The 288,358-nt window shown below is 42.7% G+C and overlaps 2 protein-coding genes across 2 annotated transcripts; both read left to right on the top strand.

The window, feature by feature from the left end:
• Positions 1 to 84,186: 84,186 nt before the first annotated feature.
• Positions 84,187 to 215,710, top strand: RAI14 (retinoic acid induced 14). Its single transcript, XM_052659144.1, has 16 exons — positions 84,187 to 84,270; positions 156,681 to 156,811; positions 182,728 to 182,816; positions 192,959 to 193,023; positions 196,840 to 196,897; positions 197,375 to 197,445; positions 198,983 to 199,089; positions 199,706 to 199,884; positions 200,146 to 200,174; positions 202,386 to 202,472; positions 205,005 to 205,059; positions 207,508 to 207,626; positions 208,460 to 209,995; positions 211,169 to 211,318; positions 214,749 to 214,814; positions 215,633 to 215,710. The coding sequence occupies exons 1-16, from the start codon at positions 84,235 to 84,237 to the stop codon at positions 215,708 to 215,710; spliced, it is 2,856 nt and encodes a 951-aa protein (XP_052515104.1). The 5' UTR covers positions 84,187 to 84,234.
• A 10,769-nt stretch (positions 215,711 to 226,479) lies between these two features.
• Positions 226,480 to 271,936, top strand: TTC23L (tetratricopeptide repeat domain 23 like). Its single transcript, XM_052659321.1, has 9 exons — positions 226,480 to 226,547; positions 231,079 to 231,259; positions 234,818 to 234,941; positions 243,758 to 243,914; positions 245,265 to 245,390; positions 247,732 to 247,909; positions 249,972 to 250,080; positions 267,574 to 267,701; positions 271,904 to 271,936. Exons 1-9 carry the CDS (start codon positions 226,480 to 226,482, stop codon positions 271,934 to 271,936), a joined length of 1,104 nt encoding a protein of 367 aa, XP_052515281.1.
• Positions 271,937 to 288,358: the final 16,422 nt, after the last annotated feature.

Genomic DNA, 288,358 nt, shown 5'->3' with positions numbered 1-288,358 from the left:
GAGTCCAAAATCCTCTTCAGAGCTCTCAGTAACTCTCCCATTCTTTCCCAAACTCCTCCTCATCTACTCAGTTCTCCCTCTAGTTCCAGTGGTTTCCTCTTCCACTGGCCAGGGTTCTTTCTCTCTTCCTTCTCTCTTGACACGGATTTCACCTTCCATGGACATTACTTCCTTCTCTCTGCAGAACACACCTGCCCATCCCAGCCCTACTTCTCGAGGACTTTACTTTCATATTCTTGAAGCTCCCTCAGCATGCTGGGTCTGTGGCGCTCAGTTTAGCCCCTGATTCGCCACACTCACAGATCATTTTCAAACTGCTCCGTTTGTATGACTCTTGCCTTCCATCAGTGCGACAAGTTTCTCAAGGACAGAAATCCATTTCCAAGGCTTGCCTGTATTTGGTGACTGTAGAAAAAGTTTAGAAATGAATGCATGATTCAAAATGAATCCATTGACATTACCATGTAGTAGAAAGGTCTTTGGAGTCAGACAGGCCAATCTCAAAGCTGCTACCTCTTCACCGTGTTGCTGAAACCTCTGAGTCTCAGTGTCCTCACGTGTACAAAGAGGACACTAATACTTGGCAGAGTTGCTAGGCATATTAAATGGCGTGACATTTACAAAGCTTCTGAGATAGTTTGGTCCATAATTAGATGTCCAGGAGGTGGTAGTAATTTCTGTTATTACTGAACTCTGGAGAAAGCAGGTGGCAACATTCAGTTCTGGAACTGAGTGGGACCTACTGTGGGAGACCCTTGCCCTTTGATCCCTAAGTGACAGCTAGAGAGAAAACAAGTGTAGGTTTACTGTCTGCTCAGCCCAGACAGAGATGACTTGTGTCTAACTCTCTGAAGGAGATTTACTTTATAAGGTGAGAATGCAAGTCTTTCCAGATGGGACCAGCATACCAGAGGCTCATTCCCTGAGCCCAACTCGTAAGCTCCTTGCCTCAGAGATAATGCAGGGCTCGGTGGTAGAGGTCAACATTGTCATCCAAGAGCAATGCCCTAGAGACAAGAAGCAGATACTTGGCCTTGGCAGAGAGATTCCCCAGGCAGCAGGCTGGCGCTAGATGCATAAGGAATAGCTCAATCAATCCTGTAGCAACCTGGATGCTGAAAAGCACAGAGAAATATGAGGAATGGAATAATAGTAACAGACCCTGAAATAGTTCTTACTATGTGTCTGCATTGCTTTAAGAATTTCTATATAGTAACTTATTTAATCCTCACAACCACCTATGAGGTACCTACTATTATTAAGCTAGATCGTCTCTGTCTACACCTCACCTATTGCAAAGGGACAGGGCATAGAAGCTTTTCCTGTTTCTTTCTACTCTCTTTTCCTCCCTTTGAGGATGAGGGTAATTCACTAAGATCCTAACAAAACTGGATGTGGAGGAAGCCAAGGTTTTTGCTCTGTGTCTGGGGCAATATTTAACTCAGTTGGTAGAAACAACTAAAAAATAAACACTATTTTGCTTTACATGCTTGTTGTTTCTTTGAGGGGTAGGAGGGACTGCTCTTTGAGTGTCATGAAATCACTCTTTCCTCAAATGTGAAGAAGTAAACATTAAATGAGTAGATTCCCATCTAACTGGACAAGCAAAGAAAGGGGCATCCAAATGAATGTCACCTAACTTTCCTATGGACATTGATACAAAGTTAAGTGCTATTTTGCAAAAAGCTTACTACTCAGTCACTTGGAATCATTAGATTTTGAGACTGCCTTTAAGGATATTTCGATCCTTTTTCTCCTCTTTGGCATCCATTATATTTATGGGACAATTCTTTAATTCACATGTAGTGGTTACGAGCATGGACTCTGAAGCCAAACTACCTGAACTCTATTCCAGATCAGCAACTCTTGGTGATTGAGTTCACCCAGAAACTGGACCCGAGATAAGGGTTTGGGTACAAGTGGCTTATCTGAGACCTAAGGCCAGAAAGCATCAATAAGGGAGTGGAGAATTTCTTTAGGAAAGGAAAGATAGACAACAAGGTGTGCATTAAAGGGCCAGGCTACCTAGGGGTGCTGAGGGTTCTTGTCCAAGAGCATTTCTCTGGAAAACTACAGAGAGAATACATTTAGAGAATACACTTCAAAGACATCCTACCCAAGGGGCAAGCAAGCTGAGGATTTATCAACCATGTCCCATCCCTCATTGGCTGAGGGCTGCCTCCTAGTATGTGAACTCCCTGGGATTTCTGGCCTTTCCTCTTACAAACCAAGCTTGCTCTTGTGGCCACAGAGGCCCTCTGGAAAGAGTGGGGACCTGTCTGCCTACATGGGACCAGTGAGAGCCAAGGGATGCGGGTGGAGGATGAACAGCCTCAGCTCTAGTCCACTCCTGTCGTCACACAGATCTATTCATGCATCTGTCTTGTCACTGAGTTTGAAGGTGGCTGGTCACAGTTTCCAAGGGGAAAAAACTGTACAGCAGGCACATGAATGAGATAAGCCACCATCACTTCTGCTGCAGTTATTGTGAAGGCTCGAATTCTGGTCTTCATCATCTGATTCTTCTGCTCCCTCACTTCACTCTGAATTCCTCCGACCTTCAGCCAGTCCTTCTGCTGGTCTAGGTTGTGGACCTGGTGGGATAAATTATACCCCCATCCCTGAGGGGTCTGAACCCCCAGTTTCCATGTCTTTGTCAGAGTATGATTGCTACTATTGCCCATCCACAAGCTAGGGGCATCAAGAGCAGGGGACCAAGCTGTCCGCTGAATTCCAGATACACTCCTTCCTGTTCTCCCCGTGTAGAAAGAAGCCTGCTTCCTTGAGATAATCAAGATCAACTATTCCTGCCAGTACATAGTCTTTTTTTGGGGAGGGGGAGCTTACTGTACTACTGACCCAGGAGTTTTAAGGGACTAGGTGACAGACACAGCTTTAAATTTAGTGAAGCCCTGACTAAATTTATATAGATGTTCCTCCCATTTACTTCAGGAACTGCAGTCTTTAGAAAAAAACCAAAGCTGCAGAAATAGGAAGCACAGTCTCTCCAAGTAGGTCACTAGGAATGATGGTGAGAGGGCCACCTCCTGCTTTATTTCCTGGATCCGTGAATTCTGCCTCCCAGGGTCATGACTTGATGCAAATACTGCACCTTGAAGACAGTGCCCCAAGCCCATGGTGTGTCATCCCCAGCTGGTATCTTAGCTAAGTCTTTACGAGGTCATTCCAAAACTCTACCCAGCCAGTAGCCCCAGATGATGGAGTGTGTGATAGAATCAGTAGATCCTGTTGTGTGACTGTTGTCTTGACTTCACTGTAAAGTGTCTCATTTGGCCTCAAGTTAGGTAATGTGGATTCCCATGTTGGCAAACCAGACATTCTGTGAATCTTTGGCTAAGGGTGCCAGCACTATGGACAGGGAAGCTAAATCCACCCCCACTAAGCACAAGTCTGTGTTTCCTTCCAAGTGGGATGGGTCCAATATAATCAACTTTCAACCATGGATAGCTGACTCCTTGAGAGATGGTACAAAACGGAGAGCTCAGCATTGGTTTTCACCTTTAGTAGGTCAGGCAACAGATACAGCAGTAGCTAGGTTACCTTGATAAGGGGATTCCATGCTGGTGCCTCCATCCTTGTCATCTTATAATCAAATGATAGGCCTGGCTTTCAGCAATCTGCCCTCTGGCTGCAGAAGATGTGAGTCTCTTTATACGGCAGCAGAGAGGACTCCTCACCTTCTCCTTCTTCACTGACATGAAACTTTTAACTTTTTTTTCAGAGCGAATGCTGTAAACAACAGACAATCAACCCCCCCAATCTTTGTAGTTAGCATTGCCCCAAGTCTTCCAAGAGCTGGTATCTGTTAGTCGTTTAGTCATGTCCAACTCTTTGTGACCCCATGAACTGTAGCCCAACAGGTTCCTCTGTCCATGGGATTCTAAAGGCAAGAATACTGAAGTAGGTTGCCATGTCTTCCTCCAGGGGATCTTCCCAACTCAGGGATCAAACCCCAGTCTCCCACATTGCAGGCAGATTCTTTATCATCTGAGCCACCAGGGATGAATCACTCAAGTGCTGGAGCTATGACATAACCCAGGGTACCTTTCCGTCAGTTCAGTGGCTCAGTTGTATCCGACTCCTTGCAACCCCATGGACTGCAGCATGCCAGGCTTCCCTATCCATCACCAACTCCCAAAGCTTGCTCAGACTCATGTCCATTGAGTCAGTGATGCCATCCAACCATCTCATCCTCTGTCATCCTCTTCTCCTGCCTTCAATCTTTCCCAGCATCAGGGTCTTTTCCAATGAGTCAGTTCTTTGCAACAGGTAGCCAAAGTAGGCTACCTGAAATAGGAACTTCAGCTTCAGCATCAGTTCTTTCAATGAATATTCAGGACTGATTTCCTTTTGGATTGACTGGTTGGATCTCCTTGCAGTCCAAAGGACTCAAAAGAGTCTTCAACATCACAGTTCAAAAGCATGAATTCTTCAGTGCTTAGCTTTCTTTATAGTCCAACTCTCACATCCATACAAGACAACTGGAAAAACCATAGCTCTGACTAAACGAACCTTTGTTGGCAAAGTAATGTCTCTACTTTTTAATATGCTGTCGAGGTTGGATCATAGCTTTTCTTTTAAGGAGCAAGGGTCTTTTAATTTCATGTCTGCAGTCACCATCTGCAGTGATTTTGGAGCCCCCCAAAATGAAGTCTGTCACTGTTTCCATTGCTTCCCCATCTATTTGCCATGAAGTGATGGGACCAGATGCCATGATCTTAGTTTTCTGAATGTTGAGTTTTAAGCCAACTTTTTCACTTTCCTCTTTCACTTTCATCAAGAGGCTCTTAGTTCTCTTCGCTTTCTGCCATAAGGGTGGTGTCATCTGCATATCTGAGGTTGTTGATATTTCTCCCGACAATCTTGATTCCAGCTTGTGCTTCATCCAGGCAGCGTTGGAGAAGACTCTTGAGGGTCCCTTGGACTGCAAAGAGATCCAACCAGTCCATTCTGAAGGAGATCAACCCTGGGATTTCTTTGGAAGGAATGATGCTAAAGCTGAAGCTCCAGTACTTTGGACACCTCATGCGAAGAGTTGACTCATTGGAAAAGACTCTGATGCTGGGAGAGATTGGGGGCAGGAGGAGAAGGGGCCGACAGAGGATGAGATGGCTGGATGGCATCACAGACTCAATGGACGTGAGTCTGAGTGAACTCCGGGAGATGGCAATGGACAGGGAGGCCTGGCGTGCTGCGATTCATGGGGTCGCAAAGAGTCGGACACGACTGAGCAGCTGAACTGAACTGAACTGAACTCTGCATATAAGCTAAATAAGCAGGGTGACAATTTCACCAATTTCCCAGTTTGGAACCAGCCTATTGTTCCATGTCCAGCTCTAACTGTTGCTTCTTGACCTGCATACAGATTTCTCAGGAAGCAGGTCAAGTGGTCTGGTATTCCCGTTTCTTTAAGAATTTTCCACGGTTTTTTGTAATCAGTACACCATCTCAATCCCTATGGCTGAGAGTCTGTAATGCTCCAGCACACAAGGGGTCTTCACCACCTCACTTACCACCAACAAAGGATCCTTGTTACCTTCTGGCCAGACTCAAAAACCCCATTTGTGAGTTTGTTTTCTAGGACCACTTCCAGTTCATCCCACTGTCTTGGCTTGAGTTTCCAGAAAAAGATCCTGAGACAAAGGTTTGAGTGGAAATATTTCATTTGGGAGTCAAAGCTAGGAAGCATCAGTTAATGATAGATGCAGTGGAAGAGAGCAAATGTAAGGTCGCTTAAGTGAAGTCTCTCAGTCGTGTCCAACTCTTTGTGACCCCATGGACACCAGGCTCCTCTGTCCATGGGACTTTCTAGGCAAGAGTGCTGGAGTGGGTTGCCGTTTCCTTCTCCAGGGAACTTCCCGACCCAGGGATCGAACCCAGGTCTCCCACATTGTAGACAGACGCTTTCCATCTGAGCCACCACTTGATCTTAGCCAAAAGGCCAAGAAGCGAGAATTAGAGAATTCTGGCTTTGCTAGTTGTTACCTGAGTGACTGGGCTTCCCTGGTGGCTCAGATGGTAAAGAATATGCATGTAATGTGGGAGAAGCAGGTTCAGGCCCTGCGTCAGGAAGATCCCCTGGAGAAGGGAATGGCTATTCACTGCAATATTCTTGCCTGGAGAATCCCATGGACAGAAGAGCCTGGTGGGACATAGTCCATGGGGTCACAAAGAGTCAGGCATGACTGAGTGACTAACACAAACAAGCGAACTCCTGAGTGATTTGGAGCAAGTTACTCAGTGCCTCCTTTTCATGTGTAAAAGGGAGGTGATAATCATTCTGCCTTCCTCCAGTTGCCTTCGCCATCCTGTGTCCTAATCCGTGTTCTAGGAGGCTTAACTTTGCTGACCACAGCCCCTGGGCTCTTGGGTGGGGCGACAGGAAGACCCCGGGCAGGAGATCAAGGGCAACAGGAAAGGGGGTTGAAGCTTTTCTCCTCCGCACCCTTCCTCCTTACCAGGATTTGGTACTGGCCATCTTTCTTGAGCAAACTATCTGACAAACAGCTCAACTGCCATGGCTGAAGATGGGACTGTGTGAGCTGACACTGTCCTCTCCCCACCCCCTGCCCCGCTCCTCCCAGCCTGAAATAGTGTTTCCTGGGTTTGTTAGTTTCAGATATACCTTATTCCGTGAAGATCCCCTTCATCCTATCCATGTTTCTGAAAGCAATCCCTTCACTGAAACCTCTTCATCTCATCCTTTGAATTGTGCTTTCTGCCCTCTGCCAAATCCTAGCCAAAAAGTATAAGGAAATGTTAGTCGCTCAGTCGTGTCCAACTCTTTGCAACTCCACGGGCTGTAGGCCACACCTCCCCTGTCCCTTGAATTCTCCAGGCAAGAATACTGGAGTGGGATGCCATTCCCTTCTCTAGGGAAGCTTCCCCACCCAGGGATTGAATCCAGGTCTCCTGCACTGTAGGCAGATTGTTTACCAACTGAGCCAGCAGGGAATCCCAAATCCGAACCCAAGCATCATGAATGCACCACCAGGCGTCAAACGAGTGAAAAGCATGTAAAGCAACGAGAACATTGCCTGACACCTTCAAGTTCTCAGTTCCTGTTAATGATTCTTATCTACATAACAAGATGAAGAGAAATTGTACAAGACAGCATGTGTGAACACACTGATACATCGTTCAGAACTGATGTACATTCTGCCTGGTGGGAAAAAACTGGCATGGTATACAGTCTTTTGTGTATGATCCTGAGTAAGTGAAGACATCTCCCAGACTCATATGGTTGCTGTGGAAATGACGGAAGATGATGCATATGACAGTTTGGTACAAGACCTGATAAACTGTAGGCACTCACACCTGTCAATCAAAAGGGGCAGGAAAGTTGAGCCGGCTTCACAGGTGCGTGATCTGTGCTTAGTAGGGACACTACACCTGGTTTAATGTTCTGCAGTTGCCATTTTGAAATTCTTAGTAATTTTTGAACAAAGGAATCTTTGTTTAATCTTTCTTTCTGTACTGAACTCCACAATTTATGTAGCTAGTCTGGGAGGGAAGGCTCACTTTATTTTTCAAATCGTTGATGTCACACTGTAATTCACAATTTCTTTTTGTATCAAACATGAACATCTAGCTGAAGGGAAATGAGACTCTTGAAAGATGGCATCTGGTGTTAAGTTTGTATTAATCAATTAATAAATATCTGCCAAAGAGCTGGTATGTGTATGCATCAGGCACTGTGCCAATTACTTCTTTGAGCCTAAAATTTCTGCTTTGTGATTCCAGGCTAAGTTGATCAACATGTGACCGGATTGGAACTGACCTTTTTGTGAACCTTTCAGTCCTATCTGTGGTATCTAAGTCTTGGGAGAAAAAAAAAATCCATTTCTTAGTTCATCACAGGACTGTGACTAAAAGTTGGACAGTGAATCATCTAAACTCAGTTAGAAGAACTGGCAACTAAAATCCTCCAATTAAAGGATTTTAAACTCCAGGAACAGCATACCAAATTTGGTATGACTTGAGGGATGATACATAACTTTTCCAGGGTCTTAAGTTTGCAAAATTGAAAATGCGAAGCACTCAAAATGATTACTTCCTCAAGGTAACATTTTATACTGGAAGGTATGCTGTGGCCTTGAAGGAGAGTGAAGGAGTAAAAACATAACATAGGCTTGTCTATTTAAGGGGAAAATGACTGTCAGGATCAGAGAAGGCAGGACTGCTCCCTGCGAAGCTTGGTGGCAGCCCAATAATACGTGCCACCCTTGGAGATGCTCCTTGTTCATTTCTTCTGTACAAAAGGAGGTAGACATACATCCTGAATGAAAGATGCCTCCCAAACAACAGGCAACACATGCTAACTTCTCAGGTGAAGGAAGAAAGGCTGAGAAATGGGTCTTATATATTTGACTGGAATCTAGAGGGATTGCATGGAGCAACACCTAGGAGCATAGCTCTGGGCTAAAGGACAGGCTTTCTTTAAAATGAAGTATTAAATTAGAGCACTTTTTCTTGCTTACACATTATAACACACACACACAAAGCCAGTATTGCCATCTTTACAATACTAGTTAATGCCATTTCTAAAATGCAATGAAGTAATGCTGCCAATTAATTTAAGATTCATGCTTTATCATGAAAGAATCGATATGAAGTGATAGTAAGAGATGAAGTGATAGTAAGAAGTGGGTTTATTTAGAGACAAACACACTCCTCAGAGTGTGGGCCATCTCAGAAGAAGAAACTGAGAGAGAGAGAGAAAGAGAGCACATCCAAGGAAGTGCTGAAATGTGGCCTGCTTAGTTTTTAGGGGTTGGGCAATTTCATAGGCTGGGGCTTCCCAGGTGGCTCAGTGGTAAAGAATCCACCTGCCAATACAGAAGATGCCAGGTCAATCCCTGGGTTGGGAAGATCCCCTGGAGGAGGAAATGCCAACTCACTCCAGTATTCCTGCCTGGGAAATCCCATGGACAGAGAAGCCTGGTGGGCTACAGTCCACGGGGGTCACAAAAAGAGTCAAACATGCTTAGTTGATGACTAAGTAACAACAACAACAATTTCATAGGTTAGTGAGTGGGAGGCTTATTCCAATTATTCTGGGGAAGGGATGGGGATTTCCAGGAATTGAGCCACTGCCCATGTTTTAGCCTTTGATGGTTGGCCTCAGAATCCTCATGTTGCTGGTGGGTGTCATTTAGATGCTAATGTATGACAATCAGTGTATAATGAGGCTCAAGGTCCCCTGGAAGTCAAATCTTCCACCATCTTGGACCCAGTTGGTTCTAACCAGTGTTTGTCATGTCCTATGGCCATGCCTTTCTTTTAAAAGTTGTGCCTGTCCCCCTTCCCTCCTGTTTCAGTAAGAGACTAGAACAGATATGGGGGATGGGAAGTAAGAAGCTGATAGAGAAGGTGGCTCTCTATTTGTATAAGTAGTTCTAAAAACAAAGATACTAGTATTCATCTGTATGATTAATATGTTAATCATCTATATGATTAATAAATTCTCCAAGTTGCTTTTCCATGAGGCTATGGGCTCCTCAAGGCTAACACTTGGTACAGAGTTGTTCTCCATATGGGTTTAGACTGCTGCTGCTGCTGCTGCTAAGTCGCTTCAGTTGTGTCCGACCCTGTGCGACCCCAGAGATGGCAGCCCACCAGGCTCCGCCATCCCTGGGATTCTCCAGGCAAGAACACTGGAGGGGGTTGCCATTTCCTTCTCTAGGGTTTAGACTGGAAGAAAGCAAATGAAATGCAGCAATCTTTTTCAACCTCCCATAAGCGGCTGAAACCAGTATGGAACATCTTTTCCCTATGAGAGTGCCTTTGATGCTCTGATACAAGGGGGGAAACAGGCACAAAGGGTGATATGTTCTGGGCTTCAAATTCCGTAGAGTGCAGTCTCTAGATGGCAACTAGGAAGCAACCCAAAACAAGAGCATGCTGTTGGTTATCTTAAACTTTTGAAAGTGCATACTGAGAGAACAGAAGGACCTGACGACTGCTGCAAGTCAGGGAGCATCAGCCTCAGAATACGCTGCAGGCAGACAGGGGTGGAAAACTGCCATGGACCAAAGATCAGTGGTGAGTCAAAGAGGCAGCCTCATCAAAATGTCTACAGCTGTGTGTTGTTTACAGCCAGTGTTATCAGACTCTGAGGATTTCTATATTATGCAATGGGACATGGGTGTGACTAAGAAAGAAAGAAAGAAAGTGAAGTCCTGTCTGACTCTTTGAGACCCCATGGACTATAGCCTACCAGGCTCCTCCCTCCATGGGATTCTCCAGGCAAGAGTACTGGAGTGTGTTGCCATTTCCTTCTCCAGGGTATCTTCCCAACCCAGAGATCGAACCCAGGTCTCCAGCTTTCCAAGCAGACGCTTTAACCTCTGAGCCACTAGGGAAGCCCATGGTGTGGGCTCATCCAGGGTGTGACTAATCCATATGTTGATGAGCCATCTGATAATAGAGAGTACAATAAATATTTGTTGAGTGAATGTTGTTGAGTGGGCAGGGCTATAAGGATTCACATATTCATTACGAAAAACACAAATTTGTTCTCACAGGTTAACTCTTGTCAGAAAGACTGGACTATCTCATCCTGGGTCAAAGGTGAAGGATTCTAAGTCTGCCTTGCTTGGGGAAGGACATGGCGCTGTCCTCCTTGTCATCCTATTGTGCTTTGTTGACTTCACCCTGATAACTTCTCCTATCCCTTCTCCTCCCTGAGAGAGGATGTAGTGTCAGGTAAAGTTGATTTTACCGGAAGAAAGGAAGACCCACCGATGTCTTCTCATCTCTTTCTGATCCTTTCTGTCCTATCCACTCTTAACCCTGCTGCTGCTGCTGCTAAGTCGCTTCAGTCATGTCCAACTCTGTGCGACCCCATAGACGGCAGCCCACGAGGCTCCCCCGTCCCTGGGATTCTCCACGCAAGAACACTGGAGTGGGTTGCCATTTCCTTCTCCAATGCATGAAAGTGAAAAGTGATAGTGAAGTCACTCAGTCGTGTCTGACTCTTAGCAACCCCATGGACTGCAGCCCACCAGGCTCCTCTGTCCATGGGATTCTCCAGGCAAGAGTGCTGGAGTGGGGTGCCATTGCCTTCTCCACTCTTAACCCTACCATCTGCATCTTCTCCAACACTGCAGTGTCTATCTTCTCATTTAGAGCCTCTTGTTTCTCCATCTCTCATTTAATTACTTATATGTTTATCTTCTCTCATCTAATTGCTTTATCATATATTTTGTTTTGTTTCTTTTTAAAACTTGTATTGGACTATAGTTGCTTTTCGACGTTGTGTTAGTTTCTGCTGTACAGCAAAGTGAAATCACCTATGCGTCTATATATACTCCCTCTGTTTTGGATTTCCTTCCCATTTAGGTCACTACAGAGCACTGAGTATAGTTTCCTGTGCTATACAATAAGTTCTAATTCGTTATCTATTTTAGCATCGTATCAATAGTGTATATAGGTCAATCCCAATCTCCCAATTCATCCTACCCCTGCTTTCCCCCTTGGTATCCATACATTTGTTCTCTGCGTCTGTGTCTCTATTTCTGCTTTGGGAATAGGATCATCTATACCACTTTGGGGGCTTCCCCGGTGGCTCAGTGGTAAAGAATTTGCCTGTCAAGCAGGAGTTATGGGTTTGATCCCTGGGTAGGGAAGATCCTCTGAAGAAGGAAATGACAACCCACTCCAGTATTCTTGCCTGGGAAATCCCTATGGACAGAGGAGCCTGGAGGGCTATAGTCCATGTCCATGGGGTTGCAAGAGTCAGACATGATTTAGCAACTAAAGAGCAAGAGCATAACATTTTTTCCCAGATTCCACAAATGCGCTAATATGCAATATTTCTTTTCCTCTTTCTGACTTCACTCTGTATGCCAATCTCTAGGTCCATCCACACTGTTGAGAAAGCTAACTACTAAAAGTCATAAGAACATGCCACCTGGGAATTCATACGAACATGCACATTTCATGTTTTCCAACAGATTGGATATTATTTTATTAATGGTAATACTTGAATGTACTTTTTCTCTTTTTTTTGCTACCACCCTCCTGTTTTGACATCCTGGGATATATTCCTTGGTCCCTCACCTTATTTCCAAAGTCTGGAATTAGAGTTTCTATCATCAAGGTGTTTTCTCTGAAACCAACCTGTTTTTCTCCATTACTATAAGCTATTGTAATATCAAAACAATTGTTAATGGAAAAAATGCACTGAAGAAGTTTAAAAGAAGGAGGATTGGTTGTGGATTGGGAAGCTTATGGAAGACTTTACTTAGAAGAGCAAACTTGAGTTGACCTTTAAAAATGTGTAAGGTTCAAGTAGGCCAAGAAGAGAAAGAGAATACTTGAGGTAGAGGAAATTATGTGGAATAAGGAATGAGACAAAAATGTAAGAAATATAAAGTGTTAGAGGAGGAAAGAAGGCAGACTGGCATTAATGAAGCTCTCTGTAGGATGGCAGGGGGACATGACAATGAACACAATACATGACAGCCACATGTTCATTATCAAGCCAAGTCTTTGAGCTTTAGCTTTGCCTTGGCCAAGGTGCTTCTGGAGGAAAATAACAGAAAACCACTCAAACTAGTGTAAGCTCCAGGGAGTGAGGTAACTTAAAACCAAAAGGATCTAGATAAACTCAAGGGCAGAATGGACAGCTGGGTCACCCCAAGGCCTGGAACCAGAAATGAAAACCTACCAGGAGCTAGAGCTACAAGTTTCCTAGCCTTCATCACACAGCTCCACCGCGGTCATATACTGTCTCATCTTGCCTTCTCTCTGCATATCTGCCTCATCCTTCCCCATGAATGTGGTAGAAGACAATTCTTCCCACAGCTCACATGCTTCCATCTCTTCAGTTCAGATGACCAGCAGAGGCTACCCACATCTTTGACTTCCAATTCAAATTTCCAGGAAAGTGAATTTGGTTGTCTATTCCTAGGGCAACAATAGAAGTGATGCCATGCTGAGTAAACATGGCTTCTGCGGCCTACCTCTAGGATGGAGCAGCACTCAGAGAAGGAGTATGGGACTGAAGCCTGGACAGATGCACCAACAGATGTCTTCAGTGCTTTTAGAACCAAATGAATGCTTGGCAGGGGGTGAAGAAATAATAGAAATGATCTCAGGAAGCTTCAGCAGGGAGATGAATGGTTTAAAAGTGAAGAAGCCCAAAGCAGGAAGACTAAAGAGCAGCTATTTGAATCTAAGCATTGAAAACTTAAAATAATGGGGTCATAGTCAACCTGATCACTACTCTCTAGAAAAAATACACTTGTTCAACAAGTATAACGTTGTATTTAGTTATGACAGGAACATGTCTTATTTCATAGATCAGAGCCAAGCCTGAGCTATTTGATAGTACATACAAACACTATTATATGTTGGCAATTATCTCCTTATCCAGTGGTTGTCCAACTTCCAGCTTTGAAGTTAGAACTGGGGATAATCTAAATTAGTAGAGGGAAACCCATAAAATGAAGTTGGTTCCATGCTGTCCTACTCTACTTCATAGTGAAAGTGAAGTCGCTCAGTCATGTCCGACTCTTTGCGACCCCGTGGACTGTAGCCCACCAGGCTCCTCCGTCCATGGGATTCTCCAGGCAAGAATACCAGAGTGGGTTGCCATTTCCTTCTCCAGGGGAATCTTCCCAACCCAGGGATCGAACCTGGGTCTCCCACATTGCAGGCAGACGCTTTAACCTCTGAGCTACCAGGGAAGCAACTTTGTAAATTCTCAGTCTCTGAATCTGGTCAAAATTTGTTTTTTATCTGTTGCTAGTTAATTTGATTGGTTAGCTGAGGTTGTAGTCATTGGTCTAAACCCACACATGGGACAGTTGTTTTCACTCTGTCCCTTGGCCACAAACCATAGCCCCATGAGGCTCCATCCTCAGTTCCAGCTGGGGGAGGTTTGGGAGAAGAGATACCAAAGCCCTACGCGTGTGTTTGAAAAAAATTAAAACTGCTGCCACTCCTCTGACATCTTCAGCTTCCTCCTGGTCATTAGATGGTCTGCTACTCCTAATATTATGGCTGTATTACTTCAGTATTACATGATGCTCTGTGTTTCTCTGGCCTTCAGTGTTAAATGTTATAGCTTCATCTTCTATCTTCAGACTTGCTTTCATTATAATAGAATAATATGGCTGCAATATCTTTTTTGGTTTTTTAACAACTCTATTAAAATAGAACAGAAAATCCCACTTAAGTGACTTACAAAAACAAAAAACCGTATCGCCTTATAAATCAAGGGCCAAGCATCGGGCAGTGTATTGGTCTGTAAGAGCTGTGCCTAGCTAAGCAGCACAGGCTGGGTGGCTTGAACACCAGGAATTCATTTTCTCTTTGTGTTGAAGGCTCAAACTCTGACATCAAGCTGCAGGAGCTTTGGCTGCTCCCAGGGCTTGGCTTGCTGCCTTCTCTTGGCACTTCCATCTCTGTGCCCCTCCCTGTATGTCCTACTCTTCTCTTCTTATCAGGACACTAGTCTGATGGAATTAGGGCCCACCCATGAGATTTCGTTTGACTGTAATTACCTCTTTAAAAGGCACTATCTGCCAATATAGCCAGATTTCAAGGCACTGAGGGTTAAGACTTCAATGTGTGAATTTTGGAAAAACACAATTCAATCTATGATAGGCAGCTCTGTGGTTAGTTAATTCAGTGTTTCGGGTATAGCCTCAGGCCCCAGAGGTTGTTGGGACTTCCCTGGTGGCTCAGATGGTAAAGAAGCTGCCTGCAAGGCAGGAGCCCCAGGTTTGATCCCTGCATCAGGAAGATCCCCTGGAGAAGGGAATGGCAACCCACCCCAGTATCCTTGTCTGAAGAATCCCAAGGACAGAAGAGCCTGGCAGACTCCTGTCCATGGGGTCACAAAGAGTCAGATGCAACCGAGTGACTGACACACCAGGGGTTGCCATGTCTCTGCTCAGTCATCTTCAGCATGTCGGGCTGAGCCTCAGCCTTGCTCCTCGGGTTGTAAAATGGCTGCTGCAGTTCTGGGCATCACATCCAGGTAGGATAAGCCTAGTAGAATAATAATCTGTGTCTTCCTGGGTGTTTCTCTTTACAGTCCTATTCAAAAGGACCCAGCGTAGACTTCTGTTTTCTCACTGGCTGGAATCTCTTCATGTGCACTTGCTTAGACTAACTCCCATTGAGAGAGAGAGAGACTGCCTTGATTAGCTTGAGACAATCACAATTCATTCCCAACCTCTTTTAGAACATAGTGTTTCTTTTTTCAAAAAGAGAAAATAGATACCTGTGCAAAATCAGAGTCCTACAATCAACAAGAAAGGGGCAAGATGGAAACCGACATTGTCTGCTGTAACATTGCTTTCCTGACACCATGTTCTGAATTTCAACATGACTATTGACCCTGTGATATTCAGACTGCTGCTAGTAAGGCCAATCTTTCCACCTGCAATTAAAAGTCCTGTAAAGTAATAGCAGTTTTCCTGGGAGGACCACCTGGAATGGGCAGTCTCTTCCAGTTTGTGTCTTCTCTTTTTCAAGCCCCTGACCCCACCCCATGCTTAGCTGCATCTTTGTAACACAACCAGCATCTTATATTCAACTAGAAACCCTGATCTCAGTTTCTGTGCAGAAGATGTAAGAGTCTTCTCCCTGGCTAGTCACTGTGCAAATATGTATCACCAAGAATAAGAGGAGCTGGACAAGAGAACATGGATCTCTCACTGTACACTCATCACCAATATTAAGAAAGTGACTTGGAAACTGTCATACAAATGGCGGGTGACCAGCTGGAACATCATTTACGTGTTATTTAACATAGGGCTTGTTATCAATATCATTTAAAAACTAGTCCTTTACTGCTGATAATTAATTTTAGAAGGACATTCTATTCTACTTTCTTGTTGATTTCATTATTATATTACTTACATCAAGAAAGGAGAATGGGAAGCAGATAGGAAAGGATGTTGTTTAAGGGGACAAACTTACAAGTAGTAAATAAGCCTTAGAGATCTAATGCATAGTATAGGGAATACAGACAACAATATTGTATTATAATCATCAAACTTGCTAAGAGACCAGAACTTAATTATTCCAACCACTAAAAAAAAAATATATATGTAATGTGATTAGAGGTGTTCATTATCACAATCGTATGGCAATATATAAATATATCAGATTAACATGTCTGCCTTAATTTGTGTGCTCAGTTTCTCATTCGTGTCAGATTCTTTGTGACCCCATGAACTGTAGCCTGCCAAGTTCCTCTGGCTCCTTTATCCACAGGATTTCCCAGGCAAGAATACTGGAGTGGTTTGCCATTTCCTCCTGCAGGGGATCTTCCCAACCCAGAGACCAAACCTGCACTCTGACATTGGTAGGTGGATTCTTTACCACTGCGCCACCTAGGAAGCCTCATGCCTGAAAATTACACAATGTTATATCAACCCGCTCCAGAACTCTTGCCTGGAAAATCCCATGGACAGAGGAGCCTGGTAGCCTGCAGGACATGGGGTAGCAAAGAGTCGGACACGACTGAGCAACTTCACTTTCACTTTTCACCTTCATGCATTGGAGAAGGAAATGGCAACCCACTCCAGTGTTCTTGCCTGGAGAATCCCAGGGATGGGGGAGCCTCGTGGGCTGCCGTCTATGGGGTCGCACAGAGTTGGGACACGACTGAAGCGACTTAGCAGCAGCAGCAGCAGCAGCATATCAAATATCAGTTTAGTTCAGTTCTGTTCAGTCGCTCAGTCGTGTCCAACTCTTTTGACCCCAGGAACTGCAGCATGCCAGGCATCCCTGTCCATCACCAGGAGTCTATCCAAATTCATGTCCATTGAGTTGGTGATGCCATCCAACCATCTTATCCTCTGTCGTCCCCTTCTCCTCCTGCCCTCAGTCTTTCCCAAGATCAGGGTCTTGTCAAATGAGTCAGCTCTTCGTATCAGGTGGCCAAAGTATTGGAGCTTCAGCCTCAACATCAGTCCAGTGAACACCCAGGACTGATCTCCTTTAGGATGGACTGGTTGGATCTCCTTGCAATCCAAAGGACTCTCAAGAGTCTTCTCCAATACCACACTTCAAAAGCATCAATTCTTCAGCGCTCAGCTTTCTTATAGTTCAACTCTCACATCCATACATGACTACTGGAAAAACCATAGCCTTGACTAGACAGACCTTTGTTGGCAAAGTAATGTCTCTGTTTTTCAATATGCTGTCTAGGTTGGTCATAACTTTCTTTCCAAGGAGTAAGTGTCTTCTAATTTCATGGCTGCAATCACCATCTGCAGTGATTTTGGAGCCCAGAAAAATAGAGTCAGCCACTATTTCCACTGTTTCCCCATCTATTTGCCATGAAGTAATGGGATCAGATGCCATAATCTTAGTTTTCTGAAAATTGAGCTATAATTCAGTAAAAATTCAAAACTGTAAAAGAAGAAAAAGAAATAAAAGGTTGTATTCTACTAAATATTAAAATAGGTTATGGCATCTACAAATATTTGTGATATTGAAAATGCATTTACTTATGCTGACTAATATTAAAATTTACATAATTTTTTTCAAAAAGGAGATTCTTTTGCTTTGTTTTCCCCCTAGACCATCCCAGAAGAACTTTAGAGTCTCTCACGTACTGAAAAGATGCTCAACATTGCTAATAATTAGAGAAATGCAAATGAAAAGTACAATGAGGCACCTACCACCTCACAACGGGTCGGAATGACCATCATTCAAAAGTCTGCAAATAACAAATGCCAGAGAAGGCATGGAGAAAAGAGAACCCTCCTACACTGTTGGTGGGGATATAAGCTGGTACAGTCACTGAGGAGAACAGTATTGAAGTTCCTCGGAAAACTGAAAGAAGTACTATATGATCTAGCTATCCCACTCCTGAGCAGATATCTAGATAAAACTGTAATTCAAAAATATACACGCACACCTATGTTCATAGCAGCACTACTTACAATAGCTAAGACACAGAAGTAACCTAAAGGTCCACTGAGAGATGAATGGATAAAGATGATGGGGTACATATAATCAATGAAATACTACTCAGCCGTGAGAAAGAGTGAAATGATGCCCTCTTTAGCAATACGGATGCAACTAGAGATCATCTTATTAAGTGAAGTAAGTCAGAAAGACAGATACCATATGATATCACTTAGGTGTCGAACCTAAAATATGACGCAAATGAACCTATCTATGAAACAGGAACAGACTCATGAACAGAGAGAACAGACTGTGGCTGCCATGGTGGAGGGGGTTGGGGGACAGATAGATTGGGAGATTGGAGTTAGCAGATGTAAGTTATTATACACAGAGTGGATAAACCAACAGGTCCTGTTATACAGCCAGGGAACTATATTCAGTATCCTATGACAAACCATAATGGAAAAGAATATTTTTTTAAAAAAAGAATGTGTATATATGTATAATCAAACCACTTTGCTATACAGCAGAAATTAACACAACATTGTAAATCAATTTACTTCAATTAAAAAAAAAGAACAATGAAAAACCCACAATCTATTTTTAATCTCCCACAAGTCTCTTATTTTCTGACAATTCAGTTTGTTTATTTGAGCTCAAAATGGCTTTCCTTCCAAGAAATAAAGGTTATTTTGTTTTGCTTTCTGATGAGCAAACAGCAATGTGTGAATAATTAATACAGAAAGAAAGCTTGCTTTTTTCTACAATTTCTATTTAATATTATCAAGTTCTTTTAAATGATGAGCTTCCTATATCCCTGATTATTTATTTAGAATCACTTTCCCTATTCCAGCTCTCCTTTGGCTGATGAATACTACATTGGAGTTGATTCTTGTTTGTGTGCCTGTATATATATTTTCCCCACATCAACCAATCACAACTGCATTCTGCTTTGGACATTTGTCTCTGATAAGCATGGAGCAGAGAGGTGAAAGGGGCCTTTCTCTGGAATGAATTGAGCCAGAAAATGTCAAAGATAGCAGGTCACAAAGAGCACTGGTGACCACACACTGGCAGCTGGTGCGCGTTGTACCAAGTAAGAGGAGAGAGGCCAGGAGGGTCAGGAGCTAAGTCTCAGGCTGAAGTCATCAGGAAAATTAGCCTTGAAAAGAGATGGAAACCTTGATAACTACCTTTAAGTATTTTTCATGAAGAAAAAAGAAAATGACAGTAGTCACAGCTAGATTTTACTGAGCGTTTACTTGGATGAAGATTTCAAAGAAGCAAATTATGCCCAATCATGAAAGATAAACATAGCCATCTGAGGCTAGAGTGGTTCTCCGGTAAATTGCTGCCCCTGGGGGTATCCCGGTGCAAGCCAGCTGCTTCTCTGTCAATAAGACCCTGGAAAGGACTTCTTTTTTGAAATGGAATGTTGAACCAGGTGATTTCTCATTTCCCTTTGTGCTGAATCTGTGATATCTTAAAAGCCAGGAAAGCCTTTTGATGAATGGCATTTTCTTAGAAAACATTTAATCCAAGCAACACCACAATACAGAAACACCTCCTTTGGCATCTCCGAATGCTCTCCTAGACTCCTAACGCCAAAATGGTGCCTCTGTCTCATTCACTTATGCACTCATTCATTCACTGTACATAAATGTCAAGAGCCTCTGTTATGTGCTAGATTCTGTGCTAGGCACAGCAGACACCAAGTGAATAAAGAAGGGAGTTCCTAGTCCATTAGAGGAAGCAGACAGAAAAAAAGAAAAAATCAAGTAGATAAATTACACGGCTTTGGACAAGTACAGCAATCAGAGCGTGCACTTGGCAGAAAGGGAGCCATGAACTCTGTCTCTGAGGCCAGTGAAAGCTTCCCAAAGAAATGAGAGCTAAACTAAGTTCGATAAAAACAAATTCAAATTTTCAAACAGGCAAGGGAAGAGGGTATTCCAGAGAGAGAGAGCAGAATGGTCAAGGAATCAGGAAGGAAACAAACACTGAGGTTGAGCCAAATCTTGATGCCTGCACTTTTGCCAGACTAAGCGATTTGGAGCTCATCTTGTAGGGGATGGGAGCCACAGTCAGACCTGCATTTCTAGAGCTGATGCTCATTTGAGTCCACTGCTCTGTCCGCTCTGTCCTATCCTCCCAGGCTCCCTTTCCTGTCTACTTCTAATCTTCCCATGCTCAGCATTGACAGCTAGCAGGGTGAAGATGGTTCAGTGGGCAGTCCTTTACCTCTGACATATAGATTCTTCTCCACTGCCCCAGGCACGCTGCCTGGACACATTCCATCCCATGATAAGCCTTGCTACTCCACACCCAGACACAGACAAGATTGGACTTCATGAGTAACTTCTAATCATCTCATAGGTTTTCCGGAGTTTTATGAGCTGCCTCCCAACTCTTATTTCTTTGAAAAATAAATGCTACTTCATTTCAGGAGAGATGCTTTGCTTATGAGTGATAGATTCTATCTTTTTACAGCTAGTTTGAATAGAAATTTGTCAAATTAATGATCAGAGTTGTTGCATGACTGATAGTTATAAAACTAAATTGAAAGAGTACTAGAAAAAAAATTGCCCAGAAAAGACTCCTACCCTGGCCCAGAATAGCTGGGTCAGGATGACTTCATCATGGGTTATTCTACGGCTAATTTCCAGATTGCAGGATAATTTCAATAAAGATAGTGCTGGGCAGTTACTGAGTCAGCCACACACTTAAGTTACTGCCTTTAGGACTTTTACAATGGAGTGAGGAGGTGAGTCACATTTTATTACAGAGTACTTATGTTCAATAGAGCTTCAATCCATCAAACTATGAAGATGTCAAGCAAGAGAAAATATATCCTAAGGAATCCACGATAGAGGGAAAATGAGACGCAGACTACCCCTTTAACTTCAAGCACCGTCACATCCCCTAGGGGCTATTCTTAACCATCTATGAATGTTTTAAAAGGCAAAGATGACCTTAAAATATGAAACATATTGTCAGTCTAATTTAATGGAATATAGTAAGACATTTTTTTTTTCCTGTTTTAAACTGGCAGACTGTGTTGCTTAAGTCTTGGGTTAGCTCTCTCAGTTGTGAGCAAATGCATAAAAATAGCTTTCCATTCTGTAGTTGGGTCTAAGCCAATTAATAAAAATAAGGAAATGACTCAGTGGAGCGTCTGAGATACTCTACATTTTAGAATTCATATTGTCCTCCATATGCACTCACTTAAAAACGGACTTGAGCAAGACCTCAAAAAAGTTTAAGATGTTCCCATCACAAGGATAGCTATGTTCCAGAGACACTCCAAAATAGACACATGTCCAGTGATAAAGACTCCCAAGTAGAGGGTACTGTTTTTCATGCAAAGCACATCTCGTAACTATTCACTGTTCCAGAGTTCTTTTTTCAGTTCTCCTTCACGTTTTCCTTCTTCCACAAATGAAAGTACCTCTCAGGATGATCATTTGAGTTTAACACCTCTCCCTAACATCTTTTGCATTCTGATTAGTGACCTTAGAGCTACTAAGTTCCACTTTGACAAGAAGGGTAAATTTTAGCTCAAAACATCCATAAAGAGCAGAAGCAGTGAAAGAGAAAGGGGGATGAATCTGGTGATAAGAATGTTCCATAACATTTAAGAAAGCAACACTGAGAACTCAGAAATACAAATCATGAACCTTCATGTCCCCAGTGTGTTCTATACAGAGCATAGAGCTGTTTCTTGATCAGATTTATAAAAGAAAAAGCTGAGGATTCTATTTGAGAGAGTCAGTAATCTAGGATAAACTGAAACTTTTTAAGCTGACACTCTAATTTCCTTTTTGAGCCTGGGAAGAAAAGGCTTTCTTCATCTTAACCATGCAGCAAACCTCAATTAAATTTGACAGGCACAGAGAAAAATTAGACCATTGGGAGAAAAATGAAAATAAACAAGGTTGGGTAGAAAAGCAAGGGAGAAAAGCTAAGTAGCAATCACAAGCGTAAAAGGAAATGTGTTGGAGTTGCTACAAAGAAAACTAAAGAGAAATGTGTGAGTAAGCTCTGAAAGTACTGAGAATGAGTGTAGGCAAGGAACTGGAAACAGAAAACAGGACTATGTAGAAAAGAAAGAGAAAGAAGAGACAGAAGCAAGAAAATAATATATACTATTTTTAATGAGAAGTGGTTAATTCATATTTAATGCATTTTTAAAAGAATGAACCATTGTACCATGGGAATTCTAAGACTGCCCACTGCAAAGGTTATATAATCCATTGCATTATTGTGTAGGAAAATAAACACACCACAGACCCGAACCACTAGTCACTGAAAATGACTACAGCGTATATTGGTGGGTAATGGTTTTTCCTGACATTAGGATGTATTCCTGGAGCATCACCATAATCCACAAGGGAGATTTATCTTCGAAGGATGTTGTACATCACACATCCACTCAGTAGGAAGTCTCTGTCTAGCCTATAATACTTTTAAGAATTCTGATTATATATCTTTCACCCTATGGTACAATAATAAAATCTTTGTTGACTAAAAAAATAAGTAAATGCAAAAGGTCCTATGATTGACCCAGGCTCTAATTTCAGCTGCACTTCTGGTTGATTGACTTACGTTTCCCTCTTATTGATTTTTTTTTGCAGAAGCAGGCCTGCCTTGTAGAGGATTATGAATGGATTCCCTGAAAAGAAACCTGATACAAAATTGGACTTGGGGATTATGAAGCTCAGTGTTTATAAACATGAAAGAGATTTGAGATGAAATTTTATTTACAAAGGAAGCTGAAGATTAAGGAACTAACTTGTGAATAGTTAGACACAGTATAGGACTTCTGCTTCTCCATGTGACAAAAAAGAAAAATGCTAAAGGCATCTGGAAGAGGAGAGGGGCAGGGAAACCAGACCAGCCAAAAATTACTAATGATTAATAACGAGAAAAAAAAACCAAAGTCTTGTTTTGTTTTTTTTTAATTATAGAAAGTGGATTTAGCGTTGTTATTCAGTCGCTAAGTTGTGACCGTTGCATTGTGACCTGATGGACCACAGCATATCAGGTTTCCCTGTTCTTCACTATCCCCCCGAGTTTGTTCAATTTCGTGTAATTTTTATAAATCCTTGATTCAATACCATGTGATTACATTGTTACTTATAACTAGAAGCTGCAATTCTATGCAAATAGACTGCTTGGACGACCTCTTGGCCGTAATCTCTTTAGGGAGATTTTCACTCATACCGATTGCTAGACTACAAATCATAAAAAGTACCACCATTTGCACTTTCATCTTTTTGATCACTTGTGATTCTAGAAATTCCTTAAGTTCTCAGAAGGAGCCTCTTCTAGGTGTGAATCACAACCTCCCACCCACTCACAAAACCATGTCTCCATGGGACTCCAAGAACACAACCCAAACTGGTTTACGCTGCCGGTGGGAATGGAGATTGTTTCAACAGTTCTTTGAGGCAACTGGACTAAGATTGTTCAATATGTTCACATCTTTAATTCAGAAAACTCACTTCTAGAAAATTATTCTAAAGTGATAGTCATGGATGATTGCAAAAATAGCTACATGCCTGTTCATCACAGCACTGTTTAAAATAGCAAGGAACGTAGATCAACTCAAGCATTAAGCCATGGAGGCGATTCAGTAAACTATGAATTTTGTTAGAATTATGTTAGATTTAATGTGATGCAGTAGTAAAATATATAATTATATAATGCAATGTAGTAGCAAAATATATAATATATGAAATATGTATAATAAAATATATAATGCATGTGGTCTTTCCCAGTGGCTCAGATGGTAAAGACTCTGCCTGCGATGCAGGACACCCAGGTTCCATCCCTGGGTCAAGAGGATTCCCTGGAGAAGGGAATAGCTATCCACTCCAGTATTCTTGCCTGGAGAATTCCATGGACAGAGAAATCTGGCAGGCTACAGTCCGTGGGGTCTCAAAGAGTCAGACACGACTGAGTGACTAACACACACACACAGAGACACACACACACACACAGACAGACACACACACACACACACACACACATATATATATATGTTTCCACAATAGCTATAAAGATTTTAAATTTTACGCTCCTAATAAAATGTTTGGGCTTCCCAGGTGGCACAGTGCTAAAAACCCACCTGCCAATGCAGGAGACACAGGTTTGATCCCCAGGTTGGCAGGATCCCCTGGAGTAGGAAATCGCAACACACTCCAGTATTCTGGCCTAGGAAAATCCCACGGACAGAGGTGCCTGGTAGACTATAGACCATGAGGTCTCAAAAGAGTTGGACATGACTGAGCAACTGCACACATATATGTTTATCTGTCCATTAAAATATAATTAATGATCATCTCTGGGGAGTGGCACTCTGGGTGATATTTACTTTCTTTCTGCTCATCAGTAATGAAATATTGTCTATAATAAATAAAAAAAGGTTAACTTCTAGAAAATGAAAGTGTTTTCTAAAATAAAAGGATTTTTAGAAAGTTCCAAAGCTTGCAGCCTGTTGGATACTGAACCTGTTTCTCATCTGACCTTGCCCAATACTCTGTTAAGTAGATTAAGTAGGTATGTTGGAAAAAGATCCCAAACAAGAGACTAGTTTTATTCTTGGGGGCATTCCATATCTTCTTGGTATTTGGGATTGGGCACCAGGCAGGCCCCCGCCTCTTTGACTTTAACTATAACAAGATGGAATCTTCTGCCAGGTGGTGGACAGCACCCTCTGCCCCTGTTGAGACTGGGGGCTTTGTGGCCCCCTTTCAGTCCTGACCCCACACTCCCAGATCTGTCCGCAGTCTGTTGGCTAATTCCCAAGCTCTCTCAGGAGAACTAAAACCTTGGCAGTGCTCTGACCTGGCCAGATCACTGTCTCTGAGGCTAAAACCCTGAGACACCAAGCAAGACCAGCTGCATAATTGGCAGGTCTCAAGGCAAAATGAAAATGCAGAGCTCCCTGTTCAAAGCTTAGTAAGAATTGCAAGATGGCGACCACCGAGCATTAACCAGAGCAGGCTCTGCGAGCCCATGGGTCCCTGTGTGACTGCCCAGGTCACTCATCCATGGAGATTCCCTGGCACCAGGCTTATTTCTTATCAAGTCTGTTCAACTGCAAACTGTGGGCAAATTAGTTTGTTCTTGACCCCGAAAATGTGACCTCAGAAAGAGAGGCAGCTTAAACAGAGACAAGAGGACAGTCAAGGTAACATAATTTATCTTCCAACACCCAAGGACCAAATTCCCTATGATCATGTTACAATAATGCCACATTGTTTCAGAGTATATCTGTGTGCAAATGAAAGAGGCACAGGGACAAGGAAAACCTCACAACTGTCAAAGCAGTTCCTCTCCCACAACCTTAAAAACAACTAACTTCCAATTATTTAGCTGTTTGTTATCCAATGGCAGGATTATCTCAGCCAATTCATTAGAAAGTCAAATTATAAAATTGTTACCAGTGGGGCTTCCCTGGTGGTCCAGTGGTTAAGACTCTGAGCTTCCACTGCAGAGGGTTCCACTGAATCCCTGGTCAGTGAAGTTTCATGTGCTGTGAGGTGCAGCCAAAGGAAAACAAAAAATGTATTTGTTACCAAGAGTTTAGTGGCAATGAGAGCTCCAACGTGATATTAGCACTTTCTCTTCCTCCAACTTGAACTTTTCAGAAAATTCCACCAAAAGGATCTCACAGTGCGGGCCAAGCCTGTGGGGTCAAATTGCCAGAGGAAGTACTCTGGGGGAGGCAGGCTGTGGAGTCTGAAAGCAGATCTGAGTTCTTTCTCCGTTACCTATGTGCTGGGTGGTCTGGGAACAAAGACTTAATTGCTTTCTGCCTCACTCTCCTTGACAGTAAGCAAAGATAACAATACTCACAGAGCTAGCTGTTGCAAGAATAAAATGAAATAATATAATGAACTCTGTAAACTTTTTTTTCTAAGTCTATAATAGGCTTCCCCGACTGTCCAGTAGTTAAGACTCCACACTTCCTCTGCAGGAGGATGCCGGTTTGATCCCTAAGTGGGGAACTAAGATCCTGCACATTGAATAGAAATGAATGAATTCATTAAAAAGTCTACAATATATCATAATTATTAGTAAGTCATTACCCGAAAAGATAGCCATTGGGTTAGGCAACAAAAGGGAAGTGATCAGGTACTAAATTGATATCCTGCTTTCTTTTAGAAGGAAATAGTTTGCTTTCCCATCTCTAGGTTCACAGTGTACATCTGTACAGAATGTCTCTGAAAAAGGAAAATATCACCCCTTGTGTCCTTCAGCCAAAAGTATATGACTGCCTTTTGTACTGGAAATTGGACACCTAATGACCCCTCCAACTTTCAGTGTCACCATAATAAACGATGGATTGGGGAAGACTGCCTACCCGTAGTTGTAACTCATTTATTTCAGCTGATGTTTTACACTTCAAACTGCCTTGTGATAGAAGACTTTAGACAGACCTTGAAATATCATTCAACTTGCACTTCTCAAACCCCTTTCCCAAGTATAGACCTAGAATACAGAGGCTCAGACGCTACACACCAATTAACTCTGGGTCACTGAAGGTCCTCGAGACACTAATAAGGGAGGCAGGCCTTGTGCTATTGTCAACATTTTAAAAGTTGTAGAGATTTAAAACTAAATCTGCCCATGGTGAGACTACACATGGAAATGAGATAAAAATTCACTGCTTTTGACTGGAATCTAATGAATTCCACATAAGAATACTAGTTACTAAAAAGGATCCAAACAAAAACAAAAACCACCCCAAGAACGTTATTATGAAGAGTGATCTAAAGTATGAGTCGCTGCAGTGACATGGCTAAACAGTGACACATTGATATCATAGGGATAAAATTTTCCATTGTTTCACACTTATCATTTGACACATGAAAGTTCTCATAATATATTAGGCCCTGTTTAGATCACACTCCTCTCAGGAAGGTTGGTATAAACTTACAGAAGGGATCTAGAAATAATAGGGCTGGAAGGAGGAGGACTCCCCAGAAGGCATGGATTTATCATTTATTTATTTTATGGTCATGCTGGGTCCTCGCTGCTGTGCGAGCTTTTCTCTAGTTGTAGTTAGTAGGAGCCACTCTTCGTTGGGGTTCTTGGGGTATTCTTCATTGTGGTGGCTTCTCTTATTGCAGAGCGCAGGCTCTCGGCACACAGGCTTCAGAAGTTGCAGCCCGAAGGCTCTAGGGCATGGGCGCAGTAGTTGTAGCTCATGGGCTTACTTGCCCCACAGTATGTGGAATCTCCCCGGGCGGGCCAAGGATCAAACCCGTGTCTCCTGCATTGAGAGCGGGATTCTTATCCACTGGACCACCACAGAAGTCTAGGAGGCAAGGATTTAGAGTCGGGTCCTGAAGGAGAGGGAGCATGCTTTCCTAAGCCCTGAAAAACAAAGGCCACATAATTTAAATTTAAGGGACTTGGTAGCTTAACAAATGTTTATTGCTAAGGACCCAGGGCTGATCAAAATAAAGTCCCTGTCCTCATAACCTTACTTTGTATTCAGAGAGATAGAACACGAAACCAGAAAAAATAAATAGGAAAAGGAGAGGATTGCAATTAGCAGTTAAGTGCTACAGGGAAATAACCAAGAACGATGGTGGTGAGTGATTGGGGTGGGGGGTCTGCCGCATCCAATGGCAGACTTGGGGTGTGACGGGGTCTCTGCCAGAGAGGGGCTACCTGAGGAGAGCAGAGACCTGAAGGATGAAAAGCATGAAAAGGTAGGGACTGCAACTCCAGGCAAAGACCAGCAAGTGCCAAGGCCCTGAGGAGAGAAGGGCCCTTGGTTTGTTGGGAGAACAGAGAGAAGGTACTTCTGTGGGGGCCTGGTGAACAAGAAGAGACTGGTGTGGGGTGAGGCAGAAGGGGAGGGTGGCCAGATCTTACAGGGTCCTGCAGGCTGGGTGAGGATGGGAGGCAGAATGAGAGGCCATCGACACTTTTGAAGCAGGAAACTGGTTTACCATGTTTGAAGATAAACTTGGCTTTGGCAATTGGGAAGAAGTGAACACAGGGAAGAAGGGAAGCAGAGATACTGGCGGGAGGTTCTACCGTCACCCGAGTGAGTGTGGGAACAAAAGGTAAGATTCCTTAGAAGCCAACCATGGGCACTGAAATCCACTCTGCTCTGAAGCGGTTAACCTGTTTGAATCTGCTGTGAACCAAAGACTGCTCTGCAAGAATACCCAGCCTCTTCCTGTGCAATTTTCCCAAAACTGGACCATGTTGGCCATGTGTATCTGAAGAGATGGCTGCTGATGGATGCTAAGAGAGGCCGTAATGGGAATAAGGGGCACGTGATTACAGTGTGAACACCTCCTCATGCTGGAAATTCTAGAAGTCCAATGGGTCAGGAAGTGGAACATGGCAGGGTCCCAAGACTGGAGATTGACGGTATGAGGTCAAAATGTAGATCAGAGTCAGTAGGAGGGCCTCTGCACAGCACCCTAAGGTGGGGAGTTGGTGGGGTGGGGCCATGGCAGGATCTACAGAGAGGGGTGACTATCACACATTTGGAAGTGACTGTGTCCTCACAGTACCTTCGGTTCTCTTTCAAATTAACTCAAATTTATTTTTAGTGTTTTGTAAGCTCCCCCTAGATACTATATATAGCATGTTCTAAACTGATAAGATGATAAAAATCTCATTCCTTTCTCTATTTCCAAGATAGTTTTCTAAGGACTTATTCCAACATAGGCTGGTGAGTTTACTTGGCTGCATAGTAGAGTGGAAAGAATGTAACTTTTGGAGTCAGAGAAGAATGAGTTCAAAGCCTGGCTCATTCATTGTCTGGTTCTATTGTCTTGGTTAAGTTATTTGAAGCCCCTAGTCTCAGTTTGCAGATCTGTGTAATGGGTGTTGTAAGGATTATGAATAGTATAATTTTCTGGTTGCTGCTAGACTCTTTATAAATGCCAGTATTATAATTACAGAGCCAAGGACACAGATTCCTTTCTCACAGGAAGTTGATATCTTATTTTATTATTTATTTTTAAAATATTTTGGCCAGACGGCGATTCTTATCCACTGGACCACCACAGAAGGTCAAACTAGGACCTTAGTTCCCTGACAGGGCATCAAACCCTCATCCTCTGCATTTCAAGGTAGATTCTTAACCACTGGACCACTAGGGAAATCCCTGGATATCTTATTTTTAAAAAAAGAGAGAGAGAGAGAGAGAGAAAGAAAAGAAACCTCTTTCTACCTCTGCAGATTGTATCAAGCCCTGACATATACAAGCAGTCACACAAACAGATTCTGGGTGAGAGAGGATGAGTGGGTCCAGACCCTCTCCTACCTCCCTCAACAGTGACAAAGACTCAGGAGCAACACCCCCATCACACCCACTTGTTATTTTTTACCTTCCTTTTTGAGGTTATGGCTGGAAACTATCAGAGTTAGGGAAATGACTAAAATATCTTTCTTCAGTCATGAAATTATCGTCAATATGAAAGTTCCAAGAACATTCAGCAGCCTCAAAGCACACCAGGGTGGCAAGCCGGAACCTATTTGCTTTTGAAACATAAACGAGGATGGTTCTTTAAATGTAACTTCTCACTGCGCCCAGAAATGAAAAATTCCAGCTTGTCACTGATCTCTTACGAAATTTGGAAGAAGCTGCTTCTTTTGTAGGCAGGATTCACATGAAACAGCCCAACTCAGCCCTCATTCCTTTGTTCACACCGTGTTTGGTTATAATTAAGTGTTTCATTCTTGAAGTCCCATATCCACCGAGCCTCCCTGTAGAAAAAAAGTTATCAGAGGCTTATTTCTGCCTCTGCAGAACAGGGGGGAGGTCCCCCACCCACCTCTGTCTGAACATTAAATCAACAGGCTCTAGAAGTTGGATGGGGCCCCATTTTCCAATCCTTTGATATTCCTTCCAATATCCCAGCTTGCAGGACACCAAACCCAGGAAAACTGTAAGTAATTTTAAAAATTGTTCTTGTTTATTTAATTGATACCTATAACTAGTGTTTCCTTCCTCAACTTTTCCTCATTTAAGTTAGACCTTGGACGGCTCAGATGGTAAAACAATCTGCCTGCAACGCAGGAGACCCAGCTTGGATCCCTGGATTGAGAAGATCCCCTGGAGAAGGAAATGGCAACCCACCCCAGTATTCTTGCTGGAGAATTCCATGGACATAGGAGCCTGGTGGGCTACAGTCCACGGAGTCACAAAGAGTTGGACACAACTGAGTGACTAAGGCACACACTTGGGAGTTCAAGCAATGTGTGGAAGAGGGTTGTAAGAAGATCATGTGTTGGAAGTAACTTTTATTTTTGGAAATTTTGAAAATAAAGGAGAATGAGATACACCTAGGATGGAGGTCAGGAAGTAAGATCTGGAAGCAATTGAGTCTTCTCCTCACTTAGGGAGAACAGAGTATTGTGACTTGAGTTGGGTGTTGTGACTCTTGGTGAGAGATGATGGAACATGGTTGAGTTAGTCAGAGCAAGTGGGTCACGCTGAGGAGAAGAGGAAACTTGGGCTCCTCTGGTGCCTGCCTCACAGGTGGAGGTGGGCCACCTCTGCCCTCTGGAGTGCTGGCTCTCTTGCCCAATCCATTTCCATAAAAAATGAAAGAAAGAATCCCAGAGTGGGGGATTGGAATGCAAAGATGAAAACAGGCTTTCCTGAGTGTATCATGACTGTAGCACGGCCCCAGATCAGGTCATAAAGTGAACTCGGGCAGCCATTTAAGCAGTATGATTTTAGGGACTCAGAAAAGCAGCCTGTCGTCACATCAGCCCAAAATGTTTATCAAGATTCTCTTCTGTGTGTTGGCTCCTTCTAACTTTCTGGCAAAAGGTCATGAGCTCTCTGAGAGGGTAAACATGAAGCCATTACTGCCCATCAGAATTGTAGTGTGACTTGCTTTGCCACATAAGGCCATGTGGGAGAGTGGGGGACAGTGCACTCTGGCATTTTTATAATGACCAGTAGGGATGGTCAGGGGTGGCTTGCTGCTGGAGAGGACCTGGGACAGACAGGGGCTGTCCTACCCAGAACTTTGCAAGAAGCTGGTCTGAAAGATGAACCCTGTCTCCTGGGATTCGCAAATCAGTCATGAAGCACTTCCTGAGGGTCTGTCATGTGTCAGACACTCTGCTCTGCTAGATGGAGCTCCTCAGGTTAGCAAATGGTTAGGAGACCACATGGCTGCCCAACTCTGCATTCAGCAGCATCACGATACGCAGGTCAGTGTGAAAGCAGAGATGTGCACAGGGTCCTATAGGGACACAAGGAAGGGTGCTTAGCCCAGCTGCAAGGGAGGGGAAGAAGATGGTTGGAAAGTCTTCGAGGAGGAGGTGATAGCCGAGTCAAGTTGCTTTCTGTGGTAGAGATGACCAACCATATTTCACTGATTCTAAGATGTGCTGTTTTCCACATTGTAACATCTCTGAGCTCTGTCTTATAATTGATGGAGACAGAGAAGCTCTAGGCCAGGCAAGCTGTCATGACATAATTGTCATTACTGCACGGAAATAAACTTGGTCACTTTCTCTTCAGTTCATTTACTTGCAACATTTAATGTGGAGTTGAACTGCCATTTAAAATGTTCTCTAGAGATTACACATGATTTGGCATTACTGTAAAAAGTTATTGTCTACATAGAAAAGTATGGGAACAGAGTAAAAGATCATACATTCATCATTAAGAAAGCAGATACATGTCATTGCAAGAATGATCACAGTTCTATATTTTCTCCCAAAATAACAAGTATTTTACAAGACTCAAGAAAAGAAGGTAGAAGTAAATGAAGTTCTGTTATATTTTGTTACTAAGATACCAAAAAAGAATCATCTATCACACACTAAACAATACAGCTAAAGGCAGGATAAATTGGTAAAACTAGAGAAATAAGAAATTGTCAAAGAAGCAAAGGCTGGTGGTCCTGATTTATATATGGCACAAAACAGCCCTTAAAGCATTATGGCATAATTTTAAAAATAGAGTGTTCTTTCCTTATTGATTATCTACAATCTAGCCAATCAATAATGTTTAGCTTAAGCCCAAATCAATAGTGAGCTAGAGAAAGCTCAGACAAGCTCACAGAAGGCAAAATGCAAGTACACATCTCCCACAGTGGTATCAGTGAAGTCATGGTAGCTTGAAATAGTCCAGAATGGGAGTATTTACACCTTGGAAATTCGTAGTTGCTATAAATCAGGGCTTTGTTGTTTGTTTTTAAGAACTGGTTAACCAGTATCTCATTGCCAAAGTGGGAATTTGTGGATTATACAGAAGTATCCCATGCAAGTCTTGCTAGGATTTGGAACCAGGTATTGGGGCTTCCCTGGCAGCTCAGTGGTAAAGAATCTGCCTGCCAGTGCAGGATACCTGGGTTTGATCCTTGGGTTGGGACAATCCCCTGGAGAAGGAAATGGCAACCCACTCCAGTATTCTTGCCTGGGAAATCCCACGGACAGAGGAGCCAGTCAGGCTATAGTTCATGGTGTCGCAAAAGAGTCAGACACGACTTAGTGACTAAACAGCAAAGTAAATTTACCAAGAACAGAGACAACTTCTTTATACGTTTCCATCAGTCTTTCCAGAACCACATGGCCTCTTATCTTTCCTTAGGTCCACACATCTCTTTCTTCTCTCTCTCCACATTTCATGGCCACCTCTGGTACAATCAGGTTCAGTTAAAGTCAGATAGTGTGCAGACCTGCCTTTTTAAGAATTATGGCTAAGGTGGGTTCTCAGGAAGGGGATATAGAGGCTGGACAAAAATGGTGAGCATCTCAGGCTTCATTCCTAAAGGAAGTTGGTTTGGGTAACACACTCAGGTGGAAGGATATGAGCAGAAGTAACAGCCTTCAGAGTTGCTAGAAGAAAATGGAGAACCTGGGCATGGTAGAAGATGAGGTTAAAGAGATACAAAGGTGAGGCATAAGAGGGGATGTTAGTTACATACATGGCAGGGTTTTCAAGTCCAAAAGTGTCCAGCCTAAGGGAACTGGAGTCTAGACAGTCCCGTAGGTATGCAAAGTCGTGTGGCATCCAGCTCTTCGGCGAGAAGGCCACCAAGGCAGTGGAAAGCTTGAGCTGTAGATGCGTCCATTCACTGGCGCCTTCCATAGCTGGGCAAGTCATTCATCCTCCCAGTGCCTCCATTTCTCCACAAAGTGGAGATAAATAAAGCTACCTTCTGACTACCTCAAAGGGTTGTTGGGAGGCAAATGATCTACCGTATGAAAACCCTTTGAGGACTGTAAAACAAGATTCAAGCATATGGTACTTACTCATCTGTAAAATAAGGGGGTTGGCCTAGATGGGATTTAATGTTCTAGTCTTAAAGTTCTACAACTCTGTTATTATCCTTATTATCTGATGATTATGTTAAAATTATGGGTTTTATGGACATGAAACACCCTTCTCTCATCTTGCCAAGAAGACTTAAGGCGAAGCTTTTAGGCCGAGAAATACCACTTCCTAGGTGGTTGTTTCCACAGAAACACCAATAACCATAAACTTATGCAGGAATGTGAACTGTTTGGGTTTAAATAGGAAGAGGAAATTGATTTATAAACCAGGAATAGAACCAAACCCCTAAAGAAGAATAGTTTCTTTCTGTACATTACACATAAGTATGTAACCTGATCCCTCATTTAAAAAATACTGCTTTTTTGATATCTGCTTTTAAAAAGATTACATAGTATGCTACAACTGAAATGCCAGAAGATTTAAAAGTGGTTTCAGAAAACTGTGGCTAAAATTTAGGGGTTTAAAATGATGAGGTCTAGAGATTTTTTTCATTCCTAAATTGCCCTTCAGCCCCAGTGTTTAGTAAGTCTCTTGTATTTTAGAAAGGAAAGAGGAAATATCATCTTCTTTCTAGAAATATATCACCAAAAGTGGTGCAGTTAATGACCAGTAATAGTTTGGAACCACTGCCGACACTCACAGAGGGCTTCCCATGTGTCAGGCCCTGGGCTTAGTGCTTTACTTGCATCTTCTTATTTAATCCTTGCAAAATCTCAACTGAGGCAGGCAGTCTTATTAGTCTCATTATAGAGATGAGAAAGCAAGGCCTCAGGAGAATAATTGACTTGCTCAGCCAGCAAGTGGTGGCACTGGGATTCAAAGCTCCCTTGCTCCAGCCCTCATCCTTGCTATCCTGTGCTAGCTTGCTACTGAAAACTTAACATGATTTAAAAAAAAATAGCTTTCCCAAAGGGAAAGATAGACCTCATGTCATATGTTGAGGGGTGGTTAGAAAACGATCTCATTGAAAATAGAGGCTCTGTGATACTTCAGTTATTAAGAGCTAAGAGTGAGTAGTATGAGGCCATAAAAAGATAACAGAGTTTTGCCATTTGCAGCAACATGGATGGACTTAGAGGATATTATGCTAAATGAAAGAAGTCGGAGAAAGATAATATTGCATGATGCCACTTATATGTGGAACCTGAAAAATGCAGCAAACTCGTGAATATAACAGAAAAGCAGCAGACTTACAGAGGCAGACAGCAAACTAATGGGCACCAGCTGGTGGGAGTGGAGAGCACTGTTGTGGGGAATGAGGGGTTTAAACTATTGGGTGAAGAGAGGCTGTACGGCTCAAAGATGTACTGTACGGCTCAAAGATGTACTGTACAACACAGGGTATATAGCCAATATTTTGTAACAACTGTAAGTGGAAAGTAACCTTTAATAATTGTATAAAGAGACTTCCCTGTTGGTCCAGTGGTTAAGACTTTGAGCTTCCAATGCAAGGGGCATGGGTTTGATCCCCGGTCAGAGAACTAAGATTCCACATGCCACAGTGCCAAAAAAAAAAAAAAGTAAAAGTTTATAAAATTTTTTTCCAAGAATGAAGAGTATGTTCAGTGTTCTCAGCACATACAAACAGACCATGTTTTCCAGAATGGCCAGCCTAAAACATTAGAAGCATCGTGTCTCAAGAAAGGCTTGGACTTTCAAAACGCCTTTTGTTCCATAAATAAACGGGAAACTTCCTTAACTAGCAGGGATTTGGAGAGAAGGCAGGAATTCTCCATCCAAAACTTAGCTTCTTCTTTGCTGTTGAAGCATCAATTGCAGCTCTTTCCGTCTATAGTTCAGAATTGGTAAAACTTGTGGAAAGTGAACGAGACCCTGTGGAAAAGATTCTCTCCCCATTTTCCAGGCAAAATGTTTCAATCAAATACTTCTTTGTACATGCATTCAGACTAAAAATCCACTTACAGACAACTAAAAAAATCACATTCAATTCTCCCTTTTTAGGTTAACCATAAATGTCTGTGAGGCATAAAAGCCCATAGTGGAGAGGAAAATAATCCAGCTGAGTAATAGGCTTCTATTTCTAGAACATAATTACCAAGAAGAGCGATCAAGGGGCAGGCATTTATTGAGCATTTACTAAGTGACTCGCTGCGTGGGATAGAAAATAAGAGCGGTAAGATCTTAATTAAAAGATCCCTGGGAACTAAACATTGTAAAAACAAAAAGCACACAGAATTTCTATATAAACTGTGTAAGCAAAGTTGCCTAAGGGAAGGAAAAAGCATTAGACTGATGAGGAATTATGAAGCTGGTGGTTTCTTGCCAAGTCTTTGGGGATCCTTTCCCCTTCAGGGGAGAAATATCCTCTCTCAAATCTCTTCACGTTCTCTTCCACTCAATAGATTGGTGGGTTCATAGAAACTGGGAATGCAAAGAGGAACTAGATCCCACTAAGAAGCTATGATTCTAGCCAGGATTTACAGAAAGCTTCTCACTTACCTCCTCTGCCCACCTCTCCAATCAAAACAGGGTATGATCATCAGTCCCACTGATACATGGCTTTTTAAACAAAGCATGTGCACACTAAAATGTGACTTCCATCATGCTTTTGCATTTTAAATCTGTCTCTTCTGATTGTGGATAAAGAGTTTCAGATACCACTATACGGGTTTTAAGAAGAATAAAGGGAAACAATCTAAATGTTCATCAACAGAGGAATGGATAAAGAAGAAATAATACATTTATACAATGGACTATTACTCAGCCATAAAAAAGAATGAAGTAATGTTATTTGCAACAACATGAGTCTAGAGGTTATCATACTAAGTGAAGTTAAGTCAGACAGAGAAAGACGAATATCATATATCACTTCTCCGTGGAACCTTAAAAACTAATACAAATGAATTTACTTATAAAACAGAAACAGACTCACAGATTTTGAAAACAAACTTATGATTACCAAAGGGGAAAGGTGGCCGGAGGGGTAAATTAGGACACACACATAACATATATACACACATATATAAAATAATCAATAAGAAAAAAAAAAGGAAAGATGAAGAAGGCAAACTAGAGTCACCTCAGTCCTGCTCATCTAGCTGGCACTGAAGGTCTCAGCTCAAATGTCACCTCTTCAGAGTCATTGTATGACACCGGATCAACTATTGGTACGCTACTACACTAAACTTTTATTTTATCCATGGCACTTATCATTACCATAAATTCTCCTATTTCTCTGCTGTATATTTTCCTGAATTTTCCCCTAAGCATTGTGAAAGCAGAGATCTTGTCAGTTTTGTTTTCTACTTTGTCCCCAGGGCCTAACACAGAGGCTAAAACACAGAAGATTATCACACTATCAAGCTGAGTGGATGAATGAGTGTGAGTGGGTGAAGGAGTAAACGAATATAGCTGACCACCTGACTTAGTTCCTCAAGTGTGGCTGACAGAGTAAATCCTAAGATTTCTCATGACAGGAAAAAAAATAGATCTTATCATTTTAAGCCTTATGATCCAGCAATCCCATTTCTGGGTATATATCCAAAGGGAATGAAAACAGCCTCTGGAATAGATGTCTGCATCCCATGTTCACTGCAGCATTGTTCACGAAATAGCCAAGATGTATAAACTCCCTAAGTGTTTCTCAACAGATGAATGGGTAAAGAAGATATGTTTTATATACATATATGCACACATATACAATGAAATATTATTTAGCCAAAAGGAAGAAGGAAACCCTGACTTTTGCTACAATATGGATGAGACTTAAGGGCATTATGCTAAGTGGGATAAGCCAGAAAGAAAAAGACAAGTTTAGTATAATATTACTTATATGTAGAATCTAAAAAAGCCAAACTCATCTAAACAGAGAGTACAGTAGATGTTAACAGGGGTTGGGGGTGGGGAAATGGGGAGATGTTGGTAAAGGGTACAAGTTATAAGATGAATAAGTTCTGGGCATCTAATTTACAGCACTGTATATATTCTATATATTTATACCATTCTCTCTCTCTCTCTCTCTCTCTCTCTCTATATATATATATATATAAGATCTACTATCAACAAATTTATATATATAATACATATATGTGTGTATATACACACACATAGTGATTATAGTTAATGACAGTGTATTATACACTTGAAATTTGCTAAGAGAGTAGATCTTAAGTGTTCTCACCACAGTAAAGAAACGGTAATTATGTGCTGTGATGGAGGAATGAGATAACGCTATGAGGATAATCATTTTGTAATATACAAGTGTATTAGCTCAACACATCACTCCCTCACTTTAAGCTACACAATGTATGTCAATTAAAACTCAAAGCAGAAAGGAAAAAAATAAGAGTGGTTGGCAGGGGTTTGGAGAATCAAGGGCTCCCGTGTTGGTCTCTAGGCCCTAGACCAGAGTAAGCAAATGATGAGTCAGCCTCCTGTTCCTATAAGTAAAGTTTCATTGGAACACAGCCACACCCATTAGCTTACTCATTACCTATGGACATTTTTGAGCTCCAGTGGCAGAGCTGAGTAGCTGTAATGTAGACCATATGATCTGCAGTCTGAAAATACTCACTGTCTGGTCCTTTCAGAAAACATTTGCTGAATGTTTCACCTAGACTCACCCCTGGGGAGTAGAACTGGAAACCATTAGGCGCCCAGTTTATGAGCTGTGGGTTACAAAGGAGTGCCTCTTCCTCATTTAAATGTTTGTCTCCTTTCATTAATACACACTTTCCTCTTGAATACAACTTTAAATCAAAAGCCTTTTTTACTTAAATTTTTTAAAGTTGAATAATCTAAGATAATGTAGTATGATAAATAGACGGGCTAGGTTTGGCTGCAGTAACAAACAACTCCAAAATCTCAACAGCTTAAAATAGCCCAGTGCATCTCTTGCTCATGTGGTATTTCCCATATTGGTTGGCGGAGGCTCTTCACAATGTTTGGAGAAGGAAATGGCAACCCACTCCCACTTCACAATGCTGTCACTCAGGAACTGCAGGCTGATGGACACTTGATTCCACTCTACTGCTACAACTCCCCAGAGTGGGAAAGAAGACCGCACTGAATCAGGCACTAGATGCTGAAGCTTCTACCTGGAGGTGACGTATGTAATTCCTCTCACATTTGATTACCCAGAGGAAGACCTATGGTCACATCTTAATTCATCAGGGTGAGGATGTGTAATCCTCCCACAAGAGTGGGCACTCATATTTGTGGAAACTTTATAATTGCATATAATTATTCTCTAAGTACTGAGTTAAAAGGAAATGTAGTGGATTAGGCTCAGGGCCATGGGTGCTCATCCCACGTAGGCTTGAATCCACAGGGATGAAAGCCAGAAGGAGGGGCCCATTTTCCTGAGTTACACCCCCTAAGGTACCCCTGAGAAACCACAGGCTCCAAGTTCTACTGTTTAAAAAAAAAACAAAACAACAAAATGGAATTTGAGATAGCCTGCAATATACTATCAGATACGTTACTAACCTTAACATTTAAAACTCCACTGAGACCAAAATAATCTAGCAAATAATATCAAAACAACACTCAGGAATTTAGAACTTTTTGAGTTTCTTTACATGGGTCTATAACTCTCAAGGCTAAAGAAAAGCTCTCCCCAGGTCCAGCTGCAGTGAGAGTGCTCTGCATTCCTTCACGGACAGCAACAGGCCTCTGGTGAAGAGCATAAGAAAGGTTTGTCTTCCGAAGTCTCCATATCTCGGGTGGGGAACTGTCTGGCCTGGGCTTTCAACGTCTTTTTCATCTCACTTCTAGAAATCAATGCAAGCCCTAGAGCCAACAAACTGAGCATCTGGGGTACGGTTGGTGCAGGGAGCAGAGGTCATGGTATAGCTGGGGAAGATCGATCTTTTGTTTTCCAAGAGTCTTGGGTGAGAAAAAGAGCATAAGGAGGAACTCTATGGAAAGAAAGGAGGAAAATCTTTGATGATCTCACTCGGACCCAGGACTGAACTAGCTGTTGGTGCAGAGCAGCGCGCATGTGTGCCCTAGAGGAGTCAGAAGGGAGTGCGCTTTATCCCACTTATCCAGAAGATGAATCTTGACCCAGAAGAGGGAAAGCTTCATGTCCAATAACAAAAAGCAGAGCCTGTTGGTGAGCATTACCCACGGAGGGAAAGCATGCACTGAAAAGAAAAAAGCGGCTTGTCTAGCTTACTAGGGTTGTCATAACAAAGTACCGTGGACTGGGGGACTTAAACAACAGAAATTAATTTTCCTGTAGTCCTGGAGGCTGGAAGTCCAAATTTAAGATGTTGGCAGGATTGGTGTTGTCTGAGTCCTCTCTCCTTACCATTCGGATAGTCACCACCCTCCTGCTTCTTCACAAGTTTGTCCCAAGTGCATACACACCCCTGGTGTTTCTCTGTGTGTCCTTATGGTCTCTTCTCAAAGGGACACCAGTCAGCCTGGATTAGAGCCCAGCCTAATGGCCTCGCTTCAACTTAATTACCCCTTTAAATTCTCTCCCTCCAAAAACAGTCACATTTTAAGGTACTGGGAAGTTAGGGCTGCAACATAGGAATATAGAGGGGATACAGTTCAGCCCATAATGTGGACTCTTCACAGGAATATAAAAATATCCCAAACTCCTCAACCTGTTCAAATCAATAATGGGTATTGAGTATGACTGCCCTGAACTTCCTGTCCTCACAAAATCTCATCTGGCATAACCTTCCCAACACTGTGTGTATATGTGTGTCTGTGTGCAACTCAGATGTATTCTCAAAAATAAAACAAAAAAGTGGGGTGTACAAAATGAATGACTAGAATCTCGAAATAAGCACAGTGTCATCTAACATAAGGAAACTATCAGCCTGAATACCCTGAAAAATATTGCCAATGTGATAAAATATAGGTACATCACCATCCATACTTTTTGTGACCATGGAAATTTGAATGACATAGAGACAGGCATGGAGACTTTCCTGAAGAAATTTGGGAGTTCCCAGAGTATAAGGCTGTCTTCTCACATTCTTCTGAAAATGTTTTATTTGCCTCTTGTCCTAGGTGATGGTTTAGCAGGGTACACAATTTCAGGGGCACTTATTTTCTCTCAGCACTTTGAATTGTTCCTCTGGATTCTGAATCCTCTTGTTGTTGTTAAGACTATTATATAATTATTGTGTGTGGTGTTTTTTTTTATAATGTCTTCTTTCTTTCTGGTTCTTTTTATGATTTTTTTTTCTTTTAGTTTTCTAAGGCTTCATTTTGATGTTTGTAGCAATGAATTCATTTTTATTTATTTTGCTTCAGAGTTGATGTATTTCTTCAAACTTGAAATTCAGATCTCTCATCAGTTCATGTTTTTCCATGATCGCTTTGAATATTGCCATTCTCCCTTCTGTCCATTCTCCCCTTTTGGAACTCCAATTAGATATATTTTGAAGATCTACTTTTCTCCTCCATGTCTCAGCCTCATTTACATAGTTTCCATGTCTTAATCTCTCTGTATAGTATTTTGAGACGATTCTTCACCCCATTCTTCTAGTTTAGTAATTCTCATTAGTTGTGATATATCTGCCATTTAATCTACACATTACATTTGAAATTTTAAGTATTATATTTTACATTTCTAAACATTCTATTTGGCTCTTTTTAAAAGAACGTTTATTCTTGATGGTCTTTTGTTCATTTCTTATGGTTACAGTTCCTTCTGTTTCTTCAGAGACCTGGGTTCTATCCCTGGGTTGGGAAGATCCCCTGGAGAAGGGAAAGGCTACCCACTCCAGTATTCTGGCCTGGAGAATTCCATGAAATGTATAGTCCATGGGGTTGCAAAGAGTCAGACACAACTGAGTGACTTTCACTTTCACTTTCATGGCCAAAGTTCTTATTGTCTAATTCTATTGTCCATTGTGTCTGCTGAGCCCAATTTACGGTGGCTTATCTTCTCATGTGCCTCTCGTTTTTACACTCAGCACAAATAAGGCTACTCTTAAAGGTAAGAACCCTGAAGACTCTAGGTTGAGGTTGCATCCTGTCTAATACCAGCTGCCTTGGGGTGTTATGAACTGGATGCACTTTAAAAATAATTTTTCTTCCTGGAGTTTCCTGCGCCATGCAAATAGAGTAAATACCAAATCACTACAATGTCAGGCTTGGGATTATAAATTTGCAGTAAAGAGCAATTTTGTTTTCATTTTCGATGCTTTTTACCAAGGCTGAAATGGAGATATTTCTTTGTTGGCTTCCTTTTTGCTACAGGATGAATTTTTTTTTCCTAATCCAACTTTTTACTTGAGAGTGTAGATGTTTGAGACCCCTAACTTTTTCTAGGATCTCAATTTTCATCTTGACAGGCCTTTAGTCTCCCCACGGAGAATCAAGCTCCCTGGATTGGCAAATAACCCTGAAGTAGCTCCATGCTTCAGGGTTTGCTGACCACTCTGGTTTCAACTTTTTTTCTTACATCCTGTGAATCTTACTGTCTTACAAATTTAACTTTGCTTATAACCAAATGTTTGGTGTATATTACCCAGTGTTTCTATGTGCTTGTGGGGAAATTTTTTTCAGAATTTCCAGGCAGCCATACTGTTGGAAACCAAAGTCCATTCCCCGGCTCTGAAGAACACAGCTACCTCCAGTTATGCCTGAAGTAACTTGTTCTTGCTTCAGTCTAGTGGGACAGAGTGCCTCCTTTCCTTTGTACTTCTATGAAATTCCAATAATCCATGGACATATCTTATTTTTTATAATGGGAGGAGGGGTAAAAATATGACAAGTGGGTGTACAAACTCTTTGTTAACTCTAAGGAGTGGTTCTAGCCACTCTATAACTAAGGTATGGTATCAGGCTCTCCTTTGGAAAGAGAATACTCTGCTCTGATACACATCCTCTGGCAGGAGTGGGGGGGCAGGGGAGGTGGGAGTGGAAAATCTGCTTAAGTAAGGTATCCAGATTCATTTGCAAGGATTAAAAATCTACTTTTGAAGGGATTTATGTTGCAGAGAAGAAGAAATTCTGACTCCATGTTGGAACTGTATCTTTGACTTGCTTTTTTTGCTTTTGTTATTACAATCATACATAATGGCGTGTCTCAAAGGACCCTCTCCCTCTGCCTGACGGTAAAGTGCCTTTGTTCAGCTATTAGAGATAATCTGACCCCGCCCACCTGTGAATAGAAGAGATTAACACATCCCTTCCAAAGGCTGACACTTCCCAGAGATATTTTGCAAGACTTGAGTCCCCTGGACTGCAAGGAGATCAAACCAGTCAGTTCTAAAGGGAATCAGTCCTGAATATTCATTGGAAGGACTGATGCTGACGTTGAAGATCCAATACTTTGGCCACCTAAAGCAAAGAACTGACTCACTGGAAGAGACCCTGAATGATGGGAAAGATTGAAGGCTGGAGGAGAAGTGGACGACAGAGGATGAGATGGTTGGATGGCATCACTGACTCAGTGGACATGAGTTTGAGCAAGCTTTGGGAGTTGGTGATGGACAGGGAAGCCTGGAGTGCTGAAGTGCATGGGGTTGCAAAGAGTCGGACATGATTGAGCAAATGAACTGAACTGAACTGAATTGAACTGCAGACCCTTTTTACTTTGCTTCCTCATGGCCTCTCCCTCTCCATTCTGCCTTTTGACTTTAGTTCCTCACTGTTTCTCTCTCTGACTCTGTAAAAGAACCTGGTATCCAGAACACCCAAAAATGATTGCTTTGAGACATTTGTCTGCCATCTTCTTGGTGAGTTTGTTTTCCGAATAAGATCATATTCCTTGCCTCAACCCCTTGTCCCTTGTATTTATTGGCCTCTCATGCAGCGAGCAGAGTGAGCTTGGACTTGGTAACACTTAGCACAGAGTGTATTCTACCAGTATGTTCCTTCTGCTTATAAACAGCACAAAACCACACAAAAAGCAAGGATTGGGAAGAAAACAAATTCTTAAATACAAACTGTGTATTTTTGCACCTTAGAAGTTCAGCCTATCTAAACATTTGTGTTCATTTAGTTCTATTGACTTTGCACTGAGGTTTTTTTTTTTTTTTTAAATCTTTTGGCCATGCCATACAGCATGTGAGATTTTAGTTCGCTAAAACTGTGCCCCCTGCATTGGCAGTATGGAGTCTTAACCAATGGACCAGTCACCAGGGAAATCCCACTATCTGACTTTTTTTGAGTTTCTTTAAGTTCTTTAAAAATCGTGTCAGCTCCTCAGTCCAGATTCACTAGAAAAACACCTTCATCACTGTTCCTTATTGCACCTGCCCGTATGTCTCACCTTGACCAAGGGAATCTGTTCTGGATATCTCTAAGCTCCTTCTTTTTTTTTAAATTTTGTTTTAAAATTTTTATTTTATATTGTAGCATAGCTGATTTACAGTGTTGTATTAGTTTCAGGTGTACAAAACTCCCTCTTTTGCTACCAGGTCTGTGTCTTTTATCAGTGACCTGTCCCTTTGGAAAGGGCAGTGACTTCTGTCTTTCCCACAGATGTCTAGTTGGCACCCAAACCTTGACTCCTCTTGCGTTTGTCTGCCTCCTTATTTTTAGAAATGGAAACCCACTTCAGTATTCTTGCCTGGAGAACTCCATGGACAGAGGAGCCTGGCGAGCTACAGTCTATGGGGTGGCAAAGAGTTGGGCATGACTGATGGACTATCACTTTCAAAGGGTTTTTTGTTTGTTTTTCCCTCTAAGGTTTTAAAACTTGGCTACAAGGTATGGGGCATGATTCTTCAGACCAGCATGAGGGGTGGGACCTTGTTAAAAATGAGGAATCTCAAGCCTTCCTTTCTTCAAGACCTACTGAATCAGAAAACCTGCCTTTTAAAGAGATCCAGGCAACTCACGGAGAAGGCAAGGGCACCCCACTCCAGTACTCTTGCCTGGAAAATCCCATGGATGGAGGAGCCTGGTAGGCTGCAGTTCATGGGGTCGTTAAGAGTCGGAGACGACTGAGCAACTTCACTTTCACTTTTTACTTTCATGCGTTGGAGAAGGAAATGGCAACCCACTCCAGTGTTCTTGCCTGGAGAATCCCAGGGATGGGGGAGCCTGGTGGGCTGCTGTCTATGGGGTCGCACAGAGTTGGACACGACTGAAGCGACTTAGCAGCAGCAGCAGCAGACAACTCAGATGCACATTAAAGTTTGAGAAGCCCTGTTTTAAAAACCATCATACTGAAAGAACATTTAAAATCAATCAATCATAAAAAAAATAAACCAATCATTTGTAAACGTTTTGTGTATGAGTCCCATGGAATGCTCCTTAAACATGCAGATTTTCTGATTCACCCAGTGAAGAGCCTGAGTCAGTATTTCTGTGGACAGCTAGTGTGGAGACCACACTGGAGAAGATGACTTTTAAATAGAAAAAGCATTGCATCTTCACTGTGCTTTTCATTCATAGATGGTGTTTCCAGCATGTTAGGGTGATTCATTTCTGACACGCTTGTACAGGTATAAGTTCAGCAAATTTCTCCCCCCCCCCCACCCCCCCCCCCCCCCGCTCCTTTTAGAAACCTCCTTGATTCCTTAATCAAGGCTCCTAGATGTTTAGATTTTTTTCCTCAAATTTTCCCAGGGTGACTATAGCCATCCCAGCTTTAACTGGTTCACATGTTCTTTCACCGCTGCCTTCTGCTGTGTACACTTTGGGAGGAAGAGTCGAACGTGCATTAGATCACCCACCAGGAAGCCAGTGAGCATCTCCTCAATACAGTCCTTCAGTCCTGACTCTGATGGGCAGGGACAGCTCACTTTTCCCTCTGTAACTGCTACAGGAGGGGACAAAAGAGAATGGTATTAAAAACATGGGGAAAATCTTTTTTAAATGGCCACTTTGTTAGATCCCTGTCATTTGATTTCCTCCCACCTTCCTGCAACCAGAATGTACTCACAAACCCCTGTCCAAGCTGAATATTCAGGTTGGGCTCAAGCTCTAGCCCTGGTGATTTCTTACTATGTGACCTTGAACAACTTTCATAAGCTTCCCTGATCTATTTCCTCATCTCTAAATGGAAATAGTAAGAGCATATAGCCCAAAGTTTGTTGGGAGGATTTTCAGAGTTAATGCTTGCCAAGTACTGCTTTACATTTGCTGCAAAATAGTCATTGATGAATTTAAACATGTGATCAAAAAAGATCACTTGGTAGCTAAATACCTACCAATGGTGGACAGGTACTTTGTTGGTCCCCAATGAACCATGATTCCTGGCTCTTATGACTTTCTGTAATTGCTTTCTGCTTTGACTTTGGACTTGGCTGTGCCATTGAAACATGGATGGAAGTTGGGCAGTGCACAACTTTTAAAAGAATGATGGAGCCATCAGCTCAGTTCAGTCGCTCAGTCATGTCCGACTCTTTGCAACCCCATGAATCGCAGCACGCCAGGCCTCCCTGTTCATCACCATCTCCTGGAGTTTACTCAGACTCACGTCCATCGAGTCAGTGATGCCATCCAGCCATCTCATCCTCTGTCGGCCCCTTCTCCTCCTGCCCCCAATCCCTCCCACCATCAGAGTCTTTTCCAATGAGTCAACTCTTTGCATGAGGTGGCCAAAGTACTGGAGTTTCAGCTTTAGCATCATTCCTTCCAAAGAAATCCCAGGGGTGATCTCCTTCAGAATGGACTGGTTGGATCTCCTTGCAGTCCAAGGGACTCTCAAGCACCACAGTTCAAAAGCATCAACTGTTTGGCGCTCAGCCTTCTTCACAGTCCAACTCTCACATCCATACATGACTACTGGAAAAACCATAGCCTTGACTAGACGGACCTTAGTCAGCAAAGTAACGTCTCTGCTTTTGAATATGCTATCGAGGTTGGTCATAACTTTTCTTCCAAGGAGTAAGCGTCATAATTTCATGGCTGCAGTCACCATCTGCAGTGATTTTGGAGCCCCCGAAAATAAAGTCTGACACTGTTTCCACTGTTTCCCCATCTATTTCCCATGCCATAGGACGTGATAAAGACCAGTTGGAACCAATTAGGTCCAACATGGTAGAAGATTCAACTTCCAGTGGACCTTGAGACTCATTATAGGCTCATTGTAATATACTAGCATGCTAAATGGCACACCCACTAGCACCACGACAGTTTTGAGGCCAACCATAAAAGGCAAAAAAAATGGGTGGCAGCCCAATTCCTGGAAATCCCTGCCCCAACCCCCAAATAAATGGAATAACCTTCCCACTCATTAGCCGATGGAATTACCCAGCCCACAAAAACTAACTATGCCTTATTTCAAAGTTCTCTCTCTCTTATAGTCTGAGATGGCCCACCCTTCATGGAATGTGTTTCTCCCAAGGCCTCTTGCCTTCTGAGATGGCCCACACTCTGTAAAGTGTGTTTCTCTCTAAGTAAATCCGGTTCTTACCTACCACTTTTTCTGTGAAATCTTTCACGATGAAGCAAGAACCTCAAATTCATTGGCAACACTGAGGCAGGAGGCAGATGGGCTCTCCACAGGGTAAAGCAATTGGAGGTTCATCCTCTACTGACCAAAACTCCAAGATAAGTATAGCATGACAATTATGGGAGGAGGCTGCTCAGACTCTACACATTTTTCCTTCCTGAAGTCAGGAGACCTCCCCAACCATACATGCACAGAGAAGCTTTTTGGAGGTGAAAGGGGAGTGATGCTAACTAATAGTAGGCTGCCAAGATGCATTTTTGGTAGGATCCATCTTGGCTAAGATGCATGCACACACATAGAAGGATCCTGAGATATAGCCGATACAACTATGAACCAGGCAAATCATAATGACTAGCCAAAGGAAATCCAAAAGAAATATCCCATAAAAGTAATTCAAACTGTCTTGAGGGTGCAACTCAGGGACTCTCCTTCTGAGTCTGCCCATGTATCTATACATACATACTGTACTTTTTCCTCTTAATAAATACTTGTATGACTACTTTCCATCTTTGTGGATATTCTTTCCTGCAAAGCCGAAGGGCCAGGGCCCTTGTCACTGACTACTTGTCTAGTGGCTAGGATCTGATGCTTTCACCACTGCTACCCAGCCCAGTCTCTGGCTGGGAACCGAAGCTCCACTGCAAGCCATTGTAGGCTGAGGCCACCCAAAATCAACACCTTTAGCTTTGGCCAATGGGACCGTGGCAAGCATGGTGCAAGTGGAAGCTTGATGAGCACTTGTAGACTGAGGTGCAACCCCTTGGAACATTCCTTCCTGGAACCCAGCCACCAGTCCTTGAGGAAGCCCAAGAAACCGCAAGAAGGAGAACCAAGATCTCAGCCAACAATCCCCAGCTGACCTCCAACCAGGGAACGACACTAACCACAAGCTCTTGGAGAGAGACATTTCAGGTCGTCTGGCCACTCCAGACCCACCTAGTCGACCTACAGAATCATGAGGAATAACAGACTCTTCTGTTGTTGCTTGAAGTCACTAAGTTTTGAAGCTGTTTGTTTTACAGCAACAGATAAACCCGATAACCATTCTTCCCATTTCCATATTAGCAGAATCCCAATTTTACTTGGTGTACAGTGTACCCAGTTTAAAAAAAAAAAATCTGTGTTCCCTTCCCTTTCAGAGGAAGGCAGCCATGTGATACAATTTTGATCAATAAAATTAAGTTGGATGGGGCTTTCGGAAAATCTTCCTGAGAGGGGCAGACCACACTGGCTATCCTCTCATCCCCTTCTGCCTGCCTGAAACACAGAATTGATACTGCAGGTGGGGACATTACTAAATCCAAACTCCCTCTGCTCACTGCACTAGTAACTGGAGAAGCTAGGGCTCAATCTGCAACCTAACAGTATTTCTTCCTTTTAAAACTCATTTCTCATCTGTACTCCATGTATGAAAACAAAGGAAAAAGAAGCAGTCAGTCATGATTGCTGCCTAGAAGCTGACAAGCAGCTTTGGGCTGAGAAGTCCCCTCTCTGGGCCACACTATGAGGGCTCCTGCCGGGATTCAGTTTCTCTGTTCTCAACAGTCTTCTGCAGATCCAGCCTCACACATGATACTCGAAAATTTTTGCAAGTGCCTCTCTGACCTTGAATTGTTTTCTATCCCTCTGAACTGAACATGCAAGTAAGAACTTGGAGACTTGAAGCAGAAGGCAATGTGATCAGGGAGGTGAACTGGGAGGAGAGGGCACACAGAGAATGTTCTCATCATCTATGTTTCTTCATATGAGCATGTTATGCTGAATGTGAATGAAGAATCCTCTTAAGGCACACAGTTTAAATACAGCCTTTTAAAATATCCTGCAGAAGTCCACAAAGCAAATATGAAACCCACTCAGACCTTCACCTTCCTCTCTTTGCCTCATAGACCTGGGTTTTTCAGTGGCAAATTTCCCAAACTAACTCAGTGCCAACCTAGTGTTCTGATTCTCCCAAATGGCCTCCAAAACTCCCTTCCCTGTTACATATTCAAAAGGACAAACTCCTCTACCTGGTCAACAGTGACCTCCATATCCACAACACCAGAACCCTGCCCTCCTGTCCCTTATTGCTCTATTATTGTAAAGCCAATTTGTCATCTTGGCGTTTGTGTCCTGAGGGTTCTAGGAATGCATGGCAGGCAGCCACCGTGGCCTCTTTGCTGGCTTTGGCTGGTTTCTGTGCAGCTTCCCCGTCCCACCTCGGCTCTGGGGAAGGAATCCGGTCCACAGCGATCTTTCTGGTGGTGGTGCCTCTGTCTTCTGGCATGTCATGGGACAGTCAGAAACATCTTCACAGCCTTAATTCTGTTCTGAAACTCAAACAGGAAGTCGAGAACAAGAAATTACAGGACTCTTCTCAAAGAAGGCAAAGGAAGAGTGATAACTTGACCTTAGAAGAACCTCCACCTCGAATGAGAGAAACCTGCTCACAGTGCATGTTTGGATCATTGAGGAATTTGTACTAAAGGCAAAGCAAACAAAGGGTGGATGGAACTGTGTTAAATATCTCCACAGTAGTGTAGTCGTATGTCTTAAGTATGAACTGTCTGCCACAGAATGTCTCTTAAAAATGTGTTCCCTCACAAAGTCGAAAGAGCAGTTTTGAGAACAAGAAGCAAACTACTTCATGTCTTCTAAGAATGTTAAAGAAAGCCACAACACTGGGAATGTGAGAATGAATAACAGAAGCCAAATGGCTACCAAACCTTAGAAAAGCATAAACAAGCAGCCATAACAGATGCAAAATAACTCATCAGCCAAAGTAGGACACAGATGTATTATGTGAGCACTGTTTAGCTAAGGAAGAAACACAAATTAAAATACCTTATAAGCAGAAGTTGATCTTACTGAAGAAGACAAAAATCTGGAGCTCAGTTTTAGTGCCATAACAGAAAACAAATGGACCAGGCCAACACAAATAGTGGCTTGTTTTAGAATCACTCTATGAAGACATCATTCTGAAGCATCAGCTTCTGTAAGGCCCGTTAATAACTTACCCACCCTCTTCACATAAACTCACTTTGCTTACAATGCTAAATCAAGAACTAGATGCTCCAGGCGTGGCTGGGGGGAAAATACAAAATACCAATGCCCAGGCCCCACACCAGACCATTGAAACCAGTCTTCTAGGGTGTGGGGCCAAGGCAATGGGGATTTTTAAAGGCAGGTGATTCTAAGGAGCTGCTAGGATCACTGCAGAGGAAGCCAGTAAAGCTGCCCCTGCCACATTCATGGAATGACATGCCCTGTTATTGCTTCTGACTGTGGAGCTTTGTAAAAGCCCCTGCTCTTAGCATTTAGATAATCAGCTGTCTTCTTGATGTTTGTGAGCTCCTCACAATGCTACCTCCACAGCCTCAATGGCAAATATTTTCTGGAATTCCTGACATGCACAGCAGAACAACCAACTTGGCACATGGATGCCTCTTTGGATTATCTTACAATGCTCCTTCTGAGAAAGGAGAGGCCAACAAGATGGAGCTTTTGGTATTAGTTGCCTGTCCCAACGGGATGACACCTGCATTCTCATCTTCTCTTATCCAGTCCTCTGCCAGAACTGAGAGAAGTAGTAAAGTCAAGATGAGAGTCGTTTATAAACAGAGGTGGCCTGAAAGTAAAACAAAGTGGTAGTTAAGAGGACCTTTCTGGAGTTGGTCATCCCAAACCTTGATTCTTGGCTCCATTCTTTCTGGTTCTAGGATTTGGACAAGTTGCTGAAACTATTTAAAACTCAGTTTCTGCACTGTAAAAACAGAACAGTGCTCTGTCCAAGTTGCTGTGAGAATTAAGATAAATGGCATCTATTAGAACCTCCATCCATATTAACTCCTGAGCAGTGTTGCACAGCAGTTGAGTGAAGGGTTGAGAGTCAGACTGCCCTAATTTGAATCACAACTCTGCCACTTCCCAGCTGTGTGACCTTGGGCAAGTTACTTAATGTCTCTGTGCCCCAGTTCTCTCATGTGCCCCAAAGGGATCATAACAGTACTTATATGTTTGATGTTGGAGAAAGAAATGGCAATTCACTCCTGTATTCTTGCGTGGGAAATCCCATGGACAGAAGAGCGTGGTGGACTACAGTCCATGGGATCACGAAAGAGCTGGACACGACTGAGCGACTAAACAGCGAGAGCATAGGTTTGATGTAAGGATTACATTGACCTAACATTAAGGGGTGGAGAAGGAAATGGCAACCCACTCCAGTGTTCTGGCCTGGAGAATCCCGGGGACAGAGGAGCCTGGTGGGCTTCTGTCTTTGGGGTCGCACAGAGTCAGACACGACTGAAGTGACTTAGCAGCAGCAGCAACATTAAGGGATTGACATCTCAGTTTTCTCAGGACAGTTTCGGTTTACGCCTCTTGTTCTGATGTTGTAGTTGGTTTAGCATCTGCTTGCTCTACTTCACTCTCAGGGAATGCCCCAGATTGGATAATTAAGTACTTGGCCATGGTAGTTAATGCGTATATCACTTAGAAGAGTGCCTGATATATAGAAGGTGCTAAATGTGTACTAGCTGCTAATATTAGCCCCCATAGCAGTGCTATCCGATAGGAATATAATGTAAGCCAGATAGTAATTTTTATTTTCCTAGTTAGCCACATTTTATTGTTATTTACTTTTATCTTTTGGCTGTGTTGCATGGTATGCGGGATCTTAGTTCTCTGACCAAGGATTGAACCCATGTTCCCTGCACTGAAAGCACAGAGTCGTAACCACTGGACCAACAGGGAAGTCCTCTAGTTAGCCACATTTAATAAAGTAAAAAGACATAACTGAAATTAGTGTCAATTATATATTTAACCTAATATATCCAAAATATCAGCATTTCAATATGTAATCAACATAAAAATTTTTTGTGAGATGGTTTTCTCTTTTTGGCCTTTGAATTTTGGTGTGTGTTCTGCATTTATGGCACATCTCAATTTGGACTAGTGATGTTTTGAGAGCTCAGGAGCCTAGCTGACTAATGACGTCTCAAGTGTCCATGTGTGGCTAGAGGTTACAATACCAGATAGAGCATTCTGCACACTTTCCATTTCTTGTGGACAGTGATGGGTCTTAAGACCTTCCCAGATCTGTAGTGTCAAGGCTCAGATGCTTATCTTCTCTGCCATATTCCTATGAGCAGGGCTTTGATGCAGGGCTGTGGGATATATTCTTACCAAGCATCTTCACTTCACCTCCCCATCAGGTGACCAAGGTCACTGAGCAGGGGAGGGTAGTAATCTACCCTTGGAGAAATTTCTGCTGGCTTCCTGGCAAGTGGAAAAACCATGGACCAATCAGCATTTGCAGGTTTCTTTATTACTAGGTTCTTGTCACATTATGAGAAGAAATGTCAGAGTTATTTTATTTTCTCCCATGTCACAGTTTCCTCCTATTTGGAAACATCACCAAGAAAACACAGAAGGTGGTTTTGTTGTGAATATTTGGGCTTTGGGGACTTCTCAAGTGGCTCAGTGGTAAAGAACCTGCCTACCAGTGCAGAAGACACAGGAGATGGGTACGATCCCAGGGTCAAGCAGATCCCCTGGAGAAGAAAATGGTAACCCATTCCAGTTTTCTTGCCTGGAGAATCCCATGGACAGAGAAGCCTGGTGGGCTGCAATCTATGGGGTTGCAAAGAATCAGACATGACTGAGTGACTTAGCACACACACATATTTTGGCTTCTCCCCACAGATCATTTCTCTCCAGCCTTCTGATTGTGTTTTTGTTCCATTCTCTGGACTGGGCCCAATATCACCACATTCCTTTCAATTATGCTGCCTCTAACTAGACACAGAGGTGCAGTTAGATTCTGACCAAACACCAGAGAAAGTGGAGGGGTAACTTTGGCTCTGGCACTTTTTGGCCATCTTTATTTTCTCCTTCAGGGATAGTTTTTTTTAATCCCAACAAGTCTTAGCTTTGGTTCCTCAAACTCTAAAAGTCTTTAATTTGAGAAGAACTGATATTGGTAAGAGATGGAGCAAGAAAGAAGGGATGTGACATTATTTAATTTCAAAAATGAAAATTGAGCCCTACCAACCAATGGATTTCATTTATGGATCCTGCCAAATCCTGGATGGCAAGACTCTTAGGATTTACAATCTTGTTCGTATGGCAAGACTGACCTGCTAGATCAGATACTTTGCCAAACACATGTGAGGGCGACATAGCCGGTGAAAGCTGTTCAAACTAAAGGAATGGTCTTAGGATGCTGCTGCTGCTGCTAAATCGCTTCAGTTGTGTCCGACTCTGTGCGATGCCATAGAAGGCAGCCCACCAGGCTCCTCTGTCCCTGGGATTCTCCAGGCAAGAATACTGGAGTGGGTTGCCATTTCCTTCTCCAATGCATGAAAGTGAAAAGTGAAAGTGAATTTGCTCAGTCATGCCCGACTCTTAGTGACCGCATGGACTGCAGCCCACCAGGCTCCTCCATCCATGGGATTTTCCAGGAAATAGTACTGGAGTCGGCTGCCATTGCCTTCTTCTAGAGGCCATGTAATTCAGTGTTCTCTTTGACTGGGAAAGTGGCCCAGGAGAGATCCAAACATGTGGTGAAGTTCAAATGGAAAGTGAGTCAAACAGAAGGGTTGGGAAATCTGGTCCCCTGGCTCTTCTTACTCCCAATACTATACATCACACCATAGTTACTTTGATTCGGGGGTTATTCTCCTATTGAAGTTCAACATGCTGTTTACAAAATTTTTATGCAGTTGAGATGCTTCCATGTCTCAAACCCTTTCAGCTGGGCAAGGTCTCCATCAGAGGGTCTCATCAATGTATCCCAATCCCAATCAGCATTTTCTAAAAGGCCTGGGTGAAAACAACCAATGAGAAGACCCTGCTCAGACATACACTTGACCACCAATCTCCCTACAGGTGGCAGAACTTCCGTTGTGGTCTGAAGCTGGTGGTCTCCATTTCAACAGAGGTGGAGATCTGGAAAAGGGTCTTAGCACAGTGGATTAACTATAAGAGTCCTTTCCTCCACAACAATCTCTCACTCGGAGCTGGACTTGCTGATGGAAAAGGTGGGATTATAAATTAAGGAGAATAAGCACAAGAGCCACCTGTGGGAACCATTCAGAGCTGACAAAGGTCGGTGGACTCCCAGGCAGGTGGCTGGGACAGGGTCTGGTCATGTAAAAGAGAAAAATAATTTATTCTATGAATAATGTTATTTTATGAATAAAATGTTGATGATCCTGTGTGTGTTAAACACTCAGTTGTATCCAACTGTTTGCAGCACAATGGACTGTAGCCTGCCAGGCTCCTCTGTCCACGGAATTCTCCAGGTATGAATACCAGAGTGGGTTGCCATTCCCTTCTCCAGGAGATCTTCCTAACACAGGGATGGAACCTGGATCTCTGGCATTGCAGGGAGATTCTTTACCATCTGAGCCATCAGGGAAGCCTTACACAATTATTGTTTGCTCTTTTAACTCCTTCAGCTACAGAACATGTGTGTGTGAAGTCGCTTCAGTCCGACTCTTTGCGACCCTAGGGACTGTATCTCACCAGGCTTCTCTGTCCATGGGATTCTCCAGGCAAGGTTCTTTACCACTACCACCACCTGGGAAGCCCCAGCTACAGAATACGCACATGTTAACTTTCCAAGGCGGGCTTCCCTGGTGGCTCAGATGGTAAAGAACCCCCCCACAGCCCCCACTCCTTCCCTCTCCCCCCTCTCCCCCTCCCGCCCCCTGCAGTGCTGGAGACCTGGGTTCAATCCCAGGGTTGGTGGAAGGTGGTTTGTATTCTGTAGCTGGGGCGCTAGTGGTAAGAACCCGCCTGCAACGCAGGAGAGGCAAGATAGGTGGGTTTCATCCCTGGGGCGGGGAGATCCCGTGGAGGAGGGCACGGCAACTCCAATATTCTTGCCTGGAGAATCCCCATGGACAGAGGAGCCTGGAAAGCTGCAGTCCATGGGGGTCACAAAGAGCTGGACACCACTGAGCGACTAAGCACAGCACACAACTTTTCAAGGCAGCACAGGACAGTGTGCTCCAGTGTACATCTTCCCAGCTGCCACTGTTTAGTGAGACTGACCTGCTGAAATGAGAACAGAAAACTAACACGTGGCAATATTGTTCCCAATAAATACCCTACATTACACCATTCATGTGAACTGCAATGAATAACTGTACTGTGGAAATTGCCAGCATTGAACCAAAAAGAAGTTTATGATGTCTTTTAGAGAATGATTTTATTTGAGAGGGATAAAAGACAGGAAGAGGAGTGTACATCTTGCTTTAAACCAGCTATTCATCACTTCTCTAAGAAATTGCTGACCTATGATTTAGGAAGGGAAGACCATGCAGCTAGTTACACAGCTTTTGTCTCTGATGTTACCTGTTAAAGCTAAGACAGACTGTTCCTTTGGCTTGTTGCTGGTGGTGGTGGTAGTGGAGAGGTAGGGGTACAGATAAAGTCTGACTGGTAGTCATGGGGATCTGTTTAAGACATTATAAACTGAACTTGGGTGAATTTCATTTGTGTTGGATTTTTTTAAAAAATTCAATTGCTTTAGATTTGATCTCACCAAAAAGGGACTCATACCACATATCTATTTCCAGAAAGCTTCCTGCAAAGGACTTGGAGTTAACAGAACACAGGGGCTTTGGTGAAAAGACTTTTAAAGCCATAGCTGGTTGGCATGACCAGAATGAATCGCAAAGGCGTCCCAAATTAATGGAGAGGCGGAAAGCTTTGAAATCCTTGGAAGTTGAAGCAAAAGTCCATTACGATTCAAACGCAGGGGCTCAGGGGGCTGGGGAAGGGAGAGGAGCTCCGAGGGACCTGAGGCCGGGTCCCTCAGCATCCCAGACCCCACAGGGAGGGCGTTCGGCAGGGTGCCTCTCAGTTCAGACAGTAGGCGTCTCTTTTCTAACTCGCGAGCAGCGCTGAACGCTGGTAGTTTTCTCTTGCCACCTGATGAACGTCAGGAAACAGTCGCTCCGACCAACTGGTTCAGTCCAGAGACTCTGAGCAGGTTTTAGTTTCCTTTCTGTTCAATAATTTTGGAAACTATGACCGATTTGATTCTGGGTAGAAGGCGCTTGGATTAGTGACTTGCAAACACCAACACTTTGGACGTTAACCAGAAATGAATACTATTCAGGATCTCATCCTTTCTAAAATCCAGGGGGTCAGAACACCGGTGGTTTCCATTAGCTTCAGGTGACGATGATGCAAACAGATCCACGGGGCAGAATCCCACGATCCGCGGAAAACTACGAACAGGCTGCGGACGCTTGGGCCGCGCGGGCCAGGAGCACCTCCCGCAGGTTGCGGCCGGAGCGCGGGGCCGGATCACCTGACTCGCGGAATTTGGGGCCGCGCGCGGTGGAAGAGGAGGGGAATGGTTAGCACCTCCCTCCCGGCTCCCGCGGGATCCGGGTCGGCGGGGGCCGGCGCCGGGCTGCCACGTGGTGGTGCTGCCGCCGCCCCCGCCCCGCCGGCCCAGCCCCGGAGCCGCGGCGCCCACGGACCCCCGCAGCGGGGGGAGGAGGAGGAGGAGGGACCGAGGCTCAGGAAGCCGAGCAGGAAGCGAGCCCGGCGGCCGCGTTTTCCTGGGGAAGCGGCGGGCGGGGTGGCGCAGCCAGCGGGGCCGACCCGGGGAGTCGCTGCCGCCGCCTAGATGGGGTGAGTGCGCGGCGTCGGGAGGCTTCCCGGCGGCGGGGTCCTCAGCTCGGGTCCCCGCCTTTGTGTCTGGGACTCCGATGACGGTAGGAGGCGCGGAGGACGCGCAGGGCGGAGTGGCTGCGAGGGTCCCGCCACCAGTCCCTTTTCCTCGCCTGCCGCCAAGTGTCTGCAGAGGGCAGGAGGAGAAACAGAGGAAGAGAGGAATAGTGGGGGTCCGAGTAGAGAGGGAGGGCGCGCCAAGTTAGGAGAGGGGCTTTCTCCTGCTGATGCCCCGTCACTCGCAGGCCGGCTGGGGCAGGGGTAGGTGCGGAGGGACCGCGGGTGGGAATGAATGACTAGCCCCCCACCCCCGGAGGGGCGTTCTGGGCACCCCGAGCCCGCTCCCAGTCCCACCTGCCCGGTCCGCCCGGCGTCTGGCTCCCCCAGATCCCCGATTCTGGACTCGCCCGCCTCCGCGCTGAAGTTGGAGGAGCTGGGGAGGAAGGCGCGAGCGGGAGACTCGGAGGGCTCGGGCGACCGAGGGTCCGCTATTGTTCTCTTCCTGACTCCGGGAGCCCTCAGGGTGCAGGCGGGACCATTCCGGGCCTCCAACTGCCCCCCTCAACCCCCCAGCTCCCCCATCTTTCGGGTCCTTTTTCCCACCGCAGCTCCGAGGAGGGCCGGGAGGAGGGATGCTGGAGTTCGAGCAGACTTCGGGAGGAGGGAGTTCTTGGAGCCGCAAGAGGGGCGCCCGCCCGCCATCTACCCCATCCTCTGCCCAGGAGGGTGGGTATCCTCCCTAATCCACCCTCCTCCCTTCGCTGCTGGCTCGGCAGGTTGTGTGCCCGCGGTTTAGTTTCTGCAGTTTGCAGAGTTCGTCAGCTAACCCTAGGCTCGCGCTCTCCTTTGCTGTGGACCTCGTACCCCGCTTTTGTGGAGGGGGGTGGGGCCGAGAGCCGGGAGAGACCGCAGACGCGGTAGATGGAGCCCGGGGTAAAGTGGAGAGGTTGCAAGTGATCTCCCAGCGCTGAGTTCTGTGGCTAGGCTTGCGCTTCTCCGAAGAGCCCGGCTCAGCGCAACTTCGTTTCCGATGATTGGGGAAATGTGAGAACTCGAGGTCGCTCACCTGGACCTGCGGCTTCGCTTGGCCGCAGGCTCACAGGTGATTTAGACGGGCTCTGTTTTCTTTCCGGGAGAGGAGACTCCCGAGCGCCCTGGAATGGGGAAACATTGCCGGTTCTCTGGAGAATGCGATCTCAAGCTCCTCAGAGCTTGGCAGAGGGAGGAGTTGGTTTTGTCGGTCAGTAAGACGTAGCAGAAGCTCATCTTAGCGAGGAGAGTCTCACCTTCTGGAGGTTTGGACAAACTTTCAAAGGAGACAGCGCATCACGGGGAGGCTGGATTTTGATTGCTTGGTCTCCAGCCTGCGGAGTCCTGTTTACAGGTGTGGCTGGGAATCTTACTACTGATGGATGTAACCTGATTATCCTTTCTTAGTGATGCTTAACCAGTGTCATATTTTTTTCTCTTTTTCTTGTAAAATAGTTGATTTTATGTGAGGAATTTTATCCTGTTCTTAAAATTTTTAACTAGTCCTTGCATGACTTGGAGTGGGAGAGGTGGTCCATTCTGGGCTATCTGCATTCATTGAGATGCTTCAGTAAAGCATTTGTTGTGTCATTTACACTCCTTAGATGTGTTTTTATGCCTTTTTTGGGGGGGTGGGGGTGGGGGTTATAACCCTCTTGAAAAATCTTATTACTATTATCTATAAAATTGAAATAAAGTAATGGCTGCTGGGCCCTGGAGATTCAATGGGGACATGATGTAGTGCCCTTGTCTGCCAGAATTGTATCTGACAATGAAGTTCTGTCTCCAGACTGCCACTTCTGTAGCATCTTTGAGGCACGCACATTTAGCATCACTCCCCTCTTAAGGGTGAAGAACCTGAGCTTTGAAAGTTAGGGAAACTTGGCCTTGGAGTTACTGGAATGTGGTGGAGGAGCTTTGTCTATCCCTTCCTTCTCTCCTTCCTGTTGTTTTAAAGTAAAAGTATGAACAATTTCAAACATACATAAAGAGAACATAGTAAGGCTTCCATTTTCCACTACTTATGTTTGAGTTACTAATCTTTCCATATTTGCTTCATATCCCCCTCTCGTTAAAAATAAACTGCAACTGAAATATTTTATCCACCCCTCCTCTTCTACATCCATCCTCAGATAACCACTACTGTGAAATCAGTATACAGAGTGTCCAAACATGTTTGTACTTCTGTGTTACATATCTACAAACCATATCCCCAAGATTAACATTTTATTTAAGTAGCATAATTCTATATACATACAGCTTGCATTTTTAAATTTGTCAGTATGTGTTTGAGATGCCTGTAGATGTTATTTACTTTAGCTGCTGCAGAGAATTCTAGTGTATGAATAAATTATAGCATGTTCTTTCCCTTGCCAAGAGAAAATTTGAGAGTTTCCAGTTTTTCACTGTTACACTTTTTCTGCATAGGACAGTTGATCTTTTTCTACTTTTTTTTTTTTTTTAACTTAACAATGCTACAGTCAACATCTGAAATGTGTTCTCCTTGAGCAATTTCTCTGTGAAACACACCTATACAGTTGATTGCTGGGTAGTGGGATCTAGGTAATGAGGCATTTATTATTTCTTCTTTAGCATGTATGTAGGGTATATGTAGGGTCTCTCACTTACTTGCTGAATGAAAAGTGAAATTGATGTTTTAGCTTTTAAGGTTATGTTAGTTGGCTGAGTTCTTCAGTTTTTTCAGTTTTTTTTTTTTTTTTTTAGAAAAACGAGCGCCTCTTAATTTTAAAGTGGGAAAGTGAAAGTTGCTCAGTTGTCTCCCACTCTTTGCAACCCCATGGACTATACAGTCCATGGAATTCTCTAGGCCAGAATACTGGAATGGGTAGCCTTTCCCTTCTCCAAGGGGTCTTCCCAATCCAGGGATCGAAGCTTGAGACAAAAGTGTGATGCGAGTCTGGGATATTTATACTAAAGCCTTTTCTTGGCTGGTCACCCAGGTGTAACCCTGGATTACTTGCTCAACTTTCTCTTCCTCATTTCTTCAAGCTTGGAAAGATTAGGGGCTTAAGTGAAGTGACAGTCAGTCGTGTCTGACTCTTTGCGACCCCATGGGCTGCAGCGTGCCAGGCTCCTCCATCCATGGAATTCTCCAGGCAAGAATACTGGAGTGGGTAGCCGTTCCCTTCCCCAGGGGATCTTTCCAACCCAGGGATCAAACCCAGGTCCCTGGCATTGCAGGCAGATTCTTTACCGTCTGAGCCACCACCCATTTACAGAGGCATGTTCCTGCACTATGCGTGTATGAAAATATGGCTGTGTTCATGACATTTTCCATCTGATTATAATTCTGTTAATCAGGAAGCAGTTTAAGGCATTAAAACCCTTTAGTTTCCTCATTGTTACCTCAAGTTGCCAGGCACACTCCTGCCTCAGAGTCACAGCGTTTACTGTTCCCCATTGTTTGGATCACTCTTTTGCCAGCTGTCTGCAGGGCTATGCCACTCAACCCCTCAGCTCTTCACTCAGAAGTCGTCTTCTCTGGCCACCCCTTTATGGGCATACCCTGGTGCTCTTCTCTCTCTCTCTCTCTCTCTCTTGTTCTTTTACTGGACCAGGGATTGAACCTGGGCCCTTGGCAGTGAAAACTCTGGGTCCTAACCACTGGACCACCAGGGAATTCCCTTTTCTCCTTTATGTTCTTCCTAGCACGTAATTGCCTTCTAATTTGCCAGGAGTTAATATTAGTTTAGTTCACATTAGTAGTCTGTCTGCACTAGAATCTGTGCTCCATGAAGACAGGGATTTTGTCTCTTTTGTTTACTATTGAATCAGTAGTGTCAAGAACAGTGTTGCACACAGTAAGTACTCAAATATTTGAATTTCATGCCTTTTGTTGTGATTTTCTACTTAAAATTTTTTTTAGCACATATTGGATATCCTCAGTGGTGCTGGCTGTTACCCTGGCTGCAACTGGGTGCCCCAGATGTATTTACAGTTTCCATCAGGATAAAAATATAGGTTCTTATAAACAGAGCACTCTATTAAATCTGTGTGATCTATCCCACAAAGCACTTGTGTCTTCAATTTTTTCTGCAACATTTGCCTTAACCTGAATTCAGAGGAAAACATTATACGATGCTCAGAAGCACACCCATCTTTCCTTTCCTAAGGCTAGTACCTTAGCCTTCCAACAGTTCATCTGTGGATGAGCATGACCAAGTGATGCTCATTCTCCATTCCATACGGGATCCAAACAGACTAGAAATGATCTCGAGTAACACCCACCACACTGAATTTCCAAGAATAGAAAGTGTATCTCTCTGAATTGTTGCAGAGGGTTTATTCATTATTGTTTTGATTTTTGTGCATTCATCCTGAGGTCATGTTTTCTTTTTTCTCTGGTTGGGGGGGAATGGTGACCTTAGTATGAAGATCCAGGAGCAATCAACATATAAAATAGGATACCCAGAAATACATAGAAGAAAAACTGTCACATCAGACAGTCCTTAACTCATGGTACTGAAAGCATTCACTGTTAGTGCTGTGCATTATTTTGCTGAAAGCCAACTGAATATCCTCTGTGTAGGAGAAATGATGAATATAGGAGCTGACAAGACAAAGCTAAATATATCAAAAGCCTCTTGGGTGTATTTTAAATGGGTGATAGTGAAAAGGATTCTAGATTTCCCCCCCTATTAATTATTTACATAGGTGTATGATACTGATGGTATCCTTTTAAGAAAATCATGAAGATGCTGCATGATTTAGAGATTATTTCTTATTTTATTGCTACCCATGAGCTGAAAAGTACAGGTGGTAGTAGTTTAATGAAGGATTGTTAATCAAACTCAGTTTCCCAACTCCAGCCATCTACAGTGAACAGACTGCTCCAGCCTTTGACATCAGGCTCACTGATGGGTATTAGTATATATAATCAATATTTTAGCAAGTAATTTTGCAGACTTAACATGTGTTTTATGTATTTATTTTTTTAACATGTGTTTTATGTATTTATTTTTTTAACATGTGTTTTAAAACAAAACCTCTTCTCATTGAAGTATGCTTCATTCTTCAGTTTTATATTCTGTGTATAATAGAGTGTCACATAGTAGGTGGTTAACACTGAACTGTACACACCCACCCACCCTCCCATGTTGCCATAAAGCCCTTCAGGGTGTTCATCAGGTATTGAACTTTCGGGAGCCTGGAGGAGAATTGAAACAGAAATCAAAAGGCCGAGGAGTGGAGGTAGTTAGCCAAATGCAGGCGGAAGTTCAGAAGATACCTTCCTTTTCAGGGAAGTTAGATCACCTCTCTGAGCCTTGGTTTTCTTTTTTCTTTTTATTTGAAACTGCTTAGTTGCAAAGAGTGAAGTTTAGCGAACTGTTATGGACTGGATTTTGTATGCCTTCCCCACTGCCCCTCCCCCCCACACAAAATATTTATATATTGAATCCTCATTCCCAGTGCCTCGGAATGTGACTGCATTTGGAGGTTGGGTCTTTAAAGAGGTGTGTGCATGCCAAGTCACTTCAGTCATGTCCAACTCTCTGCGACCCTGTGGACTGTAGCCCTCCAGGCTCCTCTGTCCATGGGATTTTCCAGGCAAGAATACTGGAGTGAGTTGCCATTTCCTTCTCCAGAGGATCTTCCCCACCCAGGGATCGAACTCATGTCTCCCTCACTGCAGGCAGACTCTTTACTGTCTGAGCCTTACCTATATAGTTTAAAAACCTGCTTCCGGCCTTTGGAACAGTTACTGTGTTTTGCCTGCTTCACCAGCTGATTTTTTGTGATAGGTCTCACCTTATCTAACCTGAACCTGGGACCTACTCCAGTTCTTCCTGTAGTAACTGGCCTTCACTGGAAACAGTGTCTTGCTTTATAAATTCCACAGCCGTCGGTCACCCCTGGGTAAGGGGCAATCTTTGAGAGCTCATGACTTGTTCCTCCCTGCTTCTAAATGAACAGAATCCAGTTGTGAGAAAAGTTGGTTGTAGGCCAAGGAGTTTATTGTATAGTGCAAGAAAATACAAAAGTTTTTCCTTTACTTGTTTCTAAAATTGGCATTTAGTGAACAGCAAATTTATCATCAAGTAACCGAGCATAAGCACTTTGTCCTCTACTATATCAGTTTTCCTCACCGTCAATAATTACTTTCAAACCTTAACTCTTTTTATCCCTGTTAAGTATTGCAATTGGTAACAGCGATATCAATCTACAGTTGTTGTTGTTGTTGTTTTTCTTTCCTTCTAGATGAACTCAGTTTGCTTAATCCAGAACATTTTCTTTTTCAAGAGCTAAATGACTCTAGAATTAACAACCCCAGCAGCATCTCTCTTTTTACTTTCACTACGTCTGTCCAGTTCCTTTTGCTGGCTGAAATGACAGAAACCCAGCCAGGAAAAAAAGCTTTGGCAGAGCTCACTGGTGGGGAATAAAAGGCTGAGCAGCTTCCTTTGCTCTAGGGCAGCACAGAGTCAAGTGTTTTCCTCCAAGAGAAGTTCATTTTGCAGACCGAGGCAGGCCATCTAGCAGGAATTCTTAAATATTTTTGAGTCAAAGATGGACATTTTTGCAAATTGGATGCAGGTGTTGGACCACTTTTCCTAGAGGGAAATTCACTTATATGCAATGATGCTATCCACTTGTAATCTTTGTTGGTTTCAAAAGGTTTGTGGAAGTCCCTGGGCTCAGCCTAGTTGTGAAAATCTTTGGAATCCCCAGGTTAACCCAAGATCTGTTGAATGTACCTAGAAGATCTTTATGCGTTTGTCCTATTTACTTTTAATGGCCACCTTATAAGGTCGGGGGTACAATGACAAGGGGGTCTGTTCTTTAACAAGTGCCACTATTCCTCAGACCTGACAGTATCATGCAGGTATGTGTGCTGTTGCTCAGTAATGTGTGACCCTTTGCAACCTCATGGACTGTAGCCCACCAAGCTCCTCTGTCCATGGGGTTTTTCAGGCAAGAAATACTGGAGTGGGTTGCCATTTCATCCTCTAGGGGATCTTCCTGACCCAGGGATCGAACCTGCGTCTCCTGTGTCTCTTCTATTGCAGGCAGATTCTTTACCACTAGCGCCACCTGGGGAGCCTTATCCAACAAGAGTGCAAAGTAATAACTGTGGGTCTTAAACCCTCAGTAGGAAAACCAGTCTATGTACCATCGATGATTTTTAGGAACTATTTCTATTGGAAGCAGTAAAACGCTATTTAGAAGTAATAAGTATAATAAGTAGTAAACCTGTCATATGGCTATTTCACAGAGATGTGCTGGATTCTAAGGCTGGGTCTGGCGCTCCTCACCCCAGGGATATTTCTTGGTCTAGTGCTGGTACATACCGTTTTCTGCTTTCCAGGGGACAGCAGTTTCCTCCCTTTACTGTTGAAGGAGGGAATGAAGATGTCCCTGGGTCCAGCACATGACACTTCTAAGCTCTTGGGGTCAATCTCTGACTGCTCAACCAGGTACGGGGAATGTCTCCAATTCTCTGTGTCCTTCTCCTCTCAGTCTCCTAGCCTATGGGGCTGCCTCCAAAAGGGACCTAAGGAAGATAGGGTCACATTTCCTAGCTGGGGAGCTGGTCCTCAGAAGCTGGCTTTTTCAGAGGAACTACCCCACCTCTGGAAAGTAGCAGATGCTGGGAGAGAGTCATCCCAGGGTCATCAGCCATGCTCAGGAAGGAGCTTGTTCTGTCACTGTCTATCTTAGGTGACATCCTCTGTCTCTTTAGTGAATATTTGAGCTGGCTATAACAGAAGGTGAATAATGTAAGCTTTTTTCAACACGTTCTTTGAATTGACTTGAGCACCTTCTCTGTCTGCACCACTCACTTTGCTTCTAGACTGGCAGATTCTGGAGGTCTGGGCCGTCTTACTCAGCATCAAATCCCTTGTGAGCAGTACATGTTGGTGGAATCATTGAGTGGTAGATAGAAGATCTGGGGATGAACAGCAATGCCTGCCTTCATGGAACTTTGAGTTTTAACAGGGAGGCCTGGCGTGCTGTGATTCATGGGGTCACAAGGAGTTGGACACGACTGAGCGACTGAACTGAATGGAACACATTTTCATTCCATTGGAGTACAAGGCTCTAGTTGTTGGAGTGGAGTGGTGGTGGGGACTCAATCGACAGTAGGTGCTGAGGTCTAGGAAAGAGAAATGAGCCCTCTGAACGTGGCACAGTCAATAAGGGGCGAAGCTAGAGGTAAGCCTCAGTTCTGGCTACTCTTGGCACAGGGCTTCTAGATGTTGTCCTTTTCTTTTTCTCTCTGATATAGACAGTGACCTTGGGAGTCCCACAGGTAGCTAAGGACAAGTGTTATGAATGAAGACTGGTATAAACTCTGACTTGCTGCAGTGGAGTCTGGTGGGGAGTCCGAGATGAGGCAGATGGCTTTGAGCGGCAACAGGAAGGTTGGAAAAGGAACTGGAACCCAGGCCCTTGGGATCCTGCTAGGCAAGAACCACATAAACAAACCCATTTGTCAAGCTTTGTCAGTGAGTTAACAAGATCTGTGCTGAGCCTGTTAGTTTGATGAGAAGGCTCCATAACTTGACCATCTCCTCCTACGAGAGTTGACCTGTTTGTGATTGATGGCTTTTCAAAAATGAAAGGGAGTGCTGACTTTGGGTGGATGGTTTTGACCCATAGACATTTCACTGGTGGGAGAAGCAGCCTGTACACAGTGGCTGCTCGCAGCTGCCCCAGAGGACGTGGGAACCTCTGAGCTGCAAGGCTAATCGACTTGTGAGTTGCTTTTTCTTTTTTCCTTAGCAAAGGCAGCCAGAAGCAAAACACAGTTGACCCTTGAACCATGTAGGGGTTTAGGGGGATACCTTCTACCCCACTACCACCAAGTTGAAAAATCTGTGTATCACTTTGACTCCCCTAGAACTTAACTTCTAATAGCCTACTGTTGACAGGAAGCCTTACTGGTAATACAAATTGTCGATTAGCACATATTTTGTGTGTTACAGATATTATTTATTGTTGTTGTTCAGTCGCTCAGTCGTATCTAACTTTGCGACCCCATGGACTGTAGCACGCCAGGCTTCCCTGTCCTTCACCATCTACCAGAGCTTGCTCAGATTCATATCCATTGAGTCAGTGATGCCATCCACTATCTCGTCTCTGTCAGCCCCTTTTCCTCCCGCCTTCATTCTTTCCCAGCATCAGGGTCTTTTCCAATGAATGGGCTCTTTGCATCAGGTAGCTGGAGTATTGGAGCTTCAGCATCAGTCCTTTCAATGAATATTCAGGATTGATTTCCTTTAGGATTAACTGGTTTGATCTCCTTGCAGTTCAAGGGACTCTCAAGGGTCTTTTCCAACACCACAGTTCAAAAGCATTAATTCTTCAGCACTCAGCTTTCTTTATGGTCCAACTCTCATGTCCATACATGACTATTAGAAAAACCATAGCTTTGACTAAACGGAACTTTGTTGGCAAAGTAATGTCTCTGCTTTTTAATATGGTGTCTAGGTTTGTTATAGCTTTTCTTCCAGGGAGCAAGCGTCGTTTATTTCATGGTTGCAGTCACTATCTGCAGTGATTTTGGAGCCCAAGAAAATAAAGTCTGTCCCTGTTTCCATTGTTTCCCATCTATTTGCTGTGAAGTGATGGGACCGGATGCCATGATCTTAGTTTTTTGAATGTTGAGTTTTAAGCCAACTTTTTCACTTTCCTCTTTCACTTTCATCAAGAGGCTCTTCAGTTCCTCTTCACTTTCTGCCATCAGGGTGGTGTCATCTGCATTTCTGAGGTTATTGATATTTCTCCTGGCCATCTTGATTCCAGGTTGTGCTTCATCCAGCTGGGAATTTTGTATGATGTACTCTGCCTATAAGTTAAATAAGCAGGGTGACAGTATACAGCCTTGATGTACTCTTTTCCAAATTTTGAACCATCCATTATTCCTTGTCCGGTTCTAACTGTTGCTTCTTGACCTGCATACAGATTTCTCAGGAGGCAGTAAGATAGCCTGGTATTCCCATCTCTTGAAGAATTTTCCACAGTTTGTTGTGATCCACACAGTCAAAGGCTATAGCATGGTCAATGAAGCAGAAGTAGATGTTTTTCTGGAATTCTCTTGCTTTTTCTGTGATTCAGTGGATGTTGGCAATTAGATCTCTAGTTCCTCTGCCTTTTCTAAATCCAACTTGAACATCTGTTAGTTCTCAGTTCACGTACTGTTGAAGCCTAGCTTGGAGAATTTTGAGCATTACTTTGCTAGCATGTGAAATGAGTGCAATTGTATATTGTAGCCTTACAATAAAGTAAGCTAGAGAAGAAATGTTAAGGAAATAGTGTAAGGAAGAGAAAATACACTTCTAGTACTGTATACGTATTGATACCCTACAATACAATACAATGTATTGATACTCTAAGTTAACGTTGTCTGTTTATGTGATTAATTGTTAGTATCCACATCAGTATAGTCTTATAATACAAAACACTGTCGATGTTATATGTATTATTAACACTGGATATCAAAAATGAAAAGTTGTGAAAAAATCCATATTTATAGGAATAAACAGTGGTGTGATTGCTTTAAGGTGGCTTAGTATAATTGGTACAATTGCTTCATGGTAGTGTAGCCTAGACACTAATGAATGAATCTTTATAAAATGTTATGGTATACAGTATTACAGTTATATTCATAATACAGTATTGAAAACTTACATTTTTAAACAAAGCTGCTTAGCATATTGATAGGCTGATAGGCAGTTTCTCCTATTATGAGAGAGGCATACTGTAATTTTTTTTAAAAGCAAAGTGAGAAAACAGTAAGAAACCTAATGCATTATTAGTTTTATATTAAATATCACCCACCTTATGCCTATTTAAAGATAGACTGGTATCTGCACATTTTATGCATTCATGATATACCTTAAAAATTTTTTTTTCTATTTCTAGGCTACATGGTTGGTCGGTGAGGTTTTTCAAATTGTCCCAAATCTCCAAAAAGCTTTCCAATCTATTTATTGAAAAAAAATTGCATGTAAGTGGACTTGCATAGTTCAAACCTGTGTTGTACAAGGGCCATAAACATATGTGGGGCTCTGAGGTCCCACGTTGAACCATGTCAGAAAGGCCTCACCCATAGCCAGGTGGGGAGAAGCCTACCATTCTGTCTCCAAGTGAATCTTATTTTGGGCTCAATTCACATTCATCATGGATGCAATTTACTTCGACGAATATGCTCAGGACCTTCTTGAATCGTCATTTTTAAAAATCCTTGATTTTCTTTGGGGCTATATCATTTTTCTCTTTTGAGAAAAAAGTTTCACATTTCTTTCCTTTGAGCTTTATTATTTACTTAAAAAAATATTTGTTTGGCTATGCTGGGTCTTTCAGCCTGCAGGATCTTTGTTGCAGCATGTGCGATCTAGTTCCCCGATCAGGGATTGAACCTGGGTCCCCTGTATTGGGAGTGCAGAGTCTGACCACTGGATCCAGCAGTGGTCAGTCAATCGTGTCTGACTCTGCAACCCCATGGATTGTAGTCCGCCAGGCTCCTCTGTTCATGGGATTCTCCAGGCAAGAATACTGGAGTGGGTTGCCATTTCCTTCTCCAGGGGATCTTCCCGACCCAGGGATCTAACCCGGGTCTCCTGTGTTGCAGGCGGCTTCTTTACGATCTCAGCCACCAAGGAGGCCTCTGAACCACTAGGGAAGTCCCTTTGAGCTTTTTTTTGAAATCCAAAGAAACTAGAAAATATAGGCATAGACACTAACCAGTATCTGTATACCAACCAGGATTTCCTAAGGTTTTTTTTTTAAAGGAAAAACTCCTTTCTTCCACTAACCTTGTGTATATATCCAGTCAGCAACACCTTGATAATTAGATTCTTTCTGTGCTATCCAGCTTTAGGTTGTGCTTGGAGTGCTGTTTGGTGACTTTTTCTATTGCTTCTCCTCTAGAGTCTTTAAAAGCTAGAAAGAGATGACCCCCTGTCCCAGCCTGTCTCCCAGCAGATCTGTGGACGGCTGTGTTACTACTTGTGCCTTGTCTGGCAACAAGCTTGCTTTCTTCTTCTGCTTTAAAACAACCCCTGATTATTTTAAGTGCATACCCCTTGGAACAAAGCGCATTTGATTTTCATTACATTGCAGATGGGTGTTTTTGTCCACTGTGGCAGAAGAAACAAAGAGTAGCTCACCCTATCCTGGTGATATCTGAGGTGGCAGCCTGCTGGCTGCGGGTGCTTCTGTGTGTGGCTTCCAGAACAAATACTGCCTGCACCCCCTGCCCCATTACTGTCTCACTGGTGATTGTTTTAGGACACACTTTTATTACGATATCAGTGCTTGTAATGGTTGTAAAACATTGCAGTATTCCCCCCCCCCCCCTTTTTTTTTTTAATAGCTTGGAAAGAGGTATACAAGACACAGGTATACTGTATACAGGTATCCAGTATACAGGACATTAGAATAATTTCCTAAGGAACAGAAATGTCCTAGTAGTGGGGAAGGATTTAAATATCTAGCCGTTCTGCTTTTTCATATTGTTGCCAAAGCATGGAAACCTCCACCCCAGTCTAGTTTGCCAGCTCAGCTGAGTATAAAAATAGCCGCTTCACTTGTCTGTAATTATCTTTACATTTTATGTTATTGACTGGGTATCTTTAGCCAAGCTGTATGGAAAAGGATTTTTTTTTCTGGACTGGTGAGCTCATTGCATTTATTCACTATGTATATGCTTCACATGTTAAAAGGACAACATAAAATGCCACCTTCCCCTGGAATGTTGTGAGGGCAAACAGCCAGAAGGGAATGCCTTTTTTCATATTGGTCTGTTCAGACGTCCTAGGGGGAGCTCTGTATATGCCAGTGGCTGATCTGAGGACTGTTCCATCTTTAAAGGCAACAAAATTTTTAAGTTGTAAAAAGGTTGGTCTGTTGGTCAGACTTTTTTTTAAAATTACTAGTGCTGTTTAATATGCAGCTCAGAAATGAAATTTAAGTGTCAACCCAGCCTTCTATTTTTAAATTGTGCCACTTTGGCCAAATAAACTTTCTTGGTGGCAATTTCCTAATCTTGAAACTGGGAATAAAAGCAATAGCATCTAATTTTGAAGTGGTGTGAGCATTAAATAAAACTCATTTAAATCAGATAGTAAAAAAAAAATTGTTTTTTTGCAAAGTAGTCATGTAAATGATAGCTATTGTGAATATTACTAAGGTTATCATGTTCTGTATCCTACCTTTGAAGAACTGTTGATTGATTGGCCAATATGATTGTACCTGCCATTATAAGCTATAGCACTAAAAAGGGGTTGCCCTCATCTGTCACTGAAACACATTTGCCAGGTATCTTCGGTGTAGTTTGGGACTATGTTTTCCTGTGTTAGCATTCCTCCATTTAGTCCTTCTTTATATCCTTACATAATGTGGACAGTATAAAGGCATATTTCCTATAGTTGTGATCAATCCTATTCCCAGTTGTATTAACAAATTCCGTTGTGTCTCACCAGACAACTTTTGTTTCAGTCACCATCTAGGCACAGAGGAGTAATCTTGTGGTTAAAATGAAGATAGTAGTGTCTAGAATGAAGTGATGGGGAAATTAAATTCCCTTTTGAATCCTTTGGAAAATTGTCCACCTGTTGATAGAGAAAAACAGACATGTTTTCTGAACCATATATAACAGAGTAATAGTTTGCATAGAAGTCCATCAGTCTGGAAATGAAATTTAAAAAATTTTTTACATTGGAGGATAATTGCTTTACAATGTTGTGTTAGTTTCTGTTGTACAGCAACATAAGTATACATATATCCCCTCCCTCTTGAGCCTCCATCCCACCCCTCTATGATGTCACAGAGCTCTGAGCTGAGCTTTGAAATGAAATTGTTGGTTAATCATCCCTTCTTCTGCATGTGGCAGAGTGAATCTTTTAAACTAACTTTCATCCATTACCAACTTGTGGGATTTACTAGATCTAAGCTTTATGATTTGATGGTAAGTGAATGTTAAACATGATAACCTATACTTTTTTCCCCTTAATTTTGTGCCTGCCTTGTAATAATAATAAGATGCTGTAATTGCCAGTTGTGCCAGTCTTTGAGGGGAAAATGTGAATCATTACTGTCTAATAGAATATAAGTAAGCCATAAATACATGCCATCACAAGTCATTTCAAAGTTTCTAGTAGACAAGAGAAGGAAAATGAAGCAACTGAGATTGTAATCATCTTATTTTTATCGAGTATATCCAAAATTCTGTCAACATGTATTCAGTCAAGCTATTAATGATATAGTTGACCTTTTTGTTATAGTAAATCTTTGAAATCCATTGTGTATTTTCCACTTAGACATGTCAGTGTATTTTCCCCTTACGAGTGTCAGTTTGTGTTAGCCATGTTTCAAATGCTTAGCGGCCACGTGTGGCTAATGACTGCAGTATGGGACAGCACTGGTCGAAGTAGTATGTCTTTTTGTAGGTCCTGTAACTCCAGTCCAACCTGACACTTAGAATGCCCTCAGTAGATGCAGGTTTGATTAAGCTTCCCTGTGTCTTTACCTAGTTATCTGGAATTTTGCCCTTCATTTTCAGTGCTTCCTTAGAGAAGTATGATAGCTCACTAGCTTCATCATAATCTGATTACACATGAAATAGTGGACGTCTGTGTTCTTGGTTTACAAATCTATGTGTCTCTGCTTTCTTGCATGTGTGTTAATCAGCATGGACTTTTTTTTTCTTTGTTGTAGGCAGGGCTTGGCCCGGAGTTGGTAGGCAGTGCCTATGGGTAAACAAGACAGTATGGATTTCTTAGTTTTCCTCTTAAGTTGCGAGTTCTTGAGTAGCCACGATGTTTTTACTCTTTAGAGCCTTATGGGATCAGGTGCCAGGTATGTGAGTTTGTGTGTGGGGCCCAGGTTGGAGGGGAGTGCGTTTTAAATCTTTGTTGCATGTGACAGACGTATTCCCCATCCTTTATGTTAATGCTGTTTTATTCTATCTCTCAGTACAGAAAATGGTTGAAAATGGAAAGAAGGTCCAGGGTCTCAGGTTCAGTCAACAGAGTCTGTGTTCACTGTGCAGATGGTCCTAGGCCCCCACGACAGAGCATGGGCTTGGAGTGGCCTGGGGCTTCTAGTGGAAAGGATCTGGAAGGCTTTCCCATTTGCGCTGCCAGGACAGTAGTGTGGCAAATCCAGGCCAGCCTAACCCCTGGGGGGTGATGCTTGGTGACTGAGCGACCGTGTCGGGCTTCCCTTCCAGCTGTCTTGTTTAGACTCAATAAGGCTGAGTGAAAGCATGCTTCTTTATCATATCTTCAGCGATATTCAAGGATGAACTGCTCTGAGAATTATCCTTGGTGCTTGAGGTCTCCTGATCCAGCTAAACCCCACCGTTCCACCCCCTCCTCCAGGCAGCTTCCCCACTGTCTGCCGCCATCTCCTTGCCCCACCCACCCAGAAGTCTCTGTCTTCCTCCTGAGCCACATCACAGGGTCCTTCAGGACCCAGCTGTTACAGTGGTTTTTCATTTCGTGAGGGTTTTTAACAGGCCATTTCTATTCATTTCCAGTTACTCGTGATTGTTTTCCTTGTTGGCAGGTTCCTGTAGGAGAGCGAAAGAGCCGGTCATATTTTCAGAGTGGAAATAACCCAGAAGGTGGGGCTTGCTGGCCATGTCTTCTGTGGTGAAGAAAGAATGGAATGCTTGGAGGTGGGGATGGGTGAGGGTATGCTGGCAGATCAGGGAGCAGCTAATAGCCAAATAAATGGATGATAAATAGGCCCTCCCTAACCTATGGGTACAGAGGGGACCTTATAGGTCACCCCACTCTATTCAACCACTTAGACTCTGAGTGTGTGTGTTTCGGTTCTGTAGGTTCTTACAGTGAATTTAGCTACAGGCTTCCAAATGAGCTGAACAGACAGACATACAAACTATAGCAGTGCTGCCAAGGTTCTAGGCTCCTCTTTTACTGTGGTGTCTAAGGTGACAGCCTGAGCAAGATTGACTATGTGAGAAGGCACCAAGTCACAGAAACTCAACTTAAACTAGCTTAGGATAGGAGGGAGGGCTTCCCTGGTGGCACTGGTGTTAAAGAACCCACCTGTCAATGCAGGAGACGGTGGGTTTGATCCCTGGGTCAGGAAGATCCCCTGGAGGAGGGCATGGCAACCAACTCCAATATTCTTGCCTAGAGAATCCCATGAACAGAGGAGCTTGGCAGGCTACAGTCTATGGAGTTGCAAAGAGTCAGACATGACTGAAGTGACTTTGCACGCACGTAGGTTGGGGTGAGGAATCGAGGGGCAGCTTGGCTCATGGGATTCCAAATTCTGTGCTAAAAGGGTGTCGGGGCCTCTCTGGTTCCCTCCTTCAAACCAGCTCTCTGTTCTGGCTTAGGAGTGTCTTGGACAGCTGCCAGGCTCACATTTTCCTAGTTCTCCACCAGAGAGGAAGGCTTTAATCTTCCCTTTTTCTTCCCCGTTCTACTCCCTTCCTTCTTCTTGTACTCACTCCTTCCCTGTCGCTTTCCTCTTCCCCAACCCAGAATCCCAGGGAGGGTCTCTGATAGCCTTCCTAAGGACGCCTTTCCATCTCTTGGGAACAGCTAAGATCAGGCTATAACCTGGTTGGAGTCGGGTGGCGGGGCGGGGGGAGGGGGGAAGGGAATAGAAGGATAGCTTTCTAGAAAGAAATGCAGTTATCAGAAGAAGGTTGGTCACTGAGATGGGGCAGACAGTGTGCCGCAAGGTAATGTGTTAGGTTAGAGAGAATGCAGAGACATGCCTTCAAGTGACCAGGGCTGGAGATGAAAATAAACGATTTGAGTACGTGGTGTTCGAATGACATCCCAACATGGTAGCTGGGACAGCCAGAAATGATTTGTGTGCTCTCCGTCTGCTGTTCCCCTCCTGCTTCTAGGGCGTCAGAATTCACAGTATCCATGTTGTTAACTTATTTATCCCTTATCCTCAAAAAGTATTTGAGGCACTGGATGACTGATTCATTAGAACCATTGTGACCATCGTAAATGACACTTCCTGCATCCAAGATTGTGGAGAGTCTGAGTTACCCCGTTTTAAAGCCAAGTCAAAGAACTGATGATGTCACAGTAAGCCAACATTTGTCCATTAAATCTTTCTAGAGTAAAACCAAGGGAATCTGGTATAACCATCCAGGGAGCTACCCTCTCACACTCTAAAGCTGTTTTTCACTACCTAGCAACTTAGCATTTCACTTTTTGTATTTCATCTTGTTAAAAACAGCTTCATCGAGGTATGATTTATATTCCACAAAATTTACCATTTTTTAGTATACAGTACTGCTCAATTTTTAATAAACTTACAGAGCTGTGGAATCATCACCACAATTGAGTTTTAAAACATCTCTCTCACCATCCCAAAAGAGCCCTCATGCTCATTTGCAATTCCTCCTTATCATCCCCAGCCCTAGGCGACTGCTAATCTACTTCCTGTCTATAAATTTGCCAGTTCCAGACATGTCCTACAGATGAAATCTTACACTGTGTGGTCTCTGTGTCTGACCTTCACTTGGTGCAATGGTTTCACGCTGCATGTATCAACCCTTGGTTCCTCTTTGGTCCAGGAGAGTCCGCCTTCCCCTGTATGGAAATGCCATGTTTTGTTTACCTTACTTGGTGGGTGTTTCAGTTTCCACTTTTTCACGATTATGAATACTGCTACCCTAAACATTCATGTGCACCTCTCTGTGGACACGTGTTTTCATTTCTTTTGGCAAGACACATTGTGTAATTGCCAGGTTGAATGGTAAATGCATATTTAACCTAAGCTGCCAAACTACTTGTCACAGTGACTTTGTGCTTTCCACATTTTATATATTCACCAGTAACATTTGAGGAGTGGCCCTGTCTTTTTAAACTTGAATGATTCTTAAGGATTTTAAGGTGGGGAAAGCCAAGAAATGGACTTGAGATGGAGATGGTAAGGCGCTTAGCACATACCCCTTGCTGTTTGGGTTTGATTACTAGATGTGTGCAGGGCAGCTTTTTTGCTTGAGAGATGAACACAGTGTTATGTCTTGATAGAGCTGTTGACACCAACATCAAAGATTTGGAAATACACCCTGGAAACAGGGCATTTTAGAGATCAGCTTAAAAATAACCTCGAAAGGAGGGATAATCCCGTGGCGTTTCTTAGTCCTGGAGTGGTTTTTGTATTCCAGAGGTAGCTTGTTTTGATTAAGCCCATGCTTTTTAAATTGGATGGATTTAGGGCATGAGGTAACCTTGGGGCTTTTCTTTGGTAGGTTTATTGGAGCATGTGAGCGGCAGATTTGACAGCCCAGATAGTAATGTTACCAGAGCCCCGACCAGTTTTATTTATATCAGTGCTGGTGGCTCTCACTGATTCATGGACCAAGATCAGTCCTCATTGATGGCAGGTTTTATTTTTAAAGAAGAATGATGTATTTGTTTCTCAAAAGAAATGTCATCCCCTGATAAAGGCAAGTTGTGAATATAGGGAGGGAGATTAATGTTCTTAAGAGTTTCCCTTCATGATCATTATGGTAGGTTATCCGGATGGCGTTTATGGTTTTAAAAGAGTGTGGTCATTTTTGGGGGGAGGGAGTGAGATATTACAGGATTCATTGCCAGAATGAAACTACTGCCTATGTCTTTTTTTCTCCCTCTTACCTTTCCCTCTTCTTTATCATCTGGGCAATCTTTTATCTCACCTGCACCTTAGTGAATATATGAAAGCACTCAGCCCATAATTAATGCTTAGTAAAGTTTGCATGTTTGTTGAGTCATTCATTCATTTATTTATACATATCTGGTCTGTGGAATAAATAAGACACCCAGAATCTGATCACAAAGCAGTTGTGTTTTGTGTCCCACTGACTCTTTAAAATTTATTCAGAGAGGTTAGTCTATCTCATACCTCTGGGTGAAATCTATCACTTTTCTGATTAGATTAAAAAAATGCTACAGTCAATTTCAGTTGCTAAATACTCTTAATTTAGAACGTGGAATGCCTGATTTAAAATAAAAATTTCAAATTTGATTTAAAAGGAAATATCTTTCTTTTCCTCTCTTTCTCCATTTTCTCCTGTTACTCTACTCCCTTTATCTGACTGTCATGGTTTGTGTCCCCTCCAGGGTTGCAAAGCAAACTGGAGACAGGAGGGGGGAGATGAGAGGTAAGAAGGAGGAGAAAGTTCTTACTTGGTGGTACGCAGGAAGACAGTGCTCTGCTCTCTAATCCTGACAGATATTTTGAGCTGATTCTTGCTCTTTGAGGAGGTATTTTAGGCTGGACCATGTGCTCCTAAAATTCATATGTGAAAGTCCTGACCCCTGGTACTTCGGACGCTACTGTTTGTGGAGGTAGGGCCTTTAAAGATATGATTAAGATAAATGAGACTATATGGGTGTGACTGGTGTCCTTATAAAAAGACATTAGACAAAGACATGCAAAGAGGAAGGGCTCGTAAACACAAAGGGAGAAGGAAGCCATCTACAACCAGGGAGAGAGGCCTTAGTTCAGTTCAGTCACTCAGTCATGTCTGACTCTTTGAGACCCCATGGACTGCAGCATGCCAGACTTCCCTGTCCATCACCAACTCCCGGAGCTTACTCAAACTCACGTCCATTGAATTGGTGATGCCATCCAACCATCTCATCCTCTGTCGTCCCCTTCTCCTCCTGCCTTCAGTCTTTCCAGCATCAGGGTCTTTTCCAATGAGCCAGCACTTCGCATCAGGTGGACGAAGTATTGGAGTTTCAGCTCCAGCATCAGTCCATCCAGTGAATATTCAGGACTGATTTCCTTTAGGATGGACTGGTTTGATCTCCTTGCAGTCCAAGAGGCCTCAGAATAAATCAGAATTGGCTTTGCTGTTACCGCTGTCTTGGACTTCTAGCACCCAGAACGGTGAGGATACAGATTTCTGTTGCATAAGCCACCAGAAGTGACACTTGGTTACACAGTCCTAGCAAACCAGCAGAGGAGGCCTTGGAAGGTCCCTCTCTCTTCCTGGTTCCACTCCTGGACCGTCACTAGGGACCCCTCTGATTCCTGTGTTGCAAGTTCTGCGTTGTTGCTTTTCTGTCTGGGACTCGGCCTCTCTCTGCCCTCTTCACCCTGCAATCCGCTCTGTTAGACAGAATCCAAGACAGCTTACTACTCTTCCATGAATTGCCTATGTCTGGTTTACAGGAGACAGACATCTGTGCACAGATAAACTTTAGCATCAGGCTGATCACAGCCCAGCAGCTACCATGCCTTCATTCCCACCCTTAGAACTTAGGCCAGTTTCTCTCCAAACTTGTAGATTTTCCAGGCAAGGATCAGACCCCTGTCCAGTCTCTCTAAGTGGTCCTGTGGGCCTTTCTCATTGAGTAGGCCTGGTGGGAATCATCGCATCATTCCTTCCCAAGAAAGCTGCTGCTGCCACTAAGTCGCTTCAGTCGTGTCCGATTCTGTGCAACCCCATAGACTGCAGCCCACCAGGCTCCCCCATCCCTGGGCTTCTCCAGGCAAGAATACTGGAGTGGAGAAAGAACCTCCCCCAATCTCCATGTGCTGTAACCCATTTAAACCCTGGATGTGAGTGAGTGTTCAAGAGTCCTGTTACCAGTTTTTAGCTAAATCCTTTGAAATTGTGCATCTTAGACTGGCCGCAATGAAATGTTGTATCTTTGTGCTTCCAATTTGATACCCAGTGCTTGTTCAGGTGGTACTGAGTGGTAAAGAACCTGCCTGCCAATGTAGGGGAGACCCTGGGGTTCGATCCCTGGGTCAGGAAGATCCCCTGGAGGAGGGCACGGCAACCCACTCCAGTATTCTTGCCTGGGAAATCCCATGGACACAGGAGCCTGGCAGGCTACAGTCCATAGGTTCACACAGACTCGGACAGGACTGAAGCGACTTAGCGTGATCGCTTGTTCACCCATCCTTTCTCTCAGCCTCAGTGAACTTCTGCTGAGTGTGGACCATGGAGAAAGTCCTGCTGAGGTCAGAGATGAACATCTGGGCGTTGCTCACTTCAGTTTAGTCACTCAGTCATGTCCGACTCTCTGTGACCCCAGGGACTGCAGCTCGCCAGGCTTCCCTGTCCTTCACCGTCTCCTGGAGCTTGCCCAAACTCATGTCCACAGAGTCGGTGATGCCATCCAACCATCTCATCCTCTGTTGTCCCTGTCTCCTCCTGCCTTCAACCTTTCCCTGTGTCAGGGTCTTTTCCAGTGAGTCAGTTCTTCGCATCAGGTGGGCACAGTATTAGAGCTTCAGCTTTAGCATCAGGTGCAGCTAGGATGTCAGAGAAGGCAATGGCACCCCACTCCAGTACTCTTGCCTGGAAAATCCCATAGGCGGAGGAGCCTGGTAGGCTGTAGTCTAGGGGGTCGCTAAGAGTTGGACACGACTGAGCGACTTCACTTTCATTTTCCTGCATTGGAGAAGGAAATGGCAACCCACTCCAGTGTTCTTTCCTGGAGAATCCCAGGGATGGGGGAGCCTGGTGGGCTGCCATCTATGGGGTCGCACAGAGTCAGACATGACTGAAGTGACTTAGCAGCTAGGATGTACTTTTTCCTTGTTGAGAAGTTCCCTACCTGGAAGTGGTAGAATCTCATGCAAAAATAATAGATCAGGCACGCAGATCTGGAGGAGCCTTTGGCCTGCTTTGCATCAGGCTGATAAGATCTCTGTCCTAAGCACTTGCCCCCTGGGGTTTTAGCAGCTGGTCCTTGCTTTCTGTTGACTCTTGCATTCCATTATTCAAATGGTCAGCTCCCTAGGCTATGCTCAGCTTGTGATTAGGGAGATGCTGCAGGAGGTGCACAGCTTAGAGAGGAGAGGGGGCCAGAGGGAACAAAGAAGAGCAACCAGATAAGATTCATAGGCCAAATGAGATGGTGGTTTGGGGTTTTTGAAAACTTAGTGCTTTCATATCTACATGTGAAAACTGATCATGGCATTTACTTAATCGCATTGCAGCTAACCCAGTCCATTTAGGACCATAAAAAGCCTTGCTGAGGTCAAAGATGAAGTCTACAGTCTACCCAGGCACCTAACCTGTATCTCTGTCCTACACATTCCTTCAGGAAACATTTATTGATTTTTATACCAATGGCTGCTGCTGCTGCTGCTGCTAAGTCACTTCAGTCATGTCTGACTCTGTGCCACCCCATAGATGGCAGCCCACCAGGCTCCCCCGTCCCTGGGATTCTCCAGGCAAGAACACTGGAGTGGGTTGCCATTTCCTTCTCCAATGCATGGAAGTGAAAAGTGAAAGTGAAGTCGCTCAGTCGTGTCTGACTCTTTGTGACCCCACAGACTGCAGCCTACCAGGCTCCTTCATCCATGGGATTTTCCAGGCAAGAGTACTGGAGTGGGTTGCCATTGCCTTCTCCGATGGCTAGCACCCAGGTAATAAGCAAAATGAAAACTCTACCCTGAAAATCCTTCATTCCAATGTAAATAGCCTGAGAGGTACATTTTCAAATTTGCCAGAAAAACTGGTAATAGGGACTTTTGAACCCCTTGCTTACATCCAGGGTCTAAAAGGGTCAGGGAATGGAGACTGAGGGAGAGTCTTCAGAGAGTTTGCATCACTTCCCACCATGCCTGCTCAGCCTCCCGAGAGAAGCTTCAAGGACAGCTGGCAGAGTTTGGACGGGGGTTTGACCTTCACCTGGGATGGCTGTGCCCTGTCTTGTCAGAAAGGCCCGACGAGGAGGCCTCTTCTCATCAGCTTGCCCAGATCCTGAGTTCCCTTTTAGAGACACTCAGACCCCTACCTCTCTGATTTTTCCTAGCCCTCAGAGATTTCCATCCAGGAGGCAGTCTTAAAGCAGCTTCTGCCCCCAGGGGCAGTTTAGATGGCAGGACAGGCTCTCTCGTCAGGGACTTCTTTATCTGGGGAGACCTTTTACAGCATGTATTTGTTTTGCCGCCTTGAGTGTTTATACAGCTTTGGGTTAAAATTCCATTTGCTGGAGAGAGATGATTGTAGAAGCAGGTACTCAGGGAGAAGAGGTGGATGCTGAGCAAGAGAGAAGTGTTTTGATTTCAGTGTCATCTCCAGTGCTTTGGATTTTAAGTCTCATGTACTTTTCACTTGGAAGAAAAATTCTTGAAGCCTGTCTGGGGGTGCACATTTAGTGTTCTGGTGTTGCTGAAGATTCCGAGGAAGTATCTCACATTCCATGACGGAGGGATTAGTTAGAGCAAGGACATTGTTATTCACTCAGGTCCTCTGGTGCTACGGTGACTCAGAGGGAACTGTTTTAAACCACTGCCCTTGAATCCTAGGGTATGGCATCTTGGATGCTAAATATATCCCTGTGATTCAGGAAAAGGTACATGTGTGTATAGCTGCCATTTGCCTCTATGAGTTATTGTTTCTTAGTGGCCATGGTAACCAGCTAATTTCTCTCTTAGCTTTTAATGTAGAATGTTCCCCTCTCATCCACCCACAATATTTTGAAAGATTCCATCAATGTTCAGAAATAATGATCTATAATATCTACTTATGCAGTGTCTGTAAATTATTTTTAATGAAAGTGTCAATTATAAGGATGATTAGGTGGTATGATAGGTATAGAACAGTGGTTCCCAATCTCATTGAGCATCCAAGTCACCTGGTGAGTTAAAAAAAAAATTACAAGAGACTTCCTTTGCAGTCCAGTGGTTAAGACTCTGTTACTTCCAGTGCAGGAGGTGTGAGTTCAATCCCTGGTCAGGGAGCTAAGATCCTACATGCTGTGGACCATGACCAAAAAACAAACAAAGAAAAAAACCTGATTCTGAGCCTCACTTCTGATTACAGAATCCAAATACCTTGCTGGGGCTCCAAGGGAGCTGTTAGGTGCTGACCTAATTGTCAGCATTGTCTTATGAAATAACCTTTGGGTCACATGTAGGGGTGGAAGTGGGGGTGAGTGGGAGGAGTGGTTTGGCGATAGAAGAGAGGAACTTTTTTCCTCTCTTTTCCTCATGATTACATTTCGGTTGGAGATGGCTTGTGGTCGAGAAATAGCTAAAGAGAATTTAGGAGCAAGGAACCTTTTAGCGCTAAGGGCATTGCTTAATTAACCTTTGTTCCTTCAAAATTCATTTTCAGCCAATCCAGAGGTTCTCAACCTGAAATTTTCCTAGCTCTACAGATTGAAGGTAATGAAGATTATTAAACTATTAAAAAAAAAAAGTTAAAGAATTAACATCTTTGTTGAGATAAGTCACATCCTATTAAATTTACCCATTTGAATGGTACAGTCGATTGGTTTTTGGTGTGTTCACAGGTTGTACAGCTATCATAGCAATAAATGTAGAACATTTTCATCACCCCAAAAGGAAAATTCTACATCTGTTATGTCATTTTTAATGTTCAAAGAAGTTAACTTATTAGTTCACAGTATAGCTCTATAGGCTAACATCAAGGCTTTTTGATTCAGGCTAGAAATTCTATTTGATAAGGGTAGTTCATGTTAAGCTTTGGTTGAGAGTTACATTATTTTTAAAGGGAAAATGGATTAACAAACCCTGCTTGTTGAATCTAGTCTTTCAGTTGAGAGGGCAACAGTCTGTGCCTCCCTGCCCTATTCCATCCTTACTGATGGAGTGACATCACATGGTAACTGGCAATGAAGCAATGCTTGGTGATTTATTTTGGGTTGAGCATGGAGTAAACTGACCAATATTTCTGCTCAGTGGGTAGACAGGCTTTTTTTCCTGCTTGAAATGAGAGAATTTGATTCAAATACCTTTTCCTGTATATGTGAAACATGCCCTTCTCTTTCTGAACCATCCAGATTAGACTCCCATGCAGCTAATTCAGCTTTATCACAGCTCTTTTGACCTAAGCACCTAGTTACTTTTCCAAGGACTGCTCTTAGTGTGGCTTCACTAATTTGATAGATGTCAGTTTATCCAGTCTGGGCTTTGGAAGTTTGAATCTGGGAACTGGAGCTGAAAGATTCCAGCTGACCCAAGGAAGGCAAGTCATGATTGACTCTTGGGTCCTCTTGGGGAAGAGGGGGCTACTGAGGCAAAGGGAGCCCAGGTGACTTCCCAAAAGTCCTGGTTTCCAGGATTAGGTCCTGGAGTAAAGTCCTTTTACCAATTCCTGGAAAGCAGTGGTATGTTACTAACTTTAATTATCCCCAGCTACAGTTCTTGTTTCTAGTTACTATTTTGTGGGTTTCCAAACCTTTTTACCCTTGACCCCCATCTCTGTCAGCCCAGAGTTATACCCTTGGACCACCCAGCTCTCAAACACCCAAAGCTTCAGGAAAACATTCATTTTCACAGCTAATACCTCCCCCTGGAAGTTTTTGGAATTACTTGCTTTATTTATTTAATCCTCTTTAAATGAGCCTTTGCATACTTCTCACTGCCATTCTGAGGGGTGAGGGGGAGACAAAGACAAACACAGCAAGCCACTAGCGCCCACACCCATGAAACACGCTCCCCCACCTCCGGCCCTAAGCGCCCCACGACCTCAAACAAAAACTTGACCCAGCTTTGCCTGAGACATTGTGTTCTTGCCTGAAAGAATGCTCTGGGTGGTTCCACCTTGGTGGTTAACACAGTTTGTGGGTTATCCAAGGCTGGGTTTCTCTTTGCTTCTTTTCCTGGTGCATGGATTTGTCCTGTTTTCTTGGTTATTAGCACTTCACCCGGAGAGTGGAAGGAATTGAACTTCAAGGGCAATTTCCATCTTCTAGCTGCATTTGGTGGAGAACATGAGCCGGTGTCAGGTTGGGAACTTCTGCTTATCATGGTTTTCTACTTGGATTCATCAAAAGATGGTTGCTCTGACATAATGAAGGGCTGTTTCATAAACCAGCACAGCTTTGATAAGGATATTTCCAGTTCCACATACCTCATTTCTAACTTCTCAAACTTGTATGCCAGAGTCAACCAAGCAGACGCCTAGGCCCTGCCCTTGAGATTCAATTTCCAGGGAATTTTGCATTCAGCAAACTGTCCCCAGATTCTTCTGATTCAGGTTAAGTTGGGGGGCCACCTTCCAGAAGCACTGTCCTCAGAGTTTACACTTTGCCATTCAGGTATCAGCCCAGCCTTCTCTGTGGTTTTAAGTACATGGTAATTAACAAGGTGTAATTACTGTGTGTGCGGTTTCCAAGGCAACAGACATTCTGTCACTCCTGCTGAGGCTGGGAAGATTGAAAGGGACCACAGGGAGGCCACAGGACTGGTGTGGCCTCCAGATTAATGTCATTGAGGTGTTTTGTGACCGGTCCAAAGGGCCCTGCTTAAGGGCAGCAGCAATAATGAAAGTCAAAAATTAACAAATTCGAAGCCAGGGAGCCACTGGACCACTTCTGGAGGTGGCAACAAAGACCTCAAGAGGAATGGGTCCAGCCATTCAGTTGCCTGCATTTCCTACCCCGCCCCCACTATGCCATCTGTTTCCTCAGATCAGTTTAGTCCAGAATAAAGATGGTGGATGAACATGATGACCTTGAAAGGCTTTTGAAAGGTAATGATCAACCTAGTCAACATCTGACCACCATTCCTTAGTCCTCAAATAGACGGGCCTGTTAATGTTCGCCTGTTCTCACTTTGTCAGCTGAGGCTTTGTCAGTTGAGTGCTTTCCACGTGCTGCGAACTTGCACATAGATTTTTCTGTCATTTTTTACCTAAACATACACTTTCCAGGTTTCAGGATGGAAGAGATCAAGTTCATGCCATGTTTTAGCCCAGGAGTTTACATTCAGGTTTTAGTTTTAAAGCTGTAGGGCAGTGGAAAAGGAATTCACCCATCAGTCCAACTTTGGTTCTGAATTTTATCATACAGAGGTGTGGGGAATGCAGACAGGTTTCTTTACTTTGAGGTTCCATCTCTCCCTCTGGAAAATGAGGGGCTCTGACTAGATCCATAGTCTTACCTTTTGAAGGGTGACAATGCCTTTGCAGAATCTGATGAAAATAGGAACTTTCTTCCCAGAAAAAAGTACAGGGACTTCTCTGGTGGTCCGGTCATGAAGACTTCACAATCCCAATGCAGGGGGCCTGGGTTTGATCCCCTAGTCGGGGAACTAGATCCTGCAGGATGCACCTAAGACTCACTACAGCCAATTAAACTTTTAAAAAAAGTACAGATACACTGTCACTCCAAAAATTTACCTTCATTTTCTAAAGGCACCACAGATCCCTCCTAAATGAGGTGGTTTCTTAAGACTTTTCGAGCTCCAGATTGGAATCACTGGGTCCCATGAGGACCTGGGGAGAGTCTTTCACTGTTTTGAGTGGCTTCCTGAGGAATGAGGTATTTGATGAGAGAGGTTTTGTTTTTTTTTGCATTTTTCCCTCATTGCCCTGTGTATCTATGAGGGGGGAAAAACACACTGAGAAAAATAAACAGGGAATGAATGGCATCTGGAATATGAGCTGCGCTTCAGTATGCTTCACTCCTGTGTCCCTTTCAGAGGAGGTGGAGGCTGTAACTGTACCGTGAAGGGGATGGAGAGGAGGGAGTTAGGCACTGAATTTTGTGCAGTGACAGGCCAGCCTTTACTTAAGCTTGTTCTACTTTGAATGAGGAGTTGTAAGAAAATGAAAAGTTTCAGTTAACTTGAAAATGTTGGATGCTTCAAAGGAGTATCACAAATGGGAAGAACATAACATTCTGTACCACTTCCCAGCCCTTAACCCTGACCACCTTCCTAACTCAAACCCAGACGATTACCCATGGCCCAAAGTCCTAGTACAGTTGGGAAAGAGTCACTGCAGTGTTTGTTTGGAAACCTTAAAGTGTGTGCGTGCGTGTGTGTGTGTGTGTTGCCCAGTCATGTCTGATTCTTTGTGACCCCATGGACTGTAGCTCACCAGGCTCCTCTGTCCATGGGATTCTCCAGGCAAGAATACTGGAGTGAGTTGCCATTCCCTTCTCAATGGGATCTTCCCAATTGAGGGATTGAACCTGGGTCCCCTGTATTATAGGCGGATTCTTTACGCTCTGAGCCAGGAAACCTTGATACTTAATTTCTTTTTTTCTCCTCCTGGCTAGGTGCTGAAGGTCTCCTCTAGAGCTGTGGAAGGCTGAATGGACTAAACATGAAGAGCTTGAAAGCCAAGTTCAGGAAGAGTGATGTAAGTACTTGTGACTCACGTCTGGCTGCAGAAACACCCTCCCTTGGACCTTGATGAGATGCTGGGTTAATCAACTACAGAAGTCAGACGTGCTCTGGGGCCCAGCTCCGCCTGGCTTTTGTGAATGATGTGTTCTTGCTGTTTGTGTATATAGCTTCTAAAAAGGACTTTTTTTTTTTTTTTTTTACTTCTGATGTCTGTGCCTTGTAGAGAAAGGACCAGTCAAATTAACATCTTAACAAAAAGAGTAAAATACCTCAGCATTTCTAAATCCCCCCAAATCTGACTCAGAATGTCATTTTTAGAGAGTGGTTAAGGAATTATGTGTTAACGTGGTTCATCTTGGGTGTTTAGGAAACTTAAATTCTGTTAAGGCTTTTGTGGTAAAACAGCAATATCTATTGCTGCCTGCACCTTTGTTCCCTCTTAATTCCTGGGGTTCTTCGTTATTTGTTATTCATCATACAAGCCTTTGGATTGGAGTAACCAGTGATGCTAAAGCTGAAACTCCAGTACTTTGGCCACCTCATGCAAACAGTTGACTCATTGGAAAAGACTCTGATGCTGGGAGGGATTGGGGGCAGGAGAAGAAGGGGATGACAGAGGATGAGATGGCTGGATGGCATCACCGACTCGATGGACGTGAGTTTGAGTGAACTCTGGGAGTTGGTGATGGACAGGGAGGCCTGGTGTGCTTCAATTTATGGGGTCACAAAGAGTCGGACATGACTGAGTGACTGAACTGAACTGAACCAGTGATGATGCCTGAGTTATGAGACAAAGTCTCCCAGAGGAGAAAATGGAGAAAAAGAACATAGCAGTGGGATTATATGTGATGCTATTATAACAGAAGGTCAGCTCATAAACTCTGCTGAGGCTCCAGTCTTGTACTAGCTGCTGCAGATACTTGGAGCAGAGTTGTTGAAGGGGAGAAATACATGGAAGGATGTTTGATGGAAGCTTAGCGATGTCACCCTCCTAATGGGCTTGCTTGGCTGTCATTTAACATTGGGTAATTAAAAGTAAACCTGGATTTTATTGCTTTGCTGTGAATTATATGACAGCTTGGCACAACCACATTTTTGCAACGAGTGGAGACCGTGTCTTACGGCTAGCATGTCACACACGCACATACACACACGAACACACATACCTCCTCTTGGCTGAAGCTTATCTCCTGAGGCTACATCATGACATGTAACTTACTGCCCTGATAAGCCCCAGACTGGAGGAGGTGCTTGTGGAATGATTGCAGAATCTTGTTATGCCAAAAGGAAGTTTGAGCTCTAAGGAGAAAGGTTTTTTGGGAAAAAGTGGACTTCGCTTCCTCGTTCTTCAGGTAATTTACCTAAGACTCAGAGAAAGTGACTTGGCTAAAGTTGTCCAGGTAACCTTTGGCTGGAGTGACAGCCTTGGTGATCTGACTTCCTTGACTTCTTGCCCTGCCCCTCCCCTGAGAAAACTCCCTTCAGTCTTCTCATTTGTTGGCCAAGGGATGCTTCAGCCTCTAGATCTCATTGGACTTTCAGTTAATAAGGAAAAGGCAGTTAAATGGAAAATGTTGCCCAGCCAGGCCGATTCGGGTTTGTAACTTGTGTGACCAGGTTCACAAATACCTTTTCCATTCCACTGGGCAGCTTCCATTTGTACAAGCTGAAATTGTTTTAGCAAAATTTAATCAATCTAGACTTCCATGATATATGAACAGGGGCAGGGGGGAAATAATAGGAGCATACACTTTCGATTTATAAACTGGTGGCTGTAGGGAGGGTATTGCTGGAATCTAGTTTTTTAAATAAAAACTGAAATATTTCCATGATTTAGGGGAAAAAAGTCACAGTAATAACACTATTAAAAGCTTCTGGAATTTGGCAGTTGAAAAGCTATGATTTTGGCAGTTAGTGCAAAGGGAAGAAATGTTAGAAGAGCAAGTTTGGGAGAGGAGAGCAAAAGAAATTGGTATTATGGGGCCAGATGGTATCAGATGGCTCCCCAGTTTCACCCCAAATTGCTTCCCAAAGCGTCATCCCTCCACTGCAAGATGGAGGGAATAAAAGCAGAAAAGAAAAACGTTTCAAAGCCCAGCTTGTTAATCAGCCGTCGGATAGTGAGAGCTCACCATTATGAAATATTTACTTTATGTCAGGTGCTGTGCCAAGCTCATTATGTGAACTTTGTTTAATCTTGCTGCAACCCTTATGTGGTAAGTATTATTGGCAGGCTCATTTTCCAGATGAAGAAACTGAGACCCAAGGAGCCCCAGTCCCTTGCCTGGGCCTGAGTTCTTCTAGCTCAGAGTTGTCAGTGTTTGTGCCCAAATAGCCTGATAACAGACCCCAGGTTTTGCAAAAGAGGAAATGTGGATGCAGGTCTGATTTTATGAAACAGCAATCCAGGCAGTAGGTTGGGAAAGCGACTTCAGACCTAGGTGTGTGGCCTTGGGCAAGTCTGTTCCCTTTCCTGAACCCCCAGGCTCCTCACCTGAAAACTGAAGATAGTATTATCTCATGCAGTTGTGAAGGTTAGGTGTTCTAATGCCTGTAAGGCACACATTTTAGGCCTGGCATTCTGGAGGTGCTTGGTATATCTTCCTACCTCTTTCTTAATCACAGACATCCATGCTGGAGTTGAGAGGACTTCAGCTATATGGTTGGCAGACAGGTTCAGACTCAACACAAGCTTTACTTGGGAAGGTTACTACCTCTTGCTCGGGCTTTGTAAGTCATCTTCAGAGCACAAACCTGGGCAGTGAGGGCCTCCTCTCTCTCACAACACGTATTTCTCCCTTTAAGCAGTAGATTTTAGATGAAAATGATATCAGTGTGATTTTAACACCAAAGAAGCAGCTTGTTCTCTCTTATTCTCTGTGTAACCACTGGGAATTTTTACTTGTGTCTAAAATTTAAAATAGTCAAACAGGACAGACTGCCAAGTGATATTTTTGTTGGTGCAAACTTTATTTCATATGTGAAATCTTTTACTGATTGATTCTGAATGTTTTTAAAGTTGAAAATTATTATTGAAAAAATAAAGATGGAAATTCACTACTGATGACCTTCCTTTGAAAAGTAATTGGAGATGAGATGTAAATTGTCATGTAAAAGCATCTTAAAAGGCAAAAAAAAAGTGAAAGTCGCTCAGTTGTGTCCAACTCTTTGTGACCCCCCTATGCAGACCATGGAATTCTCCAGGCCAGAATACTGGAGTGGGTCGCCTTTCCCTTCTCCAGGGGATCTTCCCAACTCAGGGATCGAACCCAGGTCTCCCATATTGCAGGTGGATTCTTTACCAGCTGAGCCACCAGGGAAGCCCAAGAATACTGGAGTGGGTAGCCTATCCCTTCTCCAGTGGATCTTCCTGACCCAGGAATCAAACTCAGGTCTCCTACATTGGAGGCAGATTCTTTACCAACTGAGCTATCAGGAAAGTAAAAAAAAAAAAGAAAGAAAAGAAAATTATTATGTAGAAATTGCTAATTGAAAGTAAAGAATGAGTCAATAATATAATTATGGTTTATAAAAAAAAGCAAACACAATGAAAAGTAGGCAGAAAAGCCTATGTGGTCTGGAGGGCAAAATAAACTGGTAACTGAGTTGCTATTTCTTGGGAGGGACCCAGAACTGGGAGTGGGTTGGTGATGGGGTTGAGGGGTTGGGGGGGGATTTTGTTTTTCATTGGGTGCTTTAGGCTTTCATTTTTTGGTATATGTGTATGCATCCCCATGTATCACTTGTTACAAGAAAAACAAGTTCTAAGCTGTTTACATTCAGTTCAATGAGCCAAACTGTAATCTTCTTTACCCGAAGTGAGTGGTCTCTCTTAGAGAATAACCCTAAACCCACCCATCAAATTTGCCTGCTAGTCTTTGTGGGAGGCTGAAAGAAGGAGAAAGAAAGGGCCCTTTGTGTTTCTGGCGGGTAGGAGGAAGAGGGACAGCAGATCATGTTCGTTCTCTCGTAAAGAGAAGGCAGGTGACCCTCGGGCATGATCACATTTCAGCCAACCTGTGTCTGGGAGGTCTTGCAGCCAAATGAGTTTGTGACCATTGAGGGCAAAACCCAGGAGTGAGAAAGGATAAGTGTGGCCCAGAGGAGCCCCCGTGGATGCCTTTAAGGTCATTGTGCTGCACTAGGACCATCAGGCAGACAGAGATTTCTTCTGAGCATCCTTTCCAGAATGCTTGACTCAGGCGGCTGAGTTTCTGTGCATGACCTAGGGGAAGGACCTAGCCTGTTTCTTTGGGCTGTGGTTAGATACCATCCTTGTCTAGTGGCTTCCATCCCTAAACTTAGTAGGGAGCCTGCAGGTAACCCAGAGAGGCCAAAGAAAGTCATGGAGCTTAACAAAAGTTCCCCTAATGTAGGTGACATGTTCCAATTCCTTTGGTCATCTTTGAACTGGGGTTAGGTACTGGAAGGGATACTGGAGAAATATGCGGGATGCTGATTGTTCGGAAGAAACTCAAAAACCCACGTGGGAGGAGAAAAACTACACACAGGCAATAACTAAGACAAAATACAAATCCTATAGAATATAGATATTAATAGGATATCCAGGATGATATAACCAGTTGTTAAATTAGGAGACCTGAATGATAAATGCTATAGATTTTCAGAGAGGAGTGAATCACTGGAAATGGGAAAATTGGTAGGAGGTTTATGGAGCTGAAGCTTCTAGGCCTCAGGGAGGCATAGGATTGGAAGGATGGTTAGGAGAGGAGGAGAGGGTAATGCTGGCTAGCAAGTCGTAAGGCTCACTGGGTAGACTCGCTTTCCAAAAATAGCCCTTGACCTGCGCAAAAGTGACATTGAGGAGCCCAAGAGAATGCCCATGGCATGGCTCTGAGTCTTTGCATAAGAACACTGTAAATTTTTCATTCTAGTCTGAAAAATGGATGTACTTGACTTTTTATGCTTGTAAAAGTAAGTACAGGGTTCTAAATCATCATTATTCATTTCTTTTATGACTAGTTTGAAAGTAGCTTCTTTACCTCTTTAAATATTTGCAGCAACCAGTACGTGGTTCCACTTGGAAAAATGAGCTGTCATCATGAGAAATGAAGCCAAGAAGGTTGGGATTTCCCTTTGCTAATAAAATGCTCAGGCTTCTGGAATTTCTTTGTAAATGCCAATTTTTAGTGCCTTGAGTTGAAATGGAGGTTGAGGGATGTGGAAAAAGGGTTGAAAGATCTTTGTAACAAATCTTGAACTGCCTCTCCAACATGATTGAGGCCTTCAGAGTTTACTTTGTGGGTGTGTGCTTAATTTTATGAAAGATTTGTTCCCAATTATGTTTTCCACTGTAACAGGGAAGCAGTGGACATGCCGTTTAGGGGGGGAAAAAAGGCATCCAGTTTGAAATGGCTGTGTCCATGAAAGATTAAATTAATGGTATTTCTTTATGGAGCAGCTACTAATGATGGCAGCTTTCAGCCAAAGAATGCGCACACCCCATGAATCTTGAGGAACCAGACACATCCTGCTTAGTCAGGAGTTTGAATTTGTTGCCTGTTGAGAGAGTGGCTCTTGTGAAGGTCGATAATCGGCATCTCTGCCAAGGTATGTTTTTCAAGTTTTTAGTTGTTTATAAGAAGTTTTTACAGATGCCCATGCCTCCCTCCCTGACCTCACATGCAAAAAAAAAAAAAAAAAGTTTTTAAAATCCAAGCCTCTTTTGACAGAGGAACCTTGGCTAAATCTATTGTAAAGCTTAGCCTCTTTTTTTTTCCCCCATAGATTTAAAAATACATCAGAGGTGACCTTTTGGGGAAGAGGCCTGAGTCTCTTGTAAACTTGAGCAGAGAATGTGTCAGGCTACATAGTTTCCAGGTCCTGTCAGCCCATCTTAGTGAGGAATCTGCTGCTGCCTGATTTTACCTTGTATTAATTTCCTGGGGTAGGAGTGGGGGGAGTGAAAGTCTACCCCTCAGTCGTCTGAATCTTTTGCAACCCCATGAACTGCAGCCCGCCAGGCTCCTCTGTCCATGGGATTTTGCAGACAAGAATACTGGAGTGGGTTGCCATTCCCTACTCCAGGGGATCTTCCGGACCATGGGATCAAACTCCTGTCTCCAGCATTGGCAGGTGGATTCTTTACCACTGAGCCATGAGGGAAACCCATTAGTTACCTCGACTTGCTGTGAACATGCCTCGAGTGGCTTATACAACAGCAGTGTATTATCTCACAGTTCTGGTGACTAGAAGTTTGAGATCAAGGTGTTGGTGGGGTTGCTTCTTCCCTCTTGAGGGCTGTGAAGGTGAATCTGATCCGTGTCTTTCTCAGCTTTGTTTGGTGTTTTTCCTGACAGGCATTGAGATGCATCACCTTGATCTCTACCTTCATCTTCAGATGGCGATCGCTCTACTTGTCTCTGTCTCTGTTCAAATTCTCCTTTTCATAAGAAAACCTTATTGGATTAGGGCCCACCCTAAGGACCTCATTTTAACTTGATGACCTTTGTAAAGACCCTGTCTCCAGATGAGGTCATATTCTGAGTACTTAAAGACTTCAACTGATCAATTTCACAAGCTGTGTGTCAGGCGTGGGGCTCACAGTTCAACCCCAAACATGCCTCCATCCTTTTCTGTCCTAGAACAGATGCTCCAAAGCCCTAGCACCCACAACCGAGCACGTGTGCTCATAAGCTTTAGCTTCACAGTTTCTTCATCTTTTGGACTGTACATATTCAGTGTCTAATAAAGTGAGGCTGGAGTATCACAGTTTTTTGATGGGTGTTGGTGCCTAATTTTGTTGTTCAGTTGCTAAGTCGCTTCCGACTCTTGGTGATTTCATGGACTGCGTCACGCCAGGCTCCTCTGTCCTCCACTGTCTCCTGCAGTTTGCTCAAATTCATGTTTATTGAGTCAGTGATGCTATCTAACCATTTCATTCTCTGCCGCCCCCTTCTTTTGCCTTCAACCTTTCCCAGCATTAGGATCTTTTCCAGTGAGTTGACTCTTTGGATCAGATGGCCGTATCTTCTGAATGGTCATATCTCTTTGCCTTCCCTACTGTCCATGGAGTTCTCTAGGCAAGAATACTGGAGTGGTTTGCCATTCCCTCCTCCAGTGGACCACGTTTTGTCAGAACTCATCACTGTGACCTGTGTGTCTTGAATGGCCCTGCACAGCATTGCTTATAGCTTCACTGAGTTGCAGAAGCCCCTTAGCCATGACAAGGCTGTGATCCATGAAGGGGCAGTGCCTAAACATAATGTTAATCTAAAGAATAAATACAGTCACACGAGTAAACATGTATTGATCACTGACCTCCTACAAGAGAAATTAGAAGAGTTCCCATTGATTGAATGCTTGCCACGTGCTAGGCACTGTACCAAAACCCTTCACGTGCTTACAAAATTGTATCCAATAAAGACCATTGCTGTTTACAGAGAGAAGTTGAGAGAAGTTAAGTAACTTGGGTAAAGTTGCACATTTGATAAATGGCAGAGAGATCTGAATCCTGGTTTCTCTTGATGCCAGAGCAATAGCTATACACAGTTGTTGACACAGGGCATTCCCTTTAAGTTTCAAAGCTGCAGACTGCAGAAGGTGAATTTTGCTCCAATGGTCTAAGCAATAAAGACCCATGGATTGATTTTGTCATTATCAGCGCTCGCCACTGATGGTGGCAAAGCTCACCAATAGTGTCATTCCCCGGGCAGAGGAGGCTCTGGGTTGCTTTGTGGGAGGCAGATGCTCTTGAAACTGAACTTTCGAAGCAAAAGAGAACAGATGCTGCTCTTCCTCTGTAGTTCAGCAAAACTAATTCTAATTCTAAATGGAAGCCCTATTACTGGCTAACTAGACCACAGCCTCATTCTAGTTGTTGTTCAATCACCCAGTTGTGTCTGACTTTTTGAGACCCCATGGACTGCAGCATGCCGGGCCTCCCTGTCCTTCACCATCTCCCGAAGTTTGCCCAAGTTCATGTCCATTGCATTGGTGATGCCATCTAGCCATCTCATCCTCTGATGCCCTCTTCTCTTTCTGGCCTCAATCTTTCCCAGCAACAGGGCCTTTTCCAATGAGTTAGCTGTTCACATCAGATGACCAAAATACTGGAGCTTCAGCTTCAGGATTAGTCCTTCTAATGAGTATTCAGGGTTGATTTCCCTTAAGATTGACTGGTTTGATCTCCTTGCTGTCCAAGAGACTCTCAGGAGTCTTCTCCAGCACCATTGTTCGAAGGCATCAATTCTTTGGTGCACTGCCTTCTTTACAGTCCAGTTCTCACAACTGTACATGATCACTGTGAAGACTATAGCCTTGGCTATACAGATCCAGAAAAACATCTATTTCTGCTTTATTGACTATGCCAAAGCCTTTGACTGTATGGATCACCACAAACTGTGGAAAATTCTTAAAGAGATGGAACTACCAGACCACCTGACCTGCCTCTTGAGAAATCTGTGTGCAAGTCAAGAAGCAACAGTTAGAACTGGACATGGAACAACAGACTGGTTCCAAATAGGGAAAGGAGTACATCAAGGCTGTATATTGTCACCTTGCTTATTTAACTTATATGCAGAGTATATCATGAGAAACACTGGACTGGAGGAAGCACAAGCTGGAATCAAGATTGCCAGGAGAAATATCAATAACCTCAGATATGCAGATGACTCCATCCTTATGGCAGAAAGCGAAGAACTAAAGAGCCTCTTGATGAAAGTGAAAGAGGAGAGTGAAAAAATTGGCTTAAAGCTCAACATTCAGAAAACGAAGATCATACCATCTGATCCCATCACTTCATGGCAAATAGATGGGGAAACAGTGACAGACTTTATTTTGCGGGTGGGGGGGGTGGGCGGCACGGGGGCGGGGCTGGGGGTGATCCAAAATCACTGCAGATGGTGATTGCAGCCATGAAATTAAAAGAAGCTTACTTCTTGGAAGGAAAGTTATGACCAACCTAGACAGCATATTAAAAAGCAGAGACATTACTTTGCCAACAAAGGTCCGTCCAGTTGGAGCTGTGGTTTCTCCAGTAGTCATGTATGGATGTGAGAGTTGGACTATAAAGAAGGTTGAGCACCGAAGAATTGATGCTTTTGAAGTGTGTTGGAGAAGACTTGAAGTTCCTTGGACTGCATGGAGATCCAACCAGTCCATCCAAAAGGAAATCAGTCATGAATATTCATTGGAAGGACTGATGCTGAAGCTGAAACTGTGATATTTTGGCCACCTGATGCAAAGAACTGACTCACTGGAAAAGACCCCGATGCTGAGAAAGGTTGAAGGCGGGAGGAAAAGGGGACGATCGACAGAGAATGAGATGGTTGGATGGCATCACCTACTCAATGGACATGAGTTTTAGTAAGCGCTGGGAGTTGGTGATGGACAGGGAGGCCTGGCATGCTGCATTCCATGGGGTCACAAACAGTCGGACACGACTGAGCAACTGAACTGAACTGGCAGATCTTTGTTGGCAGAGTAATGTCTCTGCTTTCAACACAGTCTTGGTTTGTCAAGGTATTAGAACTTGTAAACAGTGTACCTGAAGAACTGTGGATAGAGTTCCGTAATATTGTACAGAAGGCAGCAAACAGAAACATTCCAAAGAAAAAGAAAAGCAAGAAGGCAAAATGGTTATCATTCTAGTTACCCCAGACCATACTTGCAGGAATTCTTGGTTAAACCTGATATCATTCCAGCTGTAGCTAGAAACTGATATGAAACTTAGAAGCTGGCCCCTAAACTTGGGGAAATCTGATCGTCTGCACAAGCAGAAAATCGGCTAGGTTATTATCTCTTATCTCTTTATTCTGAAATTAATTACCTAATCATTTTGAACTATGGCTGACATTGGTGGTTTTCACTTGACAAATTCTTGTATGTAACTTTTCTTTTGAAGTGAAATAGGAGCTGCTTCTGAATTCATTCCGTGGAGATTTTTTGGTTGAGCTTCTTTCCACAGATCTCTGCCATAGGAGGTGGTTCTTCGCATTTCTGTGGCAGCAGGTGTCAGCATGAGTTGAATCTGCAGTGTCTATTAAGATGACATTAGTGACAAGCATTGACTTTCCTTTTGAGTCCCCACCTCCCTTTAAACAAGGAAAGTCAGTATGTTCTGATTGACTTGGTTTTCCAATTATTAGTTGTTACCATGTGAAATTAGTTTCACTTTTTAAGAAGCACTGCCTGAAAGGATTTCATTTTCTATCTTCTCAGGAGGCTGAAGGACATGGTATCGCCCTTCCTCCTTCCTCTTGGGCTGTCCAGTGGGCTGACTGACTGGGAGGTGCAGAGATTTATAATGTGGGAAAAGAACAAAAAAAGTCTGAGGAACCACATGTTCTCCTGGGATGGGTTTATTTTGAAATGTATTTTCAATGCTGAGAATGTTTCTATGGTAATTTTTCAAACTTGGGCTGTGATTTTGGAGGTTTCTTTATTTTTCCATGAGAGTCAGCGTCCTTGCTTTAAAGGGTTGTTTCATAACTGAGAAGCTACAGGGTCCTTCTGGGAGACCCCAGAGGACATATTTATTATGGTATGATTTGTAAGTTGTGATAACAAGATACGTGAAATTGGATAGATAGAACTGTTTTCTTAAGTAAACATTTCCAACACTCCAGAGCCAGCAGGACAGGTCTGCTTCATGGACTCCTCCAGGGACCCAGGTTCCTCTGTAATGTCCTGCTGCTGCTCTCCCGAGCTGCACTGTGTGTTGCAGTAGCCGGTTGCTGCCTGGGGCTCTTGAGCACTTGAAATGTGGCTAGTCCAAATTATTCTATAAATGTGAGATACCCACCAGATTTCAAAGATTTAGTACCAAATAATAAATGTGTCAAATACCTCAATAATAATATTTATAATTACTCACTGAAATGCTAATATTCCAGACAATGAATTAAGTAAATTTAAAATTCACTCCCCTTGTTCCTTATTTAATATGGCTCCTAGAAACTTTAAAATGCCTTATGTCTTACTAATTCCTTTGGACAGTGCTGGTCTAGGCTGTTCATGGTGCATATTCTGTATGTGAGAACCAGAAAGAGGGAGAATGAACCCCAAGCATCTCCTTTTTAAAAAAAAAAAAATTATTTATTTATTTGGCTGTGCCAGGTCTTAGTTGTAGCATGTGGGATCTTAGTTTCCTGAGCAGGAGTGGAATCCAGGTCCCATGCATTGGGAGCAGGGAGTCTTAGCCACTGAACCATCAGGAAAATCTAGTAGCATCTTCTTTTTTTAAAGGATGTGACCTCGAAGTCACACAAATCGTTCTCCCCTCACATGGAACTTACTGGAGCTTTAATCACATGCTACAAGGGAGGAATTCTGAGAGAAAAACACTCTCTCCAGATGGCAGCCATGAAACCAGCAACACCTCAAGGGATAGGAGGAATGGGTCCTGGAGTAGATTAACTCAGTGATCTGGGTTGAATTGCTACACATCCCCCAAAAGATAGATTGAAGTCACATACTGAGGTCCTAGGGGAACTTATTTGGAACTTGGATCTTAATAAAGGTAATTAAGTTAGAATGAAGTTATTAAGATGAGTGCTAATCCAATATGACTGATATCCTTATGAAAAGGGGATGCTCGGACACAGACCTGGGCAGAGGGAAGACTACGTGTAGAGACAGAAGGAACACCACGTGGAGATGAAGGCAGAGAACTCTGTGATGCACTTGTAAGCCAAGGAAAGACCAAAGATTGTCTTCAGACCCCTAGAAGTGAGGAGAGAGGTGTGGAGCAGATTTACCCTCAGGAGGAAACAGCCCTGCCAACACCTTGATTTTGAGCTTCTAGCCTCCAGAACTGGGAGACAGTACATTTTTGTTGTTTTAAGCCACCCAGTTAGTGGTATTTTATGGTGGCAGCCCTGGAAAACCATTATGCTTGGCCACAGGCAGTTTCCACAGTGAGTTTCATCTGAGAGAGTTAGGTGGTAAAGGTGTGTCATTTTGATTTGCTTTTACCCCGGTAGTGAACATTGGTTGCCATTTGTCCAGTTCTCCATTGTTCTGTTGGTGGACATGCTGTTCATGTGACGTGAAGTGCTTTTTCCATGTTTGAAATGGAAACTGCTCCTAAGTGTTACCAACTTGTCACATTAGGTTGTCAATCAGGCTTTTCCTTTTAGTCCAGTAATAGGTTGAGTTTGATAAGAAGTGGGATTAAAAGGATCTGTGTTAAGTATACCATACAGTCATCATTCTGAGATTGTTTGCAGTGATGGGAACTGTCCTGACCTGATCCTATACCTTCACAGGGAAGTTTGGGAATGATGTCAGCCTACAATTATACATTTTAAACTTAGTTGTAGGTTACATTAAAGTACATACATTCATTTGGTCAGTATGCGATCTATGAAATTGTGAAACATGAGGATTCTTAACTATATCAGTTTTATTTGAACATATATGCCTGTTTGACATTCTTTCAAGCTGAGGCTTAGAATTCTGAGCAAAACATTAGATTTGTTGCAAAAGAACTTAAAATAGTGGCATTTTTCCACTTCTCAGTCATGTAGCTTTATTACTATAACCTGACATAATTTTTTTTTACCCAATCCCCCTTTTCATTCATAGTTTACTATTGATTCTTTCTACCACTGTTGCTTGCAAAGCCTTGTCATTGTCTTTGTAGGCCTGGACTGTTGAATATTTGAACCCAAATGCAAGACACTATATTTATCCTAGTTAAATTTTATTTTTTTAGTTAAGTTTGTTCAGTAATTCTGTTGCTCTGGTTTTTGCATTAAATTCTAACTCTTACCATAAACACATTGTCACCCATCTTATCATGCTCAGCCGCTCAGTCATGTCTGACTCTTTGCAACCCCATGGATTGCAGCTGGCCCGGCTCCTCTGCCCATGGAATTTTCCTGGCAAGAATACTGGAGTGGGTTGCCATGCTCTCCTCTAGGGGATGATCTTCCCGACCCCAGGATTGAACCTGTATCTCCGGTGTCTCCTGCATTGCGGTGGATTCTTTACCACTGAGCCACCTGGAAATCCCCAAAACTTAGTAGGCACGCCTATTTAATCTAAGTCATTAATGTATGGTATAGCTAGCTCTGTCTTCAGATATGGATGTATAACCAGACTCCAAAGAATAAATTAAGGCAATGCCCATTTGGAAGGATGTCAGTGGTTAATATGTATCACCTTGTCATATATTATATATATATCATATATAAGCATACCTCATTTTATGGTGCTTTTCAGATATTGCTTATTTTTCCTAAGAAAATTGAAGGTTTATGGCAATGCTGCATCGAGCAAGTCTTTTGGCACCATTTTTTCAACATCATTTGCTTACTTCATTTCTCTGTGTCATACTTCGGTAATTCTTACAATATTTCAAACCTTTTCATTATTGTTATATTTGTTGTCATGATCTGTGATCTTTTATAATGCTGTTGTAATTGTTTTTTGTTTTATAATTTTTCACTGTTATGCACATTGTTTCTTTAGACATAATTCTATCACATACTTAATAGACGATAGTGTAAACATGACTTTTATCGTACTGGGAAACCAAAAAGTTCCTGACTTGCTTTATTGCAATATCTGTTTTATTACAGTGGTCTGAAACTGAACCCATAATACCTCTGATGTATGCCTGTATATAATTATTAGCATCCTTCCAAATGGGCAGTGCCTTAATTCACATTCTTTGGGGTCTGGTTACAGCTGACCCATTATACTATTTCTCAACCCTGTTTATCTTGTCCCAGTTTTATCCTTTACTATCTGTGCAATATTGAACAGGTTACATAATCTCTCATCTTTGATTTTCTCATCTGTAAACTAGGGTGATGCCAGCACCTTCCAGCATCATTGTGAGGATTAGGATAAAGTCTGGCACACAGTAAATTTTCAATAAATACTACCCAATGATACCTGTTAACCCTGTTGCCTTGCCTGGTGCCTGGCATTAGTAGGTCTTCAGTAGTGTGTGATGCATGAATGGTCTGTAAGTTTACTGTCTAGTTGAGATACTGTGATTGACATGCATGAAACAGGTACAGCAACAGAAGGCTTGTGTCATTCAAAACAAAACCAGGAGCCCCAGTGATAAATACTATAAGGGTTAAGGAGGACTTCACTGGAAAGGGTGAGTTTGGGGCTAGGCCTTCTTAACTGGTAGATGAGGATTAAGAGAGGAGGTCAATACTGGTGGGGGATTGTCCAGAGGAGAGATCGACAAGAGGGAGATGAACCGAATAGCTGAGTTTAGGTGGGAGGGATGGACTTCTGCACAGCATTGGAAACTAAGGGTGGGTGGTGTTGATAAAGTTGGAGAATGAGGGTTGAGGATGATTGCATTTGGGATGGTAGAACAGTTTAGGTTTTTGAGAGACTAATGGAAGGAAAGGGCCAGGACTCTAGGGCCGAGGCTCCGGTGGTGGCTGCTGCGGGGAGGGAAGGGATATAGTGCCTTGAGTGGGTGTGAGACCAAAAGCAGAGAAGATGATTCCTGTTGTACCACACCCTGCCTCGGGCACGCCAGCCAAGGGAGGGTACTCCCCATCTCCTGAGAAATCTGGCGTGGGCTGTTATCACACTCGCCTTTCACTAAGCAGCTTTGTGGGAAACTTCAGGAGGTTTTTTGTTTTTTTTTTTTAAAGTGAGAATCTCCTTGATTAAAAAAGAATGTTTGGAGAACATTAACATTCAAATGCACTGCTCTGCCAGGCATTGTTCTAAACAACAAATTGTAATCTGCTTCTTGTCTCTGTTAGAGGGAGTACCTTTCTTATCCCCATTTTACAGATGAGAAAACTGTGACACAGTAACTTGCTGTTTTAGATTGCTAGCATGGTTGTAACAAGTAGTATAAATGGAGTGGCTTAAATAACAGAGATGTATTGTTTCATATTCTGGACAAGAGAGTCTGAGATCAAAGTGTCAGCAGGATGGAGGGCCATGAGGAAGAATGTGTTCCCACACCTCTCCTCGCTTCTGCTGGTTTGCTGCAATCTTTGGCGTTTCCTTGTCTTATGCGTGCATCTCCCAGATCTCTGCCTTCATCTTCACACACACTCTCTGTGTGTGGGTCTCTGTCCAAATTTCCCCTTTTCATACTGGAAATAAGACACCAGTATTATTGGATTAGGGGCCCACCTTTCTGCAGAATGACTTCATCTTAGCTAATCACACCTGTCACCACCCTATTTCTAAATAAGGTAATGGGGTGAGGATGTGAACATGTGAATTACAGGAGGACACAATTTAACAGAACATCTGTCCAAATCAGAAAGGTGAAGCAGGAACCAGGATTGGTGCCTGGGGACTCTGGCCCCGAAAGCCATGCCGTCCCACACAAACCACGCCCTCCAAAAGCCACGCCCTCTCCACAAACCAGGCCGCTCCACAAGTCAAGACCTCCCCAAAGCCACGCCTCCCCAAAGCCACGCCTCCACAAGCCACACCTTCCCCCACAAGCCATGCCTTCCCCACAGTGTCTGTAGTGGCTGCTGTGCACAGGTGTTGGCTGGCGGAGCTGTAAAATACTCCAGCTAGCCAAGTAAAGTCCTGAGATTGGATTTCAAATTCCTCTTTCCATAGTACAATGGCAACTAACCAGTGATAATTATGAGTAAACTATGACCAAAACATGTTCTGGTAAAGCCCAGTAGCTGGATTCCCACTGATTCGTCTGAAATCCTTTGGTGTCAGAGATAAGCTGGGGCGGAGAACATGGAAAGCAAAGTGAAGCGGTTAGACCTGTTCCTGAAAGATCCGGACCTGCAGATACATTGGGACCTGCGACTTAAGGAATGTTTGTACAGTTTTTTGTGTTGAAAATTACAAAGGGATGGACCTTTGACTGTTAGGGGCTCAGCTATCCCTGAGTGGTGGGTCTGGCCCTCGGACGGCTCTCAGGGCATCAGCTGTGCCCCATGAAGAGCTGGAACTTGGGTTGTTTGGTAAGTTCTGCTGAGTGTTCAAGTAAGTCCCAGAATCGTGGGACCCTGATACTATAGATTCCTGCCTTTTGGAGTGCATTTGGAAAGCCACTTCTGCCCTTCCCACACAGAGAACCATGGTAGGCAAGATGAGATCATTGTCCCTGCTCTGTCTGCAGCATCCAGCCCAGCTCCCTTCTCCAGAGAGTGTGATGAATGAATGAATGAGAGCAGCATGGAAAGACTGCTCATTGTCGTCAGCACACCCCCCGCCCCATTCCTCTGGCTCCTGTTTGCTCAATATTTGGTACTCTCCCCATGTGGACAGAAATAGATGGGCAGAGGGATTTTCTGGGTGGGTTTCCTTCAGAGTGGCCTGAATGTCCTCTTGGCCACTTCTGGTTGTGTTATATGACATTAACAAGCATCATCAGAGGGCCTGGCTTGTTATGTACAACCCAACTGGGTTTTGTATCCATGCTGTGAAGTTATTCAGTGTCTGTAGTTCCTTAGCTGAAGTGGTTGGAGAAGCACACCAAGACAAGTCACGAACTTGGATCTGATGTAGGCTAACGAACTAGCTTGTGTCCTATGGGCAAAAATTATCTAAACTGAGACCCAGTTTACTGACTAGCATCTGTGTCTCCTTGGTCATGAGAGAGCTGGAGTGTTTGATTAGGAATGTGGCCCCTCGATACTAGAAACAAAACAGTGCTTAGGTTGTGGTTAAGATGGAGTGGCTACGCCAACCTCATTTAAAGGAAGCCGTAATATTATTATTCATTTTTAAAAATGTATTTCTAAGTCATTTTGCCAAAGTTTGTCAAAAAGAGTCTGTACAGCTTGTTCCTCGCTGCGGAAGAATTCTCTCAAATAGTCAAGCAAGTCCTCAATCAGACAGAGGTCTCAGCTCATGGCTCCAGGTGTAACGTGGTGAATATTACTTATCTTTGAGGCTTTGATAACTTTCAAGCCCATTGTGAGCTCTGTTCACACATTCATTTCTCTACTATAAACCTGTTTAATAAATAATACTATTGGGTTAGCCACTGTTAAGATTTTTGATCTGCTTAAGGGAAGTTATGTGAAGGAAAGAATCTAAAACATGGAATTTTTTTGTCATATTATTTACATTAATAAAAATGGAGAGCAACCCATATTTTGGAGGAGTATGCAAATAAATTATTCCATCCACAGAGAGGAATGTCCTAGAGTTCTTAAAAATACTAAGCTTAAAAAATTATGCAGCAACTGGGAAAGTGCATTTAATAAATTAAGTGGAGAAAGATTCAAGTTACAAAATTATATAACATAATAATTACAAAAAGCAAATGCATATGGTACATATCAACACTTAGAGGAATACTTAGGAAATAAGGATGGGTGAAAATATTTAGCCTTAAGGATATTCACCCTGATGATACTCTTAAATATATGAAAACTAGAAACCACTTTAGCATTATAGTAAAAAAAAAAAAATTGGCTGAGTACATTTTCGAGTACATATTACAAAGTCATTAAACATGTTTCAGAACTCTATTAGCGAAAGGTGTTTTGCATATTACTGAGAGATAACAGTAAGTTCTTAAACATACTTGTGATGGAAGATATGAACAAGGTAAGAGACTTCTAAGGATAGATCCAGGTTTTGTGGAAACTGAGGGTTATACAGAAGTATATGGGAACCCTCCTTAAAAAATTCTTTTTTTTTTTACTTTACAAATTTTACAAAGACCAAAACAAACAAAAATATATGTACATACACTGGGAACATATTGCCAGGCCTTGAGAGGGACTCATACAGGGAAGGGGTCCCTTAGGTTTAAGCTTCAGTAGCTTCTGAGTGTCTTGGTCTGCCTTTTTGCATATTCTGACCTGAAAGTAGAAGAAACCCAAGCCTGTGGCATTCAATCAATCTCAGACTGCAACAGTTATCTCCTAGGGGCCCTCTGCTGATACCATCGCAGGCCTAGTAAATTGCCCTACACAACAGGATTCGTAAAAGACTGTGGTGGTTCTTTTCTTCATCTCATTTAAGTACATTTATCTTTCTTTTAGTTTGGTCGTTCTCCAAGTGCCTTGTCTGGACCATCCACTTAGCATTCCTGGGGAACTTGTTAGAGCTGCAAATTTGGGGCTACCTAACTAGAAACTCTGGGAGTGGAGCCCAGCCAAGCCCCCAACCCCAGGCTATTCTGGTGTCAACTCAAGTTTGAGGTCTAGTCCTATAGCTGTCAGCCCTCATTTTATATGACAACCACCCAGAAAGCTTTTATAACTGCTGATTACTGGGACTCACCCCCAGAGATTCTTTGTCCTATGAGAGGGAAGAGAAATCCTTCACCACTGAAAGTGAAGGATTTTTCGTTTATGGCGCTTACAACACAGATGGAGAGCTGTGTGGATGAACACTTCATCAGCGTGCTTTGTCTTTCCTGAACTCTACAAGGGAATTAGTATCTGCATTTACTTGACTGGCTGAATGGTGTTTTTGCACAGAATCCAGAGTTATCTCCTGAGAGTTAATTTCATTCATTAGTTAAGCCCAGTTTCTCGGACTTCCCTGTGAGTCCAATGGTAAAGATGCCACACTTCCAGTGCAGGGGGTCTGGATTCAATCTCTGGTCAGGGAACTAAGATCCCACATGCCAAATGACGCGGCCAAAAGGTAAAAATGACAGAAAGGGGAAAAAAAAGCCCAGTTTCTCTGCACTTCACTTAATAGCTCTAACCTCTCTGAACCTCTGATTCCTATTCAATACAATAGGAATATTAGAAAAGTACCCACCCCCAGGATAGTGTGAAGATTAAATAAGATAAAAGTGTTCAAGTTATTCAGATCCCTTTTGCAAATACTTTCTAATTTGTCCCAAGTAATAAACTCATCTGTCAAATCTATTTTTAAAAAGTTTCTTCCATTTCTATATTCAATAAGCTGAATTTCCGGACAGTTTTGGATAATGAAGGAGTTTTTTTTTCTCCTTATGGACTGACTTTTATTGCCCAGCTTTTATATTCCATGGGCAGTTGAAGGGAGAAATGATTCCTGTGATGGTGGGACAGGAATGGTTGTCTGAGACCTATGTTGTCCCCTCCTGTAGCCCCTTGAAACGTGGCTAGGGTGGCTAAGGAATGGAACTGAAAATTTTATTTTCAACTTCAATTTAGAAATGGGTTACTCAGTTCAGATGTTGGAAACTTTTTACCTTGTAATAACTTAAGTTTGTGAGTTTACCTGTTCAAGCATAAATTATGTGAAATCTAAATACACATCAGGTATTTCTGATAAAAATGTAGCATCACAATTGAGATAGAAGACTGTTGACAGTTCCTTGGACAGCAAGGAGATCAAACCAGCCAATCCTAAAGGAAATCAGTCCTGAATATTCACTGGAAGGACTGATGCTGAAGCTCCAGTACTTTGGCCACCTGGTGGGAAGAGCCTGCTCACTGGAAAAGACCCTGATGCTGGGAAAGATTGAGGGTAGGAGGAGAAGGGTGAAGATGAGAGGGTAGGAGGAGAAGATGAGATGGTTGGATGGCATCACCGACTCAATGGACATGAATTTGAGCAAACTCCAGGAGATGGTGAAGGGCAAGGAAGCCTGGCCTGCTGCAGTCTATGGGGTCACAAAGAGTTGGACATGACTGAGCTACTGAACAACAACAATAACATAAATATACAGGATGTTGAAGACTTAGTATGAAAAGGATGTAAAATTCCTGTTAATAGTTTTCATGTTGATTTCATGCCGAAGTGATAGTATTTTGGTTATGTTGGGTTATATGAAACATTAATTTTATCCATTTCTTTTTATATTTTTAAATACAGCTCTCAGAAAATATAAAATATGGCTTATATTACTTCTCTTGGACAGCACTGATAGACACTAATAAGAAACAGCAGAGGTTGAAAAAGCAAGCCACAGAACTGTTAAGACAAAGTAAAATGGTAAAACTGGTCACCTGAGTCATTTCTTTACCTTAACCCAGTCAGCTGTCTTCACACTTGGGAGCACTTCACTCCCTTATATTTGCTTTTGTGGGAGCAATTTAGAGCTCTTCTCCCTTTTTCTCATGATGTATGCCAACAACTTCTGTGTTGGAAAAAGTCACAGCCTACCATTTGCCTTCCAAACCTGAGAGGAGTTTGAGCTGTAGCTGCTGGTTTAGCCACACGAATTTCAATATGGAGTATCTCAATGAAATTCATTTTTTAAAATATGTGATTTTGGCCTTTGTGTGTTTTTTTTCTGTGAAGTGCTCTTTTAGCATAGGAATGTAATTGTTCTGCCCCGGAGTTTTGCTCTGGCCATACAAGGGAGTTACCATTCTTGGAATTCAGATTTATAACCACTTCCTTATTTTGGTACTGCCTCCTAATCTCCTTTAAAAAGGGGACTTGACCTTCATATAATTCATATTTTTCCTTGAAATGTTAAACCACCCACTTCAGCTGCCTTGGCTTTAGGTGACCCATGGAATGTATCTTCCCAGATTGAATGGTACTCATTAAACTGAGCACAGTGAAGATTTCTTGTAAGGTAAACATCAATATAATGCCACTTAAGGATTATTTTCTGCCTTTATATGGATTTTACCCCATTTGGGGGCCCCTTAGTCAGAATATCTCTGGCTGAGTAATGGATTTGAGGCTGCTTAGACACTTATGTTGGCATTTTAAAGGTGACACTTGAGCCATGAAGTTCTGAACTCGTGGAAGAAATGTTTTATTTCAGAACGTCACTGCACGGGTGTTTTGCCTGGTGTATCACCATGTGCAAGGTACTGCAAGCTTTTTAGTCTTGATCTGTGTAGTATACTCTTTGTTGACGGCTCCTGTTACAACAGGAGTGTTTTTTCTCATTTTGGAGCCCGAGGTTATCTGTGCCATCATTGGGGCCCCAAAGCTATGCCTGTGCCCCCCTCTGGATATGCCACACGTGGTTCTTTGACCTTGAACTTTTGTACGGAGAATTGTGTGTATGGGGAGAAATATCCTCTTTCCACTCCAGAAAAGCTTTTTATCATCTTAACAAGAGGCAGTAACTCAATCAAGACCTCCAGCTCTCACCGCTCCCCACATCAATTATAGCATATTAAGAGATGATAAATATGCAAAACATGAGGCCCACAGAGGCAAAGAGGTTGTTGGCTCAGCGTTTTACTGTTTCTTCCGAATGGCGTCAAGGCTTGGCAGCCGATTTTGTCGACAGGGCTGCGGGCTACATTTACAGATCTTAGCTCTGCCAATTACATGCTTGAGACTCCTGCAAGTCAGTTCACCTCCCTGGCTTTGCGCATGGGTAAAATAAGATGCTCTCAAAAGTCTCATTAAACTTTAAAGTCCTGTATTTCCTGGTAAAGTCACTTTCCAACCCTCCTGTGCTCCCATTCATCTCTGCATCCACTGGTAAGTGCTTCTGTAAGAGAGTCAGAAAGCAATACATTTATTTTTACTGGAGCTGTGTGAAGTCCCAGGGGCATGTGGAAAAAAAAGAATACACATCTTAATTGAAGCATGTTCAAGTCTCCCCAGTGCCTCGTCGGAATGTACCTTCTTCCTCTCGTCCTTGGCATTTCTTATAATTTCTACTAACTAAGAACACTCGGGAAGAAGAATGTGATCCTATTGTATTGAGTGATTATAATGACCTTATTTTTTTGAAACATGAGGGTCTTTTTTTTTTTTTTCCTTCACGTTTCCTTAAGCACAAAGGCAGGGCCCTAGACAGGAAATCTGTCTCTGACCTCTCCAAGGGGAAGATCAAAGCTTTATAAAATGGCCAAAGAAGAAAGAGATTGAGATAGGAATAGAGGAAGGAAAAAGCTCTTATGTCACAGATGTCTACTGTATTTATGAATATGTTTTGTTTCTGAAGTAGAGTTAGGAAGGGTTATCTTTTTTTTTCTTTTAAGGAAAGTTTATGTTGTCCAGAAATTAGGTAGTATAAAAGCTCAGCTCCTAAGTTTTATCTACCTATAATTGAAGATATAATGTAATATACTCTTTAGAACCATATTGAGAGTAACAAAGCAGCTAAGCAGTAAGAAATTTAGAATTTTTAAGAAGTCTTTAGAGTTCTGATCAGTTGAATAAACATGCCAGCTGTTAAACAGTTGTCAAGTAATTTCCTTGCCCCTTTCACCAAAACAAAACAGGAAAAACTTGGCTTTAGTTTATTTGAACATATTTCCTAAGTGGTGGGTAGCTCTGAATTTGGATATTTTGCCAGCTTGCAATAGTGAAAGTATCAGTAGCTTTTAAAAAAATACTAAAATTGTGGCTTTCTGTTAAAACTATGGAGGGTGAGATTGAATATAAAAGACTGTTATGCCACAGATAAAATTAGATGCCTAAGAGCCCACCTAGACCCATTTAGTTAAAACATTGCTAATCAAACCATGATGGAACAGTTATTCATAAGGAAATTGATTTCTAAAGTCAGCTTTCAAAGTCTGTAGCTACTTAATGTCAGTTTCACACAGGATGGGTTTTCCTATTATTTCTGAATTTTGGACAACCCCCACCCGCACAAGCCATTGGTTGAAAAAAAAACCATAACCCCTATAATCTTGGGCAGTTGTTTAACTCCCACTGTACATTAAGATTGCCTGGGAAGCTTCAAAAAAAACTAAATCCCAAACTATTTCTGCCTCTTGCCCCTTGCCGCGCCCCACCATCCCCCCTGCCAAAACCAACTGAATCAAAGCTTCTGGAGAGGACCCTGGGCTGGGTAAATGTCCTGAGCTGAAAGTGTTTAGAACCACTGATCCAGGATAGCAAGTGGTCATGTAGCAAGAAAGTAACTATCGTAGATACTTCTGATCTGAGAAGCATCTCAATGAATTACCTCCATCTTCACCTACTACCGATCCCCCAGTGATAAGTAGAAAAACCTGGTTTTCACAGCATCCTGGAGAAATCAAATGCAATGGAAAGCTGCATTTAGAGCAATTTGAATTGTTTTCAAGTGGACATTTGCAGTTTGTTTGGCTTTCAGACTGAGTTGTGCAGGCAGATAGCTTCAGTCTTAGATCAGGGACGTTTAAATTTGACCTCAGTGAAGAAATACATTCTCACTAACCAATTGTGTTTGTTTGCTAGAGCTGCCGAAACAAAGCTCCATAACCAAAGTGGCTTAGAACAACAAAAGTAATATTGTCTTTGGGCTCTGGAGGCTAGAAGTCTGAAATCAAGGTTTTCAAGACTATGGTCCGTTTGAAACTTGCCGTCCATGTTTCTTCCTGGTTTCTGGTAGTTTGCAGGCCATCTTTTGACTACTTTGGCTTAGAGATTCATTGTTCCAATCCTCTGCCTTCCCTCCAGGTGTCTATCTGTCCAGATTTCCTCTTTTTATAAGGACAGCAGTCCATTGGATTAGCGCAAACTCTGTTAACCTCAGTTTAAATTAACTACCTCTAGAAAGACCCTATTTCCAAATATGGTCACCTTCTGATGTACCAGAGGTGAGGACGTCAATATATCTGTTTTTTGGAGGAAAAATTCAGACTGTAACACCGACACATGGAAAAGAATCTTCCTTTAACATGTTTACTTCGTTCTTTTATTCATTCCAAAGGTGGAATTCTTCACTCATAAAGAAACACCAGACTAAATGCAGGTTGGACTCATTTTCTTCAGTAGAAAAATTATGGCAGATAGAAGCTGAACTGCTAGAATGGTAGAACGCATGGTCCTTAGTACATCTGTTTGGAGGAAATAAATGTTGAGATGGACAGGAAAACTAGACTCCAAATCAGGAATGAGTGACTTCTACGTGTTATAGCGTGCACTGCACGTTTGATATGTGTGTGCGTGCATACGTGCTCAGACACTCACTTGTGCCCGACTCTCTCTGACCCCGCCAGGCTCCTCTGTCCATGGGATTTCTGAGGCAAGAATACTGGAGTGGGTTGCCATTTCCTCCTCTAGGGGACTGAACCCACGTCTCCTGCCTTGGCAAGCAGATTCTTTACTACTGAGCCACCTGAGATCTATAGTTTTACTTCAAAAAGATGGAATTCCCTGGCAGTCCAGTGGTTAGGACTCAGCCCTTTCACTGCTGGAGCCTAGGTTCAATCCCTGATCCAGGAACTAAAGTCATGCAACTGTGCATAGCCAAAAAAAAAAAAAAAATCTTCAAAGAAAAACCCATCCAGCTACAGGCTAAAGGCTTTCAAACAATCTGCTGGAGGGTCCTAACATACTGCAGGGCACCTGGAGCCTGGGGGACTCTGATGCTTGTCAAACATATGTCCCAGTTGGCATAAAAATATGCTTGAAAAAATTAGAGAACAGTCATTCTCAAGGTTTCTGTAAGGAAATGGACTGATTTTGTTTGATCATGTTAAGAGACAAAATTCAACCATGTCCATTTGAAGGTTTAACTAATTTTTTCAGGTGATTCATGAATAGGGCAGCACCACCTCCAGCAACATGGAAGGCATATACAGAAAGAAGGGGCTTTGGGCTATTAGTCAAGGAAAGAAAGGATCAGGTTTTTTTTTTTTTTTAGGCAGGACATTATCCTTCTGAGGGAGGGAAGCAGGCAGGGCAGGGGCCATTATCATGCAGATTGCTGCCCCTTCCTCTGGAGGGTGAGAGAGGCCTCAGGAGACCTCACTGGTGCTGATCAGAAAATTCCAGACTAGATTTCCCTGGTGGCTCAGTGGATAAGAATGCACCTGCCAAGGCAGGGGACACAGGTTCGATCCCTGGTCTGGGAAGACTCCATATGTCACAGAGCAGCTGAGCCCGTGCACCACAAATACTGAGTGTGTGCTGGAGAGCTTCAGAGCCATAACTGCTGAAGCCTGGGAGATATCAGGTCGGTGATCTGCAGCTACTGAGCCTGTGTGTCACAACTACTGACGCCTGCACCTGAAGTCTGTGCTCCGCAACAACAGAAGCCATTCCAAGGAGAAGCCCATAAACCACAACAAAGAGAAGCCCCGGCTCACCACAACTAGAGAAAAGCCTGTACAGTGACGACCCAGCATAGCCAAAAGTTAAAAAAAAAAATGACAACAGTAAAAAAATTTCCAGACTGGTTGATTAAGATTACACTTCCGGTGAAAGTCAAGACTACTGTTAGGTTGGGTATTAAATCTAGGTTTGGTCACATGGGCTTTAGGCATGTGACACCATTTGGGGCTTGTGGTTCTTCTCTTTAGCAATCGTGTTTGTCCATGTGGTGGGGCTGGTGGGTTAAAGCACTTGGTTGCTGGATTCATAATTCCTTTGGTATGATTCCTTAACGGTGAGGGCCCCTTGGGTTCTTCCTGCAGGGCTGGCACTCTGATGATGGAAGTTGTGTCAGGATGAGGGGGTATGTCCATGTCTCTTGTTACTCACGGATGGACTGACTGCCTTTGGGGCACCGAGACTCAGGAATTTGCTGAAACTACCAAGCTAGGGGAAAGAGCAGATTTCAATGGTTCCCAAACTTGCTTCATGATAAGAATCACCTAGCGTGCTTGTTAAAATCTCTAGGTCGTCTCCTTGGAGATTCTGGTTCCGTAGGTCTGGGTGGAGCATGGGAATTTATATTTCAATGAGGATATTCCCTCCTACCCCTCTACCACCCACCCCACACATATGACTCTTACGCATAAACTTGAGAAACACTGGACTAAACGATTTCTGACCAGCAACCTAAGACAGGAAGGTTCTAATATCTTATTCCTTCTTCCAGGCAGAGATTGCTAGTCGACTACCCAACATCTATTTTCCTGTTCTTTCGTACTAATAGGACTTCATTTTTAAAATTTGGGAGTCAGTGTACTCAGTTCAAAGATCACATGTGACCAATGAGAAGCTGACATGGGGACTGGGGAAAGTCTCCATAGGGATCTTAAAACTTTCCTGAAAGCTACTTGTTTTTCACCTATTCTGCCATCATCCTCTATTTTCTGCCTGGGATCAGGACTCGATGGCTAGCATTCCAGCTGCCATTTTGGGCCCTATGGTGACCTTAAAGATGGAAGGCTTGTATTAAGGTGGTGGAACAGGTAGAGTCCCAGTCTCAACTGCCTTGTCTGACTGGACTGACTCTTCTCAAACTCTGTTTATGTGTCAAGACTTCTATCTTGTTTAAGGCACCATTTTGTTGAGTTTCCTTTCATATATGGTTGAACCTAAACTGATGTATCTCTAAATGTGGAACTTTGACTTTCCTCTAAGCTAAAATCACATTACTGACCAAGTCACCCAATTTCTCTGTGTCTCTAAGGTAGATTTTCTAAAACTAAAACCTGCTATTTCTCCCTAGGGTAAAGGGAACAATTTGTAATTTATATCTAAGGACTCTCTCAGTTCCAAGATGTGGGAACAAGTCCCTTTGTGGAAAAAATAAGTTGTCACATATCCTTAGTGACTCAGAGTCAGAAATAGAAGTTTTCAGTCAATAGATGCATAAAGAAAAGGATGTGAGTGAGAAGTCAAGGGCGTTGGAGGGAAGTAAGACAGTTTCCTTATTTTTAAAAATTTCTTACTTTAAAGATTTCTTATTTTGTCTGTCTGTTGAGGGAGTTCGGTCATCATCATGTGTTGAAAGCACCTTGTGAACTGTACCATGTCTCATGTATGTCATTTACTGAGCACTTCATTGTATATATGATGTTGTTTCAGATACTTTAGGAGAAGGCAATGGCACCCCACTCCAGTACTCTTGCCTGGAAAATCCCATGGATGGAGGAGCCTGGAAGGCTGCAGGACATGGGGTCGCTAACATTCGGACACGACTGAGCGACTTCACTTTCACTTTTCACATTCATTCATTGAAGGAAATGGCAAGCCACTCCAGTGTTCTTGCCTGGAGAATCCCAGGGACAGAGCCTGGTGAACTGCCGTCTATAGGGTTGCACAGAGTCAGACACGACTGAAGTGACTTAGCAGCAGATATTTTAGGCCAGTTTCCTCACATGGCTCTGCTGAATTTTTAACAGGCATTATAAGGAAGAAAAGTTTCCTGTGTCAAAGAAGTTTGGAGTGTGTACCTTTCAGCAAAATAAATAGGTTTGTTTATTACAGGACTGCCTGGTGCCTTTAAGCTGTTAATGTACATTGTAAATGTCCAAGAAAGGGGAGGGTTGTATGTGTGGGGTGTGGGGGGGTAGATAATGCCATGTGATAGGTAATCTTTTTACTTCACAACCATGGGTCGTGCACCTTGGACAGGACCATCTTGGAGAAATGCAGCTTTGTAGGAGAAATCACAGAATATGTAAGGGCACAGATTTAGTGCCAGCCAGATGCAGGGCCCTGGATCCCCACAGAAAATGGGAGACGTGGTTCTTGGCATTGGGGAGCTGCACTTTTTTCTGGGGGGATAAGACATTTACATGCAGAAGAAGAATATTCAGAATAGAATCTTAAGTGCTGCATGAGTGATTTTAAAAAAAAACAAAAACAAAACAGGCTTTTTAAGTTCAGATGAAGGTACAGTCAATGCCAAAGGCTTTGACTGTGTGGATCACAATAAACTGTGGGAAATTCTGAAAGAGATGGGAATACCAGACCACCTGACCTGCCTCTTGAGAAACTTATATGCAGGTCAGGAAGCAACAGTTAGAACTGGACATGGAACAACAGACTGGTTCCAAATAGGAAAAGGAGTACGCCAAGGCTGTATATTGTCACCCTGCTTATTTAACTTCTATGCAGAGTACATCATGAGAAACGCTGGGCTGGAGGAAGCACAAGCTGGAATCAAGATTGCCAGGAGAAATCAGTAACCTCAGTTATGCAGATGACACCACTGTTATGGCAGAAAGTGAAGAAGAACTAAAAAGTCTCTTGATGAAAGTGAAAGAGGAGAGTGAAAAAAGTTGGCTTAATGCTCAACATTCAGAAAACTAAGATCATGGCATCCAGTCCCATGACTTCATGGGAAATAGATGGGGAAACAGTGGAAACAGTGGCTGACTTTATTTTTCTGGTCTCCAAAATCACTGCAAGATGGTGATTGCAGCCCTGAAATTAAAAGATGCTTACTTCTTGGAAGGAAAGTTATGACCAACCTAGACAGCATATTAAAAAGCAAGAGACATTACTTTGTCAACAAGGGTCCGTCTAGTCAAGGCTATGGTTTTTCCAGTGGTCATGTATGGATGTGAAAGTTGGACTATAAAGAAAGCTGAGCGCTGAAGAACTGATGCTTTTGAACTTTGGTGTTGGAGAAGACTCTTGAGAGTCCCTTGAACTGCAAGGAGATCCAACCAGTCCATCCTATAGGAGATTAGTCCTGGGTTTTCACTGGAAGGACTGGTGTTGAAGCTGAAACTCTAATACTTTGGCCACCTGATGCAAAGAGCTGACTCATTTGAAAAGACCCTGGTTCTGGGAAAGATTGAAGGTAGGAGGAGAAGGGGATGACAGAGGATAAGATGGTTGGATGGCATCAGTGACTCAATGCACATGGGTTTGGGTGGACTCCGGGAGTTGGTGATGGACAGGGAGGCCTAGCATGCTGCAGTTCATGGGGTCGCAAAGAGTCGGACACGACTGAGCAACTGAACTGAACTGAAGGTATAGTCTTTGTGAGGTGACTATCAACATGAATTTAATGAACATTTCAAAGCACCTTCCATGAGTGCTCCAGAAGATGCTGAGGTGATCTATTTGAATTTTATTTTCTTTTGAGTAGTGAATTTTAGTTCTATTAAAACTGTTTAAAATTCTTCAGATAGAGTTCTAAATTTCAACCATAAAGACTCCATTACTAGATTTCTCTATCACTTTCAAGCATCCATTAATAAGTCGTTTTAATCCTCTACTTGCTGGCTTCTGTTGCTCAACCAGTGTTGTTTAGAATAGCTTTTAAAGTCACATTAAACATTCCTGGGTCAAGAAGATTACCTGGAGGAGGAAATGGCCACCCACTCCAGAATTCTTTCCAGGATAATCCCATGGACAGAGGAGCCTGGTGGGCTGCAGTCCATGGAGTTGCGAAGCGTTGGACATGACTGAGCACACACACACACATAAACCCAACTGAGATTTGCAAAATTAGTTTACATTTTTAGGCAGTCATGTGAATGTAGCATTGGGTTATTTGGGATAGGAAAGTGAAGGGAACCAAAATTAAGTATATATACTTCCTAGCGGACATTCCAGCCAAGAAACCGGAAGCGTGATTTTCTGTTTGATTTTCAGGGCTGAGTGGTTTCACTCCTTCCTGAACTCAAGATCATACGATTGTGATCATATGTTGCCATAAGTAAGAAATATTGGCCTAACGAATTGTTGGACAGGAAAGGAAGCAAGAACTCCGAATTTTAAAAATCAAACAGCATGTAATAATAATTAAGCCTCTTCTGTTGAGTACAAGAGCCAGGAGTGTTTAATATGCAATTAGCAATACTATGTTCAAATACCTTCCTGACATTCTCAGAAATTCTTAGCCTTAGGATTCTGTTTTTCATTTACTATTTCTGTCCACCTCTCGGATAAGGGGCATGGATGGTGTTTGCTGATTCTATTAAGATTAGAACTTGAAACCAGCTTTGAAAACAACAGCAGTAAACCAGCCTTGAAAACAGTATATATGCAATGAAAGTCAATTCCGGCCATTGAAGAAAAGGTGGAGCCAGAGAAGGGGACTTTAAGGCCATGAACATTCCCCTGACATCTCCCTACAGGAATGTTGTTGTGTTTGGGGGTCAGGGATATTTGGGTTATACAAAGAAAAGACTGTTTATCAAAAAGCACCCCAGTATTTTAATAGATGCTTGGATATAGTATTTCTACTTTTGCAGTAAAGGCAGTATTTCCTCATTTTATAGAAGGAGCTGAGACTCAAAAATGGGAAGTTTTCCCCAATGTCACAGAGCTAGGAGGTAGCAGAGCTGGAATTCAACTCAGGCCTGTCTGATGCAAATGCCCTCAACTCTGTGTCACATCAGCAAAGCTATTTTTTTTATTGTTAATAAAAAGTCTTTTAATATAACAAATTCTCAGGTGTTAGAAACCAGTTCTGTAACTAATAAATTAGTGTATATTGAAAACTTGAGATTTTTTACTCTAACTTCGTAATTGCTTAAGTACGGGAAGCTCCAGCGACTCAGATGGTAGAGTCTTGCCTGCAATGCAGAAGAGCCAGGTTCAGTTCTTGGGTCTTGGAGAAGGAAATGGCTACCCACTCCAGTATTCTGGTCTGGAGAATTCTATGGACAGAGGAGCCTGGTGGGCTACAGTCCACGGGGTCACAAAGAGTCGGACATGGCTGAGTGACTAACACGAAAGTTTTTACGGGCTTCCCAGGTGGCACAATGGAAAAGAATGTGCCTGCTGATGCAGGAGGCGCAAAAGACTATGGGTTCGATCCATCAGTTGGGAAGATCTCCTGGAGGAGGAAATGGCTAACCACTCCAGTATTCTTGCCTGGAAAATCCCATGGACAGAGGAGCCTGGCAGATTGCTGTCCATAGGGTTGCACAGAGTCAGACATGACTGAAGTGACTTGGCGTGCATGGTATCCCACTCAGTCAAGCAGAGTCCTTTCCAGGTCTGGAAGCCACCCTCTTGTTTATTCTGCTCCAGGCTCGCTTATAAGTTCCTGAGCCCACCCAGCCTTTCATGTACTATTCCCACTCTAGAAGGCTCCTCCCCAAGGCACTCACAGGGCTGCCTTCCTCCAGGTCTCTCTGCTCAAATGGCACCTGGAGAGCTCTTCCCTCAGCCTCGTTGTGATTGTTAATTCAGTCGCCAAGTCATGTCCAACTCTTCATGTCCTTGCGACCCCAAGGACTGCAGCGTGCTGGGTTTCCCTGTCCCTTCACCATCGCCTGGAGTTTGCCAAAGTTCATGTCCACTGAGTCCCTGACACTGCCCCCCCCCCCCCCCACCCCAATCACACATTCCTCTTGCTTCTGATCCTTCCTTCCACTTGGTAAACCTTTGTCACTCATGACGTATCGTCTGCTTATCTTCGACTGACTTCTTAGTGTCTGACCTGTCTATAGACTTGTTTCTCCTCTGAGAGCAGCAGCCCTGTGAGGACCTAGGCTTCGCCTAGTTCACTGCTGGATCCCCTGGCGCATAAGAGGTACTCAAGGGATCTCTGTTGAATGAAGGAGTAAGTGGATGAATGAATCACACTTACCTCAGTTATAAATGAAGAATGTTATCATCCATCTTCCCAGAAGTTTTATAAGGCTGGATACTTTGAAGGAAATGAGGCTTTAACAACAACAACAAAAAGGATTTCCTGGCTGAAATTTATGTCTTTGTGTGCAATATTTGGGTAGTTATAGTCCGGTACAAGAAAAACAACTGTATTTCCTGTCCTCTAGGAATTTGTGATCTGTAAGGAACTCTGACCTCGGAAATGCCTGATAGTATACATCTGGAGTTGTTTGTGGCAACAGATGAAGCAAACAGACAAATATTCTATAGTATAGGAATGGCATAGGTTTTAAAGGATAAGTATGGATGGGTTATTCATGGGGCCCACATCTTTTGAGATAATGGGAATTTGGTGGCACTGGTGGTAAAGAACCCACCTGCCAGTGCAGGAGACATAAAAGACATGGCTTCGATCCCTGGGTCAGGAAGATCCGCTGGAGTAGGGCATAGCAATCCACTCCAGTATCCTTGCCTGGAGAATCCCATGGACAGAGGAGCCTGGCAGGCTACAGTCCATGGGGTCGCAAACAGTTGGACATGACTGAGCGACTTAGCATGCACACATGTAATCCCGGTGAGGCAGAAGCTCCTGGTTGTGACTGGTTCTGCTGGGGGCCATGTACCTGCTTGGTCAGCAATCCTGCCTCGATTTAGAAAATGAAGTGGTGAAAGACAGAAATAGGTCAATTGCTTTTGTTATGTGGCTAGCGAATTATGAATTTGGGGTTAATTTCTTAAAATATCTTCTCCTACTTCCTTATTGTTCCAGTTATTCTCTTGGTTTCTAGGTTCTTTTCCTTTAAAAGGTAAGGGGGAGAGCATGGGTAGACCAGATAACTGTCCGTGAAACAGTCTTCCCCTTCCTGCCTTCACTGAAGTTGATATATTGATAAGATTCTAGGAGAGAATGGAGGACCTTTTGGGCTAAAGCCTCTGCTCTGCATTTGGGAGATAGGTACTCTGACTGTTGGTGGCCAATATGTGAATCTTAAAAGTGTTTTTTTGTGCATGTGTGTGTATGTAATGGATTTTAGTTGTACACTTGAGATGAAAGATGTGTTTTTTTCATTTATTAATTAAACTGATTAATTGGTAGTTCATTTTAAGACTGTTTATTTTGAAGAGTTACCACCACCAATAATGCTTAAATTTTTCACATACCTAAAGTTAATGATAATAGAAAAGGTGCTTTCAAAAATCTTGAGTCTTATTTTCTTCTTTTGCCATTTAATCAGAGCTGAACAGCTCACAAGCAGAAATCATGGGGTTTGGTGTATAGACACAGTTGTTAAAACTGCACTTTGATTTTTTAAAAAAATAAAACGTGATTTTATGAATTGGAATTTTAGTTGTTTTGGCACCGACCACCTTCATTAGATATTGTAATTCCCCTCCTTTATCTCCCCCTTTTTGAGAAGAAAGAAATCCTTGTGGAATGCAGTGATTTAAGGGCTTAGAGCTGGGGAGAGTAGCCTGGGGGCTGTCACATGGTAGGACTTGCCTCCCAAAGCAAGGCCTTCTTAAGGGAATGAATGCTGATTACTGCAGCTAAAGAAAAGAGCCCTGGGAAGAGGGAGTACCTCCCACCCACCCCAGACATGCCCATTTGTCTCAGGCTGGAGGTTGCTTCTTGCTCAGCATCCTGTGTGAATGTAATAGCAAAAGACTCTGGTGAAACTGCCTTTCTTTTCTGAAAGAAGCCTTTCTAAGGCACATGAAGTACCAGCATTCTCGCCTCTTTAGCACAGATCTGAATGGAGCAGGCCCCCATTTCTCAGGGAGGTAGTGAACTTGCTCTACATCCCTGATGAATAATAAAGTTGTCCCCTCATCTATCACGACCTTCCCCTTCCTACCCCAAAGGAAGCAGAATGCCTGCTTAGGAGGATTTCCTGAAGGACAGGGCCAAGCCGAGGACCGAGAAAGGTCCATTCTTCTCTGCCCGCCATCCCTGTCACTTGCCTGTATATGGAAGTGGAAAGACACATACATCATCATTAGCTCAAGAAAAAATGCTGGCCAGTGGTCAATGGGAAGAACAATTAGCAAATTAATGAATTGTGGCTGGGGGAACCCTCTCAGTGCCCTGGGTAACCACCTTTATTAAATTAGCACAGACGGAATGTTGCTCATTTGCAACTCTTGCATTTTCTTGTGGTAACATAGCCCAACTTACCAGACATGAATGTGAATTCTATGCATCGAGGTGTATAGTTCATGGTTCCCAATTTTTTTTTGTTGTTGTTGGTTTGTTTTAAAAGAACATGGTTGATTTATTAGTACTAACACTGAAAAATGTCCAAGGAACAGTGATAAACAGAAATGAAAGGCACATTGGAGAACATTATACATGGTGTAAGCTCACACGTTTTAACCTCTGAGCCACCAGGGAGAATCCCATGGAGGGAGGAGCCTGGTAGGCTATAGTCCATGAGGTTGCAAACAGTTGGACATGACTGAGCGAATTTACTTTACTTTACTTTACTAAGCTCACACGTATAAAGAAAGAAAACAAATATATTCGTATGTGTTAAAAGATACCTACAAAAATTCACAGGAAATTTTAACAGTAGTTACTGCAGCGGGGAGTAAGTTTAAGGCTGGAGATAGCAAGAGGAGTTTTACTTTCGGCTTTATATCCTTCTCGACTATATGGATTGTTTTACGATGCCCATGTATCACTTTTATAGGAGAACCAACTTCAGAATTCCCAATGTTTTTAAGTATGAACACCCTGTTCTACTATATGTATAGGAAGTTTACAGACCTTTAACTTGGGGGGACTTGAAGTTTTGAAGTTTTCTCAAACATGACATGGTGCCTGGCACAGGGGAGTTGGCACTTAAATATTTGTGTTTCTGCTTCCTGCCCACGCTTTCCTACCTGCAAGAGAGACCCAAAGCCAGTTATGTATAAAATCAAATTAATCAGTGAATTCTTTTTGCTTGTGAGTATTAATGTACATTCCAGCTACTAGGACTGTTTAATTGCCAAATTTAGTGGCATGAAGCATTTACTACACTCACACTCTTCTGGATGGGGTACACTGGGGCACCTTGTCTCTCTGATCCATGATGTGAGACTTAGCTGGGGAGACCCAAAGGCTGGGTGTGGGAATCACCTGGAGGCTCATTCACTCATCGTCTGATGGTGGCTCGTACCTTACACTTTCATTGAGTCTTTTCAAAGCATTTTTGTCCCCTCTCTGTAGCCTGGACTTCTTCACAGCATAGTAGCTGGGTTTCAAGAGAAGCATCCTGAGAGAGAGCCAGACAAAAGCCACATCGCCCTGGTGTTGCCTCTGCAGCTTTCCATCACTTGAAACAGTCACAAAGTCTTCTCCAAATTCAAGGGGAGGAAAAATAGACTCTTAACTCTTGATGCAGGTGGCAAGGTTTTGGAATAGCCATATGGGACCAGAAATCTTGTAGTGCTACTTTTGGAAAATACAATTTGCCACAGTATGTAAATAGTTTATAAGCTTATGGGCATATGTGCTTCCAGAAGATTCTAGCACTGGTGTTCCTTTGGTTACTGCATTACCTGCCAGCAGGTACACTTACCAGAAGCTGAGAACTGAACATAAGGAAGGGCCTGGAGTATGGGGTTTTGAAGTCTGTCCCAGGATACATATTACCTTCCAGCTTTGAACTTGAGCCTGAGTTTTCATGTAAAAGCCCCAGAAATGTTTGGTTGTCAACCACAAGCAGAACTCAAAGGTGTAAGACACACTTGGAAAACCAAAGATCAATCCTTTTCTTTGCCTAGTGCCATAAGGTTATTTTATTTCCTGACAGGAGTCAAGTTACCTGTATACCCTACCTTGACCCCACTGACAACAGTTCATGAGCTTTTTGCCTGAGATTTATTTTAAAGTCATTTAGATTGTTCTAAGAAAGTTGTAGTGTTGGGAACAGCAGTTCTGGAGGAGAGGAGTTGACCTCTTCAGATGTGATCACTCCTATTTTTCCCAGTAGATAAACATGTATCAATCACTTTTCTCTTAGCTTGTTTGTCAAAGAGCTATCTTTAAAGCTAAACAAACTAAACCCTCAGGAGTATAAAGCCAAAAAGAAATTTTGCGGAGAAAGAGTGAACACAGAACTTAAAAGAAATTACATAGAGATCACCTGGTTTGATTATGTATGAACCAGAAAGACTAAGGGAGGAATGGTGGGGTGAAAAAGAACTGTGTTGTTGATCATTTCTATGGACTAGAATTAGTCTGTGAAATATTCAGTTACTTGAGATTTTGTAAGTCACTTCAATGACTCTGTCTCAAATTTTTAAAAAACTGTCAAGTAAATATAACAGTTCTATCAACTGAAAAAAATTGCACAGTCTAAAAGTTGAGAATTGTGTTTAATTTGGCGGACAGCTAAGGACTTCAAGCCCAAGAGAAAGGACTCTCAGAGAGCGCTGAGGGACTTCTCCAAAGAGGTAAGAGTATCTATAGGAATTTTTGCAAAAAAAAGGCAAGGTAGTCAGGACATCAAAAGATTCAAGAAAACCAGATATCTCAAGTTAAGGAATTTAGCGCTCTTGTATGTGTGGAAAGATGCAAGAGTTTGGGCTCAAGAAATTATGCCTTTGATGTGCACCTCAGCTATCTTGGGCAAGGATCCTGTTCTTTTCTATCCTGAGTCCCCTCAGGGCTCATGGTAGGGAGCAGCTGTAGTGGCTGTGACATCCTTTGTTTACTACTGTGACAGGCAGCATTCTTCATTCACAGTTCAATGAGATCTCACCGGGCTGTTTGGGATACACCAGGAATTGTTCAATCACTAAGTCGTGTCCGACTCTTTGTGACCCCATGGACTGCAGCACATCAGGCTTCCCTGTCCTCCATTATCTCCCGGAGTTTGCTCAGATTCATGTCCGTTGAGTCAGTGATGCCATCTAATCATCTCATCATCACCAGGGGTAACAGAGGTGAAGTCTTTGGAAATGTACAATGCTATTTACACGAGAAGTTCTGGCTTTTTTTTTCAGTCAAGGTAGGACCCTGGCATGGTGCAGTGCTACCAAGAGAGGAGGGACAAAGTCCAGCTTCCTCATCCTGTTCCTTTCTCATTTCCTCTTTTCCCTCTTCTTTCAATCCCCTTTCTTACCTCTTTTCTGCTGTCTTCCTACGTCATTCTTTCCCCCTCTGTCTTGTCTAAGGCCTTGGATCTCTACTGATCCCTGCCGATAGATATTGCCTGTTGGATTAAACACCTAACAGCTTATGGTCAAAACTATGTCTTTAATATATATTTACAAAGATTTCACATCCTGCCTGGCCCCAGGCTTAAGAGGGTTTGGTAACTTAGTTTATGATTACTATCTAGCCTGTGGGGAGACTCACTTGTCAGGGTCAGATAAACTAAGTCCTTGCTGCTTTCTACATCCGAGCAAGATGTAAAATATTGCCCAAGTGACAGATTAGTGCCTGAAATTCAGTGTCTGCTTTGATGCCTTGGACTTGGGCTCTTGTTTAAAATCATCTCTTTATTTTCTCTGCCAGACAGTGTTGTAATAGATTTGCATATTTTTCTTAATTGGACATTTCTGCCTGATCTAGAGGAAAATAAAAGTCACTCAGTCATGTCCGACTGTTTGTGACCCCATGGCCTGCCAGGCTCCTCTGTCCGTGGGATTCTCCAGCAAGAATACCGAAGTGGGTTGCCATGCCCTTCTCCAGGGAATCTTCCCCACCCAAGGATGGAATTCCCATCTCTTGTATCTCCTGCATTGGCTGGCAGCTTCTTTATCACTAGCGCCACCTGGGAATCTAGAGGAAGGTTATCTCTAAATTGTTGTTCAGTCACTCAGTCATGTCTGACTCTCTGCAACCCCGTGGGCTGCAGCACACCAGGCTTCCCTGTCCTTCACCATCTCCTGGAGTTTGCTCAAACTCATGGCCATTAAGTCAGTGATGCCATCCAACCATCTCATCTTCTGTTTTCCCCTTCTCCTCCTCCCTTCAACCTTTTACAGCTTCAGGGTCTTTTCTGATGAGTTGGCTCTTTGCATCCAAATTACTTTCCCCCAAAAGTGAGCTTTATTTATCCATGTAGCCTAATAGTAAGAAAATCATGTTTTTTTCAGAGAGCCCCTCCATTTTGGTCTGGATTGTGCCTCCCACCCCATTCATATGTTGAAGCCCTAGCCACCAGAACTTCAGAATGTGACAGTGTTTGGAGATCAGGCCTTGAAAGAGGTGACTAAGTTAAAATGAGGCCTTTAGAATGGGGCCTAACCCAGTGTGACTTTTGTCAGAAATTTGAACCCATGAGGAGATACCAGGGGTATTCGAACCCAGAGGAAAGACTGTGAGGACACTGCATGAAGGTAGCCACCTGCCAGCCAACAAGAGCGGCTTCAGAAGAAACCAAGCCTGCTGGCACATTGACCTCTGGCTTCCCAGCTGCCAGAATTGCGAGCAAACACATTTCTGTTGTTTAAGACTCCCAGCCTATAGTGTTTTGTTACAGCAGCCCCAGCAAACTAACATGCCTCCAATTTTAGGGAAAATTTGTAAAGTCAGGCTTGTATAATATGGGGACAATCAGATAAGTATAAACTTGTTTCACTTTTTGGGAACAGCTATAGAATGATGGTGAACCAGAATGGGTGTGTGCGTGTCTGTCTGTGTCTGTGTCTGCCTGTCTCTCTCTCTAGAAATTCTAGGGAATGGGCCCACACAGCTATGGGGCTAACAAGTCTTAAGTCTTCACGTTTGGCTGAGGACCCAGTGCAGAGCTGATATTGCAGTGCCATGTCGGAAGCTAGTTGGCAGTCAGAATTCCTCTTTGGGGGGATCTCAGTCTTTTTTTTTTATTTTATGGTCTTCAGGTGTTTGAATGAGGCTCTCTTATATTATGGAGGATAATCTACTATCCTCAAAGTTTACTGATTTAAATGTTGATCATATCTACAAAGTACCTTCACAGTAACATCTAGGCTTGACCAAACAACTGGCCATCAGAGCCTAGCAAGCAGTTTGACACTTGAAGTGCCCTATCTTGTGACAGTGACGCCAAAGTGGCATCCTGAACTCAGTCTAAGAAAAGTGGGATTTCAGAAGCTGATTGAAGAAAAGCTAGTACATCATAAGAAATGCTGGACTGGAAGAAACACAAGCTGGAATCAAGATTGCCGGGAGAAATATCAATAACCTCAGATATGCAGATGACACCACCCTGATGGCAGAAAGTGAAGAGGAACTAAAAAGCCTCTTGATGAAAGTGAAAGAGGAGAGTGAAAAAGTTGCCTTAAAGCTCACCATTCAGAAAACGAAGATCATGGCATCTGGTCCCATCACTTCATGGGAAATAGATGGGGAAACAGTGGAAACAGTGTCAGACTTTATTTTTGGGGGCTCCAAAATCACTGCAGATGGTGACTGCAGCCATGAAATTAAAAGACGCTTACTCCTTGGAAGGAAAGTTATGACCAACCTAGATAGCATATTCAAAAGTAGAGACATTACTTTGCTGACTAAGGTCCGTCTAGTCAACGCGATGGTTTTTCCAGTGGTCATGTATGGATGTGAGAGTTGGACTGTGAAGAAAGCTGAGCGCCAAAGAATTGATGCTTTTGAACTGTGGTGTTGGAGAAGACTCTTGAGAGTCCCTTGGACTGCAAAGAGATCCAACCAGGCCATTCTGAAGGAGATCAGCCCTGGGATTTCTTTGGAAGGAATGATGCTAAAGCTGAAACTCCAGTACTTTGGCCACCTCATGCAAAGAGTTGACTCATTGGAAAAGACTCTGATGCTGGGAGGGATTGGGGGCAGGAGAAGAAGGGGCCGACAGAGGATGAGATGGCTGGATGGCATCACGGACTCGATGGACGTGAGTCTGAGTGAACTCCGGGAGTTGGTGATGGACAGGGAGGCCTGGCGTGCTGCGATTCATGGGGTTGCAAAGAGTCGGACATGACTGAGCGACTGAACTGAACTTTCAAATGGTATTATTAACAATGATATGCTTTTGCATGTATAACCTCATTTGATCCTGTCAACCAAATGTTTTTTTCTCTTCCAGTTTTATTGAGATATAATTGACAGAGTGTGTAAATTTAAGGTGTACAACATAATGATTTGATTTACATATATCATGAAATGATTACCATGATAAGTTTAGTGAACATCTGTCATCCAACCTCTTGGGTTGATACATGAATGTGTGAGTTAACCACACATTCAATCATAATGTACTCGTTACCCCTAAACTTCTGTTCATGATACAGGCATTTCAACACTCTTGCTACACTCATTTTATAAATCACTTGGTCTACAGGTTTTTTTGGTTTTGTTTTGGGTGTTTTTTTTTTTTTTTCTCCTGCCTTTGTGTCTTAAGCAGGGTATAGAAAACTGGTGAGACTCGTATTTAATTTTCCTTGGGACTTTGTATCATAATCCTACTTTGCGACCGTGGGATTTCCTGCTTTAAAAAAAAAAAATGTATGCTCTAATTGAGGTAATATTTGAGTTTTACTCAGGCTTAGGAAAGTAGCCATCTAGTAATTCAAGCTGCTTTTCTGAGGGGACAGTCTCTGATAGAATGGAGAGGTGGAATCTCCTAGGTAACCAAACTTGTACCTCATAATTGCCCTCCTTTTAAAAGAGTCTGGGTCTATTTAAGATGTGTTGGTAACTGTTAAAAAGGAAGCCATTAACCAACCCTCCCCCCACACCCCCCAACCAACTTCACTGTGATTTAAATTAATCCCTGCTTTTCATTCTTGCAAGGAACTAATTAACACCCTAATGAGATAGAGTGCTTTAAAAGCAGGTGACTGGTCTCCCCTTTCTCTGGAAGGGGTTAGAATTTTTCTTTGGGAGCAGTGGAAACCAATTGGTAGTTTACTAAGGGATTCAAATAATTTAGAACTATGCTTCTGTTATTAAACTCTATTCTCTGTCTGTGACTTAGGGATTATGGAGATGAATTCTGGGATTCACACAACCTAAATAACTTTCTGAATATATGACCTGAATGTATTTAACAATGCAGATTGCTTAGAGAAACTAGAAGAAAATAGAATTGAATAGTCTTTATATCTTTGAAGGAAGGGAGGCATTCTGAGCTAAGAAGCAATAGAAGGACTCAGGCAGTGCACTTAAATTAGAAAGCTCAAGTTCACGGGTAGTAGATGGACGTAAGGGCAGACTGACTCAGTCCACTTCCTATTAGTAGAGGGACAGAGCACTGAGAAAATATTTGTAGCAAAAAAATGGTCATCAGTCTTTATGATTTTCAACCCATCAACTCAGTTCAAAACAAGCAGAGGACATAGCCAGTAAATGAACACAGCAGAAGTGTTCTCACTCACCAGTAATCAAATGCTACACACTAAAGTCAAATGCAAAAGTATCTCATAATACAGGGGAGGGAATGTGAATGTGTGTGCTTAGTCACTCAGTCATGTCTGACTCTCTGTGACTGCATGGACAGTACCCGCCAAGGCTCCTCTGTCCATGGGGATTCTCCAGGCCAGAATACTGGAGTTACACCTTTCCCTTCTCCAGAGGATCTTCCCAACCCAGGGATTGAACCCCAGTCTCCTGCATTGCTAGAGGGAAGCCCAATACAATGGAGGGAATGTGAATTCTGAGCAGATATTTGATATTAAGGAATTATTTTTAACGGTCTTAAGCTTTATAATAGTATTTTTTTTTAAATCACTCTCTTTTAGAGATAAACACTGAAATGTTGAGAGATAAAATTACATGATGTCTGGGATTTGCTTCAAGATATTCTAGATTTGGAAGAGAGAGAAGTGAGTAAGGGTGTGGATAAAATAGAATAAGGGAGAGGGAAGCCAGTGAGTTGATACTTGTTAAAGCTGGGTGATGGGTAGATGGGGATTCTTTTTTTTTAAGATTTGCTTTGATGTGGGCCATTTTTTAAGTCTTTATTGAATTTGTTGTAGAATTGCTTCTGTTTTATGTTTTGGCATTTTGGCCACTAGGCATGTGAGATCTTAACACCCCAAGCAGGGATCAAACCCGCACCCCGTGCATTGGAAGACAAAGTCTTAACAACTGGAGAGCCAGGGGTGTCTCCACTGGGGATTCTTTCTATTCTTTTCTCTCCCTTTGTTTGAATTTTTTTTAATAAAATATTTTAAATGGTTTCTAATAAAAAGTTTAAAAGAAAAACCCAGATTCCACACTGACTTCAAAGAAAAGAAACCAGACATGTGCCTTCTAATGGAAGTACACAATACCTTCTACGAAATATTTGTTGTTGCCAAAACATTGAACTTGAATTTAATCAAGTATTGAGATCCTCCTTCTGATTTACAGGGAATAGGGAGATAGAGAAACATGTTATAAATGTCACTATGAGATGCAGTTAGTACAAACTCTGTAGGGCGATTGATCTCACTTCCCTGGTGGCTCAGATGATGAAGAATCTCCCTGCAATTCGGGAGATCCAGGTTCAATCCCTGGGTCAGGATGATCCCCTGGAGAAGGGGGTGGCTACCCACTCCAGTATTCTTGCCTAGAGAATTCCATGGAGAGGGGAGTCTGGCAGGCTATGGTCCATGGGTTCAAAAAGAGTCAGATAGGACTGAGCAACTAAACTAACACAAAGGGGTGGGGAAGGAGGGAAACCTACAGATGAAGAGATTGAAGAATGGAGGCACCATGTACAACGGAAGGGCCTTATTTGCATCCTGATCTCAACAAACCAAGAAAAATTTATGAGACAATCGGGAAAATTTGGATTTGTCTAGATGTTTGATGTATTAAGGCATTAGTGTAATTTTTTTTTAAGATATGATGTGGTATTGTACTTATGTTCTAAAAAAAAAGGTTCTTATCATTTAGAAATATTTATTGAAGCTATGCTCTGTGATTTGGGATTTACTTCAGATGATCTGGGGCGGGAAGTATTTAAAATGGGCGGATAAGTGAAAGGAGCCCGGCACGGGTTGATAGTCTTGGAAGGGGAGTATAAATTATTTCCTCTACTCTTGGATACTGTAAAATATTTCCATAAAAAAATACCAGTTTCTGCTCATTGTGGTATAATCAAAAACATTCTTCCACAGTGATGATACCCAGTACCCTCATTCTTTGCTGGTATCCTTTACAGAAAGCAGTTTTATCTGAGATATTTTTGAAAACTATATGCACAGATATGTTTCTGGCTGTGTTCTTTGTGTCACTTCCCTGAAAATAGCCTAAATATTCAACAACAAAGGAATGTTAATTTTAAAAAAATAACTTATGGAATTTTCTATATTCTATTAATGTAAAATAACAATGAATTGCCCTGTAAAGTTGCTTTTAGTACATTATTAGCATGAAAGAAAGCAGGGCAAAAATTATGCTAGAAAAGATATGCTTAGGAAAATTGGCTAAAAAGAAATAAAGGTAAATGTTAGACTCTTTTTTTTTTTTAGCAGAATATCAAATTATGGGTGGGGATGTTTCTCTTGTGTATCTCTTTCTAATTTGTTCTTAAGTGATTATATTTTGTTTTTAAGATCTTAAGGTAAATGGATTAAAATGTATAATCTTGTGAATAGAGAAAATATACTCCCATACATATATTTAAACTACAGTATTTATCTTCACCTAAAGTAAAGATACTATATTTAAGAAAGTAATATCTTGGAGGCTTATATTTTAAGTGAATGGTAAATTTTTTGGCAATTATATGCCCTAGAAAACTCTTCTATAGATATTTATTTATTTGTGTCTTTTTACATTTACTTATTTTGAAATAAGCAAGAGTAAGTAGCCTTGATACTTTTGACCTGTGGGAGATTTTTGCATTTTTACTATTTCTTACCCGGTGTGGGGAGGCTGCTGGCAAAGTTGACTTACACATTGCTTTTCCATTTTGTAGTTTCTTGGCACTCAGCTACTTAAGTGCTTCCCTTTTGTAGGACCAAAAAGGAAAGAGTAAGTGGCATCTTGTAAATAGTTTGGGGAGAAATAAGGAAATGACTAGTCAAGTCACTGATAATCTGGGTACCTTTCTTGGTGAATGTTGTCATCTCAGCTCCTGTTTTGATAGAGGACAGTTGAAAGCACTGGGGTTGCACCAACTGGGTGAAGTTTGCACGGATTCAAAACAGGAAAGTTGAGGATTAACCAGTGAGGATGGCCTGACCTTCCCGAAGAAGTCTAGCCAGGGTGCATGTTGTGCTAAAGCACTAAAGTTAGAGGCTGGTGAAAGGCTGCCTCACCCTTCTTCTGCCTGTCTTCTGCCTCTTAAAGCTGCAGCAGGGAGTGAATCACAGGCCCCGAGTGGAAGTGGTTCCTGGAGGTGAGACAGATCTGGGCCCCATAGAGACCTGGGCCCAACCAGGTGTACTCAGGAACCAGCAGGGATTCCTGAATCCCACTCAGGAATCCCACCCAGGGATTGCTCAGGAGCCTGGGGCCTGAAGGCTCAGCTGAATGGGGCTACCCTGCTGTGGGAAGGTGCCATCTGGCCACGTGGTGGGTTCTCTTCTGCTCAGCAGTGATGCTGAGCTACCACCCATGGACCAGTGCCCAGAGGGGCCTGATTCTCTTCAGGTACCCAGAAAAATCTTGCTTTGGGGTTAACTTTATTTTTTTTGGCCATGCCATGCAGCATGTGGGATCTCAGTTCCCTGACTAGGGATCAAGCCCATGCTTCCTGCGGTGGAAGTGCAGAGTCTTCACCACTGGACCCTCAGGGAAGTCCCTGGCTCATGGATTTGATGGTATTTATTAGACAGAGCCCTAGTACTGGATATGTTGAATCACCAGCGCTAATTTTACCAAGACAGTTCTGAGTTTCTCCTGCCTTATAAGAGTATTAGTGCTTACCATTAATTTTGCAAAATATTTACTGGCTCTGGGTAGTTTAAAATCATTTGTATAGATGATTTGGTACTTACGGGGTTTTTTCCCCTCCTTCATATTCAGAAACTGTGATCATGAGGCAAGAATTAACACACAGGAGACCAGCTATTACTGGCATCCTCCCACAGCCTCTTGCCCAGCTCTACTCTGGGAGCCTGGAGTAATTTCATTGTGCTTAGAAACCTCCAAGTGACTTGTGCCTGGGTTTTTGAAACACAAGCTGTTCATCTCGTGATAAATAGTAAAAAAAAAAAAAAAAATTGTTTTATTATACTTAATTTCCTTAGAAATTTAGGATACTTAGGATCCTTAGAAATTTATTAAGGTAAAATAGGAGAACAAGATTCTCTGAGGAGTCTAAGACCCGAGAAGTTTCAGAGTCTGGAATTGTGCATTTTACCTGGAAGTTATTAATAACTTCCCATAGCGCAGGGCTTTATCGTGGGTCTTGTTCGCTGCTCTGTCCAGTACACTGGAGGTGCTCAGTAAGTTATCTGCTGAATGAATGAATGGGCCAAGCCAGCCTGGGCCAGCACTACAGTACTTTATTGAATATGTGCACTTTACCCTATTGGAGCCATAACTGATCTGATGAACTGTCTCAGGTCTGTGAGGTATAACATTAAGAGGGTCTTTATTTCTCTTCAGTCCTTGCTTTCAACTATGCCCACTGAATCTCCCTTTCCTGTCCCTTCACAGCTGCAACCTCCACAAACTTCTAGAAATGAATCCAGTTTGGGAAATTAACCTGCAACATGATTTAGATCTCCTCTCTTTCCCCCAGTGCAGCCTGCCTCAGTTTCAGCACTGGACGTGAGAGACATGGGGTATCCTGCCCTTTCACTCTGGCCCCTTGCTCTTTGGGGATGGAGCCCCTCCTGAACCACTCCCCCCACCCTCCCCTCACCCCCCACCCTGGAGCAAGGACAGGGAAGAAGCCTGGGGGTGGCAGGGAAGCTGAACAGCTCTAGACTTAGCTAGTTGCAGCTGCTGCCCGCCTTTTCTCTCTGATCAAGGCTATTTCTCATCAGCAGCTCGCTCGGAATGTGTTGCAGGTCTTAGTAACCTGACTCAGGGGCTCTGTCTCCAGCTGGCCCCTTTCTAGCCCCTCTCCCTACCCTCTTCCCCTCAGACAGCAGTATTGGTCAGGGTGTCAGCAAGATGGCTCAAGTAAGGCTTCATAACATGGCATCCATTTGAGTCCCAGGAAATCCACTGGTCCTTGCCTCTCCAGACTGTGGGTGCTGCTTTCCTGGGCCTGCCTCCCTCCTCTTCTGCTTCCTCACCTTTCTCTTCTCTCTTCTGTCACTCAGGACCTTTCATTTCATTCAGGGAAATCAGTCAGTCCACTGCCTAAATAGATGGACAACCAGTGAAAAAGATTTTGGTTTGTCCTTCTTGAAGGTGCCCCCATCTCGTTTTTTTTTTGTTGGGGATGGGGAGTAAGCTGGGTGGCTGGGGTGCCTGGAAGCGAGAACCCTGCCCTCCCCTCAAGGGCCTCTTGTTCTCCCCTCTGCTCTAGTTCTACTAGAGACTGGGAAGCTGGTATTAGTAACTTTAGTTACTTTTTAGTAACTTCTGGAGGAAGTATACAACCTCAGTTTATTAGAAGTTGGGTCACTTACTGGTTTTTTTTATCCAAAGCAGTAGGCTTTGTCTCTCATACTCAGGCAGAAAGGAAAATGATATCAAGATTTTATCAGACACTTAGGTGTCAAAGACATTTTGGTAGAACATAAAGCAGCTATGTTGAGTGACACCATTAATGGTCTGAAGGATTAAAAAAAATTGTAAACTTACAACCCGGGATGTTAATTGGCAGGCTGGGTAGATTCCAGTAGCATTTGTGCCTCATCTCAGGTACTCTTCAAGTCGCACTGTGCTGTGCAGACATAAATGTTCAGTATGTTCAACACAGAGCTGTGCATAGTCATGGGGACCTGGTAACAACTAGATGGTGTAACAAACTTGCTACAGCTCGTTAGTGATATGGGAAGATATTCAGCATATATTACCTGATGAGAAAAGCAGGTCATAGGGTCACAGAAGAAAATATTTGTTTTATGCATAGAAAAAATATGACTGGTACAAAAATTTAGGGCTTCCCAGGGCATTGGAGAAGGAAATGATAACCCACTCCAGTATTCTTGCCTGGAGAATCCCAGGGACGGAGGAGCCTAGTGGGCTGCTGTCTGTGGGGTCGCACAGAGTCGGGACACGACTGAAGCGACTTAGCAGCAGCCGCAGCAGGTGGTGCAGTGGTAAAGAAACTGCCTGCCAGTGCAGGAGGCGGAAGAGATGCGGGTTCATTCTCTGGGTGAGGAAGATCCTCTGGAGCAGGAAATGGCAAACTCACTCCAGTATTCTTGCCAGGGAATTGCTTGGACGAAGGAGCCTGGCGGGTTCATGGGGTCGTGAAGAGTCAGAATGAGCAGCTGAGCACTTCAGCACAGCACGAAAATATACAGGTTTATTAACCTTGAATGATAGGATTGAAAGTGAGTCTATAACTTTTTTTCTTTTTAATTCTCTGTGGTTTTTGAACTTTTCTGCAGTCTTGTTGACATGTATGAAACATTTTAAAAAGAAATTATACTATAAACTTAAAGAAAAGCTAGAATATGTACTTGTATAAGCTCTTTTGTCTTTTGCACGTCTTATATCCTTAGTGACGAATTTATACATTTCTTATAATTTCTAAACTTTAAGACTCTTTAGTCAGTTTTTCTCCTACTTGGCCTAAGAACTATTACTTCATTCCACATTCTTGCTTATATTTCAACAACTGAATGTCCTAAATATTATTTGGCACTTATAAAGGCATATGGTAATTTGGAAAAATGCCTTTATTACAGTATAAATCTTCCAAGTAACTTTAAAAATTATGTTGTGGTCTCCATTTTGAAGACCAGAAAATGTGAACACTCTTAACTTGCGGAAAGAGCCTCCAAATGCTATTTGTCTTATATCTTGACTGTTCTGTAATTTATTGGAATCACTGAAGTGTTTCAGGGAAATAAATTCCACAGGGTTTATTTAAGTGCCTAGGGCTTAATAAATCAGAGTGGAGTTTTAAGCACGCAGAGAAATGTTACGTCATAGGTCTGCATCTCTTCGCCTGTGTGAGTCGAGTATCAGCCTATAAAATCTGTAGGTTAGGAGCCTGGCTATGAATCTGGTTTTCCTGTGCCACCCCCCGCCCCCACCCCCGTCCCCGCCGAGTTTACAATCCATGGGGTCACGAGAGCCGGGCACAACTAAGCAGCTAACACTTTCACCCTTTCCTCAGGCCTGGCATGGTGCATGGTACATGATACACTGATGGTTGTGATAAAAACAAACATTTACTCATATGTGCAAAGTGCCTGCTATGTGGTTTTCACGCATTATCCTGTCTAGCCCTCAAAACAACTCAGAAGTAGGTGACTTTTAACATTTTCTGAAGGGAGGAGGGTGCAGAGCTAGAGTATATGTTGAGTGATTTATGAGAAAAATGTCAGTAGTTGGGATGCCAAGGTGGCCTCAGATTCCACAGTTACAGACATACCTTGGAAAAGCTTTTGATTAAGTCAAAATTCAGGTTAAATTAGACCGTTTTCATGAAAGTCTGTGTACAGCATAGGTTTGTATAAATTGAGATAAACAGAAGGCACAAAAATTCTGTAGTGTTATGAGAAAACTTTATAAGAAGGATCTTTTCAATGGTTGCCACATTTTACTTTATTTAAAACCTGTCAAATCCTCTCTCTGTTCTGAGTACTGTCATTGGAATAGTTAGGATACTAAATAGAGCAGTTCAGAGCTAGGATGAGCATGCAAATAATTCTATTGTGGTGCAGGATGTGCTGGGGGTAAAGGTGGTGGCATTTAAGCTGTACTTACGGTTTTTGACAACGTAAGGAAAGTGGTACTATTAGCATAAAATTTTGGAGGCAGATCTTTAGAATGGGTTTGGTTTTGTTAAAAACACTCTGGGAGGCCTTCCCTGGCGGCTCAGTGGTAAAGAAATGCTCCTGCCACTGCAGGAGATAAGGGTTTGATCTCCTTGCTGGGAAGATCCCGCATTGCCATGAAACAGCTAAGCCCGGGCACCACAACTGTTGAGCCTGCCCTCTAGAGCCCGGGCACAGCAGCTGCTGAGCCCGCATGCCATCGAGCCTGTGCTCCACGACAAGGGAAGCCACCGCAATGAGAAGCCTTCGCACCACAACTGGAGCGTCATCCCTCTGCTCGCTGGACTGGCGAAAAGCCCACCGGCAGTGAAGACCCAGCACAGCAATAAATAAATAAATAGAATTGTTTTTAAAAGAAAAAATACCACTCAGAGGAATTGTTCATTCGAAGAAGACCACCATCTCCCAGCAGGATGCTCTTTACGTAAAGAAGAGTGCATTGAAGCAAATGTGCTGTCTTACACTTTGAAATATCAAGTCTAAATGTTTAGAGTGGTGGCAGTCAACATTGTATTCTTGTTTTCAAGTTCCAAGATGGTCTACATCTTCGTTGTTTTGTATATTAACCGTTTTACTCCTTATGCTACACACCATTTATGTCAACCAAGTTTTCTAGACTTGGGGGTTCTTATTTTGATTCATTCCTTGATCAAGGGGACCATGGCTTTGAAAACTTAGCGAGCATTTAGGTGAGGGCATACTCATGATTTCTACTCAGGTAGAATTGCCACATGATGCTCAGTGCCTCTCAAAACTCTCTTGGTTTTTATTTATTTTAATTAAAAATATAAAAATAATAGTTCAAAAACAAAACTGTTGGTGTTGGGCCACTGCATCCTGGTATTCAGTGTTGTAGGGAAATCTGAGCCAACCTGATTTGGGGAGCCTTTGAAAATAATCTGTTTTCAAATTTTAAACAATTTCAACAAAATGTGTCTCAAGATGCTGGTCTCTTTTCCCCTGCTCTCCATTCCCTAATTCTAGCCACACTTGGAGACACGCTTTTCTTTAGCTCATGGTAGTTTTCTTCTATTAATTCTTTTATTTCTTTATTTTGCTTAGATTTCTACATCATATTTTGCCGGGATTCTTTTCTCCATATCTTTTTTCCTCTCCTTTGTATTAAATGTCTCTACTTTTCCTTTGAGTTAAACTTTTCTTATACTTTAGCTCCAGATTTCCAAGGTTCCTCAGTCTACTCTTCACCATTCCCCACACATTTTAAATTTGGCATCTTCTTGTAGTCATCTTTGATTTCAGATTGTTCTGTGGAATAGTTTCAGTTTTTTTTCTCCTGAATCTGGTTGAAAGCACACATTTGAAAACTGCTCTAGTTTCTTAAAGCATAATTCCATTTCATGGGAACAAATGTGCTCTGATTCCTCGAAGAAATTTGCCTCTTTTGGACTTGTTGAAGCTGTTTTTAGGACCTGTGCTGTCTCTGGCAGCTAATATTTTAGAGAAAGAAGGCTGTGCTCATCCGAGATGGAGGGGAGAAGTGGGTTCTATCAGATACAGTAAGATTCCTATTTGAATATTTCAATCCGCAAACCCATTTCAGAAGGCCAGGAACCTGAGGAGCGGGTGGATCTGAGGTGACGGTAGCAGAAGCTCTCGTCTACGCTGGAGCTCAGTGTCAGGGGCAGCCTGCAGCTCGCGGGCGCAGTGCCCCTTTCTGGGCTGGCCCCTGGTGCCTCTTGTGTCCTGTTGGCATGGGGTGCACTCTGTAGTGACACTGAGTGGTCACCCTCACCATCTTCCTTCATCCCTTTAATTAGGCATCATGGAGAAGGAAATGGCAACCCACTCCAGTACTCTTGCCTGGAGAATCCCATGGACAGAGGAGCTTGGTGAGCTACAGTCCACGGGGTCGCAAAGAGTCAGACACGACTGAGCGACTTTACTTTCACTTTCATGGAGTTCGTTGGAGTCTCTTCCTGGCAGGCAAGCTTGTCGTCGTCATTAGTCCATTGGCTTTTCCTCCAGCTTGTCCCATCTGACCTAAAACTAGATACAAGAGGTTCCCTGGAGTTTCTGGCTTGTGGCTATCATCCATCTGTGGTTTCCTGAGCAGATGCAAGTTTTCTCTTTGTTTTATATTCTGCAGTTCTTTTTAACAGGACACTGATAAATCGGTCAATATATTTAAGACATGGATGAATTTTCCTGAGATCCCAACCACTTTAGTAGCTTAGCTGAGAGTTGTAGCTGGAGCCTTGGGACTTGCAGACAGTCTCATCTGTGCTGTTGCCATCAATCTGAGATTGATGGGAGTGTATGATGAACGTGAACCTCAGCCAGTCTTCCTAGAGGAAGAGAACCACTGTTCAAAATAGCAAAGGGCCTTCCCTTAGGAGTGTGAATAATAAACATATTAGCAAACACATACTGAATGCTTGCTATGTGCCAGACCATGTTCTAAATGTCTTGCAAATATTTGACTTATTTAGGTCTCTCAATCACTCTATGGTAGAAGCGACTCTTATTAATCTTTTATTTTTATAGCCAAGGCACACAGGAGTTAAGGAACTTGTCCCAGGTCATGGGGCTGGAACCAGGCTGGGATCCCAGAAAGTCTGGGTTCAGGCTACCTGCTTTAAAGCACTACCTTATACTGCATTTCAGTAAGCAGGCATGAAGTTGGGGATCTGATAGTGAAAAGAGTTTGGATTTGTTGGAATAAAGAGAGAGTCCGTTGATGGCCAATAGTGCAGGAGGAGCGTCAAGATGATAGTGTCAAGATAGTAACATTTAATTAGCTCCCAAGAGGAAACACTGTCTTGGGAGAATGGTTAGATATGGCTACTTCCTCAGTGGTTTCATAGTAGCACTGCTATCTTTTAAAAACCCTAGTGCTTTACTAGAGTCTTTCACTTGGGGAAACATTCAGTCATTCGATGAATGTGTGTTTATCACGGGCCATGTGTCAGCCCAGGTGCAAGGTGCCTGGGATACAGATGTAAAAGCCAGAGCCCCTACCCTTGAACTTGACAGTCTGAGATACTGCTAGATACATACCAAGCGACTTTCAGTAGAAATGGACCATGAGTGATAATAAGCTGTGTGTAACATGCCCTGGAAAAATGGAGTTTCAGAATTTCAAAAGCATCCATGTTGTTTATTTTTATTTCATTGTTTTATCAAAAGACTCATTCATTTCCAGTATGTATGTCCAAACTGCAGATCCCCGACTTCTATATTAGATAAAGGTTAAAACCATAGCCCGAGGCCACACATTAGCGTTCCAATATTGCTTGACTAGAATTTTCCCTCTTTAGGCGACTTTTGTCTGCATTTTCTTGGCACTCAATACCTAGCTGAATCACACAATTCTAAGCAAGACATTTTTCTGGGAATCCCTTGTAGACTCTAAAAGGATAATGAATGAGGCTTTACATATGCAAAACTTGATGAGTTTTCCAAAGTTCTCTCCCTTGGTTTTGACTTATCTGTTGTGCTTTTTAGGAAATGTGCAGTTACGCGCTTCAGTCTTCTTGGGTTCTGCTCGGGAGCCCTTTGTCTGGGGGGATCGGGGAGACAGTGATACAGGAGGGCCGTCTATACACGAGCTCATGGGAAGTCTCAGAAAGATCATACTGTTGGTAAACATCACAGCTCCTCGTCTTGTGCGCAAAACTGCTGCCCTCTGCCTTCAGACTTCAGGCTGAAATAATTTGTTGGAACCAGATTTTTTCCCCTGTGGGTGGATATTGAAGTTTATTTTGGGTTAGCTATTATTGGAGTGAAGAAAGGCTGTAACAGATATGCCCTTTCTTGAGAACTACAAGAATTTGGGTGTAAATAAATCAATGGTATCTCTTGCCTCAAAGACATTAAAATAGCCAGACTGTTTAAAATTAACCTCTGATAACATTAGACAGTGTGCTTATGTGTATGTAATGTTTTGATCATTTAAGTCACTTTCTGATCCTTGAGGCTTCTAAACTCAGTGGCAGCACAGCTAGAAATTTGAAGTGGTGGTAATGAGTGGGACCCCTGGGAAACTGGGAACCCAGTTTCCTCCAAAGTGGAAATGGTTTATTTTAATGGATTGATTCATTTAAAAAATATCCAGATTACTCTGGAGGCAGGGAGCATTGTGGCTGAATATGAAATTTTCTGTCATCAAGTACAGTCTGTTTGGGGACTGTTATCTTCTATTTTACAAATGAGGAAACTGAGATATAGGGAGTTAAATGACTTCTCCAGGGTGCACAACTAGTAAGCAACAGAGCCAGGGTTTGACTCCAGGAACCCAGACTCCAGGCTCTTAGCCCTGTACTCCATGGCCTTTTGTGAGACTTGAAATGGGAAAACCACATACTCTGAATGCTAGTGTAAAACTTTGTTAAAAGGGAAGGCAGGGAGCAACTGTATGCCTCCTTAGCAGAGAGAGATGGCAAGATGAAAACGAGCGAGGAAAAATTGAGTAGTTTCATGTAGGAGGGGAAAGAATAACTTGGATTCTGGAGCCCAACAGATTGGCTTGAGAAGCACGTTTGTGTGTGTGGGTGGCAGGGGCCAGAGGGCGAGCCGGGCACAGTGGAATTGAAGGTTTGAAACTGAATTAAGGGACGTCCTCCCTTGTATGTGTGTATGGAGAGCTGCTAAAGAGTATGGGGTCCCCTGTTGGCCATAGATAGCCATAGATGGTTTTGTGAGCCAGAGCAAGAAGCAAGAGCATTTAATCTCCAGGATGGTGGGCTGGGGAGAAGGGAGGGCTGGGGGTGATGAGGAACTGGAGGTAGAAAGGCCAGTTAAGAGGCTATTGAAATGTTCCAGCTAAACAGTGATCAGTGTCAGAGCCTCTTCCCTGGTTCTTTAAGTATCTGTACCTGTCAGTGTGCCCAGGACTTGGCAAAGAGGAGAGCACCATCCAAAATGTCTAACATGATGCCTGGCAGTAGCAGCTGTTTGTGGAACTGAACTGAATTACAGGCAGTGGCTGTAAGGTGGAAACAAATCAATGCAAGGGAAACTGGAGAAGCAGTTGTCAATAGTTGTTGGTGAGTAAGAGGGAGAGGTAAGCCAGGGTCTCTGGCTTGATTGGTAATATGATTTTAGTAACAGTTACAGTCGGTGGGGTTTTCCACACACCTTCAGGCAATTCACTGACACCAGCTGGGTGTCCTGCTGCTGCTAAGTCACTTCAGTCATGTCTGACTCTGTGCGACCCCATAGACGGCAGCCCACCAGGCTCCCCTGACCCTGGGATTCTCCAGGCAAGAACACTGGAGTGGGTTGCCATTTCCTTCTCCAATGCATGAAAGTGAAAAGTGAAAATGAAGTCACTCAGTCATGTCCGACTCTTCACGACCCCATGGACTGCAGCCCACCAGGCTCCTCTGTCCATGGGATTTTCCAGGCAAGAGTACTGGAGTGGGGTGCCATTGCCTTCTCCGAGGGTATCCTACTAGTCAGCCCAATTCTGTCACTGTCTACCTGGAGGTGACCCCAGATTCCATAGCTTAAGGGCTCAGTGCCACAAGACTACCCCCAACCTCAAGTCCAGGTCATCACCTGTACTTCTGATTGTCTAGCTAAAAATCAGAGGGTTTCATAATCCTTCCCACCTTGGGTTTGATGAATTTACTAGAACAGTTCATAGAACTCAGTGCCTGTGTGCATGCTCAGTCACTTCAGTCGTGTCCCACTCTTTGCAGTCCCATGGACTGTGGCCCACCAGGCTCCTCTGTCCTGGGGATTTCCCAGGCAACAATACTTGAGTGGGTTGCCATGCCTTCCTCCAGGGGATCTTCCCAACCCAAGGATTGAACCCAGGTCTCCTGAGTCTCCTGCATTGTAGGCAGATTCTTTACCTCTAAGCCACCTGGGAAGCCCTTTTATTTACTAGAACTCTGGTTTATTATAAAAGGATGCAACTCAGGATCAGCCAGATGGAAGAGATACCTAGGGCGAGGTATGGGGAACAGGCATGGAGCTCCCATGCCCTCTCTACATCTACAGGTATTCACTAACCTGGAAGCTCTCCAAACCCTGTCCTTTGGGGTTTTAATGAAGGCTTCTTTACATAGGCATGGCTGATGAAATCATTTGCCATTGGCAGTGGATTAAACTTCCAGCCCCCTCCCCTCCCCCGAGGCTGGGGGAGGGGACCAAAAATTCCAACCCTCTAATCACATGGTGATTTCTTCTGGCAGTCAGCCCCCATCCTTAGTTGTGGTCCAAGAGTCACCTCATTCATATAACAAAAGACCCCCCTTTTTTTTCCTTTTGCTCTCACCACTTAGAAAATTCCATGGGTTTTAGGAGCTCTGTGCTGGAGATGGGAACGGAAAACAGGTATATATTCCTTATTATAGATCACAATATCACAGGTGAACGTACCTCTAACCAGGGCATGGGGATCAAGACGAAGGAACCATTGAGAGGAGGGTGCAGTGAAAGTGGTTAGGCTCTTTTCTCATTGTGAGGCATCTTGGTTGCCTACTGGGACTTGTTCCATCTTTAGTGCAGAAAGGTAGGGAATGTTGAGATTCACCCTCTTGTCCAGTTCAGTATTTAAACAGAAACAAATGTCGTTGATATCAGGCTAACTTGTCATCTTCATTGTTGCCCAGGGAAGAATAATTCTGGCTGATCATCGAATCACATAGAGAAATTTTAAAAGCTAACCCTCGTGTTTTTTCCCAGAGACATAGGTGATTCTATTATGTAGCCACCTAGCCGTGCTCTTTGAAAAACATTGGGTGTAAACAGTTACGCTGTTTATTATAATCATAGAAAGTTTTTTCCTCTAAAAATTTTGAAAAACTTAAGAGAAGTGGATTTTTAAAATTTGGCAGTCCCACCAGCCTTGAGATAGATGCTAGGCACAGCCACCTTGATGCGGGCTCACTGTATCTGTCTGTCTGTACCCTGTGACTGTGAATGAACAGGAACCGAATCAATGTCATCTGTGGGTCCCCCAGAAGGTTTCTGTTGACCCACAGTCAGTGGGGATGGAGTCCTTGCAGGCTCTTTTGTGCTGGGTAAGCAACCCTCTTTCCATGTGTCATTGTCTTAGATTCCTAGGACTACCACAAACTGGATGGCTTAAGACAACATAAATGTATTCTTCTCTTATAGTTCAGGAAGCCAGAAGTCCAAAGTCAAGGCCCAGGCAGGACTGGTTCCTTCTGGGGAGTGCTGATGGGGAAACTGTCCCATGCCTCTCTCCCGACCTCTGCTGACTCTGGTATCCCTTGGCTGGGCTTGTAGACACGTCACTGTGTCCTCCGCCACCCACTCACTGCCTTCACCTGGCCTTCTTGTCCGTGTCTGTGCCCTCACTTCTTATAAGAATACCAGTCATTGGATTTGGGATATCTCAAAATCCTATTTTCAATTAAGGTCACATTCTGAGATTCTAGATGGATATGAACAGGGAACATTATTTGATGAACTATTAGGGGACACTAAGAAGGGGGAGCTGCCTTGGCCTCCCACCCTAAACTTGGGATCCTCAAATATTCTCTGAGTCTCAGAACAAGAGAATGAACCATTGGCAATGGAGATACCATAGTCCTAGGTGGACACCTGCCCCATTGAGGAGTCCAGCTTTCACTGGTTGAACTGGCTGGTTCTAGAAGGGAGAGTTGAGAGAGGGGAGGACCAGGGCAGGGGTGGAGAAGGGGTAGCAGAAGATACAGAGAAGTCAGATCTGGTAGAATTTGTAACTCCAGGGACTGTTTCCATTGCTCATAGATTTCTTTAGCTCTTATTTTGTCCCTTGGTTTTCATTTAACATCTATAAAGGGTATGATGCCTGGCCATGATGAGGGCAAGGGACCACCCTGGTTCTTTTCTCTGACCACTTAGACACTGACTGTGCATTCAGGCATTTGGCTTAACAATGTGTGGATGAAGTCATTTCATGTGGATACTTCATGTGAAATCTATATTGTGTCCCTTGGGTAAAGAGCAAATCTCAGGAATTGTGTCTGTCTGTTATGCTCAAGTTGAGGCCAAAAATACCTATGGTTTGTGCTTGGATTATAGCCAGACATGTCCCCAAGTGTCCTGTCTGCGTGGAAGTAAAGTCTTGCTCAGGCCTTAAGATGTTCGTTGTTACACATATATCACCTTTTAGGCAATTAATATTATTTGATTAAATCAAATCTTGTTTGTATATGAATCATAAATATGTATACAATGCCAAAGAATGTTCAAATGACTGCACAATTGCACTTATCTCACACACTAGCAAAGTAATGCTCAAAATTCTCCAAGCAAGGCTTCAACAGTACGTGAACCGAGAACTTCCAGATGTTCAAGCTGGATTTAGAAAAGGCAGAGGAACCAGAGATCAAATTGCCAACATCCATTGGATCATAGAAAAAGCAATAGAATTCCAGAAAAAAACATCTACTTCTGTTTCACAGACAATGCTAAAGCCTTTGACTGTGGATCACAAGAAACTGTGGACAATTCTTCAAGAGTTGGGAATACTTGACCACCTTACCTGCCTCCTGAGAAATCTGTATGCAGTTCAAGAGGCAACAGTTAGAACCGGACATGGAACAACTAGCTGGTTCTAAATTGAGAAAGGAATACATCAAGGCTGTATATTGTCACCCTGCTTATTTAATTTATATCCAGAGTACATCATGTGAAATGCTGGACTGAATGAAGCACAAGCTGGAATCAAGATTGCCGGGAGAAATATCAATAACCTCAGATATGCAGATGACACCACCCTTATGGCAGAAAGTGAAGAGGAGCTGAAGAGCCTCTTGATGAAAGTGAAAGAGAAGAGTAAAAAAGTTGGCTTAAAACTCATCAAAAAACTGAGATCATGGCATCCGATCCCATCACTTCATGGCAAGTAGATAGGGAAACAATGGAAATAGTGACAGACTTTATTTTGGAGGGGTTCCAAAATCACTGCAGCCATTAAATTAAAACATGCTTGCTCCTTGGAAGAAAAGTTATGACCAACCTAGACAGCATATTAAAAAGCAGAGGCATTACTTTGCCAACAAAGGCCCATTTAGTCAAAGCTGCGGTTTTTCTAGTGGTCACCTATGGATGTGAGAATTGGACCATAAAGAAAGCTCAGTGCTGAAGAATTGATTCTTTTGAACTGTGGTGTTGAAGAAAACTCTTGAGAGTCCCTTGGGCAGCAAGGAGATCCAACCAGTCAATCCTAAAGGAAATCAGTCCTGAATATTCATTGGAAGGAGTGATGCTGAAGCTGAAGCTTTAATACTTTGGCCACCTGATTCAAAGAACTGACTCTTTGGAAAAGACCCTGATGCTGGGAAAGACTGAAGGCAGGAGGAAAAGGGGATGACAGGATGAGATGGTTGGATGGCATCACCAAATCGATGGACATGAATTTGAGCAAGCTCCGGGAGTTGGTGATGGACGTGGCAGCCTGGCGTGCTGCAGTCCATAGGGTCGGAGAGAGTCAGACACAACTGAGTGACTGAACTGAACTGATATGAGCTTACTGTTCAAAGAGGCCTTACTTTGAACATGTTTATGAATAAAACCATACTTTAAATGCTTTTGTATAACTATAAAGTTCATGTATCATAACAAGTTTGCTTTTTGGGAGTCCCTGCTTTTAAATGGCACCCCACTCCAGCACTCTTGCCTGGAAAATCCCATGGATAGAGGAGCCTGGTGGGCCGCAGTCCATGGGGTCGCTAAGAGTCGGACAAGACTCAGCGACTTCCCTTTCACTTTTCACTTTCATGCATTGGAGAAGGAAATGGCAACCCAGTCCAGTGTTCTTGCCTGGAGAATCCCAGGGACAGGGGAGCCTGGTGGACTGCCATCTATGGGGTCGCAGAGAGTCAGACATGACTGAAGTGACTTAGCAGCAGCAGCAGCTGCTTTTAAAAGAGACTTGAAGCTCAGAGTTTCCAGTCTCAGTGCCACTAGACTGAGCTCTGTCCCTCTGCTGCATGTGGCCCACCATGCCACCCTGTGTTCTGCCTGGTTTTCTCCAGTGCAGTGAGCATGTGAGAGGAGCAGGACTGTACAGTGGAAAAGATCCAGAGGTCGGGGGTTTGAATCCTGATTCTCCACTTTTTCTGGCCTCATGAGTTTGGCCAGCATACGTATGTTTGCTGATCATCCGTTTGCTCATCAGTAAAGTGAGGATAATAATAGGAACCTGATTGGATGGTGTGTTAATTTCCTAGAACTGCCATGAACTGCCATAAACCAAGCAGCTTAAAACAACACATGTGTTCCCCTCACAGATCTGGAGGCTGGAAGCCCAGATCTGTGGGCTTCTACTACAGATCTGGTAGGTCTGTAAGTAAGATCTGTAATTAAGGTGTCGACAGGCCCATACTCTCCCCAAAGACTCTAGGGGAGAATTCTTACCTGTTCTAGATTCTGATGGTTGCCAGCACTCTTTGTGTAATGGCATCACGTCTCTGTTTCTGTCATCACATGGCCTTCTTCCTGTTTCCTCCGTGTCTTCATCTCTCTCTCCTTGTAGGGACACCAGTCAGGAGCTTGGAGCCTGCAAAAGCCCTCTTTCCAAAGGTCAGGACTTCCCTGGTGGTCCAGTGGAATAGGAATCCATTGCCTGCCAATGCCAGGCACAGGAGTTCAGTCCCTAGTCTGGGAAGATTCCATATGCCGAGAGGCAACTAAGTCTGTATGCCACAATTACAGAACCCGGACCACAACCCCTAAAGCCCACACACCTAGAGCCAGTGCTCCACAGAAGAGGAGCCACAGCAGTGAGAAGCCCGTGTATCACAATGAAGAGTATCCCTTGCTCGCTGCAACTAGCGAAAGCAGCAAAGACCCGGTGCAACCAAAAAAGAGTTAAAAAACTAAAGCTTAGATAATTGTCACATTCTAGGGTTGGGCAGGGGGACATGGATTTTGTAGGGACATGATTCAGGTGCTTAGACTGAAATGAAAGCAATTCTTTAGAGCATCCAGGAAGGACTAGTTAGTATGTAGTAGAAACTCAGTAAGTCCCAGGAAGCCATTTCTTTTAATATAGACTTGATCCCTTTGCCCTATGGCCTCATCACTACTTTCTCTTTTTGGTTATGCTGGGCCACCCTCATCTCACTTTCTTACCACCTTTTGGGGGCTGTTTCTCTAGGAATCTGGCTACCAGCTTCTGTTTTTCCTTTCTGCCATCGTGGTGGAAACTCTGACATTCATCTAAATGACCCACCCAATAACCTGCCTCTGGTCTATAGCACTCTGCGCTGGACCTTACCCTTATCTGCCCCGATCCCTTGGTCATTTCAAATTTCTGTTCACTGGCACCTCCCGTCCTCTTGACCCTGGAATCTCTGCTTCCTCTGTCTTCCCAGTCTCCAGGCATGGATCAAGCTACCCACCCTCTGCTCCCATTCTACCTAATGCTTCTGGTGAAAAATCATACGACTCTGCTAAATGGTTTCTTTATGGAGTTATAATTCTTACTCTCAGCTGGACCTTCAGGACTGCTTGAAAACCCCTTTACTCATTTCAGCTGGGTTTCCTTTCTCATTCCCCCAAGAGCTATTGGGAACATTTGCTACTGGGAACATTATTCAAGCTCCTTAGCCCCCCACTGACTCAGCCTCCTTGACCGCCTGCCTCCCCAAGCAAACAGAAGCTGTAAAACATGAATTGACATCTTCTATACTACCGTGACTCTGATCACCTTCCTCTTCCTCCCTTCTGTCTTAACACGACTCTAATTCACAGATCATTCTTCTGCCTGAGTTGAATCCTCTCTTCTGCCCCCTCCATCCTTATATTTTTCATTCCTCCTTTCTCCATGGACCTCTGTGCTTGCCTCAGTCTGTAAACACACTAAAATCTTGCTCATCCTGAAAAGTGCATCCATTTTCTTTAAACTGAACTGCTTTTAGCTTTCTTCTCTTGAGAGAACCAAGAATAACTTTGTTTCTTAGCTTCTCTGTGCCCGTTTCCTCATCTGTAAAGTGAACTCAGGATGGTACTTGCCTCATAGGGTTATTGTTAATATTAAATTGTATTTATATTCTTAGGTCATGTTGTTGAAAACTGAAAGTGTTAGTTGCTCAGTTTGGTTCAGTTCAGTTGCTCAGTCGTGTCCAACTCTTTGCGACCCCATGAATCGCAGCCCGCCAGGCCTCCCTGCTGCTGCTGTTGCCACTGCTAAGTTGCTTCAGTTGTGTCTGACTCTGTGCGATCCCATAGATGGCAGCCCATGAGGCTCCCCCATCCCTGGGATTCTCCAGGCAAGAACACCAGAATGGGTTGCCATTTCCTTCTCCAATGTATGAAAGTGAAAAGTGAAAGTGAAGTCGCTCAGTCGTGTCCGACTCTTAGCGACTCCAAGGACTGCGGCCCATCAGGCTCCTCCGTCCATGGGATTTTCCAGGCAAGAGTACTGGAGTGGGGTGCCATTGCCTTCTCTGCCAGGCCTCCCTATCCATCACCAACTCCTGGAGTTTACTCAGACTCACGTCCATCGAGTCAGTGATGCCATCCAGCCATCTCATCCTCCGTCGTCCCCTTCTCCTCCTGCCCCCAATCCGTCCCAGCATCAGAGTCTTTTCCAATCAGTCATGTCCAACTCTGTGATCCCATGGACTGTAAGCCATCAGGTTCCTCTGTCTATGGGATTCTCCAGGTAAGAATACTGGAGTGGGTAGCCATTCTGTTCTCCAGGGGATCTTCTTGATCCAGGGATTGAACACACATCTCTCCCATTGCAGGCAGATTCTTACCACCTGAGTCACCAGGGAAGCATTTATGTAATATTATGTAACATTGTATGTAATTGCAATTATGTAATATTAAGCAGGAACTATAGTACAGGGTGTATGCAGGCCACGAAGCAACAGTTAGAACTGGACATGGAACAACAGACTGGTTCCAAATAGGAAAAGGAGTATGTCAAGGCTGTATATTGTCACCCTGCTTATTTAACTTCTATGCAGAGTACATCATGAGAAACGCTGGACTGGAAGAAACACAAGCTGGAATCAAGATTGCCGGGAGAAGTATCAATAACCTCAGATATGCAGATGACACCACCCTTATGGCAGAAAGTGAAGAGGAACTAAAAAGCCTCTTGATGAAAGTGAAAGAGGAGAGTGAAAAAGTTGGCTTAAAGCTCAACATTCAGAAAATGAAGATCATGGCATCTGGTCCCATGACTTCATGGGAAATAGATGGGGAAACAGTGTCAGACTTTATTTTTGGGGGCTCCAAAATCACTGCAAATGGTGATTGCAGCCATGAAATTGAAAGACGCTTAGTACTTGGAAGAAAAGTTATGACCAACCTAGATAGTATATTCAAAAGCAGAGATATTACTTTGCCAACTAAGGTCCGTCTAGTCAAGGCTATGGTTTTTCCAGTAGTCATGTATGGATGTGAGAGTTGGACTGTGAAGAAGGCTGAGCGCCGAAGAATTGATGCTTTTGAACTGTGGTGTTGGAGAAGACTCTTGAGAGTCCCTTGGACTGTAAGGAGGTCCAACCAATCCATTCTGGAGGAGGTCAGCCCTGGGATTTCTTTGGAAGGAATGATGCTAAAGCTGAAACTCCAGTACTTTGGCCACCTCATGCAAAGAGTTGACTCATTGGAAAAGACTCTGATGCTGGGAGGGATTGAGGGCAGGAGAAGAAGGGGCCGACAGAGGATGAGATGGCTGGATGGCATCACTGACTCGATGGATGTGAGTCTGAGTGAACTCCGGGAGATGGTGATGGACAGGGAGGCCTGGCGTTCTGCGATTCGTGGGGTCGCAAAGAGTCGGACACGACTGAGTGACTTAGCTGAACTGAACTGATAGTACAGTTCTTAGAGCTATATGGTTTTAGCTGTTTGGGTAGTAATAGTATCCCCTGTGGGCTTTGATAGGATGCAGTTCACATCTCTGGCCGAGCACTGACAGATGATGAGGTAGTTATTGTGTGTGTTTCTGTCTTCAGAAGTATGTCAGTTTCTTCAGGGTCAACATTACTTCATGTCAATCTTTTTATCCCTAGGGCTTTGCATAGTAACACACACAGACACACATACTGGGTTGATATATGTAAATAAATGAGTACCAGAGCCCAAATGAATTGGATGGAACCATCTTCAGGGTCAATATTACTTCATATCTGTCTTTTCATTCCTAGGGCTTTGCATAGTAGCGCACACACACATACACACACACACACACACTGGGTTGATGTATGTAAATAAAATAAATGAGTGCTTGAGCCCAATTGAATTGGATGGAACCATTTTTCTCCCTGAAGGATAAAATTGATTTGACCTATTTCCAGGCTTTTGTCTGTTCCCATGAGACTGTTTTTACCTCATGTGACATGATTTTGAAGTATAGAATAATGTTTTTAACACTAGCTAGCGTAGTGTTCTTGCCTGGAGAATCCCAGAGACAGGGGAGCCTGGTGGGCTGCCGTCTATGGGGTCGCATAGAGTCGGACACAACTGAAGCGACTTAGCAGCAGCAGCATAGTCAAAGGAAGGTATTTGATAGGAGCATGGAGCCTTTATGTACTTTTGGGACTAAGACAAAGGCATCAAAAGAGGAGCGGTTAATCAGTACTGGCTCCCAAAGTAAAGGAAGAAAAACAAAGCTGGTGAAGGACCAGCTCTGAATTGAGCCCCTACCGTCTGGCAGCAGTGGGCCAGGGCCAAAGCTTTATGACAAACAAGACAGATGCTGGCCATTGGACTGGATTGAACTCATAGTCCAGTGAGAGTTGACAGACCTTTAAAGATATTTTAGGAATGCTGTTTAATTGCAGTTGTGCCAAATACTATGGAAGAGAAGCACGGGGGAGCCCAGCAGGGGGAAGTGACCTGGTCCAGTGATGAGCAGTGAGTGAGGGGCAGGAGGAAATGAATAGGGTGATCTGTGAAGTGGGTCAGGTGGAGGGACCAGGATGGAGGTGTTTATGATAATGTGTTACGTCCATGTCATAGCATTCATCGTTTATGTGGAATCACATAACACAGTCTGTTAAAGGGAAGCTGACAGATTTCAGAGTGATTTGCAGACACACCATAACCTGCATGTGTGAATAATCTGACATAAAAATGTGGGGAGAGGGAAACTCATTTTAGATGAACTTATGTTTTGGTCCGAAGTAACTAACATTATATACAAGGCTCTTTATGATGCTGCTGGGCTTGTTAGACAGGAGTCTGGTGAGATTTTAAAATCCTGGTGTATTAGTAATTTCCTGGGTTTTCCATGGATGCTGAAAAGGACAGTCTTATAAGGCCTCACTTGGATCAGCTCACTATTTACACTCTCTTCTAAATACATCTTGCATTTTCAGTTGTTGTGTCTTCTCTCCATTAATGTAAATATTGCTCATTACAGAGTCTAGTTTATCATCCAGTCAGATAGCCTTCCCACCCCAGCTGAAAGTTGTCCCTCTCTTTTATTGGGCTGATTTCCAGTTTTACTCCCTTTTTCATTCTGATGTTTTGTTTCATATTGTTGGCATATTTCTCACATTGCTATATTTTGTTTCAACATATAGAAAATTCAGTAAAGACTATGCCAATCTTGTAAAAGAGTATGAATGATTGTTGTTTAGCGACTAAACAACTACATTGTATAACCAGGTCGAATTCCTTCCAGTTTACTGATAGGAATTGAGAGACTCAGATGTCAGTGACCTGCTCCATACCACCTAAATGGGAGGTTTTGGTGCTGGAATACAAATACATGAATGTAAGATCTATAGAATGGAGAAGATCCCCTGGAGAAGGAAATGGCTACTCACTCCAGTATTCTTGCCTAGAGAATTCCATGGATAGAGAAGCTTGGCAGGCTGCAGTCCGTAGGGTCGCAAAGAGTTGGACGTGACTGAGCGATTAAGCACCTTAGCACACCTAGTAGGTAGATATCTAATAATTACTGACTGGTATAGTCAATAGGGAAAAATATCATCTGGCTTGAAGTATGTCAGCTTCTTGTCCTCTTTCTTAAAATGGGAGCTATGTTCTTTTTTTTTTCTTGGCTGGTATGAATCTGAGGCCTTCCCAGTGGTGAAAACGGTGTCTCCTTTGTCTACTGTTCATTTTAGCCTAACTGATTGTTTTGGCAAAACAGTCTCCTTTCCATAAACTAGAGAGAGAAATGCCGTCTTTCCAAAGATAATCTCTCAAATAGACTTCTCCAGATGGCTGCTCAAGCTCCATCCAACGGGAGCTATGCAAGTGTTTGATCCTTAGGGTTTTCAGCATTTTTCCTAAAGGATGTCAAAGAAACTTTCTCTTCCTGGATCACTCTGTGCCACTGGATTATTTTGGTTTGGGCTGGTGTATTCCAAAACTCAAATCTGCCCACTAGCCCGATGCCTGTGACCGCTCAGTTTCCACTGGTTTTTCAGTTCCCAGTGATTAAACCAAAATAAAAGAAGGTGATGCCATGTCTGGCCAGGGGCAGACGCTGCCAGATGCCAAAGCCCAGTGTTCATCACGCAGTTGACAGGGTTTCTGCTATCCTGGCAGGAGGCATGCTTGACTTTCAAAAGACCAAGCTTGAAGGAAAAGCTCTTAAGTAAGTGAGTGTCATTTGGAAATGATTTGATGAATAGGACAGTTACAGGCCAGCCATTGAAAATCCCCTATGTGATATATTAGCAGGAATGTTTGGAGCCCACATGGAAGGTAAGGTCTGCCTTTCCCACATGCTGCCCTTCATAGCTGACACATTACACATGTCTCCGGAGCGTAACATATGGCTTCCTGAACTTGCAAATGGGGCCCAGCGTGCTCTGTTGAAATAGTGTCTGTTTAAACAGTCTCCTGGAGAAGTGAGCCACAGTCACTTAAATAGTTAATTTCATGTCTGTGAATGTCTTCTCTAGAGCCCTTTAAAGTGTGTGTGTGTGTGTTTAAGGAGCATAGTAAAAAATTTGCCAATTTAAGGCATTGACTGCCTTTGAAGGGGTTGTGAACCATCCTAACTAATTTGTACATTTTGAAAGACTCAGAGCATAAACAAAAAAATGGAAGAGCGCAGATCATCTAATTCAAGCCTAATCATAATCACCATTTTTTTTTTTGGTGCCTTATATGTGCCAGGCCCTTTATATTAGGCTGAGCGGTGAAGAATCCTCCTGCCAGTGCAGGAGACATGGGTTCGACACCTGGGTCGGGAAGATCCCCTGGAGAAAGGAATGGCTCCCCACTCCAGTATTCTCGCCTGGACAATCCCAGGGACGGGGGAGCCTGGTAGGCTATAGTCCATGTGGTCATAAGTTGTTTAGCGACTAAACAGCTACACTGTATAACCAGGTAGAATTCCTTCCAGTTTACTGATAGGAATAGAGAGACTCAGATGTGAATGACCTGCTCGTACCACCTAAATGGGAGGTTTTGGTGCTGGAATTTCAACTCAGAAGCACTAAAAATGTGGAGCGTATCTTTCTCTATGCCAGGAATTCTTAATTTGGGCTTATGGATGGGCTTTGGGTGGGGATTTAAGCTGGAAAACCCCTCTTTTGAATGCAGACATTCGTGTGTTTGTGCATCATTCTGAGTAAAGTCCATATGTTTATCAGATTCTCCTGGAGGTTTGTGTGGCCTCCTAACAACTGTATTTTGACAGCAGGCTCTGTTCAGTGTAGAGACAAGAAGACAGCAAGTAAGAATGCAAACCTTCCAAAGGCATTTGATCTGGTGTTGGCTTGAGCAGAAAATGAACCACAAGTCTTCTTTCTAAACTCTCTGTGTGTGTGTGAAATAAATCACATCTAGAGAATGTAGCCTTTAGTGAACATCTGTGCGTGCCGCCTGCTGTGTCTGACTGTGACCCCATGGACTGTTGCCCACCAGTCTCCTCTGTTCATGGGATTCTCCAGGCAAAGTACTGGAGTGAGTTGCCATGCCCTCCTCTGAGGAATCCTTCTGACCCAGGGATCTAACCTGTATGTCTCGCGTCTCTTACATCTCCTGCATTGACAGACGGGTCCTTCACCACTATCACTGGGAAGCCCAGTGAACGTCTGCAAGAGGCACTGTAACCAGGTCTGGAAATGGAGCCAGACTCTAGAAGATGTCCCTTTCTTCAGATGCCATGCCTCTACCCAAACTACTGTCTTGACTTCTGTGGTATCCTTGTGCTTTTCTTTATGGTCTTACCATCTTTATATATATGTACCGTTAAACAATATGGATCCAGTTTTCCTATTTTTATCTTTATACACGCACAGTCATACTATTGTGTTCTTTGGTGTCTTGCTTAGTTAGTTAGTGAAAGTTGCTCAGTTGTGTCCAACTCTTTGCGACCCCATGGACTACACAGCCCATGGAATTCTCCAGGCCAGAATACTAGAGTGGGTAGCCTTTCCCTTTTCCAGGAGATCTTCCCAGCCCAGGAATCTAACCCAGGTCTCCCACACTGCAGGCAGAATTTTACCAGCTGAGCCCCAAGGGAAGCTACCTTCACCAATATTGTTGTAACTGTCTGTCCATGTTGCTGCAGTTACAGTTTGTTCACTTTCATTGCAGTGCTGTATTCCATTGCTTGGTTATATTGTAATTTATTTATCTTCTGTCATTGGATGTTTTATTATTTGTAAATTTTGCCTATTATGAGCAATGCTTTCATTAACATGTTATACATGTCTTATACATGGGTTCCACATGCAACTCCTAGAGAAAGCCTAATATATTTATTAAGTTTTTGTAGGAAGTGAAATACTTACTTCCATGAGGCAAAAGTGAAGAATTCTTCTCTTCTCCCATCCCTGTCCTTAACAACACTTTGTGGAGAAAGAAAATTCTGTCAAGTAAATTCTCTGCATAGCCTTAGCAAGGGTTCTGGTTGTCCCCAAACTTGCAATCAGAGCAGTCGTTGAACCTGGATCAGTCCAGGGCTCTCTCCCCAGCCCTACTCCCCAGCTCACTGAGACCGGAACCTCCAGGATGGGGCCTGGGGGGAGTCTGTGTATTTAACCAGTTCCCAGACCATTCCCATGACTGGGAGACACTGGGTTTACCCTGGTGAATTGATGAGGCGTGGATCCTTGGTTGGGAAGAGATTTGGAGGAAGTGTATCTATGATTAAAATCTTGGAAAATTGGCCTTAGAAAGAAAAGTTGAGGGAGCTGGATTTGTTTAGCTTGTGTAAAAAAAAAAAAATCTGAACCATGATTAAATAGGTTTTTTTTTTTTCAAAAGGATGAAAGAGTTTTAGAAATGAAAAAAACATTTCCCAAGTCAGAGATTGTGGAAGAAACTCCTACTAAAATGAGCAGATATTGAGCATTTACTCGGCACCTCGGGGGTAAGAAATAAAGGCTGTTGTCAGTGCCTTGAGGGAGCTGGAGACAAAATGAGTACATGCTGAGCTGGTGCACAAAAGCCAGGACGTGATATTTCATTCAGTCTAGACTGCAGGCTCAGTGGAGGTGAGTGGGCGGGCCCTTGGGAGGAGAAGCCGAGAGAGAGGTCACCAGGAAAGGCTGGAAGCGCCTGCAGGGTGTGTGCTGGGCTTTAGAAGGCTGCCCCTCTGTGGGCGGAGGAATGGGATGACTGCACTCTGAAGCAGTGATGTCCATTTATTTTTTATTGTGATAACCCCAGTAAGAAATATATTTTATATCACTACCCACTACATACTTAAAAGTTTCATGGAATGTTTAGCCTTATTACGTATTATGCATGTGATGCTTAAAATTTCTTTATATATATATATATATTTTTAATGTTGGATTAACCCAGTACAAGGTTGAAAACACTGTTCTAAGGGGGCCAGGAGCCCAGTGTGAGGCAGAGCTGAGTCTACCCTGAGCCTACCTTATTGGGATTGCCAGTAATGGAGAGGGGTTCCATGGGAAGTGGTGAGAGAGGAATTGCTGATGTGATGGTGGGCTCCCAAAATCTTCCTCGATTCCAGAATGTGAGTGAATTACTTTGGAATGTTATGACAAAAGTTCACACTTTACCTATCATGGGTGTTGAGCCAATAGACACAACCAAGCCAGAGATCTGGAGAAGGAAGGATTAATTATTGAAGCAAGTAAGGGGAACACTGGGAATCTCACCCAAACCAGTGCCTCCCCAAAAGCAAAATGAAGGAAATTTTAAGCTAAGGGTACATCCATATTCCACTGGAAAAGACCCTGATGCTGGGAAAGACTGAGAGCAGGAGGAGAAAGGGACAGCAGAGGACCAGATGGTTGGATGGCATCACTGACTCATGAATTTGAGCGGACTTAAGGAGACAGTGGAGGACAGAGGAGCCTGGCGTGATGCAGTCCATGGAGTCACAAAGAATTGGACATGACCTAATGACTGAACAACAACATTCATATTCCTGCAGGGGCTTGAGCAGAGGAGAACTCAGCATAGAATTGGGGTGTAAAGATCAACAGAATCCGAGCTTTAGTTAGTTGAAGTCAGGAGGGTCAACATCATCATCCCATCCTCCACCTGGGTGGGGGCCTTAGTTCCTGCCGGTATATGAGTCAGTTAGCTGCCCAGTCATGTCTGACTCTTTGCAACCCCATGAACTACAGCCCGCCAGGCTCCTCTGTCCATGGGCTTCTCCAGGCAAGAATATTGGAGTGGGTAGCCAGTCCCTTCTCAACCCAGGGATCGAACCTAGGTCTCCTGCATTGCAGGCAGGTTCTTTACCGTCTGAGCCACCAGGGAAGCTCTTCTCAAAGATGTATTGTTACTATGTCTATCCCCGGAGGAGGAACTAGGACTCTGTCACTGCATTATTGTTTGACTGCCTTTTTCTGTTTCTGCATTCCTTGTTTTCCCTGATTTCTGAGACTTGTTCAAGGGCAAGCACTGTGGCCAGACTCAGACCACAAAATGGCTTAGGACAGAGTGGCTTCTCTTTTGTCAAGAAAGCCGTTCCTGATTTCTTTCTCCAGGGATCCCCTAACCTATCTGCTTACAATACCAGATATGAGAGTGGGGCGTTCTTCATATGAAGAAAGTTTTCCAACTTTCCTGACAACAATTGGGTGTCTAACAGTTCAGTTCAGTTCTGACACTAATGCCCTGGAGTTAACATCTGATTCCACAGGTTAAAGGGCTCAATCCCACGAGATTGCCCCCACTTCAGATGCCAGATTCAAGTCCTCGGCCAACCATATGTCTCACTGACCAGCTGTAAAGTCCAAGCGTTCCCACAGCCCCTTGTCCAGGTTTGACAATTCACTAGAAATACCAGTCAGAACCCAGGAAGGCACTTCACTTTCCAGTGTCAGTTTATTATACATGATACAATTCAGAAATAGCCAGATAGAAGGAATGCTTGGGGCAAGGCATGGAGTGTGTGGGCGCCCAGCTCTTCATGGCTTCTGCAGCAAAACCACGCTCTCAGCACCTTTGTAACTGAGCACGGGGCCTCCCAGGACAGACCCCTCCCCCGTATCCTCTGCTGCGGGTCCTCTCTGAAGTACCCAAATAATAGTGTCTCATACACATCTCCTGAGTTTTTCAGATGCTAGAAAACCACCACTAAATGAAAGAACTAGCTGATGATCAGGAGCATGGAGCCCGCAGACCTTCTGGCCCCTAGGAAAAGATACTGTTAACCACCCATCGACCAATCAGAGAATTGTGCAGGAGCCAATCACATACCCTGGAATGCCCCTTCCCTCCCCTGACCTTTAGAAATGCTTTGCTGAAACCTTCAGGGAGTTCAGAGTTTTGGGAGGGGTGGCATGAGCCACCCTTTCTCCTTGCATCGCCCTGCAATAAACCATTCTCTGCGCCAGATTCCAACATTTCAGTTTCTTGGGCCTTGCTGTGTGTCGGGCACAGGAATGTGTGTCCAGTAACAGATGCACATGTAACTAATTTTAGGAAGCCCCTGCAATCAGACTTTTCTCAACCAAAAGTTGAGTGCCTTAGTTGCACTGAGAAGGAAAATCCTTTCATGTGGGCTTTCTTTGCTTAAGTACTTTCAATCATGTCCTCTGGGATTTAATATCCTTTTGATCTTCCCAATCCAGTTTTAATTGGGTCAGTTTAAGTTAGGGAAGGATTTTAAAAGACAACACTAATAATGGAGCAGTTGGGATGATGTAGATAGGAATAACTGGTTGGAAATGTGCTTCAGTAAACGTTTTTTGTTCTGCTGTGGCTTGTAAAAAGCAGTCTGGAGGGAAGTAAGCTGCAATCCATTTCTCTTAGTGTTTGCTACATTTTGTCATTAAGTAAAGCCTGCAATTCTACTGACAACGCTTGTGCCATGGGCAATGTATTTGCTCTGTTCCCCTTCAATAGGAAGCCTGCTTTGTTTTTTATAAAGTAATTTTTTAAGACGTGAATTTATTTTATTATTATTATTTTTTTGGCCATGCCATGTGGCATGTGGGATCCTAGTTCTCTGACCGGGGATCAGACCCACACCCCCTGCCTTGAAAGTGGGGAGTCTTAACCACTAGACAACCAGCGAAGTCTCAGGAAACTTGATTTGTAATAGAAGATAAAACCAGTGTCTTCTCTGTGAGTAAATTGTAGGAGAATGGTGGATAATTTGGCCTAGACACGTTCTTTCTTTGCTAAACAATGTTTAGAAAGCCTTTGTGTAGAGCCGCACTGTTCTATGTGATATCCACTAGCTACTGGCACTTGATATCTAAAATTAAATTTTTGAAATTCAGGTCCTCAGTCTCACTGGCCACAGTATCAGTGCTCAGTAGCCACACGTGGCTAATGCGAGATTGGTGGTTGAGGCCAGATAGTTGTGTGTTGTGGGGAGAGGGGTATCCCGATCATTGTAAGGTATTTAGCATCACCCCAGCCTCTACCTACCAGATGCTGGTAGGACTCCCTAGTCATGACAATCACAACTGCATGTCAGGATTGCCAAATGTCCCTTGAGGGGCAGTCACCCCTGGTTGAGAATCACTGGCCCAGTGGCTGCAGTTTTGGGACAGTTGCAGATATAGAACATTTCCATCATCACAGACTGTGCAATTCTAGAATAATTCCTAGCAGAGTTTGGCTTTGGACATTTTCTAGATTAAACCTTTTAAGCTTTAGAGCAAGGACAGTGATCATTCAGTTCAAAGCCTTGGGAAACTGAGACATACACAGGTGTTGTGGGTTTTTTTTTTGGGGGGGGGTGACTTAATATCTGAAGCATATAAGTACCCATGTGGTGTTCTGGATTTCATGCAGCCTAGAGGACAGATGCACTCTTTCTGTGTTCTTAAACTCAGTGATGGCAAGGAGAAGGAGGACTTCCCCTTCATGGGGAAGGGAGAGAGTCCTGAGAAATGGAAGATGTCCAGCCCTGAGACTCTCAGAGAAGGAAACTTCTGACTTGAGCCCTGGGTTACCTCTTCCATGGCCTGTGGCTTTCTTGAAAGCCCTGCCTCTAGGCTAGAGTTGAAAGGGGTGCTGGGGCCATCTGCTGGCCCCAGCCTTGCTCTATGAGAGGCACAGTCTTACTGAGTTTTCTGGTTCCATGAGTGCAGAGAGATGCAAATTGTCCTGAGCCCATGGAAGACTGCAGTCCTAAAAGAATCCCTCCTGTTACTTTTAAATCTCCAGTGCCTCCTCTACATTTTCCTGGAACTGGTCCATGGCAGAGTCTTTACTATGAATTGCCTGGTGGTTCTTATTTTCAGGGTAACAGGAAAGCAGCCAGCCCTAGAGACGTGTCTGTAGAAAGTGTTGGGGAGAGAGGAAGATTCCCTTTTAGGGCAGAGGTGTCCATCCCTGGAGGCTCCAGAAAGTAGGCTTAGCAAGGGTGCGGTGGGGGTGTGTCTGGAAAGCAGGCTGGGCTTGCAGTTTCCCTGGGGCTTTGAGGTATCCCAGGGTCCCTCCTCTGTGAACCCCACGTGCCTCACATGCCTCCTGTTGACTCTTCTTCCATCACGAGTTTGTTCTCTGCTCTAAAATCTTCAGTGGCTCACTGCTGCCTTTCCGCGTTGGACACTTCTTAGTACTCAAGGCTCTTTTTGCTCTGATGTCAAGATCTTCTCTATCCCTTAATAAGATTAGAAATTAGTTTTTGTGCCGCCAAAAGCTTTCCTGTTACTGCCGTTTGCAGAATTATTCTCTCGGAGCTGAGGGTCCGTGGTGGTGGAAGCTTTGCTCGGGGCCATTTGATGTGTAATAGCTCGTTCAGGAAGAAGTTTTGTTTCTGGTGATATTCTGTTGAGTTGGAAGCCTAGACAACTACTTAAAACCAGCATACAACTCAAAACTGCAGTAAATGGGCTGGGAGAAGTGACAGCAAAAGTTGATAGGGGGGTTGCCTGTATAAATCCTCAGGCTGCCTTGGGCTGGTAGCTGGTTGGTCCTGTCCCTTTATGGGCCCAGTGAGCTGTGGACCAGGTCAAAGGTCAGTGTTCTCCAGTGCCAGCTGTCAAGTTTAGCCGCAAATAAGCTAATGTGTAAACTGGCCTCTTGGTCTTTGAAAGTTGCTTCATCTTCCCCATTTCAGTTGAAAGAAGTTGCTTTGTTGCAGAGTTTGGTGACTGGCTGCTATTTCATTGAACTGTGGATGTTTTCTTTTGGGAAACCAGCCTTTTTAGGTGTCTCCACGGTGAAGGGAAAGGTATTTTTAAAGTTGCCCATTGCGGGGCAGGTTCTCATTTGAGTGACAGGGAGGGTGGAGAGCGGGGACGTTCCAGATCCTGAAGGCAGGATAGCCGTGGCTGCTGTCACTTACTGGCTCTACGTGTCCCCTTTGCTCCACAGACCAACGAGTGGAACAAGAATGATGACCGACTGCTGCAGGCCGTGGAGAATGGAGATGCCGAGAAGGTGGCCTCGCTACTGGGCAAGAAGGGGGCCAGCGCCACCAAGCATGACAGCGAGGGCAAGACCGCGTAAGTTAACGAGATTGGCTTCTGACAGCCACGTCTGGGTTCTCAGCTTGTTCTCTGAAGTTCTCAGGATCCCTAGGGAAACTTTGCAAGAGCATCTAGTACTGCCCCCACCGCCCACCCCTTGTTAAAATATGTAAGAGGATATTTTAGTCTAGTTCCTCTCGGAGTTCCAAGTAACACATTTGAGTTTTGCCTTGAATGGTTACGTTTGCTCCTGGTGTAACCAAAGATTTTGCCAGAGAACAAATAGCACCAGCCTTGTAACCAACTAACTGATAGGTGGGAAATGAATCTGATCCCAGATTAGAAACAGCGTAAAAGAGAAAGTTGTTTTTTTTCCCCCATAACCTTGAAACCTTATTATTTATAGTATTTGTTGTTCAGTTGCTCAATCGTGTCCGACTCTTTGCTGTCCCATGGACTGCAGCACGCCAGGCTTCCCTGTCCTTCACCATCTCCTGGAGCTTGCTCAGACTCATGTCCGTTGAGTCAGTGATGCCATCCAACCATCTCATCCTCTGTCCTTCCTTACGCTGGTCATCTTACAGAGAGGTTATTGACTTTAGATTTCTAATCTGGACTTTTATCAGCGAGGATTGTGTAGTCCTCGCACCTCAATTTCTTCACTATACAGTGGAGATGACAGTATTCAACTTCTAGGGTAGTTATGAGAATAAAACAAGATACTGACATTGCTTGGGTGACCCCAGAAGCAGGCTGTGAGGTGTGGATTTGAGTGCAAGAAGTTTTTATAGACCGTGATCTCAGCAAGTGGACAGTAAGGGAATGAAGCCTCTATAGCATGTTATTGACTGGTTACTGCTATGAGTAACTGAGACTCATTCCCACTAAGGACCTCTGGGAATCTGTCTAGACTTAGAGTAGGGGTTGGCCAACTATGGCCCAACTGTCTGCATTTGTAAATCAGGTTTTGTTAGAATGCAGCCACACCTATTCATTCAGCATTGTTCGTGGCTGCTTCTGCACTGCAAAGGCAGATTTGAGTTTAAGACAAGGACTGTGTGGCCCACAAAGCCTAACAATTTAACTAGTTTGCTTACCCCAGGTTTAAAGTATGCTTCAGAGTTGTCCCAGTACTCTTGCCTAGAAAATTCCATGGATGGAAGAGCCTGGTGGGCTACAGTCCATGGGGTCGCAAAGAGTCGGACACAACTGAGTGACTTCACTCACTCACTCACTCACTCAGAGTTGTCCCACCCAAGAGGTAAGGAAACTGGGGTATCTATTCCTGATCTCCTGACCCTGCAAGGTTGAGTGCCTTTGCTAGGGGCAATAACGCTCATGGCCAGAACACCGCTAAAAGGATGAAAGAGGGGCACCTACAGCCATAGGTGCCAGGTGTAAAAAGCTGCACAGTGCCCAGCCCACAGTAAGCATTTGATAAAGCCAGCTCCCTTCCTTTCTTGTCCTGGATTACTGTTGCTCTCCTAGGGTGCTCTTATTTCTATTTTTTTTCAACTTTGTTTTTGATCCTGCTGCACTCCTTGTGGGATCTTAGTTCCCCGGCCAGGGGTTAAACTCATGTCCCTTGCACTGGAAGGCAGATTCTTAACCACAAGACTGCCAGGGAAGTCCACCCTGGGGTGCTTTTTAAAATATGGATGCCATGCCCACCCTGATGTTCTGAATCATTTGGTCTAGGCAGAGGATCAGGAATCCATATTTTTAAAAGTATCCCATGTAGATTCAACCAGAGAGAACCATTCTCCAGAAAATAGATTGAGTATAGATTGAAACATAGATATCAAGAATAAATGGCAAATTGTCAGGGAAAATTGTCCCATTTTAGTGTTATGCTGTGTGCTAAGTTGCTTCACTCGTGTCCGACTCTTTGCAACCCCATAGACTGTAGCCCACCAGGCTCCTCTGTCCATGGGATTCTCCAGGCAGAATACGGGAGCGGGTTGCCATGCCCTCCTCCAGGAGATCTTCCTGACCCAGGGATCAAACCCACATCTCTTAAGTCTCTTACATTTGCAGGCATGTTCTTTACCACTAGCACCACCTGGGAAGCCCCAAATTAACCTCTCTTCCCAGCACCCATAGAAAAGGATGATCCCATAGAGGAGACCCCAACTCTGTTGATTGGCAGCCACAAGGAAGCTCAAAGGGCTAAGCTTTCTGTAGGAACCAGGCTAGCCAGCACATAAAGAGGAGAGGGTACATGTTCTCACACAGGTCAGGGTCTGGTTCTGTAGGAGATGGGCTTGTCCTTTCAGCCAGTCACCCTAAGTGGAACTCCACCCCCCCAGCCTCAGCTTGACTTCTTGGCAGAGGCCTGTCTCAGGTGTGGGCACAAGGCCATATCCCTGGGAGCCCTGACTTGCTAGTCAGGGTAGTAGGCTGGCTTTGGGTGTTGGCTAATGTTCTGTTGCATCAGTTGCCTACTCAACCTTATGTAACTGTTAGTTCTTACGTCTCTTGCACTCTAGACTATAACTTCCTTGCTAGAAGGGACTGTGACCTTACAGTTCCCAGCTGGAATTATCTAGCCAGTGGCTTGGTTTATAGTATTCTTTTTAAAATAATTTTATTTATTTTTGGCCGCATAGGATCTTCATTGCTGCACAGGCTTTCTCTAGTTGTGGTGAGCAGAGACCACTTTCTGTTGTGGTATATATGCTTTTCATTGTGGTGGTTTCTCTTGCTGTGGAGTACAGGCTCTAGATGCACGGGCTCAGAATTTGCGGCTCACAGTCTCTAGAGCGCAGGCTCAGTAGTTGTGGTGCAGGGCCTTAGTTCCTCTGGCACGTAGGGTCTTCCCAGACCAGGGTTCGAACCCGTGTCCCCTGCATTGGCGAATTCTTAACCATTGGACCACCAGGGAAGTTCTTTCGTAGGTGGCCGATAAATATTTGTTGGATGAGTTAATTAACCTTTTCTTGTGATGCTACATTTGGAGTTCACACTCTCTGAGCTACAGTGGCAGAGGCCACCCTCCTAAGCCTGTTCTGAGATTTTTAGCAGTAGGCCTGGTGCTTTTGTATTACTCCGCGTACCACCATACAACTTTCTAGGCTCCTCCTCCTCCCAATCTGGCTCTGCAGATGTCTGCACAAGACAACCTTTATAGCCATCCCAGAGAAAGAGAAGGGAACTGTTCATGATAGTTTTGGCCAAGACAATGCTCACTAAAAAAAAGAAAACTTAAATTAGCAGCTTTGCCATAGTTATGATCACCTTGATCAATCTGTGCCTTTTGTTAACAAGATATTCATTATGTATAGAACAGATGGTCAAATTTATTTTCTCTTATCTCTCTTTTTTAATTGTAAAATATACACATCATAAAACTTACCAGTTTAACCATTTTAAAGTATCCATTTTAGTGGCATTAAGTACGTTCACAGTGTTGTACAACCATCATCATCATCTAGTTGCAGAAAGTTTTCATCACCCCGAAAGGAAACCCACACCCATTAAACAGTGACACTGCTTAACTTCCCCTCCCACTCTTCCTGGCGACCACTAATCTGCTTTGTGTCATTATGAATCAGCCTATTCTAGATATTTCATACAAACGGAATCATACTATACGAGGCCCTTTGTCTCTGGCTTCTTTCAGCTTAATGTTTTCAAGGTTCATCCTCATTGTAGCATGAATCAGTAGTTCATTCTGTTCTTTTCAACTAGAAATGCACACAGCAGTTATAAAAAAAAATCACCACCTTCATTTAAAAGATGATAAAACTAAGGTCCACGTGATGGATCTCTCCCTGAATTAACCCTGAGCCATTTCTAACATCTCTGCCTTTGCACTTACAAGCCACCATTTTTCCCTTCAGTGACACCTAGGTAGAAAACTAGAGAGACTCTATGCAAAAGGAAGAGAGGAGGTAATTAATTTTTCCGTGCAAGATTTTTCATAAGACATCATCTGCTAACATTAAACTTTTCTGGTTGGACGGTTCCTTTTGATTTTTAAAGTTATTAACTGATAATGGTAAGAATTTAGTTTTCAAAGCCACTATAGAATTAAACCTATCTGGCTTCATATTTTCTTTCAAATCTAATGGTCTTAGTGTTGAGAAGGAAGGGGGAGGGGTGCTGTGGGGTTAGAAATCATCACTCTTGTCCCTTTGTTCTGTGTGTGTTAGTCACTCAGTTGTGACTAATTCTTTGCAACCCCATGAACGGTAGCCCTCCAGGCTCCTCTGTCCATGGTATTCTCCAGGCAAGGATACTGGAGTGAGTAGCTGTTCTCTTCTCCAGGGGATCTTCCTGACCCAGAGATGACACCCAGGTCTCTTGAATTGCAGGCAGATTCTCGACTGTCTGAGCCACTAGGAAAGCCTGTCCCTTTGGTACCACATAATTCTGCAAGGCCAAGTGTCTGCTGTAACAGTGAGCCCCAAGCAGCATTGTTCCCTTGGTTTCAGCATTCTTACCTTGCAAGTCTACACTTCTGGCTTTGGGTTAGTCTAATCTGTGCATTCCTGCCTGCGTGTATGTGCATGCCCCTCAAGCTATGGAGACTTTGCTGTTCTTGTTCCTGTTCTTTCCACGTGCATCTGGTTTGGTGTCAGGGGAATGGGGAACTCCCTAGGAGCAGTGCTGAATTCAGGGCAGGCCAGTGCAGAATGTTCCTCCCTTAAGAACTCTGGCTCCATCGGCCCCCTGGAGCTTGCAGGGCCTGCATTTGTTGGAGGATGTGTATAGAATGGTTTGCATTTGTCTCCCAAGGGAAAGACTAGATCACATACCTGGAAGTTAGGTCCTTGACAGGACTTGGCCTCGTTCTCTGCCCACTCATTAGGGTTTACCCTTTGATTTATGCACACCTCCATATCAAAATGAATTTGGAGGCCTGTCTTCTAATGAGCTTTTGTGATAACCCATTTTGTCATCTTGCTCAGTGATGCATAGGGTTTTCCTATTGCCTAACAGCCTGGAGTCCTGACTTTGGCTTTCAAGGGCCTCTTGGTGGCCCTGCCCTTGTTTTGCTGTTTTCTTACTTGTTTCTTCTGCTGGAGGTGGCACTGTCTGCTTCCTGCCTTCTTCTCCTGTGAGACCATCTAGGTGTTTGCCCCAAGTTCTCTAGTCCAGAACGCCTTCCTCCCTGATATTCTCAGTCCTTTAAAAAAAATTTTGTCTTTTCTTTGAGATACTAGAATCTTGATTGAAAAACTTGATGTAGAAAAGTCTCTACAGCTTAAATATGATCTGTATTTTATTTTGCCATGCCATGTGGATGCAGGATATTACTTCCCTGACCAGGGATTGAACCTGTGCCTCCTGCATTGGAAGTGCAGGGTCCTAACCACTGGATTGCTAGGGAAGCCCCCAAGATCTGTGTTTTCTGAATGACTCAAATCCCTTACAACATGGAAGCTCTATGAGGACAGGGATCCTATGATTTCAGTGGTACTGTTGGTTTCTCCCACTGTTCCAGGCATATAAGAGGCACTTGGCTGCTATTTGTGTAAGGGAACTTTTCAGCATGGTTCTAATGGAGAAAACACTCTTTTTGCTGGTACTGTCTCATGGGTAAAGTTGTTAGGGATGAACTAACTTGGGGCTCAAGAGGGAAAAAGCTGTCCTGGTGAACATCACGACCTGACACACATCTCTTCCAGTTTCCAGTGCAATTTCAGTAGAGACAAACTCAGCCCTCACTACCTAGAGAATCAGACAACCCAAAAAGTCCCAAGAATGAGGCAGCCATCTCGGTTGACATTCTCCAGAACCTTCCATAACCCAAGGTCAATAACCAGATGGGTGGTTTAGTAATTCTTCAGACTTTTCAGTTCTTCCTGGAATACTTCCTTTAGGGAGAGATAAGAGACCTTGTCTGAATTTTTTTTTTCCTCTAAAACTGATCTAAGAGGGGTTAAAAAGTGGGGGGAAGCAATCAAATAACTGAAGTTCATTTCACAAAGAGTAAAAGAAAGGTGATGTCTTGGGTCAGAAGAGAACAAAATAGAGCCAGGCAGAGAGCTTCAGCCGCGGGCTGTTTATGGAGTCAAGCTTGGCTTCCCTCAGCCCATCTGTTCTCTTTCCACAGTGGAGGTGAGGAAGGGGGAGATGTCATTGCCCTAAAACCTCTCACCATAGAGCAAGCTAATTGTTTCAAGATGGTTTCCCCTGCATTTGGATGTGCATGTAATTAAAGTTATGTGTGTTTGTTTTAGGAACAACCAGACTAAATAAAATCACTGCTGGGACTGTGGTATTTGAAGAAATACCACCCAGCCGTGTGTGTATAAAGACAATATATATATATATATATATATATAGTCTTCATCCATGTTTAGCCCACCTTTCAAAAACCTAATCTTTTTGGCTTTGAAAACAAGAACTTGTGCAAGTATTTTTGGATAACTTGGTGGCACTTACATGTAAAATAGAAGAGGTAGTCCTCAAATTCTGCAGATCGGTATGAGAAGGGGCTTCTCTGGCCGGTGTCTTACTGTACTTCTGACTTTTCCTGTTTTCTGGAAGAGATAACCAAGAGATTTCCAAAACTGAAAATCCTTGGAAATCGGTCTTGAAAATCAAGTCATACCACCTGGTTGCCTTCTCTCACAGCTCTCAAATTCATTTACCTAAAACTGCAGTATACTTTATGTGTAATTGCAGCCTTCTTCTCAGCAAAATCGCCTTCCAGGCAAAACCACCCTGTGTTTTGTCTAAATCCTGTTAATATCTGGCAGAGGGATGAACTGAAAGCTATAATTTCTTTATAGCATATCTACTCTGCTTCTGGTCAAGTGCATTTTTGAAAGTGACATAATGTCTGTTCCTGTCTTGCAAATGTACCCAAATGTTTGCTTCTAGTTGGGAGGTATTAAAGTGCTCCAAAATCATTCATAAGCACATAACAAAAAAAGGGAGAAGATATGGTCCTTGCCTACAAGATGCACAGCATCTGGCTGAGAAGATAAGACCAACGGAAGTACTGGAGAATAATTAAGTGCTAAATCGTAACATACTAACTGTAAGGGGTTCAAGATGGGAAGAGGTGGCGATACACTGGAGTAGTGAAGGAATGCTTCCTGTGATGCAAGGTGGCCCCGAGAGGATGGGTTGGGAGGATGTGGTGGGGACAGAGGAAGTGGCAACTGCGTGGATGGAGACCATCCCAAATGGAAAAGAAAAACAATACCATGGTCATTATTTCCTTCCCTTCCTCCAGAGCTTATCATAGCACTTCAAGGTCAGGGACCCACTTGGCAACTAAATCCATGGTTCTCAACCTAATTCCCATTAGAAGCTTCCTGGACAGCTTTGAGAAGTGCTAGGCATCACCCTCAGAGGTGCCTGTATAATTCCTATGGGGTGCAGCCTGGGCATGGGGTTGTTTTAGCACACAGGTGGCTTGAATGGTCAGCCCAAGCTGAGATCCATGGTGCTGGTCACTCTGCAGTGAGACCCCAGGCTTTTATAGCCCAAAGCTTCCCACAGGTTTTCCCTTATGACAGGTTACAGGGGAACTGAGGAAGGCCCAAGGAGCCCAGGTGAAATGTTTTCTAGCATACATGCACATGTGTGTGTCTCTGTGTGTCTGTGTGTGTGTCTTCTGTGTGTCTGTGTGTGTGTACGCACTTAGTTGCTCATGTTGCCCGCCAGGCTTCTCTGTCCATGGGGATTCTCCAGGCAAGAATACTGGAGTGGATTGCAATGCCCTCCCCTAGGGGATCCTCCCAACCCGGGGATTGAACCCAGTCTCCCACATTGCAGGCAGATTCTTTACTGTCTGAGCTACCAGGGAAGACCATCCACACATACATGTATATATCATGCTTGTGCACAGAGTAAAATTAAAATGAAAGATAAGTTTTGTCATAAAGTAAATTATGTTAAAGTTATATAATTCACAAGGTGTTTATAGGGAAATAGTGTCATGGGTTAAAGCTGAACAGATCAGGTTGCAAAACTGCTTTGGAAGGAAGACTTGTAACCAGGGAAGTGGTGCAAATTGATGAGAATAGATATGGGGATTAAGAACTACAGTGATTAAAATATTGGTGGGGGTCATAGGATTTTTTCATTTTGAAACCTTGCAAAGCTGGATTAAGTATATTGAAAAGGAAGGATTTTAGACACTCAGATGGTTTATTGTTGCCCAGGGTTGCAGCAATCTGGCTTTGCCTCAGGGGCGAGGCCTGCTGCCACATACAAAGGTCAGGAGAGCCTGGGAAACGGAGTTGTGATAGAGGGCGGAGCCGGGGCGAGTGGGCGTGGCCGGCAGCACCCGCAGGCGTTGACTTCCATCCAGACTAATCTCGCAGGAGGACGGGGCACCTGGGGCAGGAGGTTCTCACGCTGGCAGCCACCAGACAGTTCAAGGGTTGAGGCACATGACATCACTCAACACATGCCTGTCCTTTAGAAATACTCCTGCTTCCTTGCCTGCATCCCTGAAAGTGACACTTTACAAAAGGCCACCACCACCACCATACAGGCTGCAGAGTCATTCAAGGTCCAGTTTGCCCTCTTTCATAAAGTCTTTAATTTCCAACAGAGGTGAGCTTGACCTCAACCACTACCTCTCTTAAACCACCTAGAACTTGATGGGTCTTGTTTACTTCTGTACTTATCTTACACAACTAACAATTGTTATTTGTCATGTTAATATTGAGTACCCAACACTGGGCTGGGGGCTTTCATATGTGTCCTTCAGTCAACAGATAGTTGATCTTTCACCCATTAGAAAGATCATGTCAGCTTCCTCCAGTATTTCTCATCTGATGCTCTCAATCACCCTGGAGTAATTTGTGAAGAGAAAAGTATGGGTCAGAAAGGTTTGGAAATTGGTACAAATCACCCATTCTGGGTAATAGAGTCTGGGAGTCATGAATCAGTTCAGTTCAGTTACTCAGTCTGACTCTTTGTGACCCCATGGACTGCAGCACACCAGACTTCCCTGACCATCACCAACTCCTGGAGCTTGCTCAAACTCATGTCCATTGAGTCAGTGATGCCATCCAACCATCTCATCCTGTGTTGTCCCCTTCTCCTCCTGCCTTCAGTCTTTCCCAGCATTCAGGGTCTTTTCAAATGAGTCAGTTCTTCACATCAGGTGGCCAAAGGATTGGAGTTTCAGCTTCAGCATCAGTCCTTCCAATGAATATTTAGGATTGACTGGTTGCATCTCCTTGCAGTCCAAGGGACTCTGAAGAGTCTTCTCCAACACCACAGTTCAAAAGCATCAATTCTTCGGTGCTCAGCTTTCTTTATAGTCCAACTCTCACATCCATACATGACTACTGGAAAAATCGTAGCTTTGACTTGATGGACATTTGTTGGCAAAGTAATAATGTCTCTACTTCTTAATATGCTGTCCAAGTTGGTCATAGCTTTTCCTCCAAAGGAGCAAGCATCTTTTAATTTCATGGCTGCAATCACCATCTGCAGTGATTTTGGAGCCCAAGAAAATAAAGTCTGTCACTTTATTTTGGATTTTGGAGCCCAAGAAAATTAAGTCTGTCACTGTTTCCATTGTTTCCCCACCTATTTGCCATGAAGTGATGGGACTGGATGCCATGATCTTAGTTCTTTGAATGTTGAGTTTTAAACCAGTTTTTTCACTCTCCTCTTTCACTTTCATCAAGAGGCTCTTTAGTTCTTCTTCACTTTCTGGCTTAAGGGTGGTATCATTTGCGTATCTGAGGTTATTGATATTTCTCCCAGCAATCTGATTCCAGTTTGTGCTTCATCCAGCCCGGCACTTCACATGATATACTCTGCATATAAGTTAAATAAGCAGGGAGACAATATACAGCCTTGACGTACTACTTTCCCAATTTGGAACCAGTCTTTTGTTCCATGTCCAGTTCTAACTGTTGCTTCTTGCATACAGATTTCTTAGAAGGCAGGTAAAGTGGTCTGGTATTCCCATCTCTTGAAGAACTTTCTACAGTTATGATCTACACAGTCAAAGGCTTTGGCTTAATCAATAAAGCATAAGGGGATTTTTTTTCTGGTATTCTCTTGCTTTTTTGATGATCCAGCAGATGTTGGCAATTCAATCTCTGGTTCCTCTGCCTTCTCTAAATCCAGCTTGAACATTTGGAGGTTCACGGTTCACGTATTGTTGAAGCCTGGCTTGGAGAATTTTGAGCATTACCCTGCTAGCATGTGAGATGAGTGCAATTGTGTGGTAGTTTGAACATTCTTTGCCATTGCCTTTCTTTGGGATTGGAATGAAAACTGACCTTTTCCAGTCCTGTAGCCACTGCTGAGTTTTCCAAATTTACTGGCATATTGAGTGCAACACTTTCACAGCATCATCTTTCAGGATTTGAAAGAGCTCAACTGGAATTCATCACCTCCACTAGCTTTGTTCATAGTGATGCTTTCTAAGGCCCATTTGACTTCACATTCCAGGATGTCTGGCTCTAGGTGAGTGATCACACCGTTGTGGTTATCTGGGTCATCTTCTGCTTCTGTTAGGTCCATAACATTTCTGTCCTTTATCAAGCCCATCTTTTCATGAAATGTTCCCTTGGTATCTCTGATTTTCTTGAAGAGATCTCTAGTCTTTCCCATTCTATTGTTTTCCTCTATTTGTTTGCATTGATCATGAATACAAGAGACAAATCATTTGCCCTAAAGAAAATTTCATACTTCCTAAGTGCTACTTTCAGATTGCATTTGTGAAACCAAACAGTCCTGAAGAAAAAGAGCTAATGTTCAGCTTAAGTGTCTCGGGGTTTCTTAGCTCTGGGTATGTGATCTTTCATTTTAGCGTCTCCTCCTCCTGTCACTAGGAGACCTCTGTCCTGAGAAGAAGCTTGGCTGACTCTATTAGCACATTATGGGCACTTAATAACAATAATCCTGTTTTTACTGTCTTTATTTATTTTATGCCAGTCACCTTTTACTATATCTACCTGAAATGTTTACCAGGAGAAGGCAATCAGTGTTTCCATTTTTCAAACTGTCTGCTACCTCAGTTACTGATAGAAGCAGTGATCAGAGTCGCTGCTGCACCTGCCTTTGAAATAGCTGAAACACAGGCAGGCCTACTACTTCTCTGCTTGAGGCGATTTCTCTTGGCCCATGGAGTTGATCCCTGCTACAAGAGGAGAATAGTTTTTCAAGGCTTTTTTGACTAGAAGGTATTAGACAGGGATGCCTTCCTTTCCTTCAGATTATAATCTGAAACGGAAATCCTGGTCTAAGGATTAAGGTTTGTCCCACTGAAATATTTAATGTATGCTAAGCCTCATTTCGGAGAAGGCAGTGGCACCCCACTCCAGTACTCTTGCCTGGCAAATCCCATGGAGGGAGGAGCCTGGTGGGCTGCAGTCCATGGAGTCGCTAAGAGTCAGACACGACTGAGCAACTTCACTTTGACTTTTCACTTTCATGCATTGGAGAAGGAAATGGCAACCCACTCCAGTGTTCTTGCCTGGAGAATCCCAGGGACGGGGGAGCCTGGTGGGTTGCCGTCTCTGGGGTCGCACAGAGTCGGACACGACTGAAGCAACTTAGCAGCAGCAGCAAAAGCCTCATTTGAGCTCAATGACCTCATTAAAATTTAGGCGTTGCAGCAAGTAAGTCCCATGAAACACTTGGTAGGCTGGGTTGGAATCACAGACTTGAGAGCTGTAAAGGGCTTCCATGGTCATATGGACCAGGTGAGTGAACTGAAGCTGACGAATGTGGGTGACTTTATTGTCTCATACTTGGAGATTGCTAAATTGAGACCAAAACCAAAGAATGCTGACTTTTAGTCCCTGCTTCTGCCTACAATGCTAGTGGTCCTAAAAATTGGACATGTTTCAGAATCACCTAGGGGGCTTGTTGAAACAGATTGCTAGGCTTCTTCCCTGATTCTGAGCAAGATCCTAAGAATCTGTATTTCTGACAAGCTCCCCCGTGATGCTAAAGTCTTAGCTTGTCCAGGGAACACACTATATGATATGATGTTGGGAAGCAAAGTTAATAACATAACACATAACACAGCTTCTCTCTTAAGAACTTACCACCTGAAAAAAACATGGTCATGCCAGTTGATAGGTGTACCTTGGTTTGTTGTTTTTTTAGTCACTAAGTCCTCTTTGTGACCCCATGGACTGTGACCTCCCAGGCTGCTCAGTCCATGGGATTTCCCAGGCAGGAGTACTGGAATGGGTTGCCATTCCCTTCTCCAGGGCATCTTCCCAACCCAGGGATTGAAATTGAGTCTCCTGCGTTGGTAGGCAAATTCTTTACCGCTGAGCCACCAGGGAAGCCCGTGCCTTGGTTTAGTGAAACACAAAATAGAAACTTCAGATAGAAAAGACAAATTCAAAACTAAAACGTGCATTACCCCCATGCCTCACCCCAGATCACTTCCCTCTGCTAGGAAAATTACAATAGGCTAGACAAAACCTCTGCCATCATGGAAGGTATATTCTAACAGGGCAGTCAGACAATGATCACATGCCTCTTTAACGTAATGTCAGGTGCACTGAAAAAAAAAAAGAAGCAGCTAGGGGCCACTATGAATAAACCTGGTTAAGAAAGGCCTCTCTGAGCAGAAACCTTCATTTGAGCAGATTCCTAAATTGAAATGAGGTACAAGCCATGCACTTTTCTAGAACTGTCCTGGTGGAGGGAACAGCTGGGCAGATGCCCTGAGGTAGGAGGGTGTTTGGTGTGCCCAGCAAACAGGGAATCAACTAGAAGATGCGATCACAGTGGGAGCCAGTAGCCCCTCATATAGAACCTCGTGGGCCACTGGAAGAATTTGGATTAAATCCTAATTCCAAATACTTCATTTCCCTTATTCATATGATCTAATATGTTTTCCCCCTCCAGAAAGATGCCTTACAAAAGGAATGCAGGTAAAGTACAGACAGTTTGGGGGAAATGCTGATGTTCTCAGTTCAGTTCAGTCGCTCAGTCATGTCTGACTCTTTGCGACCCCATGGACCACAGCATACCAGGCTTCCCCGTCCATCACCAGCTCCTGGAGCTTACTCAAGCTCATGTCCATCGAGTCGGTGATACCATCTACCCATCTCATCCTCTGTCGTCCCCTTCTCCCGCCTTCAATCTTTCCCAGCATCAGGGTCTTTTCCAAGGAGTCAGTTCTTCACATCAGGTGGCCAGAGGATCTGCATCAGTCCCTCCAATGAATATTCAGGACTGATTTCCTTTAGGATGGACTGATTGGATCTCCTTGCAGTCCAAGGGACTCTGAAGAGTCTTCTCCAACAGCACAGTTCAAAAGCATTAATTCTTTGGTGCACAGCTTTCTTTATAGTCCAACTCTGAAAAGCTTTATTATTGTGAAATTATAATATAAATAATAAAAGGAAACATTGGTTATTATTGTGAAGTATTTCTGAGTCTCACTGACCACTGTTACTCCTCTCTTGGAAATAAAGAGCTTTAAAAAGAAAGAAGGGAGATGTGGGCTTAGCAGGGAGGAACTGCTAATAGGGTGAGGGCAGTGAACTCAAGTCCTGATCTTTTCCACGTTTCCCTAACCTCTCTTCCCTGGTGGCTCAGAAAATGGTAGAGAATTCACCTGCAGTACAGGAGACCTGGGTTTGATCCCTGGGTCAGGAAGATCCCTGGAGAAGGGAATGATAACCCACTTCAGTATTCTTGCCTGGAGAGTTCCATGGGCAAAGGAATCTGACTTCCATGGACAGAGGGGCCTGGCGGGCTACAGTCCACAGGGTCACAAAGAGTCAGACAGGAACGACTGAGCGACTGACGCTTTCGCTACTTTCAACCTCTCTGAGCCTCACTGACTTTATGAAGTGAAATGTTAGACCAGTTTATTCTTCTCAATCTTCTAACTTGCTGGAATTCTGGGTGTGTCTGATGGTGCTAGTAGGGTTTGGTGTATGGTTATTTTCTATAGCTTGACTTGGGGAGTAAAAAATTGGTTGCAGAAACAGTGGACAGGACTAGAGAGTTGCTGGTGGTGGCCAGCCTGTTACATTCCTGACCTCACTCAGCTGGCCAGCTCTTTTGGGATTGGGAGTTAGGTTGCTTGTAAAGAAAGAAAGAGTTGGGGTGAAATCCTTCACTCAAGAAAGAGTTTGAGTGAAATCTGTGAATGAACATGCGTTAACAATCCAAGTCTTCTGAAAGTAGCCGTGCGAGTTTGTGTCTCCTCCAAATATATGGTTCAGCTGGCAAACAGGAACCAAAAGAATTGTGCTGGTAATAGCTCTGCAAGATAGAAGGAACCTTCATGGCCTTCACAGGCTTTTGAATAGCAGCAGTTTCAGATCCCCTTTGGGTTAAGGACCTTGAAGGATACTGTGGCCTTGTCCCGAGGTTTTGAATTGGAGAAAGTTTGCACAACTTGTTGAGTGATTTTGAAGGAAATGAAGCCTCTGTTTTGGGCTCTGTGTGCTGTGGCAGTTGGATACATTCCTTTTCATTTGAGACCACGGGCAACCCTCATCTGCCCCAGTAAGAAGCCTGTATTTGCCTCTTGGCCAAATATTTCTAGTTATTTTAATTTAAACTTTGTTTCTTTAAGAGCGGCATAGCCAGTAAGTTGTATCATGTGGTGTTTCATAGTTTGCATGCAGATCTAACAAGTACTGTGGTTTCTCAGTGTGGTGATGAAGGGCCTACTCTGCAGGCAGAACACCAAGGTCAGAATTCAGGCTCCCCTACTTACTGGTTCTGGGACTTTGTGCAAGTTCACTGGACTTCTCTGTGCCTCGGCTTCCTCCTCTGTAAAATGGGATGATGACAGTTATTCTTTCCAGAGCCTTGTTGGGGGATGTAATGAGTTACAGGGCATGGTATTTCAACAGATAAGCAGCTTTTAAAAATATTTTTTTTAATTTTTATTTATTTTTATTTTTTGCTGCTCTGGGTCTTTGTCGCTGTGTGCGGGCTTTGGCTACTCATTGCAGTGGCTTTATTTGGTGTGAAGCACAGGTTCTAGGCACAAGGGCTTGGTATTTGCAGAGTGCAGACTTAGTTGCTCCAGGGCAGGTGGAATCTTCCTGGACCAGGGATAGAACCCATGTCCCCTGCACTGGCAGGCGGATTCTTATCCACTGTACTGCCAGAGAAATCCTGCTATTTTTGTTGATGCTGCTGTGTGTTTTTTTTTTTTTTTTTTAAGTTGCTCAAATATGATTTAGAGGCGAGAGAAGTGAAGTTAGTACCTCAACCATGATAACAAGGCAGCAGACCCAGCCGTGGTATTTCAGCCTCCTGGGCTACTCGTTTTTTTCCTGCTGTTCCCCTTCTGTACCTTTGGGCTGCCACCCAGCTGTTGTTCTGGGCTCTCCAGGTCTTCTTGGTCTTCTCTTGGGAGTGGGAGGGAGGGAGGAGGGAGAGGAAAGAGTGGTTGGTGGGTTCTGGGCGGGATGGGGAATCATAAAACTCTTAAGCGCAGAAACCTTGGGAACTTTCCAAGTGACAAAAGCAGAGAAATTCCAAATATCAGTAAGCAGCAAAGGGATCAAAGGAGCATGAAGTAAATCTTCAGGCCACTCTGTTTGTGCCCTTTAGTTACCCCTCTGTTGAAGGGCCCAGCTGAGTTTTTTTTGCAAGAAAGCTAAACATGGCCTATTATAATGAAACTTAAAACAGCATCGATTCCTTTCTTGTGGAGCAAATCCACAAGATTGCTTTCAAGGCTAAGGGATTATGTTTTCAAAAGAAGTTTGAAACAATGGATGCCTTGGTGGAAAAGATGGTGCGAAGTTCTGAACTCCCCCTCTGTTTAGAGCAGCATTTTGAAAGCAGTCACGTACTTGGGGATCAGCTGGGAAACTTGTAAATACAGCTTTCGAATCAGTGATGCTGGGTGGCGCCTGAGAGCCTACATGTCTAACAGCTCCTGGTCCATGGATCACCCTGTGAGCATCCAAGGTTCAGGCTGCTGAAATGGTGTCACTTCAGCTGTACTGGGATCTGGACGGCCACCCTGCTGTATCCCTGGGCAGTGATGAGTGTCCCTGTCACTGGGCCTGGGGTTGGACAGATGGATAAGGTTTTTATACCCCTCCCTCCTCCATGGAGTTCTTGACCTCTTTAAATGAAGAGATAAGCCAATAGACTCTCTCATAAAATATATTCCTATCGACGCTTGAGTGACATTTCTTGTCTTTAAAAGGAAAGGCCCCACTTTTTAATTAGGTGTAAAAGCCTGCAGAGACAAAGCCCAGGGATGTTCTGATTTCGTTTTGCCTTCACGTTTCTATTCCTCTAAGGAGAAATTTCAGCTGATAATTAGTTACAATAACTACCTCAAAGGCTTCATTAAGAAAGACTTAAGTGTTTCTTCTGTGGGAAATTTAAGTGTAATTAAAATTCTCATCTCTCAAATTAAAATTTGCCAGACAAGTCTTGGCTAGGATGTGGACAAATTAGAGCCCTCATGTTGCTGGGGATGTAAAATGGTGCTCTAGAAAGTAGTCTCGCATTTCGTTAAAGACTTTAACATAGTTACCGTATGGTTCAGCAATTACACTCCTAGGTCTGTACCCAATAGAACCGAAAACAGGTGTCTACATAAACCCTTGTACACAGATGTTTTAGCAGCCTTATTCAAAATAACCCAAAAGTAGAAACAACCCATATGTCCATAACCAATGAATGAATAAACACAATGTGATATATCTGCTCAGTGGAAGGAATATCATACTGGTATGTGCTACACATGGGTGAGCCTCGAAAAGAGGCCAAACATGAGAACACAAACACACAAAAAATCTCATAGCATATGACTCCATCTTGATGAAATGTCCAGAATAAGCAAATCCATAGATAAAGTAGATTAGTGATGGCCAAGGGCAGGCATAGGATGGGAAGTGAATATTAGTGGGTATGAATTTTCTTTTTTAAGTTGATGAAAATATTCTGGAATTAGATAGTGACATTGGTTGCACAACTTTATGAATATACTAAAAACAACTGAATTGAGCATTTTAGAGTGCAGAATTCACATACCATAAAATAAAAAGTTTGGAATCTGCCCATGCTGTTTCTTAAGTCTTTATTTAATTTGTTTTCATAGGATTATATCTCAGCATCAGGCATTTGTTTTGAATAGTTTGTCACAGTTTCTCAACCTGGGCACTATTGACATTTTGACATGTTGGTACAATTCACATTTTAGACTAGTCAGAGAATTGTTTGTTTTGGGGCGCTATCCTGTGCGCTGTAGGATGTTATAGCAGCATCTCTGTTCTTTCCTTGGTGGCTCAGTGGTAAAGAATCTGCCTGCCAAGCAGGAGACGTGGGTTCAATCCCTGGGTCGGGAAGATCCCTTAGAGAAGGGAATGGCAACCCACTCTAGTATTCTTGCCTGGAGAATCCCATGGACAGAGGAGGCTAGCAGGCTCTAGCCCGTGGGGTCACAAAGAGTCGTACGTGACTGAATGACTAGTCCCGTCCCTTTCCTTCCTGGTCATTATACATTAGGTACCACCCCCACCCTGTGAATAATAATCACAGCTGTGTCCAGGTGTTGCCAAATGTCCCCTGGGTGGGGCAGAATCACCCCCAGTGAAGAACCACTGGTTTATCTTTAGTCTTCCTGTTAAAAGCTGAGATCTGTGAAGGCTTCTTTATTCACCATGTGTTTCTCAGTGCTTAGGACAGTGTCAGGCACATAAATACCCTACTATGGTAAATATGTAAATGAATTAATATATTTAGCTATAGTGGTTTATACAAATAGACAACTATAGAAATGATTCCATGCTCAAATTAGTTCCAATGCCCTGGGATTAACTTTGTCAAGAGCAGCCTCTGTTTTGGGGTGAGGGGGGCTGTTCTTCAGCCGAGTACTTCTACCCACCTCACCCAAGTGTGCAAACTGTCTTTACCTAGAGGTGTGTTCTTTTATCAGCTCTCCAGGGTACAGGCTGTTAGAGGCCACCAACCAGGATCTTCAGTAGTTGTGTGCTGACTCGGGGTGCCATCTGCTCCTTAAGCCTGAGGTAACACCACAGATGCCACCTGCAGCCCAGACCAGCACCCACCAGTCACCGGGACTGCTGCCCTGAGGATGCCTGAGTGTATCGGGCACTGCATAAGAAAGGAAACCACTCACTGTCATTTACAGATCCGGGTTCTGTGAATGACTAACCATGTTTCCCACCCAAGCGAACCCAACTCTCCACACCTTATAAAAAGTTACTCAGGTGGAGGCTAAATGCTATTGAGAGGCTAAATGCTAATAACTTGTTGCTGCCACACCCTGCTTTGGGGATTGTCACTTCTGGAAGGTGCCTGAATCTTACTTAGCAGCTCAAGTGTGAGCATTAATTAGACCAGGCTGATCCCAGATGGTTTTTCATTTTTGGTGGTGTTGTGTTTTGTTTTGTTTTTGTCATCAATGACTGTCTGTAACTCTTGTCTTTCTTGCTGTTCTTTTTTTTTTCACTTTTTTTAAAAATTGGAAGATAATTGCTTTATAACATCGTGTTGGTTTCTGACATACAGCAAGACGAATCAGCCATAAGTATACATAGATCCCCTCCCTCTGGAACCTCCCTCCCAGGCCCCCTTGATTTTCTTCTTGCTTTTCTCCTCCTCCTCCTTTCTTTTTTTTTTAATTTTTATTTTATTTTTTTATTTTAATATACTTCTTTTACATTGCTGTGTCAGTTTATACTGTATAGCAAAGTGAATAAGTAACGTGTATGCACATAGCCCTTCTTTTTTGGATCTCCTTTCCATTTAAATCACAATAGAGTGCTGAGTAGCATATACCCAAAAAACAGTATTTCTTTCTTCATTTCTTAAGCAGTGATGGTTCTGACCTAATTGCTGTTAGTCTGTCTTTTCTGAACATTGAGACAAATCCTTTTATTAAGCAAAATGTGTCCATCTCTGTTCCTTGCCTTGTGTTGATGAGGCTCTGATAATTGGTGGCATTTCTTTGGATATGTATCCATGCTTCACATTTTGCTAAGCACTTTTTACATATATCTCATTCATTCCTCACAGCCCATTTTACAGATGTGGAAACTGGGATACAGAGAACACTTGCCCAAGAGCACTCAATGTTAATAAGCGGTGGAGCGCAGATTCAAACCCAGTTAGCCTGAGCCCTTAAAGATTATGTGTATTGCCTTCCCAATATCCTGCTTCTTGTTATACTTTCTCATCTGGCTACACATTTGTCCTGCCTCTAAGCTGTAATAAAGCTCTAAAGTTTGGAAGTTTTGTCTGATTTTTCAAAATCTTGGGTGTTTGGAATAAGGACCAGATTTTCTGAAGTTAAAACCTTATAATGACTGGATATCTGAGTTCAGTACACACAGAAGAATAGCATAGAATACACCCTTCTGTGTAATGGCTGAGGAGCTGGATTAAGAGCTGCTTCTAGGCACAGAGCTGGGAGAGTGGGAGAGGGAAGACGGGGCTTTCTCTTCCAGCAGCTGGGGGAGAATTGACCAAGTGACGCAGCTCCACTTGTTGGTCATTTGTTGCTCTTCAGGTGTAAGGTAACTGACTGAAAGTATAAGGTGTAAGGACTGAAAGTATAAGTGGTGTTGCTGTGAGGGACTTGCTGACAAGAGTCATCTAATTGTCTCCTTTGTACCTTATTTCTTCTGCATTTATACGGCTTCCTTAAGAACAAGGCAAAGCTAAATCAGTATACTGATCATTTGGGTTGTTCTTTGATGTGATAATTGATTCAGCAAACTCAGGTTATAGACATTTTATCCCAAATTAGGTAGTAAAATGATTTTTGGATGTATTATTAAATAAAGGGATACCCTATAAGTATCAGAGTATTTAATCACAGTGATCAATAAATACCAAATAACTATATGTCTTGGTAGTTATTCTTTCTTATTTTATATTTTCTCTTTCTAAAGCTAGCCCACATATTTTTAAATGATAGAAGATAGTATAAAATAGCATATATAGTATGTATTACAAAGAATAGTGTACTGTATTTATATAGAGTGTAAAATGTAGTATATGGTGTTGAAGATGAAGAGGCCTTGTTATTTCACAGCATATGCTCATAGAACTTTTAAAGACTTCCCCAGTTTTAGAACATGGCTGTAATATGTACAGCCATGTGTGTGCCCATATGTGTTGTAGATGGGGTGTTGGTTATTTTATCAAGAACAAATCTACAATTTAAAATCTGAATTATAGCATTTCTTCTTTGCATCATGTTCTAGACTGAACACTGTTTTTCTTATCCTTGGAGTGGGGTGTCTTAAACCTAAACTGGCTCATACTTCGGCCTTAACACTATATCCAAAAATCCTTTTGAAGTCACTTATCGTATTCTGTGCAATTAAGGTGATTTGACACATTCTCCCATCAAAGCATTTTAGTCACCATGCCCAAATATCTTAAACAGTCAACTCAATTACATGCAGAGTTGAAATATTTTTGGCAGTGGGTTTGACATGCATTTATTGTAGTATTAAATATGGGGATGTACAGTGGTGAAAATGCTTAAATTTGTTTATCAAAAAATCTGGAGAACTGATTGGCTATCATACACATGTCTATTTAACTTACATACATTAGTCTTCTCACACCACACTGGTCTCCTTTAGAAGACACCAGGCAACCAACTTGTTCTTAAGAAGACTTTCATTAAAGTAAAAGATCAGATGCTTCTTTTTCCTGTATGAACTATATTTCTGGAAAACTAAATTGTCATCAAGGGAATTTTTTCTTTTCTCTAGAAGAATTCCAGCTATTGAATAAGAAAAAAATCATGGATTAGAATGTCACCACTTGACAAACCACAAATCAAAGGATGACTCCAAGTAGTGATTATCGGTGGTTGCTAACATCACTAAACGGAGCCAGCTAGACATTACATGTCTTCAGTGAAAGTACATGATACCACTCATAAAGCTGCTTTGCCAAAAACTGAGCCTGTATCAAACCAAGCCTCTAAACCTAGCTACAAGTTTACAGAACAGGTAGAGGCAAGAGAAACATGTTAAATACTATGGGGAGGGAGATGCAGAAAAATCTGGATACTGGAAATTCTACAGGCCCAAATGCATGGCTTTTTCATAAAACAAATTGCAAGAACTGAAAAAGAAAAAGGGAACATTATTAGACATCAACCAGATCTCAATATGTTGACCTTTTTTGGATTTTGATTCCCACAAACTATTCAAAAATGATAATATTTATGAAACAATTGGAAATATTCAATGCCTAAATATTTGGCATTATTGAAAAATTACTAAATTTTAAGTTGTGATGATGTTATTACATTTTCATTAAGAACCATTTTATTTTAGAAATACATTGAAATATTTAAGAATGAAATGATATGACATGAGATTTGCTTCAAAATAATAATGGTTAGTAAGGGCATACATGAAACAAGGTTGTTGGATACAAAAGATTTCATCGCATTATTATTTCTACTTTGTAAAGTGCTTATCTTTTAAGTATGCTGCTGCCAAGTCGCTTCGGTCGTGTCCGACTGTGCGACCCCATCCCTGGGATTCTCCAGGCAAGAACACTGGAGTGGGTTGCCATTTCCTTCTCCAGTGCAGAAAAGTGAAAGTTAAGTCGCTCAGTCGTATCCGACTCTTCGCGACGCCATGGACTGCAGCCAACCAGGCTCCTCTGTCCATTGGATTTTCCAGGCAAGAGTACTGGAGTGAGGTGCCATTGCCTTCTCCGTCTTTTAAGTATGTGTAGAAAAATTCAGAGATGAAAAGATATGATAAATGAGATCCTTAAGAACAATTTTTATGTGACATCCACAATAAACACCTGGAAATGAGTCTCCTTTCAGAAACACCTTGAAATGCTGGTTTAGTTAGTTGAATTACATCAACTAAGAATGATTTGATTAGCTAAAAATATGAGATTCTGCAGTATAAAAATACCAGCATGAATATCTATCATTATATATGGATGATTGGCTGTTTATAATTATTTATCTTTATACTAGTTCATTTTCTCTGTAAGAACAATGAGTGCTGAAGTCTCAGGTAAAATGTATGAGGATAAAATGAATTGGGAAAAGACTCATTTTATTTTTTCATCAGAACACAGTGTTCTGCAGAAGAATAATTGGAGATATCCCAAAATAAAGGGAAAAGTCTCTTCGTGATCTAAACTCTGAAGAGAGATGGCAAAACAAAATCACATGCACACAATTTATTAAAACACATGCAGTGAAACCTTAATTAACTGGACTCCTCAATGCAATGTGTTATAGCCATCAAAGATGGATTGCTATAACAGTTTCATTTTAAAAAGCAATGTCTAAGAAAATTGGATTGGATAATGAGCCTAACTTCCTAACACCTCACTTCTCTTTACTTATAATGACCACTGACCTTTCAAATATGATGCTGAAAATTATACAACTGCCAAGCCATCCATAGAATACCATGTCACATTCATCAGAGCACATTTATCAGCATGCAGGAGTGGTCTTACACAAGTGGTTCATTGTCACGTGTGTCTGGAAGTTCAATGCCCTGTAAATACAGTGTGCAATCCAGAGAAAATACAGGGCTTCCCCTATGACTCGGCGGTAAAGAATCCGCCCGCAATGCGGGAGATGTGAGTTCGATTCCTGGGTCAGGAAGATCCCCTGGAGGAGGAAATAGCTACCCAACCCACTCCAGTATTCTTGCCTGGAAGATTCCATGGACAGAGGAGCCTGGTGGGCTACAGTCCGTGGAGTCACAAAAGAGCTGGGCATGCCTGAGCAACTGAGCATGCATGCTGAGGAAATCCAGGAAGTCTTAGAGTAGAAAAATAGTTATCACGGGGAGAAAGGAGTTAGCAACTAGAAGGGGCACATGGAGATCTTCTGGGGTGCTAAGAGGAGATACAGGAGGGATTTTGGGTCTCTGGCCACATTGTGTTTCTTCAGTATGAAAGCGGAAGGGACATGTTCCACTTGAGAAGTTTTAGCAAACTATACAATTATGACATGTGTAGCTTAAATATGGAGAAGGCAATGGCACCCCCACTCCAGTCCTCTTGCCTGGCAAATCCCATGGATGGAGGAACCTTGGAAGGCTGCAGTCCATGGGGTCCCGAAGAGTTGGACATGACTAAGCGACTTCACTTTCACTTTTCACTTTCATGCATTGGAGAAGGAAATGGCAACCCACTCCAGTGTTCTTGCCTGAAGAATCCCAGGGACAGGGGAGCCTGGTGGGCTGCCGTCTATGGGGTTGCACAGAGTCGGACACGACTGAGGCGACTTAGCAGCAGCAGCAGCAGCTTAAATATGTTAGAGTGAAAGTGAAAGTCACTCAGTCACGACCAACTCTGTGACCCCATGGACTATACAGCCCATTGAATTCTCCAGGCCAGAATACTGGAGTGGGTAAACTTTCCCTTCTCCAGGGGATCTTTCCAACCCAGGGATTGAACCCAGGTCTTCCACATTGCAGGCAGATTCTTTACCAGCTTAGCCACAGCGGAAGTCCATATGTTAAACTTCAGTCCAAAGTTCTGTATCTATACGTTTGCATGTGTGTGTGTGTGTGCATGTGAGTGTGCTAATTTCTATTCCTGGTATTTTCATCTTCAGCAAAAGATTTGGCTGCCTTGTCCAGAGCATTTTGATTGAGTTCTCCCCTGGTCATAGGATATAGCAGAGTGAACAGCTTAGAAGCAAGCACACAGTCATTAAGAAAAGAAGATAAATATTAATAAATATTAGGGCTTAATAATCTGAGCTATTTAGATCCATCGCCTTGAAAGCAGAGTTCAATAATTGAGTCTCTTAGTGGTTTCATGTCCTCAAGAGCAGTTAAATTATGTAATGGACACTGTTACTGCACGTGCATGAATGCTAAGTCACTTCACTTGTGTCCAGACTCTGTGACCCTATGGACTATGGCCCGCCAGGCTCCTCTGTCCATGGGATTCTCCAGTCAAGAATACTAGAGTGCGTTGCCATGCCCTCCTCCAAGGGATTCTCCCGATGTAGAGATCAAACCCATGTTTCTTATGTCTGCTGTGTTGGCAGACAGGTTCTTTACCACTAGCGCCAACACTGTTATTAAAGGTGGGGAAATTTTAGAAACCTTTCACTGTGATTAAATGATTCACTGTTTAAAGATGAAGTTTACTAATTGTAAAATTAAGTTACCCCAACAATGCTGAAAACGATGTTATTGTTCATTGTCCTGCCTTTTGGTGTGGTTCTTTTGGTTAAGCAGTATTTAATCAGAAATTTCATTCAAACAAGTCACATGTTCCCGAGTCATTCCATATGATCAAAGCTTCACTGTAATGTGTAAACATTACACAAAATGTGTAAATCTACTATAAAGTAGATTTTGACTTTGAAGAAATATTACACATAAGTTGCTGCACAAATGAAGAAATGGTCAATGTGATCAGAGCCAGGGAAGCTAAAATGATAGAGTGTAAGAGCTGGAGGGAACATTAGAAAGCATCTGAGTCTATCCACACACTTTACAGTGAAGGAAATTTAGGCTCTGAGAGCTTAAACTGACTTCCCAGAGATACATAGCTGACGTATGGCTGACCTGCAACCAGAACGGATATAACCCTATTTGCCGACCTGCCAACCCTCAGTCAGCCCGGTTCTCCAGAGCAGAGGTGTGGGGTCAAGCTCACTTGAGTTTGAATCAGTTTAGCTCTTGGATTTGTTACTTGGGTGTGACCATGGGCCCCAGTGACAGATCCTGTGCTATGGAAAAATATTACCTGGGCATTAATTCAGAGTTACAGACACCAAGTATCCTGAGAAGGTAACTCCCTAAGACAGGTCTGAGGCAGTTGGAGAGCTCAGAGGTGCATTAACTTCCTTCTCAAGGCAGGGGGCTGCTCAGTGGAATTCTGCTTTCCTTCTGCCCGTGGAAGTGCCCTTCACCCCTGGGATCTGCGGGGAGGATACGTATGGCATTGGATGTTGTCTCTTTTTTAAAATATTTATTTTTATTGGAGTATAATTGCATTACAGCATTGTGTTAGTTTCTGCTGTAAACAAAGTGAATCACCTATATGTGTACATATATCTCCTCCCTCTTGACCCTCACTTCCATCCCACCTATCTAGTTCATCACCGAGAACTGAGCTGAGCTTCCTGTGTTATAAGGATATTTTCTGTTTCTAATGATAAGTCTAAACATGCTGAGCGAGGTTTGTACCCTCAAGTGTCATTGAGTTCCAATGCCTAACTGTGGGCTTCCTTTAATGCTGTTTGCACCTGAGTGTAGACTCCTGCCAACTAATGGAGATGGTGTTAGGACTCACGTCAAAAGGCTTTTATGGTGAATCCCCTGGTGGTCCAGTGGTTAAAACTCCCTGCTTCCAATGCACAGGGCACAAGTTTGGTCTCTGGTCAGGGAACTAAGAACTCTAACATGCTGCTTGACATGGCCAAAAATTTTTTTAAAAAGTTTAAAAAGGCTTTTATGAGAATGAAAAGAGCTAATGTACTAAAGTGGGTAATAAGATGCTTGGCACACATTAGCCATGTAAAAAAAGTTGTGTAGTTGTGTACAACTACAGATAACTATTGTTATCTGCTAGGACGAAAACAATGGATTTGATATTGATGCTGTCCAAGAACCCTGATCATTGTTTGACTTGGACAAATTTGCCTTCAGAGAGTGCATTGCTTAAAAATAATGGCTTTGTTAAAAACACTGGAAAACAGAAAAAAGTTGGTAAATTACTTATATATTTAGGAATTGAATCAAGTTGGGACTCTGGTTATTTTTTCCTAAAGGGGTAAGAAATGTCATTGAATTTTACTTTTTTCAAGCCTATCTTTACATGGGAAGACCTAAGATCTAGCTCCTAATCCATTACTTAATAAAAAGTATCAATGAGCGAATTATCAGACCACTTCAAGCCTCTGTTTTCTCCTTTTTGAAATGAGAACAAAGTAAGACCTACTCATGAGGTGGTTTGGAGCTTAAGTGAGAGATAGTATACACAAGAGGCAAAAACATGGTCCGGGTAAGTCTATAAAGAGTGGCAATCTTAAGGAGATTGTGTTACTTCTTTTCCAGTTTTCATCTTGCTGCTACAAAAGGACACGTGGAATGCCTCAGGGTCATGGTTACACACGGCGTGGATGTGACAGCCCAAGATACTGCTGGTATGTAATCTTTTTCTCTTAAGTCAACAGGCCAGCAGAAAAGTAGGTATCACAGAAATGATATGTATTCCTTGCGGAAAATTTACAGTCTATACAGATCAACCAAAAGAAAAACACAGAATCTCCTCCAATGACTAGGCTCTGACATGGTTTCATTATTTGGGCCTTTACAAGTGTTTTCATCTTATATGTTTAGTCAACTAGAGACTATGCTTCTTATCTCCCATTTAAAATTTTTATTTTCTAAGATGATATATATGGACCAAATTCTCTCCCCCAGTTTTTGTTCTTAAGAATCATGGTACAAAGTGATGGATGGAGGGAATTGTTTAGGTGCTCATTTCATCAACTAGCTGAGGTGGGTTCTGTGGACAGAAGGCAGGATCTTCATGTGGATTAGCTGCCCATGGTCTGCACCCCTTACTGTGTTTTAGTGCATCTGAATCACCTAGGAACTGGAGGGGAGGAAGGGTGAAAGAGCTTAAAGGGGGAAAGGAGAAGAAGGGAAAGAATAAACAGCACACACACAAACACACACCTACAGACAACCCCACGCATATATATCCCAGCTCTGTCTTCCAAGATTCAGAATGTCTGAACGTTTCCAGCCAGTTGGTACTTCTGCGAGGCTCCCAGCTGATTCTAACGTGAAGCCAGTGTTGATAAGTGATGATCAAGTCAGATAGCAAAGGAAGTGTAGTCTTGTCTTTTATGAACATTGTATTATAGGAAGGAGTCCCTGGGTTGCCAGCCTGAGTTTCTGCCCCTTGTTGTCCACACCGAAAGGTAGCAAGTACTGGTGGCTTTTCATTTCTCTATTGTACTTGAAAATCTTTGCCTTCTAATAGGCTTTTGTTGGTTTTTACTGGAATATAAGATTAGTCTGTTCTGTAGTCTTTATTGAGGCTTTGCATTAATCTGTGATGGATCCCTTTTGCTTCCCACCTGAAGACACTGACACCTCCAAGTAGTCATCTTGGGGGCAAATTGGTCAAGTGTTACGAAAATACAATTATTACTCAAAATATGGCCGGGAAACTCATGTTTCAGACTTGTTTTCATGAAGTCTGTGGCACTTAAAAAATAATATCAGGGTCTGGGAATATTTATTCTTCGAGAATAGACTTGTTTTTTTATGACCGATGAAGAGCCACTTAAAGTCAAGTCAGGTAGAGAAGGTGTCAATCTGGTAAAACCATTTTTGGTTAAAAATAGGGAGTGATGGAAGTAACAGAATGATTTTCCAGAGCAGTGCCACAGGAAGCTCCAAAAAAATATTTTGAGAAATGGCAATACTCCAGGTGACACTCGTGGTAAAGAACTTGCCTGCCAATGTAGGAGACATACGAAATGCAGGTTTGATCCACGGGACAGGAAGATCCCCTGGACAAGGAAATGACAACCCATTCCATTATGCTTGCCTGGAAAATTCCACGGACAAAGGAGCCTGGCAGGCTACAGTCCACGGGGTCTCCAAGAGTCAGACACAACTGAACACAAATTATTATAATACCAGCAGAAGAAAGAATGCTTTCTCTAAGTGACTCCCTTAAAGGGAACACTAATTTATATTGCTAATTAAAAACATCTTTAATACCAAGATCCAGTTATTTTGTTTTTAAAGTTTATTGTTACTACTTTTAAAGTTATACCACATACATATCAAGCAGCAAGAGTGGCTACCATCCCCTTGATGAGATGTGTCCTCTTAAGTAGATGGGATTTCTTTAAGAAAATCATAATCTAAAAAAGTTTGTTTAGTGTGAATAAATTTGAGCTGTAATATAATTTTGTTTAACTGAATTTGATGTTAAAAAATAGATTAGATAGGAGTCTCATTATTTCCATCATAACTGAATATCGCTCCCCCATGTTTTTATTAAAGGGAAAAAAATGTTTAATACATGTTCATTGTATAAAATTTGGGAAATAAAGAAAACTACCAAGAAGATAACCAGTGGTTCTACTCCAAGAAAAAAAAATTTTTTTACTGTTTTGCTGTATTTCCTACCAGATTTTCCTGGTACAGTTTTACGTAGTTGAGATCACATTATATAATAAACTCTAAATCCTGCCATTAAAAAAAAAAAAAAGATTACCTTGATCATTTCCTGTACTAAAAACTCTTAAGAAGCATAGTTTTTGTGGCTGTCTAATACCATGTGGATAGAGCTTGTATTTACTACCAGAGCCCTCACTTATTTCCTGAAAGCCTGGGGAGTCATGCAGTGAGACCTGGGCACCCCAGCGCAGTTCCCTCTTCCTTGCCAGTGGAGATGACAGTGCTCTCCAAGAAGCTGGAGGGGAGGACTTCCCTGGCGGTCCAATAGTTAAGACTCCGTGCTTCCACTACAGGGGGGCACAAGTTCAATCCCTGGTCAGGGAACTAACATCCCACATGCCACAAGGCATGCCCCCCCCAAAAAAAATGAACTAAAAACAAGCTGGAGGGGAAACTGCAGACCCATCCTCCTGTCCTGGACTCTTCTCTGGGCTGGTTAGTGGAAAGTGTCACAGCCCATTTCTTTCAACTGTGATTGAAACTGGTAGAATCCATAGCACTTGGCAGCCCCAGAACATCTTCCAGACATCCTGTGAATTGGAAATGTCTCGAGCTGCCTGTCACTTTTCTCTCATTTCTAACAATGAGGTCAACACTCTGGTCCTTGGGCTTATTGTTTTGCTTTAGTCTGAGTGAGGCACTGACTTCTCATGATTTCTTGAAAGCATGCAAACAGAACCCGGGAACAAAAGAAGGAAAAGCGGCATGGGTAAAAGTACATGGAAAATCTGTTGTGTTATCTAGAACAACACTTCTCAGAGTTTTTCCTGTTACAGTGAACAAGATAAATGTGATGGCCTTTACTGCTCATATCCTTCCTGTTGGCTGTAACACCCACTCCTTTCTCTCCTTCTCAAGAATGCAAGTCAGAATCCAAAGGAATGGCAAGGACATTAGTCACTGTGCTTTAGTGGTTGTCATTAGCCCAAAACATTTGATGAAAGGATGAATTAAATGGCTCAGTCACTAAGTTGTGTCCAGCTTTTTGCGGCCCTATGGACTGCAGCACACCAGGCTTCCCTGTCCTTCACTATCTCCTAGAGTTTGCTCAAACTCATGTCCGTCAAGTCGGTGATTCCATCCAACCATCTCATCGTCTGTCGTCCCCTTCTCCTCCTGCCTTCTATGTTCAATCATCAGGGTCTTTTCCAATGAGTCTTCTTATCTCATCTCCTCATCATAAAGCTCCAAAGTAGTGGAGCTTTAGCTTCAGCATCAGTCCTTCCACTGAATATTCAGGGTTGATTTCCTTTAGGATTGACTGGTTTGATCTCCTTGCTGTCCAAGGGACTCTCAAAGTCAACTCATAGATGCTGTCTTTTCAGTCAACCTATCTGAAGTGTTGCTATATTATTGCTAAGATCCAGTTATCTTCAATTCTAATACCCAGTGAGAACTCACATGAAAATCTGTTACCATAAATCCAACTGCCCTGCAGAGTTTCAGAAAAAATCCTGCTTTCAAAATATATCATTACACTGACCCTTTTAATTCTTTATATCCACAAAGTGTACAGGACGGTTAACTTGGTACAGTTCCCTACTTCTTAAACTGGTGACTGGATTTAAGTTCAGAAGCAAAGGGATTTTAGTATCTATTTCTTTATCAACTATCCTTCCATATCAAATGTTTGGAAGTCTGACCACAGACTTTTCATAAATGCTTTACAAACAATCTCAGGAGCGGAATACTGTCAGTAGATAAAGCCTTGTGTGTGGTACCAATAGTGTGAAAGTGTTAGTCACTCAGTCGTGTCCAACTCTTTGCGACCCCATGGACTGTAACCTGCCAGGCTCCACTGTTCATGGGATTCTTCAGGCAAGAATACTGGAGTGAGTTGCCATTTCCTTCTCCAGGGCATCTTCCCGACCCAGGGATTGCACTTGAGTCTCCTGCATTGCAGTTTCTTTACTGTCTGAGCCATCAGGAAAGCCCAGCACATCTCAATTATCATCATTTTAGATGGCTTTGAAGGCTTGAGTGAGAGGATACATGTGAACATCCTAGCGCCCAGTCTCTTTTGCACATCAGGTTTTGAAAATGTTTCACATCTTTAAAAAAAAAAAAAAGCTGTGATTATCACCAAGCCAAACACTCTCATAGTACAAATCAGAAAAAGACATCCCCAAACTGGCAGAAACTCTTGACTCATGTTTTTGGTTTGTGGGGTTCCCCCGATTCCTTGGCTTCCCTGGTGGCTCAGCAGTAAAGAATCTGCATGCAATGCAGGAGACACAGGTTCAATCCCTGAGTCAGGAAGATCCCCTGGAGCGGGAAATGGCAGCCCACTCCGGTATTCTTGCCTGGAAAGTCACATGGACAGAGGAGCCTGGTGGGCTGCAGTTCATGGGGTCACAAAACAGTCAGACACAACTTAGCAACTAAACACACACACCCCATTCCTTATCACCTATTTGCCAAACACCACCATAGACATAACGATAGCAGTCAGCTGGGAAAGTCTGCACCTAAGCTCACAGTGCAGACTCTAAACAGAGCCTTTGTGTTTGCTCCTGTTCTTCACTGATTTAGGAAGGGAAGTAGCATTCTGTTACTTTAGAAATGAATCATTTCTCCCAGACTTCTAGGCAGTTTTTGGTCGGGGGTGGGGGGGAATGCCTGTAATTAGCACCCAGGAAGATAAGATAGGATTAAACAGAGCATTAACAGAAGATTGAAGAAGACCAAAGAATCTTCTGTTTATTATCAAGTGCTTGTCTGAAGCATTAACTTTCAGGCTTTCTTTTTTAGCAAGTGTATGCATTTGACACAATGTGACCCGGTAGCTTAAACAAGATAGACTTTTCTCTCTTTCAGTTAAAACTCCCAATTTGCTATGGCCACTCAGCTCCACACTGAGGACTCTTACCCAGACTTGTTACTCCACCATCCAGGGTATTGCCTTGGTCCTAACAGTCCAGGGGGTCTCCCCCACCGCATCCACATCCCAGTCCCAGCTGGCAGAAGGGAAAGCCCAGCTCATGAAGTGGCGTACACTCAGATCTCACTGGACACAGAGTGATCTGTGGCCACTCCTGCCTTCGAAGGAAGCTGGGAATTCTGGGCAGAGCAGCAAATTGTCCAGTTTAATAATATAGGAGGGGGATTTACTTTGTGGTCCAGTGGCCGAGATTCCATGCTCCCAATGCAGGGGACCTGGGTTTCATAGGATCAGGGAGCTAGATCTTATCACATGCCACAAGTAAGAGTTCAAATGCCACAACTGAAATTTTCCCATGTGCCACAACTAAGACACGGCGCAACCAAATAAATAAATGTTTTAAAAAATGTATAGAATGTTTTGCCGTAGAAGGAAGTGTAAACAGAAATTGAAGAATGATGTGTGATTTGTCACACTCCCATATCTTAAGTTTTCCTTGATCCCTTTGCACACAAAACTTCTTTTCTCATAGAAGAGAGTCTTAGGAGAGTGAGAACTGAGCTATGGAATATGGAGATACCATAATGCACAGAGGCTTGAGGAGGGAGACACTAGAGAACCCTTCTTCTTTCTAGGGTTTCTGGTATTGGCTTAGCTTTTGTTTGGGTTTCTGGGTGGCCCTCCATTCTATTATGCCCTTAATCTAGCTCACATATAATTCCAATCTAGCTCACATATTCTAGCCAAGAACAGTTCTGTCTTAAAACTCAAGTACTTGAGAGAATGGGCCATTTAAAATGTAATGGCAGGCTGTAGTCCATTAAGTATTTCATATTTAATTTGGAATAAAGGCAAGCCAAAAACTGATTGCATGATTATAGTTCTTTACTTGCTGGTTGTGCACATGTATGCATGTCTGAAGGGCCAGCTATATACAGTGATCAACATAATCTGGCCATAAAAAGATTTCAAATGATGTATACATGCAGGTGCAAAACAAAAAAAACAAAACACCCTTTGAATCAATGTAAATCACTATGCAGATCTACTTTGTAGAGATTAAGGGATAATTTCAAAACTCTAATAGTAAGAATGGTTATTAGAAATTTTTCTGTGTGTGTGTGGTATTTGTATGTGTGTGTATATATATATATATATATATACACACACACACAACTGAATCACTTTACACTGGAAACTAATACAATATTATAAATCAACTATATATACTTCAATAAAAAAAGATACAAAATTTTATTATTCTTTATTGGCATAGAGTTTATTTACAAGGTTGTGGATTTTTTTCTTTTTTAAAAAATATTTATATTGGAGCATAGTTGATTAACGTGTCATGTTTGTTTCAGGTGTACAACAAAGTGATTTAGTTTACATATACATGTATCTATTCTTTCTAATAAAATATGTTTAAAAAGAGAAATACATCTGTCATACTCTGATCTCTCCCCTGGAACTATAACTAGGTGAATAGATTTATGCTTCAGTGATTGAAAACTTGTTGTAAAGATAAGCATTTCTAAGAACAATGTTTAAATATATTTAAAGTTGTAAATAAAAATCAAATTAATTACTATGTTTATTGTTAATATTTTATTGTTAATACTACTTTTATTGTTATATCATTGTTTATTATTGGGCTTCCCTGGCGGCTCAGACAGTAAAGAATCTGCCTGCAATGCGGGAGACCCAGCTTTGATCCCTGAGTCGGGAGGATCCCCTGGAGGAGGAAATGGCAAGCCACTCCAGTAGCTTGCCTGGAAAATCCCATGGGGAGAGGAGCCTGGCGGACTACAGTCCACAGGGTCAGACATGACTGAGCGGCTGACACTTTCTTTCATTGTTTATATTCAGCATTTTGAAACTCTGGTTCTTAAGTAGATATTGCAAACATATCTGGTTGAGTATCTTTTAGTTCTCTTTGTTTTTCTAAACATTTCCATATTACGATCTGAAGCTATGATTTCTCAAACTTCAACCTTTGGGTGTTAGTTTGCCTTGTCTTTGTCTCCTACAACTTCATCAGCTTAAACATTTGTCACCTGCACTTGAAGACTGTGTTCTTAGTCCCATCAGTAATCCCTCCACTCTGTGAGTGAGTTCTGCTCTGTTTCCGTAGCAGTCTGAAATCATCAAGTAAGTGGTTAATGTCCAGGTTAGCCTGGGGGATGGTGCTCCGTGTCTGGGCCATCCTGCTTAGACTCTTTGAATAGCAGGATTCTTAAACCACCTGGAATAGCCTCTGACACTTGACTTACGAGTAGCACTGGGGTCTTCACTCACAGGCAGAATTCTGCTGAAATGCACTTGAATTAGGGTTGTACTTGTTATTTTCCTATAGGGAAATTGCTTTCTGATATTCCAGGCAGATCCACAGCCAAATGGGGGCCAGTCTTATGTGGGGGCTGGTTACAATGAAGTTTTGTCACAAATATATTCTCTCCAGAAAATTTTGCATTTGGAAAGAGAATTTTGTTTTAATGGTATCTGTGAGAGACATCTTACTCCAGGGTAATGTTGTCCAGGGACTGATGCATCGTTTGAATTTAGAGACTCTTTTAAGTGAAAGATGCTTTTGTGCTCCTGGTTAGGGAAACCCATCACAGGGCCAAGGAATAAGAGTGTTGCTTCTGTAGAAACACAGTGCTTACTTTCAGGTATGACTTGAACACTTGCACTGAAAATGAAGGCCTGTTATTTATTTTATGATGGTTGTTTAAATCTCCCTACCCTCTTGTCTTTGGAGAACTGTGCCTTTTTTCAGTGGATGCTATTTATGTATTAGAAGAGCTTTTGTCTACAAGATAGACAAAAGTTAATGCATTGCATACACGACATAAACAGTCTTCTACTTACAATCAGGATGGGTTCCAAAAGTTCATCTGTAAGGCATTTGTTTAAAACACAGAATGTGCTCCTCCTTAGAAACACTGATAGAAATGATGGTCGAGGGCTTGGCTAACCCACCAAAGCTCAATTCGTAGTTGAAGCAAACTCACTATTGTGTGTTATACCTCCTGAAAAGAGGTCTCCTGTGGTAAAAGGAGGAAGGGGAAAAGAAGATACTTGTCTTCCTACTTCCAAAGATCTCATTGCCTTATTTCCTTATCTTCATCCTCATCCATTTGGGTAGAGGTCAAATGGAGTGTTCTACCTCCCCCAACCAGCTCCTGCTATGCATACCCTTAAAATCTCTGTGCAGCTTCTCAGCAAAGAAGGTATCTGATTTTTTAATCTTATACATGCTTTTAGGCAGCTCACTGTGGTCCTAAAACCTTCTAATTTTAAATACGGTATTTCCTAGCTATATGATTCTTTAATAATTAGTGGATTTCAGGTCAGTGTTATAAGGACTAATTCAGAACAGAGAAATGATATTTGGAGACCAGATCACCATATAAAAGAAGTTGTTCCTCTAAGCCAGGGATTCTCAACTGGGTTATGTGATTCCCACCTATCCAAGGGATGTTTGGCAATGTCTGGGGACATTTCTGCTTGTCCCATCTGGACATTCAGTTGATAGTGGTCAGATGCTACTCATCACCCTATGGTACATAGAGCCACCTTCCATAGCTTTGAATTTCACTGATGCTAAGGCTGAGAAACAAGCTTTAAGTGTGGGTTGCTTACAGGCGTTACATTGGCGGTATCTTGATCAGTTTACAAATGCAGGATTTAGGAGTTTGGTTCCCTGCCCCCTAGTCCCCCTTCTCAGACATTCATAATGGACAGACTCTCTAATTCAGATTAACAAGTATGTATCGAGAGCCTGGTCTGTATTAGCACACACATGCTGTTTCTTCGGTCTTTATTTAGGCTTCTCAGGTGGTGCTAGGGGTAAAGAACCCATCTGCCAATGCAGGAGATGTAAGAGATGCTGCTTTGATCCCCAGGCTTGGAAAGTCCCCTGGAGGAGGAAATGGCAACCCACCCCAGTACTCTTGCCTGGAGAATCCCATGGACAGAGGAGCCTGTCAGGCTACAGTCCATAGGGTTGCAAAAAGTCAGACACAACTGAAGTGACTTAGCACACATAGGCACTTGGGATACAAACTTTATATTCTAGAGGGAAAGGAAGAATAGTTGACTACATAAATGTGTGTTTGTGTGTAGGAGGAGAGGGGAGTCAGGTGAGAAGGGAAGGTTGAAGGTGCTGAGTGCTATGAAGGACAAAGAAATGAAGCAAAGGGATGAAAGGAGTGGGGGAGGAATTTTAAGTGGTGAGATCAGGAAAGGTCTCATCAAGAAGCAGGTTTCAGTGGCATCAGGCAGGTAAGCGGGCAAGCTGCATGGTTATCCTAGAAGAAGAGGATCCAGGCTAAGCAAAGAGCAATTCTCTAGGGCCCGAGAGTGGAAGCCTGGTAGCCACACCAAGGCTGTCCCTAAGCCCCTCACCCACACATGTTCTGTAGGCCCGCTAGGGTAATGCAGGGGAGGGCACTGGGCGTAATGTTGTTCAGTCGCTAAGTCGTGTCCAGCTCTCTTGCAACCTCGTGGACTGTAGCTTGCCATGAGGTTTGCCTCTGACCGTGGGGTAGAATTTACTAAAGTTATCTGAGCACAGAAACGTCAGAGAGTCTCACGTTGGCATCACATTTTTTGAAGGGAACGTGAAGAGATGCTCCTTTGATAGTGTTGTTTTTATAACTCTTTTCCTTCTTCCACCCGTTCCAAGTTTGAACATCTGAACTATAGGTAATTCCCTTGTAGAGCTGGAGCACATTTTGGAGGAAAGCGAAAGGACAGGCGGAAGTGGGGTTTCATGTGGGTGTTGGGTGTGTTTTCTGCCGCTGCCTGTGCTGGGTTCCGGGACCCATGACAGTTGTGGTCTGGTGTCACTGTTGTGGACGCAGGGCATCTGGCATCCACGCTGACAGCTGAAAGCAGAATTTCCAAGCTGCATACCTAGAGTCTACCACAGGCTTCTAGCCCACAGCTTAATTGTACCCCAGGAGAATGGCAGCTGGCGTGGGCCCCGAATGTTATCCAGGGGTCAGGGTGCTGTGTTCTCCCCACTTTTGTCACAATGAACTTTGCAAATAAGAAGTGGAGGCGTTACTCTCAAGAATAACAATTCCATCTTTGTTGGAGAACAGTTTATTTCCTCATAGCTGTCTTCATTACAGAGATAAGAGATTTAAAATCTGTGGTCTTTTCCTTCCAATTTTTTTTTAATCCATTTAGGACATAGTGCTTTGCACCTCGCAGCCAAGAACAGCCACCATGAATGCATCAAGAAGCTCCTTCAGGTAAAATGGAACAACTTAAAATTATAAATGTGTCATTTTAAAAAATTGAAAGTAACCTTGTGTGTGTGAAAGAGCAAATAAATACATGCATGTTCCTTTAAATATCATCCCAGAACTGGGGTTCCCTAAGAAGCTTCATTATTAAAATTTCAGATAGCTAAGGAGAAGATTATTTCCATAGCAGTTCCACTGGTGGAGAAGAGGATCCTAATAAATTTGAAGTGCCTTCCTGGGATCCAGCTCTTTTGTCCCCTTTATTCAGCTCTTTTATTTTTATTTTTTGCCTTTTTGGAAGGACATGTACCCTTTAAACAGTCACCTTAAAAAAAAAATTCCTGTGCTGTTGGAGATCCTTACAATACAGGATCTCTAATATCCTAGTATTTATTCTTGCTCAGTCATTAGTAGAATGCAGCTTTTTTTGAGAAGCAAAACTTCCACCACTGTTTCCTTGTATGTAACTTGATGAGCTTTTAGTTCTTAGTTTTTGTTCAAATTCTTGGTTTTATTCTTCTTTATAATTTTAGGTCAACTCCCTGGTTGGAAACTTCCTTGCCAGGAAGTTTTTATAACGATCACTTAGGGCGACAGCTTCTGTCTATCTTTAAAGATGAATATTTAATGAAATCCCAAGAGTTCATACAGTAACTTCCTGCTGTTGCCAGTCAAAATGCAGTCTTGGCTGTTTTCAGGAACAGCACAGAGCAATAAACTGCATGTTTGGAGTACTGTCTGTTCCGTTGAGCTGTCGTCTCGGCCTTCCTGAGCACTGTTTGGGACCCAGCATCTTGCTTTAATTTGGCTTCGCAATTCTGATGCAGAAATGTGGGCACATTCTTCAAGTTGTCTGCTCTGTTGATCACACAGCTTCTTGTCTTGCGTTACATGATGCAAGCTACCTCCAGTGCCAGGAATCCTTAACCTTAACAGGTCTTTGAAGTGAAATTCAAGAAAGATAGATCAACATCTGTGATGATGAAGATGATTTTTATTATGTGGCTTCTCTCTAAAGAAAGTTACAATAGAACTTTTCTTCTCTGCCTGCTCTGGGGCTGGATACCCTGGATAAGTGAAAATCATTGACTTGCCCAAGTGCCCTGCCTCCACACCCATGGTCTTACCTTCAGTTTTTTAAAAAATACCTTATTTGTATTCCAAGTCTCTGTTCCCATCCTGGCTTGGCTATCCAGACTTTGCATCTGGCTCTGATTTGAGGGAAGAATGAACTTGACAAGCTGGAAATCCTCATGGGCAAGGACCAGATATTTTAGCCTCTAATGTAATTTTATATCTGGTTATGCAAATGGATTGGTTTTTCTCTGGAATCTTTGAAGCCTTTAAACAGTTCCTTGTGCTGTTCTAAAATTAGGCCAAAGCATGGTAAGTCGTAACATGATCTCTATTCTTATTACCACTGAAGGGCAGACGAACATTTCCAATATTGCCTGCTCTCCACAGATCATCTGAATGGTGTTCTTCTTTCTGGATAGTTGTGAAAACCAGAGGCTTTGATGGCCTCCTAGTGAGTTGTTTACCTAGAGTCCTGCACCCATCTGATCTCTGCTTCACTCCTTGTCTGGGCAGCCCACACCCTCTGCAATGGGACCACTGCTGTCTCCTGCCAGCCCCTCACCCTGCGCCTTCTGCAGCTACTCCTTTCTCTCTGGCCTTTTGCTCTTACTATCTGTCTGCTGGAGAGACTTCCCTTCTCCAGGGGCTACCATTTCAGAGTTCTCCCTCCTCAAGGCAATGAGCACAAAGAGAGCCTTGTGAGAGTCTTCAAATTCAGATTACCTCTCCTTCTCCTACCCCCTGCCCCTCATCCCCCTGCTCTAACTTCTAGCAAGTGGGCCCTGGGCCCTGGGCACTGTGTCAAACGGCGAGTGTTTACTCATGAACAGAGCAGCCCCCATCCTGCTGGAGCTTGCCACTTGGTGAGCAAAGACACAAACGCCCACGACAAATTACACATCACTAAGAAGCAAACTGACAAGAGTATTGTGAGAGGTATTCAGGAGGGCCCCTGTAGAGGAGCTGAGATTCAAGCTGAAAAGTAAGCAGTTTAGAGAGCCATGGGAGAGCGTTCCAAGCTGACAGAAAAGCAAGTGCAAAAGACCTAAGGTCAGACCTTTTGCAAAGGACCTTTTGCAAGTGCAAAAGGTCAGAAGGGCACTAAGTAGTCAGGGAGGAAAGAAAGCCGGTGAGGGGACCTGGCGGGGAGTGAGGGAGAAAGAAAAAGAAGGGCCCACGGGACTTTCCTGATGGCCTATGGTTAAGACTCTGTGTATTCACTGTAGTGGGTTTAATCCCTGATGAGGGATCCCTCATGCTACACACTAAGACCACAAAAAAAGAAGGGCCCAGGATGCAGCCTTGTGTGACATGATAGAACTGCGGAGGACTTGGAAGTAAGGAGCTACACTGACAGTTTAGAAGGTCTCTCTATTTGTATAGAGAAGTGACTAAAGAAGGAAAAAGCCAACCGTGAAGACAGCCAGGTGGCCGTCAAGGCTGTCAAGGTGAGCAGGTACTGGCTCAGACCAGGTGGTGATGATGGGGGAAAGGAGAAGAGTTGATTAGGGTGTGTTTGGGGTACAGAGTTGACGGGCATGGTGGTAGACTAGATGTGGGGAAGGAGGAGGAAGCAGAAATCAAGGATGACTCGGTGGTTGCTCAGGGACTAGAGAGATGAATGTGCTGTTGACAGTGGCGGGGTGGGTCGGGAGGATCAAGCTGCACCAGGAGGGGACCCCAGAAGTTTTGATTGTGTTGCATTCGAGGTGCCTATGAGAAATAGGCAGTGGGTTATGAAACCCAGGGCTCAGAGATGCCGTCTGCCGTGTAGTGACATGAATACCGGGTCCACGCAGCCTGTCTAGGTCTGAATTCTAGCTCTGCCACTTACTGTGACCCGAGCAAGTTACTAACTTCTTTGTACCTCAGTGTCCTCATCTGTAAATGGGGTTAATGGTATCTAATCAGGGTTGTTAGCAGCCTTAAAACCATTCCTTGAACAGTGCCTAGCACATAATAGCCAATACTTGTGAAGTAGTTTTGTTGTCATTGTTAAGATATACATTTGGGAGGCATTAGCTTCTGGACGGGGTTTCAAGCTGTGGGTGTGGATAAGATGACCCAGGGTGATAGCGTAGAGAAGAAGAAACACCAGGGAGCCCTGTGTTCCCCTCTGGGGAAGGGTGGCCAGAGCAGTGGGGGAAAACCACAATTGGATGGGCCAGGCAGGACTCCAGGAGCTGAGAGGAGAGTGTTTGGAGAAGAGGGAGTGGATCGCAGGTAAGAGGTTGATGAGAGGAGGACAGAAATGTTTGTTGTCATTAGAAGCGTGAAGGTGGCTGGTGACTTGGATTCCCTGATCCAAGGAATAGTCCTCAGGGAATATTGAGGACAGACGCACAACTGCAGTGGGTCCAGGAGTGAACAAGAGGCAGGGAGATGGTGTGTGTGCAGGCAGTTCTTAACAGAATGTTGGTTTTGTGAAGGGGGATAGAGAATTAGGGCAGGAAATGGGGGGACAGGTGGGATCATGATGAGAATTCCTAGAGCATGTTGTTTTGCTGGTGGGGATGATCTATTGGTGACAGAGCTGATAGGAGGGAGAGGTGACAGTTCACTTGTGTCTTGACTGCTTCGAGGTGAGTCTCACTCCCCGTGAGACCATAAGCTCCTGGAGCACAGCAGCTGGGGCTTATTCAGGTTTATACTTTGCTTAGTAAGTTGCATCATACTTTGCAGAAAGAGGATGAACTGAATAGAACTGAAATTTACTATACATATTTATTGATTTTTGTCTTATAGTCTAAATGCCCAGCTGAAAGTATCGACAGCTCTGGGAAAACAGCTTTACATTATGCAGGTAATTTTCCATCTCTTGGTGGCTCAGATGGTAAAGCGTCTGCCTACAGTGTGGGAGACCTGGGTTCAATCCCTGGGTTGGGAAGATCTCCTGGAGAAGGAAATGGCAACCCACTCCAGTATTCTTGCCTGGAGAATCCCATGGACAGAGGAGTCTGGTGGGCTACAGTCCATGGGGTCATAAGGAGTCAGAGACGACTGAAGTGACTTAGCATACACGAAGAGCTAAGCCAGATGTTTGCCTAAAGTCAACCAACAACTGGCAAGTGCTGACCGTAGGTCTGGACGACACTGAAATTAAACAATATTTTAAAACACCACTTACTTATCCATCCTGACACCGTTGCTCTTCAGTGCAGCTGAGTATCATCTGCATACTGGGTAGACGTGACCTTTTCTTTCCTAGAAGTGTTTGATGCCCCTGGTTGTGAGACTAGCTTTGTGATTTGCTGTGCTTTCTGTGTCTTCCTTCCCTTAGCCGCACAGGGCTGCCTTCAAGCTGTGCAAGTCCTTTGCGAGCACAAAAGCCCCATAAACCTCAAGGATTTGGTAAGTACCAGATGACCATTAGAAGTGGAGATGGACCCTGGTCTCTAGAATACCACGGGCTCCTTCTGGAGCATTTGGCAAAAGTCTGCTGCTTTCTGACCTAGATTCTCTTGTGCAAAACAGATTTCAGTATTAGCCACATTGGTCCTTAAACCGTTAATAAAACGTTTTGCAGCATGCACGTTCAGTATTTATTTCAAAGGATGGACACATGGCTTACTATCAACCTAAATATTAATAAGACTTATTTTCTTGATTTTTAATAAATAAAAAATAAGTCTAAACAGTTCTATCATTTTCTTTCAGCACCCCATATATCACCTTTGGTGCTCCTGGATAGTGTTTTCCAACTATAAAGACCACTTATAGCCTATTTTAACCTTGCTGGACTATGTCGAGAATACATTGACATCCCTCTTGCTCCTGTTTACAGCACTGAATTTCCTGCTATAGCATGGGACTTGGCATGTATAAGTTACACCTGAGGGGGACATTGTGAAGTGAGCATTTAGAATCTGTAAATAAATTCACACTTGCTGAATCTCAATACTTTATAGCCAGAAAGTATTATAACTTCACAGAGATAATTTTCATGGAAATCTGAAGTTCTACTCTGAGTGAATACTTAATCTTTAAGTAGCAGTTGTATTTTTAAATATCCCCACGTTAAAATAATTGGATATACTGTAACTTTTCTTTCCCTTTGCCTATTTGAATACATTCTGCCTTAAAATTATTGTCAAGCCCATATGTGGGGTATGTTCAATGCAAGAACAGAATAAGAGCCTCTCTTTATGGCTTTCATAATTTGAGTCAGGTCCCCTCTTCACCCTAAGTTTGTGGAAATTGTCACCTATAAATTCTGGTATTTTTTTCATTTGTTTTATACTGTGATGTTGATATTCTTAATTCATTTTGCAATTTGTATGAGCTGGTAATCTAACTTTTTCCTAAAGGAATTGTCAATTGTTATATAAAACAAACCTTTCTTTCCATCAATCTCTTTATCTTGTCATGTGTCAGTAATGGACAAATAAACTCTTAACTTATGTTTTTGATACCTAGTAAAATTACGAAAGCAGATGCTTTCCGGGAAGACAGTTGATGGCATGGCAGGATGCTAGGATACTTAGAAGAAAGTGCTTAGAGAGCATGGGACCCAGGAATGCCATGAGGAAACGACCGTTCATTTCTCTAGAACATGGAGAGCCGTTTCTCGATGAACATGGTATACTTGCCTCAAGCCTGACATACTTTGTGTTCCACTCTCTCTCTCATCATCACCAGACTGAGTGACAGTCAAGGGATCGAGGAGCCCAAGAGCCTGGCTCCTTAGGAAAAGCCCACAGTCAGTGAAATTCCATACGAAGAGTTGTGGTAGTGTGTGATTTTGGCCTTCCGGGGGAGCAGACTATATTGGTGGGTCAAATATAAGGCCAGCAGGACAAGTCAGGAATAAGTACAGAAGGAATCAGGACCTTTGCAATTCCGGTATTTGACTTCCAAATTAAAATCTTCATCTGAATTTGTCTCCTAGGATGGGAATATACCACTGCTTCTTGCAGTGCAAAATGGCCACAGTGAGGTGTGTCGCTTTCTTCTGGATCATGGAGCAGATGTAAATTCCAGAGACAAAAATGGAAGGTACCACAGAATTAGAAAGCATGTGATTTCCCTGATATCCACATTCTGAGAAGTTTTCACAGCTGTACTTTGGATCATTTGTTTTAAAGCAGTTTTAACTTCTTTACTGTTTTCTGCCTTTTTTGGATAATTAAGAATCTGTTTTGACTTAAAAAAATATTTTCTCCAGACCTCTGGGAGCATCATAGCTGACTGTGTCTATGATGACATTATTAAATGTTAAAATGGATAGGCCATTTCCTTTGACTTTTCAGGCAAAATAAAAGTAAATATATTGGTTTTTTTTTTTTAAGTCTAAATAATGTTATAGGTTCTTTATAAAACTTGATTTGAGAAAAAGACAAGATTTGTGCCAATCATATTTAAATTCCATCATAGTTAGAAGATTATGTCTGTGTTATTTGACCTAATATTTTTTATGATTTAATCTGAGGTTTGATAAAATAGCTACCCAATTTTGGTAGCATTCCACTTTGAATTTCCTGGAGTATTAAGAGTAGTACAGGTTTAACTGCACTTAATCTCCTTTTCTCTGTTCTTCAGACAAATGAAATGATTTCCTAGCAAAAGTTTCCAGATTTTGTTAGTACTGATTTTTTGTCTCCTCATTCTTTAGAACTGCTCTCATGCTGGCTTGTGAGATTGGCAGCTCAAACATCGTAGAAGCCTTAATTAAAAAGGGTGCAGACCTAACCCTTGTAGATTCTCTTGGACACAACGCCTTACATTATTCCAGACTCTCGGAAAATACAGGAATTCAAAGCCTTCTATTATCAAAAATCTCTCAGGATGCTGGTATGTGAAAGAAAATAGCCAATGTTGTTTCAAATTTATCCCACTCCATTTTCCCCAAAGAATAAAGGAATTTGTATAATATATTATTCTTTTAAATTATTCCTGGGGAAAAATGAAGTGTTGAATATTGTGTATGTTGTGTATATGGGTGTGTTTGTGTGTGAGTGTGTGTTTATATACCCCTCCCCCACCCAGAGTGGATATGAGTCATTATGGTTCTTATGGTTTTTTTTTTTCCTCTCTCTCATTTTTCTTCTATAGATTTAAAGACACCAACAAAACCAAAGCAGGTATTTATCTTAGGACAAGGAGATTCTTTTTTATCATTGCTTGTGGGAATTTGAACATGTTCTGATTAAACCACTCTGTGGGCCATTAGGAAAGTGATTAAGACTAGGCTGAAACTACTTAAGTAAAATATCTTTGGAATAAATGATTCATTATAAGGTGGTAAATATTTTCTTAATGATTTAACCTGTTCCCAAAGCATGTAACTTTAAACTTGCTACTCATATATTCATCTTTTTTCTGAAATGTACTAATATTTCCTACTGGTGTGAAAGGTTTGATGTGATTTTTAACTCTGAGAACAATAGTATTTTAACTACTTGTAATATCACATGAATTACAGAACTCTATAGATATCTGTGTTAGATATTTAATGAAAATATGAGATTTGCCACTTTCATTTTAATTAGATCTTTTCTAAAATGTCATTCATTTTACACAAATAAAAATTGAGAAGTTTACCCTGTTAATTTGGAGTTTTTCTTAAAAACATAGTCACTATTGTTTATTAATGAGCTATATATTTGACTATTTTATTTATAAGTCAAGGTTCTTGGAAAAATTATCATGCTGAGCAAATACTTGATACTGAATTTATTTTGTGCCAATTATGTTATTTATCCATAGCCTTCAGAGATGAAATTCTCCCCTTTCCCCATATTCATAGTCATTCCTTGATATCTGCAGAGAATAGCAAAATCTGCAGACACGCAAGTCTCTTATATAAAATAGTGTGGTACAGTTGGCTGTCTGTATCTGTGATTCTGGGATATGCAGATGGTTGAATCTGTGGGTGTGGAACTTGTGGATATGGAGGGTCAACTGTACATTTTTAAGAAAAGGAATGGAAGTAATGAAAAGGTTGGGGAAATACCCCTTTTTTGCATTAAGATGGGAGCTAGATTATGAACATACTCTGGGTTCTAAATTGTGGTAAACAATTCCTTATCCTCTCCTTTCCAAGTTCTGCACACCAACTTAATCTGGTTTTGTCTTGTGTTTTTTATTTTCTTACTTTAAAGCATGGGCTGCTAGAAGAACACTTGGAGCATGCATATTACTTTATGTTGGTAGCAAGTTTCAGAACTTGATAAAGTAAGAAATGCATGAACTGTTGAGGTTTTTCTCATTTGTTTGATGAAGCTATTTACTCAGACTTTACTAACCTAACTAACCCACCTCCATTCTTTGGACTGTGATAACTTTCAGCATGATCACGTCTCTAAAATAAGCTCAGAGAGAAGTGGAACTCCAAAAAAACGCAAAGCTCCACCACCTCCTATCAGTCCTACCCAGGTAAAAATGAAAGAAAACCAACAATGAAAAAACATATAACAACAAAGCCATAATTTTGTCATTTTGTGTTTAGGTCAAAAAGAACTGCTTTAAAATTGACCCTTAAATGCACATTTAAAATTTTCTTTAGCAGTTTTAAACTACAAGTAGTGATATGAAGAATTTTGATTATAGTAGGGAAATAATGTTGATTCTTACTTATTTCAAAGCTGAAGAATTAGACTGTATCATTTTTAGAACTTCCAAAATTCTCAAAATGTATGACAGGACCTTTTTCCTTAAGATAATAAGCTCAGTCAGAGCTCACATTAACAGCTCTAGTAAAGTAGCGAGAATGTGTGTCTGGTGAAACATTAGTTGAAAATCAATTTTAGTTGGTTTATCAAACATTATTGAAATATATTTGCCTTTCATATTACATTTAAGGTTGACTAACATTAAAGCAGCTTTCATTTTTGAGCTTATAGTGATTACTGAGTAGAAGAGGAAGCTTGAATAACTATGAAATGGTAAATAAAAACAAGCCAGGGTTTGTTATTAAAAGAAGCACAGGCCATAAAAAGAATAATCCTTATCAAGTATTTGAGAAAAATATCTCCTTCAATAAGCAATATTAAACATGTTAGCATATTCATTAATAATATTCTCAATATGCAATAGAAGTTTTATAAATTTGTAAAGTTAATTCTAGTCAATATAGGAGCAAAGTTCCGTAGTTAATTCTACTCTGTAAACTTTCAGAAAGTATTTGAGATAAGTGAATTGTATTGAAAATATGTTACCCTTGAATTAATTGAAACAGCATAATTACTGTTAGATTTATTTGCATTGGTTAAATAGGCTAATTCTTTGGCACTGGAGAAGAAAAACTTTTGAAGAAGGATTCCTTATTGATGGTTTTCATTTTGGTTTTTTAGCTGAGTGATGTGTCTTCCCCAAGATCAATAACTTCAACACCACTTTCAGGAAAGGAATCAGTATTTTTTGCTGAACCACCCTTCAAGGTATTTCTTTTCTGTGTCCAACTTATTACTTAATTTTAAGATATACAACAGATTTGACTTAAGTTATATGGCACTGGGTAAAACAGAATATACTTCCCAGTCATTTGGTTTACAACCTTTTCATCAGAAAGCATCCTCTGATTATTTTTTCTGGTGAGGACTCCATAAAAAAAGAGTAGACTGAATATATTTATTAACTAATATTTAATTTTCTTCATTTAAAAAAAGGACAAAGATAAGAACTTACCTGATAACCAGTCATCTTTCCAAATTGAGTTGACATAATATCAATCAAAAAGAAAGAAATGGATAGTCTCTGATGTCTTACTAAGAAGTAATTATATATTTTTATATAATTATAAAAGTAATATGTATTTTAGAAATGTTAGTAAATCCATTCAACCTGATTCTCTAGATTTGTGGTTGGAACGTATTTTAAGGAATGAGAGGATATTTCAATTTAATATTTGTTTGCCTAAGTATCACTAGGAAATTATACTTGGAAAAAAAGTAAAATTTATAATTGTTAAAGTGAAATTTCAATGGCATAATTGTGTATTTACTTCCCCCATCTGAGAATTACTAAAAATAAATTTGTGTTTAACTCAGATGCACATTGATCTAAAAAAGATTCTATCAACCTATCATCTCCCTTGTGTTAACTAGATTTTATTAAAATATAAGGCAAGGAAAGGAAGTTTTGCCTTTATAATTACCATCCTAATATCTTCTAATATGATTATGGCTCAAATGGGGTAAATGCATTCCAAAGAACAATATGACAAATTATGTTTTTCAGAAATAGAGTGTAAAAAGACTTATTTCTTTAAAAAAATCACAGAAAGATGAAGAACGACACCATTTGTAATAGCTAAAATTTAAAAAGGTTAAAAAAATGCCAATGGGTGGTGATGATGTGGAAGAACTAGAACTCTCATACTCTTGTTTGTTGGATGTAAAATGATACAGCTACTGCAGCCCGCCAGGCTCCTCTGTCCATGGGGATGCTCCAGGCAAGAATACTGGAGTGGGTTGCCATGCCCTCCTCCAGGGGATCTTCCCAACCCACAGATTCAACCCAGGTCTCCCACACTGCAGGCGATTCTTTACCATTTGAGCCACCAGGAAAGCTCACAGCTACTTTGGAAAACCATTTGACAGTTTCTGTAAAAGTTCAATATACACCTAACATATCATCTAGCCATTCACTCATAGATGTTTACCCAAGAGAAATTAAAATATGTCTCAAAAAGTACACAAATGTTTATAGCATCTTTTTTCAAATATCCCTAAACTAGAAACAGCCCAAATGTCTTACAACAAGTGAATGGATAAAGATAATGAGATATATCCATATATAAAAGTATGACTCAGCCATAAAAAGAGAATGACGTGCTGGCCAAGCAGTATCATAGATGAATCTGGAAACCATCATGCTGAATGAAAGAAGCTAGGCTCAAAGAAGTTCATCCCTTGTAACATTCCATTTATAGGAATTCTAGAAAATGAAAAAAGGAGAGTAGTGTGATTGCCTGGGAATGGCAGGGATTGGCTAATGAGGCATGAGGAAACTTAAGAGGTAATGGGAATATTCTGAATCTTGATTATAGTGGTATCTTGGGTGTATATCTGTTAAAACTCCTCAAGTTAAAAGCTTTCAATGTATATACTTTATTGTACTGTAATAGAGTTGAAAAATACAAATAAGCACTTATTTTTTGAGTGAAAATAAAGCTTTTGTTATGATAAGCACTTGCCAAAAATGAGCCATCTATTTTTAGCATTTGAGCCTTTACAAAAGTTCCTTTGCTGAAAAATTATCTCTCTTATTATTATCTGTGGCTTATCTAGATAAAACTTAGTAATTTCTGGCAAGTAACCGTATTTTCTTTTGGAATGAGAGTTTGGCTTTGAAGTTACAAGAATTTTTCCAACATATTAAAAGGCAGATATTTGGGGATACAGGTTTAGAGGAAATCTTTAGGGGATTGTCAGTCCACAGCCATAAGAATTCTTATTCCCTTATAAAATTACCTTTATTTTCCCTGACAGGTCTCATTGATTACCATTTCTCATGAAAGCAATTCATATGTTAATGGTTTATCAATAAAGTGATAAAGCAAAAATACTTCTATTGTATTTTAGTATATTAGCCAGATAAGTAAAACTTCTGTTTGTCTCTATTATGAAAATAGTATTCACAGTCTCAAGTTTTAGCAAACAGCACACTAAATTAGCTATTTTGTAATTTTATTGTAATCTTCAAAGACTTTTATAATATTTGTGAGACGTTTCATTTTGTAATATTTTGAGAATATATCCTTAGGGACCTCTAAATCAAAATTTTACCTCAGGGGTTAATTGTTGCTTTTATGTACTTATATTTTAAAATATCTTCTTTCCTGGAGATAGTCTGTTTTCATAGTAGGATCACACCAACCTGTGTAAACTCAAGGAGGAAAAATTTGCTGGACTCTTTTGTAGAGTGTTACATTCAGGAATATATTTTAAGTCATCTTTGTGTTCCAGCAGGCTGAGATTAGTTCTATACGAGAGAACAGAGACAGACTAAGTGACAGTACTACAGGTAAGATGAAGGGGCATGTGTTTTTGCTCCCATGACTAGTCTCTATTTCATGTCCCTTTAAGAGAGCAAGGGCCAAGGAGAGGTATTGGGGAGGTATTGGGTAAGGGGCAGTCAGAGAACCTTGGGTACCACCCAAACACTGCCAGTATTTCACAGTCTGGTGCTGTCTACTTCAGCAGGCTTTCACCTAGATTTTAAGGAGTCCCTGAGCTTGGGTATGAACAAAGAAATCTCTGTTTTCATCTGGTCCTAATTTAGCATTGGCACTTCCTTCAGTGATGAATATAGACAGTAAGCCCCCGTAGTGTTAGCAGATCAGTGATTTTGACACCAAGAGAACTCACAGATGGTATCATATCCCCTTACTGTTATTACAGATATCTTAAAAGATCATTTATAGTATCTCTACTAGAAACTATGCAGTTATGAGACCTGCTTCTAGATCTTGTTATTTGGGGGGTTACAGAAGAAGCCTGCCAATTGCTGTAGCTTGTACATTCTATTTTATGCATTTTAAGACACTGTTTTGAGATGAGGTCCACGGGCTGTGAGCTGCCAGCTAGTGGCCCTCCTTGCGACGGAGCAGCAGGTTATTTCTTGAAGAGAGAGCCAACTGAGCACCCCCACGGCTGCCATAATTGAACTTTTCTACCTTGGATTTTAAACAGACCTGAAAGAGTGTCAATGAAATCACATACGATCATATTGTCTTCAAGGAGGTTTGATTCATTGTATTGAGTTCATCCTGTTGCTTTACCCTTTGAGAATGTAGTACAGTACCTTCAGAATTAATCTGAAATGTGGAGCAGATTATTTCAAAGGCCCCTTTTTCACTCCAGCATTCAGTTTCTCAATCTGTTACGCATATCATATGTGTTTGGAGCACTTAACTTAAGGAATTTAGACATATAAACACATTATTGATTGGGGAATTTTTGCAGAAATTAGTGCTTGAGATGTTAATACAGCTCCAGTTAATAATGTGTTAAGAAATATTCCTGGTAGAGAACAATGTTAATATAACTGCACAACTGTTACATTGGATATTTTAAAAGCCATCCATCCTATCTTAGAAGTACTTTTTGTTGCTTAGAATTACCCTCCTGCTTCCAAATCCCCTGATTCATTCCAAGCTGACCAGACTGTATGGCGAGAACACTCATAAAGCTGTGGTTTAGGCCCCAGATATCATTAGTAAGCATTTCTGTGAAGAGATGTCATTTTGCATCCTTCCAAATTAAGACTCAAGTTTTCATCCTTGCATTAGGTTGTGAGAAATTTTTAAAATAGTGGTGAAATTTGGATCAGTGCTGTTCAGATCACACTGTTCAGAGTGTGGTCTCTAAACTGTTGCCAGTCTAAAATTTTTTTTAAAAAAGGGATTACTGCAGAAAGTTATCCAGCCAAGCACACTTTTATCCACAGGAAGAGTTTCTGGGTGCAGGAAGCAGTACACTGAATGACATTCTGCAGCACATTTCTTGTCTTATCTCAGTGAGGACTTTGAGTAGCATAGCTTTACATGTTATTTCAGCATGATAATCAGTAGAATGTCAAACAGTTGTGGTTTACCAACAGTGTTTATTGTGGGATCCGGAGACTCCTGTTTCATGCAGGGGTGGTCAGCAAATCTCTTAAGGAAGAGGCAGGGTCTGATGTGGGTCTTGAAGGATCCATAAGAGTTATACAGCCAAAGAGTTGCTACAAGGGCAATCGTATGGATGAAGAATTAAAGAAGCAGTCTTGTGTTGAGTATAGAGAGGGTGTGAATCTGATGAAAATGGGATACTGGGGAAAGACATGATGAGTCATAATCCTGAAAAAAAGTAGATTGGCGCCAGATCTGAGAGGCCTTAATCCAGATAAAGGAAGTTGGAGATTATTTTTGGAGGGAGAGCAATTAAAGCACTTGAACCAAAGGCATGACCCCATCAAAGTATGTTTTAGGAAGATTAGTCTGACAGTGTTGTTGGTACAGGCTACATTTTCACTAGAGGAGAGAGAGGAAGATTTGTTAGGAAGCCATTTGTACAGTTACCAGGTATGGTGATGAAGTCTGAACTAGGGTTGTGGGCATGGGGATAAGAAGTGAACCAGATACCACAGATCTTTCTAAAAGGATTCATAGAGTAAGATGTATAGGGCATGGGAGGAATAAAAAACAACCGAGGTGTGGCACTTAATCAAGTGAACAGAAACTGAATGACCAAATCCATCAGTTTTTAGATGAGTTTATTTGTATCTAGGCATCTAGTATTGTGCTAGGGAGTGAGGAGACCCCAGTACTTGAGAATTTCTGTTCATCTATCTAGCTGTAGGGGGCTTTCATCCCTAGTCTGGATGAGAAAGAAGAACTGGATTGGATAGAAAGTGAGTTTGTTAGAGCTCAGAGATATAACAGTTAACTTTTTAAAAATATTATTTTAAATTGCCTTTCTCTTTCCTAAGGTGCTGATAGTTTATTGGACGTAAGTTCTGAAGCTGACCAGCAAGATCTTCTTGTCCTATTGCAAGCAAAAGTTGCTTCTCTTACCTTACACAATAAGGAATTACAAGATAAATTACAGGTAGGTAAATAGATCACTACCATAGTCTGTTCAGTCGGGTCAAGCTATTGGATTTCTCAGGGTTAGTTGGGTATTTTGTTTTAGACACCAACATTGGTTTCTTCTTTTTAAAATATAATTATCCTGTAGCATTTTATACCTTTAAATTTGTTTCTTGAGACTTACTCATTAATTTATTATTTTTATAAACTGGTAAATTATATAATTATATACTTAGGTAAAGGTAAAGTCGTTCAGTCGTGTCCGACTCTTTGCGACCCCATGGGCTGTAGCCTACCAGGCTCCTCTGTCCGTGGGATTTTCCAGGCAATAGTACTGGAGTGGATTGCCATTTCCTTCTCCAGGGGATCTTCCTGACCCAGGGATCGAACCCGGGTCTCCCACATTGTAGACAGACACTTAACCATCTGAGCCACCAGGGAAGTCTTTATGGTATATATGACAATAGATAGCTATATGCACACCATATATATGACTAGTCATTCATTTAGTAAAGTTGATCATTTCACAGATTTAAGAATGTGGTAAGAAGTAGGGCAACTACAATAATATGAGAAACAAAGAAAAATTTGAGTCAGAAGCTCTGCACCCAAAAGAGGTCTTGCGTTTTTAAAGTGCCAAATATAATCTGTCCTTCAAGAGCACAGAATAAGCTTAGTGTTGTTAAGTCTGACTCTTGTGTCCCAGACCATATTTTTTCATGGGGCAAGAGGACGCGTGCAGAATGATACTGCTGCTCCCCCATACTCAAGGTTTGGATTTGCTCCCCGATTGCAGCTGCTTGCTCATCTAACCACACCTTTGGTGTCATTTCATTCTTGCCTTCTTTCCAGGCCAAAACACCCAGGGAGGGGGAAGCAGACCTGAGCTTTGACTCTTACCATTCTACTCAAACTGACTTGGCCCCATCGCTGGGCAAACCTAGTGAAAACCCTCCTCTAGACTCCAAACCATCTCCATCTGTCATAACACATTCCTCCAGTAAATCCACTCTCGACAGTGATGTCAGAATCCAGCAACTCCAAGAGGTTTTACATGACTTGCAGAAGAGACTGGAGAGCTCTGAAGCGGAGAGGAAACAGCTGCAGGCCGAGCTCCAGACCAGGAGGACAGAATCAGTGTGCTTAAACAACACCGAGATCTCAGAGAACGGCTCCGACCTCAGTCAGAAACTTAAGGAAACTCAGAGCAAGTACGAGGAAGCTATGAAAGAAGTCCTGAGTGTGCAGAAGCAGATGAAGCTGGGCCTGGTCTCACCAGAAAGCGTGGACACTTACTCACACCTGCATGAGCTGAGGATCACCGAGGAAGAAATGGACGTGCTCAAGCGGGACCTCCAAGGTGCCCTGGAAGAAAGTGAACGAAATAAAGAGAAAGTGAGAGAGTTAGAGGAGAAGCTGGCAGAAAGGGAGAAAGAGGCAGTTATGCAGCCACCAAAGGAGGAGTATGAGGAAATGAAAAGTTCCTATTGCGCGGTGATTGAGAATATGAATAAGGAGAAAGCATTTTTGTTTGAGAAATACCAAGAGGCACAAGAAGAAATCACAAAACTGAAAGATACATTGAAAAATCAGATGACCCAGGAGGCGGGTGATGAAGCTGAGGACATGAAAGAGGCCATGAACAGGATGATCGATGAACTCAACAAGCAGGTGAGTGAGCTGTCCCAGCTGTACAAAGAGGCCCAGGCAGAGCTGGAGGATTACCGGAAGAGGAAGTCTCTAGAAGATGTCACAGCTGAATATATCCATAAAGCGGAGCATGAGAAGCTGATGCAAGTGACCAACGTATCCAGAGCCAAGGCCGAAGAGGCACTGTCCGAAATGAAGTCTCAGTATTCAAAAGTGCTAAATGAGCTGACCCAGCTCAAACAGTTGGTAGACGCACAGAAAGAGAACTCTGTCTCCATCACGGAGCATTTGCAAGTGATAACCACTCTGCGGACCACTGCCAAAGAGATGGAGGGAAAACTAAGCAGTCTGAAAGAGCACCTGGCGAGCAAGGAAGGGGAGGTGGTGAAGCTGGAGAAACAGCTCCTAGAGGAGAAGGCGGCTATGACAGACGCAATGGTGTCCCGGTCTGCCTACGAGAAGCTCCAGTCGTCTTTGGAAAGCGAAGTGAGTGTGTTGGCCTCAAAATTAAGGGATTCCGTGAAAGAGAAAGAGAAGGCCCATTCAGAGGTTGCCCAGATTAGAAGTGAGGTCTTGCAGATGAAAAGGGAAAAGGAAAACATTCAGACTCTCTTGAAATCCAAAGAGCAGGAAGTAAACGAACTTCTGCAAAAATGCCAGCATGCTCAGGAAGAACTTGCAGAAATGAAGAGACATTCCGAGAGCTCCTCCAAACTGGAAGAGGATAAAGACAAGAAGGTTGGTGAGACTGTTGCTATTGAATTTCTAGCTAGCAAACGCTAGCACTTTGAACCTTCATTTACTGAAGTTAGCATTTTTAGCATTTGTTAGCACTAAGCTATTGTGAAAGCACTAAAGCTCCACACAGGACTCCCATCTGTCCCCCGTGCCACATTAAAAATAGTAGGGTGGACATTTATTTAAAAAGAGAGAGTGAGAAAGCCCTCATCTACTACTTCCCTCACACCAGAGCATTTTCAAATGTGTGGTACGTATTTTCCCCTTAAAAATTATTTTACAGAAGCTCTGCCAAGTGTCAGGGACCAGAAGTGAACCCACCAGCTGAGAAGTATTTGTGATCCATCTTAAACTTCTGTTCTGTTGGAATCCAGACAGATTTCCTCTGTCATATGGAAAATCAATTACTGCCAGACTTGATACTACTTCCCTAAACCCAATGAGCTTTCCCTTGAGTCAGTGTAAAAGCCCTCCCTGGTCCTCATTTTCAAAGGTGTGCAACAGGAGAGAAAGGGAGGAATGTGGGGGGCCAGGCAACCCGAGATGGGCTGAGCATGGAGGAAGGCAGAGAGTAAGGGGAGAAGTGAAGCATGCTTCTGTGCTTGGATCTGCTCTGCATCCCCAGATGCCCAGTCTCCTGCGTTAGATGTTCTGAATGGCATTCACTAGAGAATTATTTATCTTTTATTCCTTTATTATAATGAATGTTTCCAAAAGAGCTTCCAAAGCCGTGGGGGTGGGGATTGTCTTCACTACAAGGTAGGATATCAGAGATACCCGGGTTCCCAGAACTTATTTCTGACTGCCTATGGCAGCAATAGGGAACAAAGCCTAGCTGGCTCCAAATATAGAATACCTGAAATTCTGTTTTTATTTTATTTTTTAACAGTCCCCCATCTTAAGGGTGAAAGAAGGGAATCCACATAACAGCTGTTGTTATCTTCATGGCCCCAAGCACAGTCTCATTCCGGAGCTCTTGTCTGCAGAGGCATGTTGGTTTCCCTGACTCTTACCTGGTTTTGTTTCATTGTATGGCTTTTCGTTGAAAAATTAAGAAAAGGGATTGCTCCAGGCCCAGAGGCCAGCCAAGGCTGTGTTCCCAGTGGAGAAACAGCTGGTGTTTTGCCTCTGCGGGTGCCTTCTCTCCTGATAAGAGCTTTCCTTTCTCGCTAGATAAATGAGATGTCCAAGGAAGTCACCAAGTTGAAGGAGGCCCTGAACAGCCTCTCACAGCTCTCCTACTCTGCCAGCTCCTCCAAGAGGCAGAGCCAGCAGCTGGAGGCGCTGCAGCAGCAAGTCAAACAGCTGCAGAACCAGCTGGCGGTGAGTGGGCCAGTTTCCACTGCTGGCTGGGGGTTGGGGGTGGGGGACAGGTAGGAACAAGCAGAAAGCTGCCCAGCCTAAAGAGTGTCGTGCTTCAGTGAGCAATTGACTAAAGACCTTTAGGTGAGGGCCAGAGAGGGAGCTGGTGGGTTTCCCAGTCATTACCTGCAATGAGAATGGGTTCCATGTGTCACTGGTAAGGGAGGAAGGAGTCTGCGGGATAGTGGCAGGAGCCTTTTTGTCTTGTTCCCTCTTCCACTCACTTGCTCCCCTTTCTCCATTTTTCTGCTTCAGTAGTTACCGTCTCTGGCAGCGCTCGAGATGTTTCTTATTAGGCAGCCAGGATGTCTGGTGGTTGTATATCCACATGTCTGAAGCTGCTTCTTGGCCCCTCTTCTGATTTTACCCAGTAAAGCTCTTTCATGTCTGTACTCGTTTCTGGTGGCTGTTGTAATAGAGCAACAGAAACTTGGTTTAAAACAACACAGATTTATTACTGACAGTCCTGGAGATCATAAGTTCAAAGAAATCCGTTTCACAACAATAAAGTCAAGGTCTCAGCAGGCTGCTTCCTTCTCAAGGCTCTAGGGGAGAATCTGGTTGTCTTTTCTAACTTCTGGAGGCTGCCTACTTTCCTTGGCTCATGGCCCCTCTCTCATCCCCAGAGCACATCACTCCAGCCTCTGGTTCTGTCCTTCCGTCTCCTCCTTCCACCTTTGACCTTTTTGCCTCCTCTTATAGGACCCTAGTAATCACATTTAAGGTCCACCCAGATAATCAGTATAATCTTTCTTTCCATCTCAGGATCCTTAATCTAAAAGATCCCTTTTGACTGATAGTTAACATTTATAGATTCTAGGGATTAGGACATGGGCATCTTTGGAGGGCCTCTCAGGTTGAGAGACTGAGAGGCCAGGGTGGTGGGTGGTTCCTCCACATGGATACTGAAGTCAACCAAGCGATGACAGAAGCAGGACCAGAAAGGAAGACAGTGATCAGACGACAAAGCTACAGAATGTGTAAAGTTTCAATTGTTGCGTGCTCGCTCAGTTGTATTCGACTTTGTGACCCTGTGGACTGTAGCCCACCAGGCTCCTCTGTCCATGGGATTTTCCAGGCAAGAGTACTGGAGTGGGATCCATTTCCTCCTCCATCTCCCCCACCAAGGGATTGAACCCAAGTCTCCAGCATCTTCTGCATTGGCAGGCGCATTCTTTACCACTGAGCCATCTGGGAAGCCCTTTAGTTGATGAGGGTATGTGATGTTTTCTACATGAAGATTAGGTTACCCTGGACTGTTGCTGGCTTCCATTTCCATGAACTTGGATTTTGTGATTTCTTCAGTACAGGTCGATGCTTAGTGAATTCAGGTTTCTACAGTCCTTACTCCATCTGGCCACAAAGTTCAAAACCAGCTTTTTTATGTTACCAGCTCTAGCAGTGGAGTCGTAGTCTGGGAAGGAGAAGATGCTCTTGACTGTTTTGCAGGTCAATTTTCTGACCAAGTGGTTATCACAGACTCATAGATAAAGTACTAATGGTTTATATAGTCATTCTTACAATTATCCAACATGCATTTAATGAGCTTCTATGTATCAGTAATGTACCAGGTGTCCATGATAAAAAATGAATAAGACACAGTCCCTGCTTTCATGGAATATAATGGCTTACTGTGTACTCAGTGTGGTAAGCATTTGTTTAGAGATGACCAACATGCTGTGGGTGTAGAAAGGCAATGTGCAGAGCCAATCTGGGTAAGTCTTGGAAGGCTTCCTGCAAGAAGTGATGCTTGTACCGAATCTTAGATGAGTAGGAGGCAGCAAGAATGTGGCATTTAGGGGGCCCATGGTTGCTGTAGCAAGCACAGTTCCAGTGGAGTGCAGGAGTGGAGGTGTGGAGTGTGGACGGCTGGAGGCTGACTGGTGGAGAAGTGACTAAGGAGCTAGGTGTCTGCAGGAGCTGAAGAGGAACAGTGGGAGGCAGGGGAAGCCTAATGCAGATTTGCTAGAAAGACAGGAGATGGAGGTGGAGGAGTGGGATGCTTTCAACTGAGATCTTGGAGTAATGACTGAGGCAGGGAGGTAAGAGTGAGTGGCTGGAAGGAAGAGAGACAGGTCATGAAGGTGAGGTTGAGGGACTGAGAGGCCAGGATGGTGGGTGGTTCATCCATGTCGATACTGTAGTCAGCCAAGCAATGACAGAAGCAGGACCAGAAAGAAAGACAGTGATCAGAAGACAAAGCTATAAATGATGGAGTGGAGGGAACCGAGAGGTGGGAGGAATCAGCACAGAGAGAGCTACCAAGTACACTTCCTAGTGGCATGAACTTCAAAGATCGAGGTTTCCAAGGTTGACCTTGAATGGGAAGGATACCTCATATCTGACATTGATGGGAAGGTGGTAAGAATAGATACTGATGGACTTCAGTTGATTTTTTAAGTGATCCATATGTGATAGTTTCAATTTCTATCAAGAAATAGGAAGAAAGGCCTCTTAGAAGAGTTAAGAGCCGAGTTGAGATCCTTGAAATAGTCACTGAGAGGAACTGGAATAATATCTCAGCGAGAAGAAATAAAAGCATTAACAGCTGTGCTGTGAGGGGCCATTTGAGACTGGGGTCATCCCAGTCTCACCTGTTCACCTCCTCAGTACACTGATAACTAAATCACTGAATTCCCCGGGGATTACATACCACTGGCCACACAGTAGGTGATCAACAACTCTTTTTATAAGATTACATTTTAAAAATTAAATTAATAAATATTTGGTCATTGTAGAAAAGTTGAAAGATAAAAAAAAAACCAGCTCTGAAGAAGCTACTCTAGATACACCTTGTCTATAATTTAACCACTCAGAGACAGTAACTGCATTTGATGTAGTCCTTGGCCTGTTGTTTACTTTGTGTGAATACATTTGCCTAAGTATGTGTACATATATTTGTTTAAACAAACATGGGCATTATCAACTACTTTTTACAGGAATTTTCTTCTGGAGTTGACATATGCCAAGATATGAAAGATTTTTTTTTCCCCTAAGAATATTGACAAGTGTTCCAAACCACACACCCTATCAAGTCCACAGCAATTTCAGAAACTTCCTGTGCTAGTTGCTGGAAGGAATCACTAGGGTAGCATTTGGCCACAGCCTTCTCCTAGGATTTTTTTGAAGGTCTCCTAAGCCCCTGATGGTGGTTCAGATGGTAAAGAATCTGCCTGCAATGCTGGAGACCTGGGTTCAATCCCTGGGTCAGAAAGATCCCCTGGGGAAGGGAACCTGGAGTAGGGAGTACCTACTCCAGTATTCTTGCCTGGAGAATTTCATGAATAAAGGAGTCTGGCAGGCTCCAGTCCATGGGATCTCAAGAGTCAGACATGACTGAGTGACTCACACACTACAAGCTCTTGAACAGTGCCAAATTGTCTCTTTCTAGGAATGCAAGAAACAACACCAGGAAGTGATATCTGTTTACAGGATGCATCTTCTGTACGCCGTGCAGGTATGATATCTGGGGATCCTAAAGAGACACTGCAGCAGGGCTTGTCCAGATCCCCATCCTGAAACTAACAGAATGGATGAGAATTTGAGGAGATGGATTTTCAATGGAATGCTTTTTCAAATACCTTCTGCTTTGCTTTGCATTTTGTGTTGGGAGCCCCTTCCCCTGTTAATGGGGAGCTGCCTCCTTTGGTGACTGCTGAATGAGGAGGTTGCCATTGCACACCCCACCCCACCCCCCACCCAATCAGGAGAAGGAGTCTGGGGGTTACTTTCTGGGCCTGAGGATATTCGCTGAGCCATTGGTGCCGTCGCACTCCTGGGACAGTCAGTGTTCTGAGACTGGCCGGGCTCTCATTTTCTGTTAAGGCTCTAGAAACCCTTTGTTGAGGGCTCTGCTGGGAGACCCAGCCTCCTTGTCCTCTGGAGCGAAAAGATCAGGGCCCTCACTTTGCCCCAGTTACTCCTGGAAATGTGGGAATGGGTAGAGCTCACATTTCCTGGGAAGATCAAGGGGGACAAATAAGGGCTTCTGCCTGCCAGTCACCAGACTCCCTAGGTGAGGCAGTGCCAGGATTTAGGTTCTAGTGAGTGTTATTTTGTTTTATTTTAAACCTTTTTGACATTCACTTTTCTAACAAGCATTCAGCCTCCCCTCTGCCCCTATTGTTTTCTGCATTTTGACGTTCCTATGGGACAGCAGCCTCTGTCTTTTATTCATCTCCTTCCTCGCCACCCCCTCAACGTCCCACGTGAGTTGTGTCCAAGGCATGATATCATAGGTTACTCTAATGAGTGTCTTGTGTTGGAATTTTCTAGGGCCAGATGGATGAAGATGTCCAAAAAGTACTGAAGCAAATCCTTACCATGTGTAAGAACCAGTCCCAGAAGAAGTAAAGTGGATTCCTTGGCAGGACACTGGCCCCTTGTTGTCCACCCTTGTGTTATATCCGGAGTTGTCGGCAGCCACTGCCATTGTTCTCATTCGTGGTATCACTGTGACCCTTATCATAGAACTTCTTCCCTTTCCAGAGACTTCTGAGGACAGGTCCCTGGAGAAGACTGTCCTCCTTAGAACCGCTGAGAGACTTCAGAGCAGCAGAGGGGAAAGATGCTGTCACCCCCCGCTTCTGACCAGAGCTGGGATCAGTCACGCTCAGGAGTCTGGTCCCTGCGCTGGTAGCGGGGTATCTTTCCCGATACCTGCGTAGCTAAGGGGCTCCATGGCTGCATGACATGACGCCCCACGCAGCCGTGCTTCTGTTCCTACACTTGGGCCATGCCATTCAGCACAGCAGGGTTCTCTTTACCTTTGGTTTCCTACCCCCCACAACACGATTCAATTTCTAACCAAATTAGTATGACACTAGTTATGCGCTATGTGCTTAAGATCCTTCATCGTGATATCCTGTGGATTTAAAAACTTTAATTCCATCTTTTTTCCCATCTGCCTTATATTTCTCAACACCCTGCTTGTCAATCTTACAATCAGATGAGCACTATTAACTTAAATATGAAGTTAAAAAACAAAAGCAAATTGTCCTTAAAAGTTCTTTCTTAAGTGCATAGCTGACATGTTGCAAATTTTCTATGCAAACTTGCCTCCTGCTGTTTGTTATCCATGAAGCTCAGGAAATCCAAACATTTGTGTTTCAACAAGGGACAGTAAACTGTGTGTTTACAGCCAAAAGAAATGCCTCATAGTTTTTAACCTCAATTTTTTAAAAGTGTTTTTTTTTTCTGTACAATATTTTTATTGGCTCTTAAAGATGTTTTCATATCTAAATCCCTAAGTAAGTGAAATTTACATTAGACTATATTAACAAAGTATTTTTTAGGTAATCATGCTTAAGACTTTATATACATAACTTTTTTCTCCACGTTTTCAGCTATAGCAGAAGGTAGTTATATATTCCACTCAAAATGAGCTGCCACCAACACCCCTAGACTTTCTGCCATTTGTTCTTAGGACTGTAGCACGTCTTTAAATATAGTAAATCCTCTTTAGCCCATTGAATATTTCTGAGTGCCCCAACTCTACCAGCACCTGTAAATTACCTCGAGAAGGACTGTGAGTACCAGTGGGTTTTTCTACTTTGAAACAAAAAATCCTGGTATACGTTACAGTGCCTAGCCGAGGTCTTGGGGGAAAACATCTCTGTTCCCTTTACTTTCAGGTTAAAAATGTTTCTGACTTGCTTGCAGCTTCCTTTATGGCCTTGATCTTATTGAGGGATATAAGCTGAAGACAGAAGTCTCTAACGTATAGAACTGTTAAGTGTAGGCCGGCTCTGACGGGGCTGCCTGTGCTCAGAGGCCACTTGGCAGCCCTGTGCTGAATGAGGGCCAACGACAGCGAAGCAGAAATGGCTTTCGAACTTGGTGTTACTTTTCTTAAGTTGTTTATAGTTCAGCAATTTCGAACATGCTCCAAAGAAAAATGTGAAAGGACTTTCTGTCACAGCACTTAAGAAAACACAAAACCACCCCCCCCCCCCCCCCCACACACAGAAATGCTGCAGAGTGTAAAACTTGAGACATTTTGTAGGACGCCTGACAAAGTGTAGCCTTTTATCTTGTTTCAGGATGCATATTTATTTCAAGTACTCTGGTTAAATACTGAAGTTACATGCTGTAGTTTAGCATTTTGCCTTTGTAATTTACAGAAAAGTATTGCAGAAAATAAACTTTTGTTTCCTTTTGCATTTCTCTTGTTGATTTTGGGCGCCTTTGTTAGCATGCCCTGTAAGGCTTCTGAAGATCAGCTCAGTAGCACTTCAGGGTGACGGTTTTTATACCCTGTGTCATGTTCAGCAGGTGGCCATTGTCTGCGATCTCTCACGCAACATGTCATACCATTCCCGTCTTCTAGCTCCTGGGACCACCTTGAACTCTGCCCCCATCATCAGCCACTTTTGGACACTTGCATCACAGTTATTTCATTGAAAATTGCCTCTCAGTTGATCTGCAGTCTTTTTTTTTTAACTATTTAAAAGCCTCCATTAGATTTTTTTTTTCCTCTTCTATTTTGAAAAAGTAGAAAATGTATGCTAAGTCACTTCAGCCCTGTCTGACTCTTGTGACCCTATGGACTGTAGCCTTCCAGGCTCCTCTGCCCATGGGATTCTCCAGGCAAGAATACTGAAGTGGGTTGCCACACCCTCCTCCAGGGGATCTTCCTGACCCAGGGATTGAACTTGTGTCTCTCATGTCTCCTGCACTGGCAGGTGGGTTCTTTACCACTAGTACCACCTAGGAAGCCTGAAAACATACACATGGTTTATTTTTAAAAAGTCAGATACATTATCCTGTCACATTACAAAGTTAATTCATTCCTGAAAAAAAAAAAAAACCCTGTAGGGTGAATTCTTCGGAGAAGGCAATGGCAACCCACTCCAGTACTCTTGCCTGGAAAATCCCATGGACGGAGGAGCCTGGTAGGCTGCAGTCCACGGGGTTGCTAAAAGTCGGACACGACTGCGTGACTTCACTTTCACTTTTCACTTTCATGCATTGGAGAAGGAAATGGCAACCCACTCCAGTGTTCTTGCCTGGAGAATCCCAGGGATGAGAGAGCCTGGTGGGCTGCCATCTATGGGGTCGCACAGAGTCAGACAGGACTGAAGTGACTTAGCAGTAGCAGGGTGAATTCTTGCAGGTTGAAATCATAATTAAAACACCAGATGACAATGAAATGGGTGCAATTATTTAAGTAGCTCACATTCTTCATAGCACAGTGTAACAAGGCCATCTCCCTTTGCTTACAACACAGTTCTGCTGCCTCTCAGCTCCTGCTGCCAAGGCATACCATAATACTCGACTGAACCCTCGCTCACCTCCTCCCTCTGAAAAGAAAAAGGACAAAAGATACCAATGAAAATAATGTGAAAATATAATGTCTGAGGCTACTGTTATTTTAAGTTATCAAGTGCATGCTCCCTCAAAAGAGCTTACCTCGACAGAGGCCAACCATTCAACTCAGAAAATAATTTCTTGGGGACACTCAAATGAGGACTTAACCTAGATAAATCCAAACCAGGATTCTTAAATGGAAAGAACTGTCATATGCCAATGGCAGGGTAAGAAAAGAAACAGTCATCCCTCGATGATTCTATATCACAGTATAATTGTAGGATAAATGAGATAAACTGAAAGTAAGTCTCTCCTTCTGATCCTTAGTTGACCTCCCCAGAAGCAACAACTATTAAATAGTTTCTTGAATGACTTAAGACAGTCTGTGTCTATATGTATTGGATCTTAATGAACATTTTGGCCACCCTTTTACTTCCCTCTTTAAATATGGAAACTTCATTCATTCTTCAGGACCATACTTTTTCCACCTAAAATATCCAAGATTGTTGTTTGTCAGCACACAAATCTCATCCTTTTTAACTGCTGCATAATGATTCATAGTATAATTGTGCTGTATTTTATTAAACTAGCTCCTCATTGATGGGCATTTAGTCTGCTTCCAGTATTTTGCAGCCCTAAAACTGATGTGATGACTATGCTATGAATAAATGTCTGTATGTATATGTGTGAGCATCGTTTGGGTAATTTTCAAATTGTCTGTTTGCACACTGGCCTCCATCAGGTGATACAGGAATGCAGAGAAGGAAAAAGTAGAATAGCATGTGGATCATCACAGTCAGTGAGAAAGAATGGCCTTTTTCTTCACATGGGTTACATAAGAGTCATCAACTTGATTTTCTTACGTAAACTTTCAGACTGACTCCAAAGCCTTTAATAATTCAACTCACCGATCTTAAGATCAACACATGATATGCTGTGTGGGGAAAATGCTCCCAAAATATGTTGACACATGACCTTTTGCCATGTGGCATAACTGGAATGCTGGGCGCTGACAGCAGTTGAAACACCACCCAGCCAAGATGGGGGTGATGTAAGGTTTAAAAGGCAGACTGCAAGGCAGAGACTGAGCTGAAAAAAGCAATAGACAGAGGCGTTCATGGGAGCAGTTTCTGTTTACCTGCTCAGGGCAAGGAACTGTCAAGCATTCAGGGAGTGTGTGGCACATTTGTGAACCAAAGGACAAAAGTGCATTGATGACAGTCGCCATAATTGGGCCAACAGGAGCTGGTAGGGAGCAATCGATGTGGGTGGGTTCCAGTAGATGAAAAGACTCCCTTGAGGAGTAAATCCTTAAGAGATGGAGGTGGGTAGAAGGGAAGAGTCATTTCTGCACACTCACTATTAAGCCAAGCCCTAAAAATGGGAAGAAACTATTTCAAGAAGGGTGACTGGATGTACCAGATTGTTAGTGGAGAATGTGGAGGGGAGAGAGAGGAGCAAGACACGGCCAAATAATGTAGGATTTAACAAAGGAGAAGGGTAGTAAGAGTTACCTGTGTGTCACCATCAGATGTTTCTAAACCTATACATTTGTGTCAGGTTAAATTGCACCCCACTCCAGTACTCTTGCCTGGAAAATCCCATGGACGGAGGAGTCTGGAAGGCTACAGTCCATGGGGTCGCTGAGGGTCGGACATGACTGAGCGACTTCACTTTCACATTTCACTTTCATGTACTGGAGAAGGAAATGGCAACCCACTCCACTGTTCTTGCCTGGAGAATCCCAGGGACGGGGGAGCCTGGTAAGCTGCCGTCTATGGGGTTGCACAGAGTTGGACACGACTGAAGCGACTTAGCAGCAGCAGCAAACACACTCTTCATAGGCAGAATAACACCCTCCCAAAAAACACACTCTTCATAGGCAGAATAACACCCTCCCAAAGAGGCTCATGTCCCAATTCCTGGGAATTTAAATAGTTTATGTTATATAGCAAAGGAAAATTAAGTTCTCAGATAGAATTAAAGTTGTTAATTAGTGACCTGATTAGCCTGATACAGAGATTATCCTGGGTTATCTGGGTGAGCCTGCTGTAATCAAAAGGCTCTTGTAAAGCAGAGGAAGGAGTCAGAGATTTAAAGATGCTATACTGCTGACTGTCAAGATGGAAGAAGAGCTGAGAACCAAGGAAGGTGGGTGGTTTCTAGTAGCTGGAAAAGGCAAGAAAACAATTCTCGCTGAGAGCCTCTAGCCCAGCCAAAAGGAGGAGATAATAAATTCCTGTCGTTTTAAGCTGCTAAGTTTGTGATGACTCGTTACAGCAGCAAGACATAACAGAGGCCAGAACCTCTACTAATGGGGAGCTCCTGAAGATGACACAGTTTACTGTTATTGAATATGAGTAATAAGCCAGGCACTCTGCTGGATGCTAACGGTTCAGTGGTGAATATAAAGCTCCTGCTCACAGGACCTCACATCGGTGGCTCTGCCACCGAGCAGACATTCCATGTTCACTGGATGGGTGGATAGGTGGAGATTAAGGCCCTGCATCATGATCTCCTCTTAGGCTGACTCATTCTCCTGTCTCTTCCTCTCATTCTTTCTCCACGTATTTATTTTTGGCTGTGCCGGGTCTTCATTGCTGTGTGTGGGCTTTCTCTAGTTTTGGCAAACAGGGGCTGCTCTCCAGTTGCAGTGCATGGGCTTCTTTTTGTGGTGCCTTCCCTTGTTGCACAGCATGGGCTCTAGGGTGTGTGGGCTCAGTAGTGTGGCACACAGTTTTAGTGGCATGTGGAATCTTCTTGGACTAGGGATCGAACTGGGTGTCCTCTCCTGTGTCCCTGGCATTGGCAGGCGGATTCCTAACCACTGGACCACCAGGGAAGTCCTCTTTCTCTCATTCTTAGTTGAACCTTTTGTTGTTCCTTGAATCGATTAAATTTGCTCTGTCCCCAGGCCTTTGCGCTTGCTATTAACATCCTATAATGCTCTTCTTGACATTGGCCTGATTTGCTCCCTTATTTCCTGTGGTCCCTCCTCAATGCCACCTTGTCAGAGAATTCCTCCTTAACAACCCTGTATAAACCAGCACAGCCCTCCCCAGCTGCCCACATCACTTCCTAGATCCCTTGCAGGGCTTTGTTTTCCTTTGTATAATTTGTTACTTTCATGTAAGGTGGTTCATCCCTTTCCCAAAGCTGGACCCCTTAGCAGAGGCCTGAGACCAGCTAGAAGAAGGTTTTCTCCTAATTCACACAATGCATGCTCAGTCACTTCAGTCGTGTCCAACTCTGCGACCCCATGGGCTGTAGCCAGCCAGGCTCCTCTGTTCATGGGATTCTCCAGGCAAGAATACTGGAGTGGGGTTGCCATTTCCTTCTCCATAATTCACACAAAGTTGCTGCCTATTCCCTAAGCCATCTGCCTTTTTCTAACTTGCAGAGACATCGGTGTTCACTAGCAGCCCTATGTTTTTCTTCACCTGGTAGAACAGAAGCTCCAGAAGAGCAAAATACTCATTGCTTTGCCTGCTGGTGCTTGCCTACGGCTTAAAAAGAGCAGTGTCAGGCACATGGTAGGCATTCAGTAGGTATTCTTCCTTAAGGGATGGACAGATACATGGAGAAACTCTCAAGTAAATGGAGCGCAAACAGCCTCATGTGTGTGACTATGAGACCACAGATGGGACACCAAGGGCACTCAGAAGAAAGACATCCAACCCTGCCTTGAGAGGCTGGAAAATGTGTTTTAAGAAATTACACAGTCCATGAGAAAGTCTATTTGGATTTCCTTGTCCTCAAGTTTCACAGTTCCTGGGTTTGGAATAATCTGGAGATGATCACATTTGATTGGGGATTGGAAGACTGTAGAAGGAACCATCTGCACATGGTTGGTTCCTCTATGTGATTTCTGCAATAGCAATGCTTAATCAGGATAAAGAGAGGAACTTTGCGTGAACAGGCTGTATTAATAAAAGCACTGTCCCAGATTACTAGCATTTCAATTCAGAGTTAGTAAACAGAACTGAAGCATACCTACTATTGAGACAGAAGGGAAAGGGCAGGACACAAATGCTTGATGATGGAGTGAGGCTGCTGGGATGCAATAAAGACCAGCTGAAACCAAGGTGGCTTTAAGAGTAGCCGGGTCATTGATCTTTAGCTCATTATACCTTCATTGTAATACTAGAAATCACTCCCCTTATGCCATGCCAGTTCCGACGTGGGCCATAAAAGGCCAAACAGTGGGCAGTGGCCTAGTTCCTGGGAAATCCCTATACTGGTGGCTCAGACGGTAAAGAATCTGCCTGCAATGCAGGAGACCCAGGTTGGGAAGATCCCCTGGAGAAGGGAATGGCAACACACTTCACAGTTCTTGCCTGGGATATCCCATGGACTGAGGAGCCTGGTGGGCTACAGTCCATGCAATCACAAAGAGTCAGACACGACTGAACGACCAACACTTCCTGAAATAGCAAGATTCCTCCCTATGAAATTACTTAGACCATAAAATCCTATGGCCCCGTGCCCTGAGGTCGCTCTCACTGAGCTGACTGCTTTCTACCTATGGAATGTGTATCTCTCTAAATAAATTTGCTTTCCCTTTACTGTGGCTTGCTCTTGGATTCTCTCTTGCACTAAGCCAAGAACCCTTGCTTGGCCGTCCATCCTAAGGATTCCTGCAGACTCCAGGACATGGTGAAATTCCCCTCTTCTGCAGCTCCATAACTAAGCTTACATTTGTAGCCAAGGTTGAAATGCAAGGAAAGAAAAAAAGTCACAGAGGTTTAGAATTATAAGAGTCTTCAAGTTCTTCTCATCTGATTTCTAATTTTACAGATGAGGGCAACATGCTTCTGGTTAGAACTAATTAACTGGAGATGGCACCAGAGTGTTGGCTTTAGGAATGAGAATTCAGTGGCTGTTCCAGCACCTCATTTCCCCTCACGAGGACCAGCAAAGCAAGTGTTAAGGAAAGAGAAGTTATATTACTCTTGGAAACAACCTCATAGGCACTTCCAACAATGACAGAACATTAAAACTTCAACGAAGACCAACTTGTAACAAGGGTAAGGCAGGTGTGTCAGAGAACAGGAAACAGTTCTTCCTTTTTATCCTCATACATGTTAAATATTATTCATAGAATCACAAAAATCTCTGGTTTACCCTCACAGAATCCTGGACCTGGAAGGGGTTTTAGAAAGCAAGTGGTGAAAATACTCTCACAGTAGAGGCGAGAAAATCGAGTCCCCTAGACTATGACCTACCCCAGGGCACAGAGTCCGAAGCAGAACTCTGCCATTTCAAAGCCCAGACCAGTGCTCTCATCGTAGTTTCATGCTGAGGATTCTTTTAGGAAACAGAATAAAGCAGGTGGGATCTTTCTGAAATTCTGGCTCAGGAGCTTGAGGGTAGAGATTTAAGCTTTAATAGGTCATCCACGTTTAAACTTATGGGATATTAAAGCAAACTCACTTAAACAGCTCCTGCAACCTAACTCCAGAAAGGCTATCTTGGCAGTCCTGGAGCAGCAGCTATTAAACTTCAACCAAGGAACTGGAAAGAACAAACACTAAATGCAAACACCACCTGTCAAGTTCTTGGTAAATATTTTCCCTCTACTGAGCTTGCTCGTTTTTGAAAAGGAGAGTACATACCAGTTCCAATTTGACTTGTCATAGGCCCCTAACTCATTGTGGGGTTCATGACAACTCCTTAAACACAAGGCTACTTGAGCCAGTGCCATTTATTTGTGTATTGACCACAACTGCCCCTTCACCTGGCAGATCTAAATGATTGTTTTCACTGTGTGTCTTTCAGGCCACTGAAGGTGGGTAGGATAAAGCTACATGGTGTATAACTTTGCGCTATGTAGTGTTTGCCAAGTGTGCCCTGTACCCTGGAAAATATTCTCTGAACTGCCAATCATTAGCAAAACTAGTGGACCATTTCTTAAGCAACAGACTCCCTACACTCCGCTCCCCTACTCACGTGTAGCGCGAATTTTACCAGGAGAGGCAACACAGACGGTGCCAGCACCGTCAATAGTTCTGAGGCTTTCCTCCCCGTGCCTGAGACAGAACACCCGGGGAACTGTGGAGTGCAGGGAGCGCGGAAGGCGCAGGGTGTCGCCGAATACAGCCTGGGTACATCTCAGCTTTAAACAAGGTCGTGGAGCCCGAGGCCCCATTCCATCCTTCGATGGGATTTATCGCCTCTTTCCGGGCCTTCATCTCCGAGAGGTAAACTCAAATTGAGAAAAACAATAGTCGGCGGTAGAGCTGCAGGAGGGAAGTGTCAGGACGAGACTCGGGACTCCCTCGTCTCGCCTGAGAGGACCGGAAAGCCTCCGCGGCGGCAACAGCTGTAGTTGGCTGGGGCAGCCCGGGATTCCGCAGGACCGGAAGTGTCCGCGTCGCCATGGCTACAGGCGCGGACGCTAAACGCCGCCCGCTGCATTCCGTTCCTATGGTAACACCGTTGTCTCCTGAGCCAAAACCCCGGCGGCGAACGCGGAAGGCAGAGCTAGCTGAGCGTCTCGCTTCCGCAAGGCAACCTGTGGTGCCTTGAACGAGGTCCGCAGAGGCCAGTACACTGAAGCGCCCCGCGGAAGTCGAGCAGAGGGTGCCAGGAAGGCTAGTTCCGTGCCTTCTGCCCTCCGCCAGGTACCCCGCGACACTTGCCTCTCGGCCGCCCTCGCCCTCTCTTCCGGCCAGGGCCTCTGCGGCCGGTGCACCGCTGACAAGAAGCCAGGGGAACCTCCGACGGTGCTTGAAATGTGGTGTTTAGGTTTACGAAGATGAGACAACTGTAGAAACGAAGAAAGCGATTTGCACTGGAGAGAGGGGCCAGAATTTGGTGTTACAGTTCAGGGCCATGGGAAACCTCACAGGAACAGAATTTAGGAGATAGAGAAGTCAGAACCTCTCCCCCTGGTCCACAGTTTATATATATATATGTATATATATATATATTTATGGGTGTGTGTGTGTATGTTTGGACCTCTCCCCCTGGCAACAGTTTGGATTAAACCTGGGCCCTCTGCTTTGGCAGTGTGGAGCCACTGGACCACAAGGGAAGTCACCGGCTACAGTTTTGAAAGTAGAGAATAAAAAGACAAATTAGTGAATCTTCCCTTTTCGTCTTTGGGTGCAGCCTTAGTCAGAGACCTATTCAGGGCTCAGGTGGGAATGAGTGACTTTCTGCAGGGTGAAATTAGGAGAGACTTGGTGGGTGCTAATGTTCATAAATAATTGCATTCCGTTTGGACTGGATTTAAGTAACGGGGATAGCCCCGAGCGTTCAATTTAGAAAGTAATATAAATCATTTTTTTCTTTTTTTGCCATCAGTTTTCACTATTTCCTCCATCAGTTAATGACAGCAATCAAAATAGATGCATGTGTTTTAGCTCCTTAACTAGGATCACCTAAATAGTGAGACGTCTCTAGGGACATGAAGAATTAACAAACACACTGTTAGTATGTTAGTCGTGAGAGCTGATCATCTGCAAAAACAATATCTGACTTGAGTAGGAGATCACAGTTTCCATGATTCAGGAGATGTAAATATGTTGGCTTAAGGGGTAAGAAAGGTCAGAGATTTGGGAGGTAATGGAGTAAAAGTTAAACAATAGAAATTTAACTCAGGGATTCAATTTGGCAAATGTCTTTAATTTCTGCTTTCCAGGTCCACCATTCATGAGTGTATGTGTAGTCTATTTGTGGATTTAGGATGGGTTATATATTTGGGCAGTTTCAGTTTAATGCTAATAGCATCCAACAGAGGGAAAATAGAACAGACTTCTAAGTGTTTTCTTCCAAAGCTAACCTCACACGTGATTCTTCGTAGGAAGAAGATGCGAGCCAGCCCCATCCGCATCCCAACTGTCACCAGTGACACCGACTGGGACTTCTGCTTCCATCTGTAAGTGCCACAGAGTCTTAGCATCACTTTCCACTGGCCTGAAACACTGGGACCTTCACCTTTTTTAAAATAGGAAAAGATTTTGTTTTTCAGTGTTTACATTTTATGTTCTTTAAAAGTTTGTTCAAATTTAGTAGACTTTTTTGTTACATTTTTTTACTTTGTATTGAAGTATAGCTAATTAACAAGGCTATGATAGTTTCAGGTGGACAGTGAAGGGACTCTTCCATACATATACATGTATCCATTCTCCCCTAAACTCAATTCTTCTCCCATTCAGACTGCCACCTAACACCAAGCAGAGTTCCCTGTGGGACCTCCACTTAAGGCCAGTCTTGGTGAGAAGCTTTGCATGCATGTTATAGGGAAGATTGAGATTCTGTGTTGTTTTCTAATAACAGTTCCGCTATAATGCCCATTTGTACTTAGGCAACCTATACAACGGTTTCCCTGGTGGCTCAGTGGTAAAGAACCTGCCTGCCAATGCAGGAGACATGAGTTCAGTCCCTGGTTTGGAAAGATACCCTGGAGAAGGAAATGGCAACGCACCCCAGTATTCTTGCCTGGGATATCCCAGGGACAGAGGAGCCTAGCAGGCTACAGTCCATGGGGTCACAAAGAGTTGGAGAAGACTTAGTTGGAACACACACACATGCAACCTATGCAAGATGGAAAAGAAATGTTTTTTCCTAATTTAAGGGAGGTTTCAACTCTTTTTTTTTTTTTTTACAAAGATAATTTTAACAAGATTGGTGAAGTCATGGAGAATTAAAAAGTTAATGAGCAAATTGAAATTGTTTCATGAAATAGTCTTTCAGTCGTGTCCAACTCTTTGCGACTGCATGGACTGTGTAGCCCACCAGGCTTCTCTGTTCCTGGGATTCTCCAGAAAAGAATTCTGGAGTGAGTAGCTATTCTCTTCTCTAGGGGATCGTCCCAACTCAGGGATAGAACCCAGGTGTCCCATATTTCAGGCAAATTCTTTGCTGTCTGAGCCATCAGGGAAGCCCTTCACGAAATAGACAATAAGTAAATTAAAAATTTTACATCATAGCAACTAATACTTATTGAGCAAATACTGTGTGCCAGGCACTGTTCTAAGTACTTATATATATTAACTCAATTAATTTCTCCAACAATTCTGTGAGGGAGGTACTGTAATTACCCCATTTTTTAGATGACGAGTATAAATTAAAGAAAGGTTGGGCAGTTTGCCCAAAGTCACATAGCTAGTAAGTGCTGTTCAAACTGGGCAGTCTGACTTCTGAGTCTGTTCTTTAACCACTTCTCTATACCAGGGCTTTTCAACCTTGACACTGTTGACATTTTGGATTAGATAATTATTTGTTGTGGGGCTGTCCTGTGCATTGTAACATCCTTGGCCTCTACCTATGAGATGTCAGTAGCTCCGCCCCCGTTGTAACAAGCAAAGTAATCTGACATTGCCAAATATCCCCTGGGAGCAATATCATCCTTGGTTGAGAACCATTGCTCTGTACCAATGCTATCAAGTAGAAATATAATGCTAGCCAAAAATCTAATATTAAATTTTAAGTAGCCATATTAAAAAATAAAAAGAAATAGGTAAATGTAAATACTATATATCAATATATATATTATATTATATAAAATAATTAATGAAATATTTTTCTTTGTATTAAGTCTTTGAAATTCAGTGTGTATTTTACACTGCAGCAGATCTCAGTTCAGGCCAGCTACATTTCATGTGCTTAACAGCCAAGTGTGTCTAGTGGTTAACATGTTAGTGTAATTCATTCTGTACCATCTTATAAAATATTTTAAGGATTATATAACTATAAAAATTGAAGTTAAAAATGCAGAGTTCAGGAATTGTTCTGGTGGTCTAGTGGTTAAGAATCTGCGTTTCAGTGCAGGGGAAATGGGTTTAAACCCTGGTCAGAAAACTAAGATCCCACATTCCCCATGGAACAACTGAACCCACTCATCACAACTTGAGTTTATGCACCAAAATGAAAGATCCTTCATGATGCAGTGAAGAACCTGCATGCTTCAACTAAGACCCAATGTAGCCAAATAAATAATAAAATTAGTATTTTTTAGAAAAAGAAAAAATGTTGAGTGCATAGTAGAGTATCTTGGAAATAGTCAGATAATTCATATCTAATTTTACTAGTAAGAATTCACATTTATGATGGCAATATATAGAATAAGTTAGAAGCTGAGCAAGGCAGATCATTCATTTAACTTTTTTATTTTTTTTAATATTTTTGGTCATGCAGCACATGGAATCTTAGTTCCCAGACCAGGAATCAAACCTGCATTCTTTGCTTTGGAAGTGCAGAGCCTTACCCACTGGACCAGCAGGGAAATCCCTGGCCTAATCTTTTTATTCTGACTATTCTTTGAGATATCTATCTGGTCAGTATTCTCCAGGTATCTTTCTTACCTTTCACAGCAACAAGTTCAAAGCTAGTTCAGGGCTTTGCAGTCTCAAGTTATTTATCAAGACTTGACTGTTTCTTCTTCCTTTGAGGCCCTGCTATTAAAGCTTAGGCTTATTTTGGGCATGTTTTTAATATCAAAAGTTAATAATATTTTTGGTGACCCCAATAGGTTGAACTTCTGCTCCAGGTATATGAAATATACAGCCTAAGCAAGGTCTTCTGTTGAGGGACTAAGTTTTCTTTCTGTGAGTTTCTTGAGTTAGGCTCTCTTGCCACAGATTTCCTCTGTCATCAGTCTTTTTCAGGCATCTTGAAGACCTTACACTTCCTTTTTCCAGTCATTTGTTCATCATTAAACAAGCAGTTATTTTTTCCTGCTGTGACCCAGATATCAGGGTTTCTTAGAAACAAATGAGACTCAGTCCCAGCCCAGGTGATTTTACTTACTAGGAAGCAAAGAAGACTCAGAAACAAAACAAATTTTGAAAAAGACTGTAGTGTGAGTCGCACTATAGTCGAAGTTGGAGGAAACTTTGGCAAGCCTGTAGAGGGTGTTTGTACTACTACTCCAGTGCAATATTTCCAGCAGAGGTGACACTCCATTTGGGTCTTGGATGAGTATGGAATTCACCAGGCAGAGATCAGGCAAGTTTAACTCCTATTTCCCAATTTCATGGCTCCGCCAGGCTTCTCTCCCTTTTCCATTGAGTTTTTCCATGTCGTCTGAAAGCACACTTCTGTTTGTGGACTGAGCGCAGTCCTGCCAGGGCCTGGGCCTGGGCCTAAAGAAATGTTGCTGCCCTGTCCACATGGTTTACCCACATGCCTAAATAAATATAGGTTATTTAGAACAGAACTCTGGATGGATATTAACATGTCATTTATTTGAACCTGGTGTAAAAGGTTACATTTGACATTTATTTTCCTTCTAAATTTTCTCCTTCTTGTATTCTTACAGCAAGCATTCATTACTTATCTAATTAGTGGAAAAGGAAGGTAAAATTTATTTTGAAAACTATGCAATTGTTGAGCTTTTAAAAACTATCATGATTACAAACGTGATTCTTTGGGGAAAGTTACTTATAATTAAAATTTCTGCTGTTCCTCTTAAGATCTTAGAATTCTATTTCTTCTGGATCACTTTATGATTTTTCTGGTAGAGTTAGGATATGGTTATTTCTTTTGTTAACATAGGATTCACTCTTTGGACTTTATCACATCAATTACCCATTCACAATTATGTTTAGCACTGAAATCTGAGATTTATGTTGTCTGTGTGTATACATGTGTGTATATGTGTGTATGTGTGTGTATGTGTGTGTAAGCGGGTGGGATAGGGGTGCTGGGGAAGAGGGAGAAGATTTTTCAACCCACTCAGCTCTTTTTCCAACACATTTTTGGTTTATATTTTTTTCCCCTAATAATTGAAAAGGTCATTTCTCTTCTGAATCTGCAATTGACCCAGTGTGTGTTCCCCTCCCTTCTTGGTAAGACCACATCCTCTTTAGTTAGGGTTTATATTGAAGCTTTTAAGAAATTTTGAAGAGGACATGTGAAGTTCCAACCTCAAAATGTTAGTTCCCTTTACCTTATTTCACTGTGTCCATTTTTGCCCCTGGTTTGGATCAGAATTTAGAACACTAGGAATCTTGGAGATCTTCCAATTCAACATCCTGAAGTCATGGAGCTCATAAAATAATAATAGCTAATGTTAAAAGAGCACTTACTAAATAGCAGGCAGTGTGCTAAGTGATTTATGAGTATTACCTGACTTAATCCCATAACCTCATCAGGTGAATGTTCATATTGACTTCATTTTACAGAGAAACAGATTAATGGCTTACTTACAGTCTTATGGTTGGTAAGCCGCAGAGTTGCAGCTGAGTGGGTAGTTCAACAAATCTGTTTCATTTGAACCACTACATTGCTGTTCTAATTCTGGGTTTTGCAGGTGACATGAGTTTGCTACCTGGCTTTATTCTTCAGGTCTGTTTTAAAGATCATATCCCCAGCCCCCAGTTGGGAGGGCTCTGTCCTTCAGTGCCACCTTGTTTGAGATATGCAAAGGTCAAACCTCACTCCATGTCCCTCTCTGGTACCCACAGGTCCCAGCAAACGAAGATCCCAGAACATCAGCGAATAGATGAGTCGTCTCCCACTAGTGGATCTGAAGAGAGTGAGGAAGACACCAAAGTCAAGGAAAAGGTCATAGACCATATGTCTCATCCCAGAGAGAAACTGGCCCAATCCCAGAAGAAAATAGCTCAGCTGATTAAGGGGAAAAAGGTAAAATAAAAAATCACAAGGTTTTCCATTTTCAAATATATATGTCCATGATTAGAGAAACTCTTCCTTAACTTCAGACTGAAGGCCATGAAGTGAAGGAAGGTGTTAATATTTCTTTGTAAGTGGGAGAAAACAGAGCAGAGCATAGTTGGTAGCCAGCCCACCTTCCAGTTCCACACATGGGTCACTAAATACTTCCTTGGAGTATTTGTGCTCCTGGCTTTAAACTGAAAATTGATGTTGGATCTTCCTGTTGCTGTGTCGTTCTTTTAATTAACAGTTTTTTATTTCTCCTGAAAGGTTTCAGGATAATACCTTTTGGGCAACAAGAAGTCCAGGATAGTGAGGCAAGAGACTGAGAACAAGGGTAGCCAGGCGCAGTCTAGGCTCAGGCCTAGCAAGGATATGGTAAGATGCCTGTGGTTACAGTGGAATCCTAAGTAAACCAAAGGACAGGAAGTGGGTGGTAGCAGCAGAGGTCAGGGAGGCCAGGTATCCATTTCCAAGAGCAAAGCCAGGACTTAGGAACTGGGACCTCAGAGCAAGTGTTTAGCAGGAGTGTTCAAAGTCGAGGAACAGGAGACAGCCTGTCAGTGACCCTCGTGATTAACACACAGGCACCAGCCTGCTCCCAGAGCGTTATTTATCAACAAAGAATTCTTATGCTGACTTACTGACTTCCTAGCCATTCCCAGACAAGGGAAAGAGTGATCTTAAAGTACTTGTGTGAAAGTCTGCAGATGGCTTAGGAAAGGCTGAGAGAGGCACCTCAGAGGACAACAGAAGTTGATACTTCCCTGGATGGATATATCTGTAAATTTACCTGTGTAAACTACCCAGAAACTTGGAAAGGACCATCATCCTGACCCATTAGTATTTCATGAGCCTAGGCTAGAATGATCGGTTCTAGAAAGACAAGTACCAACTGCCGCAGAATGCAAGTGTGAGCTTCTAAGATTTGACAGCTCCTTGACCACTTTGGATAATGACAGGGATTGAGATTTAGGAGTTAAATCTAGCCCACCCCAGTTCTCACCGCCCTGAAGGACAGGAGGATTGGCGGTGGCAGAGGCAACGCTGGGCTGACCTCTGGAGCCCATACTGGTTATCTCTGTGCCCAGGACAGGAAGTGTGGGGATGGATGAATACACAACGTCCAGAGCCAGGAAAGGACTCAAGGCCTTGGACTCTCATTCTAGGCATTTATCATGGTATTATGCTTCCTCCTCAGAATAGAACTTAGTATTTACTGTGCGGTTAGCCCATGAAGAACACGCACATGTTCTGACCGAATGGCTGTTTTTAAAGCCTGAAGGGAAATGTCCCTCTTACATTGTTTGCTTCTGTGTGTTTGAGCTCAGAGGGATGAAGCCTAAAGTGTAGAAGGATGTGGGAGTCACAGGGGTCAGAAGAGAGCAGTCCTTAGACTTCTCTGTGTTACTCTGTAAGGGGGTTACAGTCAGATAGTACAGAACAGATTCGGATCCTTTTGATATTGACTCACTTTCCTCTAGAGTAATTCTGTAAGGTGAGTGGTATAGATCCCTAAGTAAAAAAGGAAGCTGGGACGCAGGGTGTTCTTGCCTGAAACCTCACAGTCAGTAGATGTCAGAACCAGGATCAAAATTCCAGGCTTCCTAAAGTGCTGTTCCATCTCACCAGTAAATAAATGCCTGACTTTGTCAATCACTGCAGCTACCTGGTGACTGTGTATGTAAAGTTACTGACATCTATGCGTTAAAGATGTAATTCTTTGAATTCTTAAGAGAGCTCTGCCCATCAGTTCTACAGGGCCAGGGACTCTTTCCCCACCCCATCCTTATCTTTGCCAGTAGAGAGATGATTTATTCAGCAAGTACTGAATGAGTGGCCTCCTCTGTGCATGGAGCATACAGTAGTGAACTTGAGGAATAAACTGTTCTTGAGGAACGTATTTTCTATTTGGGGAGACAGATCACAGACAAAAAAATTTTAGTTAATGGAATATCAGAGAGATAAATGCCATGAAGAAAAAAAATTAAAATTGGCAATGGGTTATAGTAAGTGATGGGGTGAGAGGCTGTTTTATTAAAGTGACCAAGGAAGGCCTCTCTGAGGTCAACAAAATGAAAATGACACAAGAGGGTAGTGATCTGTGAGAGTGTCCCAGGCTGGGGAACAGCAGGTGTACAAGCCCTGAGCTAGATCTTTAAAAATCCAGATATGCTTATGATCATAAATAATAATAAAAATTTAGAAGAAGAAGAAAAAGATGGAGGAGGAGAAGAAAAAGAATGATAAACACCTAGCTACTTGGTCACCATGGGCAGGTGCTAGTGAATGAACTCATTATTTGGAAAGCTGGTAAATTAAGGGAAAGATTAAAGTATATATCCTGTCCTTCTGTTGTGAACTGTACTGTTGGGTAACCAAGAAATAGATGAGGGGAGATTTCATTTTTATAAAGTTATTTCAGCTAACATGTGAAGAAGGAATGATAGAATTAGGATATCATCATTCTATTATCTTTTATAGATTTATTCATGTAGTTTTGCCTTCATTAGCAAGAGACAAGCAGAGATTAGGTGTCTTCTGACGGTAGAACATATGAAGTAGTTTTGCTTGGGGGAAAAAAAAAAAGCTAAAGGTAACCAAACTTCTAAATCCAATGACCAATATAAAGGCAGAATGGAGGATGGAAGGGCGTGTTCAGTGACACCATAAGGAGGTAGTCAATCCAATTTCCATCTTTGGGAAACACTGTAAGCCAAATAACTCAGTTTCTTCCATGAATAATTTTCAATGAAAAGAATTAGAAATAAACGTGGAACCCACGGATTAAAGGAGACTCAGGAGATAGATCTCAGTGTTTGGACAATCAAACTGCAAACTATGAGGTAATTATTAGATTTATGGGACTAGGTATTTGATAGCAAGGAATCATTGTTAATATTTTGGTGCAATAATGATTTTGTGGTTCTGTTGTTTGGCCCAAAAAGTTCATTCAGGTTTTCTCTGAGATGTTACAGAAAAACCCAAACGAACTATCCGGCCAGCCCAGTATTTCTAAGTCCATATCTTTTGGAGGTACTTATGAAGTATGAGATGACTTAGTATCTTGGATGCTTCAGAGCCATAGAGGGAGAGGGTAGGTACATGTGGAGCATAGATATGAAACAAGATTGACCATGAATGGTTACTTGAGGCAGCTAAGTGAGTCATTGGCCATACTGTTAAAATTTTTCACAGTGAGAGGTAAAAATAAGTCCCTCTGGCTGTGATGTAGAAAGTTAACTATGGGGGGGCAGGGGTGGAGGCAGTAGGAGGGGCTGAGGTCACCCAGGTCATAGGTGAGGGTGGCTTGGCTTGGGTAGGCATGGCAGGAATGAAGAGAAGAGCTTAGCTTTAGGACTGCCTAGTAAGGTGGAGCCAAAAGGACTTGCTGGATTGGCTGTGGGATGGGAAGCGGGGAGGAGGGGAAAGGTGACAGTGGATGCCTTCCCGCATTCCAGTGATGAGATGCGGGCCGGAGAGTTTCCTCCTTTCCAGAAAGCATGATAACTTGCTTGCTCTCTGCAGAACATTGAAGCAAATAAGGAGCTGATTCGCTGTGTCATCCTTTCTCGGATTATTTTTGGGGAAGAACACTGGAAATGTGCACAGGCTTTGGCCACCCTGGCTTATGGCTACCTGACACTGAGAGGTACTCTGTTTCCCAGCTGGGTGTGGGTGGGTGAGCCATGCTGAGCACACACACAACTGCAGTGGGGGGTGAGGATGACCAGGGGAGGATCCATCCCGTCCCCAACGCACAGCTCATCAAGAGAAGGGAAAGCCCACGGGTGAGGCAAGCAGTAGGATGGGGGACTTAGAGATACAGATAATAGTGAGGGAAAGAAGGCAGAGGACAGAAGGCTGAAGGACAAAACGGGGTAGAGGAAGCAGAGCCGGTGAGGAAAGAGAAGAATCAGGAAGGGCCAACTGAGGGGAGCCAAGGGAGGAGAAGGCATTTCAAAAGGCACAGTGTGGTTTCGGCAGGTTCTGATGGCAGAGAGAAGTCAGATGGGGTGAAGGCTGAAGAGCGACCCATGGATTTGCCAATCAGCGCGTCATTGACAGTGGGTTTGGCACCAACAAGTAAACTCCGTGGGCCCTGGGAGAGCCCAGGTTCAGGAAGACAATTTAGGAAACTGTTTCTGAAATTCTGACTGGAGGTGAGGGCAACTTGAAACCAAGAGGGAGGAACCAGAAGCATTTGAGGGGGATGTTTGTCTGAACCAAGGGAAGGCAGACGCAGCCCCCTTTCTTCGGAAAGATTACTGAGTGGGTCTGTGGAAGGAGGTTGGGCTTCATCTTCTGAAGTTGACACTTTCTATGAGCACCCCCAGTAGACCTTGCGTTTTGCTTTTCCAGTTAGATTCCAAGCTGACTCAAGACAGGTAAACAGGTCATGCCACAAAAGATGCCGGCGGCACCGCCCTCTTTTCCCTGACTCACAGTTCTTCCCGCCACATGCATGGGCAACCACATTTGAGTCACAGGTTAGAGGGGAAAAAAGTTTTCCTGTAAAGGAAGGTCTTTTTGTGTGTTTGTTTTTTCCTGATGGGAAAAGCAACTTCCTGGGTAAGTGTCCACATAATATAATAGTACTCAACCTTGCACCCAGACTTTCTGAAACCTAGCCTAGAATTTTTCTAGATTATGATCATGACCTGTCCTTGAGAACAGCCCAGGATCTTTTATTTCAGGTATAGGCTTTACCCAATTTCTTCACTTTAACTTTTTTAAAAAAGTCTGTGGTCCTTCAAATAAAATAACAAAAGCTTTGAAAAATCAAAAACCTTCAAGAGGGATGAATTCCACTTAGTTTTGTTGTCATTAATTCTGCAACTGCTTTGAAACGGATGGAATTTATGAGCCAGGCTTCTGTGTAGGCAGGACATATGCATCTGTGTGTGCTCATGCCTCGCTGCACGCGTCCGTGTTTTATGGACAGCAGACCTGCCTGCCTCATTTCCCTGGGAGCCTTTTCCAGTACTGGGGGAAGGGCTTCAAGCCAGAAGACTGATTTCTCTCAATAAACAATCTTGCAGTATTTAATGAGACATTTGTATATGGGAGATGCTGTGAAGAGGACTCTGGAAACTATAAGGTACAGAAGGCACAGTCTTGGCCTTTAGAGAATTTAGAACCTCATGTAGAAGGTGAGCTACACATAGGCAGCTATGATAAGAAGGCACCAGAAGGCAGATGCTATGTGACTGGTTTAAATACAGGGCTTTGGGGATGCTGTTGTTGTTCAGTTGCTAAGTTGTGTCCGACTCTTTCTGACCCTATGGACTATAGCACACCAGGCTTCCCTGTCCTTCACTATCTTCCAGAGTTTGCTCAAACTCATGTCCATTAAGTCAGTGATGCCATCCAACTATCTCATCCTCTGTCATCCCCTTCTCCTGCCTTCAGTCTTTCCCAGCATCAGGGTCTTTTCCAGTGAGTCAGCTCTTCACATCAGGTGGCCAAAGGATTGGAGCTTCATCTTCAGCATCAGTCCTTCCAGTGAATATTCAGGACTGATTTTCTTTAGGATTGACCGATTTGATTTCCTTGCTGTCCAAGGGACCTTCAAGAGTCTTCTCTAGCACCATAGTTCGAAAGCGTCAGTTCTTTAGCACTCAGTCTTCGTTATGATCCAACTCTCACATCTGAATATGACTACTGAGAAAACCATAGCCTTGACTAGATGGACCTTGGGGTCGTTGGGTGAAAGCATTTCTTGCTGAAGGTAGTAAGTGATAGATTCAGGAAGAGGTACCATTCAAGAAGGTCCTTTGAAAAATGTATAGGGTTGGGTAGGCAGAGGAAAGGGTGGACATTTCTGATGAATAACGAAGCCTGGGCAGAGGCCTGAAGGTGGGAAGGTGCAGTGTGTGTTTAGAAAGCAATCAGCAGCCTGGCGAGCTACACTGAGGACTGCTCAGATGAGCCTGGAAAGGGCACCTGGGGGCAGGCTGAGGAACTAGTCCTTTGTTTGATAAACAAGGAGGACTAGTAGAGATTTTCTAGCAAGTGGTGAATAAATCAAAGTGGGCTTGTGGAAAGGTCAGTTTAGCAATGATAACTGGAGTGGAAGCCATCTCAACTAGCTGTTTACATCTAGGTGTAAACTCAGGCGGATGACAGGGCCACAAGTGAGAAGGTAAGGATTTGAGAGTCTGTGATGCACAGGTTACCTTTACCTTTTAAGCTAGAAATCCCACTTCTGGGACTCTTTCCTGAATCTACAGTTATAACCTGGATGAGACAGTATGGCTGAGGTTATTCTTTGCAGCACTGTTTATGATAGTAAAAGATTGGAAACAACCAAGTGTGCTCATGAAGCACTAATATGCACAGTGGGGGTATGCAGTCTTATAAAGGGCACGAGGAAGCTCTGTCTACAACCAGGGAAAGATCTCCTGGATCCATCTTTAAGTGACAGAGAAGGCACCATGCAGGACGGTGTTTGTAACCTGCCTCTTTCTGGGTGAGAAGGATGGGAGAGAAATGAGAATATGTGCTTATATTCATATAAAGAAATACTGAAGGAAACACAAGAAAGAAAAGTTACCTAGAGGTTGCTTGTGGTAAAAGACGATAAAATTGGAAGTGAGATCTCTCAACATTTACCTTTGCATAAAATTTTGACTTTTGAACCATGGGTATGTACTGCCTATTCCAAAAAGACTGTGAAGGGAGAATTGGCAGGACATGGCACTGGATTTGGGGTTGAGGAAAAGTGAGGCCCCAAAGTGACCATGAAGTTTCAGGCCCCTCAAGGTGCTACTGTCAGAGACAAGCAGATCAGGAAAGAAGGTGGAGTGGAAGAAGAAATGTGGATCTGGTTTTTGATATACTGATTTTGAGTTGCAATAGCAAAAGCCACGAGTATATTTGAACTAGGTGCTGGAAAACTGGGACCAGAACTTGAGAAGAAAGCAAGGGAATCATAAGTATGGAGGAATATTTGAGACCAGAAGTAGGGAGGGGCAATGGAAAATTATAAGTGTGAAGGCCAAGTTTGAAGTTATAGGAGTTGATAAAGCTTCTGGGAGGAAAGAGAGAAGAAAAGGAAGAGGTGAAAAGACAGACCTTTGGAGAATGGACACATTTATGGGAGGGAACTGGGGACCCTGGCAGAGTGAGCACTGAGTCAGAGAAGGTTTATCAAGGAGAATCAAGTTAGTGCAGTGCCTTGGAAGCCAAGAGGAGAAGCCAGCAGCTAGGGTGTCTAATGCTGCCATGAGATGGGGATGCAAGAAACCGTGACCAACTGATTCAGTAGGACACTTTTGGGGACGTCACAAGAACCTGCAGAAGGGTTGGAGCAGAAGCCAGATCCCAGGAATGAGGGGAAGGCACAGGGGCCAGCAGTCTAAACTATGTATGTCACGTCCTGCATAGTGAAAGGGATGTGGGGAAATTGAGGGTAGTTAGGGAAGGCAGGAAAGTCACATGAAATTTACAAGAGGAGGAGACCTGGGAAGATTTCTGGCAGTGAGGAAGGAGCCAGATAGAGTTTGAAGGTTTTAAAAACAGAACAATGGATGCGATGGGTCCATGAGTCAAAAATGAGACAACACAAGGCCTTTGCAAAGCAGAGTATAAAAGGCTGTGGGCTGGTGAAATAGAGTAAGGGGACACTAGAAATGGAACTCTGTCACCAGCTGATCTGATGAGAACCATCCTGAGGCTAGGCTTCCGTGGTTGAGAGAAGGGCAGGTGGAGAACAATGGGGTGGCCGGTCACCTTGCTACTGCTGTTTCCAAGTGTTTAGGAGGAAATAATAATATGGACAGGCAGTTTCCTGAGGCTTTTCCTATGTTTAATGAAGCAGTGAATTAATCTGTTAGCCTGTTCTTACTGGGGCCTTTCTGAGTATCTGGGGCTCTGTTATAAGTTCTGCAAAACCCCCAAAAAGAAGTATAAGTCATGAACCCTACCTTCTCTGTCTAGTTGGTTAAAAAAAAACACTGGTACAGGAACAAAAAGGAATGATAAAAAACCCAGGTGATCAGACCTTCAGGAAGCCTGGTAGCTATCTGAAGTGAGTGTGCATTTGAGAAGGCAGTCTTTTATAGAGATGCTGTAAGCAGCTTTATGAAGAATGTCCAGAGTATGTAGGGACAAGCATAATAAATTGCTTAAGAGGTACGGACCCTGGTAGTAATGATAATAATGGCTAATATTTATTTAAACTCATTTCCCACCAGTGTGCCAGGCACTGTTTAGTCCTTTTTCATAAATTAAAATAATCCTTGCAACAACCATACAAGTTAGGAGGTATTTTCATTGCTGTCTTATAGATGAATAGACTAAAGTACAGGTAGATTAAGTAACTCATTCAGGTAGTGGCTAAGCCGACTTCTGTACTTGGAAGTCTGGCCCTAGACCCTGCTCTCTTAATCACTACTGTGAGAACTTCCTAAATATAGGTGATGTTCTAAGGTGACAAAGGCTGAGGAGCTCTGAGCAGATTGTCTGTGGCCTGAGTCAGAGTAACAGACATCAGTGGTGGAATCTTATCCCAAATTAAAGAGAAATGATTGATACATTGGGTGAACAATCTCCGGACCCCTTTTCCAGTTTATCAGTATGTGCTTGTGATTTCTGAGTCTCAGGTTTCAGAAGCAGGTCTCGCTGCTGCCCTGATTTTCACTTCTGTAGTTGCTGCATTCCTGGTGCAGGGAGAAGGTTGGTGTCCTTGGCTTGGGAAAGCAAGTAAAGGAAACTGACTTGGTCTTGGAGCAGACGTTGGAACTAGGGAGTTGGGACCCGGAGTCAGGGAACAAGGTCACTGATCTGTGAGTGTCCTCTGGAGAGAGAGGAAATGAATCTTACATGTATACATATATGCAGATGCTATTTTTCCACAAAAGAGGGTGTTCTTGTAATTACTAAAAAGCAAATTCTTTTTAAAGCATTAGATTCTGATTCATCATATTTTTTATCATCCTGAATTTTCTCATGTAGGGAATGTTATAAAAATATTATCACAGAGTGACATTTAAATTTTTTATTTTATTATTTGGCTGCATTATGTCTTAGCCGTGGCACATGGGATCTTTGTTGCATCATGCAGGATCTTTCATTGTTGTTCAAGGATTCTCTAGTCATGGTGCTGGGCTCTAGTAGTTGCATTGTGTGGTCTTAGTTGATCCACGGCATGTGGGATCTTAGTTTCCTGAACAGGGATTGAACCCATGTCCCCTGCATTGCAGGGTGGATTCTTAACTGCTAGACCACCAGGGAAGTCCCAGAGTGAGTTTTTTTTTAAACAAAAAAAGGACTTTTTTCACTTTAGAAAACATTTGTCTGAAGCTGTGGTCTCTAAACTCTTGAGAATTAGCTTCCTTAGCACTAAAAAAGTTTTCTGTGCTCTCCATAAATATGTATTTATTATAAACTATGTACAATAGTATTGAATATTATGTAATATTATAAATATTCATTAAAATGGAAAACAACAAACACTTTTTTTAAAAAAAGAGAGAGAAGTTTTTATCCCCTCCCACATGCCCTAATGGCATCTTGCATACCCAGAGGGATATACACATCCCACTTTGGAGACCAGAGTGCATTCTGGGAAGGGTAAAGGAGTCATTTTTCTTTAGGGCTGAACTTCCAAGTTTAATGAGCTGTTTAGTTCAATTTACTTAAGGCCCACTGGTCACGAGCTCTGCTTTTTCATCAGAAGGACCACAATGCAATGAAGGGGAGACAAGAAACTATATAATTAACTAGCTGATGCGTTTAGAGGAAGTGTTTCTCTTGGGGATTTCAGAAGTAGCGCTGGGCCCCCAGGGCTGGGGTGTGGGGCTGAGGGAGAGACTTGCAAAGCCCCAGAACGACTTTAGGATTTGTTTCTCATTTAGGAGCCCAGGAGCAGTGTTGTGCTGATCCGGGAGTGGTTTTCAGTGGCTCATCCAGTTTCACTTTTCTCCTTCCTCTACACCCCGGGAACCATCTAAATGTGGTTCCTGCTCTCCTTACTGACACACTCCCAAGGGCCCAGCTGATCATGGAAAGTAACCTATTTGATAAAAAGACTCTCAGTTTCCTGATTCGTTGTCTTGGTCTGATTCCCTGGCAGAGTTTTCTGTTGCTGCTACCTTCTCAGGACATGTAAAGACTCCCTGTCACCCTGCAGATCAAGTCCAGCCTCCTCATCTTGGCATCTAAGACTCCATTTTCCCCATCCAATTCATATCTTCCATGTCGTTCAGTTTAAACCTCCCTTTAGTCAGACTTGGAGAAGGCAATGGCACCCTACTCCAGTACTCTTGCCTGGAGAATCCCAGGGACGGGGGAGCCTGGTGGGCTGCCATTTATGGGGTCACACAGAGTCGGACATGACTGAAGTGACTTAGCAGTTAGTCAGACTGCTCTTCTCACAGCCTTCCCTAATATTCTAGCACATGTGTGCACACCCATACACACACACACACACACACACACACACGTTCTGTCTTCATGGCCTCAGGCTGTTTCCTCCTAGTGGAAACCCTTTCTCATTCTTCTCCATCCGTCAGAACCTACTTACTCTTTAGGCAGAAGAGTCCCACTTCCTGCATACTTTACTAACTCACTATTTCTCTAACTGTGGTCCTCAGACAGCCTGTATCAGTGTCACCTAAGATAGCTGTTATAAATCTGAACCATTGGTTCTCCCCTTAGAACTTGCAAACCGTAACTACTGGAGGCCCAGGACTCTGCACTGTAACAGACGCTTTCTATGCAATTTGAGGACCCTGTCATCTGGTAACTTGAGATGTAGCCCTTTCTTTGGCGACAGAGTCCATTTTTCTCTTCCGTTGCGACCTACAGAAAGGGCATTTCTGAGTATTCTAACAAAGACTTCTTGGCTTCCGGGTCACTTTTAGGTCTTTCAGAGAAACTGTGTTCTCATTGTTGTAATTCATTATGGAGGACCTGCACATTTGGAACATATGAGGGCTTTAGGCTTTAAAAGCAAGTCCTTTTAATCGTCTCTAATGCCACTGACTACACCGTGCCGTGAAAGCAGCTCCAAAGGCCAGTGCTGTGTGCTGTGTTTAGTCACTCAGTCATGTCCAACTCTTTGCAGCACCATGGACTGTAGCCCTCCAGGCTGCTCTGTCCATGGAGATTCTCCAAGTACTGGAGCACATTGCTATGTCCTCCTCCAGGGGAATCTTCCTGACCCAGGGACAGAACCCAGGTCTCCTGCATTGCAGGCGGATTCTTTACCATATGAGTCATCAGGGAATCCTAAGAATACTGGATTGGGTAGCCTATCGCTTCTCCAGGGGATCTACCCGACCCAAGAACTGAACTGGGGTCTCCTACATTGCAGGCAGATTCTTTACCAGCTGAGCTATCAGGGAAGCCCCCCATGGGCCAGAGGGAGAGCAAACTGGGGGCTGGGTTGGGAGGGGCAAGTCAAAAGCACAGTGGGTCTCCTTCTGTGGCTGGGTGAATATGTTTCCCAGACCTCGGGTCTGCGAGGATGAGAGCTGTGTCAGCCATGGGTGGACCTCAGGAGGGCAGAGGAGAAGCTTTCTGTGTTCTCTGCTGGCCTTTCTCTTTTCTCCAGGATTCCCCTTATCCATCAGAGATCACTGGACATGAGCTGGTGTGGAAGATGAGAAAATAGTTCTGTAACCTGAACACTCCCAAGTCTCCCTCTGTTAACTGGACTAATTCCAGTTCAAATACGTGGCTCAGGAACACCAGCCTTTAGTTAGAAGACAAGGGGAAACACGCCCCATGTTCTGTCTTGTGGGGTGTTGGCATCCCTTTTGTCTTCTTTCTCTAGAGAGGGGCTTCACTGCATTAGAAATTAGATACTCTGTGTGTGTGTGTGTGTGTGTGTGTGTGTGAGACCAATTAGTATCAACAACTTCATCTTGGATTGAAAAAAAATCCCCAGATGGAAGTAATCGTATTCATAAGCCCCTGTCTTTATAGAATCCCTTTTCCAGCAAGCTCAAAGCATGCACTCTGTGGCATAACCCACTTCATTTCTGGACTGTCTCCATGTGTTGGTAAGAGGGCAGCTGCTATAATTTTGTTGTCATTTCACATTTGGGGGATGGAGAAGCTCTGTGGGTTGAAAAGGTCACATGGCATTAGCAGGAGATTGAGACCGGGATCCTCAGCTTCCTTTGCTGTCTCCGTCACTCCATCAGTGATGTCCAAATAGAGTCTGTCGATGAATGTCAGGGTGGCTGCATAAGAAATACTTGTGCAGTTAATTTCAAATATAGAGTCCTGGACCCCCTTCCTCAAGGGATCCCAACTCAACAGGTCTAGGGAGGGGGTGGCCAGGAACCTATTCTTTACAAGCATTCCAGATGATTCTAATGCACTGCAGTTTGGGGAACCAGTACTAAAGACCGTACTGACAACCACACTGCCCACCTTAGCCCTTCCCAGGAGTGTCTTTGACTGAAATGTGCCTTAATGTTTTCCTTCTTGCCCTTCACCCTCCAACTCCCGCAGGCCTTCCAGCTCAGGCCAAGAAACATGCGGAATCCGCCAAGAACGTCTTGCTGACCTGGAAGGGAACCACAACCTCAGACAAGGAGGAAAAGCAAATTCTGGAGACTCTGGTCATGCTCTACTACACTCTGGGCGTGGTCTGCCTCCTGCAGAACCAATATCCTTTCCTTCCCAGTGGGATCTGGAGATCAGGGCCAGGGGCCATCCACGCCAGATGAGTCATCTCACACAGGGTGGGAGGTGGAACCGAGGTCTCGTAGCTCCATTCTGACGTCCGGGCCCTCCATGAGCCTGCACTAGGAAAGTCCGTCTAGAAAGTACAAATGTTCCTCCTGTGTCTATTCACATGAGCTCTGAGTTGAGCCATGAGAGGGTTCTCACTGGGGACACACCTCCTGGGCACCTGAAAGTTTTGGGAGCCTGTCTTGTGCTTCGTTGAGCCCTCAAGACAGGCAATGTTAGCAGTAAGGAGGTGGGTGATAATGGCAGTGGCCATGTAGGAAGACGGAGGATGGATGGTAATTTGAAGCACTATTTGTCAGAGTAGGCTGCACATGCTCGTCCCCTGGGGAGATTTAAGAATGATTGCTATTTGGGTCCCACCCCCAAGAGTTTGATTTAGTAGGCCCCAGGTGCATCTGTTCCCTGAGATTTTTTAAAAGCCCCAGGTTACTTGTAACACGCAGCCAAAAACCTCTGATTTAATGTACACTTGATGGTTTTCTAAAATGCTGTTGAGAACACTGCCCATGAAGCTGAAGGCCAAGCAAAACAGACCAAAGAAATAGTTTTCCATATTTCAAGGGAGAACGGTTAAAAATGCCTCTCCTCCAAAAGCGTGTGATTTTGACAGCCTGTGGGTACTATCTCTGCTTGAAAACTAAGGAGTCTTTCATGTTCATGAATAATCATAAACCCTCTTTGAGCTCCTCTCTACACATTCCCCCTCTGCATTTTTGGTCCTGATGTACTCAGCTTGCAAAATCTGATACATTTCCTTCCTCTCTTATGCCATTCGCCAGAGGGCTATTGAGAATGCGGGAAATGGAAGGATATTGGGAATTAAGGGGATTTTCTTTCCTGCTCTTTGCCTCTCGCCAAAAAGCTGCTCTGCTTGGACTTTCTAAATGACCCAGAAAGTCCCTTTCAGCAAAATTGGTTCCTCTCTTTTGCCATTCACAGAAACCAACTTGGGAAAAAATGAATAATTGTTGTCACGCAGTAGATGCCTCTAACGAAATACCGTGTAATTCACGGTTTCCGTTCACTCCCAGTGCTTGCCACCCATCCTAGCCCTGGACTCCTGCAACACCACAAGACACCCAGGGCCCCGTTCCTTTTCTGAAGAATCCTCCCTTCTCGACAACACGTACAGATGAAAAATAGAGTGAAGTGTGTGTTCCCAGATACTGTTTCATTTTCCCAAGGGCCCCTTTTGTTTGCTCACCAGCTCTGCCCTGGTCAGTGGGGGCATTTGTGTACCTGGCACTTTCCTTGACTGTTTCACTGGCAGAGAGGCATATTTCAACCTGCAGAAGTCAGAGAGAAACATGAAGGAGCTGAGAGAATTGTATAAGGGAGGCACTTGTGGATTACAGGTCTCAGAGAAAGATTTAACAATCGCTTTGGGCAGGTGAGATCTGGGCTTAGAGAAGCTTGGATTTTTATGACTTTGTTTTTGTGCAGTCACTAAGCCTTGTCCGACTCTTTGCAACCCCATGGACTGCAACACACCAGGCTCCTCTCCTTCACTATCTCCTGGAGTTTGCTCAAATTCATGTCCATCACATTGGGGATGCCATCCAACCGTCTCATCCTCTGTCATCCCCTTCTCCTCCTGCCTTCAGTCTTTCCCAGCATCAGGGTCTTTTCCAGTGAGTCAGATCTTCACATTAGGCAGCCAAAGTAATGGAGCTTTAGCTTCAGCATCAGTCCTTCCAATGGATAAATTCATTTTTATGACTAAAGCTCGCAATTACATGATTGTCCTGTACTTGGTATATAAGGGGAGAAAAATATTTAGAGCAAAAGAACCAGAGACTCGAATAATAGTAAAAGAGGCTCATGTTTCCCAAATGCATATATCATGTTCTAAGTTTTCTGTGCTATTTCCCATTTAATCCTCATAGCCACCCCTGAGATAGCTGGTGCAATTACTTATCTCATTAGAAAGAGGGCAAAGAGACTGAGCTGAAGATAAAGAAACCATCCAAGGAGATAAGCTTTAAGTATTGGATTGGAACTTGGTCTGAACGTACAGACTCTCAGCCCTTCCTTGTGCTGCCTCACCTACTTACTCTAAAATTACTTTTTTTTTTTTTTTCTGAATTGCCATCTACTTTTGTCATTAAGTGGTCTTCCCTCATAGTTCAGTTGGTAAAGAATCCATCTGCAGTACAGGAGACCCTGGTTCGATTTCTGGGTTGGGAAGCTCCCCTGGAGAAGGGATAGGCTACCCACTCCAGTATTTTTGGGCTTCCCTTGTGGCTCAGCTGGTAAAGAATCTGCCTGCAATGCAAGAGACCTGGGTTCAGTCCCTGGGTTGGGAAGATCCCCTGGAGAAGGGAAAGGCTACCCACTCCAATATTCTGGCCTGGAGAATTCCATGGACTGTATAGTTCATGGGGTCACAAAGAGTCGGACACAACTGAGCGACTTTCACTTTCAGTTTGTCATTAAATATGACAACTTAAATGATAAAGAAGAAACACTTAATGAGAACAATATATTGAAGGTCCTTGAGTTATTCATAGCACATGCATTTTTAAGGAAAGTTGTATTCCATAAGGAAACAAAGTTCATGGAATTTGTTCAAGCCAGAATGAGACTTTTAACTATTTTACAGTTAGGAATCCTCTGAGAATAAGAATATTTAGATATGAGAAGGGGCCCATCAGAGTATCAGAGGAAAAAAAAGAATAATAAAAGGTTTACTGTTGCCTAGATTTTTCAAATGTCTTCACATCCTTGAAAACAATCCATTTCCAGAACTGTAAGCACTTGGCATGGCAGGGTAGAGGATGGAATGGTAAGTAAGTGAACTACATGAGTCATACTTGCCTCCTCTAAACAGCTATGAATCTAGTTGTCAAATGGGAAATGGCGGGGAGATGTTGGCATGTCCAGAGTTGAGTCAGAAACAATTCTTAAGTCCTCAGGCCCATAAGTGAGAGTCCAGTGACTGTCTCCTGCTGACACACGGGGCAGTGACTTAGATTTTTGTGCTTATGTGAAAGATAGCCTTGTTCCTCTTTCAGAATAACTTTGTATATTTCATTCATCCATGCCACACAGTTGACCTGTTTTGTGCATGCACTCTTCTAAGTGTTGGAATGTTTACAAAAGTATAACTACATTCTCGACACTGTTCTAAGTGCTTTACGTGTATACACATCAGGATCATATTTTAAGTACAGTTTTCTAACTGTTTTTTCAACTTAGCACATTTAAAGTTTTTCATGTCTGAAGTATTTTATTGTGTGATGTGCCATGATTTATTTAATCATCCCTCTTTTGGTGGGGAGATACGTACATTGTTTTCCCTATCCTGTCTTATTTCTAACTGAGGAAGAATAAATTAAACTAGATCAAACAAAACAAAGGAAAACCCCTGCTTTAGCCTAAAAGAGAAGGAATCAGATGTAATAAAATTTTATTTTGATTTTAGAAAGTCTTTGTTATGGGATAAATTATCCCATCTTATGAACTGCTGGACACCATTTTTTCCATATGCTTTTTTATAAAATTAGCCTATTGTGATATATTAATGGGTTTGATGAAATGGTAGTCAGTGAAATCTGGTGGGTAAAATGCTGGTTAATAGGAGTGTGCTTATGGCAAGGCTGGACTTTGAGCCACCCACACAGATGATCAGCCTGTGAAGGCCAAATTGTTTGGTTCTTAGAAAGTTCCTTCTGTGTCTGCAGAGCAAGTCACCTCTCTCTGACTTTCCACCCTTGTCCCTTTTCTTCCAGAGCCTCCTTGGCCAACTGCAGGTTAAACCTTGCGCTGGTATACTTTGAAAAGGCAGTTGACAATGTTATTGCCAATAAGGGTGACAATACGTCAGATCTGGTCAGTCTTTACCAGGAAATTGCTCAGATCGAGCAGCTGAGGAGGAACCACGAGCGAGCCATCCAGTACCTGCACCAGGTAGGTGGGTTGGCTGAAGTCCAGGCCAGGAGGCTTTGTTTGGCCGCAGGCCTGGTTCTCAGAAGGGAGGAACAGGGGATGGGATCGATTTTCCTCCAGATCCACACAAGAGACCTTCCTCAAGCTCTGGGCAGGGAACACAGGCTCATGGCTGGCCTGTCTGCTGTGTGACCTGATCTAACACAGCATTTCCCCTCCTGGCTTCCCTCACCTCTGTCTGTGCCAGGAAGAGGCAGCTGAGGGAAAAAGCCAGAGGGGCAACTGAGTTCACGTCTTTAACAAATGCAAAGGCTTCTAAAATGAAAATTTGTGATATTTTGGTGTAATGCTCTCATTTGTCCTGTAAACTAGTCCAGCTGGTTGAATTTCCAATCTAAGGTTAAACCACCAAGATGGTGTTTTGCTTGGAGGTAACTAATTTGACAGATGGTGAGGGGAAAACGAAACATAATGTTGAGTCTATCATAATTTAAACAGTGTAGGGCACTTTATGTATCAGGTACTTAAAACTTTCCTTGAAACTGCTGGTTAAATTCACCTTTTCTCTCCTCAACGGAGAACTGTGCTCACGGTTTCAGGTATCTCCCATGACTGAGATCAGATCATAGTACTGGATTTCCTATTTTGCAAAAAAAAAGTGCACTGCCCTCGAACAGTGCGTGACAGCAATCTGCTACTGAAGAAAAGGCATTTGCCTGCAATCCAGAAATCCCAGGTTATTGACATCACAATGGAGAGATGTTTGGGAATGCTGCCTGGAAGGCAGGGAGTCCGCTACTTACAGAGAAAGCCTGGCCGGTGTGTCTGAGACTCCCTTAAAGCAGCAGTCCAGTTTAGAATGAATAAAACAGTATATAATCAGGGTTTCCCAACCACAACAAAAATAATAGTTCAAATGTATGGAATGCTTTTACCATGTGCGCATGAGGCTATATTAGTTCATTTATTTCATGAAATAAGCATATGAAGTAAGCACCATTATTTATTTTTTATCTTATTCTATGCATGAGGAGGAGAAGGCAATGGCACCCCACTCCAGTACTCTTGCCTGGAAAATCCCATGGATGGAGGAGTCTGGTGGGCTGCAGTCCATGGGGTCGCTAAGAGTCAGACACTGAGTGACTTCACTTTCACTTTTCACTTTCCTGCATTGGAGAAGGAAATGGCAACCCACTCCAGTGTTCTTGCCTGGAGAATCCCAGGGACGGGGGAGCCTGGTGGGCTGTTGTCTATGGGGTCACACAGAGTCGGACACGACTGAAGTGACTTAGCAGCAGCGGCAGCAAACACTGTATACATATTCATTTAATCTTTACAACTGTTTGTGACAAATACAATTTTTATCACACCTGTTTTATATTCAAAGAAATTATAGTGACTTGCCTTGTTATAGTAAATGGCTGAGCTAAGATGGGAACCCAGGCAGTTGGGCTCTAGGATTCACGCTTTACTAGACTTTTTTTTTTTTTTGATACTGAACCTTTGAGAGGTTGAGCTAAAGCTATAATTTTGCATTTGTGATGAAACATAATAAAAAGTAATAATTTTTTGAGAACCTGCCATGTGAAGGGTGCTGTGCCCAGTGCTTTGCACGCATCATCCTATTAACCTTTCCCAAACCCTAATCAGGGCTTCCCTTGTGACTCAGATGGTAAAGAATCCGCCTGCAATGCCGGAGACCTGGGTTCAATCCCTGGGTTAGGAAGATCCCCTGGAGAAGGGAAAGGCTACTCACTCCAGTATTCTGGCCTGGAGAATTCCATGGACTGTTAGTCCATGGGGTCACGAAGAGTCAGACACAGCTGAGCAACTTTCACTTTCAAACCCTAATCAATGGAAAGTATATATTCTTTCTACATATGAAGGTAAAATTACTTGCTAAAGAATCACAGAGAGGAAGTAGCCGATCTGGGACTCAAACTCCTCTCTCAGGTAGGTAACTCCATGATTAAGTAAACATCAGCTGTCAATCAACCAGCACTTCTGTGGGAGCTACTATAAAATCCCCAGTGAAACACTGCCATTTGGGTACTTATCCTTCTCACCATTTTCTGTATTGTAGGCCCATTCGATCTGTGTCTCTTTGTACACTGAAGTCAGCCCGCAAGCTGCAGAGGCGAGTGTGTTACTAGCCAAGGCTTATGCCATGTCTGGAGAGGTCCAACACAAGGGTAGGTAGAAGAGGTAATTTTGCAGATATTATCATTTCCCACTCATAGGAGGGATACACACTGCCAAATGGAATAGGTGTATCTATCAATATGGACAGACGATAAGTAGCTTTTCATGTCTGTGATAGAAAGATAAGACTAGATACCATTTTGTACAGTCATTTACACATGGATTTAGACACAATAATATCTCCCCAAATTAGCTGGAACATCAAAACCAGTAAGATCATCTGATTTCTATTTCTTTTATTCCCTTAGAATCTCACCAGAGCAAAACCAATACAATATTGTAAAGTAATTAGCTTCCAATTAAAATAAATAAATTAAAAAGAAAAAAAACAAATCTCACCAGAATTTACCTGCATAAAGAGTAGAGAATCCTACATGCAATGAACATGGCCTGAGATCTATCAGTTAATTAGGAAATCCAATGATAAAAGAGAAACATTGGCTCCTCTCCTCATCCTCCTCCACTCTCAACCTCCTTGACTCTTAGAAAGAATGTTTGTAGCAGCTAGAATTTGCTCAACTTCTATTCAGAAGTGAGGTACTGGGGGTTCTGAAGGAAAGCTGAGTCATGAGCCCATCCTTCAGCAGTGGTCCTTTTCAGACAGTGCCATCCTTTTCACTGCGGGTAGCTTTGAGAGAGACTTGGAGAAACTGGTAAGGAAGGACAGTCCTATGCTCACCTGGCTTGATCCAATTAGTGGACACTAATGGATTCAGTGGTTTATCAGGGGGAATTTGAGATTTATAAAAAATATAATTTAAATATATTTTAAATGCTGTGCTTTTAAAAATAATATATTGTTTTAAAATAATCTTTTCTATACTTATAAAAATAATCCATTTTGGTGGACATTATTTGCCAGTTTATTATATGAGAGAGAAAGGAAGAGTGTGTGTATGTGTGTCTGATGAGGGGAGATGATATTATTTTCTATTCTTGTATTTCCCTATGTTATTATATAAACTTTTTCTTTTTTTAGTTTCAGAAGTTATTTGGATATTTTGAACATTGGTTTCTTTAGCATGAATGTTCATTGAAGATTCTTTTTCTGTGTTTTCTAGCTAATGATCTTGCTCCTTTTAAAAATGTCATTGTGTATACTCACAGTATTTGTGCTCCATGTATATATTTGATTTTTTAAAAACAGTCTTCATGGCACCCCACTCCAGTACTCTTGCCTGGAGAATCCCATGGACGGAGGAGCCTGGTGGGCTACAGTCCATGGGGTCATGAAGAGTAGGACATGACTGAGCAACTTCACTTTGACTTTTCACTTTCATGCATTGGAGAAGGAAATGGCAACCCACTCCAGTGTTCTTGCCTGGAGAAGCCCAGGGACTGTGGAGCCCAGTGGACTGCCGTCCATGGGGTTACACAGAGTCGGACACGACTGAAGTGACTTAGCAGCAGTAGCATGGTTATTAAGAAATTTCATCTGTTTGTGAATATGTAAAATTTGTCTTTAATGAGAAAAGGTCTATGATTATAGAGTTGGGAGATTCCAAGACTGTCTTATTCTTTCCTTACATACTAATTTTTGACTCAAGAAAATCTTCAACTCCTAGCATCCTCTAAATTCCAGATGGATTAATATTTTTTACATCAGAACTGAAAGATATAAATTAGCCACAAGAAAGTTCAGTACTAGAATAAAATGTACTAAAATTAAAAATTGGAGAAAAGAAAAATTCTCTGAGCATGCAAAGATATACCTGAAAAGAAGAGACTGATAAGTTTATTTATAAAAAGATCTAACACTTGTGCCTGTCATGAAAAACCGTAAGTAAAGTAAAAAACTCAACCAAGATGAATAGATAATCCAAATAGACCCTAGTTTTTTTTTTTTTTTTTTTTTAAGAATTTGTAGTTAACTTTCAAAGAAAGAAAGCTCCAAGCACAGATGATTTCACTGGGTAATTCTACTTAACATCTGAAGAAGAAATAGCACCCATCCTATATAATCTTCTCCAGAAAGTTAAGGAAGAAGGAATACTGCCCAACTTATTTTGTGAGGCCAGCATCTCCTGATACCAAAATCAGACAAAGACATTAGAAGAAAAAACAAAACCAAAATAACAAAAATAATAATAGACCAATACCTTTCATGCACATAGATGTAAAAAACAACAACAAAATGTATAGCAATATATAAAAAAGAATAATACACAATGATCAAGTGAGGTTTTTTCCTTTGAGAATGTTAGGCTGGTTCAGTATTCAAACCTGAATCAATGTTCTACCATATAAACTAAATCCTGAAAGAAATCAGTCCTGAATATTCATTGGAAGGACTGATGCTGAAGCTGAAGCTCCAATACTTTGGCCACCTGATGTGGAGAATTGATTCACTGGGAAACACCCTAATGCTGGGAAAGATTGAAGGCAGGAGGAGAATGGGACAACAGAGGATAAGATGGTTGGATGGCATCACCAACTCAATTTTGAGCAAGCTCCGGGAGTTGGTGATGGACAGGGAAGCCTGGAGTGCTGTAGTCCGTGGGGTCGCAAAGAGTAGGACACAACTGAACTGACTGGCCGTATCAACAATCCAAAGACCAAAAGCACATAATCTTATCAACTGATGCCGAAAAAGCATGTGACAAAATTCACTATCCTTTCATGATAGAAAGGGAACTTCCTCAGTCTGATAAAAGGCCTGTACAAAAGGCCTACAGCCAACATCACGTTCATTGGTAAGACTGTATGCTTTTGTCTAAGATCACAAACAAGGGCAAGATGTTCACTCACTACTCTTATTCAACATAGTACTGGAAGTGTTAGCCAGTGTAATAGGCAAGAAAAAGACATACAGCTTAGAAGAAATAAAATGGTCTCTATTCATCGACAGCATGACTGACCAAGGCATTTACAATTCCAAGGAATTTACAAATCTCCTAGAACCAGCACGGTGAGTTTAAGCTTAGCATGGTCATAGGATATAAGATCGACACACATTTCTATATTAGCAAAGTACAACTGGAAACCAAAATTTTTAAAAATATCATTTACAAGAACCCCATTTCCTAAATGAAACACTTAGGGATAAATCTAGCAAAATATACTCAGGATCTGTGTGCTGCAGACTACAGAATCCTGATCAAAGACAGATGACCTAAATAAATGGAGACACATTGTGTTCTTGGATTGGAAGACTCATAGTAGTAAAGATGTCAAAGTGAAAGTCGCTCAGTCACGACTGACTCTTTGCAACCCCGTGGACTATACAGTCCAAGGAATTCTCCAGGCCGGAATACTGGAGTTGGGTGCCTTTTCCTTCTCCAGGGGATCTTCCCAACCCAGGGATCAAACCCAGGTCTCCCTCATTGCAGGCAGATTCTTTCCCGGCTGAGCTACAAGGGAAGCCCAAGAACACTGGAGTGGGTAGCCTATCCCTTCTCTAGCAGATCTTCCTGACCCAGGAATTGAACCAGGGTCTCCTGCATTGCAGGCGAATTCTTTACTAACTGAGCTATCAGGGAGCTTGTCAAGTCTTCCTAAATCAGTTTATGAATTTAACTCAATTACAATAAAAATTCCAGTACTTTTTTTTTTTTTTTTTTTTTTTGGGCTGGGCTCAACAGCTTGTGAGATCTAATTCCCCAACCGGAGATCGAACCTGGGCCCTCAGCAGTGAAAGCACTGAGTTCTAACCACTGGGCAGTCAGGGAATTCCCAGGAACTTTTGTAAATATAGATAAGCTGACTGCAAAATTTATATGGAAAAGCAAAGAAACTAAGAAGCTAAAACAATTTTTAAAAATAATACAGTTAGAAGAATCGTACTGTTTGATTTTAAGATTTACTCTATCAAGAGAGTGGTATTGATAAAGGGACAGACAGAAATCAGAATCATTGGAACATAAGGAGAGCCCAGAAATAGACTTAATTAATTAATGACCAATTAATTTTTGACAAAGGTGCAAAAGTAATTCAGTGTGCAAGTGATAGTCTCTTCAACAGATGGTATTGGAACAATTGGTATCCAAGTGTCTCCCCAAACCTCAAACACTTTCATATTGTACATAAGCATTAACTCAACATGAATCACTATTACAATAATCAAGAAATAATATAAAATAGCAAAGATACCAATTTTCTTCTGTCAAATTGTCAGCATTTTTAAAAAGATAACCTTTTAGCATTAAAGAGAGCAGTTTGATTACAAACTCCTTGAAGGACAGTTTGGTAGGATATTATACATATTAGAGCTATATATATATTAAACTATAGGGCAATCAACTTTTCAACCATACTGTGTGAAAGTTTCAAAAATTTGAAATTATCTGTCATTTGACAGATAGGTAAACAGGTCTGCTCAGTCATAGCTGGTGGGAGTGATAGTGTAATTGATATGAAATTGTGTTGGTGGTTTAGTTGCTAAGTCAAGTCTGATTCTTGTGACCCCATGGACTGTGGCCCACCAGGCTCCTCTGTCCATGTGATTTCCCAGGCAAGAATACTGGAATGAGTTGCCATTTCCTTCTCCAGGGGATCTTCCTGACTCAGGGATAGGTCTTGTGTCTCTTGTGTCTCCTGCACTGCAGGCAGATTCTTTACTGCTGAGCCACCAGGGAAACATTGTTATTAAATTCAGTTCAGTTCAGTGGCTCAGTTGTGTCTGACTCTTGGCCACTCCATGGACTGCAGCACGCCAAGCCTCCCTGTCCATCACCAAACTCCCGGAGTTTACTCAAACTCATGTCCATTGAGTTGGTGATGCCATCCAACCATCTCATCCTCTGTCATCCCCCTCTCCTTCTGCCTTCAATCTTTCCCAGCATCAGGGTCTTCTCAAATGAGTCAGTTCTTTGCATCTCGCAGCCAAAGTATTAGAGTTTCAGCTTCAGCATCAATCCTTCCAATGAATACTCAGGACTGTTTTACTTAGGATGGACAGGTTGGATCTCCTTGCAGTCCAAGGGACTCTCTAGGGTCTTCTCCAACACCACAGTTCAAAAGCATCAATTCTTCGGCACTTAGCTTTCTTTATAGTCCAACTCTCACATCCATGCATAACTACTGGAGAAATTATATCTTTGACCAGACAGACCTTTGTTGGCAAAATAATGTCTCTTCTTTTTAATATGCTATCTAGGTTAGTCATAACTTTTCTACCAAGGAGCAAGTGTCTTTTAATTTCATGGCTGCAATCACTATCTGCAATGATTTTGGGGCCCCCCAAAATAGTCTCTCACTGTTTCCATTGTTTACCCATCTATTTGCCATGAAGTGATGGGGCCAGATGCCATGATCTTAGTTTTCTGAATGTTGAGCTTTAAGCCACCTTTTTCACTCTCCTCTTTCACTTTCATCAAGAGGCTCTTTAGTTCTTCATTTTCTGCAAAGTGTGGTGTCATCTGCATATCTGAGGTTATTGATATTTCTCCCAGCAATCTTGATTCCAGCTTGTGCTTCATCCAGTCCAGCATTTCTCATGATGTACTCTGCATAGAAGTTAATAAGCAGAGTGACAATATACGGCCTTGACGTACTTCTTTTCCTATTTGGAACCAGTCTGTTGTTCCATGTCCAGTTCTAACTGTTGCTTCCTGACCTGCATATAGGTTTCTCAAGAGGCAGGTCAGGTGGTCTGGTATCCCCATCTCTTTCAGAATTTTCCACAGTTTGCTGTGATCCACACAGTCAAAGGCTTTGGCATAGTGAATAAAGCAGAAATAGATGTTTTTCTGGAACTCTCTTGCTTTTTCGATGACCCGGCAGATGTTGGCAATTTGATCTCTGTTTCCTCTGCCTTTCCTAAATCCAGCTTGAATATTTGGAAGTTCACGGTTCATGTACTGTTGAAGCCTGGCTTGGAGGATTTTGAGCATTACTTTGCTAGCGTGTGAGATCAGTGCAGTTGTGCAGTAGTTTGAACATTCTTTGTCATTGCCTTTCTTTGGGATTGGAATGAAAACTGACCTTTTCCAGTCCTGTGGCCACTGCTGAGTTTTCCAAATTAGTTGGCATATTGAGTGCAGCACTTTCACAGCATCATCTTTTAGGATTTGAAATATTCTATCACCTCCACTAGCTTTGTTCATAGTGATGCTTCCTAAGGCCCACTAGACTTCGCATTCCAGAATGTCTGGCTCTAGGTGATTCATCACACCATCCTGATTATCTGGGTCATGAAGGTCTTTTTTGTATAGTTCTTCTGTGTATTCTTGCCACCTCTTCTTAGTATCTTTTGCTTCTGTTAGTTCCATACCATTTCTGTCCTTTATTCTGCCCATCTTTGCATGAAGTGTTCTCTTGGTATCTCTAATTTTCTTGAAGAGATTTGTAGTCTTTCCCATTCTTTTTCCCCCTCTGTTTCATAGCATTGATTAGTGAGGAAGGCTTTCTTATCTCTTCTTCCTGTTCTTTGGGACTCTGCATTCAAATGGGTATATCTTTCCTTTTCTCCTTTGCCTTTAGTTTTTCTTCTTTTCACAGCTATTTGTAAGGCCTCCTCAGACAACCATTTTTCCTTTTTGCATTTCTTTTTCTTGGCGATGGTTTTGATTACTGCCTCCTGTACAATGTCATGAACCTCCATCCATAGTTCTTCAGGCACTATATCTATCAGATCTCATCCCTTGAATCTATTTGTCACTTCTACTATATAATTGTAAGGGATTTGATTAAGGTCATACCTGAATGGTCTAGTGGTTTTCCCTACTCTCTTCAATTTGAAGTCTGAATTTGGCAATAAGGAGTTCATGATCTGAGCCACAGTCAGCTCCCAGTCTTGTTTTTGCTGACTGTATAGAGCTTCTCCATCTTTGTCTGCAAAGAATATAATCAATCTGATTTGAAATTAAGGGACCCATTTGATATATCTAATAAAACTGAAAAGGAAACATGTATAAGGATTTCACTCTGGCAGTATTTGTAACTGTGAAATATTATAAACAACTTTATCAATAAATGAAAGGAAAATTTGGTATATTAGCTATATAGAATTTTGTAGTATTTAAAAGGGCTAGATTATAGGAGTTCCTTGGTTGACCAGTGGTTAGGACTCCAGGTTTTCACTGCCATGGCCTGGAATCAGTCCCTGGTCAGGGGACTGAGATCTTGCAATTATCAAAGTATGACCAAAATAAAAGGGCTAGATTTTACAAATAAAGAAAAGGTTAAATTTTAGAAAGCAGCCTTAAGGGGCTTCCCTAGTGGTCCAGTGGTTAAGAATCCGTCTTCCAGTGCAGGGGACACAGGTTTCATCCCTGCTCTGAGAAGATCCCACATGCCACAAGGCAACTAAACCGATGAGCCACAACTGCTGAGCCATTGCTCCAGAGTCCATGAGCCACAACTACTAAGCCTGCAAACCTAGATGAAGTGCTCTGCAATGAGAGAAGCTACTGAAATGGGAAGCCCACACACCGCAACTCAAGAATAGCCCCTGCTTGCTGCAACTAGAGAAAAGCCCACACAGAGGAACAAAGGCCCAGTACAGTCAAAAATAAACTAAATAAATATTGAAAAAGCATTAAGGAAAAATAACTTGCACTTTTAGGACACAGAAAGTAAATGTGATGGTTTAGTTGCTAAGTAGTGTCTGACTCTTTGCAACCCCTTGGAGTGTAGCCTGCCAGGCTCCTCTGTCCATGGGATTTTCTAGGCAAGAATACTGCAGTGGGTTGCCATTTCCTTCACCAGGGGATCTTCTGGACCCAGGAACTGAACCCAGGTCTCCTGCATTACAGGCAGATTATTTACCGACTGAGCTAGGAGGTAAGCCCTATAGTTCCATTTATATAAACATGAAAAATGAACTGCAGAGTAAGAAAAACTGCATCAAAATATAAACAGAGGTAGAGACTTCTGGCTGTGGCTTTGTGAGTAGTTCTGTATAACCTCTTAACATACATAACACACACACACATACACACAAACTGAATAAAATGATTAAAAAAAAAAAAGTAGCCATTTCAGGACACTGGAAATAGATAAGCAGATTTTTTTTTTGCTAAGTCACTTCAGTCGTGTCCGACTCTGTGCAACCTTATAGACGGCAGCCCACCAGGCTTCCCCGTCCCTGGGATTCTCCAGGCAAGAACACTGGAGTGGGTTGCCATTTCCTTCTCCAATGCATGAAAGCGAAAGGTGAAAGTGAAGTCACTCAGTCATGTCCAACTTAGCGACCCCATGGACTGCAGCCCACCAGGCTCCTCCATCCATGGGATTTTCCAGGCAAGAGTACTGGAGTGGGGTGCCAAGCAGATAACAAATTGCAAATCATTCTCGAAAAACTGTTAGAGCTTTAGGTAAAGAGTGAGTCTTTTTGGCATCTTGCCTGGGGCTGCTACCACCCATCCACAGCCCCAGCTCAGTCCTTGAAGAACACAATTTTATCAACATGAGGCTAGCTGAGAAAACCAGCACCTTTGCCGGCAGAGGAGGCTAGTGACTCGTTTAAAGCATGGGACAAAAGCCTACAGATTTATCAGATGAAAGTGGCCAGCATAGTAGGAAATGAATTGGGGAATGCCTGATAATTGTTTGCCTGAATATGCTGTACTGGTTGGTGTCAGTAGCAGGCCAGTCATCAATTTTAACTGAAAGAACCTTGAAATGAGAGAGCCATAAAAAGGCTAAATAAGCTCTCCCAACATTTCTGGCCATCTGGGAAACCACATACACATACAGGGGACACTGGAGGGTCCAGCAAAAAACAACCAAAGGAGACTTGAGATGTGGTAGAGCTTTGAATGCATTCCCCAATCTACATACAGATCATTCAACAGAGGATGAAAGACATAGCATCTGGAGGCATTTGAGCACAACCTCTTCCCAAGTCAGTGGGTCAACACTAGCTAGGTAGACACAGGGCTCACCCCCAGGAATCCAGACTAAAAATTAAAATAAGTATTGAAACCTGAGCAAAGACTTTCAGTATTTGGTCCAGTGTGTAGGAATTTGGAAATCATCAATCCATTCTAACAATACAGAAGCTGATCAAACTGAAAAATCACTAACTCGTCTTTGATCTGTCAGAGAAGTGAGGTCATGGGTCACAAGTCAACTGATGCCTCTGAAACTGGAGAAATAGGTGAATACAGAGAATCTCAGTTTACCGGAACAGATCTCCATCTTGACAGGAACCAGTACTGGGGTTAAGAAAACCTGAACTGTAGTTGATGAATTTCTGGAAGCTCAGTGTGGGCAAAAATTTTAAATTTTTAATTAAAAATTAAGAGAGTTAAAAATTCCAAGGTTACTCAATCATAGGGGATCCCCCACACTTTATATTTTTATCTCCAGGAACTTTATCAGGTTTTCACAGTGAACACTGGAGAAAAATACCCCTTGCTTGCAGCAGGGAGAGGGGGAAAGTAGCTATTTAAAAAATATACCAGAGCATCCTGCTTAACAAGGCCTGCCTTCAAGAGAAACTTTTTTTTTTTCAAACGAGACCCTAAATATTGAGTTTTTTTCCTAGAGCCTAACCAACCTGAGAAGATGGAAATGTCCAACTTCAGCCTCCTCCATGCTGTCCCATCTGAGGGAGAGGGGACTGAGGAGCACTTGTAGAGTTCCCAGTCCCGAGGCCTGGGCTCACCAAAGCACAGCATTATACCATGCTTCCCTTCCCCCAGCACCTTACTACCCATTACTAAAGGCCTGTTTGGAGCAGTTCCTTTTATACAACACATCATGCCCAACTATCAAGAAGAAATACAAGGCATACTAAAAGTCAAAGACTATAATTTAAAGAGACAGAACAATCATCAGCATCTTACTTACTTAGAAATGGAAAATGAAGTGGCTCAGTCGTGTCCAATTCTTTGTGACCCCATGGATTGTACTGCCAGACTCCTCTGCCCATGGGATTTTCCAGGCAAGAATACTGGAGTGGGTTGCCGTTTCCTTCTCCAGGGGATCTTCCCGACCAAAGGATCGAACCTGGACCTCCTGCACTGCAGGCAGACTCTTTATCGTCTGAGCCACTGGAATTATCAAGACTGAGAATCTAAAACAACTATGTGATGTCCAAGGACAGGAGATGAATTTCTCAACTCAGAATACACCCTTCTGCTGCCTTTTTTTGGTGGGGGGGAGGGTGTCTGTTATTGATCTATCTGGACCCTGAAGGCCTGGGCAATGTCTACCCATACTGGAGAGGGTGGAACTTCTTTACTCAGTCGACTGATTCAGATGCTCATCTCTCCTGTAAACACCCCCACAGACACACTCAGAAATAATGTTCTGCCAGCTATTTAGGCATCCTTCACCCCACTCCAGTACTCTTGCCTGGAAAATCCCATGGATGGAGGAGCCTGGTAGGCTGCAGTCCATGCTAAGGGTCAGACACCACTGAGCAACTTCCCTTTCACTTTTCACTTTCATGCATTGGAGAAGGAAATGGCAACCCAGTTCAGTGTTCTTGCCTGGAGAATCCCAGGGATGGGGGAGCCTGGTGGGCTGCCGTCTATGGGGTCGCACAGAGTTGGACACGACTGAAGTGACTTAGCAGCAGCAGCAGCCCAGTCAAACTGACACAAAAGTCACCATCATAAATCTACTTCTCATCAACTTGATATCTATACACATCTCATTAATCTTCAAATGAAGACAATAACATGGTCATCATTCTACCTGACATGATACAGCTCTCCTGGTTACAGCTGAAAAGACACTAATCCCTTCCCCAGAAGAGGAGGTGAAGTCCTTCAGGATGTTGACTCGCCTTGCAGTATCCTATAACTGGAAAGCCATGAGGTAAATTTGATGATCCTTAAAGGTTGATATAAAGCTAATACATCTTATGTTACATGATAAGAAAATAAAATAGTAAAGAAAACAAAGACAGTTGCTTAATATGAATATGTGTATACACACACATACACAAATGTATTTATAAAATAAGGAAATTCTCATTACAATTACAGTCCTCATTTCTGTAACTGTTCATGTGGTCATGGCTGGTATTTATATCTATCTTTTTCTACTACCCAATCTATATCCCTTTTGTCTTCAAGAAGCACCTCAGCTGGTAATGCTTCTTTATCTAGGAAAGTGGCCCAAACCTTCATTCCTGAATGGGTCAATCCTAATCTGGCCTGGATTAGGATGTTGTAGCTTTTCATTGATCTTAATCATAGGGCACAGTACTACTAAGAGAAGCCCTGAGGGACCTGCTATATTCCAAAAAGACTCTCCTGACCTCCACTGTGGAGTAGTACTCCTGTCCTGAGGGATCAGGAGCAGTCACCCCAGCGAGCACAGTAACTCCTTTCCCTGTCTTTTGATTCAAAGGCAGGAGGAACCCAAATGACCAAGAGGCGGTCTCAACTTCCACTTCAGTGGAATCATTGTGTCTCCTAATGAATGCATTCATCCCTCTAGAACTAAGACCTTTAGGCCAGCAGAACATACAGTTATGGTAACAGGAAGCAAAAATTTTGTTTAGTGGGTCATAGGGATAATGATGAGTGATGGTACTCACATTTCCATCCCTTGATTCCTAGACCTGTGAATCATGACTATTGGAGAAACAGCACCATATACTGGATGCTGATTCAAAGAATATACAGCCTTCTGGAGAAGCTTGACCCAGCCTTGCAAAGTATTGCCACCTAGCTGACACTGTAACAGAGTCTTCAAAGGCAGCCCACTATTTTCTCAAGCTAGCTCCTTTAGGATGGTGGGCAACCATCCTAAGGCTTCCCTGATAGCTCAGTTGGTAAAGAGCCCACCTGCAATGCAGGAGACACCGGTTCGATTCCTGGGTTGGGGAGATCCGCTGGAGAAGGGATAGGCTACCCATTCCAGTGTTCTGGGGCTTCCTTTGTAGCTCAGCTGGTAGAGAATCCGCCAGCAATGGGGGAGACCTGGGTTTGATCCCTGGATTGGGAAGATCCTCTGGAGAAGGGAAAAGCTACCCACTCCAGTATTCTGGCCCGGATAATTCCACGGACTCTATAATCCATGAGGTCACAAAGAATCAGATACGACTGAGCGACTTTCACTAATTGTCCTAAAGTGGTGATTTCCACGAGCCTGGGTCCATTGTCATACTTCCTTTGCTGTGAAGTGATTTCCTTGATATGAAGCAATATTGTGTGGAATATCATGATGGTGGATAAGGCATTCTCTAAGTCCCCAGATGGTAGTTTTGGCAGAAGCATTGCATGCAGGAAATGCAAATCTGCATCCAGGGTAAGTATCTGTTCCAGTAAAGATATACTCTGGCCCTTCCATGATGAGAGTAGTTCAGACTAACCAACCTGCTACCAAATGAATGACTGGTCACCTGGGGAATGGTGCTATATTGGGAATTCAGTATTGGTTCCAGGTGGCGCAGCAGTAAAGAATCCACTCGCCAGTGCAGGAGACACACAAGATGCGGCTCTGATCCCTGGGTCAGGAAGATCCCCTGGAGAAGGAAGTGACAACCCACTCCAGTATTCTTGCCTGGAAAGTTTCATGGACAGAGGAGCCTGGCTTGCTACAGTCCATGGAGTTGCAAAGAGTCAGACATGATTGATCATGTACGCACATCGTATCCTGGGCACTCAGCAGTGGCCGTGACCAAGTTGTCCTTGATGAGTGGAGTCTATGTTATTGAGCTCACTCCTGGCACCAAAATCTATATTAGTCAGATTCTTCAGAGAAGCATAACCAGCAGTACATATAGACAGAGATATATGAGAGGAGATTTATTATAGAAATCGGCTCATATGTAGTTACGGAGGATGAGAAGTACCACAACCTGCCATGTATAAGCTGAAGAGCTGGGAAAGCTGATGGCATAATTTAGTCCGAGTTTGAAGGCCTGAGAACCAGGGAAGCTAATGATGTAAATCCCAATATGAGGACAAAGATCTGAGAACTGGGGGATGTGGGGACCTCTGATGTAAGACTTGGAATCCAAAGGCTCAAAGGGCTAGAGTAGATGGATTTCACAGTTCAAGAAAAGAAAGTGAGAGTCACCCTTCCTTTGCCTTTTTTGATTCTATTCAGACCGTCAATAGATTTGATTACCATGATAGTGAATGGTTTGCCTTGGAAATGAATAGAGATCATACTGTCATTTTTGAGATTGCATCCAAGTACTGCATTTCACTCTTTTGTTGACTATGATGGCTACTCCATTTCTTCTAAGGGATTCCTGCCCACAGTAGTAGATATAATGGTCATCTGAGTTAATTCACCCATTCCAGTCCATCTTAGTTCGCTGATTCCTAGAATGTCGATGTTCACTCTTGCCATCTCCTGTTTGACCACTTCCAATTTGCCTTGATTCATGGACCTAACATTCCAGGTTCCTATGCAATATTGCTGTTTACAGTATTGGACCTTGCTTCTATCACCAGTCCCATCCACAACTGGGTGTTGTTTTTGCTTTGGCTCCATCCCTTCATTCTTTCTGGAGTTATTTCTCCACTGATCTCCAATAGCATATTGGGCACCTACTGACCTGGGGAGTTCATCTGTCAATGTCCTATCTTTTTGCCTTTTCATACTGTTCATGGGGTTCTCGAGGCAAGAATACTGAAGTGGTTCGCCATTCCCTTCTCTAGTGGACCACATTCTGTCAGACCTCTCCACCATGACCTGTCTGTCTTGGGTGGCCCCACATGGCATGCCTTAGTTTCACTGAGCTAGACAAGGCTGTGGTCCACGTGATCAGATTGGCTAGTTGTCTGTGATTGTGGTTTCAGTCTGTCTGCCCTCTGATGCCCTCTCTCAGTGCGTACCTCTTACCTTGGGCATGAGGTATTAAGCTAGTTTTAGAAAAGGCAGAGGAACCAGAGATCAAATTGCCAACATCTGCTGGATCATCAAAAAAGCAAGAGAGTTCCAGAAAAACATTGATTTCTGCTTTATTGACTATGCCAAAGCCTTGGACTGTGAGGATCACAATAAACTGTGGAAAATTCTGAAAGAGATGGGAATACCAGACCACCTGACCTGCCTCTTGAGACGCCTGTATACAGGTCAGGAAGCAACAGTTAGAACTGGACATGGAACAAAAGACTGGTTCCAAATAGAAAAAGGAGTACGTCAAGGCTGTATATTGTCACCCTGCTTATTTAACTTATATTCAGAGTACATCATGAGGAACGCTGGGCTGGAGGAAGCACAGCTGGAATCAAGATTGCCAGGAGAAATATCAATAACCTCAGATATGCAGATGACACCACCCTTATGGCAGAAAGTGAACAGGAACTAAAAAGCCTCTTGATGAAAGTGAAAGAGGAAAGTGAAAAAGTTGGCTTAAAGCTCAACATTCAGAAAACTAAGATCATGACATCTGGTCGCATCACTTCATGGCAAATAGGTGGGGAAACAGGCGAAACAGTGGCTGACTTTTTCTGGGCTCCAAAATCACTGTGGATGGTGATTGCAGCCATGAAATTAAAGGACGCTTACTCCTTGGAAGGAAAGTTATGACCAACATAGACAGTATATTAAAAAGCAGAGACATTACTTTGCCAACAAAGGTCCATCTAGTCAGGCTATGATTTTTCCAGTAGTCATGTGTGGATGTGAGAGTTGAACTATAAAGAAAGCAGAGTGCCAAAGAATTGATGCTTTTGAACTGTGTTGTTGGAGAAGACTTTTGAGAGTCCCTTGGACTGCAAGGAGATCAAACCAGTCCATCCTAAAAGAGATCAGTCCTGGGTGTTCATTGGAGGGACTGATGTTGAAGCTGAAACTCCAATACTTTGGCCACCTGATGTGGAGAGTTGACTCATTGGAGAAGACCCTGATGATGCTGGGAAAGATTGAGGGCAGGAGGAGAAGGGGACGACAGAGGATGAGATGGTTGGATGGCATCCCCGACACAATTGACATGAATTTGGGTAGACTCTGGGAGTTGGTGATGGACAGGGAGGCCTGGCATACTACAGTTCATGGGGTCGCAAGGAGTTAGACACGACTAAGTGACTGAACTAAACTGAACAATAGATTTGATAATTCTTGTCTATGTTGATAAGTGAAAGTGAAAGTCACTCAGTCATGTCCAACTCTTTGTGACCCCATGGACTGTATAGTTGATGGAATTCTCCAGGCCAGAATACTGGAATGGGTAGCCATTCCCTTCTCAAGGGGATCTTCCCAACCCATGGATCAAACCCAGGTCTCCCTCATTGCAGGTGGATTCTTTACCAGCTGAGCCACCAGGTAAGCCCAAGAACACTGGAGTGGGGAGCCTATCCCTTCTCCAGCAGATCTTCCTGACTCAGGAGTCAAACTGGAGTCTCCTGTATTGCAGGAGATACTTTAGCAGCTGAGCTACCAGGGAAGCCCATGTTAATAAGGGTAGCTCTTTACTCAGTATACTGATTTAGATGCTAGTGTCTTCCGGAAATACCTTCACAGACACACTAGGAATTATTATATACCAGCTTATCTGGGATCCCTTAGCCCTGTCAAGTTGACACATAACATTAACCATCATAAGTGTTTAGAGACAAAATTATACTGGAAATCTCTATCTTCCACTTAATTTTTCTGTGAATGTAAAACTTCTCTAAAAGGTTTATTACTAAAAAATAAAAACCAAGCACACACAGATAACACCAGAGCAAAGACATTAGCCTCCTGACACCATGGGGAAGACAGGTTGTATAGTTTACCTAATAAACAGAACCCCACAAAGATGTATCAGAATCTGTGATTACTCCTATGATTATCTAAAGTGTAGAGTTATCAACAACAACAAAAAAAGAGAAGAATACAGAGAGGCAGAAGCCCATGACTCAGAAAAAAAGCAGTCAATAGAAATTGACTCTTAAGTGGGCTAGATGTTGGATTTAGCAAAGACTTCAAAGCAGCTATCATAAATATGTTGAAAAATTAAAGGAAACAGTTCAAAGAATTTAAAAAAATTATGAAAATTATTTAGTAAATATGAAATCTTTATATTTTTATAGAGAAATATAAACTGCTTTTTAATAAACTAGCTAAAATGGAATTTCTGGAATTTTAAGATATAGTAACAATAAAAAATGTGTTAATGGTCTCAACATCAGCTTTGAGATAGCAGAAAAGATAGAGATAGCTCAAAAGCAGGTCACTAGAGATGATCCAATCAAAAGAATAGCAATAGGAGACACTGAAGAGAAATGAGAGCATCAGATATCTGTGCTACCACAGCAGGGGTACACACACTCATGTAATGGGAGCTCCATAAGGAGAAGAGAAAGAACAAGGCAGAAAATCATCTAAAGAAATCATGGCCCCGAAGTTCCCCAGTTGGATAAAAATGTTATCCACAGATCTGAAAATCTCAATGCCAAGTAAGGTAAGCACAAGTAAAACCACAGTTGCACATGTAGTCAAATTGTTGAATGACAAAGAGAAAATCTTAAAAGCAGCAATGGAAAAACAACTATTTCTAGGAGAACAGTAATATGATCAATGGTTGATTTTTCATCAGATAAATTAAGGCTAGAAGGCAGTGGAAAATACTGCAGTAAAATTCAGCCAAGAACTGTACATCCCATGAAACTCCCCTTCAGAAATGAAGGTGAGATAGAGACATCTCTGGATAAACAAGATCAGGATTTATTGGTAGCAGCCTTGCCCTAAAAGAAACACTAAAGGAAACCCTCAGGCTGAAAGAAAATGACAGCAGATGGTAAGTCATCCACAGAAAGGAATGGGATTGGAACTGGTAAGTATGGGGGAGGTACAGTAGACCATATTCACATGCACAAGTATTCGTCAGCTTGTGAATGTGTAAACAAAATGTCATATATCCATAGGATGGAAAAATACTCATTTAGAAAAAGGAGTGAAGTACTAATTCATGCAACAACATGGATGAACCTTAAAACAGCATGCTACATGAAGGAATCAGCTGGAAAAGACTGCATATTGTGTGATCACATCATGTATCATGGTTACCTAAGTATTACAGACTGTATAATTACAGTGGGTGAATGTGTGTTATACAGCTTACACCTTAATACAGTGGCTAAAAAATGTTAGTGCCTGTTCCCAAGTGATGTGTATGGAGATAATTTTTATTTTCTTTTTGCTTCTCTGCATTTTCTAGATTGATTTAAAAAATATCTATTATGTTTAGAATAAAAGACATCATTGGAAGTAAATTTTTAAACAACAACAACTGTAAATTTAAAATTCTTTTAAAATGAAAACTCACTCTCCACACACATACACTCAACAGGAACCCCAATAAACAGCAGTCTCTGTATGACTTTAACTGAAAATATAGTCTTCCATTGCACAGGAGAGTTTAATTTGTGATTACTTTAGGTCTTAGAATAAGACTGTTCAGACATACGCTTTCTTTTCCTACAGAAAATCCATGCATTTCATCAAAAAAAAAAAAAATTAGAACTTCGTCTGATGCCATCAAACTATATCTCAGACTGTGTGAAGCTTTTATGAGTCCTGGAAAGAGGACAGCCATGGGCTTTAAGCATGAAAATATCTAATTGATTGAGCCAAAGTTGAAATTAGACACTTGTAAAGATTAGCATATTGCCTTAAATAATTGTTTCCCTTTTATGCAGATGCTGTTGGGCTGTATTTTATGAAAAGCATCACTGCATATCAAACAACATTGGGCCCAGAGGATTATGAAACACTGACAACTGTTGAAGAATTTTGCAAATGGCTTGTTCAAAATGGGAAAAAGCGGGTAAATATTATCAACTCACAAATGTAATTGCTAGACTGTTTGTTAGATTGAGGCAGCCTTTTTCATTTCATAATTCAGAAAGTCTGATGCTGTATAGGACAATATTGCATAGGAACCTGGAATCTTAGATCCATGAATCAAGGTAAATTGGAAGTGGTCAAACAGGAGATGGCAAGAGTGAACATTGACATTTTAGGACTCAGTGAACTAAAATGGACCAGAACGGATGAATTTAATTCAGATGACCATTATATCTACTACTGTGGGCAAGAATCTATTTGGAAGAAATGGAGTAGCCTTCATAGTCAACAAAAGAGTCCAAAATGCAGTACTTGGATATGGTCTCAGAAATGACAGAATGATCTCTGTTTCCAAGGCAAACCATTCAATATCACAGTAATCCATATCTATGCCCCAACCACTAATGCCGAAGAAGCTGAAGTTGAATGGTTCTATGAAGACCTACTGAGCTGAGCACTGAAGAATTGATGCTTTTGAATTGTCATGTTGGAGAAGACTCTTGAGACTCCCTTGGACTGCAAGGAGGTCCAACCAGTCCATCCTAAAGGAGATCAATCCTGAGTGTTCATTGGAAGGACTGATGTTGAAACTGAAACTCCAATACTTTGGCCACCTGATGTGAAGAGCTGACTCATTTGAAAAAACCCTGATGCTGGGAAGGATTGAGGGTGGGAGGAGAAGGGGGTGACAGAGGGATGAGATGGTTGAATGGCATCACCGACTTGATAGACATGAGTTTGGGTAAATTCTGGGAGTTGGTGATGGACAGGGAGGCTTGGCATGCTGTGGTCCATGGGGTCGCAAAGAGTCGGACATGACTGAACAACTGAACTGAACTGAACTGATGAAGACCTACAAGACCTTCTAGAACTAACACCAAAAAAAGATGTCCTTTTCATCATAGGGGACTAGAATGCAAAAGTAGGAAGTCAAGAGATCCCTGGAGTAATAGGCAAATTTGGCCTTCGAGTACAAAACAAAGCAGGGCAAAGGCTAACAGAGTTTTGCCAAGAGAATGCACCGGTCACAGCAAACACCCTATTCCAACAACACTGGACATCACCAGATGGTCAGTACCAAAATCAGATTGATAATATTCTTTGCAGCCAAAGATGGAGAAGCTCTATACAGTCAGCAAAAACAAGACCGGGAGCTGACTGTGGCTCAGATCATGACTCCTTATTGCAAAATTCAGATTTAAATTGAAGAAAGTAGGGAAAACCACTGGACTTCTCTGGTGGCTCAGCTGGTAAAGAATCCACCTGCAATCTGGAGACCTGCATTCGCTCCCTGGGTTGGGAAGATCCCCTGGAGAAGGGCATGGCAACCAACTCTAGTATTATGGCCTGGAGAATTTCATGGATTGTTTAGTCCATGGGGTTGCAAAGAGTCAGACATGACTGAGTGACTTTCACTTCTTCTAGGGAAAACAACTAGGCCATTCAGGTATGACCTAAATCAAATCCCTTTTGATTATACAGGGGAAGTGACAAATAGATTCAAGGGATTAGATCTGATAGACACAGTGTCTGAAGAACTATGGATGGAAGTTCATAACATTGTACGAACGTTTGGTGGTGATCAAAACCATTCCCAAGAAAAAGAAATGCAAAAAGGCAAAATGGCTATCTGAGGAGGCCTTAAAGGTTGCTGAGAAAAGAAGAGAAGTGAAAGGCAAAGGAGAAAAGGAAAGATATACCCATCTGAATGCAGAGTTCCAAAGAATAGAAAGGAGAGATAAGAAAGCCTTCCTAAGTGAACAGTGCAAAGAAATAGAGGAAAACAATAGAATGGGAAAGACTAGAGATCTCTTCAAGAAAATTAGAAGATACCAACAGAATATTTCATGCAAAGATGGGCACAATAAAGAAATGAAATAGTATGGACCTAACAGAAGTAGAAGATATTAAGAAGAGGTGGCAAGAATACACAGAAGAACTATACAAAAAAGATCTTAATGACCCAGATAAGCATGATGGTGTGATCACTCACCTAGAGCCAGATATCCTGGAGTGCAAAATCAAGTGGGCTTTAGGAGGCATCACTACAAACAAAGCTAGTGGAGGTAATGGAATTCCAGCTGAACTATTTCAAATCCTAAAAGATGATGCTGTTGGCACCCAATATGCCAGCAAACTTGGAAAACTCAGCAGTGGCCATAGGACTGGAAGAGGTCAGTTTTCATTCCAATCTCAAAGAAAGGCACCAAAGAATGTTCAAACTACTGCACAATTGCACTCATTTCACATGCTAACAAAGTGAAAGTGAAGTGAAGTCACTCAGTCATGTCCAACTCTTTGTGACCCCATGGACTGTAGCCTACCACGTTCCTCAGTCCATGGAATTTTCCAGGCAAGAGTACTGGAGTGAGTTGCCATTTCCTTCTCCAGGGGATCTTCCCGACCCAGGGATTGAACACAGGTCTCCCCCTTTGCAGGCAGACGCTTTACCGTCTGAGCCACTAGGGAAGCCCACACTCTAGCATAGTAATGCTCAAAATTCTCAAAGCGATGCTTCAACAGTACGTGAACTGAGAACTTCCAGATGTTCAAGCTGGGTTTAGAAAAGGCAGAGGAACCAGAGATCAAATTGCCAACATCTGTTGGATCATAGAAAAAGGAAGAGAATTCCAGAAAAACATATGCTTCCCTGACTATGCTAAAGCCTTTGATACACAACAAACTGTAGAAATTCTTCAAGAGATGAGAATATCAGACCACCTTACCTGCCTCCTGATAAAATAGTATGCAGGTCAAGAAGCAGCCATTAGAACTGGACATGGAAGAACAGACTGGTTCCAAATTGGGAAATGAGTATGTCAAAGCTGTATATTGTCACTCTGCTTATTTAACTTATATACAGAGTACATCATATGAAATGATAGGCTGGATGAAACACAAGCTGGAATCAAGATTGCCAGGAGAAACATCAATAACCTCAGATATGCAGTTGACACCACCCTTATAGAAGCGAAGAGGAATTAAAGAGCCTCTTGATGAAAGTGAAAGAGGAGAGTGAAAAAGCTGGCTTAAAACTCAACAGTCACAAAACTAAGATTATGGCACCCCATCCCATCATTTCATGGCAAACAGATGGGCAAACAATGGAAACAGTGACAGACTTTATGTTTTTGGGCTCCAAAATCACTGCAGATGGTGACTGCAGCCATGAATTTAAAAGACACTTGCTCCTTGGAAGAAAACCTATGACCAATCTAGACAGCTTATTTAAAAGCAGAGACATTACTTTGCCAACAAAGGTCTGTCAGGTCAAAGCTATGGTTTTTCCAGTAGTCATGTATGGATGTGAGAGTTGGACCATAAGGAAAGCTGAGTGCTGAAAAGTTGATGCTTTTGAACTGTGGTATTGAAGAAGACTCTTGAGAGTCTCTTGGACTGCAAGGAGATCCAACCAGTCAGTCCTAAAGGAAATCAGTCCTGAATATTCACTGGAAGGATTGATGCTGAAGCTGAAGCTCCATTACTTTGGCTACCTGATGTGAAGAACTGACATTAGAAAAGACCTTGATGCTGGAAAGCTTGAAGGCAGTAGGCAGAGGAGATAACAGAGGACAAGATTGTTGCATGGCATCACCAACTTAATGGACGTGAGTTTGAGCAAACTCCAGGAGATGGTGAAGGATAGGGAAGCCTGATATGCTGCGGTTCATGGGGTCTCAAAGAATCAGACATAACAGAGCGACTGAGCAACAACATTCAGAAACGGAAGCTCAGAGGAGGCTCAGGTAATGCCAGGAATAAAAATAGGGCTGGTGCAGCTTGCAATATTAGCCAGGAAAAAAATAGGGCTGGTGCATGTTGCAATATTAGTTTTTTTAAAAAAAAAAATTTTTTTTTTCCTGTATCTTGAAATATGAGCCCCTTCAAATCCAGGACACATATAATCTCTAGTCCTGTGTAAATTTCATATTTTAAGTCAAAATGGGCTTTCATCTTTAGATATAGCTAAGTTTTTTTGTTTGTTTGTTTTACTCTTGATATATTATTTCCTTCTCAGTTTCTGGTCTTCAGCTCTTTATTGACCAAACTTTTGTTTTCACATTAAAAAAGAGTTATAGCCATCAAAAGAAGCTTTTAGTCGCTGACCTTTTTACTTAGAAGTCCCATGAGTCTAAACTCTTACTCAAAAACTTTGGACCTGAACTTTAGTACTGAGTTTAGCATGAAGGCAGTGAAGACCTTTATTTGTCATGAGATACCACATGACTTTGATCTGACCAAGTCAGCTCTTTATTCTTCCTCAGGCATGTGAAGAAACAGTATGGATCTGACATGATCTTGTTGGCCATGTGACAACCAGTTTAAGAGTAGGGTTCTAGGCACATAATAGGAAAGGGTTTTGTTTTGTTTTGTTTTGTTTTTTCGAGGAATGAAGAAAAAGCTTCTTTTATTTCACATTTGAATATTTTTATAAATGATGACATTTTCTTTAGTTTTATTAATTGCCACTCTTAGAGGCAAAAAGCATGGTGATGATTTGCAATGTTTTTTATTATTTTTACAATGGCCTTGGCATTTTCTATTGGTATGGAAGATTAATATGAGCTAGCAAAGCCACAGATGTATCTAATATTTTAATTTAGTTTCCATGGTATAAAGGCACTTGGTCAGAATCTCATAGCTTATTCTTGTTAGGTTCTAATACAGTGAACATCATGACTTTGTGATAAGACACCAATATCAATGCCTAACAGCTCTCTGCTTCTAACCACATGTACCAATCTCCTAGAGATACAAAAGCGTTTGAGTGCCAGCCAGATGGCTCTGTATCTAAACCACAGGCAGGACTGTGGACAGATCACCTTTACTACCAGGAAATTAGCTTGACGAGGGCAGCGGTTTTTGTTTTGTTCACTGCTGTGTCCTCAGTGCCTGAAACAGTAACTGGTACATAGTAGGTGCTCAATAACTTGAATTACTTTGCTGAATTTCACAATACACTTCCTGTGGGATGTGCGTATGTGCTAAGTCACTTCAGTCTGACTTCAGTGTCCGACTCTTTGCAACCCTATAGACTGTAGCCCACCAGGCTCCTCTGTCCATGGAATTCTCCAGGCAAGAATACTGGAGTGGGTTGCCATGCCTTCCTCCAAGGGATCTTCCTGACGCAGGGATCGAACCCGAGTCTCCTACCTCTCCTGCATTGGCAGGTGGGTTCTTTACCACTAGTGCCACCTGAAACTGAAGCCCCAAAGAAACTGATCTCAGGGAGACAGCAGTGAGCAGGCCTGAAGAGAGATCTTAGTTCCCTGCCCAGGAATTGAACATGGGTAGCCTGGTGGCACCCCACTCCAGTACTCTTGCCTGGAAAATCTCATGCACGGAGGAGCCTGGTAGGCTGCAGTCCGTGGGGTTGTGAAGAGTCGGACACGACTGAGCGACTTCACTTTCACTTTTCACTTTCATGCATTGGAGAAGGAAATGGCAACCACTCCAGTGTTCTTGCCTGGAGAATCCCAGGGCCGGGGGAGTCTGGTGGGCTGCCGTCTATGGGGTCGCACAGAGTCGGACACAATTGAAGCGACTTAGCAGCAGCAGCAGTAGCAGCACCCTGGATGAAAACTAGGAATCCTAGCTTCTAGAGCATCAGGGATAATTCCATTTTAAAAGGAGCTTTTTCTTCCACCCTTCAAGCCTGAGATGAGACCCTCAGCCTGTTCTAAAAGACCATAACAGAAACTCAGAAGATTTAGGAATTATGTTCCTTTGAAAAATAACATTTTTTTTTCAAATAGAAGTTTAATCTGCCACTGATTAAAAATAAACAGGATCCACTAGCCAGAACTGCCATCTTCCAGGCTGAGAGTATCATCTCAGGCTTGAGAACAGGAGAAAAAGCTCCTTTTAAAATGGAATTGTTGACACTATTTTATCTTAGGATATTGAGTACAATTTATTTTCAACAAAACTATATGTGTATATATTTATATATGTATTAACTATATAAAATGTTGTCTATTACACACATACACACACATAATTTTTTAAAGAGAGTGCAATAAAGCAAACATTGCAAAATGATAGCCAGTGGGTGTATATATTTATATATGTATTAACTATATAAAATGTTGTCTATTACACACATACACACACATAATTTTTTAAAGAGAGTGCAATAAAGCAAACATTGCAAAATGATAGCCAGTGAGTGAAAATATTTTGTGTATTTATTCTACTATTCTTTCAGGTTTTCTGAAGGCTTGAAAACTTTTTTTAAGAGTCATTAAAAAAAAAAAAAGAACAAGGGCTTGGGACTTCCTGGTGGTCCAGTGGTTAAGACTTTTCATTCTATTGCAGGGGGTGTCAAATTGATCCCTCATCAGGGAGCAAAGATCCCACATGCCTTGTGGCCAAGAAACCAAAACGTAAAACAGAAACAACATTGTAACAAATTCAATAAAGACTTCAAAATTGTCCCCATTTAAAAAAAAATCTTAAAAAAAAAGAGCAAGGGCAATGGAATTCAGACTGGCTGGTTTGAATCTTGACACTGCTAACTGCAGGCTCTGTGAGCTCAAGCAAGATCCTTTGCCTTTATTAGTTTCCATTCCTTCATCTAGAAAAGAGTGTAATAACATTTCTCTGTTGTAGGGTAGTCATAAAGATGAAATAATATTGTTCATGTGAATTAACTACTATAATTAATTATAAGCTTGAAACTTCAACTCTTCATGGGAACATTACCTAGATGACATATCACAACCGACTGATCCTGGTGGGTTGTACCATTGTGGGGTAGGATGCCTCCCATAGAGAAGAATACAACCAGCATGCTCCTTCAGAATTGCCAGGTGAATTAAAAGTATGTATGTATTTTTTTAATCCCCTAGGAGGCTTACAGACTGCTAAAGGCTTCATTGAGATCTCAGGTCATCAGCTATGGTGACTGTAATGAAAAAGTGGCTGAAACATTCTATAACATGGGAAAGATCTGCTTTGCCAAAGGAGAGCTCAGAAAGGCAGTTCAACTGCTAAGGAAGGTAAATACTGGCTGGTTTTGTTACATTTGCTCCCAAGCCTATAAGCACAATGTGAGGGGAGGTGTGTGTGTGTGTGTGTGTGTGTGTGTGTGTGTGTGTGTGTGTGTGTGTGTGTGTTTTCCCTTCGCTTCCTTTTCTCTAGCCTGCCTGCCTTCTTGTTTTTTTTTTTCTTTCTTTTTTTTTAAAGTAAAGTGTTCTCTTTTGAATATTCTCCACATTGTTAGATGTGCTGAGGAAGAATATGACTACAGAAACTTTTATTGTGTCCATGCCTGGACCAGAGTCTTAAAAGAGTAACACTCTAATCCTGAAATCTTGGTATGTCAGTAGCAGAATCTTGAAGAAGCACTCGAGATTGTGTTAGAACAAGGAACACTTTGTACAGCCATCCTTACTCAAGTACTGATTCCTAGTATCCTGGAAGTTTATTCCCTAGTAGCAGGATGTGGCAAGAGGTGTGACTAACAGTTGTTCAACCAGTCAGCTTACTAACAGACCAAGCTTAAGACTTAGTAAGATTGGTAGTGATGTCTCTACTTAAAACCCAGATTTGTTCAATGTCAGAGGAAAAGTTAATATAAATCAACTAATGTTCATGAAAGTGAAAGTCACTCAGTCATGTCCGACTCTTTGTGACCCCATGGAGTATACAGTCCGTGGAATTCTCCAGGCTAGAATACTAGAGTGGGTAGCCTTTCCTTTCTCCAGGGTAAAGTCAAAAGCAGTCCACACATGTATATTGCCAAATGTCAGAACTGGATACATTTATCTCCTTTCAGGTTAACTAAATGTAATCAGAAAATACATATTAAAATAGTAAGTAACAGAAGAAAGGGGACTTCATTTGGAAGGTTAAGAGAAAACAAAAACCCTATGAAAATATAAGGTCCCAACAGCTTCTTCAAGGGAAGGATAAACACATGGCTGGCAGCTCTGTCATGGGATCATAAACCTGTAAGAAGAGAAAACTTAAAAATGAATGGATCACAGTTTGAGGCCAAAAGATGAGATGAAATTAAATTTTTAAGGGTGAATTAAGGAATTTCAGGAAAACAAGAAATTTGAAACAATTCAATCCGGATTGAAAATATTGAAGAGAATCTTAACATGCTGAGTGTTGTTGAGCAATATTCCCCAAATCTAGGATTGCAACAGAACAAAACAAATTTGTAAAACAAAATAAAAATGAAACAGAAAACAGATTCCTGAGTCCCACTCTAGACTATTAAATCAGATATTCTAAGACTGGTGTCCAGAATCTGTATTTTTAATCCTCTTTAGCCAAAGAATTCTAATGTGTTTCTGAAGAGAGACTGTAATATCAATACTTGAATTGATATTACAATAATACAGTAATTAAAGAAATCATTGAAGCTAACTTTTCTGAATCATAAAAGACCACATTGTAAGGATTTGCTTACCATATTCCACACAAAATCAGTGAAAGGAGAGCCCCAGCTAGATCTTACCTAGCAATGAAGGCTCTGCCCTCCACTTGGAATAGGGATTCAACCTCAATCTTTGTTTGGATGCCAGACATTGTGTATTTTACATTGTTGAGTATTGGATATTTTTGTGTTCCTGTAAGTATTCTTGAACTTTGTTCTGGAACTCAGTCAAATTACTTTGTTGTGAAATTCAGTTACATTAGAGTTTGGTCCTTTTAGGTCTTGCTTTTAAGATTTGTTAGATGGGACAAGGGCTTATTTAGTCAAGGGCTATTTATCCCCCATTACTGAAGCAAAAGCCTCAGTACCTCTGAGTAGCCCACCCAGTGCTCCACGACAATGTGGCTTTCCAGTTTGGCTGGTGGGAACAGGCATTGTACCTGGCTGTATGTAAACACTGCTCTGTTCCCTCTGGGACCTGCAGATGATTCTTTTCTCAAGCCTTGGGCAGTTTTTACATGTCTGTGTTAATCAGTACTCTCCTGAATACAGTTGTCCCTCTGTGTCTGTGGGGGATTTGTTCTAGAACTCCCCACCCTCCCTCTTCGCCAACACCAAAGTCTGCAGATGCTCACGTCTGTAGTATAAAACGGTGTAGTACCAGAAAAATGGTGTAGTACAGTCAGCTCCACTATACCTGCAGGTTCCCAGACTGTGGGTCAGCTATATTTGAAGGGGATGTCCTGCAGATACAGATATTCTTTTTCTGTGCAGCTGTCTCTCCGTTACTCTGCCCTAAGAATCTTCCGAGAGTCTGAGCTCCATATCCTTAATTCAGAGTGCTTGCTGAGCTCCACTTCCCTACATCAAAGCTTGGAGAGGCTCTCTCAGTAGTAATCTGGGGAAGTCGTAGGGTTTACTTCACTTGTTTTCCCTCTCTCAGGAACACCGTCTTTTGTTGCCCGATGTTCACTGTCTTGAAGATCGTTTCAAATATATTTTGTCTATTTTTTCTTTTTTGATTGTTTCATTTGGGAGGATAAATCCGGTGCCTGGAATTCCATCTTGATTGGATAGAGAGATCAGCAGTTTACAATGGAAAACTGCTTAAGGGTAAAGCTGTATAGCATAAGAATGCAATGCAAATTTGGGGCTCATACACTGATTTTGTTTTTATCCATCCATTGGTTTACCTGGGAGGCTTCCCTGGGAGCTCAGAGGGTAAAGTGTCTGCCTACAATGCGGGAGACCCGGGTTCAATCCCTGGGTTGGGAAGATCCCCTGGAGAAGGAAATGGCAACCCACTCCAGTACTCTTGCTTGGAAAATTCCATGGACAGAGGAGCCTTGTAAGCTACAGTCCATGGGGTTGCAAAGAATCGGACACAACTGAGTGACGTCACTTCACTTCATTGGTTTACCCATCCATTTCTTTTATATCCATCCATTTGGTTACAGCTATTTGGAAAATCCTGATGGAAACCACGGCTGTAATTCTGGTGGAGACCACTCTGGGTTTTAGATAGGCATGCTGTCAGTTTTCAGACCTGTTACTTTGATTATGCATAGCCACAGATGGTAGTGGAAGCTTCAGCAAAGCTGAAGGGAGAAGCTCAGAGGGGTCAGAGCCTTCAATTCAGACTCATTCCTCCTTAGTAGGGAACCAGGAGGAAACGAAGTTCAACCTTTTGAAATGTAAACCGGTGACATCTCAGTTCCACCTGTGCTCTCCTGAGTTTGATTTATAGTTAAGGTGCTTGCAGTCTGATTTCTCTGTAACCTATTATATTTCTCAACTTGCCTGCAGTGTCTGATGATTCAAATACTTCTATATGGAGATGAGCACAGGAAAAGCAGAGACACAAAAAACCTCCTGACCCTAATGCAGAGGTGAGTTCTGGCCCTGGTCATCAACCAAGTCTTCAGTGTGGATATACGGATAGCATGGCCTCTCTCAGATTCATTTATTTGGGGTGATTCACCTCTATTATTCTTGTTAGTTAGGCAAAATGCCAACCTGTACTTTGGATGAGGTCAAATTCTAACCTGGAGGTACCTAGCCAATTTCTAGTAGTCTTTCGAACCCAAAGCTATCGGGGTCTGCTGAAATAATATTTAGTATTTATATCTCCTTCAATGCTGAACGTTATAACCAAATCCCACAAGACTGTCTCAGCTAACAGCGTGATAGATACAAATTAGCTTTATGACAAAGTAAGTGAACACATTAAACTTACTTTTCTTGCTGAATATATAAAATCTAAGTCCCTAAACATAAGGCAAGTTTTGTGGGAGGCAGGAAATATTAATAGTTGTCTCCAAAAGTAATAATTTAAGAAACTCTTCAGATTCATTTTAAAAAACTTTAAAATTTCAGCCAAAGACAGTGTTTTGTGCCGACCTGCCCCTTTATTTATCCTTGGCATATCATTGCTGTTTGTTCATTTCAGAATGATGTTGATCCTGAACTGTTCTCTTTTGCTGAGTGTGTGTTCAGTTCAGTTCAGTTCAGTCGCTCAGTCGTGTCCGACTCTGCGACTCCATGAATTGCAGCACGCCAGGCCTCCCTGTCCATCACCAACTCCCAGAGTTCACTCAAACTCATGTCCATAGAGTCGGTGATGCCATCCAGCCATCTCATCCTCTGTCGTCCCCATTTCCTCCTGCCCCCAATCCCTCGCAGCATCAGAGTCTTTTCCAATGAGTCAACTCTTTGCATGAGGTGGCCAAAGTACTGGAGTTTCAGCTTTAGCATCATTCCTTTCAAAGAACACCCAGGACTGATCTGAGTGTGTGTTAAATCCCTGAAACTGACCTAGGTCCTATCCATAAAGAACCTAAGCCTCACAAACACCCTACACGATAGCTCTCATTTGCCAGAAGGAGCCTGATATTCTGTAAAGGAACATGCCTAAATTCATGTAAGTCTTGGAGGTTTAGATCCAAGCAAATGTGATTCTAAAGGCCATGTGCTTTCCCCTTAGAGCCCTTTAACAAAGAAGGGTGTCATTATTGGGTGAGTTAGGATTCTGATTGCATTTCATTGGAGGTGATTCATAGTTAGTACTTCTCATCAGGTTGGCCAGGCAGGGGACAAGCTGGACACAGAGAATTCATGCAGCCTGTCTTGTCCCCACCTATCTCAGTCAGAGCCACACCTAAAAGAGGCCCAGCAGAAGACTGTCTCATGTTTCATCTTACCCAGGACAGCACATTCACTAGCCTCTCTCAGAGATGCCCATGGTAGGAGGAGATATGGGGAACTCTGCCCCCTGCCCACTGGTGTATGTGAAAGTATGTCCTCTTAGTCAGTAACCATCAGTTCAGTTCAGTTCAGTTCAGTTGCTCAGTCATGTCTGACTCTTTGTGAACCCATGGACTGCAGCATGCTAGGCCTCCCTGTCCATCACCAGCTCTTACACTTTACTCAAACTTTTGTTCATTGAGTCAGTGATGCCACTCAACCATCTCATCCTCTGTCTTCCCCTTCTCCCACCTTCAATCTTTCCCACCATCAGGGTCTTTTCAAATGAGTCAGTTCTTTGCATCACATGGCCAAAGTATTGGAGTTTCAGCTTCAGCATCAGTCTTTCCAATGAATACTCAGGACTGATTTTCTTTAGGATGGACTGGTTGGACCTCCTTGCAATCCAAGGGACTCTCAAAAGTCTTCTTCAACACCACAGTTCAAAAACATCAATTCTTTGGTGCTCAGCTTTCTTTATAGTTCAACTCTCACATCTATACATGACTACTGGAAAAACCACAGCTTTGGCTAGATGGACCCTTGTTGGCAAAGTAATGTCTCTGCTTTTTAATATGCTGTCTAGGTTGGTCATAACTTTTCTTCCAAGGAGCAAATGTCTTTTAATTTCATGGCTGCAATCACCATCTGCAGTGATTTTGGAGCCCAGAAAAATAAAGTCTCTCACTGTTTCCCCATCTATTTGCCATGAAGTGATGGGACTAGAGGCCATGATCTTAGTTTTCTGAATGTTGGATTTTAAGCCAGCTTTTTCACTCTCCTCTTTCACTTTCATCAAGAGGCTCTTTAGTTCTTCACTTTCTGCCATAAGTGTGGTGTTATCTGCATATCTGAAGTTATTGATATTTCTCCCAGCAATCTTGATTCCAGCTTGTGCTTCATCCAGCCCAGCGTTTCTCATGATGTACTCTGCATATAAGTTAAATAAGCAAGGTGACAATATATAGCCTTGACATATTTCTTTCCTGATTTGGAGCCAGTCTATTGTTCCATGTCCAGTTCTAACTATTGCTTCCTGACCTGTATACAGATTTCTCAAGAAGCAGGTCAGGTGGTCTAGGTATTCCCAACTCTTTAAGAATTTTCCACAGTTTATTGTGATCCACACAGTGAAAGGCTTTGGCATAATCAATAAGGCAGAAGTAGATGTTTTTCTGGAATTCTCTTGCTTTTTTGATGATCCAGTGGATATTGGCAATTTGATCTCTGGTTCCTCTGCCTTTTCTAAAACCAGCTTGACCATCTGGAAGTTCTCAGTTCACATACTGTTTGAAGCATTGGTTGGAGAATTTTGAGCATTACTTTGCTAGCATGTGAAATGAGTGCAGTTGTGCGGTAGTTTGAGCATTCTTTAGCATTGCCTTTCTATGGGATTGGAATGAAAACTGACCTTTTCCAGTCCTGTGGCCACTGCTGAGTTTTCCAAATTTGCTGGCATATTGAGGCAGCACTTTCACAGCATCATGTTTTAGGGTTTGAAATAGCTCAACTTGAATTCCATCACCTCCACTAGCTTTGTTCATAGTGATGCTTCCTAAGGCCTACTTGACCTTGCACTCCAGGATGTCTGGCTCTAGGTGAGTGATCACACCCTCGTGATTATCTGGGTCATGAAGATCTTTTTTGAATAGTTCTTCAAATGTTCAGAAACCATAAGAACATTAATAATAACCGTAATGTAGAACTTATTCCAATCCCCTGGTGTTATAAAATACATATACTATTTCTGACTCATAAATAACCCTATTTGGTAGGTATTTTTATCTTTCATATTCAGGTGGTGAAACTGGTACTCAGAAAGTTTGAGTATCTTGTTTAAAATCATCTAGCCAGTAAGTGTGGTAAGATTTGAACCCAGATCTGTCGTATTTCAAAAATGTACTGCCTTTCACTCTGTAAACAGGGATTCTGACTTTGAGGAATTTGAGAATACATATGGGGGCACCTGGCCAGCAGGCATGTCCCCAGAGTCTCATTTTACATATAGTGGAACTGAGTACAGATCACATTCAAGTTAAACTACCCAGGAGGAGGAAGAGCTCACTCCAGAATGTGGCCTTCATATGCAAGGTAGCCTACTCTCTGAAGGCAGGCTGTCTGGATTTTAAATCAGGCTCCACCACTCAGCTCTCTGACCTGGGTGAGGTTACTTAACCTCTCTCAGCCTCTATTTATTCATCAGTAAAATAACAGTACCTTCCTTGAAAAGTGGGTTTTTCTGAGACTTAATAAAATCACATATAATACAGCACTTAGATCAGGGCCTGACAGGTCTTGAGTACTCAGTGAATGTTGGCATAAGAATAAAATTATAATAAGAATTATCTTTCTGAGATGCTGGAGATAATAGATCAGATATCACCTATTACTTCCCAGGTGGCGCTAGTAGTAAAGATCCCACCTGCCCATGAAGGAGACATAAGAGACACAGGTTCTATTACTGGGTTGGGAAGATCCCCTGGAGGAGGGTATGGCAGCCCACTCCAGTATTCTTGCCTGGAGAATCCCATGCACAGAGGAGCCTGGCGGGCTACAGTCCATAGCATTGCAAAGAGTCAGACACGACTGAAGTGATTTAGCGTGCAAGAGTGATGGGTAAAGAGTATACATTGCTAGAGTCAGCCCTGTCATCTTAACCTGCCTCTGCCACTTACTATACACAACCTTGGGAAAACCACTTAACTTCTGAGCCTTGCTTTCTCCATCACTAAAATGCAGATAATTGTATATCACATAGAGTTATCGTGAACTTTAAATAAAATAATGTATATAACATGCATAGGCTAGTGCCTGACAGGGTATGTACTCAGTAAATGTTAGCCAAGCATCCTTTCCTCTTCATTATACTATAATATACAGCCTTTTGCTTCTAGGGAAGTGGGTCAGAATATTTGAAATTGTAATTGTGATTAATTGCTAGACAGTATTACAATATGTTTGTGTTTGAGAACTTGAATCTGAACATACTAAAGTACACTTTGTACTTCAGAGGTAATAATGCAACGAAAAGAGTGAAACATGTAGTCTCAGACAAGAGATGCGTGTTTCCTCAAAACCGAAAGCAAGAGTTCTACTCAGCTTGTGCTTAAAAAGAGAAACGTCAGAATAGCTGGAGTGGATCCAGTGCCTCAGTAGCCTGAGGTCGCTTTCCAGTGTCTCAGTGTTCTTCGTCCTCCATGATTTGATAAGAATCATAGTGTGAAAGTGAAAGTCGCTCAGTCGTGAGGGGGAGAAATTAAGAGGCAGTGGAATAACCCGATTCAGATCCCAGGTACTATGAATTTCTTTGGTTCTTGGAGACTAATTCCTCTCTCTGTAAATTTGATGAAACCTAGAGATACCAGGAAGGCACATGGATGGGGAAGGATCTTAAGGAGTCTGCTGTAGCAGAAGTTGAGTCAGTAAAGGTTTGTTTCCCTGAAACAAGCCCATATCTCATCCCTCAAGAACTGCTGAGCAAAGCGATAGGAATCGTTGCCAAAGCCCAGATGTCAAAAAAAGAGAGAAAAAAAAACACACCTAGTCCAGGAATTGTTCTCTTTGCTTGAGCATCTTGCTGGAATAATCAGCCCCAGATGTCCTGGAACTCTGCTAGTTTTCCGATGTGTTCTTGTGCTTTCTACCCCACCTCCTCCGGAAACCCAGTGACAACATTCACTGGGTTTTCGTTGCCAGGAGCCCAAATTCCTGGCTTCTGCAGCCTCTGCAAAGAAGTGAAAGCAGAACTAGCTGCATGAATTAGGAGTTAATTCCAAGGTTAAATGTTTGTTAGTTGCACGGGCCTCAAGTAAGATCTTAGTGTATAGAAAAGGTGCAGAAAATCTGATTTAGAAGTAAACATTGAGATTGTTTAGTCTGACTTTAACCTAAATCACAAATGGACTTCAGTTTTAATCATTTATATATCAAGCTCCCTCTAAGCTCTAGAAATACTCAGATGTTTAACATGCAGTCCTTTTCCAAGAAAACAGACACACCGGACTAGATTACAAGTTAGTCTGCAGTAAAGCTTTAAGAAAAATGTAAACAGAGGACAAGTAATAAATTGTGAGCCCGGAAATGTGGGTGGAGACTTGTGTGTATGCTGTGGGCAGGGGGCTGGGTCTTCAAAGAAAAGTAGAATATCAACAGGTAGGAAAGCCAGCAGTGGGCATTTGATGTAGCTCGACCAACAGCATAGTGCCATGGACAGGCTTGATATTTCTGAGGAAAAGCAAGTGGCCTTGAGTTGTTGTAGTTGGGGGTATATGAGTAAGACTCATTGGAAAAGACCCTGATGCTGGGAAAGATTGAGGCAAGAGGAGAAGAGGGCGACAGATGATGAGATGGTTGGATGGCATCATCAATTCAATGAACATGAGTTTGAGCAAGCTCTGGGAGATGGTGAAGGACAGTGAAGCCTGACATGCGGCAGTCCATGAGGTCGCAAAGAGTCAGACGTGACTTTGAAACTGAACAATAGGAACATGCTGGAGATGTTTGAGAAGATAAATTGGGGTTCAGTTATAGAACGTTTTGTGTGCCATGCTGCTGAGTTTAGAATTTATTCTGTAGGCAGAAGATAACTATCAAAGTTTTGAGCAGGATGTGCCATGATCAATTACTGGCTTTAGAACATTAACTGTCAGCCCTGGGAAGGATGGATGGGACCTGGGGAGACCACAGAAGTAGGGAGACCATTTAGGAGGCAGATGCAATAGTGCAAGGAAGAGATGTTGAGAGCCTTAATTATCTAAAACCGTAGTAGAAGGAACATGGAGAAGATGGAGTCTCAAATTCGCAAGACCTTGGAACCAATCATATGTGAGGTATAATGGAGCCAGGGGCCCATTCAAAGGTGGCTTTGAAGTTTCCAGCTTGAGCAACTTGGTGAATGGCCGTGCTATTAAGGAAAGCATATTGGCAGGACAAGGTCACCTTGGAGGATGTTTAGGGTGTCTGAAAAAGATAATTTCCATTTTGAATGTGTTAATTTTGAGGTGCCCATAATACATCTACTTGACAATGTCTAATAGGCTGTATGGACCAGAAACTCGAGATATATTAGAAGTTAAAGGAATGGATAAGAAATCCATGGATCATGTGTATGTCAAACAAGAAAACTTAGGAACTTTGGAGAATATTTACACATGGTTTGGAGAGAACGTATGTGGTATTTTTAAATCAAAATAGAGAGGGCTCAAGAGTGAGCTCCCCACTTAGAGAAAGACATCTTGCATCTTCCTTTCTTTATCTAAAGAAATACAAATAAGAGAACTCTGTTTTACAGGTTTTATTTACTGTATAGCACATAGTAAGCTTCTGTGAAATGTTAATTATTGTAATTATTATTATTATATTATCCAGGGGTCATTCAGAAGGAGGAACTGGTAAGGAGACTCAGAAAGAGTCTTTAGAGAGTTAGACGAGTCAGGAAAAAACAGAAAGGAACTCACAGGAGGAGAAAGTTTCAGAAAAAGGTGTGGTCTTTAGCAATGTCACAAAAGACACGAAGGGGCAGTTTAAAGAAGAGGGATGCAATTGTCCAATAAACAGAAAGCAGGATTTCCAATCTCATACAGAATTTATAAATTCAAATGAAATATATTTACAACCTATGATATTGTGTGGTAGGGGCTTCCCAGGTGGCACTATGAGAGAGAATCTACCTGCCAACACAGAGGATGCAGGACACATGAATTTGATCCCTGGGTTGGGAAGATCCCCTGGAGAATGGAATGGCTGCCCACTCCAGTATCCTTGCCTGGAAAAGTCCACGGACAGAGGAACCTGGTGGGCTACAGTCAAGGGAGTCACAAAGAGCTGGACACAACTGAGCATACACGCAAGAATATTTATGAAAAGTACAGGTCATATAAACTCAGTCCTGTCAAAGATACGGGAGACCAGCTCTCTAGTACCCTATGATGGAACTGTGGGGTTGATAGATATAACTATATATCTAGCTAGATAGGGCTTTGCTGGTGGCTCAGTGGTAAGGAATCCACCTGCCAATGCAGGAGGTGGGGGTTTGATCCCTGTGTCGGGAAGATCTCCTGGAGGAGGAAATGGCTACCTCCAGTATTCTCTCCTGGAAAATTTCACAGACAGAGGAGCCTGGCAGGCTACAGTCCATGGGCTCGCAAAGAGTCGAACACAACTGAGTGACTAATACACACACACACACACACACACAAATCAGGAACTCACTCATTATCTTTCCAGGTGGCCTTTTCCAATAATAGACAGTTATAATTGTTAGGATGCAAGGTCATGAACTTGAGAGTCAGACAGACCTCTGTTTGAATCCAGGCTCCTCCACTTTCTGTGTGCCATAAGGCCAGTTATCCTAAGCCTCAGTTTTCTCTAATAAGGATTAGAATAGCATCTATAATAAGGAAAGATAATAAAGAATAAATTAGATTATTCACATAAAAAATGTAGCACGGCATCTCATATATAGTAATTGCCCAATAAATATTAGCTAGTTTTGCAACTCTAGCTGGTCATCCATACTTAACTGGAAGTATGAAGGCATGGATCATTAACTTCAACTTTGTCCTTGTTAGCCATCTCTAGGAGAGCTGCATGGTAAAAAATTGCTTTTGAATAACTTTCAATGGCTCTTAAGCTGTAGAAGACAACAGAAGGATCCTTTTCTCTTGATAGGAGGGGAAAGGGGGAAGAGTACCTCAATGCCCATTAACCTATTAGTGATCTCCTATCTTCTTGGTAAAAAAATCTTTGTGAACAAAAATTGCCTTTTCCAGGCTGAGGGACTAGGGAGAGAAAGCCAAAGAAAAGTAGGATAAAAAAGAAGGATTTGGGGGTGTTTATTTCCAGAGAAAATTGCAGTAAGTAGAACAGTGGATACGCTCAGTAAATTTTTTGTCAGCCAGACTAGTCTTGGGCAAGACCTTAGTGATGAAAGTTATGCTCCAGAAGCTAGATTGTTTCCAGGTTACTGCATTCATAGTCTTTCTCTATCATTAATATATATTCTGATGCCTCCTCTACAAAATTAAAGGAGAAAATATTCTGCCAGACCTTGGTGTATGAGTGGGTGGGGAGCAAAATCTGCTGTAACATCCAGGTGCCCAGGGGCGGTGGCCCTTCCAAATTAGGATTCTGGGAATAGCTAGCAACACTAGGTATTGGTAGACGACAGTAGGACAGGTAGAGCAGTGAACATTTAGGAGCATTTAGCTCCCACACCAGGGTCTCCATGCAGGGGAACAGAGGCTGCTAAGTCACAAAGAGCCAACTCAGGGTACCTGGTCTTTGGTAGTGCATCAGGGGAACTTAATCAGTGGCCACTCTGCCATGCCTACGAAAATGGAATGACAGAAGGTAGAGTGTGAATAGTGCAAGGAAAGCAAGTATATTTCACCACCTGGGCCCACTCTGGTAGTGATTTCCTGGAGTGATGCTTGAAGTTCCAGAGCAAAAGGCTGGGTCTGGTGGAGTTTGATTTATTATCATCATCTGCAGTGGGGCATGGGTGGGGAAAGACTAAACTTCTGTGATGGATTTGCGATTTATGCACAGAGTAAAGAGCAGTGTACCTTGAGTCCAGACGTGTTGTGTGTGAGTCCCAACTCTGCTATGAGATAGCTATGTGACTTTAAGTAGCCTAAACATTATGAGCCTCCCTTTTCCTCACCTTCAACATTCCTTCAACAGATGTATCTGGTGAGCATCTACTAAATCCTAGGTGCAGTTAGAGCTGAGGGTGGTAAATAAATAAAAATAAATAAAACATGGCCATTACTGTTAAGGAGACAACTGTCTAGTGCAAGAGACAAACATGAAAATAATGAAAATATGAAATACAGATTCTGTAGCAGAAATCTCAGTGCACTAAGAGCAGCAAGGAGAGACCATCTAGGAAGTCTGAAGAAGACTTCATAGGGTTACATTCGAGTTGTTTCTTGAAGGGCGAGTAACAGTTCATCCAGATGCAGAAGAGACGACATCTCGGGAAGAAGTCACTCTCTATGCAAAATCACAGAGGCCTGACAGAGGGCAGCGTTTGGAAGGAATGGTAAGTTCTTAATGGCTGCTCTAGGGGACAGCATTTCCTTTTAAAGGGTATTGTAAGCAATGTTGATTCCAAGGGAGGGGGAGGAAGAAAGGCTCTGTGGCAGAAACTGGTGTAGGAAGAAACCAAATTGAATTACACAAAGTGACACAGGTTTATTTCCTGAACTACTTTCCAGAACTTTTTACATACTAAACTTCCCCCACTGGCATGTTGGGAAGAAATTAATTTTTAAAACACCACTGTATTTATATTTACCTGAATTCTTCGTAAACTGGTCAGTGATTTAAATTTTGGTAAATAAAACCTTATTTAGAACCACAAAGGTAATACCTTAGACCTAGTTTTATTTAAAGCAAAAGGTAAATATAGCACATGTTTGAACTGAGGGTACATGAATACTTTGGCAGTTTGGTAACAAATTTGGGCCCCGCTTTAGGGCATAATAAATTCTTTATGAAAGATGACTATCTCACCAATGAACTATTTTATCTGATCATAGAAACATGACTTCAACACATCTTGATGAACTAATTTTTTCTTTATGATTCATGGTGGTTAAGAGCTCTAGGCATGGAGACAGGACTGTTCAGATCCCAGCACCACCACTTTCTAGCTATGCATAATTCTGGTTTTCTCATCATAAGATGGGGATGAGAACAGTACCTATCTCTCAGTGTTGCTGCAAAAATGAGATAATGTAGGTAAAGTGGTTATTAGGTAATAAATGGCAATTATTTTCATACTTACTGAAACCTGGGCTTTGACTTTATCGCCTTCTAGCCATACCATTGGCAGTGAAGGAAAATGAGACAGGGGCTAGTAACTGAAAAGCCACTGTGAAGCTGGTGTGGAAAACATTTTGCCAGTTAACAGCTCAGAAGTGAGGTAGAGCTTACCCCTGGAAACATTGTATCATAGAGGAGTCTAACACAGTTTCTTAAATGCATAGATGATGTATACA

Source organism: Budorcas taxicolor, chromosome 20 (assembly GCF_023091745.1).
Source record: "Budorcas taxicolor isolate Tak-1 chromosome 20, Takin1.1, whole genome shotgun sequence".
Lineage (NCBI taxonomy): Eukaryota > Metazoa > Chordata > Mammalia > Artiodactyla > Bovidae > Budorcas > Budorcas taxicolor.
Note: the sequence above shows the minus strand (reverse complement) of the source record. Positions and strands in the feature narration are given on the sequence as shown.

What these genes read in the sequence shown, in the direction of transcription:
- TTC23L (XM_052659321.1), top strand. Translation starts at nt 226,480, where the DNA reads ATGCGAGCCAGCCCCATCCGCATCCCAACTGTCACCAGTGACACCGAC. An exon ending in AGCTGATTAAGGGGAAAAAG is followed by an intron (nt 231,260 to 234,817) that starts GTAAAATAAAAA and finishes TGCTCTCTGCAG; the next exon opens with AACATTGAAGCAAATAAGGA. An exon ending in TTAACAATCGCTTTGGGCAG is followed by an intron (nt 245,391 to 247,731) that starts GTGAGATCTGGG and finishes CTTTTCTTCCAG; the next exon opens with AGCCTCCTTGGCCAACTGCA.
- RAI14 (XM_052659144.1), top strand. Translation starts at nt 84,235, where the DNA reads ATGAAGAGCTTGAAAGCCAAGTTCAGGAAGAGTGAT. An exon ending in GACAGCCCAAGATACTGCTG is followed by an intron (nt 182,817 to 192,958) that starts GTATGTAATCTT and finishes TAATCCATTTAG; the next exon opens with GACATAGTGCTTTGCACCTC. An exon ending in AAGAGGATAAAGACAAGAAG is followed by an intron (nt 209,996 to 211,168) that starts GTTGGTGAGACT and finishes CTTTCTCGCTAG; the next exon opens with ATAAATGAGATGTCCAAGGA.